This window comes from Triturus cristatus, chromosome 3_1 (genome assembly GCF_964204655.1).
Source record: "Triturus cristatus chromosome 3_1, aTriCri1.1, whole genome shotgun sequence".
NCBI classification, from domain to species: Eukaryota; Metazoa; Chordata; class Amphibia; order Caudata; family Salamandridae; genus Triturus; species Triturus cristatus.
Genome location: NC_140583.1, coordinates 1,066,922,294 through 1,067,210,651, shown reverse-complemented (window position 1 = coordinate 1,067,210,651; position 288,358 = coordinate 1,066,922,294). Strand labels below are relative to the sequence as shown.

Here is a 288,358-nt window from a genome sequence, read left to right as displayed (position 1 = left end):
TGGTCTGTACACACCCTCTGAATGCGGGGGTACGGTCCGTATCACACGTACCCCTACGGCACCAGTACCCTTGGGATACAAGGTGTACACACGCCACAAATGGTGTTGTATGGCTTGGTGCAGCATATCACCATTATATTGGTGTGTGTGGAGGTCAAGGAGAGCAGTGTACAGCACCAAGGGGGTGGGTGGGTGGGTGTGTGGCTGCATAGGATTCCCAGCAGTGGACAGAGACATGGGGGTGGGTGCATATCACTACCAGCAGTGGACAGACATATATTGGTGGGTGCAGAGGACTCCCAGCAGTGGACAGACATATATGGGTGGGTGTATATCACTCCCAGCAGTGGCCTGCAATATGAGGGGTGGGTGCAGAGGACTCCCAGCAGTGGACAGACATATATGGTTGGGTGCAGAGGACTCCCAGCAGTGGACAGACATATATGGGTGGGTGTATATGACTCCCAGCAGTGGCCTGCAATATGAGGGGTGGGTGCAGAGGACTACCAGCAGTGGACAGACATATGTGGGTGGGTGTATATGACTCCCAGCAGTGGGCTGCAATATGAGGGGTGGGTGAAGAGGACTCCCAGCAGTGGACAGACATATGTGGGTGGGTGCACATCACTACCAGCAGAGGACAGAAACATGGGGGTGGGTGTATATGACTCCCAGCAGTGGACAGACATATATGGGTGGGTGCAGAGGACTCCCAGCAGTGGACATAGACATGGGGCTGTGTACATCATTAGCATATGCCCACGACTCCATGGGTGTATGTACGCATCCCTGAGTTTTGACTCTGATGATCGTGCCATAACAACACATCACTGACAGCAGTGTCCCACTCCCAGGAGGATGGCTGTCTTTCCCACACTGCATGACACACCACATGTGGGTGTGAGGACAAATGACACATGCATATCCACCCCTGGCAGATGCAGCACAATACACACACTGAGATCATGCCACAAGACTGTATAGTCATGTCACTGCCTATTAAACTAAGAGAGCCAAAGGGAACACACATTGATACGCACATCCCAGGAATGATAGGAATGTAAAGGTGCTGGGCCAGCCACCAAGATGTCGTCTCTCGTGGAAGGAATAGGGTGGAGTTTCCACAGATACAATGCCCACAATTGTGAGTCACGTGCCCAAATACCCTGCAGAACAAGTACCAGATGTGCGCTAGGCCTGGATTACACAAATGCATAGTGCTGAAAAGGGAGGATTTCCACATGAAGGCATTTCAACATACTCAATACAAAAGTACAGTGACTAGCAAGGATGGCACAGACGATGCAGCCGGAGACATTGCTAAGCAGGCATGGCCATAGTTGAAGGGATCCGTCACCAACAAAGGAAATGTAGACACAGGTCAGCACAACAATTGGGCAACTCTTTTCAGGGAAGATGTCAGGTGCCACAGAGGAAGGAACACTCCTTGGGACAATGTCTCAAAACCATCATAACACAAACTACAAATGATACTTGGCAGAGACCTTGTGATGGCACGCAGATACCATGGTCAACCTCATCACCATCAGACTCCAACATTTCTCAGAACAATAACACATTACCACAACCCCAACTCCTGGAGCCTCAGCACCAACATCAATAGAAAGAAAAATAAAATGCTTTATTCAGCATTAAACAAAAGGAAGTAATAAGACTATATACAAAGTCCTATGGCCAGTCCATCATATAAGTCCTTGGGGGGACACTGGGGCACATGTCTCCCCTAGCTTGCCTGCACGCTGGAACCCTCAGGTTAGTCGACCGGGGGGGGGGGGGTTGCATCATGTGGGGAAGACCAGGCACCGTAGGGACAGGAGGGGGAAGGGTAGGTGGGGTGGGTGCAGGGTCCACCACAGGGGGTGAGGCAGCGCCAAATGTGGTGGTGAGCTCGGCGCTGCACACTTCTGCAAGGGCGGACAGAGTAAGCCATGCCCTGGAAGAAACCCCAGGGACAACGGAGGGGGGGGCGCAGGGATGGGTTTCAGCGCTCCTGGGGGCGGGGGTGGACTCAACTCCCCTGCCCGGGGACTTCCTTGACCGCTTGCGGGGTGGTGACACAGTGGGGGCAGGGAAGCCAAGGGGAGTGCTGGTGGAGGGACTGGGTTGTGAGGCATGCGTACTCAGACTGTGGCTGCATGTATGGCTTTGTGCCCCAGACCCAGTGGGTGTGCTTATCTCCCCCTGAGTGTGCGTGTCAGGATGTGTGCGCTTGCCCTTTCTTGGTGGTGGGCTGGATGTGTCTGGTGTGGTGCGTGCGTGGAAAGGTCTGTGTGTGCATGGGACAGGTATGGGGGAGGGAATTTTGGATGAGGCTGGGGTAGGGGGGGACGAAGCGCTGCAGGAGAGACACTGCTACCGTCAGTAAAGAGTTCATGGACTGCAGAAACCGGCGTTGCTCAGACATCGCTGATGACATGCCCTCCATGAAGGACACCATCTGTGTCAGCAGTCTGGTGTGGCCATGGAGGACATTCAGCATCGATGTCTGGCCAACCTGCAACTGCCGCTCTATGTCCACAGACTCAGCACTGAGGGCAGCAGGGGTGACAGGGGCAGGGGGTGCGGTGCCTGGACCAAAGGAGACATGGTGGTGGTCAGCACGGACAGAAGGGACCGGAGCAACTGGGAGGGCGGTGATGGGAATGGAGGAGGCGGGACCAGATGTTGGGCTGCTGCAAGGTGTAGTGGCAGCCTCCGCCCCCTCGATGAGGTCAGCCTCGGACCCGTCTGCGTCGTAGTTGGTGTAGCCACCAGACAGGTCCTCTGACTGACTTCCCTCGCCCTCCGTGCCACTGGCTCCCGATGACTCGCCAGCACTGGTGCCACTGGTGCTGGGTCCATCCTCAAGGTCCGTGCTTGTGTCTCCCTCGGTTACCGTTGATGATGCTGTGGGCAAGGTGAACATACAGAAAAACATCAGTCACCTGTATACATCTGACACATGAGTACCAAAACAATAGGTCACAGTGCATATCAGGCAATGCTTAATGAGTAACAGCTAGATTACTCTGCACATATGTAAGCCCTGTACTCCCCAGTTGGTAGACCCACCATGCCACTTGGACACAAGGAAAAATAGGACACACCATCCCAAAACTAGACTGAGAAATATACTGAGAAACTAGTGATTGGGAACAGGTGAGCACAGTAATACAATGAAGTCATGCCACCTCTTGTTTACCCTGAAAGAAACACGAGTGGTGCACCCAAGGCAAACTAACACACCTCAATACTAAAGGTGTCCCCACACTCAGAGCATTGTAAGTAATTTCAAACAGTAACCCCAAAAACTTTAGACCCTTGGGAATAACAATACTTCACACAATCGACATGTAAATAATGTGGGAATGTTCCATTTTGTGAACACACATGTGCCTGTAAAAAAGATGTCTCCAAAGGAGGTGCACACCAAACTATATTTACCTAGTCATTGAAGAAGCTGGCAGCCTTATCCACAGGACCCACTGTCCAAAAGAAATGGTGTTGCAGAAAGTACATATACATGGGCCCACAGAGGTCCTGATGACTTGACACTCGTAAGTTGGTATCACCAACAACCAAGCACTTACCCAAATTCCACAACACTGTGGGAACAAGTATATGTATAATCTGCTAAACAGTCTGATGAGAACAGTGGCTTCCTTTAAAAAGTGCCAGCGTGTTCCATGAAAGTGTAAAGGTGGTTTGTTGTGCACTTCCTTGGGAGACATCTGTCTTGCATGCACATTATTGTTCTTCACACAAAAACATCAAACTAAAGCATTGAAAACTGGAAGACATGTTGACAAGTGTAGTGAGTGCCAAGGTACAAGACTCTTTGGACTAACAACTTTAATTATGCCAGTTGTCACATGGCCGTCCGTTCCCCGATGACACAGTTGGCAACACATCTGACCCACTGCCTGTCATGTGGAGTGGCACACATTTTCAAGCACAGGACAATGCAAAAGCTGCGGGGCCTGCAATTGGGTCGTAAAAAGGCACACCTGCACTAAGCAGACACCCTCATGGCAAGCCAGAATGTCCACACAGATGTCAGCACACAAAGACAAAACTACGTAGCATCTGGACCACACACTGGTGCAAAAAATGTTTGACCAGGAATCATGTATTTAAACTATTGACACATGCTGCAATGCACAAACATTAAACACCGCACAACATGACTGGGTCACTGCACATTGAGTCTCTGTCAAGACAATTATTGCACACAGGTCAGAGCTGGCAAGGAGACATAAGGTTTGGCCATGTGGGCCTCGCCCGCACAAACCCCCCATACCTGAGACAATGTGCTTGAGACAGGTCAAGAACTGACACCTCTTAATCAGTGTTTTCTAAACTTTGCTCAAATTTTCCCAATATTTACTCAACATCACCTTGTGAGGCTGCCAACACATATATGTGACAAACAACCATCAACAGATAGTTGTGAATAGCCACACAGGCACTGCCCAGTGTGAGTATGCACAAGACAAATGGGGTCTCCCTGTCCAGTGAACACATGTAGCACACTTCGGATAAATAATATTAAGGCCAGGGAACAATGCCACAGAGGCAAACCAATGCTGAACACACATTGAATGGGCACAGTGTTGGATGACACACCTGATTACGAGGCAAGGGTGTCTCAGGAGACTGTAGTGGGCACACTGCTCCTTGTTCCTGGAATGATCTGACTGTAACAAGAGCAACCGTCCTGGCACCATGCATATCCCCCACTCATGCACATCATGTCTGAGGCCACAACATCGGTCATGCATGCTGCAAGTGTGTCCACTGGAAACCTCACACTCCTATGGTGAGACTCATCATCAGTGCAAACCAATATGGACCCCCAACTGAGTGAAGAGGACAGGGCACAGGCAAGATACCAAAACATGTCACAGACCACCCTCACACATGATTCATAAAGCAATGTGCACTTGGATTAACTGGCAGCCCAGATGACCATGTGCAATAGTGATTACACACAGACCAGGGTACACATGTCAAGGAGTGGAAGGGATGAATAAGAGCACCGTTTGACTTTGGGGAACAGAATATGCACTGCACATATGAACCCTGGCAGTGTATCCAGGCGACAGAGCACTTCGAAAGGGTGGTGAAACACAACAAAACAAACACACATGTACCTACCCCCTCCTTGCGGCTGTATCTCCTGGAACCGCCTATCCAGGTCAGGGAAGACCACCGCCAGGACACGCTGCATGTGGGGGGTCATGCGTCGGTGCCCGCCGTGTTTGCATGGAGGGGATAGTTTCAGCTGGACCCGGGCGATCCGCCGGGTCCAGCACCGGATGTCCTGCCAGCGTTTCCGGACTTGGGCCAGGTGCCGCCTGCGATTCCCCGCCGTCCTCACGGCCCTGACGATCCTCTTCCAGATGACCCCCTTCTCGTAGGCAGTTACCTGTGAGGATGACAAAGTGAGACAACATCACTACACATGCTCCATGTCACAGAGACACACATTTGAACATCTTTGACATGTTGGACAGGGCATCGGATGCTGCCAATGATTTTATTATTTCTCATATGTCCATTGGCCTCTGTGGAATGCCCAATGCACTACATGCCATTGAAAGTACACAGGTGGCAGGAGGGGTGCCACACACTCCCTGATCATGGCACACACTGTGCATCACATGCAACACCAGGCTGATGGACAGCACCTCTAAGCAGTTACGTGCCCTAGGCCACTGACGCAACCTCAGCAGAGTACACAGACACACACAGGCACAGAACAATCACCTGCCATTGGCAACAGCGGATACATACATCACTCTGCACATGTGCCACTTGCCTGTGGGGTGTCACAGCTGTCGGGCTACCTCATCAAGTCAGACACACAGCACGGCTTACTTCTAACATCAGATGGTTAGAGCTGTTGCCTCCTCTATGCAGCTGTGGTGCAACACTTCACATACACACTCACCCACATGACAAGGAACATTCACACACATCAATGTCCATGGGGCGTACACATCCCTTGGACACTCTCACCACAGCTCCACTCAACTCACACACATCTGTGGGTACAGTCACCTGTCACACCGGGGGGACCACTGAATCACCTCAGGACAATAGACAAAATAGGGAACAAAGGATTTGCCAGGCTGAATGTGTCATGCACTATGCAGTGAATGTCACAGTAAGCACAATGCAAGTGAGGATTGCATACCTGAACTACATCATGCTCAGCATGAGAGACATAAGCCTGTCCCCCCCCAGGGACCCACTGTAAAGAACATTGCATGTCTGTCACACCTGCACACAATGGCAGAAGTGACAGTCACAAAAAAGGTGCACAGTCAAAGGTAGTGGAGTCAGCACTCACCTGTTGCCCTGGTCTCCCATACAGGCTGGGGTACTGTGGTAGGAGCACATGCAGCAGGGCCTCATTCTCCTCCAGGGTGAATGGCTGTGCCCTCTCCACAGTCCTTGACATGGTGCCAGAGCAAACACACACAGCAGCAGTGGTCGACAGGAAATTGTGCAGGCAAGTGCCCTCTCATGGGTTCAGCCTGACTTATATTTGTCTTGCTGGGGGCTTTCATTTACAGGAGTACAGAGTGATTGGTCAGACTCATTTGCATCCTACGTTTCCTCCAATCCCTTTAAACATACACCAATGACAGGATTTTGCATGGTTCGAAATTTGAGCATCATAGCAAGGCAAGCACCACTTTGCAACATTGTAATTTTTGGCCCAACTGACTTTTCCAGCCCACATGATGTGCACATTGCAACAGAAATCTCGGTATCCATGACAACCTGCATGCATTTTGGGCCTAATACTTCTCCACTATGCATTTTTTGAGTCAAAAACAAAAGTACGGTGCATTTCACACATACCCGTACACGTACGGCACCACTACAATAGTGATACGGACCGTACACACGCTCTGAGAGCGTGTGTATGGTCTGTATCACTATAGGAGTGGTGCCGTAGGAGTACACGTGTGTGTACGGAGCGTACACACACGCGTACTCCTACGGTACTACTCCTATAGTGACACGGACCGTACCCACGACGTGAGTACGGTCCGTACCACACGTACTCCTACGGCACTACTCCTATAGTGATACGGACCGTACCCACAACGTGAGTACAGTCCGTACCACGCGTACTCCTACGGCACTACTCCTATAGTGATACAGACCGTACACACGCTCTCAGAGCGTGTGTACGGTCCGTATCACTATAGGAGTGGTGCCTTAGGAGTACGCGTGTGTGTACGGAGCGTACACACACGCGTACTCCTACGGCACTACTCCTATAGTGATACGGACCGTACACATGTTCTCAGAGCGTGTGTATGGTCCGTATCACTATAGGAGTGGTGCCGTAGGAGTACGCGTGTGTGTACGGAGCGTACACACACGCGTACTCCTACGGCACTACTCCTATAGTGATACGGACCGTACACAAGCTCTCAGAGCGTGTGTACGGTGCGTTTCACACGCTTACACTGGTGATAGGATGCACACACGAAAGAAATGGAGGTATCAGACTCGCACAAGGCTGTACATCAAGTCATTGTCATTGCAGACTTTCGTGTGCATGGCATAGGTGTGTCAGGCAGTGAAATTGCACATGTCTCCTCATGTAGTTGCACAATTGATGTGTGATGACCTGTGTACACATGTCATGCGTGATGGGGCACTATGTGGCACACTTCCCCTTCACACTTTGCACATGTGTGCCTGTACTCCACACCTGTCACGCACAGCATCACTTGCATGGCACAGTCACCACCACCCGCAACTGTCCCCTGATGCCATGGACAGGGACACTACCAACTGACATTTCACGATCAGCGTGCCCCGATGTGACTATGTCATGTGTGTGTCATGTGTTCCCATGAGCTTGCTGTTAGTGTTCCGTCAACTACATCTGCTGTTAATGCATCCAACATGTGTCTGTGTGGAGATGGGCATGGCACACATCTGCGCACACCATGCCACATGTGGATTCCCACGTAAGCATGGTCTGTATGCATTGGACATGACATTTTCACATGAGGACATATCAGCGTCGTATCAATGTCTGTGGTTTCTGTTTTCACGTGTACCCCTTCATTGCAATGTGTTGGATCTGTACATTTGACATTCCATGTGACCTGTGCGTCGAGCTTGCCGTCAGCTGTCTGTATGAGATGACATCCTTTAAATGCAGCTATGTGGATGTATGTCACTCCTGTGATGTCTTTGGCTGTTCACTCAGACTGGCCCCCAGCTCGTTTCAGGGCATGTCGACTTGCCAATCAAGGGATGTATCTTGGTTTTTGTAGGAGTCTCACCAAGCTGGCATACGTGTCCTGGATGTATTGCACAGACCAGACTCTGTTTTCATCTGATGTGTAGTAGCAGTCTAGCATGTGCTCTGTTCATTGACATTGGTGATGTCATGCTCAAAATCTTCAGTATCCAATTACATTTTCTGCAGGGCACCGCCTGTCCCCCGACCAATGCCAGACTTGGGTGCCATGAGGGAACGTGACTGCATCCGACGGTACAGATTCACACCACAGTTGATTGAGGACTTGACCGCCAAGCTGGAACCACACCTCCAACCGCGACACAGGTATCCCACTGCGCTGACCCCCAAGATGAAGGTTATGGCAGCCCTACATTTTTTTGCCACCGGGACGTTTCAATTCACCATAGCTGATGTTGGTGGCATGTCCCAGACAATGTTCAGCCGTGTTCTGCGTGATGTTTTGGCAGCCATGTTGGTGCACCTGGATGAATTCATCCATTTCCCTACTCCTGAGGAGTTGACAGGTGTCAACGGTGATTTCTATGCCCTGGGAGGGATGCCCCATGTCATTGGGTCCATTGATGGGACACGTGTAGCTTTGGTACAGGAGGAAGCCTATCGCAACCGTAAACATTACCACTCTATTAATGCCCTTGTGGTGTGTCTTGCTAACATGCTGATTTCCCATGTCTGTGCACGGTTTCCAGGGTCAGCACACGATGCCTACATCATGAGGCGTAGCAGGGTGCAACAAATGATGCTGCGGCTGCACAACGAACGAGCATGTCTTGTTGGTGGGTATACTCTGTTTGGCCTGTGTGTTGCGGTATCTTTTGCGCTTACGACATCTCCTGACCTACTTTTTTACATGATGTTTCCATGTAGGTGACTCAGGATATCCCAACATGCCATGGCTGATGACACCTCTCCGCAATCCAAGATCAGCTGCAGATCACCGCTACAACAATGCACACGGGCAGACAAGGCGAGTGATTGAGAGAACTTTTGGCCTCCTGAAGAGCCGATTCCGGTGCCTTCACAAGACAGGCGGGTCCCTCCCATATGCACCGGTGAAGGTCTGCAATATCTTCCTCGTGTGCTGCATGCTGCACAACATGGCAGTGGAGAAGGCAGTGCCACTCATCCTGGATCCTGATGAGCAGGAACATCCACCCGTGGAGGATGAAGGGCTTGGTCACGAGGCAAGTGACGAGGAGGAGGATATCCGGAGTCAGCTCATACGCAACTTCTTCTCATAATGGTGATTCAATGGGTCTGAGGGTGCACGCTTGTATCCTTGGGTGGCATGTGTTGCAATGTGTGTGTCCAGCTGACTGTCTGCTAAGTGACTTAGATGTGTGTTCTGATGTGTCACTCGAGTGAGGATGTAATTCCACACATTTTCCCAGAGACACTGTCTTTTAAATTAGCATGGGGACAACATTGTTCAGGTTTAGTAAATGACCATGTATGCGTAGATAACTCTTTGTGCTGACTTCTTGTGTGTCTGTCATTCCCAGGTACCTGCGCATGTTGTCTGCTCGTGTCATCGTTGTCCTCCTGCTATTCCTCATGAGTATTGCAACGTGTGGTGAATCAGCGTTCCATGCACGGACACGGGGAAAGGTCATTTTGGGTAAGGATTGAAGCAAGGCAATTTTTGGGGTGGTTCGTGTTTGGAATGTGTGGGTACTGCTCCTATGCATGTTGTGTTCCCATGCATACATGTCGACTCATCATGGGGCACAAACATGTAGCATGACTCCCATGAATTGATAGTCACCCTTCCTGACAGTCATCTGTAATGGGTGTAGGATTCTGGTGAAGGCATCAATGTGTGTAAAAATTCCCTCTGAAACCTATGGGATGCTATGGGTGGACATAGTGTGGGACATCCCCATGACAGGCTCAATGGGGAAGTGGAGCCTCTCCGTGTGCAGCAGGAGGTGTTTGGCTCATCCCCTTAACTTGTGTGCCAGTTCATTTGGATTTACAACATCCGTGTTGTAAAGGGGTGTCCAGCATAGGTCCCACATGTTCAGTCAATTGACCTGTGAGTCTGTGCACATAGATGCATTTCCCTTAGTGTGAGTTTGAGTAATAAAGGTGTTCCTCACCCTCATAAGTGCCTCATCTCTGTCAATGCAGGTCTCTTGCCACTTTGCATGCCTCATCTCTGGCATAGTTGTCAAAGATTGTGCCTAGGAGTGTCTGTGTATTTCGTCAACATGCATGCATGTCTTCATGGATAATGATCTCTATTGTGCATGAGGTCCATGGGTGTGTATGTTTTTGTCCAGGTTGCTCACCCCAACGGGCCGGACACGCCTGCTGAGGGTGTGTCTCCTGTGCGCAGATCGGCATTCTGTTCCCTGATCCTGTGTCAGTCATCTTTGGTGATTGTTCAGCCATTTTCTCTGGGTGAGCCATGACTAACCTAACACTCCTTCCTTTACGTACGCCTGTTGCAATTGTTGTCCCTTCTGACCTCCTTGTCTTTTTGTGCTACTTTCGGCCTAGTTTCCAGTACATGCCGCCTGCTGCTGCAGGCCCTGCGGCAAGGGCCCACCAAGTCCCCGGATTCTGCAACCCACACGCCTCCAAGATGCTCCTCCCTCCCTCCACCCATTCATTGGGCTGCCATCAGCTTGTCTGGGCCACTGTTGCCGCCATGTGGTGCCAAAGACAGGACCGTCAGCGCATGCAACATGCACATTGCACAACACTCATGTCCTTGCATGACCCACATCACACAACAGGCTCATGTTGCAGCCACCCCCCAAGCAATGTGCAACCAAAATTCAACCACATGCTCTCAGCCATACCCTGAGCGCACACGACCCCTTCGCATGCTGAGTGTGCAACTCCAACTGCCTACACAGCGCTGCCCCACCTTCAAGGCCCGGGCACACCAACCAGGTCATGTCCCTCCAACTCCACACCGGCTCCGTCCAACAGCACGCCATTGGACTCTGTTACCTCCTCAACACAACAGGACCACACATCACCTTCATGACAGTGACGTGGATAAAAGCATCCGCAGCACACAACTTCTTAATTGCCATCTCAGACGGCTACAAGAGCAGCCGCAGGGACAACACTAACAATCCCGGGGGATGAATTGATATCTATTCCATAGTACGCACTCAGGGTCACTAATCGGGTTTGACACAAACCCCCTGCAAACCCTCAGAGTAACGCTCATCTACAGATCTCCAAGCCTACATCCACAATTCAACAAAGCCATCAACACGTCCATCTTCACGCACGCACTCACATCCACAGGATACATGTGTCTGTGGGTCCAGAACTTCTGGCTGGATGAGAACCACACCAACAACCATCATTGGTCCATCCACATTGGCATCCACGTTTCTGACAAGCAAAACACTGCCACACATCCCGCTACCAAACACCCACAGATGCTTGATGTAAGTCAACACAGACATGCTGTGTGGGACACTGGAACCAACACCACCGCCACACCCTGCAACCTCACACACTGGATCAGCAACTGATTCAACAATCTAGCCACGTTGACGGACTTTCCTGTGACGCACATCAAGAATTATGCCACCTGTGACCAGGCACAGCTAGTGGACTCATACACGTCTAGCAGGACTATTGTGCACAGCTTGCAACACAAATAACCATCAGTGGCCTTACAAGCAGGGCAAACGGCACACACAGCCATCACCATGTCATCATCAAGGACAATTGGAGATCCTTCAGAAGGTGCAGAGGCAAACACAGTGCACAACATCAAGGAGCTCTTCTGCATTGTGAGTGCACTGACATCAGCTCTCCATCCACAAGACAGCCCACCCTTGCAAGGCTGAGCCAATCCCTTTCTACTTTCTACCACTGCAAGCAAATGGACATACACACAAGCCTTGGCACACAGAGGCAGAACGCACTATTATACGCGGGACCAACCCCCCTCAGGTTTAGCACTTCCATCATCAGGAGATACAACACCCGGCTCATGTGCAACATCCACTGGGGATCTCCATCAGGCCCCTTCCCACACAACATCTCAACCACATCATTCCCCATCCTTGTAGCCCCCGTCCAGCACATCATGCATGTATCATTAGAGTTAGCCACATTCCATGGTAGATAGATGCATGCAGTGACCCAGGCCCTTCTTAGACAACGGACGGCAGGAACGCAGGCTCTCAAGGAACATCACCGTGCTTCCCTAGCCAGCAAATGTCATCAGGAAGACAGGCAACGAGCAACTGACAAACTTCCTCCACGCAAAGACATCCAGGCAACCTGCACAAGGCCATCTTCCACTATAATCACCCCACTGCAAACGTCATCATTAACACCAACAACGGCAATTTTGCCCTGCTCCACAATGGTGAGGCCACCCCCCTTGACCACTCCACAGCATTAGACATGATGTGCTCACAAACTGTCAGCTCACACATCTCCAACACTGGTATCCCGGGTATGGACCCTGATGGAATCACCTAGTAGCTCACCAGCAAGGCCATGGGAGTGGGACTCAAGCCTTAAGCATGTAGTACAGTGGCCTCATCTGGAACATGGCCAAGGGCTCATCTCTCAGCGTGTCAATCTTCAATGTGTCCATGACCCCCCTCTTCACCATTACATGCGCACACAACCTCATCATCATCTCGTATGCCATTGACAGCCAGCTGCTCCTCGCCCTCACCAAAGACACAGCCATTGCCGGTTCCAACCTTCAAGTAGGCATGAGGTCCGTTGATGAATGTGTGAGCATCAGTCACATGAGGCTGGACTTGGCCAGGACTGAGGTTATAATCTGAGGATTGTCCCCTTACAGCTGGGTCAACTCCTTGTGTCCCACCCGCCAGGGCACTGCACCAGCACCCAGTGACCACGCACACAAGATGGTGTGCATCCTGTACTCGACGCTCACAATTGCCATGCTACTCACCAGCATCTGTACCTCATGCTGCAACACCCTCCGCATGATGCACATGATCCACAGATAGATCCACTCCAAGGCAAGACAGACCATCCCCAAGGTCCACGACACCAACTGTGTCAACTACAGCCCCGCACCCTACAGAACAAGTACAGCCAAACTCCCGGCAAACTTGTCGACATCCAGGGTGCATCTGCACACCTCAGCTTCAACATCCCGTGCACCAGCCACATCAACGTCCACCTGAGATAGCTGCAAGGGATCACTGTGTGCTGCAGGAAGACCTTCACACTCCTCACACACACTCAGGAGGCAGTCAACAACCCCAGACCCCAAAATCAACATTGTACGTCTGTCATCCAAGACCCCGTTGGGCCAACTCTATGCATCCAAACTTGGCCTGGCCACCATTCTTCACATCCACAAAACTCCAGCATGAAGGAGATGGTTCTCCCACCTGGCCAAACATACCTGGGACTCCTCCCCGGGAACCTCCACATGAGCCATGACCTCTAGGCCTTCATCATCCTCTTCCTGATTGGTCTATCCGCACAGTATTGCAAGCCCCCCTCAGCAGCTTGAGGCCATCACGGGTGAGTATTGGGCTCCCAGTCTGTATCGGATGATACATTGTGACCCATGTGGGTCCTGTACCTTACTCAGATCCCAGGGTATGGATGGCTGGAGTTAGTTCAACACTCAGGCATAGTTTGACATTTACCCACACGTATTTTGTGGACTAATGCAAAATTACTGCAACATCTAATAATAAAAAACTAGTTTTATTCTCGGTGAGGTGCGTGTTTTGTTAGAAAAAAATATGGTGCTCTAACGGGTGCATAAGAATCCAAATTTCACAAGGGGAGATGGGATCCTTGGCATTTGAAGTCATCAGAGTCCAGACCACAGTGTTGGTCATCATTGGTCAGACTGTGACCAGCAAGTCCATGTGGCAGAGAATGTCAGTGAATGAGGTGCTGCTGTTGCGCATGAAGGCCAGGTGCCAGGCCAGGTGACCTGGGCAATGTGGATGGTCCACTGCCTCTCACGGTCTTTTCCTTGGATGACCCACCTTCCTCCGGGGACCCTCAGATGCAGGCCTTGACGATGCTTGGAACGCTCCGTCGGACGAATCCTCCTCCTCCTCCTCCCTCCCTGTGGCTGGTGGTGGTCTTCGCCTGGTGGCACAGGGGGGTTGCCCATGTTGTCGGCGATCCGACGGAGTGAACGGCTTATGTCCGTTTGCACCGCCAGGAGCTCAGCCAGTCTTGCCTCCATCCGTCCTTGGTGTTGTTGTTGACTGGCGTGTTGCTCGGCCTGCTGATTTTTAATGTCTGTGAGGGTCGCCACAACCTGACTGATGGCCCTGGTGTCACGCCGGTATGCCTCCATGATGTTGCGTACGTGTGACATACCGGTCCTTTCAGCTGTCTGGTCAGGTTCTCGCCTCCGCCTGCCTCCACTCCCACCACCCCTGCCCGCACGAGCCTGGCCTGCCGTTGTGGGCACATTGGGTCTATGGGACCACTGAGGGATGGCAGTTGCGTTGTTGTCTGCCTCCTCCTGGGTGCCCGGCGAACCTTGTCCCTCCAGGTCAGACTGGCTCAGTTGTTCAGTGTGGGCAGGGCTCCTGGGTGTCTCCTGAGATGTGGCAGTAATGGGGGTGGTGGTTGGCACAGATGTACCTGAAGCAGGTGCTGCTGGGGCTTGGACACCAGAGGGGCCAGGTGGGTTGGGGTCATCCGCGGAGTGTTGTGAGGTGTCGTTGCTGGTGGGATCAGATTCATCCCGAGCCTGGGACTGTGGTACTTCCCCCCCACCCATTGTTGGGGGGAGATCCATGACGTTGCCCTGTGTGTGAGAGAGAGACAATGTTAATGCTGTTTAATGCGACATCCATGTTTCATACATAATCTAGTTGCTACAGTTCCTCCAGGTAGTTGTATGTGCCTAGCATTCACATCAATGTTCACTTGTGGATGGGTATGTTGCAGGGGACTGATTGAAATGTTCTCCAGAGTGTTTGACATGTCGAATTTGGGCTTGGATGCTTCTTTGGCTGTGGCTTGATCTTGTTGTGTCACATGTCCATTGTGAGAGTGGGTAACTCCATTGGCTGCCCCGGGGGATGTGTGCTTGTGTAAGGGTTGTGTGATCATCCCTCAGCCCGAAGCTGTTCAACATCCACATGGCCCCCCTCACACAAGTGGCCCACCACCACAACCTCAACATCATCTCCTACGCCGACGACACCCAGCTCATCCTCTCCCTCACCAATGACCCTCACACCGCCAAAACAAACATCCACGAGGGTCTGAAGGCCATTGCCGACTGGATGAGGATCGGCCATCTGAAACTGAACTCGGACAAGACGGAGGTCCTCATCCTCGGACCCACACCCTCAGCCTGGGATGACTCCTGGTGGCCGACCGCTCTGGGGACAGCACTGACACCCACCGACCACGCACGCAACCTAGGATTGATCCTCGCATCCTCCCTCTCCATGTCCAAGCAGGTCAACGCCGTCTCCTCCTCCTGCTACAACACCCTACGCACGCTCCGCCGGATCTACAGGTGGATCCCGACAGAAACAAGTAGAACAGTGACACAGGCCCTCGTCAGCAGCAGACTGGACTACGGCAACGCACTCTACGCAGGAATCCCATCCAAACACCAATGGCGGCTACGACGCTTCCAAAACGCCTCCGCACGACTGATCGTCAACGCCCCCCGCCACAGCCACATCACCCCCTTCCTGAGAGACCTGCACTGGCTCCCCATCGACAAGAGGATCACCTTCAAGCTCCTCACCCACGCACACAAGGCACTCCACAACGCCGGACCAGCCTACCTGAACATCAGACTCAGCTTCTACACCCGCACCCGCCAGTTCCGCTCCGGCAGCCTCGCCCTCGCAGCTGTCCCCCGCATACAACGTACGACTGCCTGCGGCAGATCCTTCTCCTACCTTGCCGCCAAGACCTGGAACACCCTCCCAACCCACCTACGACTGACCCAAGACCTACTTGCCTTCAGAAGACTCCTAAAGACCTGGCTCTTCGAGCAGTAGTGGAACCCCCCCCTCCCCCCCCCAGCGCCTTGAGACCCTCACCGGTAAGTAGCGCGCCTTACAAGTACCCTGATCGATTGTTGATTGATTGACAGTGCCTGCTGGTGGGTGTAGTGTGATTTGCCAGTGGGTCTCCCAGGTGATGTATCTGTCCCCCCATGGAGCATGCTGCCATGTCAGTGAGTGTGAGTTCCTGTCCTAGATATCTGAGCTTGTTGTGTTTGTGTTGGAGTTTGCAGTGGTCACAGGAGGGCCTTGTGCTGCCTACAGCAGGGCCAAGTGTCAGCTACCTTTTCAGTACTTTGCCAGTCCCTGTGCATTGAGCATGGTGCATGGGTATGTACCTGGGCCATATGGGCTGAGGGCAATGGTGTCTGTTTCTGAGTTGTACAATGTGTTTTGTGATCCCCACCCTCCCAGCATCCCGGACATCCAGTCTTGGGTTTGTGGTTTGTGTAGCCTGGGACATGGCATGGCCTTGCTTTGTGAATGGGGCATACACATGTTAGTGGCATGAGCGTTGTTTTTGAGTGTGGTTGTGTCCGGGGAGGGCTTGGGGGTAGGTGAGTGCATTTGTTGTAGTTGGGGTGTGGATGCCATTACCCCCATGTTACGTAAGTTGTTTGTGTACTCACCAGGCTCGGCAACTCCTTCGACTCCGTGTACTCCCACCGGTGGAAGCAGGGCCATCACCTTCTCCTCCCAGGGATGGTAATGTACCGGTCTGCGGGGCAGCCCACCTCCAGTGATGTTGCTCTGGGCATAGTCCTCGTTCATTTTGCGCTTGACTGCCCTCCGCAGATCGTACCACCTGGCTTGGCATTCATTCTTGGTCCTTCTGATGGGCGCAACAGCATTCACCCGATCGACGATCCTCTGCCACATGCGTGTTTTTTCGGCTATACTGGTCTGTCTGACCAATGTTCCAAAGAGCTGTAGCTCGACTCTGATGACTTTGTTGGCAAGGATGTCCAGCTCCTCCCTTGTGAACTTTAGATTCTTGTCTGTGGGCATGGTGTGGGGTGAGGGTGTGGATGGTTGTGGGTGTGTGGGTGTGAATGTGAAGGTGTGTGTGTGAATGTGTAGAGGGGGTATGTGTGAAGGAGTGTGTTTGAAGGTGAATATGTAAAGGTGTATGGGTGCAGTTGTTGTGGTGTGGTCTGTATCTGCAGTGAATCTGTTGGTAAGGCTCATGGTTTGTGTGTGAGGGCCCTTTTTATTGGTCCATTTGTGGGTGTGCCTGAGTTTGAAATTTGGGTGGGTGTGTTATAAGAGGTGGTTGTGAGTTTGGGCCTCTGTTTGCCTGTTTGGATGTGCCAGGTCAGTCATTTTGATGTATTTTCTCCTGTAGATGTGTTTTGTGGTGTTGTGCGAGTCTAATTGACCCTCCTTGTGCTGTTTTACAGTGTCCTAGTTCAGTACGAGTCGTTTTAGCATATGTACGGTGCGTACAGATGTGATGCTGGTGTACGGGGATGGGGTACGGTGCGTCCAAGTACGGGGCTGGGGTACGGGGCTGGGGTACAGCACGTCCAAGTACGGGGCTGGGGTACGGCGCGTCCAAGTACGGGGCTGGGGTACGGTGCATACAAGCATGGGGCTGGGGTACGGGGCTGGGGTACGGCGCGTCCAAGTACGGGGCTGGGGTACGGCATGTCCAAGTACGGGGCTGGGGTATGGTGCTGGGGTACGGTGTGTGCAAGTATGGTGCTGGGGTACGGTGCGTCCAAGTACGGGGCTGGGGTACGGTGCTGGGGTACGATGAGTCCAAGTACGGGGCTGGGGTACGGTGCTGGGGTACGGTGCGTCCATGTACGGGGCTGGGATATGGTGCTGGGGTACGGTGCATACAAGTACGGGGCTGGGGTATGGTGCTGAGGTACGGTGTGTACAAGTACGGGGCTGGGGTACGGTGCTGGGGTACGGTGCGTACAAGTATGGGGCTGGGGTATGGTGCTGGGGTACGGTGCGTACAAGTATGGTGCTGGGGTACGGTGCCTCCAAGTACGGGGCTGGGCTATGGTGCTGGGGTACAGTGCGTCCAAGTACTGGGCTGGGCTACGGTGCTGGGGTACGGTGCGTCCAAGTACAGGGCTCTGGTACGGTGCTGGGGTACGGTGCGTATAAGTACAGGACTGGGGTACGGTGCGGACATGGGGGGGTACGGTGCTGACATACGGGGGTACGGTGCTGACATACGGGGGGACGTGCGGACATACACGGGGGGAGGAGGGGGCTGTACGACTCATATCCCGGGCACAAGTTTACCCGGGATACGAGTGGTACAGAGTTCGCTCCGTACGGGACCTTTTACATACGCTTGTGTATTCGGCAGGGCGGTACAGATCGTACTTGTGCGCTCAGACTTCATTTTTACGAGTTGTACGTAAAACATTACGACGACGTCTCGTAGACATTTTCCCGATACGAGTCTTATTTATTTTCCTCGTACGAATCGTACTTCACCGGTGGGATGGCACTTGTACGATTCGTACGTAAAAAAATATGGATACGAGTCGTACGGGACATTTTTTTACAGGATTGGAATCGGCACCTTAATAATATTTATAAATAAAAATTTTAATAACTTATAAGTTGCTAAAACATATTCAAAATTATAAATACTTATATATATATATATACACATACACCAATAATATGAATAAAAATATAAAAAATACATATAACAAATTAAACAATTTGAATATATTTAATCTTTTTAAAATACATTATACACTACATTAACTTAAACAGTAGAGAAAATATTGAATAGCGGAGGGGATACAATTACTATTTCTACTCCAGAGAGTGCAACAGTAGGGAAAGTGTTAGATAGCGAAGGGGTAAAAATTACTATTCCCTCTCCAGAGAGTGCAACAGTAGGGAAAGTGTTGGATGGCGTAGGGGTAAAAATAGTAGCTATTCCCACTCCAGAGAGTGCAATAGTAGGGAAAGTGTTGGATAGCGAAGGGGTAAAAATTACTATTCCAACTCCAGTGAGTGCAACAGTACGGAAAGTGTTGGATAGCGTAGGGGTAAAAATTGCTATTCCCACTCCAGAGAGTGCAACAGTAGGGAAACTAATGGATAGCGTAGGGGTAAAAATTACTATTACCACTCCAGAGAGTGCAATAGTAGGGAAAGTGTTGGATAGCGTAGGGGTAAAAAATACTATTACCACTCCAGAGAGTGCAACAGTAGGGAAAGTGTTGGATAGCGAAGGGGTTAAAATTACTATTGCCACTCCAGAGCGTGCAACAGTAGGGAAAGTGTTGGATAGCATAGGGGTAAAAACTCCTATTCCCACCCCAGTGAGTGCAACAGTAGGGAAAATGTTGGATAGCGTTGGGGTAAAAATTACTATTCCCATTCCAGAGAGTGCAACAGTAGGAAAAGTGTTGGATAGCGAAGGGGTTAAAATTACTATTCCCACCTCCGGGGTCCTCGGCCTCCATTGCTCGTTCTCCGCTGCATGACTCGTGGGGGTGCGAGATACAAGACGATGGCCACGAAGCAGGATGGAGATCGGCTGAAGGCCAAATCGACCCGGCGTGGCGCCGCACTTCAAGTCAACATCATGGATCGCTACACCCTACCAAAAGGTTCTCCCGGCGGGTCGCATAAGTCTTCCGAGTGCCCTCCGGATGCCCCGGATTTGCCGACGGCTCTGACTTTGCAGGACGTCATGGGCGCCATAGCTGAGATGAAGACGTCGGTGGGTCAACAATTCGACACCCTGGCGCACAAACTCGACGGGGTCCTCATCGATGTCAACCTTATTAGAGCAGATCTATCCAAGACAAATGACCGGGTTGACTCTTTGGCCCATACCGCGTCGGGCCTCACGGCTGAGGTGGCGGCCCTCCAGACGGAGGTGCGCCGGCTCCGGCAGGCCAGTGCGCTCACGGATCGGCGACTGGAGGACTCCGAGAGCAGGGCCCGGAGGAATAACGTTCGCATTATCGGAGTGTCTGAGGATTCGGCGGCAGATCTCTTTGTGGAGGATCTGATTTCTACTCATCTCCAGCCCCGAGGACTGAGTAAATTCTTTGCGGTGGAAAGGGCCCATAGAGTTCCTGGCGGCAAGCCGAAGGTCGGAGCTCCCCCGCGGCCTCTCATTGCCCGTATCTTCAACTTTCGGGACAGGGATGCGATTCTACAAGCTTCCAGACTGCGGGGGCCGCTTAAGCTGGAGAACATGGAGGTGAACTTTTATCCTGATTTCACGCAGGCGGTCCAGAAGCAGAGACTGAGTTTCATGGGCGTCAAGCGGCGGCTTCGAGATATGAACTTAAAATACGCAATGCTTTTCCCGGCCAGGCTGCGTGTGGAGTCTGATGGTCGCACTCACTTTTTTGACCGTCCTGAGACGGCCGGGGACTGGTTGGACACTTTGTCTGGGGGACATGATCTGGATGGGATGGGTGCAGCGGGAGGAGAGTGCCCACCGGACCGGGTATGAGGTATTGACACTGGGGCTCATTCCTGATGATGCCACTTTTCGGCCAAGCTCAGGGTTCCTTGACTGTTGTGTCTCGTTCCCCCTCCATTGGAGGTTGTGCGGTGTCTCGAGGGCGTTCTCTTTCCTCCTCTAGGGGGTCTTTGTAGTTTAGTTCACACAGGGGCGACAGGCACACTGCAAGTTGGGGGTCTGTCTGGGCTCATGCAGGGGTGCAGGGAGGGGGGAGTTTTGTTTGGGATGTTGGGTTGGGGTTGGGTATTGTTTGTTTGTACCACAAGGCAGAAGTATTGTTGTGCTATATCTAAAGTGCTCTCTGGGGGGAGACTGATCGGTTTTGGCTGTGATGGGGGGTAGGGGACTGAGACTTCTGTCCTGGAATGTTAATGGATTGGGGGACAGGATAAAACGGGGGGTGGTCCTGCAGTTCTTAAAACGGATTTCACCTGATATTGTATTTCTGCAGGAAACACACCTTATTGGCAATTCCTTTCGTGCCATGAACAGGCGGGGCTATCGCCTTGTAGCCCATTCGGGCTTCACCTCTGGTTCGAGGGGTGTGGGCATTATGGTTAAAACCTCGCTCCCGTTGGAGGTTGATGAGGTGCTCCATGATGATAGGGGACGGTATACGGCTCTAGTGGGCAGATTGGAGGGTAAAGTGATTGTTTTGGTTTCTGTTTATGTCCCGCCGGGGTTGCAGACGACTACTTTTGCTGATTTGGGGCGCCTTCTTCTTGGACTGCCGGCGGGGACTCTAGTGGTTGGGGGGGATTTTAACGCTGTAATTTCCGGAACTGAGGATCGTCACCCACCCAGGGATCTCCCCCGCGCCCAAGCTTGGTTGTCTGGCCTCTTGGATACCCTGGGACTGGTGGATTGTTGGCGGCTGAAACACCCTACGCAGGTACAATACACCTTTCATTCCGGGGCTCATGGCAGTCTTTCGAGGCTTGACTATGTTCTGATGCCAGCAGCACAGGCGGGGAGGGTTGGGGAGGTGCGGCATCTAGCTCTGGGTATTTCCGACCACTCCCCGCTCTTGTTGCACTTCGATATTGTCCCGAGGGGGGAAGGGAGGGTGGTCCCGATCAACCCCTGGTACCTGCGTAACCCCACAATCCGCGCAGATTTGGTTAAATCCCTTGAGCAATATTTTGGAGATAATGTGGGATCTGTGTCGTCTGCTGTTTCTCTGTGGGAGGCGTTCAAGACGGTAATCCGGGGGGAGGCCCTATCCCTCATTTCCCATTCCAGGAGGCGCGAGCGGGAGGAGGTGACCCGTATTGAATCTGAGATAACTGAGTTGGAGGGTGATCTGGATTGTGGTGTCACAGACGACAAACTGCATGCTCTCAGACTCAAACAGGCGGACTACAAGGCCCTAGTCACAGAGGCGGCCAGGGGCCTGAGTAGAGAGCAACAGGGGCGACTGTATGATGTGGGTGATAAGGCTGGTAAACTGATTGCGTGGCTGTATAAAAAGGAGAGAGCGAGTCGAGTTGCCCCGTCGGTTGAGAGACTGGATGGTGTGTGTGTCACTGAGCCGGAGGAAATTGTTGATTGCTTCGCTGAGTATTTTCGCGGGGTGTATTCCCCGGTATCTTCCCGCTCGGAAGAGGATTCCCACGCCCTGCTTAAAGATATTGCGCTGCCTTCCCTGTCGGAGGAGGATAAATTGTTGATGGACGCGGCTCCGACATCTGAGGAGATTGCCCTCGCCATACGTTCGGTCGCCTCTGGCAAGGCCATGGTTCCTAATGGCCTTCCCATCGAATTGTACAAATTGCGGCCGGATACACTGGCTCCGCATCTCCGTGATATGTTCCTCGCGGCCCGTTCGGCGGGTACCCTCCCGCTGGACCAGCGTCTTGCCACTATTGTGGTTATTCACAAGTAGGGGAGGCCGCGGGATCGGGTCACGTCTTACAGGCCCATTTCGTTGTTGAATGCGGAGCCGAAAATTCTGGCCAAGGTGCTGGCTAATCGACTGGTCAGCGTGGTGTGCGATCTGATCCATCAGGACCAGTCCGGCTTTATCCCTCATCGCAACACCGCGCTTAACCTGCGGCGTCTGCATGGGGTGCTCGCGAGGGTCCCGTTCATACGTGAGCCAGCCATTTTGGCGTCCTTGGACGCCACTATGGCGTTCGACACGCTCGAGTGGCCGTATATCTGGGCGACGCTGGCGAAGTTTGGGTTTGGCCCGGGATTCATTGGCTGGGTGAAATTGTTGTATTCCGGACCGCTGGCGCGGGCGGTGGTGAATGGTAGAGTATCGGCTCCTTTTGAATTGGGCAGGGGCACGCGGCAGGGCTGCCCGCTGTCGCCGCTCCTCTTTGCGCTCGCCTTGGAGCCCCTGGCGGAGTGGCTGCGGTGGCACCCTTCGATTCGTGGTCTCCGATGGACTCCTGAGTATGAGGATCGCGTCTCCCTTTACGCGGACGATATTCTTTTGTACCTTGCTTCCCCGCATGAATCGTTGATTGTGTTAGTGGATGTATTGTGTTCATTTGGCCGCAACTCCGGCCTAGTCATCAACTGGGCTAAATCCTGTGTATATGTCCTCTCAGGGGAGGCTCCTCTCCTTCCGCGGGGTTGTCCTATCCAGGTTGCTCCGCAGGGATTTAAGTATCTGGGTATCTTTATTACCCTGGACTCTGCGGCCCGATATAAACAGAACCTACTCCCCCCCCTCCAGCGCCTGAAGGAGGATGTGGCGCGTTGGAGGCGCTTGCCGCTCTCGCCGCTCGGCCGTGCGGCGCTGTTTAAGATGATGTCGTTGCCACGTTTTTTTATACGCTTTACAAAACACGATGGACGTCGTCCCGGCTCGCTACTTTCGGGAGGTGGAGGGTCTGCAGCGCCAACTGTTTTGGGATGGGAGGCCGCGTATCGCCCTCGCGAAGCTGACGCTCCCGTGGTATGACGGGGGGGTCGCCCTCCCAGACATCAAACGGTATTACTGGGCCTCCCAGCTGGCTGCGATAAACCACGGGCTTTATGGGCCCGCCCTTAACCCGGCTTTTGAAATGGACAAATTGTTGTTGCCGGGTGGCGACTACAATCGTGCGCTCTACTCTAGATCGCTCGACGCACGTTTGACGGGTCCTACACGGGTCGCGGTACGGGTGTGGCACGCGGCAAACTTGGCGATGGGGTGGAAGGATCGGTTGACCCGGGCGACGCCATTGTATGCATCTGAGCGATTGGGCTGCTTGTGGACCACGAAAGGCTTTGATAAGTGGGACACGATTGGCATCAGCAGGGTGGGCGATCTCTGGACGAGGGGGGGATTTAAAACGTTTGATGTGCTGCAGACGGAATTCCAGTTGCAGGACAGGGAGTACTTCCGGTATATACAGGTTCGTCACGCGCTGTGTTCTGTATTCCCGGATGTGGCGTCCATCCCGGAGTGCTCCCCTCTGGAAGATAGAGTGCTAGACGGGCATGTACCGGATGGCACTATCTCGTTGATTTATAAAAAGCTCATCAACGATCGCTCGGGACTGCTGACTGGCCTTCGTGAGGCATGGGTTGCCGATGGATTGGAGCTGGATGACGAGGACTGGGTATCTGCGGTGGCCTCCCCGAAAGAGGTGGCCATACCGGCCCGCCTTCGTTTCGTCCAGCTCAAAATACTCCACAGGGTATACGTTACGGGGCCGGGTCTGATGCGTATGGGCTATGCCGTGGATGGGATGTGTAAGCGTGGGTGTGGTTTGTTAGGGACCTTCTTCCATACTTTGTGGGAATGCCCGGAGGTGGCGCGGTTCTGGCGTGGTGTGCATGTGGTGTTGCAAGCGGTCACGCATGTGACGCTGTTTCCCGAGGCTAGGAGATGTCTGTTGAATGTGTGGGAACCGACTGATTACACGGTGCCGCCAACGTGGTGGGTGACACTGGGATATATGGTGGCCAAGCGTGACATAGCACAATTGTGGGGCTCCCAGAGGTCACCAACGGTTTCGGTATGGAAGGACAACATGGATTGGTGTATGTTTCGGGAGAAGGTAGTGTATGTGGCGAGAGGTAAGCCTGGGAAATGGGTGAAGGTGTGGGGCCCCTGGAACTCCTATCGTGGCGGGATTTGTACCCCGCCACTGACGCCTGACTTGGCAGCGGCCCAGTCTCCCTAGTCTGCTTGTTACCTTGATTCTGTGTCGTCATGCCCACTTTGTTTCTGTCCCGGCCCGTCCCCCCCCCTATTCCTGTGGATCGGTGGGGTCCTCCCGAGGGGAGCACATAATGCTGCTTAGACCTCTGCTGCCTTGTGGGTTTGTTTGTAGTTTTTCATTAAAAAATGGAACCGCCATTTGGGGGGTCTGGACGGTGTGGCCGCGAACGCTTCCTTCGACTTCTGGGACCTTTACCACTTGCCGCTTGTGTTTTATAACTGTGTTTTATGGTCCCACTGCTTGCTAGCGGCCGGCCTGAAGGTTGTAGGCCCATACTTGTATATCTATTGCATTCTGTAATAAAGATTTAAAAAAAAAAAAAAAAAATACTATTCCCACTCCAGAGAGTGCAACAGTAGGGAAAGTGTTGGATAGCGTAGGGGTAAAAACTCCTATTCCCACTGCAGAGAGTGCAACACTAGGAAAAGTGTTGGATAGCGTAAGGGTAAAAATTACTATTCCCACTCCAGAGAGTGTAACTGTAGGGAAAGTGTTGGATAGCAAAGGGTTAAAATTAACATACTTATCAATAAAAAAATTTTTTTAGTTAAATAACCAATTAATAATAAATTATTTATAAATAATTAAAAATAAAAATTAATAATTACTTCATTGTAATTAAATTACTTCCCACTCTATTCCCCTATAAACCCAAAACCGCCCCTACAAAATTAGCACAATTAATATAATTATCAATTAATCAATTAATAAAAATTAATTACCAATTAATAATTAATTAACAATAAATTAATTATCAATTCCAATAAATAAAAATTAATAAATGCTTTATTAAAATTCAATTATTTCCCACCCTATTCCTCTATAAACGCACAACTCGCTCCTAAATAAAATTAACACAATTAATATAATTATCAATTAATCAATTAATAACAATTCATTACCAATTAATAATTATTTAACAATACTTGAATTATCAATACCAATAAATAAAAATTAATTATTACTTTATTATAATTAAACTACTTCCCACCATATTCCCCTATAAACCGACAACCTGCTACGGAATAAAAACACAAAAGTTAATTAAAATTAATTAATAATTTCTAAAAATGATTATTAAATTTACTATAATTACATTACTTCCCACCCTATTCCCCTATAAACCCACAGCCCGCTACAGAACTAAAACGTAAAATTTGATTAAAAATAATTAATAATTTCTAAAAATTATTATTAAAATTTGCGATAATTAAATTTTTTCCCACTTTATTCCCCTATAAACCCACAACCCGCTACGGAACTAAAACATAAAATTTACTTTAAAAAAAAATGTATAACTTCTTAAAATGTAATACATATATTTTTTTTAAAGTACAATCCTTAAAAAATATAGAACACATACATTTAAAATACATACTAATGTGGAAACGTGTAATAATTTACTTAGCATTTGCGACAGCCATTTTGTCTGTGGTGTCCATATAATTTCCTTTGTAATTCTTTCGTCCTCTGCTGTTCGCCTTTTCACCCTGCTTGTGTCATCAACTTTAGTTGACCTCTTTTGACATGGCTCAGCAATGCACTGCTGGGGGGTTTGTAGCTGCCGGTGCACCTGGTCTTAGAGGCTATCTAATGATTGTTTACTGCTGCCATAAGCATTCCTGCTCCCCTCCCTATTTGCTGACCAAGTGGTCATCCATCTGCCCTTGTTTGCCGATAGCTATTTCTGTGTTTAAACTTGTTCTTTCCATTTCTGTTCATATGCTTACATTGCAACAAAACTGTATATAAGGACGATGGTTTGTGAGTTCAGTGTATCTCCTCCTACAACACTTGAGAGTGTTGTGTAGACGTGGTCCCGCTCATGAGTGATTAATAAACTTGTTATTTTAGTTCAGCTCCAGTGCCGATCTCTCTTTTGTTAGTCTTTGGATCCGTGGACGAGAGGGTGATCCTGCACAAATGTGCTCACTTTTGGGACACACTAAAACACATAACACTAATATAAACATCGATATTATTAACAGCAATATTTTTACAAACGATATTACTGACTTCGATATCAACAAAAATGATGTCTTACCTTCATGTCGATATTCTTGTCACCAATATTCTTGATGTTGATATTCAGTCCTTTCGATATTTCCAACTCGATATTTTTGTACTCCGAAAATAAAAACTCGATATTATGTCTGTGCACCACAGATGTCACACTGGCTCCTGTGTTTCTCAGAGCCTCCACCCTCCTCCCATTGACGGTCACCCACTGCAGGTACTTTTTAGTGCTATCTGGCAGGCAGGTTTCCTGGACCATCTCTCTATCTTCGAATGAGATAAGGATCATCACAGCTGGGTCCCCACCCTCACTAGGAACCAACTCCTCCCCCAGCACTACACTAAGTAACCCCGGTGACGGTGCACCAGTGTGTACTGGTGGTGCCTTGGGGCACTTGGGATCATTCTGCATGTGACTCTCCTGAACACATGCATAACACTTGTGTGGACCCCGGTTGTCTGGCCTACCCTTAAAGGGCGATGGCTTCTTAGAACTGGGGGGCTGGGAATTATTACTCTGGGAACTATTTGGGGTTCCTTTAGAGAACTTCTTTTGATTACCCTTGTCCCCCCACTCTTCTGCTGGGGACCCTGTCCAACTTTGGCTGGGTTTCCCTTGTGGATCCTGGTACTCGTCCAGTGGTCCGCCTCCTTAGCAAGCTTCCTGGGGCCAATCAGCTTACTATCCATCAGATGCTGGCGCAGCTCTGGACACACAAGGACTACTCAAGTACTCCCAACCAATCATATTGTACAACCCCTGGTAATCAGTTACCTTGCTGCCCTTAATCTAACCATCCTGTGCTCTGCAATGAAGGTTCACACACTCAACCCATGTATTGGATTCATGCTTCTTGAAGGACCTAAACTTTTCCCTGTACTGCTTAGGTGTGAGCCCATACCTGAGGCATAAAGCCTCCTTCATATTGGGATAGAGCAGAGCACCTGCCTCCTCAAAAGGTGTCAGAGACTTCATCCCATTGGCTTCAAAGTGTTTTCACAGGCCTGCCCCCAATGTTTCTCTGGGACCTCATTCATACTCATAATATGCAAACCATGCATAAATATCCTCCCCCTTCTGGAAATTCTGTACTAGGGCCTTGGGAGTGTAAACCTTACCCCCTTGCACTGGCTGTGCACTGCCACCATTTATACTGGACTCCACCTGTTTGGCCCGGATGTCCAGCTCTCTCATGGTTAACTCATGTGACAAAAGCAATTTATTTTCCTCCAAAGTACGAGCGTTCTTGCTCTCCTCTGCCATCTTTTCTTTCTCTATGGCAACTTTTTGGTTCTCCATTTCTAATTGTTTCATCTGAAGCCTCATAACCTCCAATTTATGATCCCTGACCCTTTGATCCTCCTCCATTTCCTCTGGAGACAAATTCCTGGAAGAATGATTGCTGTCGGCCCTAGAGGCTGCTCTCCCAGCAGGCAAATCCTGGGATCTGAAACCATTTTCTGGCACGCCCCGATCCACAGCTGCATCCCCTGCCTCCTCAGCTTGTCTGGCCTCCTGCCAGGCCCCTAAGGCCATCTGCAGCTTCTCTTTCCTATAGTGGCTCTTCATGGGACATCCAAAGCTCTTGCAGAATTGCTTGAGTTGCTCTACTTTGTAAGTACTTAACATTTCAATGTCGCAATCGAATTCTTCAGCCTCACTTGCTAATTTACCATTTAGAGATATGATGCATGGATAGCTCAAAGGTCAGATAAAAAAAAAAAAAAAAAAAATACAGTATGTGGTTGCATAGTGGTCTTCACTAAACTAGTGATGTACACCAATCACAAGTTCAAATCCTCACCACTGACCACCAATGTTAGAAATGGGGGTCTCTAGTTGGCAGAGGTAGGTTCCTTTGTCCAAATAGGGACCCTTACTTCTAGTCAGGCTAAGGGGATACACACTTTAGATAACCCCTGCTCACCCCATGGGTAGCTTGGCGCGAGCAGACAGACTTAACTCAAAGGCAATGTGTAAAGTATTTGTACTCAAAACACACAGTAATACAGTGATAACACCACAAATGGACACCACACCAGTTTAGAAAAAAAAGCATCTTTATCTAAACTCAACAAGACCAAAACGACAAAAATCCAACATACATGTAATAAAAATATGACTTTAAAAAGGTTGCAAACAACTTGGCCCATAGAAAACTATGGATGCGTGATTTCTCTCAAAGTACCTGTAGTTGCGACAAAATTCACAAGCCGCAGAGATGGGAAGTATAAAAAACAAAGGGATGTGTCAGTTCCTGAGACCATGGGGAGGCGATGCAACAGTTCTGCTGCACGCAGGAGAAGTGATGCGTCAAATCCAGTCTTTAGGGGGAAGTGATGCGTCGATTTCGAGACGGTTCTGGTCCACGGGTGATGTGTCTGGAAAACTTGCTGCACTGGTGCACTGCGTGGAAATCTGGCAAACGTCGGTGATCGATGTGGTGTGTCAAGCAGAGCTGCGTTGGTTCCTTCAGCCACAATCCCTTGATGCGTCGGTTCTAGCAGAGGCGAGAGGCGCTGCAACAGTTTCTGCAACACGATGCGTGAAGATTCTTCTTGCACAGCAGTGCTGCGTCGGAAAAACAGCCGAGAAGAGAGATGCATCGATTTTCTTGTAGTTGCATTGCTTTTCCAGCTCCCAACAGCAGGAACAACCTCAAGAGGCTCCACACAGTCACAGGCACCTCTTGGCAGGTCAGACCTCCCAGCAAGGAAGTTCAGGGGAGCTGAGGGTGAAGTCTTTGTGTCCCTGAGACTTCTGAACGGGAGGCAAGCTCTACTCAAGCCCTTGGAGATCTTCCTCAAGCAGGGGGGGACACAGCACGCAGCAAAGTCCTTGTCCTTTCCTTGGCAGAAACAGCTACTGTAGGACAACCCCAGACAGTACACAAAGGAGCAGTACTCCTCCAGTTTCTCCAGCTCTTCTCCCTGGCAAAGGTTCCTCTTGATTCCAGAAGTAGTCTAAATCTCTGGACTTTTAGGTCTAATACTTATACCCCAAAATGTATTTGTTCTCTTTGTGCAGTGGTCTCTGAGCCCAATCCAAACCAGCTCTGTCCTCACTGGTGCAGTATGAACATAGGGGGTGGAGACAACATTGTGCAAGGGTGACAGGCCCTATTCAGGTGCAAAGAAATCTCCTCCCACTAATCTAAATTCAGCCAAGTTCCTATTCAGCTCAGCTCTGAGTCATCCAGGAAGGGCCAGGCCCACCTCAACCTCCCCAGTGGCTGTCTACAGTGAATGCACATCCCCAGCGCCTGTCACTCCAAAACCAGACAGTCAATACACAAACAGGCAGAGGCATACAGAATGGTTAAACCGGAAAATGCCTACTTTCTAAAAGTGGCATTTTCAAACACACAATTTAAAAACCAACTTTACTAAAAGATGTGTTATTAAATTCTGAGTTCAGAGAGCCTAAACTTTATTTCTCTATCTTGTCCCAGTGGGAAGTTATACTTGTAAGATGTTACAAAGAATTTCCCATTCTATTCTATGGGGCAAGATAGCCTTTCAATAGTGAGAAACGAAATTGCCAATATTTCACTATCAGGACATTTCACATACACCAGTACATATCCTACCTTTCACATACACTGCACCCTGCCCAGCGAGGTACCTTGGGCCTACAATAGGGGTGTCTTACATGTAGGAAAAGGAAAGGTTAGGGCCTGCCAAGTGGGTGCACATTGCCAGGTTGACATGCAGTTAACAACTATGCACAGACACTGCACAGATACCTTTTCAGGGCTACTCATGTGGGTGGCACAATCAGTGCTGCAGGCCCACTAGTAGCATTTGAATTACAGGCCCTGGCACACTTCAGTGCACTTTACTAGGGACTTACCAGAAAATCAAATATGCAAATTAAGGAGAACAAATTGTAATCACAATTTACACAGGGAGCACTTGCACTTTGACCCTGATCAGCAGTGGCAAAGTGTCAAACACATCTAAGCCAGCAAAAACTAAATCCAGCACGGCATGAAAAATACAGGAGGTAGAGGCAAAAGGTCAGGGGAAACCATGCCAAAGATGCCGAGTCTAACAGTGAGTAAAAGCTTGGGTATCTAAAAGAGAGCCAAGAATTCAGGAACCTGACGGTGAGAACTTTATTGATGTGAAGGTATGTGTGAGAATAAAGGGGGGTGATCTGTGATAGAATAACAGTGTTTCCAGTCTTGGAAGATGCTACTGGCCTTTGACACTTTAAAAAGCATAATTTACCACAAATGTCTCCCTAAAATATCCCCTGATGCTAACCACACAATGATTCATGAAAGGCTGAGATCCGCAAATGTGGGCCACTTTTTGTGGAGGCTCATGGCAATTTTGCATCCCAATCCAATCCTGTTATCCATCCATAGAACTCACTAATTCAATCATTCATCAAATATCAAACCACTGAACCAATCTCACACCCATGAATTCATCCATGCAAACAACCACATACGTATACAAACAATAAAGAAGCACATTCACCTACTGGCTTAACCAATGCTTTAAAAAAATCAAGGCTACTGTTGTTTTCACAACAGCTACATTCTCCTGTTCTGTGCTGATCCAAGGCGCAATCTGTGGGAAGAACACAAAGGGGCTGATTCTGTCCGGGTCAGAAAGCCCTCCGACCGAGCCGGATCCGGAGTGTTTTCCGACCGAGCCGGGCTCCCATTGACTGAATGGGTACGTCTGCGCAAGGGCACCCCCTACAGTGGGTACACGTCGGTGCCATCCGCACCATACATGCCTGTGTTGGGGGGACCCTTGGGTCTCTCCCTGTGTCCGAGTCGTAGGGCTGCGGGTGACAGGGGGTCCGACGCGGACCCCCGAAGGCAACCACCTGGACGTTTTGAGAGCCGGACACTCCGGCTTGCACAGGCTGTCCGACACGTGCATCGTACTGGCTCGGTCGTAAATCGCATCCATTGCACGCCATGGTTAGCTTCCGACAGAGCCGTACGGAGCGGTTCGGACCCGGAAACGACTCGGTCGGTGAATTTCACGTAGCTCGCATCGTACTTGCTCGCACAGCTGTACGAGTCGGGCGGAAAACACGCGTACGGCTCGTAGTTTTTCCGGCAGTATCGCGTTCGGTGCCCTTCTGACCCAGATCGGAATCGGCCCCGATCGGAATCGGCCCCAAAGTGTTCGGCAGATCATTTTCTATCGTCAGAAATTGTCACCAGACAGAGGGGCATATTTACAAGCCCCAATCATCATAAGAACATCACTTTTAGTGACGTTTTCGTAGCGCTATCGGCTTCACCTTATTGACAAGGCAGCGTTAAGCCGCTTAAATGTAAATGTGCAGATATTTATATAGCGCAAATCACCAACCGGTCTCTAAGCGCTTGCTTAGGGAACCCGTCCTGGTATTCCCCTGTGAGATAACCCAGCAGGGCATCTACTAGGTGAAAGCCAGGCATCTCGCCACGAGGGGCCATTGTGGAGATTAAGCAAGCTATTGCCCAGAGTCGCAGAGTGTGAACCCATGAATCAAGTATGCACTGGAGCGAGAATTATCGAGTCCATGGACAATTTATGGACTCAAGACCCAGCCGAGCCGGGAATTGAACCCTGGTCCCGGGCTGACCTCTGCTTCCAGGTCTGCCTACTCTAACCAGTGAGCCACACTTCTCCACTTAACATGGCTTAACGCTGCCTTGTGACTAAGGCACCCTTTTGCGCTGTACTTAGCGTGAAAGGGGGGTCAACGGGTAATGTGGTGGGTGTTCCACCGCAACACCCGTTGATTTTGATGCTCCCCCATATTTACAAGGGTGGCGCTAAAATTAAGACCAGGAAAAACCTGGTCTTAAACAGGCGAAACGAGGAGAAATGCTTTATTTCGCCTCGTTTTTGCTGTTTCATGCGCAGCACACATAGAAACAGCAAAACGCCATTGATTGTTTATGCGCAGGAAGGTGTCCCTTCCTGCACATATACAATCATTAAAAAGAATGACGAGTTGCAACTTCTCTGTGTGCTGCACAAAGCAGCACACAGAGAAGTTACAAAACGCCATGTTTATGTGCAGGAAGGGATACCTTCCTGCACATAAACAATCCTTCACCTCAACGCAGGTATCTTTGCACTATGGTGCAAGGGTGCCTGCATTGGCGCTAGGCTGCTAAATTTAGCGCCGGCACAGGGAGAAACGCATGGCAGCGCAGTATTCTTGTAAATACTGTGCAGCCCTGCGTTTCAGAAGTGGTCGAGCGCGGTGTTAAGCCAACAAGCCTAACGCTGCGCTTCGTCACTTTTGTAAATATGCCCCAGAGTTTTTTGTGTGAGAAAACTGCCTTAATGGCAGTGGCAAATGCTGTATTTTCTCATGACTGGTCCGCATTGAGAAGCCCTGCTAACTGGGTGAACTTTAAAGATTATAGGTTCTGCAGGGGTTCTTAGTTCACTCAACTATTGTTTTGCAGTCTGACGTATCTGACTTGTTAGTAACGTTTCCGAAGTTCCTCTTTATTCTCTCTCTTGTGGACAGTTTGTCAGTCAGAGTCAAGCGTCAAGTAAAAATTGTAGCATCCTCTCTGACAGCGACTGACTGAAAGAGTTAAGTCCCACGACCTGCAGAGCACAATAATGTTCTGCGTCACAGACCTATATCTTGTTCTAGCCAATCGATCTAGTCACCTGAGACTTCGGGGAGCAACGTGCAATGTGACCACGAACAGTTACTTAATTTTAAAAAAAAGCATAGTTTTGACAGCTCACCACATGCATTTGAAACCATGCTGTATATATGACCTGTTATCACAAGGAGACAGACACTTGTACAGAGCAATGAACCCCTCCCTGCATGATCGTGTCTCAGCTCTGCTGGCATGTCCCAAGAAATAGGTCTGACACAAGTGAGATCCTACAAAGTGTGGTACGCTGGAATTTCAGGGGACAGACAGTGGCGTCTGGCATTTCCCGAGGGTGGTAAAATAAAAATAAAATAAAAAATGAAAATAAAAAGCACTTACCTACCCTTCTCTCCTCCAGGCAGGCAGGCTTCGGACTCCCAAGCCACTCCTGGCGCTGCTCTCACGCAGCATGAGAGCAGCACTAGGATAGGTGGGAGCGGCCTCTATCAGCGCTCACAAGAGCACAGGAGGCCTTTGCTTTATCTAACCCAGGTGTCTTAAGACAGCTGGGTAAGAGAGGTTTAAAATGCACATACCTGGCTGGCCCTCGCAAGACGGCTAGCCAAAGAGACATGCACATTTTAAACTTGAGAACACAAAGCTCTCTGCTGCCGCTCAGCAGCAATTGCCCGCCCGCCCCGATGCTCAGTTAGGGACGGGACAGTTGCTGGAAAGTAAAATGGTAATAAATAAACTTTATTACCATTTTATTTTTCAGTTCTGATTTGGAGGTTTTGTTTGTAGGGCAATGCTCTACTGCTCAAATGGAGGAGCAGCTCCTAGTCACCGGCAAAAATGAATCTAAACATACATTGGCAAAGCCAACTGGTCTCTCCTACATGAGCTATTGGCTTTGTCAATGTTTTTAGTAATGTTGTAGAGCGACTGCCTCTGCTGCTCCATCATTGCACTTTTTGTTCCAAACTTTCAGGTATGCTGCACAGTAGTGGTGCTATTGTAAAACATGGCTGAAATACTTTTAAGGTCAGCTATTTGTGGTGTTAATTTTTTTTTTAGCCATGTTGTAGAGCAGCACATCTGCTGTGCAATATGGCTGCAAGCTTAAAAAAAAAGAAATATGACACGGAGCTTTGCTGCATCAAAGTGCATTTTTTTTTATTTTTAGCCATGCTGTGCTGTAGCCGTATTTCAGTACAACATCAGACCTGCCAATTCACACGGTGCCACTGTGTGTCACACGATTTTGGCTCCCATGACACGGTCACCCGGTGAGGAGCCAAAATCGCATGGTGGCACCCGGTGAGCTGGAAACCACTGCACAAAGTGGATTTCCAGCTCGTCTTTTGTGGCTGCAAGCCACCGATGTTCATTAAGAGGTGTGAAAACACCCCAGGACATCGGCAGCAGCGTCAGTGAGCTTTTGGTTTTAGTTTTGGGTGGGCTTGGCGTTTCTTTTGTTCATCATACCGCAGAGGTAAACGAAAGCAACAGCTTCCACCCCATGTTGCTGAGAGGCATCTTACTGCTGCTCCAGCTTCTTCCCTTGTTTCAACTCACTATACAGCATCGGTGTTCTTAAGAATGGCGCTCTGCCTGTGTTTGAACACTAAAGAAAGAGAAACCAAAGCCTGAGAGATTGCAAACCCAAGCAGTCAGACTAAGCTTTCATTTAAACAAATCTTCTGATATGACACCATCCCTTAAATACCTCCCTTGGCTTCTGCTAGCGCAGAGAAAACATTGAAAAATATTCTGCATTGGCTTCAACACTCTCGCGAGAACCGTCCTGATCTCGCTGCTCGTGTACTATGCGCCTAAACTCCAGGGGAGATTAGAACCCTAAACTCCAATAGTTGGAATCAGTCAATTCAGGCCAGATTTAAGTAAGAGACCCAAGGGGAAGTCGATATATGTTTGGGGCGCCCACCTCTGAAAGCTCAACCTCAGCCACCCATTATAAAAAAGAAAACTGAAAAGAAGTCTCCCAACATTGGGATTGGCTCGCCCCTCCAGGAAGGGATGAGGCTCCTTTGTATGCAGCTTCACCCCAGTCAAAGCCCCAGCCTAATCTTTTAGCCGACACAACACGTTTTACTTATTAAGCGCGAACATGACCATTGCGGGTATCAGAGTGCTTTACAATTGCCCAGAAAGCAGAAAAATCAATAATATCATACAAATCAGCGCAGTACAAAACGTCTAAAAGAAATCAATTAATCTGGCATGGCCTTGCAGTTCCAGCAGAATCCAATCTCGTCATGCACTGGTTCAAGGGTTCCATCACAGACCAAGGAATGGTTTTCTTACCGAGTTTTTAAGTTCTTACCAGTAAGTGCTAGTGTGTTTGCGGTCCTGTTAAGTTGTGGATACTTTGTTGTTTATACCTAAATGTATTTTAAGGCTAATGGGGGCGTCAGGAGGTGCTCACTGGGTGGTTTGGCGTACAGGTTGTCTTGTTGATTGATGTGTGTATTAACTGGAAGTTGTGGGTGATGTTGATGAGCCCTGATCTCGCTCACACTATGTACTACTGAGAACAAGAAGCTGAGTAGGGCCACAACTAAATTAGCAGAATAATCTGTTCTTTCCACACACTTAACGAGGGCAGAGTTTCCATCTTTTGAATATGAATCAGTATGCCAACCCATGCTTCAAGTAGATAATGGTTTGTGCTGCGCACACCTATTTGTGTAGGACAGAATATCTGAATATAATTTTAAACCCTGTTTTTAATAGAGGCGTGCTGGGAGGGAGAGAGGTAGCTAACCTCCAAAAACCTTAAACAAAAATATTTCAAGTGCGACTGATCACTTGACCCTACCCGCACTGCATGGTGCAAACTGTTGTTTGCTCATTTAATACCCACAAACAGTCAAATGAATATTACACGATTTTAATTCGTCGTCAATTGCTTAAAAGAAATATAATACAAAAATTCTTACACAAAATCAATTATGTTCATGAAACTAATCTTAAACTATTGTATACATGTGATTTCAAACAACGAATACACATATTCAAAATACACAAAATTTGTGATTCCTTTGTTGTTTGTCCCAATGCATTTCGGGATGCCTTCTTCAGGGGAACTGTTGAAATAAAAACATAAACATTTCTTGTACAAGCACTGCAATGGTGGAAAAAGTCACATGAAACTCTGTATGAAATTATCAGAAATCTGGTTGAAAAAACCTAAGCGATGCGTCCAAACCTGTACATGCCGCACCTCCACCAGTGATACTCACGCTTCAAGGCATGAGTTAGAGGTATGTTAGTGCACGTACTGTGTCTCTTCGCGACTGTCACATTGGATCTTTTATAGTACTCACAGTACCCCTAGGGCACTTAAAGGAGAGGGTAGAGGGGCAAGAGGGAAGAGAAGAGGACAGTAGGATATTATTTGTACCAAGTGCTGGATTAGTATCTGGGCAGCCTTAAAGCCAACTGGATGCTTGACAGCAACCCTTGCCGCTTGCACATTTACTGGTCACATAAACAAACCCAGATTCTTTTTTTTTCTCACTCTTTTTCAGTGCTTTGCCAACGGGATCACATGAGTGGTGCAAAGATTTTCAGGGATACAGGCAAAGCAGAAGCTTGACAGGTGAAATGCCCTTGATGCGCTCCTGGGACTTTTTTCAGTAAATGACAAACACCGCTAGACAGCACCCTAATACCTTTGTGTTACCCAGCCACACTGGCATGTCAACCCTGTATAGACAAAAATCGTTAAACTACAACCAACAAGTTAAATATCCAGAGCCAGATTTACTAAGGGCTTGGGGTGCCCGTGTGTCATGCAAGAAGAAACAACGCAATGCAAGCCCAAGTGGGATTTACTAAGCCACGCAAGGCTAAATAAAAGCCAAGTAAGTCTAAGGTATCACAAGGCAGCGCATTTCCCTGCCTTGTGTTACCTTGCATCAGGGAGGCATTCCATGGGTGGACTGTGGGTGTTCCCATGAATCCACTCATGGGTTTTGCCGCAATTCCAAATTTACAAAAAGTTGTCAGCATGGGAATGTGTCAAAATGGTACGCCTCCCAGACACAGCCATAATGAGGAGAAATATCTTTATTTCTCTGTTACTTCCTTTTTCTACATATGATGCATGCAGCATCACATATAGAAAAAGGAAAATGCCTGTAAGGATTGTTTTTGTGCAGGAAGGTGTCACTTCCTGTACAAAAACAACCCTGCCTGTAACGCAGGCACATTTGCACAATGGTGCAAGGATGCCTACATTGGCGCTAGGCGGCACACAGTGAGCGAGCACAGGGGGCAGCAGGAATGGGCCATATCTTTACAAATAGGGTGCATTTCTGATGTATCCCTTTCACACAATGCAGCACAGTAAATTGCCTTTCTGCATTTCGCGAAACGTTAATAAATCTTACCTGGTTCAATCATGTCTACATTATGGCTAATTGCCTTTTTCCTATGCCCTAACACTCAGAACTCCACAAAGTTTTTTTGGAGAGGCCGCAAGACATCATAGAGTATTTTACAAAATCTGTACATAAATAAAGTTACTCTAACAGCTTAGCAACGTAACACAAAACTATAATTTGGCATGGTGGACTCTGAAAAAGTGACTATCGTCTCAGTTTTTGAAGTTGCAAAGTTTGTCATTTCACACACCATCACCTGTGAACAAAATAGTTCCTTAAAAAAATATTTTGGGGGAAGATTTTGGCTTTTCTGCAAAAAGATGATTTGTGCAAGTTTGTCAACTTAAAAGACTACTCCCAGTGGGATTTTTCACCCATGTTTGTATTTCACTAACCTTTTGACGTTGGAAAATCTTAAAAGAAGCATTTTCAATGCAACACGTCTCGCATTTGCGAGCATTTAAGTTATTGGCAGTGAAAATGACAATGCCTTTTATTTATGTGTTTTTGAAAAGGAACACATATATAAAAGGTATTGCTGTTTTTAATGCCAAGAGCTCAAACTCTTCCAAATGCGAGACCACTTTAATGCTGGCCATGCCCCTTTTTTTAAGCCACTGCTCGCATACTCAGGTTACCGTGAGCAGCGTCTAAACAAAGGGGCGTGGCCACCAATATAGTGAAAGCGCGTATGGTGCTTTCACCCAAAGTTTAAAAAAAAGAAAAGTAATTTCAAAAGCTCTGTAGCGCTGCCGCTAAAGTGAAAGCGGCCTGTGCTGGTAATTAAACGATTAAATAGGCACAGCCACTAAAGTGAATGCGGGCCGTGCTGTATGTAAACTAGTTAAATAAGCGCAGCCGCTATAAAGCAATCGCGCTGTAATTTGAATAAAAATATATTACTATTTAAAACAAAGCAGCCGGGTGCTCCAATGCTGTGGGTGGAATAGGGGAAGAGCATTAAAGAAAATAGTGATCACCAACTTATAAAGCAGACCATGTAACAACCGAAGTAAAAGGGCCAGTCCTCGTGGGAGGTTACAAGTGAAGACAAGGCAGTACTAAGGAGGGACTAACAAGCCTATGTACGAATCAGAAGCCAGCATTTACGAAGGGCAATAACATAAGCCAATGACAAATATGGGCGGAAAGTGGGCAGGGCTTCAAGTGCATACTCCAATACAGCACGCCTTGCAGAGCGAGCAGCGCCTGCGCGCTGCCCTTAGGCTCGACCTCAGAACTACAGTAAAATGTGAAAAACAAGCATAGAAGATCGTATACTACCCTAATAAATCCAGCGTCAGAAACTCCCCCAAGTACATTCCCTACACCATCACGAGGTACAAACTAAACCATGTGCTATGTCAGCAAAAAGAAAATAGGTGGCAGCCCTCTAGAATAAAACATCAAATTCAAACACACCCATTTTACTGAAGGCCTCAAAACTATAATGTCCCAAGGCAGGCAGTGTCCTAAGGCAGGCAGTGAACATATAATAGGGTCTTGGACAAAGTCTTCATCCAGACCATGGCCCACACGCAGGACCATCCTACCACACCCTGTTCCCTATTTAATTTGGCACTTAAGTCCTTTGACCCAACCTACCACACCTTAACTGAACCTACCTGTGTGAAGACACAGTGATGTAAGTGCATCTTTAAGCATGCACATCTTAGCACACCTAAACCAGGCCCACTAGTGTAAAGACGCAGTGATTTCAATGCTTCTTTAAGCACACACGCATTTGCACACCTAAACCAGGCCCACTAGTGTAAAGACGCAGTGATTTCAATGCATCTTTAAGCACACACGCATTTGCACACCTAAACCAGGCCCACTAGTGTAAAGACGCAGTGATTTCAGTGCATCTTTAAGCATGCACACCTTAGCACACCAAAGCCAGGCCCACCAGTGTAATGCGCAGTGATGTCAATGTATCTTTAAGCATGCACATCTTAGCACACCTTAACCAGGCCCACTAGTATAAAGACGCAGTGATTTCAATGCATCTTTAAGCACACACGCATTTGCACACCTAAACCAGGCCCACTAGTGTAAAGACGCAGTGATGTCAGTGCATCTTTAAGCATGCACACCTTAGCACACCGAAGCCAGGCCCACCAGTGTAATACGCAGTGATATCAGTGCATCTTTAAGCATGCACACCGTAGCACACCGAAGCCAGGCCCACCAGTGTAATGCGCAGTGATGTCAGTGCATCTTAAAGCACGCACGTCTTAGCAAAGCTAAACCGGGCCCACTAGTGTAAAGACGCAGTGATGTCAGTGCATCTTTCAGCATGCACATCTTAGCACACCTAAACCAGGCCCACTAGTGTAAAGACGCAGTGATGTCAGTGCATCTTTAAGCATGCACACCTTAGCACACCGAAGCCAGGCCCACCAGTGTAATACGCAGTGATATCAGTGCATCTTTAAGCATGCACACCGTAGCACACCGAAGCCAGGCCCACCAGTGTAATGCGCAGTGATGTCAGTGCATCTTAAAGCACGCACGTCTTAGCAAAGCTAAACCGGGCCCACTAGTGTAAAGACGCAGTGATGTCAGTGCATCTTTCAGCATGCACATCTTAGCACACCTAAACCAGGCCCACTAGTGTAAAGACGCAGTGATGTCAGTGCATCTTTAAGCATGCACACCGTAGCACACCGAAGCCAGGCCCACCAGTGTAATGCGCAGTGATGTCAGTGCATCTTAAAGCACGCACGTCTTAGCAAAGCTAAACCGGGCCCACTAGTGTAAAGACGCAGTGATGTCAGTGCATCTTTGAGCATGCACATCTTAGCACACCTAAACCAGGCCCACTAGTATAAAGACGCAGTGATGTCAGTGCATCTTTAAGCATGTATATCTTAGCACACCTAAACCAGGCCCACTACTGTAAAGACGCAGTGATATCAGTGCGTCTTTAAGCATGCACATTTTAGCACACCTCAACCAGGCCCACTAGTGTAAAGACGCAGTGATGTCAGTGCATCTTTAAGCACGCACGTCTTTGCAAAGCTAAACCGGGCCCACTTGTGTAAAGACGCAGTGATGTCAGTGCATCTTTAAGCACGCACGTCTTAGCAAAGCTAAACCGGGCCCACTAGTGTAAAGACGCAGTGATGTCAGTGCATCTTTAAGCATGCACACCTTAGCACACCGAAGCCAGGCCCACCAGTGTAATGCGCAGTGATGTCAGTGGATCTTTAAGAACGCACGTCTTAGCAAAGCTAAACCGGGCCAACCAGTGTAAAGGCAGTGATGTCAGTGCATCTTTAAACATGCACACCTTAGCACACCTAAATCGGGCCCACCAGTGTAAAGACGCAGTGATATCAGTGCATCTATAAGCATGCTTGCCTTAGCACACCTAAGCAATCCCTACGGTGTAAAGACGCAGTTAAATGTATTGGTATCTGCTGTCTAAGTGGACAGGGGTTCAGCCAGATGTGGGCCCTGTGCTCACTGTGCAACTAGAGCCACGCTACACCCGACTAAAGAGTCACAATCATGGTGAAACCAGTCCTGGGTTGCTTGTGATCGGTTCAGGGTGGAGGGTCAAGATTGATTTGATTATGATTGGGTGCAAACTGAGGTGGTATGATGGGCAAAAGAATGATAGGTTACAATGCTACCCCATGTGTATGCCAGTAGTTAAACATATTGCAAGCATTCCCCATCACCTTTGGTGTATTTCAATTCAGTTATGTCACTACTATCCCCTGCTCCCACCATCTCGGTTTCTGTATTTATCTATCGGTTTTGGCCTATTTGAAGATCCTGAAAGCCATCTTAACGGCCATCAAGAGCTATGTCAACCCCACTCAGATCCCCTCTCGCGCACACCCCACCAATATATTCTCTGTCGACAACATTGAAAAACATATGGAGTTCTCAGTATTAAGTAGCACTCCTTAATATTGCACTGCAATGCTCCCAAGCCATGCTCCCATTGTCATGTATGGCCCATTGGAGCGAATGTATTAATCCACAGCTCATTGAAGATCACATCCTACGAAGGACATTTTCCCATCACATAATGAAGTCCATCTTTCATCTCAACTCACGAATGGGCTTTGACTTCACCAGTATCCAGAGGTTTGCCTTGCGCCTCAACAACAGATCCCAACTTGATAAGACAATCTCTTCATGATCTGAGCGTATCTCTGCCATTTGTGGCATTCTACATCGTGACTAAAGAGACAAAGCCTTGTTCACCAGTGATCTTCGATCTTTACATGGAACCGTTTGAACTGGTCCCGGCATAAGAGAACACCAAGACCTCCCAGTGCCTCATTTATCCCAATGGTCGCTTGTGGTTGTCACCACCACTCATTTGGGGACGGGGTATTATTTTGCATCCTTAGAATTTGCCCCATAGGAATAGCAGGAAAGGCTGAAAGCAGAGACAGAAGGAGGAAGACAAGGATAGTAAAACAGTGATGAAGGAGTGAGTAGGGATGAAAAATAGCCTGCAAGATTGAGACAAAAAGGCAGGAGTGTGGGGTGATGAGAGAAAGAGGCACAAGATGGGACAAAACTAAGTAAACTTGGTAATCGTCCTTCAATAAAGCGGCAAGTGATACTCAGGTAAACCTGTCATTGTGTATCAACAATGTCAGGGCAGAGCACAGCAATCTATCAATCAATTGATTTCTGTGTTGTATTATATTGCAACTTTTATATAGTGCTTCCTACTCCATGTGGCTTGCTGAAGTGCTTGACTATATGGATGATGGATTAAACCCAGATCAGTTGACTGGGGGTGAGTGCTTGCAATGTTCAACACTCCGTCCATTATCCCCTTTGGTTTTGCTTTGTTCGCCCTAAGTTGGCAGGGTATGCCCAGACGTGGGTCCCTTGCTCACTTTGCCTCTGGATTCAAGCTAACCTGGCTGATGACGGCTGATTAGCCAGAAACCGGTCCCAGCGTAATTGTTTCCGGTCCAGGGAAGACATGGCTTGGCAGTTCGGGATGGACTGTTCCCATGAGGCACAGGGTCAGACTGATTTGCATATGGCCATGTCTGAACTGGTGAGGCGGAGTGAGGTAAAGAATGATGATGTATTAAACCCAGATCAGTTGACTGGGGGCGAGTGCTTGCAATGTTCAACACTCCGTCCATTATTCCCTTTGGTTTTGCTTTGACTATATGGATAGCATGCTACAACATTTAAGGTGTATGGTTGGAAGGGTGTTGTGTTTTTTTTATTCTATGTGGGAAGTGTTTCCAAGCCATGCGTGATGACCACCAAGATGTGTTTATCATGTTATGGGGCACAGCGCTTAGCAGTGGGATGAATAGGTGTGAGAGAGAGACATACAGTTTATTGTTTTAAGTACGCTGACAGCTTTGCGTAGCTCTCCTCATCTCTTTATGGTATTTCTTATGATCATAGTTCATTCAGTTGGTTACTGCACAAGAATGTCCCTTCTAAGATACGCTGTTTAAGGTTTATGGTCTTGAGCAGGCATAGGTTAGAGCGCAACATGGTAGGGAGATCTGTTGACATGGTCTTTGGCAGTGTCATCCCCTATCTGATTGTCATTGTGAGATACTGTTATGTGTATTTGTAAAGTGAATGGTAAACCACAAGGATATCCTGGAGCCAAGCAGGTGCGTGTGCCTAGCCCTGCCTATGGTAGGCTGGTTAATTGAAGAGCCAGGTCTTCAGCTTCTTGCGGAATTCTAGAAGAGAGAAGACGGCTCCGATGTGGAGAGGGAGGTCCTTCCACTCTTAAGGAGCAATGTAAGAGAACGCTCATCCTCCAGTTCTTGTTCTGTGTATGCGTGGGATGTGTATGAGTAGGTGTTCTGCGGGGTGGATGTGTCTGGGTGGTAGGTGGAAATAGATGTAGCTGTTAAAGTAAGTGGGGCTTGAGTTGTGTAGTGCCTTGAATGTGTGTGTGTGTGAAGAATCTGAACTGAGCGTGTTTGTGTATCGGGAGCCAGTGTAGTTCTCTGAGGTATGAAGTGATGTGAGTTCTGTGTGCGAGGTTGAAGATGAGTCTGGATGACAATTTCTGGATGGTTTGAAGTCCTCTAGTGTAGTGTTTCTTAACCTGTGGTCTGGGGACCCCTGGGGCTCCGCAACGCCTTCTGAAGGGGTCCCCAACTGCTTAGAAAATGAAATAATATCATCAGATTGATAAAGGGCATGTAAATAATGAAGCAAAATTGAAAAATAAACATTTTAAAACATTAAGTAAATGTGTAGGAATTTGCAGTTTGATGGTAAAACAATATGTTGGTGGCTTCAGATTAATGTGTGGGAACAGTGCAAGTGAAATAACCAGAATGTAGCATGGACAATGGGTGGCCTTAGTTGGATTTATTTAGAAAAGCCGCAGCTTTCCCATTAAAATGAAAATGTACATGTTTTATCTTTGTGAAGGAAATAAATATTTCACTATCTAATTATTTGTGCATTTGTTTAACGAATGGTTGTATTTTTGTGTATTGTTTTAAGGGTCATATCATCCAAACTGCATAAGCCAGGATCCCTGACTTCCAGTAATGACTCAGTGTAGGTCCCTGGATTCCAATAATAATTTAATGGGTATCCACAGAAGTCAAAAGGTTAAGAACCACTGTTCTAGAGAGTTGCTAAATGAGTGTTCCCAATCGTCCGACTTTCTGGTGACGAGAGGGTTAGTGACTGTTTAGTGTTGCTTGGGAGCTATTTAAAGAGCTCCATCAGCATCTTTAGGGTGTGGGTGCAGGATTCAGCGACGGCGTTGACTTGTGCAGTCATGTCCATTTTGCTGTCTATGGTTATTCCGAGGTTCCTGGCGTTGATGGTACAGGTGTCGATCCGAGTTTAGCCGGTTACCAGTTGGAGTCTCATGGTGAGGAGTTCTTGCCAATGGTCTCTGCCTCTGTCTTGTCGGTGTTGAGCTTAAGACGTTGACGTACATCCAGTTAGCAACTTCGATCATATTGTTTCTTGTTGATGGTCATCTTGTCGAAGAGGGAGAGCATGAGTTGGGTGTCGTCTGCGTAGGAGAGGATGTTGATGATGTGTGTGCGGATGACGTTGGCCAAAGTAATCATGTATGCGTTGAAGAGCATGGGGCTGAGCGGTGATCCTTGAGGTACTCCACAGAAGAGTTTGAGAACTTCTGAGAAATAAGGTACCAGGCCGGCAGCTTGTGTTCTATCTGTTAAGGAGCCGATCCAGCAGACAGCAGGTCCTTGGATACCAATCTGGTGCAGGCGCTGATGAGGATTTGGCATGAGATTGTGTCAAATGCTGCAGAGGGATCCAGAAGAATGAGGCTGCCACATCTCTTCTGTCGAGGATCATGCGGATATTGTCTGTGGCAGTGATGAGTGCTGTTTCTGTACTGTGGTTGGGTGTGAATCCAGTTTGCATGGCGTTGAGGAGTTGATGGTTGTTGAGGTGGTCGGTAAAGCCTCGGTTGATTTGTTTCTCCAAGACCTTTACTGGTTATGGTAGGAGGGAGATGGGTCTGTAGTTGGAAATCATGACTGGGTCAGAGAATGATTTCTTGAGCAGGGGCATGATGGTGACATGTTTCCAGTTGTCCGTGAATGTGGTTGAGTCGATAGTGGCATTGGGGAGATGTGTTAGTTCTTCGCTGATCAGTAGGAGTCCATTGGAGAAGACAAGGGTCAGATGGAGCCCCTGAGTGAATGGTCTTCAGGCTACGAAGTCAGGGTTTGTTTATTGGCCATGATGGGAAGTTGGGTTACAAAAGTACCAAGGTCCAGTTGAGGGTCGAAGTTGCTGTATATGGAGGAGATTTTGCGTCAGAAGAATTCAGAGAGCTTGTTACAAAGGTCTTATGAGATGATGATGATGTTGGAGGCGGCAGGAGGCGTTGTGAAATCTTTGAGGATGGTAAACGTTTCCTTGCTGTGGTGAGTGCTGGCATGTATGCGATCTGGAAGAGCTGTGTGCTTCATGTTACATATCTGCTGGTTGTAGCATCTTAGGGCTGATTTGAAGATGTCTTTATCTGCGGTGTCTTGAATGTTTTTCAATTTATGCTCCAGTTGCTTGCAGTGCCGTTTTGTCAGCCTTATTTCCTCTGTGTACCAGCTGGCCTGTGGTTGGGCTCTTGCCTGTACGTTGCGCATGAGGGGAGCCATGGTGTAGGCACAAGCGATTATCCAGCTGTTGAGGTTTTTTGGTTACTTTCAGCAAGCCACTGGAGTACTCTGGCCAGTGGTTGGAGAGGGCAGAAGCCCACTTCTCTTCTGAGATGCATTTCCAGCTGCTGGGGGCAGTTCTCGTGGTGGTAGGTCTGTGATAATACAGGATGGATATGCTGAAACTGACTAGGACATGCTCTGTCCAGGCCATAGTTGCTGGCTTGTTCACTGTGATCTTGTTGACAGAGAAGAAAGTCAGGTCCAATAGGGTGGGTTTGGTAACATTGTGGGTGGGGCAAAGGTTTCCGAGGTTTTCTAGAAGGGACATAAAGATTGCGGCAGTGCCGTCTCCTAGGTGAAAGTTAAGTGGAGAGGATGTGGCCTAAACCGGGTTCGAGTCTCAGCACGGACACTCAACATCCTGTGATTCTGGGCAAATCACTTAATCTCCCTGTGCCTAACAAAAATGAATGTTTCCTTCTGTAATGCAACCGGTGCTCGGGTAAAGAGCTCTGATACCTTCGGGCCTAGTACGTGCTATATAAAACTCAACAAAAAGGTCTCCAAGGAAGATGAGGGTGCTGACTTTGATTATGAGGGATGTTATGAAGTTGTGATGTAACTGGTAAAATTAGTGCGGGTCTTGATGGTGTGCATACAAGGGTGCTGCAGAGGGAGAAGTTGGCCGTGATGTGTTTCCTGAAAGTAGGGTGTTTCATTTAGCTAGTGGGAGTGTCCGTCTCGGTGGTGCACCTGATGTTTTTTTTAATGATGGCGACTCCACCTCCCGGCTTGTGCTGATGGTCTTGCCTAACAATCTTGTAGCTGGCGGGGGTGGTTGTAGTGATGTGCATTGCGAGGTTGGGTTTAACCATTTTTCTGTGAGAAAGAGCAGGTACAGAGTGTGGTTGGACAGTAGGTCCCATGCGTCTGTGGTGTCTTTGGTGAGTGAGCAGGTGTTGAGGAGCCTGCATAAGAATGTGGTGTGTTGTTTTGCTGGTGTTTGGTCTGAATGAGCATGAGTGGGTGGCTGGTTTGTGTGAGTGTGAGCAAGAGGGGTGCCTGGTGCTGTTGCTGTGGGACTGGTGGTCATAGTGTGTGGAGGAGTGAATGAGAACTTTCAGGAGGTGCATGTGAACACTCCTTCTGTGTTTTATGGTGCGGTCTGGCAGCAGTGCAGCGAGTAGTGGCCAGGGTTAAGAGCATGGAGGAGCTCAGCTGGGTATTATTGGGTAGGGAGAGAACGAGTGTTCCTGGTGCTGGCTGCCGTCCAGTTGCGGACACGCACAGATGTTAAGAAGTGGTCATAGTATGTAGTTTGTTGAGACCTGCAGTGGTGGATTACATAAACCCCTCCTTTGCCCAGAAGCATGAATGCCTCTCGAGAGCATATCTAGTGTTTAATTTGAGCGGGTGATTGCTGGCGCTTATTTTTAGGGACTTGCACTTATTTTTCTGCATCACACATTTACCAAGAGCAAGCGAGGGAAAAGCACACACAACAGAAAGACAGCGGAAGAGAAAGACAGTAACAACGTCACAAAGGAGGAACCTGAAAGAGTGAGATTAAGGGGAGGGAGTTTCTGGTAGTGGATTAAAGAGGCCTGAGGTGAATTGAAGACTACACAGCTTTGGTATCCAGCGCGCTGACATTTATTACCACCAGCTGCAGGCTTCTGAGCAGAGCTTCGGCACTGTGATGCATTCATATACAAATTAAGCAGTGAGACTATCTGAAGCTCAACACCTTGGCAGCAGTGCTCTTGCCAAAAAAAAGAACGATAGCACGGACTTAAAAAATTACTCTATGCAATGAACATGAATAGATGCATTCTTCATCCACAGCATCAGATCTCTAGGATTCCGTGCTGACGCCATCCTCCACTTCTGAACATACTGTGCTAAGAAGACACCCACCACCTAGCAGCATCTATCCTGGCTTTTGGAATAAAAATATCTCTACCAGATCCTGCTTTCAGAGCACATTTCCTAGGTCGGCCCTTTGCACATGACTGAGTATGGCGCCCTTCTCGCCAGAGCTCCCACGACTGACCTACTGGCCAATCTGGAAGTGTCAGAAGGGCTGGTCTGACAGGTCAGTGTGTGGGACAGTTTTTTGGCTCTGGTCTTGTTCATTGGTCAGATGGGCCAGCTTTTACTGTTGATTTCCCTGATATTACCACAAACATTACCTGCATAAGTTACAAATATGCGCAGTCTTCCATGCCTTGCATATCACAGTTACAGTGTGTCCGCACAAGTTCAAAACTGGTCCAATTTGCAAAGCTGGGTCATTTATTTTTAATTATATAAATCGCTAATGGAGGCACTTTTATTTTGATACCGTGGCATAATTTGTGTCCCATTCCCACCCTGCTAGCCCCACATTCCGAGCCCTAAATCCACACTCCATGCAGCCGCACAAATGATCAGAGACTGAAGAAATATGGCTGGACCCCCCTCTCCTAAGAGAACTTCACTGGCTCCTTCTTCCCGCCAGCGTGAAGGCATTTCAACCACTCGTGCATCTTGACTATGTCAGTCAGTGCAGTTGTCGCTGCTTCATAAGTTCAAAGTTACTGTTTGTTCAGAATTGCACTGAACAGGTGCAAACCTCGTATAGCCTGGCATCAGGCAGTCTAAGGCCCTGACACCCAGTTCTAGAGTCTTCCAGAATCTTCTTACGGAAGTTCCCTCATGCCATGGCCTGACGCCCCTTTCAGTGGAAAGGCTATTAGGAATCTCTCCTCCATTTTGGTCTCCACCAGCCGCCACCCACCCCCACTCATAACTCTACTAACAAAGCCGTGTATTCTCAATTCATAAATATCAGAAGGACGGGATGGCCGCTTCCAGCCCCCACCCCCTCCACGCGCAGCTCTCTAGCGTTTGGTGACACTGGGAGAAGTGTGCACTGGCTTCTTTCGGGGAGCGCGTCCCCCACCCGCACTCATAACTTCTGTGTGAATGGACATCCTCCCCTCTCACAAAGGCCTATTTTGGGAGTCCTTCTGGCGCAGGCCTGTGTATGCCTGGGGAGGGGGTCTGTCTGTAAGAACTGAAATATTTTCTATTGAGCGTTGACAGTGCACGCTGCTGTAGGTCAATCCGCGAGAGCTCTCTCTGCACTATGTACTCTGCAGTGACAACAGCCGCGGTTGGTAGTAGGAGTAACTGCAGGGCGGTGACGTGGGGAGGGGGAGGGGCAGGGTGGGGGATAGTAAACTATGGATTACGGAGGTTTACAGGTAAATTAACATATAAATTAATAAAAACGAATTTTGTTGCGTGCACTGCATCGCATTTGGGGATGCAGTGCACGCAACGAAATTTGTTTTATTAATTTATATGTTAACTTACCTGTAAACCTCCGTAATCCATAGTTTACTACCCCCCACCCTGCCCCTCCCCCTCCCCACGTCACCGCTCTGCAGTTACTCCTACTACCGACCGCGGCTGAGTGACAATGTACAATGTCGTGAGAGTACGAGCAACTCAGTACTGTACAAGAGCCTGGGAGCGCTCTTAGTATGTACTGTACAACAGTACGGGAGCGCTCTAAGTGTACCCTGCACTGTTCAACATCGTGAGAATACTGTGTACAAAGTGTACTGTTCCACAGACTGGGAGCGCTTCCACTACACCATGTAGCACTCCCCCTTCTGAGAGTGCTGTCCCTGTACTCTGTACTGTACCACATTCTGGGGCACACCCAGTGCACTTTGCGCTGTACCACAAACTGCGCCCTGTACTGCATACTACATCACATACCAGAAACGCTTCCGGTATACTCTGTAATAACCACAGACTGGATTTTTAAGAGTCCTCAGTAGGGAGAGATTTACGCTCCTGAGACGCCTCATTATACTGCGCCCTCTATTTTTTACGACTCGCCTGGCGTTAGCAGCGCGCATGCGTTGCACTCGCCATGCGAGAGCTTCTTGGAATCAATACGGTTTCAGAAGCGGACTTAAAGCCCCGCCCATTTTTTCATTCAGTGGCTCATCCTCCATGCTAAACGCTGGCCCATGATTGAAAAGGAGGCTTCTTAGTCCCTCCTGGTTACCACCTTGTGCACTTTTGGCCCCGCCCACCGGGACTGTATCTTTTACTCTGCGGCGTCACACAGGGTTTTCTTATTGCTCGGTAAGCACTTTCTTTTTAATGCCCACAATGGCGTGGCGACAGCTTTTTAGGTCTCGCTAAGGACCGCGCTTGTTTATTAGTTAATTACTATTTGCAGCACGATTTGCTTTCACCGCGCTTGTTTTCCTTTTGTAGTACATGTGTTTGTTTAGCATAAACTCAACCGAAGGCAAACAAACTTGACTGAAGGTAACAAAGCGCTCTACTTAACCAGTTGTATTTCAGATGGACAGGGACTAAAACTGTGCACTACGCATGGACATTCTCTACATTAATCATACACGCACCCAATTCCCCCGCTATTTAGACTTCTGCCCGGGGGCTGATTATTGTTGTGAATTGTCACAGGGTAAATGTCGAGCGGCCCTGGCGATGTGTGATATTCGGTATCCCCTTGTCACCGGCTGTCTAGCGGTGTCATTGCCTGGTACTGACTTAAAACACAGCAGACTTTCTTCAACCGCATGATCTGCGGCACAATCAGAGGCACCATTTTGCTGGGAAAGCTGTCTATAACGTTGCAGGGCACAAATAGTGCAGTGGAAGCTAATGCTATGCTATTTTAATCAGGTAGCAGAGCCACGGGCAAATAAATAAGGTAGCTAGGAGCTCTTTTGGTTACAATGCAGGCCACAGACAGCACTGCGGGTGCTGGTCTGCGTCATATGTGCATATAGTGTTCGGATGCCTTCCAATATCGTATATCTGAAACTATCTTCACATATTGAGACATACTTCATCCTAACCACCTGGTAATGGAATGTGCAGTTTTAGAAAGTCTCTCGGTGTATTGGGAGCATATGCAGGGCTTTAAGTGGGATGAAAAAAGTGGGGGGGTCTCTCCAGGGGGCGTGGCCGATGTGTAATTAGGAGCGTGGTTTAAAACACGTAAGCTATCAAGCTATGCTTAGCACAGAATGCCGCACAAATGGTATTGTGCTTCTTCTGTCATTGCATCCATATATATGATACATGTAACATTCCACCAACAACAGGCCAGTACTATTGGCTTTGTTGATGGTTGTTACTTGCATAACATAAAAATGTGGCATATATATAATATGGAAAATGCTTCAGGTCTGAAATGATGAGATTATGAAACACCTACAACAAGTCTCTTCGAAATGACACCACAGGCAAACTTGACAAACTAATCCTTTTTTGGGTAAAAGAGCTTGCCGCGCTTTCACTTTAAAGGTGGCTGCACCGCTTTCTGTTGAAGCGACTTGTCTAAAGAAAGGGGGCGTGGCCGATACTAAGGGGAAAGCACAGCCTGGGGCGCTTTTCAAAAATTGCATTTGCAATGCAATAGGTGTCGCATTTGCGAGAGATTAGGCTTTTGGCATTGTCATTTACTATGCCAATAGCTCAAACTCTCGTAAATGCGAGACCTATTGCATTGCAAATGCTTGTCTTTTATGGAGTTTTATATAGCGCAAACTTGACCCGAAGGTATCAGAGCGCTTTACACGAGCACCATTTACGTTATATAGGGACACATTCATTTTTTTAGGCACGGGCACATAAAGTGATTTGCCCTGAATCACAGGATGTTGTGCGTCCTTGCCGAGACTCGTACCCGGTTCCCCAGATTTAAAGTGGACCGCCCTAGCCCTTAGCCACATCCTCTCCCCTATCAAGTACTCTGAGGTAACCGCAAGTGTGTTTTGGATATATGTGGGTCTAGATCAGTCACCAGTATTTTAGAGGGATCTGAACCGCGCTACAGCGAATGTCCCTTGTGGTAGCAGTGAAACGATGAGCAGACACTGTGTGATCCTGGACATGAGAAAGTCTTCTAGACCAATATACACACTAATATGGAGCGCCTGTACACAGTCGGGCATCCGGGTGGCATCCCTTAGTTTTCTGCTAATTGAACCAGAAGACATTCACCCGTCTTTCAAAACGAAGGGCTAAGCAACCCCCTTGCACAAAAGTAGTGTTATTTAAAAAAAAAAAAACAGTTGGTTGTTGCTAAGAAATAACTCACTTTACTGGACATCCGAGCGCTGTAAACTAAGGGATGTGTCTCTGTATCCCTTTGGATAGATATGGCCCACAGTAGGGTGCCCTTTTTCTCAAAAATGAATACCCGACATTTGCTTACCTTTCCTATTCCCGTAGGGCCAAGGGACTGAAAAACCGTACCAAGAGGAAGCAGGAACCTGCAAGAGTGAGATTAAAGGCGAGAGAGTGTCTGGTAGTGCATTAAAGAGGCAAGAGGTGGATTTTGGACTATGAGCCTTTGTATACTGTGCGCGGATATTTAGTTGCGCGGCTGAGGCTTCTGAGCAGAGCTTCGGGCACCTGCACTGACTCTTAAAGAAAATAAGCACTGCCCATGGGACCTGTAAGCGGACAAGGTATCCCTCAAGATGTGATGGAGTAACCCGTCCGCCAAACTCTAAATCAGGCCTTTACTACCTCAATATTACTGTTTGCAAGTTCTGTCCTTTTCTAGACATAGCAGTTCTCCGGAGACACACCTTTAGATTCCATTGAGACTGTGGCAGGCCTGTTGGGAAATATCATTAATAACTTACTAAGAAGTGCTTGCACTCTCTCAGGCAATATGGAGCCTGCAGCGAAGTGTGGATACAGTCTCATATGGTCTGGTACGGCCTATCGCCCCCTTCTCCCCCCATTGAGACACACACCAATTATAATCTTTTGTTTGGAATAGGGGGTCGTTGAATTAGTTATCCTCCCGATGGAGGAGGCACACGCGGCTGGTGTGCTGCCGGGGGGAGCAAGAGACCGCACTTCGCGCTCCCCCCAGCTTTAAACGATCGGGAGAGTCGCCCACGCCCCAGAAGTGATCCGATCACTTCCGGGGCGCGGTAGAGCCTTAGTTGACCCGGAAGTGATACAATCGCTTCCGGGGCACGCGCGGGATATGGGGGCACGGCCAACCGCCATAATGGCGGCGGGGCCGATGCTGGCCCCGCCTTCATCTTAATGGCATGATAGATCTATTCCTAACGAGAACTGTCATGACAGTACAGCCGCTAGGCTGAAATGTGCGAGGTCCGTCCCATTAAATGTACAGGATCCCTGCTGAGAAGTGCCACTTCTGTACCATCAAAAGATTGGCACATGCTGAGAGGTTCTAATACTGTTCAGTAAAAAGTAAAGATGCACTTCTAAGCAGTGCCTCTCAGCCAATTAAAAGCATCAGTGGGGTAACATTAGCCCGCGCTGTGCGGGGACCCCCGAGCTCCACGGTGTCCCACTCCAGCACTGTGCACAGGCAGCGGGATCCTGGCCTGAGAACTCCTGACTGGGGCAGGGCCCCCCTCCGTATACTGTGCAGGGGGGCCACCTCGCGCCTCGCTACACCACTGAAAATCATAGAAGCCCTATTGAGAAGGGCTAATATCACGCCTCGGTATTAAAATAATGCAAAGCTATCTATGGAGCAGCAGAGCACTATACATTATACAGGGTTTTGGAAGATGATCAAGATTGTGTACATCAAGTGAGAATTACACAGTTACAGTACATTTCGCAGTTTTAGGCTTACGATGCTTGTGATTGCCTTGAATCACATCATGTTGAGTCAATTGCTGAACCTAGGTCTACAGGATCCAGAGCCGGCAGCTGTAGGCACCAGGCTGCATTTCCTCCCCAAGGACTTAAAACCAGACTATTAAGAGCATGGTCATCCCTTACAAGAGAAAAACATATGTATCCTTGCAGGAGTTGCCAGCATCTCAAAATAACAGCAAGCACAAATATTTTTAAAAATCCTTCAGATTTCCTATCCATATTTGGGGTAGCAGAAGTGCCCATCAATGGCAGGGTTTGGAATGCTTTTCAGCTGTTTCTATCAAAAAGTCAAACCTTGTTCACATTCCCTGTTGAGACGTAAGAACTCTAGATATCGTGGGAACATTTCTAGGATAGTCCCGAAGGTTTTGGGGGAAATTACATCTTTAGACTGGTGTCCTCTGAGGGATGTGTAGGTCCTGCATGTTTCCTAAAACAGATATTGTAAGATCTTGAGTGCCCCTTTTTCCTGTAAAGGTGCAGGCTTCTTCCTAGCTTTGAAATGAATTATGTTGGTATGAAGGAGCGGTTAGTTAAACACTTGCTGCTCAGGTCTTTGTATATTCTGAAGGACAAAGAGTCACATTGCCAACTGTGCCAACTTGGCATTTCATCTTCAAGTGGCAATAACAATAGCATCATTTAGTTAGGAAAGGAACATTAGGTTCTATAGAGCTAAAAGACAGTAATATTTCTGATGGAAGAGCAATATAAAAAAACAAGATCTTATCATTGTATATTTGGACAATTTGTTTAGAATATTCCACAAATTGATCCTCTTTTTCATTATTAAATTTGTAAATTTGGAAGCCGAGAGTGTATTGAATGTAGGTCCAGGAGGGTAGGATGCTTGCCGGATTTTTTGGCTAACCTAATGTGTTAAACGTGTGTCAGCTGAAGTAAAAGGAACTCCTTTTCATAGTCAGTGGTTATTCGGAAAATCTGGCATGGATCAGGACTTTGTGAACCAATGTAGGCCACACCTGGTCTCAGGTATGTTCAGTGTTAGAGCAAGTGAAAGAAATAGTGGGTGGACAACATACTGCGTAGCATGTTATTTGGGGGACACAGATGCAGCTATGCCAAAAAGGCTCGAAGACAGTTTAGGGTGTCAGGATTGGTTTCATAGTGGATCCGATCCTCAGTGCAAGCCAACAAAAATGCACTGGGGGACAAAACCCTCATTAGGCACAATCCTCACTGCAGCTCCCCATGATTTAATGGTGCCAACCAACTTTCATACTTGAGCTGCATCTGGTGTATTTCCACATGATGTATGCAAATCACACTCACATTAAAATCTTCCCCAAGACCTGAAGAAGAGCACATGTTTCCACCTGCTTGAATTGAGCTGAGGCTGACATCCTGGTTCTCACGGCATACATTCTAGACCTACTCATGTTCGACTGTTCTTGTACCTGTCAGTGCCCAAAGCCACATCACCGTAAGAAAAACACCAACAATTTATTTTAAATCCAGACCTCATTATTGAACCTGAAGTTAATAATGTGCTCAAGTGGGGATCATTACACAGTCTTGAAAACTCACCCCGTTCCTCTACAGACATAACTTTTTGTGTTTACCTAACTCATTATGGAATGCCATATACTTAGTTACCTAAGTGCCGACAACTGCACGCACATCTCACAGCACCTCAATTGTCACAAGCACAATATCCAACAGCACATCTTAGATAGAATATCTGTAGGAGAGTAGGATCTGCACTTATGTTGCCCCCACTTTTTTTCTGAGGTATACACTGGTTTCTGGCTATAGTCTGGCTGGGACCCTGCTAATCAGGGCCCCAGTCTCTCTATTCTCTCTAAACGACTTGGTGTGCATATTAGATGCACTAGTGATTGGATACTGTGGTACCTTATGAGCCCCTAGTATATGGTACCTTAGGTACCTAGGGCATTGGTACTTCACAGGCCTACCAGGGGCTGAAGCATGTATTATGCCACCCCTGGGAAGCAGACTCAATCTGACACCACAGGCCTGCTACTGCAGCCTGTGTGAGGTAGTGTTAGCACTCCTCACTGAGGTATAGGTTCCTATATCTCACCATACACACACATATAAACCTATCAGCCACCCCTATGGCAGGCCCTTTCAATCCTGAGGGCAGGGTGCTTGGTTTACTATATGAGGGGGTGCCTCTGCATGAGCAGGACCCCTCTGCAGCTGGCAGAGTCTATTCTCTGTGGCTGTTTGTGTATGCGGTTAAACCATATACTCTTAAGTGCATTATAACCCAGCGGTAAATGCTACCTTTGGAATGACTGCATCAAAACATGTCGTGTTTGGTGTCAAACAACTTGGAATCATACCCCCACACCAGTAACTGGTGTGGGAGTATGATCCCACCCTTCTAGAGAGTACGACATGTACCCACTGTACTAAACGACAGAAATCTGAAAGAGCCCTGGCATCACAAAATGGATGCCACCAGCACAGACACTGGGCTGCCCTCCTGCTGCTGACTGAAACTCGCAGTGGAGGAGGCCCAACAAAAGGCATCCTGTCACAGGGAGGTGTCACCACCTTCCAGACAGGATTTAGTGTATTGGAGCTGGATGGGTTCACTCTTAGAGTGCTTTGAAGTCCTGCACTGGGGGAGCAGTAGGCTCCTCTGTGCATATGCCAACTCAAACCGGTTCAGGGGCTACCTGTCCCTGCTCTGGCGCGAAACTGGACACAGGGAAGTGGGTGTAACCACCCCCTACCCTGACCCTCCTAGAGGAGTGGTCATAGAGCTAGTCCCTCCCCTATCTTCACTATAAGATAGCAAGCTTTGCCATTGCAAATCAGATAACCCTGGACGACGCTCTACAAAGAAGAGTCCTGGCCCTTCGACGTTCCACTACCTTTGGAAGACAGAAGAATCTCCCTTGGAGTCAAGGAGTGATCCCTCTGCTTGGCAGGCACCAAAAACCTTAATCAACGGTTGCAAACTTTCCTGCTCCCGCCGGAGTTCGAAGTCCCTGCTGCCCCAGAAGTGGATTTCCTGACTTCTTGATGACCATTGTGAGTCCCCAGCAAAGCTGTGGTGAGTGGACCCCACTAGTGACGAGGAACAGCAATACCCAGGGACCGTGCACTATTGTTGAGTGCAATCCCTTCGCAACGTTCTACGAACTTTTGCTTTGGACCATTTGTGGCCCAAGCAGGTTTTGCAGCGAAAATCAGAGGCCTACCCTGTCCCGAGTGACCGTGGGCTCCTGTGAAGCATTTCCTGAAGAGGCATCTTCATGATCCCTTGCCCATTAGCTAGTGGGTCCCCCGAAGACTTTCTTATCAACTAAAAGGACTCCACTGGTTGCTCCAGGCCTGCCCTCACTCACCATTGCTGGGTGAGTCCCTCAGACCTTGCTGGTCTGCACCATCGATTTTCTTCAGTCTACACAAGACTTGCAGTTGCTAAGGCTTGTTGGTTCCAATCCAGTTGCCAACACTGCCATCAGCTGCAGACGTTGTGAGACACTCCGAATCCAGCTGCTGGTCATCGTCGATCCTTCCTGGACCTCGTGAGCGAAGAGTCAAAACACCATCGACGACCTGAAATCACGCAACATCTGTGGTCATCCTTCTTCCTGGCCACCGGTCACTGGCAAGTGACTTTGAACACTGTCCCTTCAATTTTCAGGCCTTCTGCATCTTGAATCCACCTTCGGAGTCCACCGGACACTTCTTCAGTCGACGCAAGCAGCAAGTCTTCTTTGGTCTCTATGGAAAACAGTGACGCGACCCGACACCAAAAGACACCTATGCACCCGGCTTCCCTGGGTGAGGTAACTCGTGCACTCCGGTGCCCTAGTGCGTGTTGGCCCTCGAATTACTTACCTTGTAAGTGGCTTGCTTGTTGACTTCTTCGAAGTACCCTAAAACTTTAAAAATCAAACCGCGACTTGCTCCATTGTAATCAATAAGGAACCCGCGGCTGTGTTCACACACTGCACACGTCTCCCATGGGCCTGTTACTTACCTGCTAACACTGCAGTAGTGAAGCCCCAGCGTTTCCCCAGGCCCTAGTCCTTGTCATTTTGCAAGTCAACATTCTTATACCATTTTTTTAGTATATGGTCTGGTACGCCCCTAGGGCTCCAGCCATATTTGTGCTTAATTTATTGTGAAACGTTGACATTTGAATGTGTACCTGGCTTCTAATCTCATAAAGAGATTAGTAGAGTGTGTCTAGTAATAAATACATATATATTTGATACATATACCTGTGTGGTGTCCTTTCATTTGGTAATTCAAGAGATTATAAGGTAAAACAAGCTGCTTTACATTCCTCAGAGACTTAACCTGAAGGCTGCTCTCCACAGCTACCACTAGGATAGCTTTCTTTAAAAGCTTGTCTTAAACCTATCTACCATAAGAGTCGAATTGGACTGGTGCAAGGTGGCCACTATAACTAGTGACCAGCATATGCCAGGCCAACTTCTCACAATATCACTCATCCATCCAACACAGAGGCCATCCCATATGGCTGTGTTTCAATGTGCTCACAACTGCCTTGCCTAGCAACGCATACCACTCGCCACCTTACAACAGCACACACTAAGCCAGAACCCTGAACCTACACCCAACAGTGCTTATATGCAATAACCGGCTAGTAAGGCATTTCACAGCACTTATTCAAGCTGCATCTCACAAACGAGATCCAAGGCTGAAACCGCTCTGGGTTTGCCTGTGTTCCTGTTCAATTCAGACAGGACTGGCCCTCATGGAGCAGGCCCGAGGTAGATTTGTATTATGTTGTTCCCTGTCTGTAGTGCCAGAGTGAGGAAACAAGCATTGGCAAAGCCAATCAGTCTCACCTTTGGAAACTATAGGCCTTGCTAATCGTTGTTAGCCATGCTGCACAGCATCCCTAAAGAATAGGAAACAGAACCAGCCTTTAGCACAGCAGCTTGCGTCAGTTTATCAGAGAGCACACCATGCATGTGCTCACCTACAAAATGACTGGTGCTTTTCTTCAGTCTAGTTTCCTCTGAGTTGGGCCTGTAACCAAAGAGAAGAAAAAACATGGAAAAGTGGGTTTTTTTTAAGTGGGTGGGGGAGGCAATATGAGATGAAGCAACGGGGTGGAAGCAACACAGGGGGCAGATACAACGCAGGTGGGCAGAAGCAAAGGGGGCTAGAAGCAACATGGAGGGCACATTGGAGGGAGTAGTTGCAACTGGTGAGGTAGCAAACTGAAGCGGGGAGGGAGACGCACACGGTTGAGCAGGCGACAGGAGAAGTACAGGGTGGGGAGGAGAAGCATTGGGAGAGAGGGGAGAGGGGGCTTGGGGGTAGCCACATAGAGGGCTGCAGTGCGAAGGAGAAGCAAAGAGTGAGAGAGCAATGTGGATCGAGGGAGAAGCATTGAGGCAAAAAGGCAAGGGGGGAGTACACTAGTGCAAGCGCAACATGCAGTGGGAGGGGAGAAGAACACGGGCAACAAAGAGCAACACGGAGTGCAGGAGGAGAGAACTACACCAGGGAGCCTCTGAAAAAACATGCACTCTTATGGAGTGTTAAAAGGAAGAGGAAAAAAGTAGTGCTGAGAAGCCAGACAATCAAAATTAATGGAAACGAGGTAGTGCTCTATGGAAGGGAGTGGGACTAACAAAATTGAAAAACTGGGGCACGAATTAGTAGCAGGCGCACAAGAGAGACAGGAAAGCCAACAAATGATAAGCTATGGGTGGGCTCGAGGCCCATGATGCATGTTCTTAGTAAGCCTACAATATGTCCCGGCATAACAGACGGTGCATGCGAGACCTAAAAAGACGATATAGTGGAATGCACCCGGAATAATCATCAGTTACTGATATTAATTCAGGCATTCAATACACCACGGCTGCTCTCAGTCACTAAACACGCGCGAGAACGACTCCTGCCCCCACCAGCCAGTAAACTGGCGTCTAACACTCTGAGATCTGCACGAGCCTCGTGAATGATTAGGAAATGTCAATTTCCCACCTTAGTGCCGAATCGGCCCCAGCACGTGGCATCATACGGGGTATAGTCTCTTTAGGGCCATTCACAAATTACTATGTGAACAAGCATCCCCCCCCCCCCCCCACCTCCCCCGCCCCCACTTTCCTGCCCCAGTGCAGACTTTTGCAAACCTCCAAAATAAGTAACTCTGGATATAGGGCTTCCGCCACCAGCTCCGGTGAAAGGAAGTGGTTCACAAACGAGAAGTCAGACGGGCACTAACTAGATACATTCTTGGCGCTCATAAGGTGACACATAATTACAAGTTTGTGCATTGCATTTCCAGGAAGCAAGCTCGCCACAGCTGCCAGCCCTTCCCTCGAGCGCGGGGTCTTCCCAGGAGACTCGTGCAGAAAGACTGAACTGCTGCTCCGTCTCCTTCCTGCTGTTGTCACCTCTCGGTTTCCTCTCCCAAGCCACACTTTTGGACGAGTCGTACGGTGTACCGTTCAAGGTGCGTCACCCGCTTCTATTTCCAGCTTGAGTTTTTTCAATCCATGGTGCGAACTCACTACTATTAGCTTTTGGCCTCCTCTATGTATTTGGGGAGTGTTTTTTTATCAGGTTTGTCTCTTACACCGTACTTGGGTACTCGGTTTCCAGAGCAGTTTGTTGTAATCCGTTGAATGATATCTTCTGGTGATTCCAGTCCTGCGTTAGATGAAATTTTCTGTACTGCTCTGGATTATATCTTCCAGTAACACCTGTACTGCCCTAATCTCCAAGTAAAGTTGGTCAACTGTGGACTATATTCGCAAATAAAAACTGTAGCAGTCGCTGACAGGCGGTCCTTACCCATCAACCACCCGCGCAGGCGCATTTGGGCACAACCTAGCACTGCCACTTGGGGGTCGACAAACCTGGGTGTAGGGGGTGCCTGCGGTTGGTATCCTAAGGGCAGCCGGGGCCCCTGCACACGGACGTCCGAGGTGGGAGACCTCCCAGTAGGGAGGGGAGAGAGAAGGTGGGCCCCTCCCACAGGGAGGGCCCCGTCTTTTGGGACGGAGGAAGGGGTAAAAAGAAGGGGCAGAGCCAGTCTTGATCTCACTCAGAACGGTTATGGAATATTTTTGGGTTGCACAGAAACAGACTAGTTATGTTTAGGTGGTTCCCACGTACTAGAGTCTCTGTTAAGGTTAGGTCACATTTGTAAGCAAGATATAAATAAGTGGTTACTGTGTAAAAATGTTATTAAATGTTTTTATTTAGTGAAAATGATCATAAATAGGGCCGGGGTCTTATGACCCCTAACCCAAAGAAATAAGAAATGGTCTCATTGCATTGTTGTGACATGGGGGTGTTTAGGAAATGGTATTCATGGGACATCGGAGACTCCCTGGCCATATCCAGTAATCCCTGTACTTCCTAGTAATAACTTTTCTCCACTATATCTCCCAGTAAACCTTGTACAGCCCAGAATTTTATCTTCCGGTAAACTCTATATTTCCTTAGATTACATCTCGTGGTATGCCTTGGATGACCCTAGATTGTATTTACTGCATTCCCTGTACTGCCCTAGATTATGTTTCTCAGTAATATCTGCATTGCACTGTATTGTAGAAGTGATTCAGGGCGGATTATCCAATTGCGTTATATGGGAAGTTTACGGCTTGTTGGGAGGGTGAAATCATTCCACAGTGGGAGACACCCTTCACATGAGGGTGGAATGAGAGGTATGGGTGTCTGCCAATAGACTGACTGTGCACAGCTCTAATTGTACCTCCTTGTGTATTCAGGACCATCTCCACTCTGCCACTGTGCTGAGCAGCAGAGTCTGCACTTCACTGGCTGCATCGCCTGGGAGGATATATCTCTTCTCCCACGGTGATGCCCCATATTACGAGAAAGATGTCTGCACTGTTGGTTTGGGCAGTGTGTCTCTGCATCTCAGATATGGGGCAGTATGTGTCTGCACCTACAGTATCGGCAATGCGTCCTACATCCCTGGTAGGCAATGTGTCCCGGCAGCGATGGTATGAGCAATGTGTCTTTGCATCCCTGACATGGGCAAAGTGTCCTAGCACTTCTGGATTGCGCAATGTGTCTTTGCGCCTTCGGTAAGGGCAATGTGTCCCTGCGCCCCTGGTCTGAGCAACGTGCCCCTGCACCTGTTTTATGAGGAATGAGTCCATGCATCTATGGTATGGGTAATGTGTCACCGCACGCCTGAAACAGGCAATATGTCGCTGTACCCCTGGTATAGGTAAATCACCCATGCACCCCAAGCATGGGCAATGTGTCCCTGCAGCCCCTGGTATAAGTAATATGCCCTTGCATCTGTGTTATGAGTAATGAATCCATGCATCCATATTGGCTAAGTCTGAGTGGGAAGAACTAAGATGGGCAAACATAAAAGAAGCCCTGGATAGGCATGATTACACCGAGTTCTGGAATTTAGTGAGATCTGGATCGTCAGATGGGACTCCAGCTTTCTCACCGAACCTGAGTGAAGAGGTTTGGCTAGCTCACTTCAAGCCATTGTATTCTCTTCCGAAAGTTGCTCCGGTGGTGCATTCAGGCTCCCTTGTTGGGACTCCATCGCCTCCATCACTTTTGGCTGAGGGCGAGCGCATTTCCTTTTCTTTCCAAGAAATTAAAGTGGCCCTTAAAAATTTGGTGCCGGGGAAAGCCCCGGGGTTGGATAGAATTCCAGGTGACTTATTCTTGAGTGAGCAGGAAGTTTGGGCTCCTTATATTTGGCTACTATACAATGCTATTTTGAATGGCATGGAAATTCCCGGAACCTAGCTGGGGGCCGAGATTATTCCTATCCACAAAAAGGCCTCCCCTCCAGACCTGGCTAACTACCGTCCAATTAGCCTTATTGATGTCCTGCAGAAACTGTTCTCTCGCATTCTTTTAACAAGGTTGCAGAGTTGGATTGACGACCAACAAATCCTGACCTCCCTTCAAGCGGGGTTTCGTTGTAAGGTTTCCACCATTGACCAACTATTTAGACTCCAGTTGGTCTTTTGGAAAACCGTAACATTGGGGGCCGGTAGTTTGTATCTGATTTTTGTTGACCTTCGTTCTGCTTTTGATCTGGTCCAGAGGGGTAAGCTTTGGGCCATTTTGAGGGAGATGGGGGCACCCACATATCTATGCCATTTATTTAAACGGCTACATCAAGGTACCTTCGCGAGGGTGAGGTATGGGAATAGCGGGGAGCTCTCTGCCCCATTTCCGGTGGAACGGGGAGTGAGGCAGGGGTGCGCCTTGGCCCCTACTCTTTTCTCTCTGTTCCTTAACGGACTAATTGATCATTTATTGGGAGCCAGGGACTTGGATTCCCCCAGCTTGGCCGCCCGGAAGATCCCAGCCCTGATGTTCGCAGACGATACCCTATTGCTATTGAAAACCTCTATGGGTATACAGCGAACATTGGAGGCTTTTTGCCTTTTCTGCAAGTCAAGGAACCTGGAGATTAATCTGGCAAAAACCAAATTTATGGCCTTTAACGCAAAAATATCTAGTTGCTCGCACCCTCATCTAGACGGAGTGGCGCTTGAAAGGGTCTCCACCTTTGATTATCTTGGTGTAACACTGAACGATAAGATGGGGTGGGGGCCCCAGGTAGCTAAAGCAAATATGATGTTGGCCCAATCCTCTGGTGGCATTCTAAAAGTCCATAGTGGGTCCCCACTTAAATCTTTGGGCCCGCCCCTAGAAATTTATAAGTCCCAGGCGAGAGGCGGGGCGCTCTATGGGGTAGAGTTATGGGGCCACTTGAGTGCCACTTCCGTGATGACTACCGAGAATATTTGTATCAGACGTTTAATGAGTCTCCCACAGAGCACACCATTACTCCCCCTATGCCTTAACTTAGGCTTAGCCCCCATTCAGGGGGTCATTTCGAATTGCCCTGTGTTGTACTGGAGGCAGCTCTGGTCCACCCCGGAGTTGCTAAGCTATAGGGACGACTTAAGGGATTTGTTGTCCTTAAGGGGGGCTGGGAAAATCCCCTGGCTACAATTGTTTATGAACGTGTGTCAGTCCCTGGGTAGGAGTGATTTATGGCGTGCTCCAGAACTGACGTGTCACTCATTATCCAGGAGAGAGCTGGTTAACCTACTTAATAAGCACCGATTGGAACTTGCTCTTACTAATCCGTCTTTGGGCAGACTGACCAATAGGTTTTTGGAGGCAAAAGATCACTACCATTTTGAGAAATGCCTGGATATCATCCAACCCGCATTGGCCAAGAAGCTGTATTTCCAATTGAGATATGGGACACTCCCTCTGCGGGCTGTGACATCTAATCGGTCAGTCACCCCTGCGGTCTCTAGTTTATGCGTTGGATGCGATAGGTTGAAGAAACAGATTTGCATGTTTTGCTTTCTTGCTCGTTTTATGCTAGAATCAGAGCTCATTGGATCACTCCTCTCTGCAAACTGTTGAGCCTTAGAGACTACAGGGAAGCCTTTAGAATACTAAAATTTGACACTACCCCTTTAATTGTTTTTGCGATTTCGAGATATCTTTGGGCTATGTGGAGCGCCCGAAGTGCCAAAATTAAACAGCATTTATCCGCTGTATCTGTGTCTTTACAGGCCTAGTTTTACTATGGATTGATTTTATTCTGTATATCCCTTGTTTTTAGCATATAGGATCAATCTGGCCCTAATTATTTTTAATTTTATCATGAGTATTTTATTCATTTATGAATCTTGTATGGTGGTATGCTGGAAATGTATCTTTTTCTTTTTTTATGTTCATTGTTTTTATGGTTCGCAACCGATATAAAGCTTTATTGATGATGGTATTGGTAATGTGTCCCTGCGCGCATGAAACATGCAATATGTCACTGTACTCCTGGTATACGTAAAGCGTCCCTGCACCCCAAGCATTGGCAATGTGTTCCTGCAACCCCGATAAGGGCAAGTGCCCTCTGGTATGGCTGGGCAATGCGTCTTCTCCCCTTGTATCAGCAGTGTGTGTTTCCTTGCACACCTGATATGAGTAATGTATGTGTCTCTGCCCCACTTCTGTTGGCCAATGAGTCTCTATAGCCGCATTGAGCAGGCCTGTGTTTGCTGCTCCCCTGATTTGGGAAGTACATTCATCTGCACCCTTAATTTGTATTTGCTCCTGACACTGCGCCCCCTTGTTTTGCAGTTCTATCTCTGTAACCCTGATTTGGACGGTTTCCCTGTCTGTGTAGGCTTCGGCAGAGCCTGTCTATAAACTCTCGGTTTTGTGATGTGCTTGGACACTGTTGCTGAACATCAACAGGTGCAGTGATTCGGGGCTGCTGAGGCGGGAACTGGGAGCAGAGACGTGCCCCATTCTGCCTTCTTGTTTAACATTGTCTTTCCTAGAATTTGGAGCCGGGCCCAACAAGGGGGCAGCTTGTGTGTTTGGAGATAAGAGGGGCTTTGCTAATCTGGCAATTGTCTCTCAAAGGCCCCGCCTCCAATCTGTGCTGCCAGGCAGACTGGGGGCTTGTCTGCCAAGGCACAACCTGGAATTTACAAAATCTTTCGGCCTTCTCTCCCCCGCGCGCACTCCCCACCAGAGACAACGAGCTGCGCTCCTGAGTAATCAAAGCCCCGCCCCCTGTGGCTGCTGCCAACAACACCAGGGCTTCTGGTGACTGTGGACGGGGAGCGAGCCCGAAAGGGCAGAGTGCCAGGACCATAAACATGGATAGCTTCTTCTTTTTTTCAGTTTTAAATAGCGCGAACTCGACCGGAAGAAATCAAAGCGCTTTGCATGACCTCCAGTTGCATTGCAGACAGACACATTCATTTCTAGGCACCGGGAGATTATGTGATTTGCCCAGAATCACGGGATGCTTGAGTCTCATAGCAGACTCGAACCTGGTTCCCCAGCTTCAAAGTCAGCCGCCCTAGCTCCCTCTTGAGGAGTGCTGCGGCACTTAAAATACAGTTGTTCCGAGAGAACCGGTGGTATAGTCTGATAAACAGTATTCTACCCTCCTGGAAACAGAACTTGGTGCCTCATCAAAAGTGGAGCAGGTCTCCTGGAAAATGCCTGGACAGTCTGATAAAAAGTATACTTTCTGAGAAATATGATACATAAACAGTAAACCCGTATGAGAAGTGCATGTACACAGATAGGATAAGTAAGCAGCTGAGATATGCTGTGCAATGAAAATCAGAGCAGGCAGGCTCACAAGTTAAATGTGTTGCTGCTTTACACAGTAGAAACTTGGCCCAAGGGCATTAGAGCACTTGACGCTAGGAGCTGATTGTTACACTTCATTTGTTGACGCACGGTGAGATTAGGTGATGTGCCTAGAATCACAAGATGCTGAGCAGAAGCCGGGATTCGAACCTGGCTTTTAATGTATAGTGTCAGTAGCAGTAGCAGTTAGGTCACAACTCATAGTTAAATATTAAAAACTGCCTGGCAGAAGTGCGGATAAATAGTAAAGCTGCTCGGCTGAGAGGGGCTGTGCTCTCCTATTAACAGTAAATTGTAAGTGCATAGCAACCTGCTGAGACATGCAAGTAGTGTTCCATTAAACGTAGAGCAGCGCTGCAGAGAAGTTCCGGTCCATACACCTACTCGGTTGAGAAGTGTTGGTACAATCCCACTGAAAGGGCAGCAGCTGTTGGGAAAGGCAGGTACAGTTTGACAAAAAGTATCGCATTATCCCTGCTGGGACGTGTGTTACCACTGGTATAGCCAGAGGGGTGGGGGGTCACACATTGGCTGGGCCCAAGTGTTTGGTAGCCCTGGTCAATCATGACGCTTGGCAGAGGAAAGTGGCGAACAGGAGCTGAGGGAACAGTAACGCAGAAGAGCGTTGTACTCCCCTTACCTTCTCAGGCAGAGGAGGTCTTTGAGCCTGCCCCTCCGGGTATGTCGTTGGAGGAGGCTGGGGGCTGAGTGCAGCCGCCTGCATGCTGGGCCTCCATTATTAATGGAGGGATCACCACCAGGCCAGGACTGGAAGCCACAACCAGCCCAGGCAAAAATGCTCACACCAGCACCACCCTGGAGTGGCCAGTGACTAAAACGGGATCAGGACAGCCGATCCTGCTCTGAAAGCAGCCCCTTAGCCTGCATCCCACGGGGAATGTACCCGAAGGCAGAGTGCCCGGCCTGGCCCAGCCGCCCAGGTGACACTGGTCCACACCCGAGCAGAATCGCATGGCAGGGCTCAGTCCTATGCACGGACCCACCACAAGAGAAACACAGATACCGTGACACCAGGGCTTTAAGTGGGCCGGGTCTTGCCAGTGCTCAGCACCGGCAGTTCTAAAAAGTAGGTGCTGAGATGTGTCCCTATCAGGCTCTCCATTTATGCCCTCACCCTCAGAGTGAAAAAAAAATCTTACCTCTGCAGCAGTGCCACCCTTCACTGCCTTTGAGGTAACTTCAAAGAGACTTGTTATAGTACTTTCACAGTCTCATTTCAGAACAGAAACATACTCAATAATATATACAACAAAGTCATAGCTATTGCTTATTTATCTTATGCAACTAACAACCATTGGCAACGCCAACAGTCCTAACTTTTGGTAGGTATATTGTTACTTGTTGTATCACATATCTGGATGCAATGACAGAAACAGCAAAATACCAGTCGGGCGGCACACTATGCTATGCATATATTTTTAGCTTATGTGTTTTTTAATGCATGCCCTTAATTACATTGACCACGTCGCTTCAAGAGACCCCCTCTTCCAGGTTTTTCATTCCACTTAAAGCCCTGCGTAACACACCAAGGGACTACGAGGACCATACTGCCCCAGGCAGTGCACAAAGAGGGTGTAAAGGCCTGGAGACGGGGAGCAGGGAACGACCATGGGCGAAATACTGGCAGAGGCTTGCAATGCCACAAGTTGTCAGCAAGCTGGCATACCGAGATAACATTTGTCACTGACATCTGCAACATACACGCCTTTAAGTGAAGCAGCAGACAAGCCGCTCCTTCCAAGGTCACATAATTTGGAGACATTACATGAGTAACTTTAGCACCTGTCATTTACAGCGGTTAGAAATGGGAACGTATGTCATGAATGCTACATCAGCAAATGAATATGTAAAAAGGACGTTATTGTTGATTCACGTTGACTTTGTGACAAGGAAAATGTGGCACAGAGTGCAGAGGTGCCAGGTGCCACAAAGTAAGTTTGCAGTGTGACAATAGACCTTTGTCACATGAAGAGGAAGCAAGGCCATTCTGAGCATTTCCCCGAGAGGCTGGAAGGGTGGTGGTGGGGGGCGCTTTTGTTACTGGGGGCTGGTTTTGGAGCAGTGCAGTTTTCAGGCAACAAAAAAAGTGGTAAGAAACTCTGGTGATTAATGTACCTGCCGGAGAGCTATCTGAGTTTTGGCTAGTAGCAGTTTTGACTCATCTAAAGTAGCACAGAGCGTTAAAATGCCTGATGCAAAGTGTGTGTACTATGCAGATCACAGAACAGTATTTTATGTGCATAGCTCAGTGGGTTACTGCTTTTGTCACAGAGATCCTTTTGTTACAATGCAGTTCATAAGTTACAATTGTAATCGAGGTTAGAAAGTTATGGTTTGTTTTGTCCCAGTCTTTCATTTTCCTAATTTTGCTAAAAAGGGTTTTTGGCCGGAAATAAATTTGTATTAGTAAAGTCAAACCTAACCGCTGTGTTACGTTCTGAATCCTGAGTTTCTGCTTCCCCAGACCAAGCACTCTTAAAAAATGTCTACTAGTATGAATGACGTGAATACTACACCTTGTAGTCCCCTTTGCCTTATGTAACATTTCCTATACACTGATTTACAGACGTATGATTCATTGTCTCTGTATCTGTTTGTGATGTAAAATGCTACGACACCCTGCACTTGTATGAGAGGCACTATTAAACAAATGAAATACGTGTGAGAGACGGGCTCTGGAAATGAGACGCACTGTTGGAGGGTGATAGTGAGGGAATCATCAATAAAGATTGAGGTATCCTGGTGCACAGTATGGTCATCATTTTTTTTTTTTTTTAACTAATACTTTTGAATCTACAATGAAAAATGTGTTGCAGGAAGCACCATTTTTGCCATTTGTTCCCAAATACTTTTCTGGGGAGGGTGTGGGGGGGGGGGAGAACACCCCTTACCCCCCTTGTAGTGGTCTGGCTCACTCACTGTACTCAATCGCTATGCAACCTACAGGGGCTGGTCTGACAAAATCTGCCAGGGCTGCTTTGGGTTCCCAGTCAGGCCCTGAGAGGAAGGAAAGCTGAAGCTGATGGGAAGCAAGAAATGTGAGTGACAATGAGGCCAACTAATGGTAAGCAAAGGGCGGGCTCCAAGCCTACTGTCAGCTGACGTCTCGCAGCAGAGAGCACAAGCAGTTTTAGAGAAGATCATAAACATTTCAAAACACTGGAGGAAAAGTAAACACATACCTAAAGGCACCTAAAAACTGTACACTGGGATCAAGATTTCCGTTCTTTAGAAATGGCTTGGCTTATTTTTCAAATGCTTTTCACTCAGGAAACTCTGAACGGAGTTTTTGTGGCCACATTCACTGTGTGGGCCTGCAAAAACACACAATTTCTATCGATTTAATTATAGACGGGCGTACAGGTGTGTGTAAACGTGTTTGGGCACTTGCAATGTACATGAGCAACAGTGAGCACGTGTCTGTCTATTCCTTTGTGTTTGTTCCAGTATAACCATGCCCTCTGCAGATGTATGCACCTGCATAAGAAAGTATTTACTTGTAAACGTGTGCATGTCTGTCTGTAGATAGACACCTATGTAAGTGTGCCCTTAAGTAGTACCTTTTCGGGTGTGCTTGTAGTATATGAGAGTACCCGTGTTAAGTGAGCGTTTGTATCTGTGTGCACCTCTGGCGTATTTAAATCCTGGAGGGGTTGCAGATCTGTATGAAAGTGTTTGTACTCCTGTCGGTATGTATGTGTCACCGAGCATCCGTAGCTACGTGCCCGAGCAAGTTACCTCAGGTGTATGTGTGTACCGCTTTACGTCTTTCTCTATTCTGTCCCCTAAACTAGTTTCCTGGCTGCGCGCCTCACTTCCCTTCACTCCTCTATTTTGCCTCACTTCCGCTCTGGACCATACATCCTCCTCGCTTGCTACCGAGAGCCCCACCTTCCCCAATTATCCATCGACCACTACAAATCCATCTCCCTCTTCTCTCAGCTTCTTTTCTTCCTTTCTCTCTTCCGCTTCTAATTCTCTCCTTTCCTCGCATCTTTAATACGCTCCTTTCGTCTTTTACCCGCTTCTACGTTTCCCGTTTCTCCCTTCCCACCTCCTACCTTCCCTTTGCTCTCAGCCTCCCTCTTTCCTGCTCTCTTTTCTTCCGTCTCTTCCCCTCTCGTAATCGTCTTTGCATTTTCATTTTATCCCTTTCACTCTTTATTATCCATTCCTCCTCTTTATTACAACCCCTCCACCTTACTTACCCGTCTCATCCCGTATCCCCTCCTCTTCGCCCACCCCCACTCGTGTTTCGGTCGCTCCAGTTCCTTCCCTCTAGCTCGTTATCCACCCTCCTTTCCCCAGCCACGCTCTTCTCTTCTTCCTTGCCTTCTTTCTCGTTCCCTTCTTCTTCTAATCAAACTACCCCTTCGGCCCTGTTTCCTTCCATCTCCCTCCCTCTCATTTTAGTTTCCCCCCTCTCTTTTCCGCGCTGCTCCCTTCCCTCCCTTCGTCCCATCTTCCTCTGCCGCCTCTCATTCTTTCTCTTCTGTTCCTCTATCCTCCTCGTCCCGTCTCCCCTTCTCCCCTTCTCCTGATTTCCTTCCTTCCCTATATTGCCCTCCCCTCGGTCCCTCTCTCCCAGCCCTCCTCCCCTGACGTCACGGCCCCTGCTCTCCCAGCCTCCTCACTTCTCTCCCTGCCTCACGCGGTGAAGATGTCTCGGCTCGCGCTCTGCTCCCGCCTCCTCCTGCTCCTCGTCCTGCTGGGCTCCGGCGACGGTGAGTACCCGGGGGCGACCTATCAGGTGCGGGGATAGCTGCCACCAAGCGTGCGCGCGGGGTTGCAGGGTGTTCGTTTGCTGTAACGGTCTCTTTGATTATACAGGTGCGTACCTACAGAGATGGTAGCTTTGCAGGACGTGTGATGTTTATTTGCAGCGTGGACCATTCGCCGTGGTGGGCGTTTCATTTACAGTGCTGACCTATCTAGTGGTGGAGCATGTACAGTAGTGGACAGGGATTTTCTGACCTGGCTGATTTGCCGTGCCTCGGGCATTTGCATGGTTGTGCGTTTCAGTGCCGGGGCAAATTGCACTATTGAGACAGTTGCACCTTTTGAGTGTTAGCAGTTCGTTGCATTTACAGCGCTGGGATCATTTGTACTGTCTTATTTGCAGTTTGGGGGCATTCTATGTACCGTTACGGGAGTTACAGTGATTGAAATATTGGCAGTGTTATGATATGTGCAGTACTGGCCCATAGTGGTGTGGGAGAATTTTCAGTGCACATTTGCAGTGATGGGGAATTTGGGATGTTGTACGTTGCCATTTGTTTGGAGAATATAGAATATGCATTTATAGTGCTGAATATTGCCAGCATGTGTTTTGGGTATTTCCACCTGTTGTGCGTGCGTGGAGTGTTTTTGCATAGAGGCATTTGCAGCATAATTGGACTGCATTTGCTGTACTGGGCATTTACAGTGTGTGTTGGGTGTGTATTTTCAACATTGCGTATTTGCAACATCCACGTTTTGTATTGCTATAGGGTTATTTTGTACAGTGTCATGGTTTAATTTGCAGTTCAGGGTATTTGCAGTCCTAGGGGAGTGTTTACAGTGTTGCATTTTTCCAGCGTAATCTGTGTGCACCTGTTATGTTATGGTGTTTGTGGTATGTTGAATGTGCATGTGCAGTCTTGGGATATTTGCAGCATTCCGTGGATGAGCTTATGGGGGGCAGGATGTTGGGTGTGCATTTGCTGCCCTGAAGTATTTGCTGGGGTATTTGCAGGATGTAAGTGGAGGTTTGCTGTGGTAGTTACTTGGATCGTGTATGTTGGATGTGTATTTGCAATGGTGTTGCATTTGCAAGAGGAAGGCTCTACATTTTCATCCGTATTTGCAGCACCCCATGTGTGTCATCTTTGCTTGGGTATTTGCTGCCTGTGGGCGATCTCTGGGCACAAGGCTACGTTCAGCTTGTAGTGGCTCTATTTGCATCCAGGCGTGTTCAGGTTGTACGCTATTTACACAGGGCCGGACTGGCCGTAGCGGGCACTGGGCAATCCCCCGGTGAGCCGAACGGGTGGGGGCCGGTGATGGCGTGTCTTACCAGAATGTACATTATCAGTCGTGGATGGCTGTTGTATCACTGGTTGTGGGGACTCCAGTTTAGGATGGAGGGAAGCTGTGCACGATGCTGTTGGTGGTTGCCTCTGTTATCAGTATTCAGTGCATTCTGTTGTTTGTGATGCCATTCGTGCAGTGGGCGGATTCCGGAGGAGAGCTGGAAATGGCTTGTGTCTGTTTGCAGTGATTGTTTGGGTTCCGATGTTCGTATAATCACAGCGTCTTGGCTTAGGAGCCTCTCAAGACGCAGCCAATGAGCGTGACAGCCCAGTCTTAGGCAGCAGAGCTATCCCTCGGCGTACGCACCATCGCTGGCTGATGGTTTACACGCAGGTGAATCATCCTTTCTATTGTCTCGGTGCCTGGGGTTGATATTTCGTGCAGTCAGCTAGGAGATAGCTGACTGACAATCAATAACCCACGAGGACCACAATAAGCACAAGGGAAGTTCATGGAGGTAAATAGAAGGCTAATGGACTCCATATATATGCTCCCCCCCCCTCCATTCAAGTTATTGTAGAAGTGGAGTTAAGATAGTAAATCAATACCTATCTACCTATATGGACTTACCTCCTCTGTGTGTTGGTCTTCAATACAGTGTACAGGATATTCTGTCAGGATAACATTTGGGAGAAGTTATTGTGACATATTACAAAGGTCAACTGGTTTCGGTTTAATATTGTATTTCTGGGGTCATCATCAGAGCGATCTCTTCTCGAGTTGGAATGTATCCCATGTAGCCCTACGATACCTGTCTTCGGAAGCCGCCAACAGAAACAAAAGAAGCTTGTGAATACCTTCTTTAGTGGATTGAAGGCATGGGGTTGTTACTGTCTCCTTTTGTGGAGAGAAAGAGGTATTTTTCTGAGGGTCCACCTGTCCCATAAGCTGATTTCACTTTTCCACTCTATATACATAGCAATCACATATACACACATGAGGCCTAGCAATCAGTGGAGCAGCGGTACCGTGGCACAGCCACAATTAGTGGTTGTATGTTCTTACACTCACTGGGGATGGGGCTAGTTCCTTCTTCCAATGCGCCTTGGCTACGCCTCGGCTTTCACAGCCTGGCTTCCTGTCATTTACAAGGAGTTAGGGTGTGGCTTTGTCTTCCCTCTGTTTATTTTCTACAAGCAAACAGCACTGATCCTTTGAGGGCGAAAAGGAACATACAGGAGAAAATATAGCAAGTTTAGCTAAAAAAACAAACCCAATCTGAAAATTTCCTATCACCAAGTGCCCACCATCTCCTATTCCTACGCTGGGCACCCTGTCATGGACTGGGGGTTCTGCCGCCTGGGTGCTCAGCACAGAGCATCCTGTAGGGAGGGTTCCATTCCACATTATCAGGATATGCAAGTGCAACACAGTTACCTTAATGGCATTCCAGGACAGTGAATGTCCTGAAAATGGACTATGGATCCAGCCCTCCCAGATTTAGGTTGGACATCCCATCTCTAGGGACGCCACGTTGGTCCAGGTTGGCAGGACACCATGTTACCTGTTCTGATACAAAACATTGATATCAGTGACGTCTGTCCAGTGAGATTTAATGGAGGCAACTGCTCCCAAAACACAGGCTGTCAAACAAATGTCCTGAACTAGTCATGGTGCCCTGTTGGCTTGGACCCAGAAATGTCTTCCTGAACATCAATGACTACATTGAAATACAAGGGGCAGGCACCTGCCATTTCTGTTCCCTCTTCCATTCCTTCTTCAAGCCAGGAAGCATTAGCACCAGAACTGCCAGCTACAGACCCATGTGGGTCACAGCCTGGGCATGAATTTCCGCTCACATAGTTTGCCGGGTTTTTCCCGTTCCGCATAGCACGCGCAGTTCCAAATTTTTCCTCGCTCAATTTTGTGTCACATTGTCGACGAGGAAAATCATACTCCAGACCACCTTCCGGCGAGATATCTGACCATGGGCGGTTGTGGATGGCGGCTAAGGCTCGCGTTGAGAAACCTTCAGCTCGTGCTGAGGAAGCTGTTGCTCGAGTAAAACGAAGGCAGAAAGAAGCAGCGCCCTTTTGCGTGTGGTGCCACTTGCGCTGATTTTCCACTGTGGGACAAACACCAGGTGCTAAAAATCAGCATGGATGGCACAACCTAACGCACTTTGCTGGTTGTGGAACTCCACGTAGTGCGGCTGATTTTTTGACCACTTCTCCGCGTACTCCACCCAGGCCTAGTCGCCGGGCACTGGTTGGGTCCATGATAGACATCAACCTATCCACATGAGAGTAATTGATATGAAATGGAACTTACGTAGTCCGGGCCTATCCTGAAAACTGATGGGTGTTTGCCCTCCTGGACCCACCTTGGACACTCCTAAGTGGCAAAATTAAAATCATCCCTGGGCAAAAGTGTTCGCATCAGCCCCACATTGCAAGTGGCTGCAGCTAGAATGGGAGGCCTTGGTGGTATGGGTAGGTCACGGCAGGCAGCCTAGCTATGGAAAGTATCCCACAAGCCTGCAGCCCACCAGGGAAATGCCAGGTGGTAGAATGACCAGTCCGGCCCTGCTGGGTGGGCCTGGAAGTGCTTCCATCGTGTTCTGATGGTTCTATGTTTATCCAGCACATCACATGCAGTGAGTTGGCCAGTCTGAATGCAGTGGAAGGAGATTGACAGCTCATACACAAAGTAGGGCGGCTAATTGTCTGGTGTTGATGTGAAAACAGAGAAGCTGTAAGCTCCCCTCGCAGCAGCTTGTGGTTTTCCTCAAGCAGCCGCTCCTTGTTTAACAAAATCATGAATTTATTACTTGAAGCTACCATGGGCTTCAGAAGAAAATAATCTCGGATAATGTTGGTGTAGCATTTATTTTAACGTTGCAGACTTTTGAAAAGTATACAAATCCTATATTCTTTGAGGTTTAGTAGAAAAGGGTGTGTGCCTGCAGTCACTTCCACGTGCACTGCTGTGCCCTTTAATCAATGAAATCCCGTGTTTACTGTACAGCGCCTGCGGCCCCGGTCTCGCAGCTTCGTAGCTCTGTAAGAACCAGGTGTGTTGGTACTCTCTTTATTGACTAAACAATGAAAGCGCGAGTCAATCCCGCGGAACTCAAACCTGTATTAGGGGGATTGTTATGATTTCTGCAAAAGGCACCTTTAGTGCCGTTGAAATGTTTGCGGCTCAAGTAGGGTTTTCAATCATACAATTAAGACTCGCACACCTGGTGTTCCTTTGAAAGTGAGCGTTTGTTCTTTGTGCCTTAGGTTTTGTCACAAGCAGTGATTCTGAGCTTCCCTCTCTTTCTTGGACAGGTTTGATGTGCACCAGGGGGCACTTTGAGCTGGTGGTGGGCACTTCGAGGAGCTGGCACGCACTGTGAGAAGCAGGCGCTGGCGGTCATTGCCTGGACCTTGCCCTCTTGATAGCACGCGTTTCTTGGCACGGCTGGGCAGTGTGAGGAGCAGGCTCAGGTGGGCAGGATGGGAAGCTAGAATTGTTGGACATTGTCAGGAGCTGGCACTAGTGGGCAGTGCGAGGAGTTGGCTCAGATGGGCAGTATGGGAAGCTAAAATTGTTGGACAGTGTCAGGAGCTGGCACTGGTGGGCAGTATGGTAAACTAGAATTGTTGGACGGCACGAGGAGCTGGCACTGGGGGGGGCAGTGTGCGGAGTTTGCTCAGGTGGGCAGTATGGGAAGCTAGAGTTGTTGGACAGTGTCAGGAGCTGGCGGGCATTATGGGAAGCTAGAATTGTTGGACATTGTCAGGAGCTGGCACTAGTGGGCCGTGCGAGGAGTTGGCTCAGATGTGCAGTATGGGAAACTAGAATTGTTGGACGGCACGAGGAGCTGGTGGGCAGTATAAAAAGCTAGAATTGTTGGACGGCACGAGGAGCTGTCACTGGGGAGGGCAGTGGGTGCGGAGTTTGCTCATATGGGCAGTATGTGAAGATAGAATTTTAGACAGTGTCCGGAACTAGCACTGGTGGGCAGTGGGAGGAGATGGCTCAGGTGGCCAGTATGGGAAGCTAGAATTGTTGGACAGTGTCCGGAGCTGGCGGGCAGTGGGAGGAAATGGCTCCGGGTGGCGGTATGGGAAACTAGAATTGCTGGACACTGTCAGAAACTGGCACTGGTGGGCTGTGGGAGGAACTAGTTCGGGGGGGGGGGGGAGTATGGGAAGCTAGTATTGTTGGACGGCATGAGGAGTAGGCATTGGTGGTCAGAACCAGAAGGTGGTACTGATCGCCAGGGTGATGAGTTTGTGTTGGTGGGTAGTATGGGATGGTAGTATTGTATCATTGTTGGATGGCATTAGGAGCAGCCATTAATGGGCTGAATCAGGAGGTGGTACTGATCCGCCAGTGTGATGAGTTCGCACTGGGGGGCAAGTATGGGATGGCAGTATTGTTGGAGAGCGTGATGTGCAGGCATTGGTGGGCAGTGTGAGGAGTTGGCACTGATGGCGTGAGAAGGTGGCCCTGGCGTGCAGTTTGGGAAGCTAGTATTGTTTGGAATTGTGAGCAGGAGGCATTAGCGGGAAGAGTGAGGAGGCACTTATGAGTAGGGTGGCCCTGGTGAGCAGTATGAGAAGCTAGTATAGTGTGTAAGTAGAATGAGGAGCAGGTTTTGATTGGCAATTTGAGGAGTTGTATTTGACGGGCAGTGTGACAAGTTGGTCCTGGTGGGCAGTATGGAAAGCTTGCATTTTAGTTTGTTGGACAGTCTCACCAGCTGGCATCGCTGATGGACATTGTTAGGAGCAGGTGTAGCGGGTAGTTTGGGGAGCAGCCATTGGTTGACATTCTGAAGAGCTGGCCCTGTTGGGATGTACGTGGAGCCACCACCAGCCGGTACCACTTGAGATCTTGTAATTCCATGCAACACCTTTCACCACCACCAGATCATCCCTGAGGTCCACCCAAGCGCCTGGAAGCGCTCTAGTGAGCAGCTATCTGCCCTAGCTAGCCAGCATTCAAGGAGGGCAGGGGATGGTGCTTTAAATTGATTAGCTTGGCTTTATTAGGGCAATGGTTTTTGTATGGGAGAGGAAGCTTGCCCTGCTGCTGACTTTGCTGTACCTGTTGTGTGTTAGGGAATCTGTCACTGCCTGAGTCATGCCTGAATGGTGTAGGAAGGAAGCTTGCACTCCTGATGTCTGTTGCAACTACTCGCTCTCTCTCGCTCTCCTCACTCTCTCGCTCTCCTCCCTCACATCTATCTATCTATCTATCTATCTATCTATCTATCTATCTATCTATCTATCTATCTATCTATCTATCTATCTATCTATCTATCTATCTATCTATCTATCTATCTATCTATCTGGAGAGAGAAAAAATCTGTGTATATATATATGAATAAACTTGCAGTATTGCTTTTCGTGTGTAACTAATATTTCGTGTTTCTGAAGGAAGGTTGCTTGTTGATACCTGTGCTTCCGTGGCAAGGGAGTGGTGGTCCGCCCCGGGTGGCACGAGTTTTTGGGGCTGGCAAAAGCAGGAATCGATTGCCAACCCCAGCTCTTACGGTCGCTGCGGGGCGGTAAAGGCTGGGACTGCCAAGGGTGGCAAAAGGCCAGCTGCCCCACTGGTGGGTGGGTGGGTGGATGTGTGTCTGTCTGTCTGTCTTGCACTTCTGATAACTGTGTTGTATTTGCACACACTGTACCTGTTCTGTGTGACGGAACCGTGCCTGGTCGTCTTTTCATTCATGGCCGGACTGGCTGTACGGGGCATTGGGCGTTTCCCTGGAAGGGTGGGGGCTGCTTTTCTTCCTGTGGGGCCGATTTTGTTACTGGGGGCTGGTTTTGTAGCAGTGCAGCAGTTTTAAAAACACAGCAGTGCCAAGAAATTCTGGTGATTAATGTACCTCCTGGAGAGAAATGGGAGTTTTGTCTAGTGACGACTTTATCTCATCTAAGTTAGTACAAGGGGTTAGTTAATCTGCCTGCTGCAAAGAGCGTGAACTATGCAGATCACAGAACAGTATTTTATGTGCATAGCTCAATGGGTTACTGCTTTTGTCACAGAGATCCTTTTGTTACTGTGCAGTTTATAAATTACAATCGTAATCTAGGTTAGAAAGTTATGTTTTTTTGCCCCAGTCTTTCACTATCCTAATTTTGCTCAACAGGTTTATTTGGATATAAATACATTCTTATTAGTAAGGGCAACCCTAACCACTGTGTTCCCTTCTGAATCCTGGGTTTGGGCTTCCTCAGACCAAGCACCCTTAAAAAATGCCCATCAGTATGGATGACGTGAATCCTACACCTTGTAGTCCCCTTTGTCTTATGTAACATTTTCTATACAGTAATTTGGACACGTATGATTCGTTGTCTCTATGTGTTTGTGATGTAAAATGCTCCGACACCCTACACTGGTATTAAAGGTGCTCTAAAACAAATGGAAATGCATGTGAGGGACGGGTTATGGCGAGATGAGAGGCACTGCTGGAGGGTGACAGTGAGGGAATCATTGAAGAGCCCCAACAAAGATTGTCATATCCAGGTGCACTGTAAGGTCAACATTTACTATGCTTTAAAAACGAATACAATCAAATATATAATGAAAAGTGTGTTGTAGAATGCACAATTTTTGCTATTTGTTCCCACATTTTCATGGGAGTAGAACCCCCAAATCCCCCTTATGGTGGACAGGCTCGCTTGCTTGATATGCACCATATAGGGGGCAGGTCTGACAGAATTTGCCGGTGCTGTTTTGGGTTCCCCTTCCGGCTCTGATCCCGTTCCCTCTTCCGCTCTTACAGATCCCTCTAGGGAACCTCCTCGTTCTTTGAACATTCTCGAATGAGGCAGAGCAGAAACCGTGTTCCGGGGTGATTGGGAGCTACAGTAGACGGTGGACAAGGACTAAGTTGCACATTCGGTGCCCAGGCTGGCTGCAGTCCTGATTGTTGGAGAGGAGAGGTCTGTGCGGATGGGGTGCTGCTTGGGCAGACTCTGCTTGTGGCACCAGCCTTGGCGCTGCCAGAGCCGAATTAGGCCTGAATATCTGAAGCCAATCGCTTCTTGTGGAATGGCGGGAACAGTACTGTGGTCCCACACTCTGGCCCGGCTCTAGGGTGGCGTGACCGGTGACACTGCATGCACCGCTGACTCATGGAGGCGCCATGTTTTCAAGTATATTATGATTTTAAAAGCCCCTGCTGCCATGCTTCATGCCTAAAGCAACAACAATGCCAAGATAACTGGTGATTAATGGACCTGCTGGAGAGAGGTCAGACTTTTGTCTAGTGAAAGTTTTGACTCACCTAAAGTAGCGCATGTTATGCCTGCTGCAAAGCACATGTACCGTGCAGACCACTAAAAATATATAATGTAGTTAGGTCAGTGGGCTAATGCTTTTGTCAGAGAGATCCTTTTGTTACCTGCAGTTAATCTGTTAAAATGGCAACGGAACAATGAGCTATTAACTATCATCAGAGCTGCATGCAAACTGCACAGCAAAGATTAAAGAGTTATGTTTTTTCCCCCCAGTCTCTTTATCCTAATGTTGTAAAAAGGGTTAATTTACGTTGAAATCAATTCTTATTATTAAAGACAACCCCCAACCATGGTGTTACGTTTAGAATTCTGTGTTTGTGCTTCTCCAGAACAAGCACTTTAAAACTAGTACTGTCTACCAGTATGTGCGACTCCTATACCTTGTAGCTCTCTGTCTTATGTCGTATTTCCTATACACCAGGTGTCTTCAAAGTGGGATGCGGAGTCCCAGGGGGGCACTGGCTCTAGCCAAAAGAAGCATTATGCTCACAGCTTTGTTTTCAGGGGGGTAGAGGGGAATGAGCGGCAGTTAACCGATCTGTAATGGGCCATCACTGACATCTTCTGTCATTTATAGCCTGGCTGGGAGAAGGTGTCAAAATGGAAGGGGGTCAAAATATTCTTCAAACCCCTCAACCCCATTTTTATCAATCACACTATTGATCCTTTTATGGGTTAGTGAGGCCGGCCTCACCAGGATAGTATGTTTGGCAATCATGTGTTTGATTGCATTTTTAAAACGGTAGAGAACTTAACTGCAATGTTTAAATAAGTCTAGACATATTTAAAAATTGTCAGTTTAGTAGAATAATTGTGAAAAAATTCTGAGGCTGGTGCCCAATGTTGTTTTCCCCCCAAGCGGGGGGATGGCGTTAAAAAAGTTTGAAGACCACTGCTATATTCTGATTTACACACGTATGATTCATTGTCTCTGTGTAATGTGTGTGTGATGTAAAGTTTTCTGACACTCTACACTGGTATGGGTGGCGCTATAAAACAAAAGAAATGCATGCGAGAGAGTGCCTTAAGGGGCACTGTTAAAGGGTGGCAGTGAGGGAATCTGTGGCGGAGGTGTTCATAAGGGGCGCAAACAAACATTGTCGCATGGGGTGCCACCAGCACTAAAGTCGGCCCTTCCCCCACTGAGTGACACCCTGGAGGGGGCCTCGTTTGCCAGCACACCTGCAGTCACAGATGACCCGCCATGAAGAAACCCACAAACGTCTACAAGTAAAAGCACGGAGGGCCTAGGTAACTGGAAGATAAAAACTGCTGAACATAACATTAGCATAAACATAAAATTAACAAAATATTAACAGTTTAAACTTTTAGCAGTAAAATGAGGGCAGTTAGTATTTCATTTTGTGCAATTCAATGCAGGTGTGTTCATTTTGTTTTTTGAGTAATTTGGCGTCCAGGACCTGTGAGAGGAAGGCGCGTGTTCTTAATTCTACCTACCAATAGCTACAAGGTGGCGGCAGAAGGCTCGGTTGGGATGTCAGGGGTAGGCTGTTGCAACTGTCCGGTTTACTAAGGAGGAGTGCTGGAGTGGTAAGTTTGGTTTACTTTGGAGCTGCCTCGGGGGTTTCACTGTGCAGGGAATGCCAAACACTCACCGGTTTTTGAGAAGAAACACACTCCTCTCAGAGTCCTGCACAAACCATGCTAAAAAGAAGTAGGGAACCCTGGGGTAGTTCTTGAGGGTCTAAATCTACAAAAGGTGCTTTCAGAGACGTCCGCGAGCTAATAGCAGGGCCGTTTCTACCATTAGGCAAGACTAGGCGTCCGCCGAGGGCGGCAAAGAACATGAGTTTGGGAATATCCAATGCATTAATTTTTCTAGCCTGATTGACAAGGGGAGAGAGTGATGGTAGTAAAAGGGAGGGGGCGGCATTTTTCAATTCTTGCCCAGGGCGGCAAAACACCTAGAAACGGCCCTGCCTAATAGCTTTGTGAGTGAGACGGAAATGTACCACCAAAGTCAACAGAGGAATATCATGATGGCATGTTGCATTATGCTGTCAACGGGGATTGCTGTTGTGGTCGCAGCGATGGCTTTTTTGTCTTCAAAGATGAAACAAGTAGTTTGAGGTCAAGGTGATGCTCGGTCAGGAGTTTCCTTTCTATTTTGGGTTCACCAAATGAGAGGACGTTGATGTTGTCAGGGAACGTGGTTAGGTGAATGGTCTTCGTGTTGTAGAGAATTTAGGAGCCTCAGAGTAGGGTGATGGTGTGGTGCTTATGTGTTTTGAGATGTGTGTGTCTTTGAGGAAGGTGAGTTGCTATAGAGAGGGAATGGCCTTTACGAGGCAGGCTGAGCCATGTGTGCTGTTTTCCCGCATACGGAACCACGCTTGCCTTAATTAACCATGCCTATGCCTTAATCACACATATGTGTTTAAGGCAGTGCGCTGTCTAGATGCTGGGATGGGCGGGCACAGGAAGAGGAAGGATCGAGGACAGACATGATCAGGTAAGTGGGGCTAGGGCCATGTTTTGGGGGGGCAGTAGTTTTTAAGGGTTGGGGGTAGATTTTAAGACTCAGGTTTGGGGTCGTTTTTAGGGCTATGGGGGCCTCGGGGGTAGTTTTTAGGACTGTGGGGGTCTTGGAGTAGTTTTTAGGGCTATCGGGCCTTGGTGATAGTTGTTAGGGCTATGGGGGCCTTTGGGCAGTTTTTAGGGCTATGGGGGACTTGGGGGTAGTTTTTAGGGCTCAGGGGTCAGGGTAGATTTCAAGGCTCAGGGATTGAAGTTGCTTTTAGGGCTCGGGTATTTTTTCAGGGCTCATGGGGCAGAGGTAGTTTTTAGGGCTTGGGGGGGCAGGGATAGTTTTTAGGGCTCAGTGGGTCAGGTTGTTTTTAGGACTCAGGGCAGGGGGCTGGGGTCTGATCTTTACCACACATAATTCTTCACCAGTCATGCCTTTCCCACGAAATTGCGTAGAAAAGGCATGAGTGGTAAAGGAATGCGTTGGTCAGACACATTCGTTGTTCGGGCAGCGTTGTAGAAGCACGAGTGGTTTAGTCATGCGTGCCTCTGTCACACAACCTATAGAGAAGGATTTAGTAGCATTCTTCCTGTCCCCGAGATGTTTGCTGTGGCTCATGATGAAGTGACCTAGTTGTTTAATGTGTTGACCAGATCTGGGAGAACATAGCTGTTTGGGCGAGTTGTGACGGGTTGGCACATTGCCACAAGGATGGTCGAATGGTGGGTTTGGCACAGTGACATGCCCTGATTCATTAGGAGTTGGTAGAAGAGGCTGTGCGAGTTAAGGTTAGGCTGGTGGTGCTTAGTTAGTTGTGTCCTGCAGCTGGAGGACAGTGTAGCATTTAATTATTTTATTAGAGAGACTTTAAACAATTATTTTCCGGTACTGCCTCCCCCAGGACGCCATCATCTGTTGGACGTCTGTGCTAACACTATAGTATTTGCATTCCTCTTAAGTCTTTTACTGTGATTTGTATGTCTGAGGACAAGGCTATATGTTGCATATAGAATTTTTAGATCAGCACTTGCATTAAAGTAAGAGTATCGGTTTGCCCTCTCTATTCCTGAAAGATCTCTGTGACCCTTCGGGTCGCTCTGCTCTAATGCAACAGTCAATATATGGAGGCTGAAAGAAAGGCAGTCACACATTTATCTAGGCTCAAGAGGGAGGGATTCATTTGGGAGGCAATAAAACAACACTAGAGACTCACAAACAAGCCTCCCCTTTGAAAGCTAGGGCCATACCTTACCAGACATGTTAGTCACTGGTGGGATCCTCGCTATACAAGTCACTTGAAAGTGGTAAAGGCATTGATTGTACAAGCCACCCTTGTTTCGGACTGAGAAGAAATAAACTCAATGCACACTTGCACCGGGCATGGAGGAGTGTATTATGGGAAGTAATCATGTCCCTCTTTAGACAGACTGGCCCATGACTTGTATTGCAACAGGTGCTGTCCACAGTTGTTTTGCTTCACACAGAACTACTAGCCTAGTTGCATTGGTCATGGAGCGTTGTCCGTTGTACCCAACATAAGTGCTTCGGAGCATGATATTTGGTGGTGCAAAAGGCAGCCTCATTGGATGCAAGAATTCCTTCAGTTTTTTTAGATCTTGCATCTCGTCGTGAATCGTTGTGGAGTTTTGCGCAGTCTTTTTATATCGATTTTGTTATTTACTGACTTGTTCAATTTTCCATAAACATTTCTACTGGTTGGTGGCATTTTCTATTGAGCAAAGGGCAACAAAGATTCGCTTTGAAGACCAAAGTGGGGCTTGAGTGAACATGTGCGGGAGAACAGGGGGAGGGTGTAGGCATCAAAGGAGATTTCTGGTTGCAAAACAATTCTTCTCTTGGGGTGATAAGGCCTTTGGTGGGCGGCAGAGCCCTTATTGTCTTGCCACTGCTTCTTAACTTGGCAGATTACCACTGGACGGGGATCCTGGTAGGTGCCAGCTGTGGGGTTATCAGTATATTTCACGGTGGGAATATGACTAGGTATCTCTGGGGGTTGGACGTTTGCATTTGTGGGGTGCAGGTCTCTGGGCAGTGGTGGTAGAGGATACGGGCAATGAAAAACATACTGACACCAGGCTTCGGAGAAACCATTTTGACAGCGGGGATTGGCTTTTCTGGCACTTTGAATCGTTTAGTACTTTCATCAGGACCAAGCACATTTTGCATCAAAAGCCAACAACTTTACAGGCTCCCAAGCGTATGCAGTATAATGGCACAAGAATTTAGGTACCAGAAGGGTCGCAAGTACCTATCTTAATGTGTGTAGTAGTATGCTGCTTGTGTTGCTATCACTAGGAAATAATCAAAAAAAGAAATAACAGCGATATCGATTTGCATGTTACAGAGGAGATTAAATTACTGAGTCCTGAATCATTGATTTCAGCTGGTAACTGCAGCCTGCATCATGCAATTGCGAGATTTGGGGGAATAACAGGCGGATCCGGTTGCTTTTCCATGTGCAGATTTTCCTTTCCAAGAACAGTTCCACTCCCATTTACCACCTGCCCTGAGAAGGTGGAAAAAGAGAGGGAGGGAGGCCTTGGTAAGTTTCGGGTTGAGTGGTGGGAGCATGTCGCGGAGCATAGAAAGATGTGGGGCTGTGAAGGGTCGAGGGATTCAGGCATGGTCGTAGTCGATTTTACTGTTCTGCTTTTCTGGCTGGTAGAATTGGGCCAGGTGTTCCCACATCTGGTGAATATGGGTGCAAGAAAACAGGGCACAATTGATCTGGCAGATGTCCCAGAGCTACCACTACATCTGACTCATGTTTGGGACTTGTGTGTTTTGTAAGTGTCTTACAGACTGCTGCCTGTGTACAATATGTCTCTATAGTTCATGTCGTCAGTAGTTTATATAATCTGGAGGTCATAAAAATCATTTGTTGCATTATGTTGAAATGACAGAATTCACCACTTTTTTTTACTTTGCTGAATAATATGCTGAATAATTTTTATCTCCCTTAAAAAAACACAAAGGTGGATAGCGCATAAAGTATAGTAAGACGTCCGTCGTGTAGTCCAAGTGCGTGGATTCTGTCTGACCAAATTACATTTCCTTTTTCATAATGGAATATTTGACTTTTCCAGGGGAATGCCATGCCCCCTCATTACTGTCACAACCCAAAAATCAAGGGGGGTACTTTCTTGTTGTATGCACACAGAGCAGGAGTACTAGACCACTGAACCGTTATTGCAGTGCTGATATTGACTCTGCGGCAGACATTGTACCTATTCAATTAATCCAAATATTGTATCAGGCCCCATTCAATGTCATCGTTCACTCCCTTGCTCTGTGTCCTGAGAGAAAAGATCCCTTTTGCGTCTTCCTAAAGAGTACCGCATAAGCAGGGGCGTAGCTTCGGGGAGGGGGGGTGTTACCCCCCCACACCCCATAAATATGTTTTCAGATAAATAGTTGGGGACATGTGATTTCAGTCGAGTGGTGAGCTGTCTGTCGGATGTCACCTGGGGATTTTGCATACATACCCTGACAAAAACTCACACACTCACTCATCTCTGTTTCTAGAGCCCTAAAAAGAATTATTTTACAAAATATTGTTTCTCCTGTTTAGTACTCCTATTAATCCATATTTCTCTCCCTTTCCACTGCCTCTTGACCCACTCATGCGGCCTGCTTGTCATATAATGTATTTTAACATTATATGCGAGTGTGATGGTTGGCAAATCTGATGCTCAGTCGCCCACCACCCCTCCATCTCACTGCCCAAGCAACGCCCCTGCACATAAAATAGCTTGATTTTCTATTTTGTGCTTTCTCCAGGACTACCCTTTAAAATTGTTCCTGTAATGTCCTCGCTGTAAGAAACGATCATCCGTTTTGTGGTCAGTAAATAGTTGTTTGGTGCTCCCATATGTGTGGCTTAATATTATGCATAGACGTGTCTGTTTTCTGAGCATGCAGCAACATGATCGTGTGTAGACAACTCGGATTGTCTTACAATCACAGTTTTTGTGTGACTGCCCAGTTCCAGCAAAGTTCCCTGTTTGTTCTCATTTTTAAAACAACATTTTTGGTCTCCTTGGTGGAAAGACAAACAAAGCCTTTACCTCAATGATAAATGTCATACTATGATTTGGGATAAATATCAAAGAGAAGTCTCTCCGGTATTGATGTAAAGAGCGTGCCCCCTGAAAATAGAATCAACAAGACAGGATATTGAAAATATGATTTCAACAAGTAAGTCTAGACTTTCTCTACCTAACTCCACAGATATGTAGCTACGCAGCACGTATATCTAACGCGGAGTTAGCAATAATACATCTATATTTCCCTATATGCACTTACTTTTGGATATTTTGTCCCTCGTTACTCTGTCCTCGACATTAGTACGCCACGATATCCTTGTTTTTTTTGTCAAACCATTTTTATTGCAGGTCCAAATATACTGTATAGCACTCAGGATAAATGTCATTAACGCAGATTTCTCGCCCCCCTTAGTCATACATCCGTGCGGTATACACAGCCGTACTGCCCACATCCCGGAGGCCGGGCGGCGCCACTTAACCATATGTTACATCTTTACATTTCTTACAAGTACGGTCGTCTAGTGGGGAAATCCGCTGCCTGCTTTTAAAGGTAACCCCCCTCTCCCCCAAGATTTTCATGGAATGCCACGATATCCTTGTTGTCGATATTCAGGAGCACAATCGATTTAAAGATAAAGGACCAATATTGAGGATTTTCCTGTTTTTCAAATGATTTTTTTTATTTAGATTGGGCATGAATGATTGTCAGTGTCATACCTTGTGCTTGTGTTCTAATAATGTTAGTTTATCTTTGTTTAATGCACTGGTGTATGCAGGAGTGACAGTTTTACTGTGTATCTTGATGTCTGTTTCACTGTGGTTGCTAGGTTGCCATATTCCACTTTAGTGCTGCGGTTTCGCTTAGACCCCATGAGTTGACTCGCAGGGAGATATTAAGGGGAGGCTGTTGAATGGAAAAGATAGGATCTGCTGGTTAATTGTTCATGGTCTGGCTTGATAGCGCATCTGTCGCCAGACAATTTTATATGGGAATCGCCAGGAGAGGGACTTTGGCTCTGCCTACATGTTGGGAACCAGGAGTACACGTTTTGATGGGACAGACGTTGTGTGCTTTCCCAGAAAAGTGCTTGCTCTCACACAGCTGTGATCAGATTGTTTATGTATCCAACTGCCTGAGTTGAACTTTCAGGGGCACAAATAAGAGTTGAAATTCTGCTAAAATGTGTTAGATAACTAGATATTGTATGGTGTTTTTTCCCTGGCAGGAGCACAGATCAGATGGGATTAGAGCAGTCATTAACCTATATGGATTTTTATGTCTGGCTCGACAGTGCAACTGTCACCTGACCTTTTAACCTACACCAATATTCTACAGTTCTTTGCTTCCACACAAATACTGTTTTGTACATAAACGTCTACGTCCAGAAAAGGCTGCCCTGCCCTTTCTTTTCTGGGAGAACCGCCTGAATTTGAAGTTATTGACCTCGAGATAAGGGCTGTCCCTGTACATTTTCCTTATGTGGGACAGCAAGCCAATGACGTCATGTGTAGGCGCTTCCCAGCTTTGTGGGTTCAGATTTCTCTGAGGGGCGAAGTGTGTCCCACCGGTTGTTTAAGTCAGTGGCTTGCACTGTGGGCGTGTCTGAGCGCTCACGTGCAGCTGTTGTCGAATACAGAGCGGTTCTGGGACTGTCCCAGTCAAACAAAGTAAGTGCAGGTTCTCAGAGCCTGGCGGGACGGGCCCGGGTCCATGTGTCTCTTAAGGGGGGCGCCCAATGGTGGGAGGGGCACTAGCTCTGCTGTGCCTAATTTTTTTAAAGAACAAGAAAAAGTGTATGGACCCAAAGGTCTGCCCAGAAACTTTCGGCGCGCGCCGAATACCAAGGCAGATAGTCCTAAAACCACCATGTGCATCTTCAACTTATCAGACGCTCCCTGTCCCGTTATCTCCCTCTTGAAGGGTGCTGCTGTCTTCCTCCATGACGCAGTTGGCGTCTTTCTCCATCTTTCTAATCTTTGTGTTTTCCCTCTCTTCCGTTCGGTAAATATCTGATGCGAAAAATAAGTGCCCCACCGGCTCAAATTAAGCACTGGATCTAGGTGCTGTTTTCTGATGTAGGACAGAGACCGCGAGTGTGTCGCAGCTCTTGGTAACAAATGGTGGGGCGCAGGCACCTCGCAGTGAAGGCAGGGTTTCGGGGGTGTCGGCTGCGAGCCCCCTGCTCCGGGGTTCAGCTGTCTCTCAAAAGTGGCCCAAAGCCCGTGCTGTGATGTTGTGGCGGCGGGCCAGCTGTGAAAGTGCGGATATCTCAGGGGGATTCTGGTATCCCTAGGGGGTGGGGGTTCACTACGTCCCCGGTTCTCGGTTCATCTCGTCGGAGTCGTGATAATCTGGGGCTGTCTCGGCGATGGGTTACACGTGTGGTGTAGGGGAGGTGTCCCACCGCCTCGGGGAGCTCCAGGGAGTGCTGTGTTACTGCAGGGGTGCCTCAGCTATACAGGTGCAGGAATCTCAAAGTGGGGTGCAGTGCAGGTATGGCTCGGAAGAGGGGGCCTGCTGGTTGCTGTCCCAGCTCATAGCTGCAGTGTGGGACAGAGAGCCGGGGCTGTGGTATTTACTGTGCGGGTCCAGCTCCGGTGTGCTGCATCTCATGAGAGGGTGGTGTGGAGATTTCCGGGTGTTCTTTGCCTGGGGGGCTCCCGCCCGTGTTGTGAAATTGCGGGGCAATTCCATCTGTGCGGTGGACTTAGATATCTGGGGTGCCGTCTCTTGCTTTTCTGGGACAGAGGGACACTGTTGTGAAAATGTGAGGCGGCCTCTGAGTTGACTAGTTCCTGCTGGATAGCGCGCTTTCCCTAGCTGTCAATGGTGCAGCAGGTGCAGTTGTACCGGTGCCCAGATGCCGAACGGGCCTTCTGAATCCTGATTACTGCTGCCCTTTGCTAACCAAGCAACGTTTGTCGGGAAGTGTGGGGGGCCCTGCTTGCACAAGGGCCCACGGCACTCTTGTTACGTCACTGCCCCCAAGGGCTCTCATTTTGACAGTGCGGATTGTAGTGTTGTTTGTCCGTCTGTTGCACATTTTGACCCCCGCCCCCGTGGAGAGGAGGGGGCTATGAAGGCCTCGAATTGTTAAAGGCCTTGTGTGCGCTTCAGAAATGGACTTCGCTGAACTTCCTGAAAGTCGGAAAGTTGGCACATTGGGTGCAGCCTGAATAGAGTCACTTGTGTGGCGTGCCCCTCCCGAAACTGTCCCCGAAGAAAGGGGAGATCTGCGTTCCCATCCTGTCATCTTCCCCCCACTCCCGCTATACCCCCGTCGTCCCTAACTTCCCATTGGGGATGTAAGTCATCGTGAACAGAAGCCACATCCTCGCCCAATGACGTTTTCTTTTGTGGCCCCGCCTTCTCTGCACAACGTAATCCATCCGTTCTACTTCTAGGACAGAGCGGTCTATATGGGGTTGAATCCCACGAGAGAGCTCAGTGGGATACTGTCACTGTGCCTGATACTGACTTATGCCTAACCCGTAGGTCACTCCCTGCAGGTGCAAATACACAACCAGTGTGCCGACGTAACCTACAGATATTCTCTGCGAGATCGGTCAGGGGTTTAAGTTACTTCAGAGAGGAGGAAGAGGGGGCCGGACTTGTCAGCAAGGTAGTTCAACGGGTTGAGGCACCAGCGACAGAGATCTGTGTGTGTTTGACTAGCAGGACCAAGGTTTCAGTCACATTTTGACAGTTCAAGGGGTGGGTATACCGGAGGCAGACACCTTTATTTAACCCGGAGCCTCAAGTCGAATCCTGTTGCGTCAAATGAGCCTTCATCACCGTCATGTCGATAAAATCAGAACCGTCTTGAGGTGGGCGGTAGATTCTCCTATTACTGCCGCATCTTCTGATTAAAGTGCATGAGACGGCCACGGTGGTTATTAGGGCGGGGCTGAGGGCCGCAACGGTGCTGGTTGGGGATTGGTGGGGGGAGGGGTGGGATAGGTTGGGGGGTCTATGGTTGGGGGCTACCAGGAAGGAGCTCCGGGTTGGTGTGCGGGAGGCGGTGCACCAGGGCTGTCTAAACTACAGGAAGAAAGAAAGAATCATGGAATAGGGCCTCAGGGAAAGGGCAGATACTTGCGAGAGGGCAGTGGGCACCAGAAGGCGAGGAGCCTGATGTGGGCAAGATGTTCTGTTCTGTGGTCAGCCCCTCACGTTAAATCGCGCATTAGGTAGTCAGTGCGTCAGAGGCCCTAGTGCAAGGAAGGAAATACACCCCTTGTTGCTGTTATACAATGCAGCAATAATCCGGGTTCAGTGGCCCTTTCAAGCCTCTGGGCCCCGGTGCCACTGCGCCTGCTGCACCGATGGAAGTTACGCCCCCTGTAGTCAGAGATGGGGACACCAACGGATTTCTCACTCTGTGCCCTTTCATATCACATTCCTGAGGCTCTCGGCCATTCCTGATATATATACCTGGGCACACCAGGCCACCGGAAGTGGGGGTCGGTTCCGGAGCGAGGCACAGGTGCATGACGGGGGAATGGATGGCCGCAGCCCTCGTGCCAGGAGCAGCAGGAGCTATTGCACCGAAAGGAAATGCTGCACATTCCTGGTCCCCATCGCCCGACGAGCTGTGCCAGGGTAAGGCCGGTGGCTGGCAGCCAGACCCCTCCCGGCCCCCCAACAGGAGATGCCTGTCGGCCTCGTAACTAACCCTGCTAACGCAGAAAGTTCAGCGTGCCTGAGGACAGCCGTCAGACTGGGCACTCGTCCCACTTTACACCCTCGTACATTGGGCACACCAGCCCGTCCCCAGGATTCTTTCCGTTGCATAAAACACGGACTACGAGAATCTCGGAATGAACATTTTGGTCAATTTTAGCTTGGATTTGTGGAGCAGGAAAGGAGAAGTGGTGGCGTAAGGGCCAGAGCTGCTGACTTTGGAACTGGGGAAGCGGTTCGAGTTTCGGCCTCTTCTCCACATCCCGTGATTCTGGGCAAATCACTTAATCTCACTGCGCCTACAAAAAACAAACATTGCCAAACCAATAACCCCCGCCTACGCAAAGAGCTGTTGGCGATGCCAATGTGTTTTAGCAATGTTGTGCACCAGCATGGCTGCTGTTCATCATGGCTAACAGGTAGTGGCATAGAGGAGAGTTGTGTGGAGTATCGTAGAGTGGATTGGCAGAGAGTGGAGTAGGGTGCTGTGGCACGACAGAGAGTGCCTTGTATTGGAGTGGCATAGTGTGGTGACGTGCAGAGTGGCATACACTGGAGTGGCATAGAGTAGAGTGCACTGGTGTAGAGTGCAGTGGCATTGAAATCCGCCGCATACAATGCAGATTCGTTGAATGCAGTGATGTAGATTAAAATTGTGCATAGTAGAGTAGAGTGGTGCAGAGTTGAGTGGAATAGAGTTGAGTGATGCAGAGGACAGTGGCGCAGAGTAGAGTCAAGTAACAGAGTGCGCTGACGTAGAGTGGTGCAGAGTAGATTAGCATAGAGTGGTGCAGAATAGAGTATAGTGCTATAGAGTGCAGTGGCATAGAGTGGAGTAGCGTGGAGTGGAGTAGTGCAGAGTAGAGTGGCGTAGAGTTCAGTGGTGGAGAGTGCAGAGTAGGGTGTCAGAGTGCAGTGGCATATAGTGCAGTGACAGAGGACAGTTGTGTAGAGTGCATTGGTTAGAGTAGAGCGGCATAGAGTGCAGTGGCATAGAGGACTGGCACAGAGTGGAGTAGAGTGGCGTAGAGTGCAGTGGTGTAGAGTAGATTGTTTCAGAGTAGAGTGAAGTGTCTTAGAGTGGAGTGGTGCAGGGTTGTGTGCAGTTGCATAGAGTGTAATGGCGTAGAGTGTAGTGGTGCAGAGTAGATTGGAATAGCATACAGTGGATTGACGTAGAATGCATTAGATAGAGTTGAGTGTTACAGAGTAAAGTACATTGGCTTAGAGTGTATTGCCATTGAGTGCAGTGACGCAGAGCGGTGTAGAGTACAGTGGTATAGAGGGTAGGTGTTCAGAGTAGGTTGGTGTGTGGCCTAGACTGGAGTGGTGAAGAGTGCAGTGGTGTAGAGTAGAGTGGCAAAGAGGAATATGCGACGTTCCAAAGGATGCGATACAATGCATTCCATTACAACTCGGTCATTACAACAACCAGGTTGTTACATCACATACCATTACAACGCAAGTCATTACAGCGGCTTGCTGTAAGAGGCGCTGTATGTTGGAATAGTATAATTTACTATTCAATCTCCGACCTGTGCAACAGTAGGGAAGGTGTTGGATTTTAAATCCAACACCTTCTGCCCCCTACAGCAAGTCGCTGTAACGATCCCTACAGCAAGTCGCCGTAAGGATCCCTACAGCAAGTCGCCGTAAGGATCCCTACAGCAAGTTGTAGTAACGTCTTGCGTTGTAGTGGTTTGCGATGTAACAACGCGGTCGTTGTAACAACCGTGTTTTAATGGAATGCATTGTATCACATTCATTGTAAACGATGTCTCCTGGAAAAGAGTGCATTGACCTAGAGTAGAGTGGTACAGGGTAGAGTAGAGAGGCATAGCATGAAGTAACATAGAGTGCAGTGGTGTAGAGGAGAGTGGTGTAAAGTGGAGTGGTGTAGAGTGGCACAGAGTAGAGTGGAGTATCGTAGACCACAGTATGCATGGTATGATAGCGCACTGCTATTACAGACAACACATTTTCAGTTGAAATGACCATTTCAGACAGAAAAAGAAAAGTAAACAAGTGTCCTTGGAAGTCAGTGCCTGACAGTTGACCTTGGTCTTTGAATGCACAGCAAAATTGACAAGATAAGAACAAGATTTAAAGGCCTGTTTACAGAAAAAGAGTTTGTGGAAGAATACAGTAAACATGTTTTAGGCAATGGGATGGACAAACTGAACCTGGAGAGCCTAAACCACATAAAGCCAGCAAATAGAAAGCCAGGAAATGTGAGTTACAAACCACAAAGCCAATGGTAATCAACGGGCGGAATGTATTCCTAGGTCAACTTTCTGAATGTCCCCAAGATGTCTTTAGCAAACCTGACAGCTGCGCTGTCTGGTAGATTGCAACCTAAAAATGAATGTGTCCATGTGTAATGTGCTTAGTGTAATGTGCGCCAGTACCTTCGGATCGAGTTTGCACTACATAAAAAAAAGCTGCATTGGAACTGATGCACTCCTGTCACAGTTAAATAAAATTGCTTGGTTTTCCCGACGTCAAGTTCCAAACTGAGAATCTGATTGGCTGGCTAAAATGTTTCTGGAACTTCACCATTGTAGCTACTGTTAACTGTCATTGTAGGTGTATGTATGGTAGCCAAACATGTGGCCTTCTTTGTCACATATGTAGACTGAGCATCACCAACAACTCGCAGAGAATTGTTTAAAAACAAATTAAAATAGTTTATTTGCATTCATTGAATTTGCAGGCCTGCTAGATATTTCTGAATCATGATGGGCCTGTGATGCAAATGAGCACCATTTCCAGAGACATTTGAGTAAATAAGGAATCCAAGAGTGTGGAGATATGCAAATGAGCAGATTACCGATGATGCGTAGGCTAACATGGACAATTTTGCTTGCTGTAAAAACACCATTCATTATTTGCAAGTCCCATTGAGAGGCGATATCAAAAGACAACAGTCTCAAGAGTGACCATACCTCGAGGGGTATGAAGTAGACTCTCAGTGGGGCCCCTTTAAGCCGAAGGCCTATGAATGTCTTGAGATATGTTAGTGTCGGGGGACCCTCGCCACATTATGCAGGGAGGTTCATCATTTTGCATTACGGACTGGTACACACATTGCAGGGCAGCAGGTTGCACTGTGATTCCTAAGCAGTGTGAGCTACTCACCGTCCAGTTAAGGGCTGCAGACGTTGTTTGATGTGATTCCATAGCACACGCAGGGTATCGGCAGGTGGGGTGTATATGGTGTGGGAGATGCCATGCGTGCCTATGGGTTTGCACTGGAGGCACCACACACATGTTGAACACAGTCCACACAGAAAGGATGCATGTCCTGTTTGATGTACTTTATTAGCATGCTGAAGGCAGGGCCAATGAAATTATGCATTTCTATGGCAGGACCTGGAAGCGAGGATGAGGAAGTCCCTATTTAAGCGCACTACGTGCATTACTGGTCCTAGTGGCTATAAATCCCTCGTATTTTAGTGGGAATTTCCCTTATTACACTACTACCCTCATGGATTATGAGGAAGTTGGGGATTACACAGAAGAGGTAATTTACCTTCCTATTGACGATCAATTCTGTGAAATTATGGACGCATCCATCCTACGGGTGGTAACGCAGGTGGGTGCCCTATTGGAGAAGAGACTGGCGGCACTCCAAGCGCAGTGTCAGCAACCCCTCAAACAGAGGGAAGACCACGGGCCACCCCTACCTCCTACACCGGTAGTTAACCTACCTAACGTCACCCCTCCGAGTGTGTAAAAGCACAAACGCACAGAAGACCCTGGGGGTTGATTTGGACGCCTTTGCAAGCCTTAAAAAGGCTTTTCTAGATACCCAACCCATTGTAGACACTCAACAACCGGGCCCCTCAAACACAAGGCCACCATGTCCGCCTCAGACGGATTTAGGGGATGGGGATGATTCGCCCAATATCTCGGATGGGGAGGAGGACGGTTCTAGACTGTGGCACCCAATGCCTAGTTCCCCGGGAGGGTCAGACTTCCCTATGTACACCGCTCTATCCCATGAGGACTTACTGAATCCTGATGATCTCCTCCATCCTTGATCGGCGGAGTGGTGTCCGGCCCCTAAAGTAGCGGCCTACATGGCCAGCCGACTTCAAAAACCTTTGGATAAGGAGGTGAGAGGCTGCTGTAAAGCACGATGTCCCCATTCCGCCCTGGAATGGAAAGTGGTCACAACCCCAGAGATAGACCCCAAAATGGCCACCTTTCTCGCGAAATTTGTACGCGATCCTAAAAAAGGGATCGATCGCTCTTGGCGCTCATGCCAGGATAAACTCCTGGATATAGCCGGGCCCCTAGCCAAAATAATGGATATGGTGGAGGATGCCAAGGCCTCTGGCTCCCTCATATCCCCCGAGGCTCTTTCTAACTGGGCCCAACGGGCAATTACATTTTTGGGGAATTGCACGATTTCCACTGAACGACGCAGGTCACTCCTTATTCAGATCGACTCTAAGCTGGGGGAACTCTCCACATCGGAGGCTGGGACAATAGCCCAAGGGAACTTATTTGTGTACCCCTTCATAAAGGAATTGGGAAAGTTTGGATGCATGTCTTGTTTGATGTATTTTATTAGTATGCTGTGGGCAGGGCCACTGGAATTATGCAGCTGCATTGTTTTCCGTTTAATTATGGATTTACTGCATTTGCCACATAATCCACGATCTGCTGTATAATTTGCGGGTTTTAAGCAAAAAAAATTCTTATAGCCCAAACGAATAAAAGGTTGCTAAGCATGTAGTGGCATGTGGTGCCACGCAGTCGAAGGCCATTTGCAAAAAATGACAGGTCATCGTTCAATTGCATATTGCTGTATTTGGTGTTAAAATGGTACTAGTGAGGTGAACCTTTGCTCAGACTATGTTAATGTGCAAACATAATATAATAACGAAATAATACAAAAGGTGTCGCATTCGGCCACCAAATTTACCTTTCAATTGCCACATAATTTTGTCCTGCCACGGCATATAATTCTAGCGGCCCTTTCTGTGGGTATTTTAGATAAGGTCAACACCTGATGGCTGTGGGCCGAATATGGGCAAACTGAGTTGTAGGTATAGAACATCCCCAGTTGGTTGGTGGAGCAAGCTCAACACGCTTCTACCCAACACAATCGAGGCCTCAGAGACCCCAGGCGTTGTGTGGCAGTAGGGATTCATTCCAGTCGATTGGAAGAGGAATGATTTGTGATCTCTGAAAGCAATCAACTTTTAATCCTTTGATTTACAGGCATTGTAAAACCCAACAGGTCTGGCCAACAGGTCAAGCCTGCAGTGTTTTCGTTTTTGCAATAACAAGCAATAGACATTAAAATTGTAACAGTAATAATAAGTTTAAAAAAATGTTGCAGTCTAAAGGTGATGTGTATATATTTGTAAAACAAAAATGACACCAAAAAAAATACATTTCTAAATAAGGAATTTGAAGTTGAAATAAATGTAGAGATTGGCCTCAATCCTTAAATCTGCAAAGAGGGCCGTTTTGCCTACTCTTTCTTCAGGACTTCCTAGTGTAAAATCCTCGCAGGCTCACGTCTTTGGAGGAAGTATTGCTTTGTTGTCAATTCACAGGTTGAACACACATGTATTCAAAGACCTTGTTTGTAGTTCAGCAGCGCACTGTAGATACCTTACACATTGTCAACAGCTCTGCATGGCCACAGCTGCAGTTTGACCACGACTCACACATACTGAACACTGAACACGTCTACAGTCAGACTGAGGGCTTTTGTAGATGCATTTAGGTTGAACACAGTGGATCATATGCACATTGTCAATAGCTGAGGGATTGGGCTCTCTTTGGGGCAGCTCAGTTGTGAACAAAGCACATGGTCACAAGCTGTTGTGTACTGTGCACCCACCAGTGGAACCGAAAACACAGGCCACTGATCAAGGCTGCAGAGCATTTGTGGTGTATCCAGGTGCTACACATGAGTCGGCAGTTGGCCAGGTTTTATTTCCACACAAATGCACCAAAAATGTCCCAAAGACAAAAGGGTATGAAATGAGCCCGATATATCAGAAAGCCGCACAGTTGAAGGTGCATAATTATTATTTGTCGTGGTGTATCAGTTCAGAACCCATGAAATTGCTGAGGAAGTTCAGTAGTGTGAGTGTCCACCCATAAACGTACCCTACCTAGAAGAGCTACCAAACTGTCTTTGTGAAAAACCTATTAAGGGCGGTCCGCTTATTTTTTTAAATTCTCTGGCTTTGCCTAAGGACCAGAGACAGTCACTGATGTCCATCATCCACGTGTCTAAGGCGGTGAAGTACTCATTTGACACAGAGTCAGCGGATAGCTGCCCTGGTGTCAGGTTAGCCACCAGTTCTCACCTAAGTACTGTAAGGGTTTGTGTTAACCTTACCACATTGATCAAGCGCAGGGGATTTCCACACTCCTTGCTTTGGCCAAAGATCCTGAGGGAATTTATATCTGCAGCCTCTGGTAGTGAGAGGACTGTGAAATTACAGTATAACCGGCAGAAAACACAACATTCAGGTGGATCGGGAGGATTTAGGAATATCTTTTCCCGGTGTGTGACAGAGGATTTTGGAAAAAATCCTGATAGTGTATTTTTAGAAGAGGATTCTGTAATTGTCCCATTCTGTATGAGTTTCAGAGGATTTTGGGATAAACCCATCTTGTATGGGGCATGGGGGACTCTGGACAGCCCTCGCCTATGCAGATCAGAGAAGATTCTGGAATAGTGTATGAGATAGGGGAACTCTGGGATAGCCCTTCTGGTGAATGCCAGCAGCTTCTGGGATGCCACAGGAGTAGTGGATTCGGAGCATTCTGCTCCATCCCCCTGCATTAGTGGACAGACAGAATGCTGGGAATGCTTCTTCCCATAATGCGATTAAACTCATTCTGGGACAGCTGCCTTTAGTTTAGTACAGAGAGAAAGATGGGATAGCCCCTTTCCATTTTAAATTGAGGACAGTGTTCCTATAAACGCATCCTTTTAGGGACATATCGGGTTCTCGCATAGCCCCTTCTAGAGCCATTCATTGTAGGTGAGAGCGGGCTCGGAGACAGCACCACCAAGCACAGGACGCAGGGTATTCTGGGACATCCCCGTGCAGCAAGAGAGATGATTCTGAAATAACCATGTACTATAGTGGACAGAGTTCATTCTGGGATATCCCATTCAGTATAAAGCCGAATGGGCTCTGGGTATAAATACACGTGCCATGTGGGGCTCAGAGGCTTCCAAGCAGCCCCTTCCACAATTGCCCCCAAGGACTCTGGCATAGATTCATTATTTTTAGTTCAAGTAGTTTTTATTAGAAGTAAAAAAAAAAAAGGCATACATTCTGAAATAAATGCGATACAGGCAAAATCCATGCAATACAAGATTCACATGAATGCAGTTGGTTACACAGAGCAAACTGGGACGGCAGAGTCAGAGAAGTTAAACAGATGAGCAAGGGAAATTCATTCTTAAAGGGCCAGAGAGGGTCCCATCCAGCAGGGGACAGAAGGGGTTCCGGCTTAGCGATGATTCTGGGAATGACGGCCCCAGGACTGGACTCATGGTAGTCCTGCTCGCCCTCTTTAAAAGGAGACAGGTGGGAATTCTTGTACATCCCCTTCCAGTAGAAACCCGAGGAGACTGGCTACAAACCAACCCAAGAGGTTCAGAAAGCATCATGGGATATAGTGTGAAATAGGGAGGACATCTGGACAGCAGGTGTTCAATGGGAGACCGAGAGGATTCTGCGACAGGCCCACTGGCAGGTAGGCAAAGTGCATTCTGGGACTCCTGATGCTAAATATAATTTCTGTGAAGATTTTTGGAAGTGTGAATGAATGTTTAATGAACCGGCTGGAGGAGGCGGAATGGCGGGAGCCCTGATGGGCAATGTTTTTATGTCTCGGCTGCTTGTTTAGGTCTGCGATCAGAATGTTCAGCCGTGGCTTTTCCTTGTCGTCATCTCATCAATAATGTACGGAACTCTCCCCTGATCACTAATCCCGCTACCCATTACCTGGCTTTTAGGTTAATGGGGATTCGCATTGTTTGGCGTGTTTGTGGCCATGTGCTGAATCAGCACTTTTTTTTATCTTTGAGAGCCGGGTCAGTTTTTAAGTGTTTTATGAAACAGACATTGTGACACTGGTCTTCAAACTTTTTTATGCAATGCCTCATCCTCCCTCCCGCATTAAAAAAAATAATTTGTCCACCCATATTGAAAAACATATCTTCTTACATTTGTTTCCTATAAAACTGGAAGCTCTGAACATATTTAATAAGTCAAACAGATATATTCAGTTATTTCTTAAAAAAATACACCTGTGGCAACATTCCAAGAGTATCACATGCGATCCTCTATCAAAATTATGGGGGAGAAACTTTGAGGGTTATTTGGAGCCCCCCACTTCACTTCCCCTTTGACATCTTCTAACAGCCAGGATGCGTGTACAGATGTCCCATTACAGGGTGCCTGACTGCCACTCTGCTTTCTTTCACTAAAAGCAGAGCACTCTTTTCAGCATGGTGTTTGTCCTCTCTGTTCCTCAAGGGCATCATAAAAGCTCCACTAGGCGAGAGCCTGGCGCCTCTGCCACCTTACCCATCTCTTCATCCAAGATCAATTAAGCACTGCTTTCTCTGTCAACAACACACCTAATCTAGTATAATTCGTTTGTGACGTAGGTGTCCGATTGCTAGGTGCCACCAGCTGCGAATTAGTTGTCAAAATGTGCGCTACAATGTTCAGCAAGCAGTCGACCCACCGCCGAGGTAGCATTAGACCAGGCACAACACTTACTGCTCGTATAAACATTGATTGTGTTGAAAAACAAGCATTGGTAAAGCCAATAGGTCTTGCCTATACGAGATCGATTGGCTTTGTCAACGTTTTGTTTAGCTATGTTGCATGGTATGGTAAGGCCTGTCATTGTATAGTATGCTATCATAGTATATAGAATGGTATGGTATGGTAAAGCCTGTCATTGTATAGTATGGTATGCTGTCATAGTATATAGAATGGTATGGTATGGTATGGTAAGGCCTGTCATTGTATAGTATGGTATGCTGTCATAGTATATAGAATGGTATGGTAAGGCCTGTCATTGTATAGTATGGTATGTTATCGTAGTATATAGAATGGAATGGTATGGTAAGGCCTGTCATTGCATAGTATGGTATGCTGTCATAGTATATAGAATGGTATGGTATGGTATGGTAAGGCCTGTCATTGTATAGTATGGTATGCTGTCATAGTATATAGAATGGTATGGTAAGGCCTGTCATTGTATAGTATGGTATGCTATCGTAGTATATAGAATGGAATGGTATGGTAAGGCCGGTCATTGCATAGTATGGTATGCTGTCATAGTATATAGAATGGTATGGTAACGCCTGTCATTGTATAGTATAATATGGTCTGCCATTTTAGAGTATGGTAGGGTATGGTTTGTCATTGCATGGTATGGTATGGTCTGCTCTGTATGGTATGGTATGGTGTGGCCTGTCATAGTATGGTGTACGCCTTGTCATTGTATGTTAAAGTATGGCCTGGGTTTATATAGTGTGATAAAGTATGGTTTGACCTGATTGTATAGTATGGCATGGCATAGCCTACATTGTATAGTATTGTGTGGCCTGTCATTGTATGGTATGGTATCACTTGATATTGTATAGCAAGTAAGGTATGGTATGGTGGGGGTTGTGATTGTGTCATATGGTATGCTATATTACCATATCATATGATATGGTAGGCCTGTCATTGTATAGTATGTTATTGTAACTATGATATGGTCTGTTATTGTACATTATGGTATGGTAAAAGCCACGATCGCTTTATATTTCTAAAACGTCATTCATGGCTCCAGAGACCATTGGTAGCGCGGGCAGTAATATGGGCATCAAAGGCAAACCAGGTGTAAATGATGCTCGTGCCCCTTTGCTATATATCTCTTCAGTAGTGAGCAGGCATTGTACAATACCTCATTTCCCACACTCTACGCCTAATATTAGACTATAGAACAAGCAAACAAGTCCTCAAATTTGAAATGCTGAATTTACATTAAAGCCGTCACTATTTGGAGCTCTAAATGTCTACACATCCAGATGGATCACAAAACACGTATGCAGACGAGGAGCGTCATTACCTTTGCAGGAGCAGTGGTATTAAATGATCTCTTACTGGCTACATTAACCATTCAAGGAGCTTTCTGCAGAATCTGGCAGTGCGGCCCCCAACCCCTCCCCCTCTTCTTATTCTTACACACTAATTCACTCGCACACACAAACAAGTAGATAGTTCTCATCTGATTCTTAGAGGTGGTGAGGGGGTCATGGGAGCCCGGACTTGTTTTAAGGGTTAGATTAGATAGATGCCACACACATCTAGCACAAACAAATAGTGGAAAGTTTCCACAGAGGATATTTTTTGTATTGCAGCAGAAGCCTCTCTAACACACATAAAGCAGGATAATGGCTGGATCTGGTTGACCTAATGAATCATGGCATGTAATTTCGCCCTTCTTCTTCCAGATAAATGAACTTGTGCATTGGATGTACTTACAGTGTGAGTCCTGCACGTCCATTAAAGGGACCTTCCATTGAGCTGGCTAAACTGTAAAAGTGGGGAATGACTGGAGGACATGACGTTGCAGTCAGGGCTGCTGACTTTGGATCTGGTCAACCAGATTTGAGTCCCAGCGTCGGCTCAACATCCTGTGATCCTGGGAACATCACTTCATCTCTTTGTGCCTTATAAACAAATCTGACCTTGTGTGATGTAACCAGTCCTCACAGAAAGCGCTCCAATGCCCTTGGGGATAGTTTGCGATATGTAACAAAATAAAAAGACAGACGCAGGCGCTATATATATAACAAAAACAGAAGCAGGCGAGAGAGCAACATAGAAGTACGGGCTAGGCAGTAATGTGAAGCGTGGAGCTTGCACAGAAGGACACAGTGCTTGAAAGCGAAACGGGGGTAGAAAGGCATAGAAGGGAGACAGCTGGATAAAACATGCACTCTTACTGAGTGTTTCAGTAAAAAAACAAGCAATGGGGCAAGAGGAACGATGGCAACAAGCATGGGGGGGAGAAAATAAACAGTACCTCTATAAGAGCGTGAAGAGTGGAATGGCACCTACTTGGCAGTACTTCATGCTGAAATGAAGGGATGAAGGCACACGAGAAGAAAGTGAAACTGGATGTACTGACCAATGAGAAGCAAGGAAATGAGAGTGACTATGAAGCCAACCAATGGTAAGTAATAGGCAGACTAAAAGCCCCATTTAAGAAGTTCAAAATAAATAAATAAACAGATCGCCACTAGCAACAGTGCATGTGCTGCCCCAAGCGAGACATAAAAATGTATATGATTCTGCTGGTTTTATCTAAAAATTGGATTTATTTTTCTCGTGCATTTAATACATACATGCATTCCATTTTCATGTTTCACTTTTCAATTGTCTTCACAAATTACCTTGCATTGTAATGAATATTGAAACGGCAGACCTGAAAAGGGAATCCTTGTATCAATTAAATGAATGACATACAAGAACCTTATAAATATGAACCAGGAAAATGTTATAATTTTTTTCCAAAAACATTAAGGTCCACACAGCCAGTAAGTGCGATTCTCACCCTAATGATACCTCAGTAGTGGTGATGTGCTGTCCAATCATCAATTACGGACCCTCTATGGAAGGCCACCCCACAGATTGAAGACTTCTGCATTAAGGCATAGCTGGGAACAGAACTACACAGTTCTTGGGTCAGTACTGTATCAAAACTTGGGGAGGCGCTGCCTCAGCCTGGAGCAAGATGGCGGCTTAACCGGACTGCTCCACACCCGGCCCTGCAGTTTCTGGTGCTTAGGAGCATAATCTACAAAGCAGATGCCCAATGCAAACCCACAGAGGCAAACTAAGCACCAAGAGTTGAGATGTGATGAAAATCAAGGCAGAAGACCGGCAAATTAGACCGGATTGGACTCCTCACCACTCCCATGAAAGGAAAGCAAATATGGCGGCTCCTAGAGCCCTGCGGTCACATACATAAGAGATTGTAAGGTAGGAGGCACAATGCGCTGACCCCAACGGGGTACTCTCTTGGAGAACACTAACTCGCCTGCATAGCTGCGCGGAGAAGTGCTTGTGCCCACAGTCCAAAGCTGCTGCTCGATCCATGGCTGCATAACCACTATTATCCGCAGCCACTCTCTACAGTCTACAAATCCAAAGCTGCTGCTTGATCCATGGCCGCATAATTGCTATTATGCGAGGCCGCTCCCTACAGTCTACGACTCATGTCTACGCAATAGCGCAGGCGGCCTTTCCAAAGAGAACCAATTAAGAAAGGGGGACCCCAAGAGCGAGATAAAGAACCGGTATATGCGGGGTAAAAGGCAAAATACTTCAACAAGAGAACAAAACCGGTTCAAAAGGTATGTAATAGGGCCTAATAAATAGGTACTTGATAGAGAACACGACTAAACTGGAACAGAAATAGACAAATAAAAATCAAAAACACGGCTGTGTAAGCGTGGGTGTGGTTCTTTGGGGACCTTTTTTCATATTTTGTGGGACTGCCCGGAGGTGGAGCGATTCTGGCGTGGTGTGCATGAGGTCCTGCGGGTGGTTACGCGTGTGTCGCTGCTGCCTGAAGCGAGGAGATGCCTTCTGAATGTGTGGGAACCAACCGACTACTCGGCGCCACAGACGTGGTGGGTGACTCTGGGATATATGGTGGCCAAACGCGACATTGCCCAACTGTGGGGTTCCCAGAGGTCGCCGACCGTCTCGGCCTGGAAGGACAACATGGACTGGTGCATGTTTCGGGAAAAGGTGGTGTATGTTGCGAGAGGTAAGCCTGGGACATGGGTGAAAGTATGGGGCCCCTGGAACGCCTACCGCGGGGGAATCTGTACCCCGCCGTTATTGCCCGATCCGTCTCCGGCCCCGTCCCCTTAGCCGGTTTATCGCCCCGGTACCGGGCACTGAGTCCACCTAGTCCCTGTCCTGACCTTTTCCCCCCCTTGATACTCCTATGGATTGGTAGGGTCCCCCTTCTAGGGGAGCACATGTTGCTGTTTCCGATTGTGGGTTGCCTTGTGGATTTGTTTCCTGTTGTTATTTATATCAAAAAGAAACCGTTATGTGGGGTCCGGATGGTGTGGCTATCAACGCTGCTAACTCCTGTGCATTTCCCTTTGCCGCAGCATGCGCGCTATTGTTTGTACCATATGCTCCTTCTGTTTGCTAGCGGCCGGCCTGAAGGTTGTAGGCCCATCTTTGTATATTTTTTTAATTTTGTAATAAACGGTTTCAAAAATAAATAAATAAATAAATAAATCAAAAACACTCACAAGAGATTATAGGTATAAAGATAGACCTTTAGTATTTATTTTACTTTTTTGTAGAAATGTTCATTTTCAATTTATACAAATATTTTTCATCAAGAAAGAGCATATATATTGTGAGTGTTTTTGATTTTTATTTGTCTATTTCTGTTCCAGTTTAGTCGTGTTCTCTATCAAGTACCTATTTATTAGGCCCTATTACATACCTATTGAACCGGTTTTGTTCTCTTGTTGAAGTATTTGGCCTTTCCAAAGAGATCGCTGACACTCTACCTCGCCACCACTTACAACAAGCCTGCAACCAGTGGAGAAGTTGCTGGACACGAGTCAAAGGCTTCCGATGCACGGACTGGCCAACTGCAGGAATTCAAAATGGCGGTTCTCATTACCGCTGCACTCCGCAAAGCGCCCGACTATCGCACACAGCAACGATAGACGAAGAGGAAGCACAACGCACTGTACCCAACAGGGGTCCCAATATAAAATCTCACTTGCCCATATCACTGCCTGTTGTAGTGGATTTTCCTGAGTCCCAGAGGCGCCAACCACCTTTAGCCACACAATCGCTTTTACACACGGCCCCGTTTATTTCCTACAGAAAGTATTGCCACAGGAGTACGGTGTCCTCCTTCTGCAGCCCCGGTACAGGTTCCCCTCTGCCACTTAAAGTGGGTGGGGGGGAGTCAACAGACGACGGGGCAGGTAAAATGAAATTAAAAAAACAAATAAAACCACTTACCTTGCGCTCGCGGCATTGCCAACTCGGAAAAGGGGAACTACAAAAGCTCTTGGACTTTTCTGTCCTTGATACGATGAACGTCTAATGTCCCTATGGATTGCTTCTGATTTTCTTGTGTTCACGATTATCTTCATGTTGATCTGCCAAGACCCCGTTGGGAACGGTCAAAGTTTCAAACCAACACTTCCTGGTCCGTCAAAGTGACTCCTTAATCTAGTGGGCTACCATCAAACTATGCTGAGCTACCCCACAGAATAGCACCTAGTCCCCACCGATGACACTATCCTGCTCCAATCTGACGTTATCGAGCACAAACTCACTGTGTGATACTTAGGGCCAACCCGGATTGGCCCTGCTGGAACTGCTGTAATGCAGTCGTACCTCTTTACACCACGCCAGATACGTAAGATCTGTATGCATGTCTCATAGCATAGACGCTATACTTCTTGTCAGCAGAATTGTTGGATGATATCAGTATGATGATTGATGTTTCAGTTTAAACTGTTGAGGTTTTTGCCCAAATCTTATTGTTGTTGTTCTAGGTCTATACAGGCTATTATCTGACACGTCCCACATGGACATCTGGACAACAGTCGGGGATGGCGTTTGGCCATAGAACCCACCCCCTGTCCCCTCACGCTGACCTTTACCACTTATCCTGCCCAACAATGGAAGCCTCAGTACATCCCTCCCAACTCAGTGAGTAAACCCCCACCACATCCTTACATTGATTAATACCCTCAGCATAACACATGCTTCTATAATGGACCTTGTTAGAAATGGGATTTTTGGGTAGGCTAGGGCGTGGGCCAAAGTCAGGCAAAAACCACCACTCTAGTCCGGATAAGGGAGTTACATGTCTAAAATAACCCCTGCTCACCCCCTTGGTAGCTTGGCACGAGCAGCCAGGCTTATCTTAGAGGCAGTGTATAAAGCATTTGCACATAACCAACAGTAATACAGTGTACACACTACAAAAGGACACCACACCAGTTTAGAAAAATATCCAATAATTTAATATAATTAAAACAAGACCAAAAACGATAAAAATCCAGAATACTATAATTTAAAAGTTCACTGTTCAAAAATATGTTGATTAAAAAGAGTTCATTGTGTGGGCAGCTCCGTCCCGGCTACCATGGCGTCGTGAACACACAAATCCAAAAACAGTTCTGGCTGACCGCGTGGTCGCAGGCCAGCTACGTTGTCGGGAAGACCCGCAAACAGTACCTTTCAGAGATGTAGGGCGATGGGGCCCTTGAAGTCACTCGCGTTGCAGGTCGAGCTCCTTTTTGATGGGATCAGGAGCGCTAGCGCCAACAGGCTTCGGGTGCTGCGGTGCGAAGGGCAGCGGTGCGGCGTGCGGTGCCCCCAAGTCGTGGGACGAGCAGTGGCTCGGTGGCGAAGTCAGATGACGTCGTCGGTGAGACCAGGGTCGCGGTGCGAGATGAAGGTGGTGTTTGTCACGGTGCTAGCAGGACGCGGTGCAAGCAGCGGTGTCGTCGTTGCTGAAGCACTGTCGTCGGCTGACGAACGGGAGTCAATGGTGCTGGCGTCGGTGGGCCAAGGCTGCGGAGTGGGATGAGGGCAGTGCATTGTGTAACTTACGAGCAGTGCCCCCGAACCACGGTGCAAGCAGCGGCGTCGATCTCTATGGGAAGTGGCGGCGGCAGGAAGGCCAAGGCGTCCTCGTGAAGCGAGGCGGTGCCCACAGGTCGCGGTGCGAGCAGCGGCTCGGCGGTGTCGTTGGTGAGACCAGGGTGGTGGTGTGGCAGTGCTCTGTGCGGTGCCAAAGCTTCAGCGTGAAGCGAGGCGGTGTGGAGTGCGGTGCCCACAGGTCGCGGTGCAAGCAGCGGTTCGGTGGCGGCGTCAACAGGCATCGTCAGTGGGGCCAGGGGTGTGGCGTTGCGGCAGTGCCCTCTGCGGTGCCAAAGCTTCGATGTGAAGGGAGGCGGTGTGGACTGCGGTACCCACAGGTTGCGGTGCAAGCAACGGCTCGGTGGCGGCGTCAACAGGTGTCGTCGGTGAGACCAGGGTTGCGGTGCGACGTTGCCAAAGCTTCGGCATGAAGCGAGGCGGTGTGGAGTGCGGTGCCCACAGGTCACGGTGCAAGCAGCTGCTCGGTGGCAGTGTCAACAGGCGGCGTTGGTGAGACCAGGGTTTGCGGTGCCCTCTGCGGTGCCTTCAGGTCACGGAGTCGGCAGCGGCGTCGTAGAGTTGATGTTCTTCGGGTTGCAACACAAAACACACAGTCCCCAGTGCTGCGGGTCGAAGAACTTGAAGTCTTTGCTGTTCCTGAGACTTCGTGAACAGGGGGCAAGCTCTACCTCAAGCCCTTGGAGAAACTCCCAAAAGTAGATTGCAGAAAGTCCAGTCCAGGCCTTTCACTGCCCAAGACAGAAGCAGCCACTGCAGGTCAGCCCAGCAAAGCACCCAGCAAAGCAGTTGTTCCTTTTCGCAGCTTCTCCGGCTCTTCTTCTTGGCAGTCTTCTTGTTCCAGATGATTTCTAAAGTTCAGAGGTCTTGGACCCAATATTTATGTCCAAAAATCCTTTGATCTTTCAGGCAGAGGGTGTCTGTGCCCAGCCAGAACCAGTTTGGCCTACTCTGGTGTGAATTCCTGGCAGGCGGGGGATACGGCCTTATCAGAGGCAGACCAGGCCCTTTGAGGTGCAAGGAAATCTCCTCCCCCTTTCCCCATTGTAGCCCAGGTCTATTCAGCCCTTTCCTGACCTACCTCCTAGACCATCTGGAGCCCCTCCGGCCCCCAGCCTTCTGTCATCCAAAACCCAGACAGGCAATCCACATTGCAGCAGAGGCACACAGGATGACTGAGCAAGAAAATACCTATTTTCTAAAAGTGGTATTTTCAAACACAGAATGTAAAAATCACCCTCACTAAAAGATGCATCTTTAGATTCTGAGTTCAGGCATACTAAATTCTATTTTCTTACCAAATTCCCTGGGCCAGGTATGTTTATAAGATGTTATACACAAACCTCCCATTCTATCCTATGGGGAACTGGTAGCCTTGCAATGGTGAAAAACGAAATGGGCTGTAATTTACTATTAGGACATGCCACACACACCAGGGCATGTCCTACCTTTCACATACACTGCACCCTGCCCACAAGGGTACCTTGGGCCTACTGGAGGGATGTCTGTCATGTAAGAAAAGGGAAGGTTAGGGACCGGCCAGTGTGTGCACTGGCCAAGTCAACATGGCAGTTACACTGCGCGCAGACTCTGCAATAGCAGGTCTGAGTTATCGTTTTCAGGGCTACTCACGAGGGTGGCACAACCAGGGCTGCAGGCCCCCGAGTAGCATTTGATTCACCGGCCCTGGCACACGCAGTGCACTTTACTTGGGACTAACAGGTCAATCAAATATCCAATCATGGAAACACCAATCCATAACACAATTTACACAGAGAGCATATGCACTTTAGCACTGATTAGCAGTGGTAAAGTGCCCAGACTCCTAAAACTAACACAAACAGGTCAGGGAAATATAGGAGGAAAAAGCAAAAAGTTTGGGGATAAGCCTGCAAAAAGGGCCATTTCCAATAGACCCTCAGCAGTCAACGCTGTTTAACTTAATCTCGCATCACATCTCCAACCATAACTGTCCTAGGGTGCAAGCTTTAGCTACCACACTTACATTTTAACTCCATAAAACGTAGTCTCCTCACAGTGATAGAGGTCAGACACCCGTTTAACCTGCATCCTTGCTGTCCCAACAGACCCCTGCTATGAACCATTTCATAAGCCACCAGTGTACATTAGTACTCCCATGACTCCCTATAATATAACCCTCTCTCTTCCTGATTGCTACTAACCAGCTATCGTACAGGACTGAGCAGCCACCCACCTGGTTTGGGACAGGCCAGCTCGTGGCTCAGTGGGTCCCATGTAGAATAAGCAAGGGGGAATACGTCTTATACACGTTCTAGAGGATGAGTGGAGGGTGTGTAAGAGTTGGTATTGTTGATTTTGTTATAGTTTTACTTGTATGTTTTGCCACACTGGTTCTTCTTCTCCCCTTTCTCTATCTCCTATACGCTATCTTTTTCCTCTCTACCCAGCCCTTCCTCTCTCTCTCTCTCTCGGATACCTGGGCGGTCCTTCAACATACACTGCCTCAGTACACACAGTACTGTACCCCAGCGCACTACTACACACACTTATGTTCCAAGCTTGCAGCTGCTTACTAAACAACCCAATCAAGCTCAGGACGCTTCACCTTCTCTGTCACCCGCAGGTTTTCCACCACCCAAAACATCCACCCACTGACCCAAGAGACCACGCTTACTCCTCATGGCTCTTCCTTTAAACATACACTCTCTAAACACAAAGGAGCTTAACCAACCCGTAAAATATTGAGTAGTGGTAGATTATTGTAACAAACTGAAGGGGGATATCATTCTCTTACAGAAGAGACCCACCTAAAATCTATTCACAACATGACATTCTACAGCTTATGAACTGCAGACATTGGCCTCTCCCCAGCCCGACAAAGTAAGAATGGGTTGGCAACACTCCTATCTAAAAAAAAAGCTGACACCACAGTTATATCACACACTCACGACCAATTGGGCAGATGGCTCATCTCTAAGGTGAAGAAAAAGAGAGCTAGAGTTCTTCATTGTAAACAGCTAGGCTCCGAATGACATGCTACTGATTTCTGAAGGGACCCAGACAAACCACTCCCGGACCGTCCAGAAAACCTAGGCGTTAACTTAGGTGGATATTTTAACTTGCCCATGGATGGTAACCTAGACAGAATATCATCTCACAAATTTATAGGCAATGAAGCTCACAAACAAATGAAAATTTGCTGTAACAATAATAGCCTAGTAGATGCCTGGTAGTTACATAATCCTACCAGGAGTGATGACACCTTCTACTCCTCGCTTCATCACTCATTCTCACGAATATATTATATTATGGTGATCAACTCCCTACTCCACCTCTCTCAATCCCTGAAAATCTAACCAATAGTGATCTCTGATCATGCTTGTGTGTCTATCCAATTAATACTCCATCACCTCGACAGTGGCACTTTAATAATGATCTCCTAGATGACCCTAACAATAGGATGGAGATCTACACGTGGATTTAAAACTTATTCAAAGAAAACCTCCCGAATGACACATCCCCTACAATCCAATGGGATGCCTTCAAAGCCACGTTCAGAGGAACACTGATTCACATCTCGTCCCCAAAAAACAAAGTTATATCCAACTGCTGCAAGGAACTAGACTGGAATATCCAAAGGCTAAATGCCCAACTTAGACACTCTAAAGGTTCCTCTCTCCTTTCTAAATTGTGCACAGCACAGTACGAATACAACCAAATCCTTAGCCAGAGAGCCCAAAAATTGATTGATGTGGCCGAAGCAGTCAGGCTTTGCAATACAAAGCTGAGAAATCACTAGCCCACTACTTAAAATACACAAAAAACAAATCCCTCCTATCGGCCATAAAAAGTCCAGATGGGGTAATTACTACATCAACAAAACATATACTCCATTCCTTCAAAGTGTTTTATGCTGAACTTTGCAACTCCAACGCACCTACTTTCAAAACCAAGATGAACGAATACCTCGACTACTGTAATCTCCCAAAATTATCGCCGCACCATCAATAAACCCATCATAGAAGAGGAAATTCTGTTGGCAATGCGCTTCCTTAAAACTGGGAAAGCCCCAGGTCCAGACAGCTACTCAGCAACATTTTATAAAATATTTACCAACAAAGTGCCATGTCCCCATTATGCAGTTTTCCAACAGCCTACCTTATGGGTCTTCATTACTGGCTCAACCACTGAACCTACTATCTTGATAATACCAAAGGAAGGGAAAGATCATCCAAAATTAGACCAATCTCCCTTATTAATGTCGACTGCAAGTTCTACGCAAAGATTGCTGCCTGCAAACTGGAGTCGGCCATCCAAAACCTGACACCAAACTCACAAACGGTTTTCCTCAAAGGGCAGACTCACTGCAGACAATATCAGAACATTCTGCCATGTCTTCGAAAGAGCCAAACTATCCCATTCACCAACAGCGGCCCTAGCACTAACTGCAGAAAAGGCCTCTGACAAGCTTTCTTGCCATTATTTATATGCCTCATTACATGGATACCCACTGAGGGATGAATTTATCTGTATGATTATGGCGCTGTACTCGGTTCCCACAGCAAGGGTTAGGGTCAACAGCCACCTACCCCAACCCTTCACTCTCTCACAATGTACTAAGCAAAGGTGCCCTCTCTCATCCCGTCTCTTACTACTGGTCATTGAACCGGTAATCTTCCTTCGGGAAAATTCAGGGATCACAGGCAAGTACTAGCTGCTTATGTAGACGACGTATTGTTATTCACCGAGGATGCCACACAAGCCATACTAATTATCATGAAAGAAATTTGCAAATAGCGGGCTATTCCCTGAATAAAGATAAAGAGGTATTCCCCCTAAACGTCCACTGTACATCTGCTGTAATAGGTGACCATTGTCTAAGGTGGCAACCGACAGCCATTATATACCTAAGCATATGGTTTAGCTCTGATCTTAAACACTCTGTTGCACTCAATGAACAAAAAAAACTTTGACCCCAAAAAAATAACTTCTCAACTCATGGTCCCAGAAAAATATCACATGGTGGGGACGAGTGGGAAGATGATGATAGCCCCCCTATTAACTTCATGTCTAGCATGCTTCCAGTAGTCCTTTCCCCTTCTTTATTTAAGCCAGTGGAAAATGCCTCTCCGAATTCATATGGAAAGGTAAAAAAAACGGGAAATTCTATGAAAATCTTGAAGAGGAACAAATCAGCCCTGGGGCTAAACATCCCAGACGATCTCCACTATTAAAGAGCATCCCTGATATCCCAGGGTACATGGTGGCTGCAATCACAGGAATCCAGCCTCCACTCCATGGCTCATCATTGAATTCTGCCAAACCATACCGCTACGTCTTAGTTCCGCCCTCACAATACACAAAATCTAGAAACACCCTCTGGAACAATCTAGACAAATAACAATGGGCATGTTGTTTCACTCCTACTCCTCGGCAAGCGCCTAGAAAACTGACTACACAGCTTCTCCCTAGCCTCCCTATGGTTTAACCGCACAATTAAACTTGAGGGGAAGACACTATTCTGGGATACATAGGCTCAACGAGGCATAAACTCCATAAATATTCTGGGATCGCACACCAAACCTATCTCGTTATCTACCTTGCAAACGAAATTTGATCTACCCAATATTGACTTTTCCAAATTACAAAGACTCAAAAGCGTATTGAATAAACTGAAACCTCCCACACAAACCAGGCCTCCCCAGACTATTAAGCACCCTTAAAAAGAGAGGCCATAACGCCTCACATGTGTGCAAAGTTCTCGACAAATCTAATGGACAGGCTCTGAGATCATTTAACCATCAATTGGAACCCCATACATGATCAGCAGGCTCCTCAAACCTCAGCTAAACAATATGGCAAAAGATCTGAACATCTCCCTTCAATGCAAAGATCACCCCTGCCCTAGCTCCATCTAGATTGTGGTCCATCCTGACCCCATCCGGACTACACAGACTGGGTCTGAGCAGCTTGAAGACCTCCTCGTTAGTAGAACACCTCCTCGCCTTGAGCACCAAAACAGTTCTCTCAGGCTGGAAGTCAACATCTCCAAGTGCCATTGGCAAATGGTGGAATTTACTATGTTCTTACACTAAACTTCATGGCTCTTCCGGCCCCCGCCGCCTTTGGGATGCTTTCGATAAATACCTAGAGGAGAACCAACCTCCATGAACTCCCCTCTTAGATCACCTTACAGCCTAGGGTAATGCCCGGACTTTACCCCAACAGTCTGCTCACTCCTGTCCGAGCCTCCACACGGGTGTAGTGTTCACCGCCCATTGTAGCCGATCTCCCTCGCCTCTTCCTCTACTCCTATCTTTTGCTTGTCTCTCCCTCCTCCCTCAGGATTCTCTTCCTTCCCCCATACCCTCTCTCTCAATCCTCATGAGTCAGCTGTCCTCTTCTGAAGTGCATTCCGGGCAGACAAGCTCTATCGGCATTGGCTAGGCCTGTCGGTCACTCGACATAACTACTGATATGTTTGTTTCGTGAAAGGTGACATCTAGTAGGCACTTGTTATGCTATGTTATACTGCTGACTTATTTGCATATTGTCACCAGAAATAACATAGAATTGATGACATTGCCTTTCTCCTCTTTCCCACAATGGGAGTGTACTGCTTATTTTGTGGTATTTGTTTTCTTTGGTTTTTCTTTGCTGTTTGGTATAAAATAAAAAATATCCGAACAAAAAAAATAAAAGAACTGGACCCTTTGCATTACTGAACTGGTATCCGACCGACCGGTGTCAAAAATGCACTTCCAAAGGGCCAGTACTGGATTCAGAACCACACTATACTGTATTCAGTGTAGGTAACAAACCCCGCTGTCAACATATCAGTACTGGTATCTGCAATGGTGCACACTCCACTGATCCGTACTAGCATCTAAACCAGGCCCTCTGCATGTCATCACTAATATCAAAACAACACTTACCAGGGTCCAGTACTGGTATCAGAACCACGCTCCCTGTAGGGCAGTGCTGGTATTGGAATCACTCCTGCCATGGGTCAGGGCAGTAGGAGAACTCTGCGGAGCAGAAGTTGTATTCAGTGCTTAACTTGTAAAAGAAAGAGTGCCGGTGTCCGAAGAGCTGCTCCTAAACCACCGGCTGGTGAAATTTAACATTGGTGCGCCGAATACCAAGGCTGGTAGTCTTAAATGTACTTCATGCATCTTCAATCCACTACCAGACACCCCATGCCCCTTTATCTCACTCTTGCAAGTTTCTACTTTCTTCCTTTGTGACTATATTTTTTTTTGTCTTTCACTTCCTCTGTCTTTCTGAATTGTGTATTTTTCCCTCTCATTCTCCGTAAAAGTCTGATGTGGAAAAATAGGTGCTGATCCCCCAAAAACATGTTCCTGTGGCCCCTCACTGGCAACCACCGGTTCAAATTAAGCACTGTTCGTATCTGGTCCATGACACCCCAATCCTCTTCAATGCTAGTATCACCAAATGCTTTGAGGGTTAGTGCTCATATCAGAATCGTGCCCTCCACTGGCTAGTGCTGGTCCCTTAGCCCACTCTCTGCAGTCTGCCCTGGCATCGCTTGATCAGAACCACCCGCTGTGCTTGTCAATGCCAGCGTCGGACCCACATCCTTTCAGGTCAGTAGTGATTTCAGAACTGCATCTTTCAAGAGTCGGTACCGGTATCAGAGGCAGGCCCTTTGCAGGTCAGAACTACTCTCAGAGCCGGACCTGCCACAGGTTCACCCTAGCAGACATGTGCTACAGTGTTCACTACTGGTGTTAAAACCGTACCCTCCGTGGGCCAGTACTGGTCCTGGAAACAGACCATTCCACCAAGGATCAGTACTGGTTTTCAAACCACACCCTCCATGGTGCTGGTATCAGAGCCACGCCCTCTAGCACATGGGATAGAATCACACCTCCTGCCGGTGAGCAATGGTGTTACTGGAACAGAACCACGCTCTCTGCTGTTCACTGCTGGTATTAGAACCATGCTGTCAGGGCAGTTCTCCGGGACCTGTTATTATCATTTTATTTTTCTGGTTTACAGGGCGGAGGGCGGGGCTTGGATGTGTCACAGCCAGCAAGGGGAGGAGTGGTGGGCATTTAAGTGCACATGACTGTTTGGTCAGCCATCTTGGCCCGCCAAACAGTCATGCACACTTTGCATGTCCCCCACTAGGCTGTAATACACTGTCTGGTGGGGAACATGCACATGCTACCACTGCCTGCCTGACTCAGACTGCCTGTCTGACTCATTACAGCATTGTGATTGGTTAGGGGAGCCTGTTTGTGTTTCCTGCTTCAAGCAGGAACAGAAGAGGACGATGCACAGTGTGGCGGCAGTCCGGCAGCAAGGTAAGAAATTCTTTACATTTATTTTTCTATCTCCCCCAGTCCCACCCATGCTGCTCGGTGGCAGCTGCCACTGGTGGCACATTTATCACTCACAATTATTATAATGTCCAAGCTGTGTTATTAGTTTAAGAGAAAGATAAAATACTTATATATCTATATATATCTATATATATCCAAAGAAAATCCTAGGGCTGGTCCAGTAACACCGGCGCAACACCAAGGCACAGACTCCACAAGCGATGATGAATCAAGTGTCTTTATTCCAATATAAAGATATCCAAAAGTGACGCGTTTCGGCCGCCAGACATGCGGCCTTGTATATATGTATGTATATATATATGTATGTATATGTGTGTGTATATATATATGTATGTATATGTGTGTGTGTGTATATATATATATATATATATATATATATATATCAGGAAACAATTCCTTTTGAAAAAAGGAAAGCCGACCACTTGTCTGTTGCGCTCAGTTTTTTATTGTCAGCACAAACGTTAGACGCGTTTCGCCTGTGAAACAGGCTTGTTCACTAACAGTTCACATAAAGTTTTCTCCCATTTTTAAACACAACAGTGATAACGTGACACGTGATGAACTACACCACAATAAATAGTGAAAACAGACTAGTAGTTTTTTACGAAAATTTCTCGCGCGTCAGTTCTCATAATAATATTACAACAATGAGTGTATCATCCAGATTATTACGTGTCTCGGAACCAATTTAAATTAAATACGGTCATTAAGTAACGATTTTAGAATTTAAACAGACACTTCAAATTCTTAAATAAAATTTGCTAATATATCCGGATGTAAACAATGGTCAAGTGTATCAACAATCTTACTCAGGCCAGCCCCTGTGGGCTAACCTATTGCCATAATAGACTAATTGGTATGCATAATTTTTGATTAGACCATGGTTATAAACAGTCTAGCCCAAGTGGGCAACCCTGACATTGCGCTAAAACCATGAGCAAGTTCATCAAAACCACCTTTGATTTACATTAATCTGTGTAAAGTGCATGTGCTAAATACAAAATACCAAATTTAATCTTTAAAAAGTTACTTTACAGATAATAGGGCTGGCGAGGAAGCGGAACCATATTCATAGGTGAGTATGGAAGTCTTCTTCCATATTAAGACCCTCAGGTATCTTAGTGTTCAGACGAATAATGTAGCTTGACTCTAGTTTTCTCAGTTTTTTCAAATGATCGCCTCCCCTAACACTCATGGGGACTGCATCAATAACACAATATTCAAAGCCCACAGTGCTTCTATTGTGGTATTGGTCAAAATGTCTGGCCACGGGATAGGTCTTATCTCCGTTCTTGATGGCCCTTAAATGTTGCAGGATGCGCTTATGTACAGGCAAGATCGTACTGCCTACATACTGAAGGCCACATGGGCACCGCAGCACATAGACAGCAAAATCAGTCCTGCACGAATATTGACCTCTAATCTTACTTACATGGGGTAGTAAGCCACCCGAGAAAGTAGAAGTGTTTCTGCCATGAATACAGGCTTTACATTTAGCGCATTTTACAAAGCCATCTTTTCTTTTAAGCCATGTTGTGGGTGCCTGAGCCTGTGTTGTTGGTAGCATGTTAGAGACCAGAGATTGTTTCAGGGATCTTGCCTTTCTAAATGTTATTAGAGGTTTGCGTCCCACTTGCTTCTTGAGAATGGGATCATTAGCAATGATGTGCCAATGTTTTTGCAGGATCTTACGAAGACTGCCCTCTTGTGTATTATAGTTAGTGATTAGTCTACACTGATCATCCTTGGCAGTAGCTCGGCTATCTAACTGTTGCTCCCGGCTAAACAGTATTTGTTCCCTTGACTTCTTTTGGCCTTTCATGATTGCTGTTTCGACCCACGCCTGGGGATAGCCCCTTGCTGAGAAGCGTTCCCTCAAACATCTTAGCTCTATATTCAAATCGTGGGCATTGCTACAGTTCCTCATGGCCCTAAGGCATTCACCATAAGGAATGCTTCTCACCAAGTTCTTCGGGTGGAAGCTGGAGGCATGCAGCAGGGTATTGCCATCTGTGGCTTTGCGATAGAGTTTTGTCTCTAACTTGTTATTTGCAATAAAAACAGTTACGTCCAGAAAATTAACACTAGCCTCACTGATATCATATGTTAATTTGAGATTCAACTCATTGGCCTGTAGTCCATTAACGAAGTTGCTGGCACTGTCTCGACAACCCTTCCAAACGACAAATAAGTCGTCTATGTAACGACACCAAAAAATCACATTGTCTTGACATTCTCCAGAGAACCGCGATTGGACCACCTGCTCCTCCCACCAGCCCATATGCAGATTCGCATAGCTGGGAGCGAAGCAGGTGCCCATCGCAGTCCCGCAAGTCTGGTGAAACAATTCGCCATTGAAAAGAAAGTAGTTATTAGTTAGGCAAGTGGAAATCATTGTTAACAACATCTGGGTATGGTGCCATAGCTGTAATGGCCTATCCCCCAGATAGTATTTCACGGCATTAAGGCCATCTGCATGCCTAATGCTCGTGTACAAGGTTGTAGCATCGATTGTCATCAAAAGGTAGTCTGGTTCCCATGGTATATCGTAAATTTTGCGCAAAAAATCACCCGTATCCTGAATAAAAGACGGGAGTTTCTTTACAATGGGGGCTAAAAAGAAATCAACATACTTAGAGGTGTTTTCAAAGGCACTTGCAATTGCCGAAATAATCGGCCTACCAGGGGGATTTTTTATGTCCTTGTGCACTTTGGGTATTAGATACATTACTGGTGTTGTAGGGTTATTGATTTTAAGAAATAGCATTTCATCATTGCTAATCAAACCACATTTGAACCAATCCAATAAAAGATCATTATATTTATCATGACTGGCCTTCATCGTACTGCTGCAAACTTTCACATAGTTAGACTTATTATTTAGTTGTTTGTACGCTTCTTTAAGGTATTGGTCGTTTCCCCACAGAACCACATTGCCCCCTTTGTCTGCATCCCGGACAATACATGCATTGTTATTAGTTAATTTCTTTACTAAAGCATGATACTCTTTGTCACGTTTATTGAATGCTCGTTTTTTGGCCTTTGCTGTGCAACATAGTTTTTTAACATCATTAACCACTAAGTCATTGTACACATCTACCGAATCCCTGCCAGTCATTGGGGTAAATTTCGATTTTAATTTGAAACTAGTCGGTGCCCTTTGCAAAATCTCTAGATTCTCATTGTGTGCTAGATTGAGTGCCTGCTGCAATGTACTCGATGTTTCCACAGTACTAGGCATATCCTGGCTAGTGTCATTATTCAAACTTGCTATTTCTAGCATCAAGTTCATATCATCCACGGCTAATATGACAGGACTATCATCCGGTAGTCCATCCTTTTGCCCAGCCGGGCGCTTAGATGATCCAGCAAATAATTTTTTAAGTTTTAGTGTTCTTGTGAACTTAAAAATGTCCACTCTGGTCTGCACATAATCAATATCAGCTCTAGGACAATAGGATAAACCCAATTTCAGAATCTCTTGTTCCTTACTAGATAGTACAATGTCTGTGAGGTTAACAACTGTTGCAACCTGGTTCAGTTCTATTTGTTGGTTATCGTTGATTTCTTGCTGCCACTGTTTGAATTGTTTTGCGCCTTTGCGCCGTCGCTGCCTCTGCCTCTTCCTCTTCCCCTTCCCCTTGGGGGTCTTACAGATGGCATTGGCCGCGGGCGTAGATTGAACCGTCTTTCTTCTCTTAAAAAATCAAATTCATCAATGACTGAGGGGATTTGTGCTCCACAGCTCGGCCCTTCTTCCAGGTCAGTGTCCAATTCTGAACTTTGCAAACTGCTCACATCAGATTGTTGGTTCTTATTTCCACCGGCAGCGCTGAATTTTTGTTTGCGCAAATTGTCAAACTTCCTTGCAAAGGTGTAGATCTGCCCACGATCATAGTCTATTTTGTCACGCCGAAATTTTAGCGCCTTTCGTTCTTTGATAGTATTTTCCAGTTTGGACAGACGATCTTTCATTCCCTCCATAAATTTAGTGATCGCATCCTGATATGATTCCTTGTCCAAAATTGACAAAATCTGGCTGATCTCTTCCAGTATTTTTACGCGATCAATCTCTGCGTATTTGACAAGGATGGCTAGCATTCTGCTGGAGGCTTCTTGATTGTTGTTTGCCCACTCCCTTAACATGTCAGGGTTGGGGTCCTCGTAGGTGGGAGCCACCAGAATTCTAAGACCTCTCGGAATCCTCTTCACTTCAAGATACCGCTGTAGCGATTTGGCTTCCCACCACTTAGACAATTCTGTACGTTTCAGTTTCTCCAATCTTCTCAAGCGCACAGTCACATCAGATATTATAGCATTGCCTGGTGGAGCAGAACTCATATGGGTGACAGAACTTGCATCAGCAAATATCGAAAGCGCCGCTTCCTCCCTTTCTTGAACTTCTAGTGCTGACATTGTATTTCCAAGGGATAGAATTGGGATAATCCCAGCGCACAGAACCGCCAGTGTCCGTATTACAATAATTAGGACTTTGATAGTTTTTACTGGCTTTCCCTCTTCCCAGCCGTAACAAGCGCTCGCTTACCTCCAGAGGTCAGTCAGGTTCCTCGGGTCCTACAACTCGACGAATTTCACTTCAACCTCGGAGGCAAGCGCGTCGTGCTCTTGGGTCCCGGAGTGTATCCACACAGTTCCGGCTCTTCGGATGGGGGGGTGACGGCTCAACAACTTCTCTTCCAAGTGCTCCGGTATGCCTGTCACCTCCTAAGCAGAGGGCGCATATATATATGAATGAACTTGGCAACGTTAAACCCATTTATAGCACAATATTACGCTGAACATATATCTGGTTACGGTACATTCTTTATGCTTCCTAGACATGTGGTCTCAAGCAGGAGTGTAGAAGGATACATATCTTGCCATATCCAGAAACAGCAGCCAGGCTTACATTTTTTATGCAAGCACAATTCAATGCCTGCTTCAGTTTCTGTCGTTGCATCGCAGGCAGCTTTCTCTTGCCTCAGATAGTAGTGGTCAGCACTGGTAGACTCCCCAGTAGGATCACCTGTTGATGGGCCACAAGCACTAGAAAAAGAGGCAGTCACTGGTTGGGAAAAGTAGGGGAGATGGGCAGAAACAGGCATATGATGTAGGCAGGCACCTGGAGAGGTGCGGAACCAGGCCTCACACAGATTTTTGGTTGCTGCAGGACGGAGAGCGCATCGGTGAGCTGCCAACAGGCACACAGGCCTAACATGGACATCAGATTGCAGAAGAACAAGCACAGCTGTGATTCACTTCACAGGGACATTGGCGCTGGACCAGTTTTCAGAGTGGAGGAGCGGCCATCTATGTTACATCTCTGAAGTCACAGGGTTTGTGAAAAATCAAAGCACTTAATGAAGGACAAATGTAGCAAATGAGCCATGTCTATTCAGCAGGGTCGTAGTATGTATTCAGTGGTGCACTTTGCAACACCTTGCCCAAATACCCGAGTAAAGCATGGAGTGGTAGAGTGCTACAGCTTACAGAGATCACATTTTTCATTGAAATGTCCATTAAATTCGCATCACACATGCTTCACCTGTATGGCACAGAAATAATGTGTGGACATTGTGTTTCTTTTTATATTGGTCCCAGAGGTAAAGTGTCTTGGTTTGTTTTGATCCTATCAAAACTGTTTCACATACTCTTCAGTATTAGTAAAAAAAATAAAATGAAGAGAAACTCTCATTTGCAACTACATTTTTTTCCGATTTTTGACTTGACCCAACATCAGTAGTCATTTGCTTTTGATATAATGTGAAATATTTGTGAAGCTCACTTACAATTATTTTAATTTTGTTTTGTGAGTTAGAAAACATTTGACATACAGCAGTCTTCTCCTTGCACAATCTCTATACCCGAGGATTGACACTTGGTTGAAACATTCACTCACGTTGTAGTAAGAGAAGTGTAAAAAAAAAACACCAATCTCCATTTAGAATTAAAAACATATCCAGCAATTTGTCATATGCCATTGCCTGACATTTGAGCTGTGTCTTTGAATGCAGAGCAAATGCTACAAGATAAAAGCAGAAAGGAAGGCCTTTTTATATACCTTTTGAACTCCTGCAAGGTTATTCAGGGGGGCTACAGCACCTCCTGCCTCCTGTGTCTCTAGTTCCTGCTCCCCTGACACTGCCAGTGCTTAATTTGTGACAAAGCTCAAGAGGCCATTGCAGCTTGCAGCACTCATTGCTCCCGCCAGCGCTGCCAATGCCAGTACCAACACAACTACTAACCATCACAGCTCTACAGGTATGACAATTCAGACTATTCCAGGCCACTCTAAGCTAAAAGGTTAGCAAGGACGGCTGTATTTTTTTTTATCGTATATTGAATTATTAAATAATATTAAATAGTCAGTTGAAGGGCTCACCTCAATAATAAACAAACAGCACCACCGTGTGGTGCACTGTCTTAACTGCCTGTTAGAAAATTAAGTGATGAGTGTCAAGCACCGGCAAACACCACCTCAAATTAGGCACTGCATTGGCCTCAGATGGATATCAAGTTGCTAAAAGAATGAAGGGCACAACAGTATCTCGTTGATAGGCAAAAGGCCCTTATACGGGCATCTTGTTACACTCAGGGGATCCCTTAATGTGACAGCAGTGTTGATGCGCATGTGCTGTCATACTGCATCAGAGCTTCTCATAATGGAGATGCAGGTCAGACTGGGCAACAGTTGCAAGCTTGGGCTCACCGACCTCCTTGTGGTGAGCTTCTGCATCACAGAAAATGGTCTCTGGGCTGAACAGGGTAGATCCTGTACTCACAAGGCAGCCCCCACCTCCTTGTCTCCTTAAGTGGCAGCAACATCTTTTCCTAAGTGCTGGGAGTACAGTTGTTACCACTCACTAGGAGACAGCCAATGTTACCACTCACAAGGAGACCGCCAATGTTTTACTCAGTCTACATTAGTGTGCAGAGCTCTAAGAGTAAAGGGTGATCACAGGCTAAGTACATTTTCATTTTCATGTATACGACATCTCCATCCCACCCAACCACAGGTGAGCTGTCACTCTCATGTGTTCATGGGTTCACTGACAGCTCTCGGGTAAGGCGGGTGCTCCTGCTGAAGTCCTCTCACCAGCCAAAGAGAGCGCAGAATGTAGGGTTTGGGCAGGTAGCCCCTCTCCTTTGTATATGATGTGTGGTCGAGACCAGGCCTTAAGCTCTTATTTGTTTAGGGGTTTCTTCTGTCCGGCTGTGAGCTGACATGCTGGACCTCGCTTGGACCAGGCTCAGAGAAAACCAAATAATACTTCCTGCGCCTTCTCCCTTTGGTTTTGAAATTAAGCCAAAGAGTTACATTTGGCTTTCCCAAAAATTCTACCAAGGGGGCAGTAAGAAAGGGGGCGGCAGCGCTAACTACACTGAACTCCAAGGAGAATTCCCACAAAGTTAAGAAGTTCATATAACTTATTGAGATCCGATCTCGGGCCATAACCCACCTCATGTACTCCTGCACGCCCGTGCACACCAATCAGTGGGCTTAGTCATGACATACTACACGGATCTATGAGGGCGAGGCGGTATGCAGTTTCCCCACTGGGTTGCAAGTAACCCACTGCGATAATCAGCTGCTGCTGTCAGCAGTGTCATGGTCCAGTCATAGGGGTGATGGCAACTCCTATCAAAAAGAGAAGCCCTTTGGGGGTACGCCCAGGGCTTTAAGTGGGCCGGGTCTCATCGGGTCTGAGCTAGCACAGATTTTAAGCTTATGTGTTTTCAAGCCACACACTTAATTACATTGGCCACGCCCTTTTGAGAGCCCCCCCCCCCCTTAGTTTTTTCATCCCACTAAAGCCCTGGGTATGCCTATCCTCACCTGGCAAGGCAGAACACTATATATATGTGACCAACACAAATCACATTACAGCACTGGAGAAAAATACATTGGAGATACTACAGTGTTAAAATGAGGAGCGGGTTGTCACATTGACACCACACAAAGGACATCCAACCCTACACATGTCGTCTGTTGGTCAGTGCTGGTACTGGAACCTGACTCGCGCCGGTTTTAGCATCACACACTGCAGGTCATTGCTGGTATCTGAACCGCGCCCCCTGCTGGTCAGTCGCTTATCTGGTCATGCCTACTGCCGATGAGAGCGGGCGCCTGGCCCATAGCCTCTCAGATAAATATAAGCCTTGCCCTTGGTATCTAAACATTGCTGTCAATGTTGGCGTCACCGAGTCACGTGTCCTTTACTTCCACTAGGGGCCGCGTACGTATTCTGCCTTCCCCTTCCATGGGAGTGTGTGAACCAAAGTCGCAAAATTGGACGCCTCGCATTTGAACGCATTGCCTACTCAGAATAATATAACGCCTAGGCTTTAAAAGGAATGAATAAACTGGGTGTGGGTCTCTCAAAGGGGCGAGGCCGTGTAATTAGGGCGTGTCTTAAAACACAGTAAACTAAAAATCTGTGCATATTGTGCCTCCTGACTGGTAATTAGCTGCTTCTGTCATTGCATCCTAATATATAATACAACAAGTAACGTTGCACCTACAACAAGCCAGATGAGTGAACAAATGCATGGATGAGTGAAAGGGTGGATGGATGGATGAGAGAAAGGAAGGATGGATGCGTTAAAGGATGGATGAGTGAGAGAGATTGGATGAATGGATAAAGGGGGATGGAGGAGTAATATAAAGGATGGATGAGTGAAAGGATGGATAGGTGGATGGATGAGTGATAATGGATGGGTGAAAGAATGGATGAGTGAAAATGTAAATGGATGCACGGGTGAGTGGGTGGAAGGGTGGATATATGAGTGACAGGATGGATGGATTTATGTATTTATTTAGGAGTTTTATATAGTGCTAGCCAGACCCAAAGTTATCGGAGCTCTTTACAGTATAAGTGGTAGGGAAATCACAAGAGAAATAATAGTAGTAAACATGTTGACTCAATGGCGAGTCGAAAGACTCGGATCAGACTACACATTGCATAGCAGGAGATCATCACAGAAAAATTATAGTGGTATACATGTTGGCATGTGGCGAATCAAACGACTCAGATTAGAATACACATTGAATAGCAGGAGATCACAGATTCTAGGGGTGATAAATACTTAGACTCGAGGGGAGACTGTTTCTGGGAGGGTGGGCATAGGAACGAATCAAAAGGTGGGTGAGGTAGAAGTCTTAATATTAAGGTGGCTGAGAGCTTCAATGGACAAGAGTCTGCATTCAGGCGGTAGCTATCCATTCGGAAGGGAACGGTTAAGGAAGAGTTCTTTGAGCTACCTTTTGAATTTAATAAAGGAGGGGTTAGTCCTGATATGGACTGGAATGGAGTTCCAAATTTTGACGTGCATTTCCAGAGAAGGATGGAGATGAGGAGTTTTGTTTAGCGAGTTTTCGGGTGATGAGGAGTAGAGTGTTGGTGCTCCTGAGGCTCCTTGTCTGGCTGGCTTTCTTGAGTTTGGCGGTAAAGTAGGTGGGATTCCCAGTGTGCAGAGCTTTATGCGTGAGTCAAGCTGTTCTGAAATTGGCACGCACTTCGATTGGGAGCCATTTTCGTTCTCGGAGTGCCAGCGAAATGTGTTTAAATTTCTTCACTCCGGTGACCATTCTGGCTGCTGCATTAAGAGTTGATCTAAGGGGAGCTAAGCGAGATTTTGCTGTTCCTGTGAGGGTTGCATTCCCATAGTCCAGTCTGGACAACACCAGGGATTGAGTTGCTTGTTTGAGATTGCTGGGAGGGATGAAGGGTTTTATTTTGTTGAGCAGTTTAAGGTTGAGGAAGGCCCTCTTAGCGAAGTTCTTGATGTGTTTGGCCATGTCTAATTTTGGGTCCAGAGTGATCCCTAGTGATTTTACAGAGTCGGTCAGATTGAGATTGCAATTGAGCGCATCTATGGCTTTTAGCCATTCTGTGACTTGGGGGTTCTGCTCCTTGTTGGAGATGAGCAGGATTTCCGTCTTGTCTTGGTTGAGTTTCAAGTGTTGGACTTCTCATAGAGTGTTGTTTAGTCTGGGAATGTCGTCAATGGAGGAGATTTCGAGCTAGATCTGGGTGTCGTCCGCATAAAGGTGGAAGGGGATGTTGTTTTTTTTAGAATGGAGGTGAGGGGTTTCATGTAGATGTTGAAAAGTTGCGGAGAGAGAGAACTGATCCTTGGGGTACCCCCCTGCTGACTGTGTGTAGGTGCGACAGGAAGTTATTGATTTTTATTCTTTGTGTGAGGTTCTGTAAGAAGGAGGTGAACCACTGTAGGACCACCACATCCACTCCTACCCTTTCTTGTAGTTCCTTAATGAGTAATTTGTCGTCAACCGTGTCGAACACTGCAGATAGGTCCAGGAGAATGAGCAGGCAGCATTTGTCATTGTCTAGTGACTTGTGGATGTCGTCTATGACATTCAGGATTGCTATCTGTGTGCTGCAGCCTTTTCTGAAGCCAGATTGGTGAGGGTCTAGAAAGGTGTTTGAGTCCATGTATTGGGTGAGTTGTAGGAGAACACATCGTTCCACGATTTTAGCTAGAAGAGGAAGATTGGAGACGGGTCTGAAGTTGTTAAGATCATTTGTCGGAGCCTGGTTTTTTAATAGTGGTGTGACTTGGCCGATTTTGAGACAGTCCGACATGACTCCGGTTTTCAGGGAGCTGTTTATAATCTTGGTCCAGATCGGGGCTAGGGTGAGTTTGAGCTTTTTGACCAGTTGGGGAGGCATGTGGTCCGAGACGTGAGATGAGGAAGTGGAGCTGGAAATAATTTTCGCGATCTCAGCTACGGAGATGGGATTGAAGGATATCCAGTTGATTGGGTGGTGCATGGGTGAGGTAGCTTGTGTGTCAGCGAGAGAGCTATTGCCGGGGGGGGGGGGGCACCAGTGAATGTCCAGGGAGAGCTCAAAATTTGTGATTATGTCATTGAAGAAAATGGCAAAGTTATCACATAAGTCTTTGGAGGCCTAAGCTGAGGATGTGGGGGGTTTGGAGGTTTATATTGTCTGATGAGATTGAAGAGTTCTTTCGGCCTTTTCGTTGCGTTAGTCAGAGCACTACAAAAGAAGGCCTTTTTTTTTATTCCTGGTGTGTTTTTTGTATTTCCTGCATACTGATTTGAGTCGATAAAGGAGGACTGTGGACGGGTTGTTCCGCCAGAGTCTTTCTGAAGCTCTTAGCTGTCTTCTTTTGGAGTTTATGTCCGTGCTGAACCATGATCTGGATGGGGAGTTCCTGACTCTTTTTTTTGTTTCCAGGGGGCTGATTGGTCCATGATGGAAGTCATAGTAGTATTGTAGTGGGAGGTGAGTTCTGTTGTAGAGAGGTTGTCACTAGGTGGGGAGGAGTGAGCTTATCCTTTCCTCCAGGTCAATAAGGTCGATTTGACTTAGATTCCTCGCCAAGCAGTGGTTTCCTGCATGCAGGGCATGCATTGAGTCGTTAGGTTTATGTGGAATAAAACGATGTGGTGGTCGGACCAGTCAATAGGTAGTATGTGGTCGATAGTGAATGTGTCTCCTTGAGCAATAATGGCATCCAGGATTGATCCTCTGTTGTGGGTTTGTTCTGTGCAGTGTTGGGTGAGGTTGCTGTTTAGAAGTTTGTTCAAGGTTTGGATCAGCAAGTTGTTTTCCTCGTTCCAGTGTAAGTTGAGGTCTCCTAGAATTATGTTGTTGGAGTCATGGAGTGTGCAGTGAGTTATCAGGTCGGAGAGGTGTTCCCCGAATGCGGCGGTGTTGCCAGGGGGATGGTAGAGGAGATGGCATATTAGTGTCTTAATGACACTCGATGTAATGGTGGCAGTTAGGCATTCAAAGGAGTTATATGTGAATGAGTCAATTTCAGATACCGAGATTTTGTTCTTGTGAATGATAGAAATACCCCCTCTTCGTTGGTTTTTTCTATCTTTATTGATGAGAAGGAAGCCCGGGGAAAGAACTTGTTCAACCATGTTTCGGTGATGAACGTGATGTCTGTCGTGGGCCAGGATAGTTTCTGCCAGTTCGGTTGCATGTTTCGTGGCTGATCTGCAGTTTATAAGCATGCAATCGGTGGTGCTCCCCTCGTTCTTGAGTTTCTTCGTTAGCGGGGCCCTGGGAATAGTAGAGAGGAAGGTGGGGGGGTCTTGTCGTTCTGGGTGGTAATCGGTCTGTACCAAATCCAGTGATAACCTGGTTCTTGGGAGTTAGGGGTGACAGTAGTATGTCATATGAGGTGGCAAGTTCCATCGCCTCACTCATGGACATTGCGGCTTTTGTTCTTTTGGGTCTCTGTGTTTGGTTCGAGAGGGGTTTGTGTTCCAGCTGTGCCATTGAGTCCTGAGAGGTCTTGACTGTTTGTAGTTGTTAATTATGGATAAAACAAAAGGATCTCCCTAATTCAATTGAGGCCCTAGAGGAGGGAGAAGACACAGCAAAATGGAGTAGAAACCTCTTAGCCGGCCTATACACTTTTACTTTGATCTATTTAGATTCTGCATCCCCAAGTCAAAATGTCATAAATAAGTTACATTGCATTTATATAGAAACCATATGAGACATTTTTCATTTTTAAATAACAAACATTTCTTTAATTTATATCTTTTTTTGTGTTTTATAATTTACACATAATTTAGGAGAACGAAAAAAACATTTTTTACATTTATAAACTTTGATACAAACACATTGCACATTTAATATAAAAAAGGAAACATCATCCTAGACATCAGTGATATATACAGTAAACAATAACTAGTCACTCATACTTGCATTCACACAAAAAAAAGTGAGTTGAAAGGAAGATATACAAGAAAGAGAGAGATAGAACTCTTGGATTGGTCAAAATTCTCAGACAAGCAGAGTAAAAAGGTTGTCAGTTTTCTCTGTGTCGAAAGTAATGTTGCAGTCGTATGGGAAACAATGTCGCGGTCAACGCGCGTTTCAGTGGAAAGAACCACCTTCTTCAGGACCAAAACTGCTGAGTTTTTAGAAAATGGAGTGAACGTGGATGATGTCTGGGTGTCTGTGAAGTAAACAAAAAAATGACATTGACAAAGCGGAGGGGGATGTAAATACTTTATAAGGAGATTACTTCCTATTAGTTTATAAGCGTGCTCATCCTGCTTCAAAGAAATATACAAAGAGTAGCTGGAAACGGTCATGCACTTAGATAAGGGTTAATTATGGGCATAGAGTGTGGGCGTTGGTGAGATTTCCGGCGTGAGGTGAGGTTGAGTAGGATTTTGTTGAGGTCCATTATAACAGTTTTTAGGTCTCGGGACCATCCGGTCGGCAGACCGGAAGTCCAGAGATTTAATGTTATTGAGAAGAGGGGCTTGCACCCGCCCCTCTTCTATCCTGTTCTCCATTGGCTGGCCTCTTAAATGCTGGCCAGCCACTGGAGAAGAGGTCCCGTCACTCCGATCAGGCCCCGTCCTTTTCGGATCGGGGGGCGTGTTTTTTGCAAGAAGTCTCATTCTCTAAACACGCCCCCGAATCCGAAAAGGACGTTGCGTTTCTCAAAGGCATTTCTACTGCGCCTCGGAGAAAGGCAGTGGTTTTAATGGCGTCCTCTCCCCCTGCTCTTGGCTCCCGTGTTCGGCACATATCTTGTTCTCTCTCCCCCCTCGCTGATATCACCTCTTCTCCTCTCCAGGTTGGCCTTTCATTTTTCTGGCGCCTCCGTTACCCATTCCGCTCTCTTTATCGGCGGATCCTTTAATTTCTTCGATAAAGCCGGCGCAGGGTCCGTTAGTGCTGGTAGGTGGGGCCCCTTGTTTGTTTTAACTATGCTGCCTTGCTCTCAATTCCCTTCCGTGGCTGAACATTGCTTAACAAGTCCCCGAGTCCCCGTGCTATAAATATGACATTTCTTCCAGCTCTTTGTGTCCCCGAATCTCTCGCCCTGTGCCCCTCACTCCGACGGTTCAGAGACGCTGACTGTACGTGTAACGCCCCCACCCCTACAAGCCCCCTGCAGCGCTTTAAAAGTATGTTTCTGTATACACAAGCATCGGACACTTACAGAGGAGCTGAGGTCTGAAGCTGCGGATCGGGGATTTAGTTAAATGAGACATATTCAACATTATAAGTTCACCGCCCTCCGCTAGGCGCTATTAAAAGCCATGTTGTTTGTTTCCTTTAGAAACAAGCCTTTGACATTGACAAACATACGGGGCAGAGGTCAAAAGCTGCAGTTATGATATGAAATTATATTTTATAAATTGATTAACATCAGAACACCAAAAACCGCGCTGAAAAGAGTCCTGTTTTTGCGGCTCTTGTGTACATAAGAGCCGGGAGTCCGAGGCTCCGTTTCTGGGGCCAGCTAGAATTTAAACAGTCCATAATATAAGCACAGCAACTTCCAAAGTAACACAAGGCTCGGATACACACGGGCGACGGGGCCAGCGCTTGGGGGCTGGGGTTGAACTATTATTGAAATACTCCATAAAAAGAAGCGCGCCAACCTCCGCAAGGCGCTATAAAAAAAATTCGGCTCTTCTAACACACGCCTCGGAAACAGACACGGGTTGATGGGTCCAGAGCTTTGGTTCTAGAATGCAATTTTGATTTAGTTTGGATATTTACATAATACATTAGAATTTCATCTCAGAAGTATACCGATGCTTGTATTTACAGGAGCCTGGAAACTGGTTTTATAGCGTTTTGCGGAGATCGGTGTTCGTATATTACTGAATATTTAAAATATATTTTCATTTCAGAACCGGAGTGTTGAACTCCTGAGCCCGTGTATCCGTCCGATGCATGTGTTTACAAGAGCCCAGAAAACGTGGCTTTATAGTGCTTTACGGAGATCGGTGTGCTTTTATTACTAAATATTAAAAATATAAATTCATTTCAGAACCGGAGTGTTGGACTCCTGAGCCCGTGTATCAGTCCAATGCTTGTATTTACAGGAGGCTGGGAAGCATGGTTTCATAGCGCTTTGTGGAGATCGGTGTGCTTACAAAGCTTGTATTTACAGGAGCCTGGAAAGCATGGTTTTATAGCGCTTTACAGAGATCGGTGTGCGTATATTACTGAATATTTACATTAAAATGTCATCATAGAACCGGAGAGGGGAACCTCTGAGGCTGAGCCCGTTTATAGTCCAATGCGCACCTCGGGGAGACAAGGGGTGAGTGTGGCTGGGGCCGGGGGTGGCAGAGGCTGATACGGGGTAGTAGGGGCTGTAGGAGCAGGGCCGCGAGTGACGTCACTAGGTTAGCAGTGGGAGTGGAGGCTTCAGTGAGCTGCACTCACCCAGGGCACTGGAGTTCTGCAGCCGCAGCTTTGTCCACGTTATGTTATGTTTACGATGCTCCATAAAGCGCACGCAGACGGTTTCTTGGTGCTAAACCACATACATGTACATTTGCCGAACTGGTGACTGGTCACATAACCCACAATCAGCTGCATAATTAAGATTTCAACACAAACTTGTTTCGAGTACGCAGGTAACCAGGAGTTCGCCTAACGGCTAGGGCGCTAGGCCGGGGAACTGGGTTCGAGTCTCGGCAATGACGCTGAACCTCCTGTGATTCTGGGCAAATCACTTAATCTCCCCGTGCCTAACAAAACAATGAATGTTTGTCCTCATGTAACGCAACGGGTGCTTGTGTAAAGCGCTCCAATACCTGATTGGATTCGGGTCAATATCGCGCTATATAACAAGCATTTACAATGCAATGGTCTCGGCATTGGTAAAATTAGAGCTATTGGCATTGCTCATGACATTATTTTTGTTTATGTTTTTGTTTTTAAAACATTTAAAGAAACGGCATTGTCATGAGCAATGCCAATAGCTCTAACTTCCAAGAGAGAGAGTCTCTGAGTCGTCTCCCAGGAGGAGGGGGTGGGGGTGCCAGGATTTTGATTGTCCTGGGCGAAGTTATTAAGGGAAGGGGGAGTTTAAAATTGAGAGATTGGCTATTGGTGATGGTGTTGCCTCTGTTCTCCCGATGGGTAGTCATGGACATGGGGTGTGGAGAGTAAAGTCTCTGACGCATAGGTACAGGGCGAGAGTTAGGGGTCTTTGACTGAGTGTTCAGTTCGCTAGATGTTTGTAGGGAATAGTAGTTTGGGGAGGGAGGGGGTGGGTGTTGGTCAAGGATTTGTAGGGTCCCCCTGAGATGTGCCTTCGATTTGTTTTGGAAGGTAGGTCTGTATTGTGCGTTTCCAGGGAGTGGTGATGGGAGGAGAGGTTGATGACAGGGGGGGAAAGGATGGCGCTGTTGGCCTGGGTTTTGGGGATAGCTTGTGGTATCTCTGGGCGGGTCCAACTATTGGGGGATAGGGAGTTGTTCAGATGGGAATAAATAAATAAAACCTTATACAGCGAGCGGCAAACCAGGCTGTGAAATCCAGTCAGAAGGGCCTAGTGGCAGAAGGAACTCTATCCGGGGAGATATGAGTTACTGTAATACAGAGAGCGCAGTGATATCCACGTATTGTCGTGACCACAGCGATCATACTAGATTTGCCATCAGAACTTACCTGTAATGACTTGTTACAGGCAAGTTCTGATATCTCTTTCTTTCCTTTTAAAGTGTTTTTGGCGTTTAGTTGTGTTCATTGGGCAGATAGGCTTGTACCAGGGGGTGCGGGCTGCAACGGGGAGTGTGTGGGGAGGGGGGTTGGGGTTTACAGCTGTTGGGAAGTAGTTGGGGGCAGTCCTTTAAGTCAATGGACTACTGTTTAAGAGGCGCTGTTGGTGGTGGGCGTGGAATTCGGCGAGCTTGCTTTTGATTGGTTGGGTTGAGCCGAGGCTACTCGCACTTAGATATTCAGTTACGCAAACGTGACATTGGCGCGATATGTTTTCTGTCCACTTCCTGCTTTTAGTCTTGTAATCCATCGCATCACAGTGAGTTTGGCTGGGAGAAAGAGCGGTGTGTCCTGAAGCATTAACTTGGACAGCGAGCGAGCCGGAAATGTAATAAAAGGCTGCAATGTTTAGAGAACAGCTGGAGGGGCTTTAAATTAATTCTGACTGATGTGCGCTTTGCACCATATCGATCGGTTTGAGACTGCTGCTGTTTCGCTGGTTTCGCATTACAGTTCAGCACAATTACACTTGGAAGTTCTTTTGCCAAATTGTTCGTGAATAAGAACGTAGGATAATCATTACAATTACACCAAGCAGTTGAGGGAGAAAAGAGGGGTGTGTTGGATACGACCTTGAAGTGTATGAGCCACTACTCTTGCAGCTAGTATGATGGTTGAAGTACTCCTACATGTATGTAAAGGCAGCTGGGAGGTCTCTCAAAGGGGCGTGGCCAATGTAATAAAGGGCGTGGCTTAAAACGCCAGCTAAAAATCTGTCCTCAGCATAGTGTGCCGCCTGACTGGTAATTTGCTGCCCCTGTGATTGCATCCAGATATATAATAAAAGAAGTAACATTACACGTACAGCAATCCAGCACTATTGGCTTTGCCAATGGTTGTTAGTTGCATAAGAAAAAACAAGCAACAACTATTGCTTCGTTGTACAGCATATTGTAATCGCTTCAGTTCTGAAATGATGAGACTGTGAAAGTACTATAACGAGTCTCTTTGAAGTTACATCAAAGGCAGTGAAGTGACTGCTGCAGAGCTAAGATTTTTTTTCACCCTGAGGGTGAGGGCATAAATGGAGAGTCCGCTAGGGACCCGTCTTGGCACCTGCTTTGTAACTGCTGGTGCTGAGCACTGGCAGAACCCAGCCCACTTAAACCCCTGGGTAAATGGGATCTGGCGAGCCATTTTGGGTTCATCAGCGCCCACCCCACTTAAACATCTTGTAACGTCATAGAGCTCCTTGCGCTAGCCTGGTTACTTCTAGTGGGCGTGATTTATGCTACTCTGTGTGTTGGATGCATCGAGATGTACTTTATTCTATCATTGTGATCAAAAATATAGTTTTACGCTGGTGATGGCTTCTCTCTGAATCTTTCATCACATCTTGGCTTAATTTTTTATGTAGACGTTTACTAAGGAAGTTGCGAGAGCACGTGTCCGATTCTGAACAAATCTGAGCTCTAAAAGGGTATATAGCATGTAATCTACGTACAACATGTAACATCACAGGAAGTGGAACTGCGTGGGACACGGGCCACTTGATGCAAAGTTCACTCTTTGCTGCGTAATAGCTTCAGATGGTGAGTACGTACAGGAGCAGGGATCTTTTTAGATCCACCCCTGCCGATACAACAGCCAAAACCCTACTGTACTTTTCAGTACACAAGAGAAATGTTACGGCCGCCCTGACAAAAGTTTTTTTTACTCTCATCTGAAAGAAAGCATCCTTTATGCTTTGACATTAGGGCAGTCGCCATGGGTCCAGGAGGACTGGATCTATGAGAATTTCAGGATAACCTCCCACTGTCTAAATGGTTTACATCCGATCTAGAGTCACTGTCTGGAAACGCCTCTTTCTTGGAAAATCCAGCGTGAATCTGTCCCTCATATACCCACATTGGACATCACTGTATTAAGAGAAACCTCATTAATCTTTGGGGAAAAGTCTTAAAACCAAGTAGTTTTAATTATCAAGCTGCCGCTCCATCAGCAAAAAACCTACCTAGAAGAAATTCAGTAAGTGGTGGTGAGTTCTGCATGTTCATCATTTATTTATTCAAACCGAAGTGTTAAAAAAAGGGGTCGGGACTAGGGAAGAGGGCCTTTAATAGCCATTAAAACCTTTGGGAGCAGGCTCTAATGCTATAATAAAGCATATATTGCAATTTCAAACCCCTCAACTCATCTGCCCTTCCAACGACCTCTAGCCCAGTAGCAGCTTTCCCAGTTTCCATCTGACAAGTCCAGTCAGTCCAGCATTATTCTGTCAACATGATTCAAGCTTTTTGTAGTCGTTGTAGCTGTCCGCTAGCTCATCAGCCAGTGGCACGGTCAGAGCACTCTCAATCCACTCAACAGCACTGCAAGTTCTGCCCTTATGAGCAGGCCCACTAGCCGGACCTGCAAACCTAGGATTAATTACCACTAAGTGATAAGGCGAGTAAAGAAAAGAAAGTAGAGTGAGGGCAGTGCTTAATTTTAGCCGGTGGTTTCCGGTGCTCGGCACCGGCACTAAATTGTCTACACCGGGGCTTGTGACAGTCTGCCACAAGGTGGCGCTGTCAGGCTAATTTAGGGATGGCCACAACAACAGTTAATTATTGCTGCCCAAGCCCTTCTTATAGCTTTGTGGCCTGAAACAGTAAGAATCATCACACTTGCAGGAGTGTGATGATTAGTAGTTGTGTTGTTACTAGCATTGGCAGCATAGCAGGGGCAATGTGTGGTGCAAACTGCAGTGGCCTCCTGACGAGAGCCCTGGCACTTATTTGTTTTACAAACCAAGCACCCAGTGAGGGAGCTTGGCCATGGACAGGACCGGACTCAAAACCAAACTCGCTTGGCAACAATTTACAATCCAGCCGCACCCTGCAGGAGACAGCGACTAGAAAGTGTATGTGGTGGCAAGCTGCTGGCATGGAGGCCCATCCTGCTCTGAAAGCAGCCCCCTAGCCTGCAGCCCATCGAGGAAATGCCAGGTGGCACAATGGCCATTAAAGCGTGGTCATGGACAGGAGGCCGGGTTTTTTTCTGGAAACAGCACTGCATGGTTAGTTCAGCAACCACACCTATTGGAGTTTAAAGACAAAGCCTGTGCTGGCTGGCCAACTTCCTGGGGAGGGCACAAAAGATTAAATGGACTTAGCGTGGATTAAAAAACAAACCAGATACCCTATTCTGCGTAAGGGTTTCCACAGCATCGTACTCTTCACCTGTAAATACGCTGCTTCACCGGCTGGCTGTGTGAGGAGTGCTGATAATATTTGACACATGTCAGCACATTGTACCTTAGCAGGTCTGTGTGTTGAGTGTACAGAGAAAAGATGTCCTCATAGCACTTTTACACCCCTCACACTAAAGTACAGTTGAGTAACATCACTTGAACAAGCATCTAATAACACCAGCCCAGTGGTACGATCTACGGCCCTGTTCAGTTACAGTTCCTCACAAAGCCTCAGCTTCCCACTACAAAGACCTCAGTCGCTTGAACCCATTGACTTACCAGCCCAGGACCCCGCATTTTATCTCCTCTATCCCTCCCTTAGTTCGATGTGCTTAAAGCATACTTTTTTTGGCTTTCTCCAAGTGTTCGGCACCTATTCTGTCCCAACAACCAATACTGGTTCCAAGCCCGTTGGAAGTTTGTTGGTACCTCCACGTTCCCGGTGTTTATGTAGTTTTTTATTTGTTGTGACTGAAAGGAGTCTTTTGTCTATGTCTATGATCCCAGACCCAATGTCCGTCATCTCATTGCCTGTCTCGTTTATAAATCTATAGCTAACAGAGCAGCCCACACTTATGTACAGTCACAGTGCTGCAGTCGTCTTCATGTCTGCTTTAGCTCCTTGAGTGAGTGCTGGCTATTAGCCAACTGCGCTTTACGTAGTGTGATTTGTAGTTTTGTGATCGTTCGCTCTATAACGAGTATGGGAACAAGTGCCCGTTTGCAAAGCAATGTTGGACGAAAAGTCAGGACATTCTAAATAAAGGCGGCAGAAAAGACATGAGAGTATTTGGCAGCTGTGCAAGCAGACGTAATGCAGATCTAGCCAAATGGCAATTGTGGGCCACTTGGACAGAGTTTCCAGATGTGATGGCTAGCCCAGTCTTATAATGGAGACTCAAAGCTACCAAGCCCCACTAAAGACTCTATAAACTTGGTTTCAGATGGCTGAAACAAGAGCACTATTGAGTCCAAAGTTTTGACCTTAGCAGGCTCCTATAGTTCTCTTTGCTTCTCAAGATAGGTTTTTGGTTATTAATTCTGTGTTCTATTCACAAGCATATGAAGCGTCATTGAAGAAAAAGTGGGTGCTACCAAAATATTTTGGGCCACCGCCTTTAAGGCTCCAAATGGATAAATGTTTCCCCCAAAAGTCTGGGTGTATTTTATGTGCATCTCTTCGAGTTCTAAATTATAATAAAGGTTTTCTCAGGGGTCACATATATTGGGTGCAGGAGAAAGAGATGGAGTTATGGGGGGCAGAGTATCATATGGGGGAGGTAAAAGGTGCAAAGTCGTGGAGGGAGGAGTTATTAAAAGTGAGTAATGAGGGGTGGAGTCTTAAAGGCAGTGTCAGGAGGTGAGCCAATAACAGCGTTAGTGTTATTTTTTACAAACTCTACACTCAAAGAAAATGCTAAGAAGAATGTAGTAGAAAAACATAATTAGTCACAGAAATAATGTATTTTAAGACAGCTGTGAAGGTTCCTCAGTACTTCAAGTGAGTTGAATACGGGTGTGGCACTCTAAATGGGCAACAGGCTTAGAAGTGTAACAAATAATCATTTGTAAGAGGTCTGACCTCTGTTCCTGAGGTTATGTCCTTATATATGTGGGAGCTTTCTCCTGACCCTTTTGGTTTAGAAAAAATAAAACCAGCATGGTCTTCCTGACCCTACTCCTCCGGTCATCTGCCTCTCCCTTCTGCTCCTCCTCATCGTACTCAAATAGGTCGGGGTCCTCTTCCTCCGGGTCCTCTAGGATTTTCTCCTGGTCCGTTCCTGGTCCCTTCACCGTGCCCGTGGCATATTTGTACTGATCTTGACCGTCATGCCCCTTTTCATAATATCTCTTTCCATCTTTGGGCCCTCATCCTATTCTTCGTGGTCCTAGTACCCCCTATCCACGCCTCCTCCTCCTCCTGGTCTGTGTCCTCATCCTCTTGGCCTGCCTCCTGATCCTCCTGGCCATGGCTCGTCTGGTTCCATTTGTCCTTCTGGTTCGACTCCTCCTGGCCCGGATCTTGCTGTTTGTGGTACTCCGTCAAGTCCGGGTATTATATTCGGTCCTCCTGGCCTTGTCCTGTTCCTCATCTGCCTTAAACTGGTGAGTTCCACCTTTCTTCTTCTTCTGGTCTTAGTGCGAATAAAGGTTAAGCACCCTTAACCTGGCTTGGAATTATCGCCACAATAGGAGTACGTATCACGCTCTTTCTCTTGTAGAGTTACGGATTAAATGTTACTCTACACACTTTATCTATGACGTATACTGACAATAGCATATGCGTTTTTCTTTGTCTCCCCTCAGATTACTCTCATTATTATTGTTCAGGTTGGTTCTCTGGATTTTCTTTTCAGACTTCTACTGCATGTTTCTAGAGTCGGATTAGAGTGGTGTTGCTTTTCACTCAAGCTTTTGGTCACATTGTGTTTGAGAATTGGTTTTGTTTAGACTTTTATATATAATTTGATTCCTTCTCCTGGGTGAAGGGTAAAAAACACAGGAAATTATACACATAGAATCTAATTCAGTCACATACAATCTTCACTACTCACGTGTATTTTTTCCAACTATCTTTGAGTTAAGAGTAAAAGATATGAAATGTTAAAATAACCTATTTAATCCAGGTCTTAAATCAAGATTGTTATAATCACTGTGTCATGTGCATGCACAGACACCATCACATTTGTTCTGATAAAATGAATGTAAACCCTGCCCCTAAAGTATGTAACCTAAGCCACCGTACTGTTTGTTTATTCAGACGTGAACAAGTCGCGTGTATTAAATTACAGAGGCGACGAAACACGTGTTGGCAAATGAACATCCTACTGGATTAAAGGACATAAAGGAAAAAAGAGGAAAAGACTTTGACTGAATTTTTGTGTTGTGAATAACATGGGAAATTAACCAAAGTTTGAATATTACGTGTGCTAGGGTGCTTCACCTTTGTATCTTGTTGCTTTTTCCACAAATCTTTTGGGGAGGCTGGTGGTTCTCCCTTACCCTTTAGCACCGTCCAGAATTAATAACTAATCTTTTATACTTGGAGTGGAATTACTTGTGGCGCCTAGTTCCTATTACCTATACCACCGAGATCTTTTGAAAGCGTCTTAGTGCGAATACTCCAGAATCCGATTCTCCGGGTCCCCCTGCAATTCCCAAGATATTGAGGTGAAGTACATTTAGATTCAGTAAGTCTAAACGGGTGATGGAGGAGCCGGGCCTCGTGGTTGGACTGCAACCTCACAGGAGTGTATTGAGGTCTCACTATTGTAGAGGATGCGGAAGAGCACTTGTGTGTCCTACTTTGACCCACATCCTGAGTACCACAGTACTTGAAGTTATGTGGAAACTACATGTGGCTTTACCATTTCCACGCAGTAAATACACCTCAGTGTCATGCAATTAGAAGTTACTCCCCGGGGGAATCGAGAATTACTGTGTGGGACTTCTTTTTTTTCTGTCGTATAACCACACGGAATTCCGGTGGCTGTGGGGTTTAATGCATACCAATACCACTTGCTTTAAGCAGGTGGTAAATGTATGTGCAGACCTCTGGGTGGGATTGGGGTGAGGACAGTCACGGCCGCCATTTATCGCAGGTGGGGGACGGGGGGTCGATCGTGGAAGGCATTAAAGGTTAAATAAAAAACTTACCTGTCCGTCCGCCGGGTCCTGCGTTTTCTCGGCGCCTGTTCCTGCTCTCCAGCAAGAACAGGAAGCAGGCATCCTCCCTCCCCTAAGCAAATCACAATGCTACAATGGCAGCATTGTGATTGGTGGGGACGACGCCCAGCCAGGGGCTTACGGGGAGGCCTTTTTCCTCCATGTAGGCTGCATTGGTAGAGTGCGCATGACTGGTTTGGGCAGCCCCAGAGGTCTGACCAAACAGTCATTGCGCCCTGAGGAGTGGGCACACCACTCCTCCCCTGCTCGCAGAGCAGCCCCGCCCGCCCACAACTAAACATAAAATGGTAATAATCGAAAGTTATTACCATTTTATGTTTGTTTCTCGCGCTGCTAGAAAGTAGTGGGGCAACGCTCCAGGCTCTGCCCTAGTGGAGGAGCTGCCCCTGGGTGAGGAGGCAAGTGGGGGATTTTGGGCATGGAAAAGGTAAATGTTTCTGGGGGCTGAGTGTTGGCTGGTACTGCAGACAAACAAGACTTGTGATTTTACACTGAGCAATCACCCCACACTAAAATCGGGTCTGGTTCGCCCACTCGGTGTGGAAAAACGAACCCACTTGGAATTAGGAGGTGCGGAATTAATTCCACGAGGTAATTCCGCTCTGCCTGCCCTGTAATGGAGGGCCTACGTCAGAAGATTCACATCTAGCGCTGCTTTCGAGTGGTAAGGGATCAGACACCAGGTGTGACTGCGTTGTATCATTAGGATAGTAGCTTGGCTGCTGTGTTATCGCGGAGGCTTTTTTCCCTAGCTCGGTGCGTTTTTCGTTCCGACGTAGCAGCTGTCAGCGCGCGCCCCCTCTGGCGTCACTCGGCAGCTGGCGCTGCGTTTGGCGCCACATTATCCCTCTGGCCGCGGTATCAAATCACGTCGCACGCTTTTATTACGCTCCTGAAGCGGATTGCGTCCCGGGGTGGGGACTGGCAGCCAATTAAAATGGATAATGCTGGGCGCTGTCTAAGGTTTTTTTTTTCATTTGCTGTACTGGGTTGCTTATTATCTCAAATTGAAAAGCTGCGTAGTTTTTGCCTCAACAGGTGCATAGGAGTGTGGCATAGGTTGGTACCTGTGTTGGTGTGTGGGGCATTACAAGAAGTCTACAGCTGTTAAAATCAAATAGTATGCTTTAGAATTTTAGATCCTGGGTGAAGGTTCGTTGTGCTGCCTGTAGATAGATGGTTTGTGGAAAAAGGAAGAGACGAAGGAATTACAAAGAGTTTAGATTGTGTGAAGGGCTTTCATTGTTTTTTTAGTTTCATTTACCTAGTTTATTTTGCAGATCTTATTGCACGAGCGAGGCCTACCAGGCTCTATGGACATAGCAAACATGAATGTAGGTGTATATTCAAAGTTAGCCTGGTTAAAGGTGTATAATAAACTTTATATGCATAAAAGGTAATACAATACTGTTGTGTCATAGATATAAACATAGCAGTAATATTGGTAGAAAAACCTGAATGGGCAATATGCCCTAACAGTGATTACAGAGGGCAGGATTAGTGCAAGTTATACACTGGGAACCTCATTTACAAATAAACCAGTGACGCAGCGGTGGCGCAATGGCCTTGTAAATGAGACCCTGGTTAAATACAAGGCGTGGGCCCAATGTGCCTTCAAAAAAGGAAATGAGCTGCATTATATTAACACATATATTCAGACTGACAATGCAACATCAATATGAGTTATGAGTCAATGTATCTACGTGTAAATGAATTTTAAGATGTATTTTATGTGATCCCGGTGCCTGGTGTCTGTTTGACTGGTTCTGTGGTACACTGTGGGCGCTGTGGTGCTCTGAGCCAGGCTCTCTGATACCTGTATGAGGGCGCTGTCTTAAATTGTGAGTGAAGCTGTCTGATTGATGGTCCTATGAGGGAGCTCGGGTATACTGCTAGCCAGTCTGCCTAATATCTGTTGTGTGGGGGCCTGTGGTACACAGTGATCCAGGCTGCCTGGTGTCTGCAGAGGGGAGGCTGTCCTGAACACTGACAGGTACACGGAGTCAGGGATGTCTGCGAGGGAGGGGCTTGTGCTACTCGGTGACTCAGGCTGGCAGAGGCCTTTAGACCATAAAAAAGGAGCGGTGCACACCGAGGCAGGGAAGGCTTGGGGTGGGGGGCGTGGGAGGAGGGATATCCCGTTGTCACATTGTGAGCCGGGATGTCTGCAGGGTCGTAGCTTCAAGTGTCTGGGGTGTTATACCCCCCCCCCTAATAAAGGTATTTGTTGGTACATAGTTGGGTACAAGTGCTTTCAATCTGATATGGAGAGGTCTCTGTCGGATTTCACCTGTAATTTTTACATACAGATAAAAACATACACACTCTCCCTTTCTCGGTTTTGAAAGTTTCAAAAATGTTGGTGAGTTTACAAAATTTGTTTGCCCTCACTTAATACCCCTACCAATCTATGTTCCTTTCCCCTGCCCCTTAAGCCCCTGTCGTGCGTCCTGCACCCCCACCTCAGTCTTACTGACCGAGCTACGCCCCTGGATGTCTGGTGTCAGTAGGGGGCGCGCAGCTGCCTGCACCTGTGAAGGGGATGGTGAGGACAGAGCGCAGGCGGGGAAGGCGCGAGTCATCAGTCAGGCATTGGAAGCAGCAGTTTGTGGTGGTGGTGGGGGCCCTTCTCTAGACACTACGCAGCCCTTGCACATTCCCCAGAGTCCAAGCTCGACGGAAGATGACTCAGTCGCGGAGCATGAGGTGATATGAGGCAGAGATAGCGACCCCCTGCGAGGAGGCAGAAACCCCCTGGACAGCCTCCCTCTGCGCCGCGGAACCGGCGTGTTTCTGAGACCCGGCGAGGCCGCCTCTCCTCCCGCTTCCGCACGTTGTTGTTTGTTTGTTGGGAATTACAGCGTTTACCATCACTGTTCCCATTAACGCTTTGCGAAGAGCCCTCTGGGCTGGCGCCGATCGATGGCCGCTGTGGTTTCGGAGCGCTGGATCCTTGCCACCGCATCCATTAACGAGCGCACGGACGCACAGCCCGCGCCGGGGGCTGGGAACCCCGGGGTGCAGAACCCAGTAGGCCGCAGGCTGTTTAAAACGGGGATCTCTTAGTTACCCACACATCTCCACAGCTGAGGCATTAACTTACCCGCGGTCTGAAGCGACTGAAATCTTTGACCTGCAGCCTGCAGAGAGAGAGATGTCTGCAGCCCTTCATTAAACACACTGAGTTATCTGACCGGATTGGAACAAGTAACCCTGCAAGTTCATTTATAACCATATTTGCCACCCATCTCCGAATCAGTCACTTGGTTTTTATGGCGCGCTTACCATGCCCCTTGTAGCTGTCTGTTACAGTGCTTGAAATGGAAAAATAGAAGTGCATATCCACCTGGAGAAGAAAACGGCACCAGAGTACCTGTTTGTACCAGTACCAGAGTACCTGCTTGTTTCTGAGAAGTGCTAGTACTCTCCAATTAAAGATATTGCATTTCTCTTGAGAAGTGCCAGTATTCTCTCTCTCAAAATAAACAAGCATTTGCAACGCAATAGGTCTTGCATTTGCAAAAGTTTAAGCTATTGGCATTGTAAATAAAAATGCCTTTTATTTCTTTTTAAAAACCAAAACATAAATAAAAGGCATTGTCATTTACAATGGCAATAGCTAAAATCGCGTAAATGCGAGATCTATTGCATCGCACGCTCTGACACAAGGAGCACAGGTTGTAAGTCCCATTTGCCTGAATTGTGTGCTCCTGAGCAATACGCGTTTTTCCCCCTTATCTCCGTTATTTGCCTAAACTGCAAGCTCTTGGAAACCACTGGCTTTAAGCACTGAATAAAAACACAAAAACGGACGATCTGTTTCTTCATCAGATTGCAGGCTCCCCGAGAGCCACAAGCCACAATAGACACTTGAAGGATGAAACACAAACCACATTTGGTCAGAGTGGATCCCAATTAATGTAGATTTTCAATCGCACGGACGGTTATTTCTGTTAATCTATGCAAGCACATCAAGGGCTGCAATTTATGAGGGATAGATTTCCAACTTCTTCCTAAACGTTGGTGAATCTGTATTGAATGCACATTTTTACCTGAGCATAGGGATTGATTCAACCGAAGTAGAACGTTTTGACGCTTAATGGGGTAAGCGTTCTTCTCATGTACAAGGCTAACATAGGGGTGAGGGTGTGGCGTAACCACTAAAACTGCTGCCTTTGGCTTTTGGAACTGAGGAGCCAGGTTCGAGTCCCGGCGCTCGTTAAACAGAATGTGATTCTGAGCAAATTACATAATCTACCCGGCCTAAATCCTTGTACAATTAGCTGGTGCTCATGTAAAGCGCTCCGATACCTTCAGTTCGCGTTGGCGCTTAGTAAAATGACTTTAAAAAGAAAGAAAGAACAGCAGGAGTGGGAGGAGATAGGAAGCACAAGCAGAGGGAAGGGTAAAGCAGCACGAAGGAGCCAGAGGGCATGGAGAGTGTAAGCCCAAAAAAAAAAAGCAGAAAGTGGGATAAGGGAGGGGGTGGCAAATGGTGATCACTTTCGCGGACGCTTTGATGTTCTCAGTGGCTGCGCGGCTCACTGAGAACATCAAAGCGGCCACGAAAGTGATCAGCAGGCTGACAAATGGTGCGCGCGCCCGGCGCACATGCACTGTAGTTGGCGGCCTGAAAATCACTAGTTTTGCAGCGTGAATCTTTCTGGATTCACTATGCTGTGCATTATTCCGCGATCTTGTGGTTGGGTCCGGATTCGTAGTCTTTTCTTTGTTTTTTTTTTTGTAGCCCAGGTGGGCGTCGACGTCCACCATTTGGTGCACCTCCCGTGACGTCGTCGTGCTTCCTGCGGAAGTCCCACCTTTGGGGCGCCATCTTCAGATTCTTTTTTCCGCCGTTGGGTCTGGATCGTCATCGGGAAGCTCCAGAAATTCACTCGGAGGAAGAAGGAAGAAAAGCGAGTTTCATCGATAGAATCGAAAGAAGACATCAGGAATAGAACAGATTTCATCAGGAGCGCGAAGAAAGAGGACCAGCGAACCTTTTTTCTTCGACAACCTTGGAGAATGCACGCTCAGAGACCCTGAGCGAAATGGACAAGACGCCATTCAAGTTCTGCCCAAACTGCCACCACAAGTTCGCGCAGAAGGACCAGCATCCGGTCTGCAACCTCTGCCTACCGGTGGATCACCAGAGTATCGACTGCAACGCCTGCTCAGCCTTCGCGCCGAAGACACTCAGGGTGAGAGAGAGGCAGAGAAGAGCCAACGCCAACATGGATGGCAAAGGGAAACCCCCGACACTCTACGAGCTGGGCCTCGACACGGACGACGAGGACAACGTCGCCGAGACAGCCGAAAACTTCACGGTCGTAGAGACCGACAAGAAAAAAGAAGACGAGGTAAGAGAATCGTCGAGCGCAAATCAAAAAACACCTCGAAAACACGAGGGTGACTCGAGAAAAACTGAGTCAAGGCCCACGAAGGGAGCCCCGGCGCCGAAAACTTCGACGTCCAAAGGGGGAACTTCGGACAAAAGGCCCAGCGGATCCTTACAAAAGGACTCCCTGGTGCAGAAAGACGCCGAAAGGCAAGGGTCGTCGAAACCATCCCATGAAACTGGCCGATCGACGCAGAAAGAACGTTCGACGTCGACGCAAGTTTCATCGAAAAGACCCGCGGTCGACGCCGAAAGCATCTCCGAAATGGAGAAAAAGAAGAGGCGGCTCGAGGCCGAAATGGAGAACATCCTTCAAAGGAAGAAGGAGTTCGACGCCAGGATGAAGGAATTCAAGATTCCAACGGTTTCATCGGCGGACGTCGTCGAGGTCGAAGACGAGTTCGACGCCGAAGGGCTGACAAGGGATCTCGAGGAAGAAGAGGAGCCCTATTATGAGGAAGAAGCCGAGGAAGGAGACCAACAGTCGTTCTACGAATCGGCGGCATCTACCAGCAACGACGTCGAATGGCACGATCTCGACACCGAAAACCCGGAGGAGGCCGTGGACACGTACCCCTCGAGGCCTTTGCCACCCGACGACATCGGGGTGTACAATATGGTGGTGAAGAGCGCAGCAATGGCCTTCGGCGTCAAACTCGACGAGGAGAGGCCGAAAGCCGATTTTCTCGTCGAAACACTGCTCCCCATCCAGACCAGGAGTCAGTTCCTCCCCATGCTACAAAGCGTGATGAACCAGGGGAGAGAAGCCTTCAAGGAGCCTGCCACCTGCCGGTCGATCACGCCCAGGACAGAGAAGAAATATAAGCACTCCTCCCTGGACCCACCTTACATCAAGGGTAGCGTCACCGCAGACTCCATCATAGCCTCCACGGCCAGGAGAAGGGCCAACGTTCCAGCAACTTCGGGCCCACCTCCGGATAAAGAGAGCAGGAGGATCGACCTCACAGGCAGAAAGGTCGAGAGGAACGCCGCAATGCACTGGCGCATGGCGAATTCGAATGCACTCCTCAATAGGCACCAATACCAACACTGGGATGAGATGGGGGAGCTAGTAAAGCACCTCCCCGAAGAATACCGCCAGAGAGCCTCTCACCTGGTGGATGAAGGCAAGAACATCGCCAACTCCTGTATAAAGACGGCGTTGGATGGGGCAGAGACTTCAGCAAGACTCATGGCCATAGGGGTCACAGAGAGGAGGCATGCATGGCTAAGAATCTCGGGATTCAAACCAGAAGTACAGAACAACATCCTTGGCACCCCCTTCAACGGAGAGACACTGTTCGGAGCAACGGTGGACGAAAAGCTCACCCAGCTCAAGAAGGAAAACGAGACAGCGAGGTCCATGGGGGCCCTACAGCTGAGGGGAATGAGACGAGGAAATCCCTCGAGGAGACCCTACGGTAGGGGTGGAAGCCAACAGGGGACGTCGCACCAGGCGTTCCAACAGGGTCAGCAGGGCGAAGGTCACGGACAAAGTCAGCAGAAGCAAAGCTGGCAATATCAACCTCGGGGCCAGTCCTTTCGCGGGAGAGGGAACGGACGTGGCCAAAGGAGGAGAGGGGGCGATCAGCCCTCCTCGAAGTGACTCAGCACGCAAAAAGACGCCTACCCTCGTAAGGTCCCCAAGGGGGAGGCGCAAAAAAGTGTCATCAGGGGGAAGAGAAGATTCAAGAGCCTACGAGCATACGTCACCAGTAGGCGGAAGGCTGAGGTTCTACCTTCAGGAGTGGCGGCGTATAACCACAGACAAGTGGATACGGAACATCGTGCAGTACGGATACTGCGTAGACTTGGAGAAAAGACCTCCAAACAGGAAGCCGAAGGGAAGACAGAGATCGGCCCAAGAACTGGCAATACTCAGAGAAGAAACGCGGAAACTCCTACAAAAGGGAGCCATAGAGACAGTGCCGTTCAGGGAACGCAACAAAGGGGTCTACTCAAACTACTTCGTGGTTCCGAAGGTAGACGGAGACCTCAGACCCATACTGGACCTCCGTTACCTAAACAAGTTCATCAGAACGCAAAGGTTCAAAATGACTTCACTGCAGGAGGTACTGCCACAGATAAGAGAAGGGGACTTCATGGTCACCGTGGACCTCAAGGATGCCTACCTTCACATCCCAATAAACAGAAGGCACAAGGGCCTTCTAAGATTCAACATCGAACAGGAACACTACCAGTTCACAACCCTGGCCTTCGGATTAAAATCAGCGCCAAGGGTCTTTACAAAATGCCTGTCGGCGGTAGCAGCACACCTACGAAAGCAGGGAATACACGTATACCCCTACTTGGACGACTGGCTGGTCAAGGCAAACTCACGCGAGAAGTGCGAGAGGCACGCAAAACGCGTAACAGACACCCTCACAAATCTGGGATTTTCCATCCACTGGGGAAAATCATCGCTGGAACCGGAACAGGTAAAGATTTTCCTGGGGGCAAAGATCAACTCCCTCAACGGTACAGTAGTGCCCAGCGACAGGAGGACAGATGCTCTACTCAAGGAGACGCAGCTCTACCAGAAGGGGCGAGCTCTGACAGTGAGGGCGGTGAGCAAGATGATGGGGATGATGGCGTCCTGTATCCAGCTGGTGCCGAATGTACGCCTGCACATGAGACCATTCCAGGAATGGCTGCAACAGCAATGGTCACAAGCAAACGGAAGTTGGGAGGATCTAGTGGTTGTTACGCACGCAGTGCAGGAGGAGATAACTTGGTGGAACAGAGACAACATAACAACGGGGAGAAGCCTGACACCACCAAGCCCAACAATGACCATTACCACGGACGCATCGCAGAAGGGATGGGGAGCGCACATGGACAACCTCAGAGTGAGGGGTCTATGGGCTCCAGCAGACGCGGTCCGCCACATCAACTACCTCAAGTTGAAAACGATACTGTAAGCCCTGAAGGCATTCCAGAGACACCTGTTCGGCCAGAGGGTGTTGGTACAGACAGACAACACCACGGCGATGTTCTACATCAACAAACAAGGGGGGACACAGTCGTTTCCCCTCTCATCCCTAGCTCAGGAGATTTGGAGATGGGCCATACCTCTCAAAATAGATCTACTGGCAATTCACCTACCAGGGAAGGACAATGTGGAGGCAGACTGGCTGAGCAGACAGACCTCAGCATCACACGAGTGGGAGCTCAATGGCCAGGAAACGGAGAAAATCTTCCAGAGATGGGGGACTCCCACAATAGACCTATTTGCAACACGCCACAATGCAAAATGCCAAAGCTTCGCATCCAGGCAACCAGATCAGCAATCCAAGGGAAATGCCCTATGGATAAGCTGGTGGAGGACATTTGCCTACGCCTTTCCACCGATACCCCTGTTGCACAGAGTGCTCGACAAGTGCAGAACCAGCAACATGACTCTGATCCTGGTGGCTCCACAGTGGGCGAGGCAGACATGGTTCTCACAGATTCAAGAAATGGCGCAAGGCAATCCGTACAGGTTCGAGAGGAGAAAAGACCTGCTCTCAATGCAAAACGGGGAGGTCCTGCACCCAGAGCCAGAGACACTCAACCTAGCAGCATGGCTCCTGAAGACCTAGAGTTCGCACACCTAAGGTTACCTCAGAGCACTATGCGAGTGCTACGGGAGGCAAGGAAACCTACTACAAGAAAGTGCTACAGCGCAAAGTGGAAGAGATTCACGGTGTGGTGCAGGAAAAAGGGCCTGCAAAACAGAATGACAAGAGACTCAACTGTGCTGAGGTACCTCACACACCTTCTAAAGAGTAACCTCTGCTCGAGCTCCCTAAGGGTACACCTAGCAGCGATCGTTGCCTACACCAGAGGTGAGAAGGGTGGAAGCTTCTTCACCTCGCAGGTGGTGAAGAGATTCATGGAGGGAGCCAAAAGAATGGCACCCCCGAAAAGGTTGCCGCCGCCGGCATGGAACTTAAACGTGGTTCTGACGGAGCTCATGAAGGCGCCGTTTGAACCCATTCACAAGGCCACTCTACAAATGTTGACGATGAAAACTGCCTTTCTAGTGGCCATAACCTCACTACGCAGGGTGAGCGAGCTTCAAGCACTAACGCTACAGGAGCCCTACATTCAAATTCACAAAGACAGGGTAGTCCTGAGGACGGACCCACACTTCATGCCCAAGGTAGTGTCGGCGTTCCACATGAATCAGAGTATCCAGATACCGAGTTTCTTCCAAGACCCGACTACAAACGCAGAAAAGGCCCTGCACACCCTCGATGCCAGAAGAGCGGTGATGCACTACATTGAAAGAACCAAGGAACTCAGGAAGTCGAAGCAGCTGTTTGTGTCCTTTGCTACTAGCTTCATGGGTAGACCAGTGACCAAGGGCACCATCGCTAGGTGGATTGCCCTCACTATTCAATTCTGTCACAAACAGGCTGGACAGGAGCTAACGGAGGGGCCCCAAGCTCACTCCACAAGGAAGAAGGGGGCCACAGTTGCCTTCCTGGCAAACACGCCCATCCAAGACATTTGTCTCGCAGCAACTTGGGCATCTGTGCACACGTTCACAAAGCACTACTGCGTGGACATTCAAATGAATAAGGAAGCACAGGTCGGACAGAAGGTGCTACAACACATTTTCAACGACCAGCGATCATCTTCCACCCAGCCACCACAAAAATAGGAAAACCGCTACAAAATCTATGCACAGCATAGTGAATCCAGAAAGATTCACGCTGCAAAACGAAAAGTTTCTTACCTGTCGGTGTAGTTTTGCAGCTTGAAGATCTTTCTGGATTCACTAGCGAACCCACCCACCTCCGCCAGGAAGATGAGGCTGGAGGAAGAGGGGGTGAAATGGATAGGATCAAAGAAGTGGAAACGTACAGAAATATGGACAAAAGGATTAATCAATCGCCTAGGGTTAAAAAAAAAAAAAAAAAAGGGAAAAAAGAACCCGAAGATGGCGCCCCAAAGGTGGGACTTCCGCAGGAAGCACGACGACGTCACGGGAGGTGCACCAAATGGTGGATGTCGACGCCCACCTGGGCTACAAAAAAACAAAAAAAAAAAACAAAGAAAAGACTACGAATCCGGACCCAACCACAAGATCGCGGAATAATGCACAGCATAGTGAATCCAGAAAGATCTTCAAGCTGCAAAACTACACCGACAGGTAAGAAACTTTTCGTTTGCACTTCCAAATCCCGCTTCCTATAGCTCTCGCCAGAGCAGCGCTAAAGCGCTGGCTCAGGCGAGACCTAAAAAGTGCTGGTACTCTGTACCGGACAGTACCGGCCCATTTAAAGCACTGTGCCTGTAGATAAAATGTCTTACTCTGGGCTTAGAGCCCACCTATTGTTCACCACGTGTTGGCTTAATTGTCACCGTCATTTGCTTTGTTGTTCTTTTCTTCTTTGATGTCTTGCCTTCCTCTTATTGTGTTTGCTCCACGTGGAGCATACCCGTTTCATCATCCTCTTGACTGGCTAGCTTGTATCCTCCCGCAGCTCGCATTCAGGGAACATCATACCCGTTTCACCATCCTCTTGACTGGCTAACTTGTATCCTCCCGCAGCTCGCATTCAGGGAACATCTTTATTTTTTCTTCAAGCACTCCATGAGAGTTCATGTGTTTTCCAGGTCTCTCACTCATGTGCTGATTACCCCCCAAATCCATGTGCACTTGTCCCCACTTGCTGTCTCACTTGTATGTTGCTTTTCCTGTTGGATAAGACGCGCTAGTATATCTCCCTTCCTCCCACTTTTCATTTAACACCTCCATGTTTGTTACTCCCCCATGCACGCCTTGGTGCTTCTTCTCATTGACCCCCGCTCCGTCATTGCTCCTTCACCCATCACGGCTCCTAAAGTACCTAGTTTTTCCTTTTTTGGAGGGTCCAACAGCACTTGTCAGCTGCCGGGCCGCTGGGCCTTTCACAAACGCGCTTTTGCACTATTGAAAATTATTTTTTATTTATCACTCCAACTGGTGTCTGCCATCTTGGATCAGTAAAGAAAAAATAAATAAAATGGAGCCCGGGTAATTCAGTAGATGCACGCATGATGGCGACACATGCATACGTCATCATGCGTCAGTCGCGGCTCACGACTCGAGAGTGGGGGGCTTGAGTGGGGGGGCACGCAGGGGGATTCATTTAAAAATAAAAAAACTTACCTCACCGAGTCCTGCGCCGCCTCCGCTCCTGGCCGGGTCCCACGTTTTCCTGCTGCTTCAGGAAAACAGGAAGCAGGCATCCTTCCTCCCCTAAGCCAGTCACAACACTGCAACGGCAGCGCTGTGATTGGTGCGGACGGCACCTGTAGGGAGGCCATTTTTTCTATCTAGGCTGCATGCAGCCTACATAGACAGAATGGAGAGTGCGCATGACTGGTTTGGTCGGCCCCAGAAGACCGACCAAACAGTCAGGGCCCACAAACGTGGGCAAGCCACTGCTCCCCATGCATTTTGGGCTTGCCCTTCATCAGGAGACTTGCACTCTGAAGTGAAAAAACGGAGTAACCCGTTTGTTAGACGTTCAACGTGAGGACGATTTTTGACGAACTGTCTCCGTGGTAGAAACCGGTCTTCGACGAAGCGTCCGTGTTTGAATATGGATGAATAGTCACCTATTGCACCAGGTGTGCGATGATCCACATTCCAATTGGATTTCATTGTTTATTTTCTCACAGCACATGTGCTGTCACTTGAGCATGCCCATTTCTCATTATTGGATGAAATCATTGCATCTCCTAATTAGTCAGCCAGTGGCAGTTTTACTTTCGTTTCCTTAGTTTTGCCCTTCTGAGTGTACTGGGATTGGGGTACTTTTTCCTTTCTTCTTTCTGTCTTTGTGGTTGGTTGTTTCCTTGCCACCTCCTGTGACAGTATGTGTACTACCACTCTACCACCACCACACTACTGCCACCACTGTACCACCACCACACCACCCTACCACCCCATACACCACCCTACGACCACCACCATGCCACCCTAACTCCAGCTTTCTACCACCACCACATCCTAAGAACCACCACCCTAAACATTACCCCACCATATCCACCACTTTCCTACCCTAACTCCCACCCGAACCATCAAACCCACCTCACCAACACCCTACCATCACCACCACCCTACCGCCACCAGCCCCTACTACCTCCTTACCACCAAACTACCCATCACCATAACCATCATCACCATAGACACCACCACATTACCCACCACCACTATTACACTACCCTAACCTCTGTAACCATCACCATTCTAACCACTCCACTCACGACCACCCCACAACCATACCACCAATATACCCCTACGCCCACCACCCTACTTTCACTAAAATCACCACCTTAACCACCACCCTATCACCACTCAACCCACAACCACCTCCACCCTATCCACCACCACTCTAACCAGCACCACTACCCTAGCTTAATCACCACCCTACTGTAGCCACAACCTTACCACAATTACCACACTACTGCCACCATTCCACCCTTACCCCAAACATTGCACCACCCTTCCACCACCATACTACCACTACCACCCTTCCTACTCTAACCACCACCCTACCACCACACTACTACAACCACCACACTACCACCACCATCTTACCACAACCCTACCACCACCCCACCAACACTCAAACCACCACCACCATAGCCTAATCACCACCACCCTCCCCTATTCACCACCACCCAACCATAACAACCACCTTGCTAACCACCACCAGTCTACCCTAACTGCCACGACCACCTTAAACACGACCACCTTAACTACCACCAATCTACCACTACCACTACTCTACTACCATCACTACCCTACCAATGCCGCTACCCTACCAATACCACCACCCTAAGCATCCCCATCCTAACTATCACTACCCTCACCACCACCACCATCCTACCACCACCCTCACCACCACCCTCACCACCACTCTCACCAGCCTTACCACCTCACTTCCACCCTTACTACCTCCACCACCACACTATTCTCCCTACCCTAACCACAACCTCCCTTTCACTAAACATGGCTTTCAATTCCTGTGGAAGCTCTTTCTCTTTTAACAACCATTTTTAGCTCACTAGTTGATTGTTGTTTACATGGAATGTTGTGCCTACATTTGTGATTGTGTACTCTTGAGTATCTTGTTCTTGTGTGAAACTGGGCTTAAAGTTATCCAGTAAAGCTAAGTCACATCAAAGATTAAGAAACATGTGTGCATTAAGTCTAGCTATCTACTGACCTGTCAGACTTCTCTTTGGAAATCAATACGTAAAAGTTGAGAAGGAACTCTGATACAATACTGTGAACCCTAGGGTGAATGCTCGCTGGGCTGATTCACAGTCACATACACCTCATATTTGATTGCCTGTACAATTTAATTGCTGTGCAGTGGGAATAAGAAAACATTAATTGCATTCCGTGGAATGTTAAGCAATTTACAAACTCAGTCATTCCTGCTTTGAAGACTGGTTGTGTAGACTTTCCTTTCTCTTCTTGTGTTTGTTCCTCCCCTTGAGCATGGCCGCATTACCTGTGTACTTTCACTGATTACTTTTCAGCCATTCCTTTCTGGTTCCGTATTCCATTAGAGTGCATGTGTTTTCCTGCTGTCTCCCTCGTGTACATCTCTTCGTACCCTGCACCGTGCTCCACGTTGCTCTCACCCATGAGCTTCTCCTCCACATCACTCCGTGTTGTGCTTGCCCTTGTGTACTTCTCTCCCTTTCTGTGTTGCGTTCTCTTTTGCCTGTGTGATTCTGTTCTCTCGTGCTCCATGTTGCTCCCTCTCACCAGTGTTGTTGTGTCCTTCCACCACCGTTCATGTTGCTTCCGAGCCCGTCCTCCGTGATCCATCCCCTCCTCGGCTCCTCCACGTCCTCAGTGTTGCTTCTATCCCTGCTCACCTTGTTGCTTCTGACACCCTCTAAAACAACACTTTAGCCCTACCTTTTTTTATTTAACAATTCAACTCGGATCAGTAAATAAAAGTAAACTGAAACCCCTACACATTTTGTAGGTGCGTGCACACATACATACATACATACATACATACAAAGTCCGATTTAAATATTTCAAGTAAACAGCACTGTTTGCACTGTAAGGTATTTGTACAAAATACCTCTTCATTCAAGTCCATCCTGGTGGTCATGTAAGATTCAGGAAGATAGTGCGGAGCTTGCAAATCACAGAAAGTGATGATGTTTTGGCTTCCTTTTCAGATGGGAGGCGTGGCATGGGGAAGGAGCAGTTAGGAAGTGATTAGAAGGACCGCGACTTGAGTGATGAAGTGTCTGAGCCATTCACCACAAGTTACTCTGAGCTGTATTGTCTGCTGCTGGGAACACCGTGCTTCACTTGAGCCGGTGGTTTCCGGTGCTCGGCACTGGCACTTAATTGTCTACACCTACACTTATCACAGCTGCCACATGGTGGCGCTGTCTGTCTCATTTAGAGATGAGCTGAACAACTGTTTATTATTAATATAATATATAATCAAAATAACTAATAACTGCCTTCCAAGCCATTCTTATAGCTTTAGGGGGCCTGAAACAGTCTAAATTGTCATTGACACAGCGCTGGCAGGGGCAGTTGGTGGAGCAAGCTTCAGTGGCCTCCTGAAAAGGGTCCTGGCACCTAACTTTTTACAAATTAAGCCCTGTGCAAACAATTGGTAGAACAACTACAGAGAGGCACTGCCCTAGCATCAACTGAGCATCTGGCTCTTGACAGTGACTACTTAGCCACCACTACTCCTGGCAGTGAATGAGTCAGGAACCCGGATAAGTTTAGTTTCTAAAGCTGGCTGACTTTAGGGCAGTGCGACTGGTGCAGCTGCACTGGGCGCTGACTTGTGGAGGGGGCGCTGACCTGGGGGGCGGGCGGGGGTTGTGGGGGGGCACTGTGTTTAGCAATAACTTATGATTGGAGAGATGAGGGGCACTTTTGCCTGGTAGTACTGTGAGAATCAGGAGGCGGTCATGTGGTGTGGGGGCGCTAAAAATGATTGTCGCACCAGGCGCCACCAGAGCTAAAGCCGGCCCCGCGGTGCACCCTGTACTGTACTAATATGTAAAAATAACACAAGCTGCCCTGTAAACCTCCGGAAAACCAGAGCACACAAGGATGTATCTCAACAATGTTTCCATGAGGTACAATTTGTATCAGTTTAAAAATAAAATGATGACGTCAAAAAAGTCAAATAATACAGTGTAAGTAATCAACCGTGACAGAAGCTTATGCTAAAGCAAAACAAAGAGCATGCACACTCCAGTATTAGTGGTTAATTTAGTGATAGCGTGTACAGGAAACATCTACACTGAACGTAAAGACACAGCAGAAAGCACTCAGTACAAACAAGCAGTCCAATGGCACTAAAATATACAAATACTGTTCAAATGTGCCTAAAGCCAAGCAAGGGACAAACTCTCACCTGTAATAATGGTAATTAGGAAAGGGTTTAGAAGCTAGGGATGAATCGATGGCTAAGCAATATGAAACTATTGGTGGTCAAAGAGGGTGTGATGTCATTTCCGCTGCCCCAGGCATTTTAGTGAATTGATAACCATGACAGAGCAGAACCGATGCAAACCTTCACAATACTAATGAATACTAACAGCAGAAGAATTTTCAAAAGTAGTAGCCTTCGTGAAAATATTTGGCAACTGTGCATGAAGAATTACTGCAACAACTTATGCCTGAAATTTACAAATATGCATGGTGCGTATATCTAAGTGAAATTCTTGTTTGAGAAAAAGGGATCATGTAATTAGATTTCTTGAGGTAATGTTCAGTATTAGCATAACAAAGATCTTCCCAAAAACGGTAAATGCATAAAAACTGCCTGGTTTCTGACAGCAAGGAAGGGCTAAATCCGAACACTTGAAAAAGGTTTTGATAAGCAAGACTAGTAATCGTGCAATAAGAGGAGTGAGTGGTAGACCCACTACTGTCTTTTGTGTTGCAGCAGGCTTAAACGTGGGTGTGGTTAGATAATAGTTGCAAACCTAATCCCAACCTCGTTTGATTTTCAAAGGTTAAGCAGTCTCTTTTGAGCAAGAAGCGGTTACTCTTAGATAGGAAATACCCCTCCTGCTAATGTACCCTCTCTTTTCCACCACCTTAAACCTTTGTTAAAGGCCAAACATCCCTAACTCTTATGGCCCCTTTCCTGCCATTATACCACCTCCCCTTATCAGCCTCCCTCTTTAGCAGTGGGAAAACAGCTAAATGTAACTATTAGGAGTAGACTGTGCAGTCTCCTGCCTCAATCGAGCTCTCTGCTTTGTCTTGCTATTTCCTTTTCTGGTAACATTGCAAAACACATGGTTGATAATCAGGCCCCTAGAACCCCATAATGCATTAGAGGACAGTAGACACTGGTACTCAGGCACATACATATTATAATGGCATATTAGACTTTACAAATTGTTGGGAAAAAAATCCTTGTTTACACATGTGAAATTTAGTGAACATTGATGAAGGATCTCATCATTTAAAAGATGTTCTTTTTCATTAATTTTTAGGTTTCACTTGAACAGTGCCTGCAGCTAATGCGCTGTCCTTGCGAAACCTCTAGTACACAGAAAGAAGCTTAAAAGGGACTCGGAGCCTGCCCCTTACTTACCATTGGTTGTCTTGCACAACACTCTAGTTTCCGTGCTTCTTATGTGTCAGCAGCTTTTTGGGCTTCCTACTTTCTCCTGTGATTCAAGTTTTGGTACCTGCTGTGGAGCAAGGACCAACTACAGTTTCCTGTATTCATCAGTGTCCTTCCACTGGCTGCACACTACTCCAGGTACTTTTTAAAACAATTTTTGTTTTTTACTTATGGACATGCACTCTGGAAAAGTGTATGTATCTACAGAGGTGTCCCACCCTCCTCCCAGTCACTCAAGTAGCTTACCCCACCCGGTCCGTTCTTGTTGCTCCCTCCTCTCCATCACCTCCCCCTTCTGGCTAGTTTATTTCACGGCTTTGAGCCATCATGTAAACTTTGATTTAAGAAAACAGAGCACTAGAGACACTGTGGGGTGGTAAATCCCTGGTGGAGGAGACAAATATAGAGGGTGTTTAATGCATCCCCCTTGCTAGTTATTGTGTATCAATCATCCTATTGTGTTTGTCTGCTAAAGCTGAAAACACGGTGTAGTAGGATACAGTGCAAACGCCTGTTGGGTAGTTGGGTGTGAATGCAACACTTTCCTCTTTCGACACACTGCACTGGTTTCTTCCTGGAGTGAGGCTGTAAACATCGCCACGGTGGAAGCTGTATCCAGCGCTGTAGGTGGCAACACAATGCTCTTCTTTGCTGAGTGCACCACACTTTGTGAACTAATAGCAGTGCTTAATTTGAGCCACTGGTTTCGGGTGCTCAGCACCAACACTTAATCATCAACACCGGTGCTTTTCATGAGCTCCAGTTAAGGGCATATTCATTTTTGGTGGGCACGGGGAGGTTAAGTGATTTGCCCCGAATAATCATAGGATGTTGAGCCAAGTCTGGAGACTCGATTCTGGTTCTCCAGCTCTGAAGTCGGCTGCTCCTGCCGTTACGCCACACCCTCTCGTCACTTTCATGGTTAGTAGTTTGTTCTGTTTAAGGCGGCGCTAACCAGAGAAATGGGCTGGTACAAGGTGCCTCCTGAAGAGAGCCCCGGAACGTATGGTTTTTTTTACAAATCAACCACCGACTAATAGAAAACAAGGCACAGGCTCGCTGTGTTTCTGTGGATTAATATTGTGTCTGTTAAAACAAACTTCTGCGTTACATGGGTGCGATTGAGAACACTGCGTGTGCAAAGGTTGTGTCTACATACGCCTGAACACTTGACTGAGTTCATGATGGTGCATAAATGAAATGTGCATAGTGTGGCTGCATACATGTGTACACTGATTTCCGGTATTTGTTTTAATTACATGTGGGGGGCACATGTGTCCTGATTGCATAGAAGTGCACACTACTATCGTGTGCCTGCTTACGTCATAGCTGCCAGCAAGCCTTACTCCTTTAATCTGTGTTGTTCTTATTTGCGTATATGTTGTGGCCGCATGTAGGGGTCAGGTGGATTGTCTGTACATGTGTTGATTTGTATGAACTTGTTTGTGTGAAGAGTGAAAAATGTGTTTCTACACGCATGCATACACCACTGGCATCAGTGTTGTGGTTTTGTATGTATGTTGTTGTGGGTTGAGTGCACGCAAGTGTGACTGTGTGTTTGTTTCTGTGTACACTTGCATAGTCTGTAAGCATTAGACCTCTGTTTTGGTTAAGTAGAGATCAGAATGAGTGAATGCTCGCGTGAGAGGCATTGTGTCTGCACATACGTATTTATAGTGTGAACACAAGCGTGTGTGTAGTGTCCTGAGGAGTGGACACTAGGACCTGGGAGAGGGCGAGGGGCAGCACAGGTCACCAGTTCCGGTCAGGGGGTGGCCGAGGGGCGGAGCACAGGAAGCGATGGTCGAGGGCAGACGCGCAGCATGCTAGCTGCCGATGATAAGAAATAAAGAACACTTACTCACACTGCGTGGTGGTGGTCATTGCAGGGCAAGCGACGCGACAACTGGCGACGAGGCGGGATCGAAATCCACACGTCGCGGCGACTATCGGAGCCCACCCGGTCACGGAAATCATCTCGGAGCCAGGAGCCCACCCTGGTCCGAAGTGCCCAGCAGAAAAAGAACATCGTTGCGGGAGCCCACCCCGGCGCTGCCAACACAAGTAAGAGCAGCGCGAAACTGAAATTGACGAAGCAGCTGAGAAAGGAAATTAAGACGCTCCCGCGCGTGAGTTTTCAACAAACTCTCGCGAGAGGAGGTGGCCATTTTGGAGTCAGGCAAATTGGGCCAATGAGCATCCAAGATAGACGGCGGCCATTTTTAAAGAGTCAGGCAAAGTCCCAAACAGCGCGAAATCACGCGAGAGTGCGACGGCCATCTTGGAGTTAGGCAAATTGGGCCAATAACAGCACAGGAAGGCCGGGAGTCCATTTTAAAGTCAGGCAAAAGGAAATAAAGCATTAAAAAGGTCGCAAAAGGAGGAATAAAAGAAAAAAAAAGTGCTAAAGAAAGAAAATCGCAATAGAGGAAGAAGAAAGAAGAGTAAAAGTGTGCGTGTTGGATCCGAATAAAGACTCAGTGGTCTTGGCCTGTTCCTGACAATGAGAGATTGAGGACCTGGCCTGTGAGTGTGACCTGGAGGGATGCACCAAGCACGTCCTCATGGAGAGAGTGGACTTTTGTCCCTGTCCTGGGATTATCACATAATTTGGTGGTGGTGGCTGTATAGTGTGTTTTGGAATTGATGTAGGAATACACTTTGAATCTTCAAAGGGGAACACCTCTCACGAAAAGTTCAATTGTTCTGTGAGACTCAGAAACCTGCACTGGCATCCAGTATGCATGTTGAATCCATGTGTACTGTGAGCATATGGTGCATGCATAGTAGTAAGAGTGTGAGTGTACTGAAGGCAGTGGAATCCATGTTTGGATGCCTCTGGTTTGACAGGGCACACGATGGGGGATGAGGACAGCTTCCCCAGACAGTGGAAGGGAATTGCCTGCACTGTGGCTGCAGGATGGAGATCCAGACACTTAAGTGAGGAGGATGGAGACAGGGCTATCTATAGAAATTCAGGGAAGACTTTGTACGCAGAGTGCTGCTGATTAGTTTTTCCTAATCACTGTCATTAGGTTGATGGTTAAAGTGAGGCGAGGGACTGCAGTTTCTGTTGTGCAGGGCGGAGACGTCTTGTCTACCTGTCTGCCTTTTTGTCTACCCCTGACTAGTGTTCAGAAAGGCGGCATACAGGTAAGTGTAAGAACCTCACAAATTACTGTATTCATGTTGTGGGTGCTTCTGATTGGATACACCCCATTGCCACTTGCTGTGAGGAGCATCACTTCACACAAATATTGTGTCTGGTGTGCAGCCAGAGAAGGACACCTTGAAAGAGAACCAACCCAAACCCTTTCTGAAGGTTGAGTCAGTGGATCCACATCCCCTGTGTGGAAGATGTGTTTAAACTTGGGGACCAAGCCTCCCCACTTTGTTCCAAGTTCTTCATAACCAAATAAAAGAAAGCTCCGCAGAGTACTGGAAGGATTGCTGTGTGACCAGGGCCGGTGCCTGCCTGACAGACAGTCTACCAGAAGTGTGGGGACATTACCTGAAGTCTGCACTTTCTGCTGAAGGAGCTGGGAATCTGTCCAGTGCCTAGAAGCCTGACGTTCTTCTGAGACAGGGAAGAAGCATCCTTGGCCTTACAAGAGACCATCCAGGAGAAGAAGCTCAGCATGTTCCTGCCCTATGGAACAGCCAGAAAAAGTGGACTGCCTGAGAGAGCAGATTCAAGAGACCCTTTGTGCAGCTGGTTTCCTGATCTGTCCCTGTGCTTCCTATTGAGAACGGCACCAAAAGACTACAGATTTTTCCATTTCCCATGTTCCCCACTGGCTGCTTTTGTTGGCCGTGGTTTGGTACTATTACAGTGAAAAGCTATGATGTCTCTGACAGAGAACTGATAGGCCTAGGAAGGTTGCACTCTCCAGCAACACTCATCTGCACCGGCCGGAGATGGGCGGCAACTACTTTGCCGTGGGCCACGCTACAGTGGCCAGGAGGTGGGCTGCAATTGTCTTACCTCTGGGATCCGTCTTCCCTGGCACAGAGGTGGACTGTAACTACCTTGTTGTGGTCTCCCCCTGCACCGGCCTGTATGTAGGTGGCAACAGTCTCGTCGGCGGAGTGGACTGCACCAGCCGAGAAGTGGGCTGTGATCATTAAAGAAGCCAGAGCACTGCGAAAAGGCACAACCCAGTTGCTTGTCTGTTCCTGGGAGGCCGCACACTATGAAGTCTCCAGCAGTGACTGACCTCCCCTGCAAAAGCTACAGGAGCAACATGTAAGTACTGTGGGTCCCCGCCTGTGGTCAGGACAGAGGATCTGCAACGCACTGATGCGACCCCAAGGAGTTAAGACTCTTTCCACCCGGAAGCATCACATGGGTAAGAACAAAGTGAAACGATTGAACATCCGAACATCTGGGTAATGTAATCTGCACCTGAACCTAATTGATGCCTCTACCAAAGACTGCTGGGGGACTATACCCACTAGGTCATCTGAGATCATCGAGTGTTACTCTGCATTCCCACCGGATTGTGTGATATTTAGTGCTGCTGTCTGATTAAAAGTACTTTCTTTGCCCAAAAGACAGGCACTGGACGGGATCTGGAGTTAATATGTCTGTAGGACACCCTAGTTACTTTCTTTAACTTTAATTAACCTTTAAATACAAGTTGCCTGTTTATTTAACATTTTTTTAATGTTCGTTCCTTGTTGAGTAAACAGCAGCCCAGTGCTGCTGTTGACCAGGGGGGCCGCATGTGGCCCCCAGGCCGCACTTTGAGTATTTGTTCACTATAGCCTACAGCTTTTGGTCGTAGGCCAGACCATTTTTCCCATTGGCTCACTCCACTTTGAGTGATTGCACAAAGTCTGTATAGGCTGTTAACATCCACCTAAACATAGTTCTTTCTCATCAGTGAGAATCTGGTTCAAAGTTTGCTCTTTTGTTGTATTTATTTTTTATCTTGGCTTTTAAAACAGCTATTTGTTTTGCCTGCAGTTTTGGTGCTTAGTTTAGGGGTAATTTAATTTTGTCTCCTTATTCGGTCTCGTCTACCAGACAGCAGATGTTCTGTCTATTGCAAGACGTATTGTTAGCTTGCAGTAGTTTTAGGGTCTGCCCATCACTTGCCATTGATTGGCTTCATTGTCACTCTCATTTGCTTACTTCTTATTCTTGTGTGAGCTTTCCTTCCTTTTCTTGTGTTTCTCGATCCCTTGGAGAATTGGCACATTACTGGTTTCCTTCCTTTGCTCATTTGCAGGTGTTACTTTTTTCTTTGTTTAAATAATCCACAAAAGTGCTTTTATATTCCCAGCTGTCTCCATAGTGTGCTTCTTTCCCCCCTCCTTACTCTGTGTTGTGTTCTCTCTCTTGTTTGTGTGCTTCTCTTGTGCCTGCTTCCATTGCTCTCTTTCCTGTTTACTTTTCTTCCCCTCATGCTCCACGTTGCTCTCTCCTCCTTAGTTTGCTTCCCTCTGGCACATCCTATGTGTTGCTTACAATGATTTTTTGTAAAAAAAGTAACATTGATAATTACAAATGGTACATAGGTGACTATTATAATGTGAATACTGGAGAGAGGCCAAGAATTAAGCAAGCATAATGTAATATGAACACTCTTCGGTCCCGCTAACTCACAGAGCTCTCAGTTGAGCCGCATTATGAACACTCTCCACAACCAGAACTGACACGGACACCTAAATGCAATTCAACTCCCATATACCTTACAAGCATTGGAAAACCCAATAGCTCAGCCTTTTAGAGCCTAGACCTTTTGACTTTGCCAATACTTAGTAAATACCCATTCTAATGCAAAATTGTACTAAAGAAAAGAGAGTTTACAAATGTGGACAAATTCAAAGTCTTTACTAATGTAAAATATGCACTGCAATATTACATTGCTAAAACTCTTGGCAAAGCCAATAGGTCCCAAATATGAAACCTGTTGCCTTTGCCAATGTTTGTTATTTAAAGTTGTTCCTATAAAGTATTCATAGTTTACAAGCCTTTTCTCCGCACAGTCCACCATTTAGACTTGGGTTGGAGCACTTGCTATTAAGGCGAGAGAGAGAAAGGTCTGCTGAAGGAGAGGGCGGGATTGCTCAATGACCTCTCCATTGCTGTTGACGAAGACCCCTTAAGTCTGTGAGGGGAGGAGGGTCCCAAGACAAAGAGTGCTGTGCTGTGTGCCGCTTGGAAAAACACTGCAGGCCCAGCAGTTGGGCAGTCTGTCTTCTGCTGAAAGTCTGTGGCCTGGTGACCACTGAATCCTCAGTAGAAGTTGGGGAACACATGGCGCACCAGACACTTTTACCTTCAGTAGTGTTATTGGAGCCAAGGCTGTAAGTAAAAAAAAAAAAAAAAACGTGTTTTAGACAAAGTACTTGTTCTTAAAACAGCGGCTTTAAAACTTTGTTTGGGCACTTGCTAAAAATAAATTCTCTGCTTACGTTTAGAGGCTTTTTGGGAGCAAAAATACAGGTAGTCATGAGAGTCGTTCAGATACACAGAAGACTTAACATTTGTGTTTTTTTGCATCTCTACTGGTTCCTATTTCACATGTGTTTCCTTTTTGTGCCACTTTGATCCTTGAAGAATTCTCTTATCAATTAAATTGATATGATAAATTGAATGGGTTGATTTTGCAAGTTAAATGTTGTTTTTGGTGCTGCCATTCATATATCCTACTTCCTCCGAGAAGCACGACTGTGTATGCATGGCACACTACCAGTGGTAAGCTCTGGGTTGGAGAATAAAATATCTACATGTTCATGAGACAGGACGCTTCAGAAATATACTTTATTCTGTGAAAAGCCACTAGTCCCTTTTGGGGCCATGCAGTGAAGTGACTTCACATGACAGCATGCTCATTACATCAGAGCTCTTATAATAGACTTTCTGATTATATTAGGCCCCACATGCTCTGATTTTGCCACCTTTCCACAAAACAACCTGCAGGGGCTCTAAATAGACAGGAGGCAATAGTTCCAAGGTTGTAACGCCCTATAACTTTGTGAACACTCACAAGCTAACATGTCACAGACTCAGATATTTAAAGATATCTAACTCCTCTCCAGTCCTGTCCCTCACTGAAAACTGTTGGAAATGTACCACCCCCTGAAAAAGGCAGGAGTTAAACGTCTTCCAAGGTAGAGAAAACTAGTGGTGTAAGGAATTGTAATTGGAATCGCTCAGCAGATGTTTGCATGAGCTAATGTATGCACGTATTTTTGCTCATGCAAAAGTGGAATTTACAAATGTTTGCTAGGGGAAACGACCTTTACAACGTGTCATTACACTGCAATATCTTTACAACGCGGTCGTTACAACGATCGCGTTGTTAGTACGCGATGCATTTACATCGCAAGTCTTTACAACAAATTCCACTAGGGGGCGCTGAAGTATTGGAAATGAATTCCAACACCTTCTCTACTGTTGCGCAAACTGGAGTAGGAATAGTAAATAATACTGTTCCTAAGTCCAGCGCCCCCCCTAATGGAAGTCGTCGTAAAGACTTGCGATGTAAATGCATCGTGGACTAACAACACGGTCGTTGTAACGACCGCGTTGTAATAACACGTGATGTAATGCATCGCGTAGTAAAGTGCTATATTAGTTTGCTAGGAACATGGTTTCCAGGCCTACATCTGTAAACACTTGGGAGTTCTTGAAAGTTGTACATCTCCACTAGTACCTATGGTTGCACTTTTGTGGCTTTCTTTTTAGAATTGGGGCTCCCTTAAGGTATTGTCCAGTATTTATTTATTTATTTGGAGTTTTATATAGCGCTGGCTAGACCCTGAGGTATCAGAGTGCTTTACCAGTATAAAACTTTAAAAAAAAATATTGGTATGCTTCAGACACATTTTACTAAATAACGCCTAAAAGAGATTGTATTTTAAGTTGGACAATAGTTTAGCAAAACGTTTTTTCTCCAAATTGCAATTTTTTGTATGCGGTTTCCTTTTAAAGGGAATATTCACTAATTTTGTTTTCATGCTTGTGCATGTACTTTTATAAACCGGGGAGCATTTGAACTTTTTTAAATGCCCTCAAATTGTTGCATGGCCACATGTTTTTATACTAGACCCACTATCAGTAAGGCAGGCAGAGCTCACTAGATTTCATTGGATTTTCCGTCCTGATGGCAAAGAGTTTGCATCAATGAATAATATATACAATTTTTAAAACTCATGCATATGTAAACAAAAAACAAACCTCCTTCATAGAACCATACTAGGAAACTGCAAACTGGCAGCCACATGGTTGTGCAGAGAGGGGCTGGACCTACTTGCCCAGAAAACAAAACGAACATGAAAACTTGTTTTCATGGACACAAATTTACCCTGGGCATCATTGGAATTCCACGGCCTTGTAAGCCCAGAATTCTTTACAGATCTCTGCTCTGGCTTTTAAGGTATTAGATTTCTCTCATGGAAGCTAAGCCACAGCTCACACCAAGAGTGTGGCCCTTGTTCCCCAGGTATCAGTCAGTCTATTTTTAGACAGCCTTTAGATAGTTTGCTGCTAGCCAATGGGTCCATGGGACTTGCTAACAGTACTAGAGATAGCTAGCATGATTTAGCTGCTCTTTTGGAGCGCTGTTTACTATTCTGCTTCTGATTGTGCGCACTACCTTGATGTTGTGTGCTTACACTAGCAAGTGCCGCTCTCTGTGGAGTGTGCTGCTGTGTTGTAGAGAGTATCCTGGTCGGTATTTGATTCTTTCTTTTGTGAGTGCTACACTGATGTGTACTGCTATGGTCGTGGCAGCTTTATCGCTTCATGCCGCTTTCCATGGTACACTTTGTCTTGGTTGTGCTTGTTTTTTCAATTTCCACTTATACACAACACTTCTGCCTGGGCATATCATCAGGGCGTGTAAATGAGGAATTAAGAATAATAAATCTGTACCTATGCATATGTACATACCTTGATGATATAGTGGCAGTTGATATTCTAGTGGCAATAATTTTGCAGCTGGATATGAAAGCCTCAGTATCTTTGTCGAACACCTCTCATGAGTAGTGGAAATTTGATGGTTTATGTGAGTGCGTGATTACTGTGTGTGAGTATCTAATGGTGTCTGTACAGGTGTTTGAAGGTGGATATGTTGCTGTCTGATTGTGTTGGCGTTTGTTGATGGATGGTGTCACTTTAGGCATAAGTGGCAGATCAAGAAGATGTGAAAAATACTAACAAGGAGATCCACTCTAGGTCTTGTTACAGGATTTGAAAGAAGAAAGGAGAAAGCACAAGAAAAGAATGGGCATAAGGGTCTCAAGGAGATAATGCACAGGACCTTCCCTAAGACTAGTGCCTGGGAAAAGTAGGTTGGTGTTTGGGTATTTTATGGTGGGTGTCCTATAGAGTTTGCGTGAGTGTGTGGTGGGTGTTTGTCTGATGTGTGTATGTATCAGTCTGGTTGGTGTGTGGGTATCTGATGATGGTTTAAAGGGGCATCTTACTGTAGCGATCTGGTCATCTGAGTGTGCGGGGTGTCTGGTGCTGTGTGTGTGAGTGTCATGGTGGATGTGTGGCTTAGTAATGCTGCCCCCCCCCGTGTGCAAAAGGTGCCCGCAGGGCACCTTTTGGGTATGGCTTAACAGCAGATGGAACATTTAATAGTGTACCTTTCACAACGAAGCGCATAATATGTCCTCCGTGTGCGGACGGTGCGCGAAGCGCATCGTGCGTACATGGCCCATCCAGCGTAACGTGGGCACGCGGTGCGCGTAGCGCACCGCGTGCCCACCGTGCGTGCACGGCACTAACTGCGTAAAGTGGGCGCACGGTGCGCGAAGCGCACCGCGTGCTCACTGCGCGCACGGTGTGCAAAGCGCACCGTGCGCGCACGGAACGAACTGCGTTAAGTGGGCGCGCACGCCACGAACGGCGTAAAGTAACTTAGCATTTAAAAAACCGTACAAATTCACTGAAAAAACCATAGGTTTCACACACGTTATAGTTAGGAATTAGCATTTAAAAAACCTTGCAAATTCACTGAAAAAACCATAGGTTTCACACATGTTATAGTTAGCTGGACATTTTACTCATAAAAAACCAATGAAATTCCCCCGTTATAGTTAGTGCAGGCAACTATAACTCACGCGACCGCAATCCTCTGCTGATGACATATGTGTCTTTATGAAAAAAAAATATTTGTAATATATGTATAGCTAAAATTTAATGGAAGAAGACATGGGCAAATAAGTGTCTAAATACAGTATTAGTATCAGCAGAGGATTGCGGTCGCGTGAGTTATAGTTGCCTGCACTAACTATAACGGGGGAATTTCATTGGTTTTTTATGAGTAAAATGTCCAGCTAACTATAACATGTGTGAAACCTATGGTTTTTTCCGTGAATTTTATATATATATGTGTGTGTGTGTGTGTATGTGTATATATATCTATATATATATATATATATATATATACTATATATATATATATATATATATATATATATATATATATATATATATATATATATATATATATATATATATATATATATATATACAGAGAGAGAGAGAGAGACAAAAAAGAAGCAGAGAACTCTGGGTAGCTGCCAAGTTTAGGTGGAGAACAGCTCCTGTGTAGGGCACCCTACTACACCAGTGACACACTCGATCTGCTCACCTCAAATGTCTGTTTTTCTAGCAAAGCTTTTAAGCATAGGATTAGCACAGTGCCCCAGATGCAGAGTTGCGCACTAAGCCTGAAAGGGTATTGTTTTAATATAATATACCTATATTGCTAATAAACCACCATGTGCACGTGATGGCAGGTAAGTACAATGCACGTTATGTTGTTTTGTACGTTTTATTCGCCATTGAAGGATTTGTACATTTACCTCTGCTAAAACAGGCCAATATCCGATATTGCAGGGCTGCTCTAGCATTTCTGCAGTCACTGTCAACAGTGAGGATTTGCTTTTAACTGCAATTTTTATTCAGCGTGCCATACGGCATCAGATATATATATATATATATATATATATATATATATATATATATATATATATATCTACTGGCGGTCGCCAGTAGATAGTTATAGTTACAACCTAGTTTCCATAGGAAAGCTCAAAATTCTATTTTGAATAACTTTGGCGCCGGTTGACGAATCCTCGCGAAATTTTAAAAACTAATGGGGCGCTCCGCTCAGCTCCTACCCTGAAAGTCTCGGGGTGATTCGTCAAGTGGGGGCCGAGAAAAAATGGGGGTCCCAAAACGCGTTTTCCCCATGCATTTTTCCAAAGGACCTTTAGACACAGCTGCAGCCCGAACGGCTGAACAGAATTCCTTGAAATTTGGCAGAGAGGTAGCCATAAGATCAAGGAAGTGCCTTTTGCAGGTCTGGTGTAAATCTGTACAGTATTTCCTGAGATAATAGCATTTAAAAGCATATCAATATCTATACGCGTGCGCGCACCCTGCCGTGCGCGAGCGCAATTCTGATTGGTTGTTAGATGTCGGTAAACATTCGAATCGGTCGAAACCAGGAAGTGTCGGCCGCCATTTTGTCTCTCGCAGTCTGAGGGGGTGAAAAACAAAGGTGGAGAACGTGAAAAGGGGGCAGAGTGGACAGTTCCTGACCCCCTAGCCTTGGTCAGGGGGTCACAGAAGGACCCCCAAGGGAGAAAAAAACATTTTTTTTTCTTTTTTTTAAATCGCGAGGTGCACGCACCCTGCGCGCACTGCGAACCGTGGGCGCTCGGTGCGCGAAATACATAACTTAGCATTTAAAAAAACCGTACAAATTCACTGAAAATACCATAGGTTTCACACACGTTATAGTTACGAATTAGCATTTAAAAAACCTTGCAAATTCACTTAAACAAACCATAGGTTTCACACATGTTATAGTTAGCTGGACATTTCACTCGTAAAAAAAACAATGAAATTCCCCCGTTATAGTTACTGCAGGCAACTATAACTCACGCGACCGCAATCCTCTGCTGATGACGTCAGATATTACATCACTGATGACATATGTGTCTTTCTGAAAAATAAATATTTGTAATATATGTATAGCTAAAGATTAATGGAAGAAGACATGGGTAAATAAGTGTCTAAATACAGTGATGTAATATCTGACGTCATCAGCAGAGGATTGCGGTCGCGCGAGTTATAGTTGCCTGCAGTAACTATAACGGGGGAATTTCATTGGTTTTTTACGAGTGAAATGTCCAGCTAACTATAACATGTGTGAAACCTATGGTTTTTAAAGTGAATTTATATATATATATATATATATATAATTTTTTTCTTGTTAAACCCGTAATGCATTTACATGTTTTATGCTGTCGGCTTTATGATTCTTTTTTGGTCCCATGAGGATCGAATAAAGATTGTGTATGATGATATACCTGTATATAATTACATATTTGTCCTGACATACCACTAGCAGATGGACTAATCCATGCTCATGTAGAGGAGGCTCAAGCCATACAACTAATATTATTGTTACCTTTTTCTTACGCGCTGCTTCTGCCTGTGTCCTGATTTTGTGGTGAAATACTTTGATGAAGTGCTGCAGAGGGGTATTGTGGAAACATTTTTCATAAAGGCAGTGGCAGTCGGTGCAGATAAAGAGTGGTGGGTGGGTGGAGGGGGCGTGAGGGGAGTGTGCGGGGTGTTTAATAATTAATGATAATAAAAGACTTACCTGGTGCTGCCAGCTGGCTCTCGCTCCCCTGCTTCCAGATCCTGGTATCATGGACTCCCCATCCAATCCCTGCGCTGCTATCAAGCATGAGAGCAGCACTGGGATTGGCCTGAGCGGGCTGGATTAGCACTCACTCAGGCACTGGGAATCTCCGCTGTTTCTCCATTGCCCTGATGGACATTACTCCATCCCCCAAAGTCTAAAACAAGTTCATTGTTTATTAACTTAATCTCTCATTTCTGACTGGCCTTTCCACTGTTGAAATCTTCTGTCTTCCTCTTGCACTTTCCATCTCCTGTTCCATTGGACTTCTGATTCCCCTAGTGACCTATCCCCACACACGCTATGTCCTCAGTCACCTATCTCCACACATGCCATGTCCTCAGTCACCTATCTCCACACACTTTTATGTCCTCAGTCACCCATCTCTCACACACACTATGTCCTCAGTCACCCATCTCTCACACACTATGTCCTCAGTCACCTATCTCCACACACGCCATGTCCTCAGTCACCTATCTCCACACACGTTTATGTCCTCAGTAACTCATCACTCACACATGCTATGTCCTCAGTCACCTATCTCCACACATGCCATGTCCTCAGTCACCTATCTCCACACACGTTTATGTCCTCAGTAACTCATCACTCACATGCTATGTCCTCAGTCACCTATCTCCACACACGCCATGTCCTCAGTCACCTATCTCCACACACGTTTATGTCCTCAGTAACTCATCACTAACACATGCTATGTCCTCAGTCACCTATCTCCACACATGCCATGTCCTCAGTCACCTATTTCCACACACTTTTATGTCCTCAGTCACCCATCTCTCACACACACTATGTCCTCAGTCACCTATCTCCACACATGCCATGTCCTCAGTCACCTATCTCCACACATGTTTATGTCCTCAGTAACTCATCACTCACACACGCTATGTCCTCAGTCACCTATCTCCAAACACGCTATGTCCTCACTCACCTATCTGCACAATGCTTTGTCCTCAGTCGCCTATCTGCTCACTTGTCCCCTCTTACACTCCTGCCCTGCTTCTGTTGACATCCTTTTCTCTCTGTGGTTGTACAGGTGTGACTGGCAAGGTTTTGATCTCGGTGCCAGAGGAGGTGGAGGTGAAGGAAGGAGGCACTGCCCGCATCGACTGCAGTTTCAACATCTCGGAGCCATCCAACTACACATACCAGCACTGGTTCTATGTAAGTACAGGGAGTGAGTGTGGACAGAAGGAAGGGTATGGGCAGAAAACTACTTCTACTGGTCTGTGAAAGTACTTTGGGACTTGTGGAGGGGTAGAAAACTACTGCCACTGGGCTGTGTAAGTACTCTTGAGACATGGGAAGGGGTAGAAAACTACTGCCACTGAGCTGTGTAAGTACTCTTGAGACATGGGAAGGGGTAGAAAACTACTGCCACTGAGCTGTGTAAGTACTCTGAGGCATGGGGAGGGGTAGAAAACTACTGCCACTGGGCTGTGTAAGTACTCTTGAGACATGGGAAGGGGTAGAAAACTACTGCCACTGGGCTGTGTAAGTACTCTGAGACGTGGGGAGGGGTAGAAAACTACTGCCACTGGGCTGTGTAAGTACTCTGAGAAGTGGGGAGGGGTAGAAAACTACTGCCACTGGGCTGTGTAAGTACTCTTGAGACATGGGAAGGGTAGAAAACTACTGCCACTGGGCTGTGTAAGTACTCTGAGACGTGGGGAGGGGTAGAAAACTACTGCCACTGGGCTGTGTAAGTACTCTGAGACGTGGGGAGGGGTAAAAAACTACTGCCACTGGGCTGTGTAAGTACTCTGAGACGTGGGGAAGGGTAGAAAACTACTGCCACTGGGCTGTGTAAGTTCTGTGAGACGTGGGGAGGGGTAGAAAACTACTGCCACTGGGCTGAGTAAGTTCTGTGAGATTGGCACGGACAGAAAAGGCAGGCAGCTACTTCCACTTATTCTGAGTGAGTACGGGCAGAAGGGGCCTCAGGGAAAGGACAGAAAACTACTGCCACTTGTCTGTGTAAGTACTGTGGGATAGGCGGAGAGGGGGTAGAAAACCTGTCACTGGCTCGATGCAAAGACTGAGAGCTGGAGGAAGGGGAAGCAAATTACTGCCACTTGTCTTACGAAGTACAGCGGGCTAGTAGAGGGCAGAAAATAACTGCCAGCGAATCTATGCCAGGGCTTTACTGGGTGAACAGAAGGGGTAGGGAACACTGGCACAGGTTCCAAGCCCTTGTAAGGCCGTGGGTGATGAACAAGAAGTGGTCCAGGGACGGGATCTGTGCGAGGACTGGGAAGAGACACCATAGACCTGGGCAGTGCTGAGTAGAAAGTGAAATGAAAACTGCAGCCAATGAGGGCTGCACAGGGTGCTGTAGTTTTGCGCCCAGCACTAAATAGTGCGTAAAAGAATGGTACCAGATTCCAAGTGGGCGGTAATGCGTTCAGCCACGTACAGAGAAACTGGTAAGCGGGTGAGTTATTTAACCAAACATTGAAGCGTCAGCCATGAACATGGAAACGTGTGAGTCAAACGTTCGGCCAAACACAGAAGAATTGGTCAGTGGGTCAAGTAGGGGACGGAAACGGAATCACTGCGTTTAAGAACTAAAGAGCCCACTGTGCACCCACGGTTTCCTGTTGCTCATATTATTGTCAGGCTTTCTAGCCGGCAAACAACAAAACCAGGCTTCACTAGTTTACTACACTGTATAAAGGGGGTGTTCCGCGTTAAAGTTAACTTGTTATGTGTGTTTATGTTTCAAAATTGCCGCTTCGAGCGGCTCACTACAAGTGAAGCTACTAAACCTGTTTTTTTTGGTTCTTTGCTGCGCTTCTGACACCTGCTTTGGGGCGGTTGTTGCCCTTTGCAGAGTGGGTGGCATGTGTGGGGGTCCATAACCCCTGATTACATCTTAGTAGCGTCTCTTGTAGGTTAGTGACAAAGGTGGGTGGTGATTTTCAGGGAATCTCCTAAGGTTTCGGGAAGCCATTTGGCCTCTGGGGGATGTGAGATGAATGGGCAATGATGAAGGTGGTGGGGGAGGGGGTATTGGACAGGAGGTGAGCTGTGAGGGGCTGCAGGAGAAGATCTAGAATTTAGGAAGTGGCCCCTGGAAGGCAACTGACTTCCTTAATTTTGTCTCTGCAGGAGAAAAATGGACGGACAAAGATCTCCTACATGGGCCCAGACATGGGTCCAGACAGCCCATCCATACTGGACACTGAGTATAAGGATCGAATCACGGTGCTCCCAAACTTCACGCTGGTCCTCCCTGAGGTGACCGTACAAGACGAGCGGACCTTCGTCTGCCAGATTGGCGCCGGCGCGCTTGGCTTTGCAGAGGGCCGCACTGAGCTGCGCGTGTTCAGTAAGTTTCCTGAGGAAAATTCATGGGCTCCCAGGTCTACGGTGGGTGCCGGATCCACTGTCCAAGACAGGGCCGGACTGGCCGTAGCAGGCACCGGGCAATTCCCCGGTGCGCCGCACAGGCGGGGGCCGGTTTTGGGCCCCTGGGGGCCGTTTTTCTTACAAGGCCGTTCTTGCAGCATAGCTGCAAAATCGACCCTGTAACAAAATCGGCCGAAAACCGGCTCTGGCACAGAGCTCGGCGGCAGCCGAGGGGGCCGGCCGAGCACTTTTCCAGGGCCGGTTGTGATTCCCAGTCCGGCCCTGGTCCAAGACCCTGTTTCAGTTTATTAACAGTTTGATGTCATGCCTAACAAGGCCGTACAAACAGTTCATGTACACACCTAACTCGAATCATAGGCAATGAATTGTGATATCTAATATTGCCGGGTGCTAAACATCGAAGGCACTGCTGGAGCAAGTCACACTGCTGGGGGGTGGGGTGTTCGCTTAGCACAGCACTGCAGGAGGAAGTTCACGCTGCTGGGGAAGTAAAGCACTGGCAGGGCACTTCAGGAGGAAGCTCGCACTGCCGAGGGAGTAAAGCACTGGCAGGGCGATGCAGCAGGACGGTCGCGCTTCTGGGTGAGTAGAGCACTGTCAGGGCACTGCGGGAGGAAGCTCGCACTGCTGGAGGCGTAAAGCACTGGCATGAAGCTCGCACTGCTGGGGTAGTAAAGCACTAGCAGGGCACTGCAGGAGGAAGCTCGCACTGCTGGGGGAGTAAAGCACTAGCAGGGCACTGCAGGAGGAAGCTCGCACTGCTGGGGTAGTAAAGCACTAGCAGGGCACTGCAGGAGGACGCTCGCACTGCTGGGGGAGTAGAGCACTGGCAGGGCACTTCAGGAGGAAGCTTGCACTGCTGGGGAGTAAAGCACTGGCAGGGCACTGCAGCAGGAAGCTCGCGCTGCTGGGGGGGGTAAAGCACTGGCAGGGCACTGCTGGAGGAAGCTTGCACTGCTGAGGGAGTAAAGCACTGGCAGGGCGCTGCAGCAGGACGGTCGCGCTTCTGGGGGAGTAGAGCACTGTCGGGGCACTGCGGGAGGAAGCTCGCACTGCTGGAGGCGTAAAGCACTGGCATGAAGCTCGCACTGCTGGGGGAGTAAAGCACTAGCAGGGCACTGCAGGAGGAAGCTCGCACTGCTGGGGGAGTAGAGCACTGGTAGGGCACTTCAGGAGGAAGCTTGCACTGCTGGGGAGTAAGGCACTACAACAAACAAATGATGGACAGAATGCTGACAATGCATACATTCTCCCCCAGTCAAGAGATCTGGGTTAAATCCATCGTTCTTTTGCCCACTACACCACCCCAGTTTAGACATGGCCATATGCAAATCAGTCTTGACCCTGTGCCTCATGGGAACAGTCCAGCCCGAACTGCCAAGCCATGTCTTCCCTGGACCGGAATCAAGCATCCTAGGACCGGTTTCTGGCTATCAGCCGTCATCAGCCAGGATAGCTTGACTCCAGTGGCGTAGTGAGCACGGGTCCCACGTCTGGGAATACCCATCTCACTTAGGGCGAAAAGCGTTACAACAAACAAATGATGGACGGAATGCTGACAATGCATACATTCTCCCCCAGTCAAGAGATCTGGGTTAAATCCATCGTTCTTTTGTCCACTACACCACCCCAGTTTAGACATGGCCATATGCAAATCAGTCTTGACCCTGTGCCTCATGGGAACAGTCCAGCCCGAACTGCCAAGCCATGTCTTCCCTGGACCGGAATCAAGCATCCTAGGACCGGTTTCTGGCTATCAGCCGTCATCAGCACGGGTCCCACGTCTGGGAATACCCCCGTGCTCACTGCGCCACTGGAGTCAAGCTATCCTGGCTGATGACGGCTGATAGCCAGAAACCGGTCCTAGGATGCTTGATTCCGGTCCAGGGAAGACATGGCTTGGCAGTTCGGGCTGGACTGTTCCCATGAGGCACAGGGTCAAGACTGATTTGCATATGGCCATGTCTAAACTGGGGTGGCGTAGTGGGTAAAAGAACGATGGATTTAACCCAGATCTCTTGACTGGGGGAGAATGTCTGCATTGTCAGCATTCCGTCCATCATTTGTTTGTTGTAACGCTTTTCGCCCTAAGTGGGATGGGTATTCCCAGACGTGGGACCCGTGCTCACTGCGCCACTGGAGTCAAGCTATCCTGGCTGATGACGGCTGATAGCCAGAAACCGGTCCTAGGATGCTTGATTCCGGTCCAGGGAAGACATGGCTTGGCAGTTCGGGCTGGACTGTTCCCATGAGGCACAGGGTCAAGACTGATTTGCATATGGCCATGTCTAAACTGGGGTGGTGTAGTGGGTAAAAGAACGATGGATTTAACCCAGATCTCTTGACTGGGGGAGAATGTCTGCATTGTCAGCATTCCGTCCATCATTTGTTTGTTGTAACGCTTTTCGCCCTAAGTGGGATGGGTATTCCCAGACGTGGGACCCGTGCTCACTGCGCCACTGGAGTCAAGCCATCCTGGCTGATGACGGCTGATAGCCAGAAACCGGTCCTAGGATGCTTGATTCCGGTCCAGGGAAGACATGGCTTGGCAGTTCGGGCTGGACTGTTCCCATGAGGCACAGGGTCAAGACTGATTTGCATATGGCCATGTCTAAACTGGGGTGGCGTAGTGGGTAAAAGAACGATGGATTTAACCCAGATCTCTTGACTGGGGGAGAATGTCTGCATTGTCAGCATTCCGTCCATCATTTGTTTGTTGTAACGCTTTTCGCCCTAAGTGGGATGGGTATTCCCAGACGTGGGACCCGTGCTCACTGCGCCACTGGAGTCAAGCTATCCTGGCTGATGACGGCTGATAGCCAGAAACCGGTCCTAGGATGCTTGATTCCGGTCCAGGGAAGACATGGCTTGGCAGTTCGGGCTGCACTGTTCCCATGAGGCACAGGGTCAAGACTGATTTGCATATGGCCATGTCTAAACTGGGGTGGCGTAGTGGGTAAAAGAACGATGAATTTAACCCAGATCTCTTGACTGGGGGAGAATGTCCTCATTGTCAGCATTCCGTCCATCATTTGTTTGTTGTAACGCTTTTCGCCCTAAGTGGGATGGGTATTCCCAGACGTGGGACCCGTGCTCACTGCGCCACTGGAGTCAAGCTATCCTGGCTGATGACGGCTGATAGCCAGAAACCGGTCCTAGGATGCTTGATTCCGGTCCAGGGAAGACATGGCTTGGCAGTTCGGGCTGGACTGTTCCCATGAGGCACAGGGTCAAGACTGATTTGCATATGGCCATGTCTAAACTGGGGTGGCGTAGTGGGTAAATGAACAATGGATTAAACCCAGATCTCTTGACTGGGGGAGAATGTCTGCATTGTCAGCATTCCGTCCATCATTTGTTTGTTGTAACGCTTTTCGCCCTAAGTGGGATGGGTATTCCCAGACATGGGACCCGTGCTCACTGCGCCACTGGAGTCAAGCTATCCTGGCTGATGACGGCTGATAGCCAGAAACCGGTCCTAGGATGCTTGATTCCGGTCCAGGGAAGACATGGCTTGGCAGTTCGGGCTGGACTGTTCCCATGAGGCACAGGGTCAAGACTGATTTGCATATGGCCATGTCTAAACTGGGGTGGCGTAGTGGGTAAAAGAACGATGGATTTAACCCAGATCTCTTGACTGGGGGAGAATGTCTGCATTGTCAGCATTCCGTCCATTATTTGTTTGTTGTAACGCTTTTCGCCCTAAGTGGGATGGGTATTCCCAGACGTGGGACCCGTGCTCACTGCGCCACTGGAGTCAAGCTATCCTGGCTGATGACGGCTGATAGCCAGAAACCGGTCCTAGGATGCTTGATTCCGGTCCAGGGAAGACATGGCTTGGCAGTTCGGGCTGGACTGTTCCCATGAGGCACAGGGTCAAGACTGATTTGCATATGGCCATGTCTAAACTGGGGTGGCGTAGTGGGTAAAAGAACGATGGATTTAACCCAGATCTCTTGACTGGGGGAGAATGTCTGCATTGTCAGCATTCCGTCCATCATTTGTTTGTTGTAACGGGGAGTAAAGCACTGGCAGGGCACTGCAGCAGGAAGCTCGCGCTGCTGGGGGGGGTGTAAAGCACTGGCAGGGCACTGCTGGAGGAAGCTCGCACTGCTGAGGGAGTAAAGCACTGGCAGGGCGCTGCAGCAGGACGGTCGCGCTTCTGGGGGAGTAGAGCACTGTCAGGGCACTGCAGGAGGAAGCTCTCACTGCTGGAGGAGTAAAGCACTGTCAGGGCACTGCAGGAGGAAGCTCGCACTGCTGGGGAATAAAGCACTAGCAGGGCACTGCAGGAGGAAGCTCGCACTGCTGGGAAGTAAAGCACTGGCAGGGCACTGCAGGAGGAAGCTCGCACTGCTGGGGGAGTAAAGCACTAGCAGGGCACTGCAGGAGGAAGCTCGCACTGCTGGGAAATAAAGCACTGGCAGGGCACTGCAGGAGGAAGCTCGCACTGCTGGGGGAGTAGAGCACTCGCAGGGCACTGCAGGAGGAAGCTTGCACTGCTGGGGAGTAAAGCACTGGCAGGGCACTGCAGCAGGAAGCTCGCGCTGCTGGGGGGGGGGGGTAAAGCACTGGCAGGGCACTGCTGGAGGAAGCTCCCACTGCCGGGGGAGTAAAGCACTGGCAGGGCACTGCAGAAGGAAGCTCGCTCTGCTGGGGGAGTAAAGCACTGGCAGGGCACTGCAGCAGGAAGCTCGCACTGCTGGGGAGTAAAGCACTGGCAGGGCACTGCAGCAGGAAGCTCGCACTGCTGGGGAATAAAGCACTGGCAGGGCACTGCAGGAGGAAGCTCGCACTGCTGGGGAGTAAAGCATTGGCAGGGCACTGCAGCAGGAAGCTCGCACTGCTGGGGAGGGGGGTAAAGCACTGGCAGGGAACTGCAGGAAGAAGCGCACTCTAGTGGGGCAGTAAAGCACTGGCAGGGCACTGCTGGAGGAAGCTGTTGCTGCTGGGGCAGTAGGGCTGCAGGAGCAAGCTCACACTGCTGGGGGGCTTTTAATTGGCAGGGCACTGCTCCTACTGCTGGGGGGCGATAGGACTCTTAGAGCACAGCAGGAGGAAGATCACCTTGCAGCAGGATTCTAGGGTTGTCGAAACTCTGGTGGAGGAGGCTCACCCTGCTGGCGCAGTAGCAGATCACAAGCTGCATCAAGCTTCGACTGCTGAGGCTCTGTAGTGCAGACATGGGACTGGAGAGGGAAGCCCTTACTACTGGGCTCAACAGCGCACCCTGAGCACCTCTGAAGGGAGGTAGCTTACATTCATCTGCAACTACAGAAATCCCACATAAGGAACATTGTTACCCTAGCTTCTGTAGAGAGCCCTGTCTGCTTTGTTAATTTAAGTACACAGTACGTACAGGTCTAGACTTTTCTTAAGCACTCACATTTTTTTCTTTTTTCCTGACACATTCCAATCTTTCTCGGACTTTCTATATTCTTCCCCTTTCTTTTTCTTTCACTTTTTGTACCTTTCTTTTGGTTTGTCATCTTCAATTCCCTTCCTCAATTTTTTTCTTACGTTATGGTGGTTGCTTGAAACTGCTTAATGTAACCCCGAGACTTTTCTAAAGTGCTGTAGAGATGAAAATAGGACTACTGATGGATATTTCTAACTGCAGATTCCTCCCCTTAGAATATCCTCCAGGGTAGATCCGGAGAATTTTTCAGTACTCTTGTGCACCCCAGGTGGCATTTTGGGGCTTGATTTTGGTTCATACCACCGTGGAAGTGACAGAGCAGAGCTGTATATAAGCACCACCCCTACAGGGTGACATCAGTTCCTTTTGTTCTGTGTTTCTGATACCAATTCAGAGTGCCACTCTGCTGATGTCAAACATTTCTACAGTGTACCAGGAAACTATGTCAGCACTGAAAGAAACAGGATTTAAATCTTGCCATGACTGCAGGAAGCAAATCTTGGTCACGAATCTAGTTAAGGTGTGCCTTTGGTACCTGGGCTCAGGACGTGACTCAGAGTTGTGTGACAAATGCACTTTAATGCTCCCAAAGGTGATTTCAGACCAGGAGGCAAAGTTGTATGTCACTGAACATAAAAAGATGTGGCGGTCCCCATGCAGCTCCCACTCCAAGCCACGGGCTGGTCCAAGTTACATTGCTGCCCCCGCGTCTGCTCCATTTTCCACTCAAAGTCCTCCAGTCCAAATGAAATCATAAAAAAGAGAAGCAGGAGTCATTCCCATCCTGTCACTCTGACTCCAAAGAGCAGGCGCAAGGATGTTGAAATGTCAGTCGCATTCCAACAAGATCACCGGCAGTGGAGCCGATCTCTCAGTTGAAATTCAGATGTGCACTGAGTTTCGTGGGCTGTTGTCAACCCCTCAGCAAATTGAGGCCTTCAAAGAGGCCACACTGCTAATTTTCAGTGTGCTTCCGGCTACCTCTGTCACCTGTTTTGGACGGTGTTGAAATCAAGGGTGAGGGGAGGTAGAAGAAGCGATGATCCATTCAGCTTCCTTATAGTTATCCAAAATCAATGGGGAATGGATCACTTGTACCTGCTACCAGGGTTCATGTGGTTCTATCCTTCAATGCTTAAAAAACCCTCATTCACGTAGACAAGTCGGTGGGCGGTATATCTTGGTTCTCCGCCTTAGTCAGATACGTGACAGCGTCATCATTGGGTTTCTTTCTGGACTTGTTAGCTACCTGGACTAACAAGTGCAGTGGACTCATTGAATGCCCAACTATCACAACACTGTTTTTATCTTTTCCCCATGCTCCAAACTGAATACAATTTTATAGTTTAGGTGGCATGAGGATTCTTTTCAACAATTCACTCCACACGAGCACCCTCACTTTTTTTGATTTCTGATCACTACTGAAATAACCAGTGGTTCCCTCCAGGCGGAGGAAGCATGAAGGAAACCCAATGATGATGCTGTCACGTATCTGACTAAGGCGGAGAACCAAGATATACCGCCCACCGACTTGTCTACGTGTATGAGGGTTTTTTAAGCATTGAAGGATAGAAACACATGAACCCTGGTAGCAGGTACAAGTGATATATTCCCCATTGATTTTGGACCTCTTTTGGACCCACAGAACTGCAGGAGTCTCCAGTTGGGTTAATGTTGGTAGATCTCTCCCCAAGGTTTGTCTCCCTGGGACCTGTTACTACACCTGTACTGACTTCATTACAGACTTCTACTCTGGCCCCACGATCCATGCCAGGTCCCTCTACCCCAATGCTGGAGCCAGAGGCTAATTAAATGCCGGCACTCATGTAAGATCCTGAACCGATGTTTGACCAAGCTTGATCAATGTTGTGCTCCGTATTACAAAGGCACAGATCGTTGTCATGCACCATGATTCTAACCCTGTCTTGTACATCTACTGCATAAGGGCTACCAACATCTATCAACAGAGGCTCCATTAACTTTTTCACTCTGACACTGATTCTGTGTCAGAGAAAGGTGCAATCCTGGAATATTGATAATGATGGTCTGCGGGAGGGTATCCTCACCCCACTGATGTCTTATACCTGTGCTAACACAATGTCAGTGCACTTGATACCTCCTGTGACAAAGAGCTTGACTTGCAGCATAGGCTACCAATGGAAGAAAGTGCCTCCTTAGCAGTAACGGTTTGCAGGACAGCCAATTTTTATAATTACAGATGCCTTCCATTGAGACAAAAACAAACGTTTGACTGCAATTCTATGCTGACGCCTGGTGACACAGAAATCGTTGCCAAGCACCCCACTCCAGAGAGTCTCATTGTATAGGCCTTGACCAGAAATGTGAATCCTAACTCCTTTCCAATCACTTCTTTGGATAGACAAACCAAAAGGATGGAGGCCTATGCCAAAACAGTGCTTTCTTCCACTAGTCTGGCACTCACATCTGTAAACGCAGTCTGTCTGTTGGCCTGGCACACACATACCACTTGGGACACGGCCAGCGAGAGCTTTCCGGCAGTCCCTGAGGACCCTTCGTGTCTTGTTGCCTTCAAAGATACTTGGTAAGGATGCTGCTAAGTAGGTTAGCAGATCTGGATACCGTGGCAGGATGGGATCACCAGTGTTACCCTTCATAGGCATGCATTTATAAGGTCCACGAGGTTCTTCGGTGATGTACATGCTTTGCTAATGGACATTCCCTTTGATAGGCCTCACCTCTTCCTACAGAAGTTAGACTCTGTTTTGGAAAAGTTTCAGGACAGCAGAGATACTGGCCCATTCTTTGGTGCTGTTGACCCCTGCCAAACAATTTCCACACCAGTTCAAAACATTTAGGGGCTATTTCAGTGGACTGGCTTATAGGCTGAGACAGCTTTCACAAGCAGTGGTGCTATAGTCAGCCCAGTCCTTTCAAGACCAGAGCTGTGCATCTGGTAGGCAACATATGGGCCACCATGGGCGTCCATCTCCTCCTCCCCTGCTGGAATGGCTAACAAACCGCTTTAGTTGGCACTTGGCGGTGCATGCCCAGCCAGAGGAAAGCACAATCCAAAACATTCTTGCACATTCTTCAAAAAAGCTATGCCCTCCCTTTTCTCTCCTTTCTGCCCAATATCCCTCTCATACCAGAACAAATTTCTGAAGAGCATCTATCAATCCTCCTGCTCAATGACTGGCTGCTGAAGTTGGGCTTGTCGCAGTAAATCAGGGACCACTATGGACGATGGCAGAACTTTTTATTTGAAATTATTGGGTTTCACCATAGACAAGTCAGAGTCCCACCAGAACCCTTTGCAGAAACTTCCATTCATTGGGGCAATTCTAGAAACAGTGGAGTTCAGGAATTTTCTTCCACAGCAGCGAGTCCACGAAATGTGTATGTGATTCAAGCTTGGATCATGTGATGGTGGCTCTGAGGCTCCTTGCCCTCTTAGCTTTGTGCATCCTTCTGTGTGTTGGAGGCAAAGAGAGTGTAGTACACAGAATTCATAGGCTTGAGCATCTGTCCTCCTATCAGGCAATCACTCCGGAAGGATCTCCTGTCTCAGCAACAGGGCAGGCTCCTCTACCCGAATCTACGTAATGTACATCTCGTGCGTGGAAAGTGAGCAGTGGCATTGACTGCATTTAACTTGCCACCTGAAGTGGTGGATATCATTCTTACCACCAGACACCCTTCCACAAAATTCATTTATGCAGGGCACTGGGACAAATGTGTAACCTGGTGTGGTGCCTCAGACATTGACCCTTTGCAGGCAAACCTGGTGGGTGCTCTTTTATTTGTGTTGTCTTTAGCCCAGCAAGGACTTGCAGTGGTCCGAGCCCACTCCACGGACCCTCCACCTTGGGGAGGTACTCCATTGGCATTTATTCTAAGGTAAAGAATCTGTGGGTTGAAGTTTCCATTTAAAGGACAAGTTACTTAACCTTCAGCAACACTCCAGTAAATACTCTATTGGGTGGCAGATTACTCACAGCCCCAACCTGCTCAATCTGTGGAGAGGCCTCCTTTTAATATCTAAAACGGTTCTAAGTTGATGTTCAACAGACTGTTTGAAACACTGTGTCACGCAGCACATCTGAAGGCGTGGAAAAGGAAAACAAATTTACGTCATCACTCAGCGGTGGCGTTTAAATGCGACTCTCCTACGTCACTCCCTGGGTTGTATGATGTAATTGTGGAACTGCATGCCTAGGAGCACTCTTATGAACATTTCTCCAGATCCAGTGTGGTGCCTGGAAGATATTCTAAGGTGAGGAAGCTGCAGCTGGATAGAGTATCCACCACGAAGAGTCTTATTGAAGGTAAGAAACATGTTCAATGGAGGATGTAATGAAGGAGAAGCTGTGAGAATAGAATGCTCATCCTCAAAATGTTCAGACCACACTGGCTGGCTGATGGATCAGTCATGAAACAGAGACAGCCAATAGAATCTGGATGACATGACAGAAACATGGAAGCAGGAGAGGCAAAGTACGGATAGGAGAGTCAACAAGCCCAAAGTGGGGGAGGAATATTTTCAAGTGAATGCTAGTGTCTTATCTTTAGGGTCATTGCCAGGTATGTTCTGCTGCCTCGGCCTTGCTCTTCGGTGGCAGGGAATATGGGTGTGCTTGCTGTATTTGGTCTTTGCTGTCAAATAGACTCTGATATCTTGTCTTTGGTGTTGAGGTGGTTTCATATTGCTTTAATGTGGGGTTCACTGCCTTGTGGACTCTAGTGTCATGTTCACTGCAAGTAGGTTTTGGGTGTTTTATTCTTCTTTTTTATTGTCCGTTGAGTTATTGAGTCATGACCTTGGTATTTGCTACCAGTTAGCATCTGGTGTCTTGTCTTTGTTTATCGCTATGTGTCCTGGTGCCTTGTCTTCCACATTCAGTAGTAGGCGCATTCGGGTGTCTCATCCTTGGTATTCACTGCTGGGTGATTTATGGTGTCTTGTTCATGGTATTGACTGCCAGCTGGATTCTGGTGTCTCCTTCTTGGTGTTTATTGCCTGTCAAGGTCTCATTCATTGTCTTCAAAGTTCTCTGCCAAATTGTTTGATGTCTTGCCCATGGTGTTTACTTGAAGCTAGGTTCTATTATTTTGTACTTAAGAGTCACTGTCAGGTAGGTTCTTGTAGTGTTGAGTTTGAGATGGGTTCTAGTGCCCTGCCTTTGAAGTTCACTAGGCGGTGGTTCCATGTATCTGTCCTTGGTGTTCATTTCCAAGTAGGTTCTGATGTCTTGTCTTTAGAGTTTACTGACAGCTGGGTTTAAGTATTTTAGCCTTGGCACTGCCATATGGATTTTTAAGTCTTGGCCTTGGTGTTTACTGTCAGGTGGTTCCTAGTGTAGGCCCTTGGTGTTCATGGACAGGCAGATTTTGGTGTTTTGTCGTTGGTATTCACTGTGAGCTACCTTTGAGAATTTTAACCTTGGCACTGCTGGTGTATAGCATATTAGCAATCAATCAAGGTGTAGAGGGTTTTCCCTGGTTGATTATTTCCCCTGCATCAGTGGTTGAAATGGAAATATAAAAGTGTAGATCTTCAACATCTCAGAGTCCCTGATTGCCCCTGAGAAGTGCCGCTACTCTCTCACTAAAAGTGTTGCACCCTTATCCATGGTGGCATGGGCGCAGGGTGAGAGTGTGGTGCTGCATAGGGTGGTGGTGAAGGGTCTCCGTAAATATCCAATTTCTGATACCTGGGAAGCGCTTCTGGAAAAGCTCCGTGGGGGTTCACCAGATGCAAACCACTCCCCTTGAAGATTCCTGCGGACCCCCCTTCCCGCTCTACCCCAAGCTATCATACATGTCCTGGGTGGTAGCTGCTGCTCTACCACTAAATACGGCTGGCCTATGGGACCCCGACGGCGCCCCCTTTTTCGGCTGCAACTCTCATGGTATTCCCTCCGTCGCATTGAACGAGTGAAGGGTTCCCTCCCTTCTTTTCGGTTCTGCTCACTGCAGTTGTAAGCAGTTGTAAAATATGGCACTTCTAAACTGCGAAGGGCTTTCACTGCATATATACTTGCTCTTTGTCATATTCAAACCTGTTGTTCGAGTAATCCTCATTACTACCATCATACAAATGCCTGATTTTCATAATTCAAGGGATTGCAGTTTACTGTGAAATGTAGTGATGTTGTTCTGGTTATACTAATTGTTCTGATGCTTGCTTGAAGTACATGGCAAGTTTTGTAACAGCAAAAAAAAATGCCAATAAAAACGATATAAAAAAATTATAAGTATTGTACCCTTTTTTGGAGGCACTGGTACTCCCCCATCAAAATTAAAATAGTGCGGGTACCTATGAGAACCTGCCCATTTGAAGCACTTCCCTGCATTGGAGAATTACCTCTCAAAGTTCAGATGAGGTTAGTTTTAGCAAACGTTTACTTTGAATTAGGACTAGATTAATGAAGTTGGAGGATTATTGTTGAAAATTTAAATTTTTTTAACGAAAACTGCTACCTTACCTTTCTCTGCATGACATACTCGAGAATGGCCTAGGAGGACAGCTTCTGAGAGGTTATCAAGGTTGTTCTGTATCCATAATTTCCATTGTCAAAATTCGCCGTACAATACAAAGGTTCTAATAAATAGACACAGCACTGACAAACAGAGGGCCTCATTTACTATATTTTGACGCGTGGCAGAGCAGCAGGCCTGCCTGCTGTGCTAAAACGGCAGGAATGCATTGTATCTACAAGATACTGTGTATTCCTGTCCTTCTCCCTGTCGCCGGCACACAAACGGCAGCCGTGTGCCAATGCCGACACCCTTGCGTCATGTTGTAAGCGTGCCTGCGTTGCGGGGATGATTGTTTTTGTACAGGAAGGCACACCTTCCTGCGCAAAAACAATCATTGATGGCATTTTTATCTTTATTTGAATGCTGCAGAATGCAGCACACATAGAAAGAGGAAAAAATGAGGAGAACTAAAAGTATTTCTCCTCGTTGCGCCACAGAGGGAGAGGATTCTGATGCATTCGCAGGTTTCCAAAACTTACACCTGGGAGTGTGTCTGTGGGAACACCCATGGAATGCCTCTTTCACGCAGAGTAATACGTGTAAGGACCCATATTTACAAGGCCATGAAAAGTCACGCTGGGTGACTTCAAATGGCCTTTTAAATGTAATATGGGCAAGCCCATTGCGCTGCCGGTTCGTCAAAAGAAGTGACGCACCGACGACGCAATGGGCTTGTAAATGAGGACCAAAGTAGCTAATTTCATTTTAACAAATTCAGTGAGTTGCTCACTCCTGGTCGTTCCCTGTGGGTGCGAGGTGCTACGCTACACTGCTGCAGAATTGTTTCAGTGATTTTGTTGTATTAGGGTGTTGCTGAAGTAGCTCTGTTCTTTTTCTTCTTCGCTGTTTGTGCTGCCTAAATTTACATGCTTGAAATGCGAATAAACAGATTTAAAAAAAAGGGAAGAAAATCTGTGAGTATGCCCCTATTGCATTCACGTTATGCATATTTCACTGCCCTTATACTGCACAAAACCATAATTTGTTTCCTTAGATCATGTGTAGTATATGCACTTCTAACCTCGCATACAGTGTTTCTGTTCTTTTTGTCTGATGTTCTCTCTTTCACCGTCTACTTCCCTTTCATCTCCATTCCTACTTCCATTCCTTCCCTCTTTACTTTCTTCCCTCTCAGTATGCCACCAATTGCGGTCTTTACCCCCTTCCTCTGCCCCTGTCCTCGGTCTCCCTTTGTTCCTTTTTTCTCCATTACTAGCTTTCCTTCAGTTCTTTCTTCTTGGTTCTGTTGTTTTTGGGGTTTTTTCTTGTGCCACTACCTCTTTTTGGCTGGCATGCCTTGTTGTTGCCTTTCACCACTCTTTCTGTAATCAGCCCCCTACCCTGTCTCTCTCTGTCTTCTGGTTGTTGAGGTAACCTTGAGTTGTTTTTTTTCCAGAATCTCCAGAGCCTCCTGTGATAAAGCCAAACACTGTTGGCATGCTAGTCACAGACGAACCAGACGAAAAGGTAAAATGTGACATGATAATCTGGTTAAGAGCTCACACTGCTTAGGGACTGCGTCGCTCACTGGGCACTGCTAGAGGATGCTCACACTGCAGCCACGGCTCTTGTAACACTGAGTGGCCCGCCACTGCAGAAAGAAACGCACTGCCGAGGGAAGCTAACAGTGGTTGGATTCTATAGCACTGCAAGGGCACTGCTGGAGAAAGCTCACACTGCTGGGGAAAGCTCACACTGCTGGAGGAAGTTAATATTGGGGGGGATTCCATAGCACTGCAAGCGCACTGCTGGAGAAAGCTCACACTGCTGGGGAAATCTCACACTGCCGGAGGAAGTTAATATTGGGGGGATTCCATAGCACTGCAAGGGCACTGCTGGAGAAAGCTCACACTGCTGGAGGAAGTTAATATTGGGGGGATTCCATAGCACTGCAAGGGCACTGCTGGAGAAAGCTCACACTGCTGGGGAAAGCTCACACTGCTGGAGGAAGTTAATATTGGGGGGATTCCATAGCACTGCAAGGGCACTGCTGGAGAAAGCTCACACTGCTGGGGAAAGCTCACACTGCTGGAGGAAGTTAATACTGGAGGGATTCCATTGCACTGCAAGCGCACTGCTGAAGGAAACTCACACTGCTGAAGGAAACTTACACTGCTGAGGGAAACTAACAGCGGCTGAATTACAGAGCACTGCAAGGACACCGATGGAGAAAGCTCACACTGCTGGGGAAAGCTAAGGGTGCTTTGATTCTGTAGCACTGCAAGGGCACTGCTTGAGGAAGCTCGCACTGCTGGAGGAAGTTAATGGGGGGGGTGGAGGAACGATAGCACTGCAAGTGCACTGCTGAAGGAAGCTCACACTGCTGGAGAAAGTTAACAGCGGTGGGATTCTATAGCACTGCAATGGCACTGCTGAAGGGTGCCCACACTGCTGGAAGTAGGTAACAGCAGTGCAATTCTACATCACTGCAGTGTCACTGCTGAAGGGAGCCCACACTGGAGGAAGCTAATACAGGGGGGGGGTCTATAGCACTGCAATGGTAATGCTAAGGGTACCCCCAGACTGCTGGGGTAAGCTATCAGCTGTGGGATGCTGTAGCACAGCAAGGGCACTGCTGAAGGGAGTCCACACTGTTGGAGGAAGCTAATACTGGGGGGATTCTAGAGCACTGCAAGGGCACTGCAGAAGGGAGCCCACACTTTTGGAGGAAGCTAATACTGGGGGGATTCTAGAGCACTGCAAGGGCACTGCAGAAGGGAGCCCACACTGTTGGAGGAAGCTAATACTGGTGGGATTTTAGAGCACTGCAAGGGCACTGCAGAAGGGAGCCCACACTTTTGGAGGAAGCTAATACTGGGGGGATTCTATAGCACTGCAAACGCACTGCTGAAGGAAGCTAACAGCGGTGGGATTCTGTAGCACTGCAATGACACTGCTGGAGGAAGCCCACACTGCTGGGGGAAGCTAACAGCTGTGGGATTCTGTAGCAATGCAAGGGCACTGCTGAAAGGAGCCCACACTGCTGGAGGAAGCTAATACTGGGCAGATTCTATAGCACTGCAAGGGCACTGCTGGAGGAAGCTCACACTGCTGGAAGAAGCGAACAGCGGTGGGATTCTGTAGCACTGCAATGACACTGCTGGAGGAAGCCCACACTGCTGGGGGAAACTAACAGCTGTGGGATTCTGTAGCAATACAAGGGCACTGCTGAAAGGATCCCACACTGCTGGAGGAAGCTAATACTGGGCGGATTCTATAGCACTGCAAAGGCACTGCTGGAGGAAGCTCACACTGCTGGGCTTTTCTGTCACTGGCCAGGCACTGCTGAAGGAAGCTCATAGTGCAGGATAAAAATAGCAGTGCAAGCAGGGGTCCAAAATTATTGATAGGGCATTTCTGGCCTGGGGAATGTTTGCACGGCGAGATTAGTACAACGCACCTGTCTCTGCTGAAGGCAACTGGAATCTGTACTGTGCACAGTGCACTGTCGAAGAGAGGAAGCTGAAACAGCTGGGGCTTCCACATAAGGCAGCCAGTGCTGGGGGAAGCCCAGCTTACACTGCAGCACACGCTGAACCCTCCTGAAAGGAAGAAGCGCGCATTTACGCACACTCCACCCCTCTCTTTCTTTCAGATCGCCGATTGCTCGACCAGGAATGGCTTTCCAGCCCCAAATATCACCTGGTACAAGGGTCGGACCCCCCTGCAGCACAGCGAAAGTAGGTACCATCAGGACTGACGCTATAGATGTCACACACCCCCTGCGCAGGGGGAAGGTGCCACTATTTAGAGAACATGTTTAGTGTTTGACCTTGAGAAGTGCTGGTACTGTCCCATTAAATATGTTGCAGCAGTGTTAAGAAGGGCTGGTACTGTCCCGTTAAATGTGTTGCAGCAGTGTTGAAAAGTGCTGGTACTGTCTCAGTAAATGTGTTGCAGCAGTGTTGAGAAGTGCTGGTACTGTCTCAGTAAATGTGTTTCAGCAGTGTTGAGAAGTGCAGGTACTGTCCCAGTAAATGTGTTACAGAGGTGTTGAGAAGTGCTGACACCAAGTACCGGATTTTACCTGCCTCTTTAATGCACTGCTTTTATCCCTCCCTCCTCTCCTCTCTCTGTGAATTCTGCCTCTCCCCCTCACAGAGATCCATATCACCACCGTCACCACGACGGAGTCGAGCGGGCTGTTCACCGTCAGCAGTGCCCTCTACGCACCGGTGCACAAGCAGGACCGTGAGGCGCAGTTCTACTGCGAGGTGAACTACCGGATGCCGGGTACAGACCGCATGATGGAGTCCGACCGGGTCAACATCACAGTGTACTGTAAGTGCAGCCACCAGCAGAGAGGGTGGGGGGGCTGGGGCACGCAAGACATGACCAAGTGTGTGACAAAGCGCTATTGAGAGGGGTTGAGGAAAGAGTGTAAGTGCCACAGGCAAGAGGGCAGGTAAGACCAGAGCTGATGGTTAAGTGCACAACACAACATGTAAGAGAAGTTTATGCAAGAATGTGCGAGGCCAGAATTGAGACGGCGAAGGGGCAAGTGTGGCAGGCAGCGGGTAAAATAAAAGGCAGTGTGGGGATCGTGTGCCAGGCAACAGGCGAGAGAGAATGCAGAACACTGCAACGCACATTTTTTTTCTCTTGTCAGGGCCTCGTTTCTGGTTCAGATACGTCAATCATCACCACTGATAAAGCCCTTTTTATTCGTAAGTCGTTGGTAACAAACTTGACAACAAGTGCACAAGCTATCAAATTGAACTTTTTCCTGTGATGGGAAAAGGTCACTTTAGTCAAATATATTACAGTAAATAACTACAATTACTCCACCTGTCTTCTTCCGTCTTCTCCTCTCCCCTGTCGCCATTCGGTCCCTGGGTTAAGGAAAAAAAGGACAAAAAGGTTAGTGACCCCTCTGGGCCCCCACCCCTGCCTTGTGTAAGGGTTACAAGGGGGTCCCTTTGGGTCCTCAGGGTTTGTCGTCGTTATCTTCATTTGATCCATACAGTGCAGTGTAGTCACACAGGAGGCTGTGGATCATCTTTCAGCACGGCAGGGTTGATGTCTCCTTCCCTACTACCAGGCAGTTTATGGAAAACAGAAGAACATCTTTAAAACAGCACACGAGCCTCCAGCAGTCTTGGAGGTACCCTAGTGCATGTGTCCCTGGGAACAGACCATATATCACTGAGTCCGCGGTGATACATGATGTAGGTATCCAGAACCTAAGCTCCATGCCTAGGGCCTTCAGCAGGTCATGTGCATAAGCGCACTCCCAAAAGAGATGGTAGGTCATCTCGTCCGTGGTGCATCCTCTCGGGCAGCAAATGTATCGGTTAAGTCCACTTGCGTGCATGAAGGTAGTCCTCCTTGGATGGCCATCCAGGCTATGTCTTTTTGCTAGTTGGTCAGGCGCTTGGAGGCAACGTTCTCCCACACGTGGTCCGCTGTGGCAGAGGCAAGGTCGCCGATCAGTTCGCTGATGTCCCTTGCATGTATCTGGCATTGGACGATCTCCGGAGTACACTGTTATAAGGGTCGATAACGCCTGAGGTGATGATGGGAAGGCGTGTTGTGCCTGTGCTAGGTTATGTATAATGAATGTTTCTTTGTGTGTGTGCGTGTATCTGTGTTTGTGTGGCTCTGTGAGGATAATAAAGACTCGTTTTAAGAACGATTAACTGTGGTGTGCAAGGGTGAAGTTTGTCTGCGTGGTAGGTACAAAAACATCTTTGTTTAGTGGTGGGTCTTTGTATGCACAAGAGAGGGGGCTTCTGGGCGTTGAGGACGCTGCGACTGATACTCTGTATATCAGCGTGCTACTTGGCACAGTAACATCAAGCTGAGTGAAACCCAGGTCAGTCCTTGTGTTGAGGCACTGTTGCAGTTAGGGCCCACCGGCACTCATTTTTGGCGCACTTATTTTTCCTCATCCAACTTTCACCCAGAGCAAGAGAGTGAGAGGCAAACAATGAAGAAGGGCAAGATGGAAAGGCAGGAACCTGCAAGCCTGAGACGTAGAGATAGGGAGAGTTTGGTGGCGAATTAAAGAAGCATGAGGTAAACCAAGACTATGCTGCGCCTTGGTATTCGGCACCCCGACCATCGATAGCGCCGGGCTTCTGTAGTGTCCTAGCATGGACACGTTCTAGTGTTCGTGTGTGTGTGTAATACTCTCTACACCCACCCACCACCTACGTCACTGGGTCAGGTGACTAGGATAATAAAAGGGCCGAGCGCACGTGCTTGTGGTTATTAACCCACTACCCCAACTACGTGTGCTGTGTCAGTCATTTGCCATAGCATGAGGGCCTAAGGCCCAACATAACAGGCTTCTAGCCAAAGCTTTGAGCCCCGGCACTTACTCTTTTCCAATTTAGCACTGACAGAGCTCCACTTCATTCTGTGGAAGAGAAGCGCCAACAGCGTAACCTCTGCGCACTCCTAGTCAGCGTTAGGAAATCTTTAGTACCGTTTGAAGGGATTAGCAAACAGAGCGTCCTTGTTTCAGGCTTCAATCACAACAGTAAGATTATTTCCGAAGAAAATAAACTCCTGTTTTCAAAAGTCACAATCATATCCATATAAAAAAAGGTTTAGAAAAGCAGTAGGATAATTTAACAGTACGAAGAAAATAAAACCTAAAGTTGTCTTTAACCCCTTCGATGCGCATGACGGAGCGGTTCCGTCATGCGCATCGGTTGCGCTGTGCGGATGACGGAACCGCTCCGTCATGGCCCCGCCCGCGCACGAACCCTTCAGCACAGCGCGGTAATCCGCGCCGCGCTGAAGGGGTTAAGGTTAGCTATAGATAATTTCACGAAAGCACCAAATCAAAACACAGGTCCTATCCTCCTAAAAAATGTGCTAGTTCGGGTGCCTCCCATCCATTTCTGTTTAAATAATTAATTTCCCAGAAAAAGAAAGTTATATGGTACGGAAATAGATGCAGGTACGTCGCAAGGACACTAGAGGGCACTGTCGTTCCATCGACAGAGCTTTCACCTTGCACATAAATTAACAAATTGCGTGTATGTACTCGCCGCGACATGGGTTCATGTTGCCAGCGACCCCAGTTCATTGTCACTCTATTGTGTTCACATAAAGCTGTGGCCGTCAAGCGATGCTGTTTTAGTATATCCTCGCGCCCTCTCTTCAAACGTGCGGAGTACTTCGAGCTCAAAAGCTTTCACCAATGTGTGTTTTTCTGGATGTCCATTTGAACGTGTGGCCTTAATATGAGAAGTTCCAACTCGATACGTGACGCAGAGCCAGGCTTTCAGCATAGGTCTGTCGCCTCGTGCCGCGTTTGTTGACTTGTGATTTATATGTGTGCACTTCGGTTTACTTGAGGTTTACAGGAGTGAGTGTGTTTCTGGGATTGTATAGGACATTGTGGTTGTTATTGTGGGGCTTATTTACGAGAGGCTTGTGCCACCTGAGCGTCACTTTTTTTTACGCTCCGGCGGCGCAAGCCCCTCAGTCATATCTATGATGCGACGCAATTCCACTTTGCGTGCCTTTGCCTGGCCTCATAGATATGGAGTTAGATAGAGAGCAGCGCAAGTCGCTGCCTTGCCTCACTCTGCGTCATGGAGGCGTTCCATGGGCATCGCGGTGTTTGTTCCCATGCAAAACCCATGGTTGTTGACTCTGCCCCAGATTTACTCAATCACGTAGACCTGTTGCCTTTTGCATGGGTGAGCTGGGGCCAGGCCCGGGGCGCCAAAATTCTGAGGGGCGAATGGAGCTGTGTGCAAGACAGTTATGCCTACAACAGTGTCCTTCTCATCTTGCTCCAGCCTTTTCCCTGCCTGTTCGTTTATATCTGATTTGCCAGTTTAAAGTGGTTTTAGTCCTTCATTATCATCAGGGCCGGCTTTAGGGCAGTGCGACCGGTGCGGCCGCACTGGGCGCTGACCTGTTGAGGGGTCGCTGACCTCAGAATGGGGCACTGTGTTTAACAATAACTTATGTTTGGAGAAATGAGGGGCACTTTTGCCCGGTGGAAGTGAGAGATTCCGAGGAGGCGGTCATGGGGTGTGGGGGCGCCAAAAATGGTTGTCGCACTGGGCGCCACCAGCGCTAAAGCCGCCCTGATTATCATATGGCGGGTGATGTTTTCAACACCCTTTAGCCCCCTTCCTTGCCCTCCTTTCACCCTCTGACCCACATCAACAAAACCATAATCTGCGTGAGGCAGCTAAGTTATCGGTGATTTAGGTGAGCTGGGGGAGGTCCGTGGATGTTTGTGTTCAGGGGCCAGTCCCTGCTCATCCGAGTACTGACCAGCGAACACAAAAGGAACTCCCTGCTGCCTCATTTAGTTCACTGCCATCAGCAAGGGCACCAAATTTCTCTTCGCACACGCCCGGGGTGCTATCTTAGCAAAGGCTGGCTCGCCTTGGGGCAGTGCCAAAACCTTACGACTGCCCAGGTAAGGTGTAACAAGGAGAAATATTTGTATTTCTCCTAATTTTTTCCTCTTTCCATGGAAAGAGGAAAACACGTCTCCGGATTGTTATTGTGCAGGAAGCTGCCCCTTTTTTTATGCAGGAAGGGACACCTTACTGCACAAAACCAGTCCATGGATTGTAGACCCATATCTACGTGGCCATGCGAAGCCACTTTGCGTGGCTTTTCATGGCCTTATAGATATGGTGTAAAACAACGTAGAGCAAGTCGCTTTGTTGCCTTACACTGCATCAGGGAAGCGCTTGATGGACTTTGCGGTGGGTGTTCCCATGCAACACGAATAGGTTTTGATGCATTCCCAGATATACAAGGATCTGTAAACCTGGGAATATGTTAAAACTGTATGCCTCCTTAGGGCAGGCGTAACAAAGAGAAATATGTTTATTTCTCCTCATTTTTTCCACTATGTGTGCTTCATTCTGCAGCACACATAGAAAGAGGGAAATGCCTCCATGGGTTGTTTTTGTGCAGGAAGGTGTCCCTTCCTGCATAAAAACAATCCTGCCAACAACGCAGACACCCTTGCACCATGGTGCAAGGCTGTATGATGTAGTGATCGTCCGATCACCAGTCTAGTGTTTTGCCTGTTGTAAGCCCACACTAAACACCCATCCACAACAGGCGTCACCAGTCAGGTGACCCTGATAATAAAAGGGGCCAAGCGCACGTGCTCGTGGCCAGTTATCTACCCACACTATCTGTGTCTGTGTCTATCATTTATAAGCATGTGGGCCTAAGGCCCAAACACCACAATGGCGACAAGTGGGTCTTATCCCACGTGTGCGGAGGTTTCACTTCCCCTGTTCCTGGTGGGGTAAGTGTGAGCTGACAAAGACGGTGACCGGGAGCCCACCCCGCACCGCCACGAAGACCTGCGGGCGTGCAAAGTGCCCAGAGTGAAAGCGAGGTGACCGGGAGCCCACCCCGCACCTCATGCGCCTGCTGAAGTCGGCCCCCACGTGGAAGTGCCGTGGGGAATAGAGCAAGCCGAGCGGAGCCCACCCGCATCGGCCGCAACGCCGTGACTCCGCAAGAGGAAGTCGGGTGCCCACCCGACCCCGTCGAGCCTGCTGCAGTGCCCCCGTGGAGAAGGGCGAGCCGATCGGAGCCCACCCGCATCGGCCACCAAGGAGTGCCCCGCAAGTGTGAGGAACCACACGGAGCCCACCCGCATGGAGAAAAGGGGTCGCAGGTGAGGAGCCGCGCGAAGAAAAAGCAATGTGAAGCCAGCGGGAGTCCACCCCGCTCCTTCATCCCCGGCGACCAAGCGTGGCCTGCCCGGAGCGCGTTGAGGTCCGCGGGAGCCCACCCGCATTACAAAATGGAGGGGAGATCTTCGCGAGTGAGGCGGAACGGGTGCCCACCCCGTATCATCGGAGCCTACCGCAGTGAAGCACAACAGCACCCGCAGTGAAGGACAACAGCACTAACACCCCCCCTCCCCGCCGCGCAGCGTATGGAAGGTGAGGCTGCGGCGGGTGGAGAAGGGGAAAAGCAGCATCTGGCCAGCGGCCGACTGAGCGGTGAACTTGAAGTGGCGCAGCTAAGACCGCAAGAATACGGGTCCATGGTGCCTCACTCCCCACTCCGAATTAAAGTTTTTTTTTTTTTTTTTTTTTTTTTTTTTTTTTCCTAACATATTTTTATTGATTTTGTGCAACAGACATACATATAATGCAGGGTTGCGCATCGACAATCTATATGTACATTGTATGACACTTGATTTCGCATTAATTGCACAGCAGGTTGTTACATCGATTTTATGAATTCTTATACAGGTCATAAGTAACATTACGTCATTGTTTAGGTACAATAACTTAGTAGCATGTTTTCGGAGCTTTGTGCGTCTCTATCTCACAAGTAACTCTGTGCTAAGCACAGCCATCGTATGTCATACAAAGTTGCAGTCATATCTACATGTTTCACAACTACTCTACACTAACGAACTCACTACCCTTCCCATCCCCCTGCAGCTCGGCCCATAACATACCGCATATCTTGACCAAAGTATAGGTCGGAGGATCCAGAGTAAGTCAGGCTGCAGCAATTCAGAGTCCAGCACACTACAGCAATGAATATTGATTTGAGATTTCCCTTGAAGTAATTTTGACTAAACATTGCCTAACGTTATTTTTTTTTTTTTTTTTTTTTTTTTTGGAAACCGTTTATTACATATTAAAAAAAAGGTTACAAGTATGGGCCTACAACCATCCGGCCGGCCGCTAGAGTGGCAGAAGCATATGACATACCTACAGTAAGAGTCTCTTGGCGGTGCAGATCGATAAATCAGGAGATATCAATAGCGCAGGCCACATAACTCCAAGCCCACAATACGGTTTCCTATTTTCAAAACAGAACAACACAAAAAACCACACCCGCAAGGCAACCCGCCATCCAAAGTGACGGCACGTGCTCCTTAAGTGGGGGATCCCAACCAGCAGCCAAACTCTGAAGAGGGGAATGGGAATAGATCAGGGACAGGGGAACCACATGCCCGCGGCTGGGGGAGGGGGTCGGCTAGGGGGACGGAGCTGGTGAGGCGGCCGGCAGCAGTGGCGGCTCACAAATACCCCCGCGATAGGCGTTCCAGGGGCCCCAGATTTTCACCCACGCCCCAGGCTTACCCCTCGCCACATACACTACCTATTCACGAAACATACACCAATCCATATGTTCTTTCCAGGCCAACACCGCTGGGGGCCACCGGGATCCCCACAATTGAGCAATGTCGCGCTTAGCTATCATGTATCCCAGAGTCACCCACCGCGTCTGCGGGACCGAATAGTCATTTGGTTCCCATACATTCAGCAAGCATCTCCTCGCTTCAGGCAACAGCGCAACACGCGTCACCACACGCAGGACCTCATGCACACCACGCCAGAATCGCTCCACCTGTGGGCATTCCCACAGAATATGCATGAAAGTTGCCAAGGCACCACAGCCACGCTTACACAATCCGTCACCAACAAAGCCCATACGTAGAAGCCTTGGCCCCGTCACGTAAACCCGGTGGAGGATCTTAAGCTGGACGAAGCGAAGGCGAGCCGGGATGGCCACCTCCTTCGGAGAGGCCACCGCGGAAATCCAGTCCTCGTCGTCCAGTTCCAGCCCGTCGGCAACCCAGGCCTCGCGGAGACTAGTCAGCAGGCACGATCTGTCGTTGATCAGTTTTTTGTATATAAGGGAGATCGTGCTGTCTGGGACATGGCCATCCAGCACTCTGTCCTCCAGGGGGGAAGACTCCGGAATGGACGCGACATCAGGGAAGACGGAGCCCAGCGCGTGGCGGACTTGTAAGTACCGAAAGTACTCACTGCCTTGCAGCTGAAATTCCGTCCGCAGCGTCTCAAAAGTTTTGAATCCACCCCTTGTCCAGAGGTCTCCCACTGTGCTGATTCCGATCGTGTCCCACTTCTCGAAGCCCTTCGATGTCCACAGGGAGCCCAACCTCTCAGACGCATATAGCGGTGTCGCCCGGGTCAAACGGTCCTTCCACCCCATCGCTGCATTAGCCGCGTGCCAGACACGCACCATGACACGCGTCGGTCCCGTCAGACGGGAGTCGGGCGCGCCAGAGTAGAGCGCTCGATTGTAGTCGCCACCGGGCAGGAGCATCTTGTCCATTTCAAATGCCGGGTTCAGGGCGGGCCCGTAAAGGCCATGATTAATCGCAGCTAGCTGGGAGGCCCAGTAATACCGTTTAATGTCCGGGAGGGCAACCCCCCCATCGTACCACGGGAGCGTCAATTTAGCCAGAGCAATACGCGGCCTCCCATCCCAGAACAGGCGCCGCTGCAGGCTCTCCACCTCACGGAAGTAGCGCGCCGGAACCAAGTCCATAGTGTTCTGAAGCGCATACAGAAAGCGCGGCAAGGACATCATTTTAAACAAGGCCGCTCGGCCAAGCGGCGAAAGCGGAAGACGCCGCCAGCGCGCAACGTCCTCCCGCAAGCGCTGGAGGGGGGGTAGCAAGTTCCGCTCGTAGCGGGCCTCCGGGTCTAGAGTAATATATATACCCAGGTACCGTAACCCCTGGGAGGCAATCTGGATCGGGCAGTCCCGTGGTAGGGCCGGAGCCTCCCCGGAGAGCACATACACGCAGGATTTCGCCCAGTTGATGACAAGGCCTGAGTTACGACCGAAGGAGCGCAAAACATCAACCAGGACAATCAGCGAGTTACGCGGGGAGGCGAGATACAAAAGGATATCATCGGCGTAGAGGGACACGCGGTCCTCATGCTCGGGGGTCCAGCGGAGACCACGGATGGAGGGGTGCCACCGCAGCCACTCCGCCAAGGGCTCCAAGGCCAATGCAAACAGGAGCGGTGACAAGGGGCAACCCTGACGCGTGCCCCGCCCCAGCGCGAAGGGGGCAGAGACTCGCCCATTCACCACCACCTGCGCCAATGGGCCCGAATGCAACAATTTGACCCAGCTAATGAATCCCGGTCCAAATCCAAATTTCGCCAGCATCGCCCAGATGTATGGCCATTCAAGCGTGTCAAACGCCATGGTGGCGTCTAAGGACGCCAAGATGGCCGGCTCCCGCACAAACGGGACACGCGCGAGCACCCCATGCAAGCGTCGCAGATTAAGAGCCGTGTTGCGATTGAATTAAAGTTAAAGGATTACCGGGATTCGGTACTGTGGTTCTGGTGAGAGGGCCGCCTGCGATGTGTCGTGGTGTGGGCAGTCGTCCGAAACGGTGCCCCGCCTGAGGGCCCAGAAACCAGACTGCGCCTACCCAGCGTGAAATCCCTGAGAAGCTCGTAGGCAAAAGGACTGCCCTCCCCGCGTGTGTGAGTAGCACCGGGAGGCCAGCCAAAGTGAGGGCCGCTGTGTAGCAGGCAACGAGGGCCCTGATTACACATGATTAGGTAAATGAAAAGACTTACTGGGGAGACGAGGACGATATCCTGTAGACCTTCTGTGTCCCGGGCGAGGGGCCAGCTGAGGGGGTGCCAGATCAGGAGGCGGCATGTGCAAGGCCATCAGGAGTCCCGAGGCAGGCCTGTGTGAGTCAGGGACATAGACAGAGAAGTACACGAGGCCCGCAGTGTGTGTGAGGCTCCTGCGGCCAATCGGAGCGCTGCCGGGCAAGAGGATAAAGCAACGCTGCCACCTAGTGGCCATTTAGCAGTACCGCACCCGCGATGCAAAAGAAAGTGCAGCAGAACTGGAGACACAGCCATGAGTGCCTAGGGCACGCAGATGATGCCCAGCCTGGGAACTGCACAACAGCGGCAGTTCAAAGTGTCTGTGCACACAGAGGATCAGTGGCACCTCTACAGTGAGCAGAGCACAGCAGTACACACAAGGAAGAGCACTGAGGCATACGGATGATCAGCATTGAGAGGCAGGTTCAGGTTACTTAAGTGCAGTAAAACGAAAGAGAGCAAAGGTGCTAAGTGGAATGCGCAGCAGCAAGGGGAAAGTTGCCGCACAGGAGAGCAGAGTGGAGAAAATATGTAACTGCATACGCTGAAGGAGCAGACCCCCACAAGCGACCTTGTGAAAGAACCTCAAAAGACAAGCTGACAGGTGGTATGTGAGTTGCAGTGACGCCTACTGGCCAGGGGTGGTCATTGCAGGACTGGTGACATCAAAGAGTAACATGCTGGGAGAACAGGAATGGTTCAAGACAACAGCCCAAAGCAGAACGTCTCAAAAAGAACCGAAGGAAGCGGGCAGCAAGTGCGTCCAAAGAAGCAACCAAAGGGCGCAGTCAGAAGCGCGCTGAAGCACTGCCACCGCGAGAGAAGAAAAGAAGTGGTTGTACGACCACCAGAAGCACAAAGACCCGCAAGGAGGAAGAAGCCGACCAGCCAGATGGTCGCAAGGAGGAAGAAGCCGACCAGCCAGTTGGCCGCAAGGAGGGAGAAGCCGACCAGCCAGTTGGCCGCAAGGAGGGAGAAGCCGACCTGCCAGATGGTCGCAAGGAGGAAGAAGCTGACCTGCCAGTTGGTCGCAAGGAGGAAGAAGCCGACCAGCCAGATGGTCACAAGGAAGACGCCGACCAGGCAGTTGGCCGCAAGGGAGAAGCCGACCAACCAGATGGTCGCAAGGAAGACGCCGACCAGCCAGATGGTCGCAAGGAGGACGGAGCCGACCCACCAGATGGTCGCAAGGAGGATGCAGACCTACAAGAGGTCCGAGAGCACAGCGACCTACAAAAGGTCAGAGAGCACACTGACCTGTCAAGAGGTCAGAGAGGGAGCGAAGAGGAAGATCGAGGGGACATCGATGAAGAGGACCCCAGGAGAGGTCCGCGAAGAGGACCAGAAAGAGACGGACGAGAGGTCCAACAACATCACTTTGAAATCAGAAGCAATCGTGAGAAAGAAGGTCGCGACGACCGGTCCAGTCACAGAGTGAAAAGAAGACAGTGTCCTAGTGCTGGGACAAGACCAGAGGGAAGCGTGTAGAGTACACGCTACATGGAAAAGCCTGGTAAGGACGAGCAAGAAGGCGAGAAGACCGGACCGCGTTGCAAAGAAAGGAAAAGGAAGACAGATTCTGAGTGGCATGACGCCACGACGAAGTAAGGAGAGAAGAGGAAAGGAGAAGAGCAAAGAGGTGTGCGTGACAGATCAACACAACACACATCAGAAGGGGAACACCCGAAGAGGAAAGGAGAAGAGCAAAGAGGTGTGCATGACAGATCAACACAACACACACCGGAAGGGGAATACCCGAAGAGGAAAGTGAGAAGGTGCATGGACATCCGGACTCAGCACCACTGGGAGTACACGTCTATGTGCAAACCCGAAGGTCACCCGGGGACGACAGAGGCGAGCAGGGCGGTCCGTTGGTAACAACCATCTCTGGGATGGAACGGAAACAAGACCGTGGATATCCAAGGGGCAGAGGCCTCAGGGACACCGGTGGCAGCGGGTCCCAAAACGAGAGATGGACTGTTGAAGCTTGCTCTGGAGATCCTGGGAGAACAGAGGTAGCGCGCGAAGGACCAAGTGCCAACAACACCCTTTTCAGGTGGAGCTTCGAACACGGAGATAGGACCCGTAGCGACTCCTCCAACGCAGTTGGAGCGACAAGGCGGCAGTCCACCGGTCCAGTGGAAGCCTGGCAACAAAGGTCCTCCGGGTCGTCCGGTGAGAGGGGACACCCACGGGAGAGGGTATCCATGAGAGGGATATCCTGCAACGGTGAATCCTGTTAGAAGGCAACTACCAGTTGGAGAAAACACCTCTACCAGGACCATACAGCGGAAAGTAAAACACCAATGGTCCACCATCATTCCATCTACACTTTCACTGATGGCAGTAAAAGAAGGAGACTGTAAAGCGTACTTCCATGGTGCAAGTCCAAACGAACACATTCGCAGAGCTCCCGGACATCGTGCCAAGGAGACATTGGTCCTGGCTGCAAGGATACCATCGCCGGCAGTTGGCCATCAGCGAAGAGACTACGTGGAAGTCATTATCACTGACTTATATTTTATTTGTAATTTGTGTTCTCTCCCACCGTTTCGGACTTTTCTTTGTTTTGACTTTTATTAAAGTTTGAGAGGGATGTAGTGATCGTCCGATCACCAGTCTAATGTTTTGCCTGTTGTAAGCCCACACTAAACACCCACCCACCACAGGCATCACCAGTCAGGTGACCCTGATAATAAAAGGGGCCGAGCGCACGTGCTCGTGGCCAGTTATCTACCCACACTATCTGTGTCTGCGTCTATCATTTAGAAGCATGTGGGCCTAAGGCCCAAACACCACATATGCGTTTGCGCTAGACACCATAATGTGCGCTGGCTGGAAGAACAGGGATGCACAGTAACTTGTAAATATGGTGCATTCTTGCCTTTTCGATTTGGTGTAGGGCAGTGCAGCAAAAAGACTTGTGGCTCTGCCCTACACCTAATTATTGTAAATGCGGCCCAGAGTGTTTAAGCAGGCACAGGTGCTTGTGACCCTCTGTGCATGTATACCAATGCATGTGTCCTGGTTTATGTTTAAGTGGCATTAAATACAGTGTAATACATTTAAAAAAAATGTATTTTGAATATAAGGTTGTGACTTGTTTGGGCCTTTGTTCGTTCTTTTTCCTTCTCCTCCAGACCCAACAGAAACGGTAACCCTGACCATGGAGTCTCCCCAGGAGCCGGTGAAAGAAGGGGACACTGTGACCATGATTTGTGAAGGTGATGGCAATCCTGCCCCCCAATATTCATTTCACCGAGTCTGGGTGAGTGTGTAAGGGAAAGGCACGTATACGACAAGGGCACGAATACACACCAAAGCCGGACTGGCCGTAGCGGGCACCAGGCGTTTCCCCAGTGGGCCGTCAGGGTGGGGTCTGGTTTCGGACCGCTGGGAGGTCGTTTTTGTTAGCAGGGAGGGGGCGGTTTTGCAGCATAGCTGCAATATTGGCTCACTGTAACAAAAGCTGCAGCGGTAAGGCTGGAGTGGTGTTTCCAACTAGCAAGGCACACCGGGGGCCGGCCGAGCTATTTGCCAGGGCCGGTTTCAGTTCTCAGTCCAGCCATTGTACACCCAAGAACAAGTGTCCGTCAAGATAGTGCACAATCATACCATGTGTGTGCACATAGCCTGCATGAGTATTCACATACACAAATGAGTCTATGTACAGTGCCTGTTGTAAGGTAAACAGAAAAATGTCCAAGCAGCATCTCTGCTTTTATTGCCCTCTCACCCGCACTATTTGTGGATAGACTTCCTGGTACAGCACATTTCTTCATTGCCACTTTTAAGGCCCTAACCATTTTATTCCACACACCTTCCGCACTATCAGCACACTTCACATGCTGCACTTCCATCGCACAAACTGCTTCTGCACCATCCTCAAACATGCTTACACAGCCAATATACATGCTTTAACCTGCCTCTCAAACTGTGTACTAACCTGCCTCACACATCCTTGCACACGTGTCACATAGTACATGCACCAGTATTTGCACCCCCACCTGATGTACTGTTTACACTTGGACTTCGCATGTTGCTTACACAACTGCCTCAGAGATTGATTGCCCACCCATCTCACATAACCCTTATAAGCCTACCTCACAACGCTTCTACACCTGCGTCACACACTGCTCAGACACACACAGACGCACACACACTGCCTCCATACCCACCCCACACACGAACACCAATCCCATCTCCGCCCTCTCCACACAAATCCCATTTAACACTTCAAACACTTTCTGAGTCACATGCACTGCTCACACCCACACCTCAGATACCTCACTGCTATTGCTTACAGGCCCTAGTGACATATGTCACACTGCTTTTGCTTACAGACCCCTGTGACATATCCCACACGCCTATTGCTTACAGGCCCCAGTGACATATGTCACACCACTATAGCTTACAGGCCCCAGTGACATATCCCACACTGCAATTGTTTACAGGCCCCTGTGACATATGTCACACTACTATTGCTTACAAGCCCCAGTGACATATGTCACACTGCTATTGCTTACAGGCCCCTGTGACATATTCCACACTGTGATTGTTTACAGGCCCCTGTGACATATTCCACACTGTGATTGTTTACAGGCCCCTGTGACATATCCCACACTGCGATTGCTTACAGGCCCCTGTGACATATGTCACACTGCTATTGCTTACAGGCCCCTGTGACATATGTCACACTGCTATTGCTTACAGGCCCCTGTGACATGTGTCACTCTACTGTTGCTTGGATGCCCCTGTGCCATATGCAACACTGGTATTGCTTAGAGGCCTCTGTGACATTTGCCACATTGCTATTGCTTAGAACCCTCCTGTGATGCTTCTCCCATAATCTACCATCCCAACCTGCATGCATCATACTCTGCTCTGCCATGGGAGCCCTGGCAGCATGTGGAAAGGCAAAGGACAGCTGCAAGCACTACCAGGCCACGCCAGGGGCAGAATGTGTGCTAGACGAACACCAATACGGTGGCACACTTTAGCAGCCTCCTTACAGCTCACTGCAGAATGTATTAAATAATTCACCCAGACAGCTTACACGTCTGTCCAGAGAGCACATCCACACCAGACTGTGCACCGCCATCTCAGGCGCTATTCACCCTACTTGCACTACCCTCCAGTGCATGTATTTTGTCATTTTGTGGAAAAATGTGGAAAAACGACAGGATCTGTCGCTCCTCGATGAGGATTGGGAATGTTTTCTTTGTTCTCGCTCCTCCTCAAGGCATAGGGCCCAAAACTGATAAAGTAAAACTAGCCATTCCTTCCCCATATTTTTAGAATCCACAGAAAGTTTTGCAATTGTACTCATGGCAACCTATGCCAGTCGAAGACTCCCCGAAGCAGCCTTTTAAACCTTTTTGTGAATGTCCATGTAAATGCAATTCTGAATGCATAACTGAACACAGTTCACCACTGCGACTGCAAAAGTGCCTCTTCATCGGTGGAATTGTAGTTTGATTATTATATTTTCTCAGCAAGAATCATATTTTCCCCATGAGGAGCCCCCTTCCCCTAAACCCCACCAGTTTTGGGGGGTGTTTCCCTTCCATTCTCACACTAGAAACACATGTTTTCCTGGTCCTTGGGAGAGTTAATCTCCGCTTGTTTCGAGGGCAGGAATGGTCTGTGAAGTGATATGTGAAAGCCAACCAAAAATGTTAGTTTGTGGTTGCACACGTATGTTCTAGGGCACCTTCACCCAGGAGCGGTCAGTATCCACCTCTGGAGAGTTACTTATGTACAGCAATACACAATCCTGGGATGACATTATGCACAACTAAATCCCTTTATTGGTGAGGGATTCACATGTGCATTTCAAACGTGAATTTGCCCACGTACGTTGAATATACAGGCGCAAATGGACTTTGTGAAATTGGCCCACGGTGTTATTCTCAGAAGGACTGGCAAGAAATGGAATTGTATTATTTTTAATTATTTTTATTAAGCAAAAGCTTCATACAGCACACGGTAGAGTGAGTCCACGGATATTATCCATATACAGATCTTAGGTTGGCACGTTGCAGAGCAAACATATCCATCAGTTCAAAACTGACGCTTTTGCGGCGCATAAATATGGGGGAATCGCAATGACCACCCCAAAGAAATGGAAATCTCAGTACTAGATAAAGGGCAAATAGAGCAGACTCACAGCAATAACCAACATATCTCACAGATAACCAAGAAATGAATTTTTGAATGTAAAAAGATGCTTTTGTTCATAAAATGTTAATTGTATTTGAGTAAAATCCTGCTGATCAAGGCAAGGCACAATGCTCTTCAGGAAACCCTTGTCTGGTTGTTAGCTGGTCGGATACCACCAGCCGATATGAAGGGCGCGGTGCGTCAGTTACTCTTCATTCAGCCTTTTGCTTCTGGTAACTGCATCGTGTCTCTTTACTCTCTGTGGTTCCGTAAGAGATCCAGCTCACTCTAATCGCAGACGTGCAATCTTCAACGTAATTAAAAAAAGTAATAGGTAACATAGATTCCCTTTGAGGTTGAGAACTTTAAGAGACAAGCTCAGCTTTGTAGTCAAAGAATCATTTTAACCACTGGATACAAAAGGAGTACGTACTACGTGTTCGGAAAGGGGGTGGCCACCATTGCGTTGGTAGTCTGAAGTGAAGAAAGGAAGATTTTCTGGTTGCGGCTGCGTCAGCCTGCACAGCAGTGGAGATACTGACTGAGATGTCCTCTTTGGTAGATCTGGAGATCAGTAAATCCTACCAGTCCCAACAAATATAATACGTAAGAGGTGGGAGTATCTCTAAAAGACAGCAAATGCCAAGACAAGGCTCTGTCATCTCTCTTGCCTCTTTGCCACAAACAAATACTTGCTCTCCTTTGTTGCTATGAGAAGGTTCTTGAAATGTGCATAAATGGAGAGCGCAACAGAAAAATCTCTCTTTGCAATTAACCTCTCTCCATGAGTTCTTGGCATCTTCATTCTCACCAGTGAACCAATCAGCGAAATCTTCCATGGCAGCTTTCCCTCACCAGCCGATTGTTGAGGATCAACACAGGTAATTCATGCAGAGATGAAAGAAAAATCTTGAGTTAATGAATGAAACCAGTGTCCGGTTATTTCACGCAGCAGGAGCACGTTCATTGACTTGGCGGAGGAAGAGGAGTCGGTAGAATATGTCATCGACAGTGTCTTCCAAAAATACTGTAAAAAACTGATTTTTGCTAGAAAGGTTATTTTACCAACGTTTGTAGTTTTCTTCCAGAGAAGCTCAAACCCTTTTCAAATAAGTTTAAAAAAGTAATACTTTTATTTTTGCATTTTTGAATAAAAATAGAAAAGTTTCTCAATTGCAACCTTCCAAGTTATAATGTTTCGTAGATGAGGGTTTGTGCAATGAACTTTGTGCTAGAGTGTTTCTACGATTATGAATGGGGTAGGAAGCATTTTTGAGGCTCTGGTGAAAAATTGGTGCAGGGTGTGACACACTAACTAGGGCACGCGGCCGATTTGAGCATTCCTGTAGGCAGCATTGTGCTGTGGAACTTTAAAGCTATGCATTCATTACTAGGAGTCTCAACCTTGTGCTGCACTTCTTCTGGCCTAGGATTCCACCCTAGCCTTTTGTGAATTTAAACATTTTTATAATAGGAACAGCTCGGAGCACATGGGCAGGCTAACAGTCTAAAGGAATTCTGCAAACCCTTGATTTGGTTTAAATAGTTCCAAAGCGCAAACAATTGCGTAAAGGCGTCTTGGCACTACCTAAGACAGGAACGTACGACTGAGCTACCAGACTGCAAAGATAATTGGTCACATCCAGGGTAAAAAGCCAAGACTTTGAACCCTCCGTAAATTTGATCAGGGAAGCAGCCCTTTTCAGTTCCAGGCGTAGACCATTCCAGTTTAAGGCCGAACAGCGGATCAGACTCCCGCCTCCCTCATTAGAAAGCGGCTCTAGAGGTTATCCGTGTGGATCTAAAATGTGTTTGGGTAGGGCTGTTGGTGTGTGCAGGTTGGTCCAAGGAGAACTACAAGACCTATCCCAAACTTTAGAAGGAAATAATTTCAACATTTTTCCAACCATGTTCTATAATTGAGACTAAATCTTTGTTAAACTAACTTATTCGTTCTAAAACAACATAACAAGTTTGTTTGAGCAGAAAGAATAAGAGTGTTTATTTCAGGCATAAAAACAAATGATCAGTTGTGAAATCACAATTTACAGGACGAAATGAAAAAATCTCAATACTTAGTTCAACAACGTATTCCATTGGTCCATGGTTTAAGAATCCTGCTGGCAAACCCCATGTCTGTGCTAAGGAGCTTGGACGCGACTTCAGTGGTAGATGTGGGATTTCTTTTCAGATTAACATACGCCAGAATTCTCCTTTGCATTGCATCGAAATGAAATGTGACCACTTGCCCAGCTGCATGTCAATACCTGACACGTAAGGTATTGATTTGAAGATTCTGTTGTTCCCCTTTGCAGTGTTGGAAATAGGAAAAATACCTGTCAAAATCATTGCAACCAAAAATAGATAACATTCAGTCCACTCCAAATCCTGGGAGAAATCCCAAGTTGGTGTAGCTCTTAAAAATTGAATAGTCTCTGATGATCAATAATCAAGAAAGAGAATTACCCCAAATGTATTTCTCCTAGAACAAATGAAAATCAAAAATGCCATAAAACTTGATTCCTCGTGGCCCTGATCCTGCCCATCTTTGCCTTAGTCACCAGCACACATATCTACAGCAAATTGTATGCGCTGGCTCCCATATTGGTAACAATTAAATATCTGTTGATGTCACTCCTTTCAATCATGTGATTTCTGGCTCTAAGGTGCAGTCTTACTCTGTCTGCGAATTCGCTTTTTTCGGGTGAGTTTTCTAGCTTATTGATAAACGCCTCGCTGCTCCCAAATACCTGCCACATTTTCTGTAATGTCTGATTAATATACCAAATCACTCCAAGCAAGCTATTATTTTACCGTTTACGTCTTTCTAAAGAATTTTAAATGCCTTTTAAAGACGTTTTTCCTATATAATAGCGGTTTTTATTTTAACCATAGACCTTGGTTACCAGTTATTTTTTGTGCTGCGATTTCTTAAGTTTGAAACATTTCTCTGTGGTATCTAATCCCTTAAAGCAATTCTAGGGTGGCACATTATCCAAGGAGGCTCTTTTAAATTGGTATTTTATGTTTGCTGCATGTGTGACTGTAGATACACATGCAGTGCATACTCCTGCTGCCATCTATTGTTGGGCTCGGACGTTGCAATTTGTTTTTCTTTGAAGAAGTCTTTTGAGTCAGGAGGTCTCGGTGACTCTACCTCTAGGTGTAGATACACATGGTCACTGACTCCATTGTTAGATTGTTTTCTCCGCCATCTGGTTCAGATGTGATCCAGTGTGCTCCCAATCTTTACGAGTTCGTCGAATACCATTGCGGCCTCAAGTCTGCTGACCTCACCCTGTTGCGACTACAATCTTTGACTCATCAGTCTCTACTTGCGCTTCGGTTCCATTGACAACCAGTGTCCGGGCCTCCCAATCATCAAGACGCTTTGTGCTAACGTGTGCTCTGGCCTCCCTTCAGAGAATGACCGTGCTCTTGAGGTGATGGAACAGATTCTTTTCAACAGATGCCCCAAGTGTCACTCTAAATAGCCCCAGGATGACCTCCATGCCATGTAACTCTCGCTGGACCACAATGAGAGCTGCTGTGACTGCTGTTCAGCGTTCTGTAATAAAAAGAACTCAGAACTGAAATTGAGGGTGGGTGCTCAACAAGGACCAGTCCACTTCAGAGACACCCAACCTCTTTGTGGTAGCCAATCCTTTACATGCTAAAGAAGAGCAGGAAGAGGGCATCAGTGAGTCACCAGAGCTCCTGGCGTGCCAGTCCAGCCCCAAGAACTCCACTGATGCTTCCGGCTAAGAGTTCTTCCAGGAGGAGGAAGAAGGTGCCCATCCACCTTGGTGGGATCCAGTCCATGCCTCAAGACAACACCACTTGTGAGTAGTGTCAACACTCCTGTACCAGTCACCTCTCATAAGCAGCTGCACGTCAGCATCGAGCACTGACTCTGTGGGGGCCGGCAACAAGCCCACTGATGAAACCTCCACCATCTTCACGTGCGGCATTGCCCCTTGGCGCTGGTTAACACCTAAGCAAGATTAAATGACTGATCCTGATAAAGCCCCCAATCGGCCTCAAAGCCGAAACCACCCATCAGCGCTCATGCACAGGTGGCACCAAAGTTGAAGACTTTTTCTTTAACCAGTTTTATTCCTTTTTTAGTATGGTACATAGGTTACAAGAGGACAATAATCAGAAATCATGTGTATACTGATGACAACATAGTTTTGGCAGTGTTTGGTAAGGTGCACAAAGCAGTATACTATTTGGTGCCGGCCCCAACTGCCGTCTAATTCAGCCTTGGCACCGAAGCTCTCACCGGCGTCGAAACCACCTTCGTCACCAAAGACTCACACCCTCGATATCAAGGAAAGTCCCATCCTTGAGAGGTTTCAGGAGGAGCTGGATGTCAGACAGCGTAGAATCGTCATCCATCCATCCATGCACTGGGAAGATTGAGGCCTCGGTGAAGGCTCTACCTCAAAAGTGCAAACCTGCTCCTGAGGAGGCTCAATCTGCTGGATGTTCATGTCCCTCCCAAAGGGCACAAAGACAATCCTCCTTTTTACCTCATCCTCACCCCCTCTTCATTCCCCACCTCCTCCTCCTCCTCTTCCTCCACCCTCCTCACTTCTGCCTCTTCCATCTTCACCTCCACCTCTTATCTCATCTCCCTCGCACTCCACACATTGGTTCCCGGAGTCTTATTCCGACAGCGGCAGCCCACGCCCCTATTCACTGGCAGAAGATTTCGTAACTGTATTCCATGGTCCTTCCGGTGACTCTTGGGAGGACTACGATGTGGACCCCCTCACAGACCCAGACTTAGAACACACCCCAGTCAGGGCCTCACCCCTTGATGGCACTACGCATACCATGGCTTTATTTAGCCTGCTGCCGCCTACCGCAAGGTGGACTTCTACACCACCCCAGAGGAAGAGGATTTCCTCTTGGAGACCCTCTTCAAGATTGAGCACTCTATGCATTACCTCTATATACTCAAAGGAATGATTAAATCTGCTCCTGATAATTTTAGAGCCTGTAAAATCTTGTGTGGTTACCCCAGGCATTGTGCAACAATATAAGCCAGTTCCCTTAGGCCCACTGTACATCCAGGGTCCTGTCCCTTCTGATTCTCTGGTGGTCATCACCTCTAGGAAGCGAGTAGCATCCCAAGCTACTGGAGACGCTCCACCTTCTGACGAGGAGAGTAAGCTCATAGATGCTACTGAGACATGAGTAGCGGCTGGTGCAGCTACACACTGGCGGATGGCTGAACCAGTAGGAATCCTACCCAGATACGACAGAGCCCTTTGGGAGCAAATGGAGGGGCTCTTGCAGCACCTCCCGTACCAAAAGGGGAACAGCTAGTATAGGAGGGCATGAGCATCTCTAAAGCCAACATTTGACGTGCCTTGGGTGCGGCCGATACCGCTGACCCCTCCATCATGTATAAAGCCTGAGGTGAAACAAGACCTTGTCAACTTGCCATTTGACGGGGAACACACACCTCTTTGGGCCTCAAGTTGACACCATGCTTGACAAGATAAAAAAGGAAACAGACACTGCAAAGGCAATGGGCGCCTTACAGACTCCCTCAGGTAGAGGTTCCTTTCATAGGCAACACTACAGTGGAGGTTCCAAGACCACCTCGCGAGAACTGTCCCATGCATACCAAAGGAGGCAGCAGAGTTTCCAGCAACCGGCTGGTACAGGGTTTTTAAGGGGCTCCTTTATGGGGAGAATTCCAGGAGCTCAATCAGAGGCACTCCTGAAAAGGGAGCCTCAACTTCCCAAAACAGACTCACCCTGCATTCACCTCGATCATACAACACCTGTCGGGGGAAGACTGCAAGGATTTCTTACCTGCTGGGAAGAGATCACCACCAATAAGTGGGTACTGTCTATTATAGAGCTCAGTTAATGTCTAGAGGCCACAGTCACTCCACCAAACATCCCCATTGCAGCCATCACCCTCAATCTAGAACGTCTGAGATATCCACTGAAAGAAGTTCATGCGCTTCTTTTGAAAGGAGCCATAGAGCCTGTGCTCCAAAGCACCAGAACAGGGGTGTTTATTCCCTGTACTTCCTAATCCCCAGTTATGATAGCTCCCTCAGGCCAATCCTCGACCTCCGTCCTCTCAACAGGTATATCTTGTCGGAGCACTTCCGTATGGTTACTGTACAGGACGCCATTCCTCGGTTCCAAAAAGGCAACTTCATGGGCACCCTTGGCCTGAACGACTCCTACTTTCACACTCCGATACATCCAGTTCATTGCCACTGTGAGGACATGGGGTGTATTATATGGTGTGGTTGTGTGATCTCATTGTGTAAAAAAACTTACCAAGCCCTTTAGGACCAGCTGGTTTCGTCTGCCAAACCCTCAGTTCAATCTGGGGGTTGCTGTGATACTGAGTAGCAAGGTTTACAGAAAAACTAGAGTAAAGCATTTAAACAACGCAAAATAATTCAAGAAGAAATCGACAAGACACTCAAGAAATCTGACACCAACACTATAGAAATATATTAGACACCACAATGAAAATGATCCACTGAAGGGTTCCGGAGATGCAGAATTTTCAAGAAACAGTAAATCAAATAATTTCACTCAACAGTGAACAAGCATGGGCAAGTTCAAAGAATTTGGCACTTAGAAACTTTTTCAGCAAAAAGGTTTTGCCAGATGTAATGCGGTCATTTGGAGTCCCTTTAGACAACCAATGCCTGTTGGGAGCAAGTGAGAGAGAACAGCCAGGTTCTCAAGAATAGTTACCTTAACAGTGCAAGCAGGCCTCAGTCAGATCCAGGCACTTTTATCCTTTGCAGGCTTTTCCAATTGACGTTTTCCAGATGCAAGGGATGAAGGATGCTGAGAATGCTCAAGTATGCTGTGGATGTACCGCAGTCAACGGGGGTCTTTCTCCAGGCACTACTCGGTCCACGAAGATTGTGCAGGGGTCCTGGTTGCAGAGTCTGCATCCCACAAGGTCCTCTCCAGTCTGTCGGAAGTCCAGATGTCACTGGGCTACCAGTAGCCTGATGTTCCAGTCAAAGGCCAACCCAACCATTCCTAGGCCGATAGCTCATCCTCTGGGGGTCACAAAAGCTCTCCGGCTGCACTCCCAGGCTCGGCGCACTGGGGGGGGGGGGTGCAACTCTGTGCATCGTGCCTTGGCCTCTGGTGCTACACAGCGGTGGTGGTAGCGACTTGAAGACTTTGGGCTGCCAACTTGCTCCAGTATGCTTCTTCAGCTGTTGTGTCACTGTGCTGTGAACAAGAGTCCAGTCAGCTAGTTCTTGTAGTCGCTTGGCTTTACTGGGCTCTGGAGACTGCTTCTCCTTGAACAGGGCACAGCAGACACAGTCCCTCTCTTTCGCTAGCCTCCAGGTGCAGCAAATGCAGTTCTTAACAGTGAAGCCTCTCTCTGCTGGTCCCTCATTGCAACAGGGCAATCTTTTCGGTCCTCCTTCCAGGTCTGTTGAAATCTGAATACTGGATGCCAGAGGTGCCATATTGGTGTATAGAAAATACCCTAAGGGTAAGATGCAGTTGGTAGCCAATGAGCTACTAGGTTCCCGCCCTCGTGATGACTAGTTCATGGTGCATCTGGCTGTCTGGATGCATCATTCTGCACACTCCAAAAATGGCAGAACCCCCCTCTCAGCATCCAGAGCTCCCTACCCCAACTCTATGGGTCGCTACCAAGAGGGCTAAACGTCCCTGGAAAACTGGTTTGACAACTGGCTTCCGCTTACCTATCCCTAGTACCAGCCGGTCTACCTAAAAAATAGAGTAGCCCTTTCCAAAGTGCTCCCAGTTTGTCCTTTCAAGGTGGCTTTGCCTTTGAAGCTCGCCTTTTGGGCTAACACCCATGTGGCTTCTTGAATAGGGGAAGTAACACCTTCTCTAGTGGCAGGCCTCTATCGTTATCTTTCCTGGGAGTCATTGGCGAGCTCCCCGGGCGGGGGGTGGGGCAGAAAGATAACTACAGGACAGACCATGAATACAACAGTAAACTGGCACTGGAAACCTTGTGCAACTAAAGTGGCAACTTCTAAACTTGCACTCTGCCCCACCTGTGACATTAAATTAGATTGAACCATTACATCGGATTTAATGCACTGATCCTTTTGATACCTTACAGTACTAACTTTAGTTGTCCCATTCAGAAGATAGCAGGGCTGAGGTGTCAGCCTGTAACTCTGTACTTGCCAATAGGGCTGCTAGCCTTTCCACAGTAAAAACAACAATTTAGAGTTTTTAATGTTTTAACATGTAATAGTACATGTTCCACTTCCTAACATACAGAAACCTACTTTTGGGCTCATTAGGCCTTGTAGATAGCTGGCTCTTTATATGATATACCAAAACTAGATATACTGTGTAAAGAGTCCAGGGTTTCCCTTATGAGTGGACAGGGGCTTGCTATGGCAATCCCAAGGTGCTCTTTTAGGGGGTAGTGTTGTCGAGCAGCCTTAGGCTTAACGCAGAAGAGAGCAAGACAGCTGAAAATGCACGCAATGTCAAAAAATGAGACGCGCGACTCAAGAAGGAGATCTACACCAATTTATTAAAATATCCATGATCTTTATATATTTTTGAGGCATCAGAAGAAAATCATTCACGTCAGTACGTTTGTAAATATTAATTCTTTTCAGTTAAAAAAAGTCTACACCCTGCAATTTCTGAGTTCTGCAATGATAACCCATGAGAGGAAAATCATGTGCAGTTTACCAGTTCTTGTCGGCAACTTACAGGACCTTTCTCCAGGAGTTAAGGTGGGTGTTGGGCAAGGTCCAAGGTAGCACCAACAGAACACTACCAGCGACATTAGGGCCCTGGCTGCAGGGGTGCCAAACAGGTTTGAGTGCCCAATGTTATCCTATTGAGAACGGCCACGGTAGAAAGACGCTGCAGGAGGAGACTGTGAGGCCAGTCCGGTGAAACCAACAAGTGGCTTTGGTTCTTGCGATGTTGGGGGACGTGGGGACACCTTTGGTCCTCTTCTGCACATGACGGGGCGTCCGATTGCAGATGGTCTTTCAGGGGTCAGGTCTCTCCGTCCGGCAACACTCGCTCGTTGAGGGGGCCTGCCAACAGAGGCTGCAGGCGACGTCGGAGAGTCCTCAACGAGTCACTCCATAGTGGACTCGGTACCTTGAGGGCTTGGGGACCACGCTGACACCGTTGGACCACTTTTACATGGGCTTGGGGCAGCTCTGTCATTTTCAAAATGCAGGGATGCACCGTATTAACAACAATAGACGCATCCCTGTGGTTTCCCCTGCGCTGGCGCACAATTGGCTGCCATGAGCCAGGGCAGGCACCCTTGCCTCATTATGCAAGGGTGCCTGTGCTGCGGGGATGATTGTTTTTGTGCCGGAGGGGATGAGGATAAACAAAAGTATTTCTCCTCGTTGCGCCTCCTTATGCCTTCCCTGGGGAGGTGTAGGGTTCTGACACATTCCCAGGTTTAAAAATGTTGTAAATCTGGGAATGTGTCAAGTTCCATGGATAATGTGTGGGAACACCCACAGCAACACCCATGGAACACTCCTTTCATGCAGAGTAACGCGTGAAAGGGTCCATATTTACAAGGCCATGAAAAGCCACACAGGGTGACTTTACCTGGCCTTGTAAATATGGGCAAGCCCATTTCCCCACTGGTGCATCAAAAGAAGTGAAGCACTGGCAGCGCAATGGGCTTGCAAATAAGCCCATATGTACATTGAAAGGAAGCGCTGTCACATCAGTTCCTTTCAATAAACAGAGATGACCGCTGGGTTGGGGGGTCATCACTAAATTTGATGGACAGTAGTCCGTAAGGATGCCGGAGGTGATGGTGTCCTCCGCCATTCCTAAAGGACGGAGTACCGTCTGTCAAATGCAAAATCAGACCCTCTATCGTGACAAAATATCCAAATATGTGACAAAATTGAATCAACTTGTGTCAAGGGCAACATACATTTTTAAAATTGTCCAAGCTTGTTACACAAATTCGAATCCTCCTAAGATGAGTAGCCCCTTCGTTTTGTGCTCTATTTCCTGGAAAGAAGCAGAAAATTAAGAACCCTTAAATGGCAAGTTCTGCATGTTGAGTCTAACATATCAGAATAATAAATTCACCTTCCTATCTCATTTTTGCAAAGAATTACAACTGCAGCTACATAAGCAGGTTCATTTACTTTTCTCTTTGACCCTCTTAGTTTGTAAATTCTACCTGTTCTCACCAACTTCAAGCTCAGAGACGTGTGTGCATTGTAGTACTTGCTAAAAAACTTAACACTATGCGTGCTTACTATGGCGGGATGTAACATAATGTATGTAATTCATTCAAAAAGGAGAATCTTCTTGGTATCCATAGGAGTCTAAGGATGGTGAAGCTGGGGAGGAAGACATTGAAGATGTTACCGGTGAATATCTGGTCTTGGAAAATGTGAAGAAGGAGCAGAGTGGACGGTACCGATGCAGAGCCTTCGATGTAACTAACCCTGAACAAGACATTAAAGCTGACGTGGAGATCTCTGTGAACTGTAAGTGGGAGGAGCCTTACAGGGGGGGGAGCATATTTGGGAAGTGGAGGGTGCATGATGGGGAAGTTTGGGGGAAATGATAGGGGATCGGGAGGAGCATGGGGGACTAAGGATAGAGTCTCCATTTTGCCATTGGAAGCGTCTTGGGGTATTGGGAAGAGGGCTCAAGGGACGCGCATGGAAATGGAGCGACGCAGAGGGGAGTGTATGGAGGTATAGTATCACAGTGGGAGACTGTGATGGAAGTGCGAGGAACCATGGAAGGGTGCTAAGACACAGGAAGGAGCATGGCCGGGGAGGACTGGGAATGCAGTGGGTCAGGGGGATGGTGACTGGAGTGGCAATCATACTAAATTAGAGCAGGGGCGTCATGGGACTCAGTGCTATCAACATTTGTGAATGAGTTGAAAGGGTGTTTAGGTTGCGGCACCCAGGGTCCAGAGCGGGTTGGGAGAAGATGGGCGGATTCCAAAGGCTCAGACACAACTGCACCTTCTTCATAACCTTTTTCCCCCGCTCTAGATCTTGAACCCATTGAAATATCCCCGGAGTCGCCTGTGGAAGTGATGCTGGGGCAAGCCATGGTCGTTCACTGCAATGCCGGTGGGTCCTTGCCGAGGGAGTACGAATGGAAAAGGGTAAGACGGGAACTGAAGCAGCGTACAGACTGCAGGGCCTGCTTCAGGTGTCTTTGGAAAGGGACAGGAGTGCCTCTTCTGTATGAGATTGAGGATAATTAACCCAATGGGGCAGCAGAAAGTGATGGTTAGACATCTGTATGTGTTCAAAGAGATAGGGACATCATAAGGATTTTGGGACCCTGGGCAAGACGTTTTTTTGTGGGCTTGTTCCCAACAACTTTTCATTTCTAAACTATTTTCAGCTAATTCACACCCATTAAATTATAGTTTAAAATTTCAGAAACGGTGAAAGAGAGAAAACAAATGATCGGGAAGTACTTAAAACGTGAAACTTACTATAAACTGACTGGTCTCACCCATACCCTTTAAGATCCCCCCTTTTCTTGATCTGACCTTAGACTGTCTTGATGCACACATACAGCCCCCTGAGGCAGCCCACTCTGAGGATGTACGGTGGCGGGCAACATTTTGTAACCAAAAGAGGTACGATTTTCAAATATGATAATTTGCATAACAGTAGCCTCACACGAGAGCCACAACTCGCTTCCACAACACACTCTGACAGTTTTCCAGACCTAGGACAGATCTTTACAACATTTAAAGTGGGATGAGCCCCTAACACAGGAAACCCCATTGTGGGGCAGTGATGCACTCGGGAGGTTTGGAACCTGTGGAGATTTTTAACATGGGACTTAATTGGTATCAGTAGGGTAGGGGATGTGTGTTTGCACAGGGATTGGAATTACGAGTTGAATGATAATCATGACACCTTTGCAGTTTTCCCCTGAAAAATTCTAGCAGGTCAAACTTGCTCAAAGTTAGTGGGGGGGAAACTACCTGAAAAAGACCAAACATGCATAGTTTTCTGTGTTAAAATAATTCTGTATGTTATGCTCCATATTCCTTGCAAAAACTCAGAATAAGAGGTATGTTCCAAGCATGGTAAAAGCCTCACCCTGTGGTAATGGTATTTACCAAGTGTGAGAAATGCTCATCCTATTATGACAAATTCGTAAGGAGGACCTCAGTATTTTAACATTGCACTGTGATAAATTCGATTATAATGTGCTAGCATTATGGAATCTCCATCTATTGCTCTGCAGTGAAACGTTTGGGAAATGCGGTTTCTATGCACGGCAGGCCTGGCCTACCAGCAGACATGCTATGCTTTTTCACACTGCATAGTGTCACTGAGGGGTTTCTTCTCCATACTTTAAGACTATTAAAGCACTCAAATTGTTAAAATTATTTCTGAGTGTGCTTAAAATAGCTAATATATGCTTGACTTCTGTGCAGCACCACCTATCCTGTCCACGCATTAGGACTTTTTTTTAAATCATATGCCCAAGCATCAATTTCTTGTTGTTTTGTCTTTTTATACATTAGCAGTCACCTCAATCGAGGTCGCCTCAATCGTGTGTCCCACCTCATCCAGAATCTGTCCTTGACAATCACTTACAATGTCTGCAGCAGGCACCATTTTCCTATGGAACTTTATTAGCCAAGCACCCCAACATTGGTAGGATCTCTGAGGCTCCAACACAATAAATAACATAAAGCAATTGCCTATGCTGCAGTTCTACACATTGAGCCACCATTAGTTTTAAGCATTATATAGATAGATGCCTGCATCTAAACATTTTTTTGGAGCAACCTGCATTTTTTACTGACAACACTACATATTTAACTTTATAATCCGGATTGTATCTGATTAACCCTGTGTAGCATTAACTTATCACTGGCATTATGATTCGGATAAGCTGCTGAAAGACTGGGAGAGGCTGCTGTTCCTTCGATATGGACTGCTGTGTGTTTTTTAATCCAGTTATCAGTCTTTCTGGGAAAGACGACTTTAAAAAAAAAAAAAAAAAAGCATGATAAGCATCCAGGTAAATATTTTTGAATTTGCCTGAAAGAACTTGCTCTGTTGATGATGGTCCCTTTGAAAGGAGATGCCCGGGGCCAGAGCCCACTTTGCCCATGTCATAAAACTTCTCTGCAAAGAGATATCATTTGTGTCCCACAAATGTGGTATTTCAAAATGTAAATTTGCAATGTGTTGTCTCTCTAAAACCTTGTTAAGCAAGTTCACAAGAATCTGATTCATCATTTATGAAGTATTAATAAAACACATTCTAAATACACGTTAATTATGAGACATTTATTGAAGCTTAACTACCATTTAAACACCATTATTTTCACACAAAAAAGAAACCATGCAATAGTTAAAAAGAAATATAATTTTACTCTCTGAAACAAATTCTACTGCTTTTAAGCCCTCTTTTCCGCAGCATTGGATCTTTCATAGATTCTCATGCATGAATTATTTCACATCATCAGGAAGCTGGTATTACCCCATCCATATAAGGCTGCCTCCCTTTTGTCTGAAATGACCACTAATGTATATAAGAAAATATATTTCCAACAATTCACCGTGACATTGTTAAACTTATCAACAGCGTTTGAGGTGGTTCCCTGAATCATTACCGTCACGGGTAGCCGTTCGGCAGTAAAGATTAGAAATATCCAGTAGTTATAAGATTGCCACCTGCAGTGGCGGCCGGCACAGGTAACAGCAGGGGCGGAGCGGGATTGGGGTGTATGTCGACAGATGATGGTATATGTAAAAATAATTTAAAAAATAACTAAAACCCCTTACCTTGCGACCACCGCATCACCAAGTCGGCGAAGCGGTGGGCGCAAGGTAAGTAGTTTTATTCATTTTTTATTTAATTTCACCTATCCTGTCGTCGCCCCCAACCCGCCCCGACTCACTGCTCTTACCTGTGCCAGCCGCCACTGGTGACATGTATGTTCCACATCTTGAAAGGTAGATGTACTATCTACTCTTAAGTGCCATGATTAGCATTAAGCCATGCTGCAGTATTTTTGACACTGTTGCAATATGGTAAAGAGCTCCTTTTTAATACAAGCAGTGATAGAATGTCACCCATTGTGAGTCTTTTTCTTCTCTGTTTATTTAATATTACTGCTTTCTTCACTATAATTGTTGGATTGTTTGGATTATAGTTCTATTTAGTCAACGTCTTCCAATAATTAACAGTGTGGGCCTTATTTACTGTTTTGCAGGCTCGTTACTCTGTCACAAACCTGATGGCTATGCCATCCTCCTTATTAAAAGTGTTATAGGATATTATACATTTGTAAAAAGGTGGATGGGATATCCGTTAGATCCATCCACCAAACTCAAAATTGGACCCTTATTTTTTGCAAATGGCACCTACAAGCGCTTTCTTAAAATCTACATTGAGTATTATGTTAACTCTGGAAAAAACGCAATGTGTCTTACCTGTTGTTATCTAAAAAAGTACTTTGGTTGGGAAAGAAAGAGCCCAAATTCAAATAGGAATCAACAGTTTACTTCTCTCAAAATATCTTTACCTTTAATTAATATGAAAACTCCAAATGTATTCATCTACAGGTGCCCTTGTTGAATTTACAGATTTCCTTTTTCATACATAATAAGCCTATAGAAATACAAAACAACTGATTGATAAAAATGAATGAAGGAAATATGGGGCACCAAAGATATTTGTATTTTAATTTATCTAACTGCGGCCAACAATGAAAGCACAACTTTTATAAAAACAAATATTTATTAGGTTTTCATAAACAACAAAATAATAAAACTTCATATAGCATCTAGAGCAGTTGTTCCAAAAGTTTATATAAATCCACAGCAGCAAGTGTGCAGTACCCATGGCATCAAATACAAGAAAACAGAAGAAGGATGGAGGGAAGCCTCCTGGGACAGCCATCTGGCAGCGACCATGACAAAGGGCGCCCGACCGCAAGGCAAATAAAACACCACAGATCAGTCAACCCAAGGTATATCTCTAATCAGACACCCTGGAAACATCATCCACATCTCCCAGATCCAAAATGCTATTCACGGCCGCCTCAGGCTACAGGTCATAAGAGCAAAGCCTGGGACCCCATATTTTGCTAAATTTACGGGGACAACCCCTGCTCATTTATGTGACACTTTCAGCGGCCATGTACATGTCCAGAACTGTCTTCCATTCACACAGTGAAAACTGCCCAGTATTTGGCTACATCTCTTTTTGCTACGATCAAACCCAAATTACAGAATAGAAGTTTAAAAAATAGCCTCTGGCCCCCATACATCGCAAACACTGTGAGGAGGCCGCCCTGCACATCACATGCAGTCTGGCACGGTCATAAAAAAACACGATGGAGCACCTAAACTCTGAGTCAGAGTTGTGACTTTATTGCAACTTCCCAGGGGTGCATCAAGGCTGCTACCCAATCAGTGTCTTCAATCTCCCCAACATCAGTCACCCATCAGTCTCGCAATGTACCCAGAGTGTCAGGAATATTGTTGTTGATGGTTTTGTAAGTATGGGAGACTGCCTTACTCCCAAGCTTGTCCCATGGCTCAAACCCTTTCAATTTTCCCAATTCCCTCATCAAGCCCCCTTCCCACAGTTTTGTTTCCCTGGTAACTTTTGACGCCCATCCTATAGACCTGGAGGCTCTGCACTACACTCCCAATGTCACCTGCGTCGCTGGCAGCAATCTGTCCGAGCCATGGAAATTATGTAGAGGGGAGTGCCGCAGTAGCCGGGCCCTCTCCAACATGTTAGGTTGGGTGATTCTGTTGTGCAAACTGCCAGTTGTTGATGGGTATCAGGTGCGCAGCCCAGTAGTAGGCCCGGACATCCGGAAGAGATATCCCTCATTATAGGAGTTCTGCAGTTAACGTCTGCAACACCACCCTAGGGAGTCTCCCACCCTAGAGTAACATCCTCACCTCCCTGTCTGGTTTTATTAAACATCTCCTCCGGGGATATTATAGTATGTATTTTGGAGGCTATACAGTTGCTCGGGGAGTGTAATCATCTTAAAAATGGCAGCCCTCCCCTGAATAGTCAGGGGCAGCCCACGCCAGTGCTCCTCATCACCCCAGAAGGTAATATGCACCTTCCCCAGGTTTGTAGCCAAACATAGCTCTCTATCTGGTATGATCTGAAGGCGTAGGTATTTAAAACTCACTGTTTCTACATGTAGTCTACCTGACAGGGCAACAACGTCAGCGGGGCCATATGGTGTGCAAAGCACAGATTTTCCCCAATTTCTTGTTTACCCAAAGTATCCACCAAACAACTCTATAGTGTGAAAAATTACTGGGATATTGGCATGTGGTTCCATGATGTACAGGAGGATATCGTTTAGAGCGAGATTTTCAGCTGGCTGGATTCCGAAACCCAGAATCCCTGAATATCAGGATGAGTGTGGATCATGCATTCCAGGGGTTTCAGCATGAGAGCATAAAGGAGAGGGGACTTCGCAATCAGGCTTGATGTAATAGTGCCACCCACTACCTAAATCTAGGAATCAAAACAAAATTTCACCAGAGTTTGTTGTAGGTAAGGCCAGTGTATAGCATCAAATGCTTTCTCTGCATCCAACGAGAGAAAGAAATGGGGCATCTTCCTAACACGTACCTCCGTCAGCCAGTTATGTAATCAGTGAAGGTTGAGGTGGGTTGATCTACCAGACATGAAGTCAAACTGGTCTCCATGTATCAATAACTTTAATCAACCTAGTCACCAGGATCGTGGCCAACACCTTAGCATCTACATTTAAGAATGAAATCGGTCAGTAAGAATCACAGCTGGTTCTGGACTTGCCCTCCTTGTAAACTGCAGTTATTGACGCACATTCGATATCTGGTGGCAGTGGCCCACAGTCCCTGGCCTCACGAAACCTTTTCAGGAGATGGGGTCCTAGTGTGCCAGTACCTCTTGTAGAATTCAGCTTGGAGACTGTTGGGCCCAGGGATCTTCCCGGGTTTAAGTTTCACGATGGCAGCCTGCACCTCAGAGAGGTCTGATTCCCCCTCAAGATTTACTCGGTCCTCCACTGCGAGAACCAAAGTGGCTGCTGATGCAAGGAAATCCCGGATTCGGTCAGCTCCCGGGAGCTTGAGGCACTTAAGTTTCTTACTCTAAATACAGCTTCCTTTTTGGCCATCATTTCACTCTGGAAAGTGAACTACAGGCACTCACAGTACAGGAACCGTACATTACAATTTACAAGGCTAGTGTAATCATGAGTACACATCCAAAGTTTTCACTACATTGTCTCCACTGTGGACAAACTTCTCTGGTGACCCGACAGAGAAGGGTCATCAGAGAAATGGCTATATGGCTGCCCTTAAATTTTAGATCGGCGCACATATAGCTGTTTTATTGTTTATATTTTTTAAAACTCTTTTCTTTTTATTGATGCGTGCTCAATATCCAGTACACTTGAAAAGTGGTATGACGCGGAGATTCCGGCTCTACATTTTGTTAAAACAGATCAACATAAACATATGTTCTGTAGCTTATCAAAAGTATGGTCTTTTCCTTCCTAACACCCCACCCTTCCCTAGGTCTTGATATGTTGCAATTTACTTAAGTATAGCATTGCCCCGTTCCACCATCGTAAAAGTGAAAATCCAGTGCTGAGTGGGCGGTGTTGTGTACGGTTCACTGACAGAATATCGCCAGCCAAAATATCCCCATACCACAATATCAAGTTATAAATATCGATGTCAAAAATATCGACATCCTATATTTATAAAGGTAAGTAAAAAAATACCAAGGAAAAATATTGATGTCAATAATAGTTGTACAAAATATCATATATATATATATATATATATATATATATATATATATATATATATATATATATATATATATATATATATATATATATATATATGTGTGTGTGTGTGTGTATATATATATATATATATTAAATAAAATACATATTAAATATAGTAAATAATATTAATTTTAAAAAACAAATTAGATTTCATATACATTTTAACAAATATACCAAACACGTAATTTAAAAAAGGTAAACGCACATATAATAATTAATATATATTTACATTAAACAATTATTAAAGTAATCATTTTAATGTATTTTATAATTTTTTTAATTGTTAAATATATATTTCTACCAATAACATAAAATCTATTAAAAACATTTGAATTCAATTAAACATTAAACTATTTAAAAATGTTTAAACTAAGTAAAAATAAATTTTCAATTAACAAATATTAATAGCTAAAAACAATATACTTTCAAATAACCAAAACCTATTAATTTAAATTATAACAATACAAAATTAATTTTAACATTTAATACGCATACTATTCCCACTACAATTTAAACAAAACTATGCAAACTATTAAAATAAATATATAAAGAATTTACCACTCCCATTTAGCAAAACACATAAATATTAACACTGGATAAAAATAACATTTACAAATCTCCCTCTGATAAATGCAACAGAAGCAAAAGTGATACATTTCACAAAGAAAATATTTACAGCACCCAATCCAGCCAATACAACACCAAGGAAACTATTAAGGAGCAGAGGGGTAAAATATAATATTCCCACTCCAATGAGTGCAACAGTAGGGACAGTGTTGGATTGCGGAGGGGTAAAAATTACTATTCCCACTCCAATGAGTGCAACAGTAGGGAAAGTGTTGGATAGCAGAGGGGTAAAAATCACTATTCCTACTCCAATGAGGGCAACAGTAGGGAAAGTGTTGGATAGCCGAGGGTTATAAATTACTATTCCCACTCCAGTGAGTGCAGCAACAGGGAAAGTGTTGGATAGCAGAGGGGTAAAAAAATGAAATGCTATTCCCACTCCAGTGAGTGGAATACTAGGAAAAGTATTGCATAGTGGAGAGATAAATTTACTATTCCCACTCCAATCAGTGCAACAGTAGGGAAAGTGATGGGTAGCGGAGGGGTAAAAATGACTATTCCCACTCCAGTGAGTGCAACAGTAGGGAAAGTGTTGGATTGCAGCGGTGTAAAATGTACTATTCCCACTATAGTCAGTTCAAAATCAAAAACAAACAAAATATCATCAGCAAAATAAAAATATTTAAAAAAACAAAATAAATAAAAAAATATATATAGATATGGTAAAATTTTTAAAAACAAATATTTAATATTAAAAATTATAGAAGGTTAAAACATATTATAATGTCAAATGCATATCGTAAATACCAACTCATATTATATTAAATAAAATAAAAATAAAAATTTCAAACAAATATTTTTCTTTAGAAATTATTTATTTACAAAAACATACATTTCGTTTATTTACTTCCTAGCCTATAACACCACACAATTTACAACCCACATCTAAAATAAAAACAATGGCTTGCATAATTAATATAATTAGTTATCAATTAAACAAATATGATTAATTAAAAAACAAATTAAAACGCATACAAATTAATTAACCTCCGACCCTTTACCCTTATAATCCCCACAACCCACACCTAAAATTAAACTGTAAAAAAATTAATTACACAGTTACATTTTATTTTCAATTATATAACTAATAGAATTTAACAACTAATTATAGAGTAAGTCAAATGAATTAACTTCCCACTATTTACCCCTATAAGCACAAAACCCACACACCAAAAAATAAACAATTACCCCAATTAATTATCAATTAATTAATATTAATTATCAACTAATTAAATGATTGAACATAAATTACTTCCCACCCTTTACCCCTATAAATCCCACAACCCGCACCTAAAATTAATTACACAATTTCCATAATTAATAACCAGTTATTAATTAATTAAAAATAAATATCTTTCCACCTTTTACCTTTATCGACTCAAAACCCACCCCCCAAAAAATATAATAAAACAATTAACAAAAGTAATTATCAATTATTTATTAATCAACTAATTATTACTTAATTAAAAATAAATTACTTCCCACCCTTTACCCCTATAAACGCCACAACCTGCACCTAAAAACACATTACACAATTATCATAATTAATTACCAATTAATCAATTAATAATAATTAACCAATTAATAATTAATGAAAAATAAATTACTTCCCAGCTTACACCCCTATAAACCGCACAACCCACACATAAAATGTGCCCCAAAATTTTTAAAACACAATTAACATGATCAAATCTCAATTAAATAATTTTAATAAATACGAAATACCCATTTATTTATCCTAATTAAATGACTTCCCACCCTAATCCCCTATAAAGCCACTACCCACTACGCAACTAAAAAATGCAACATGTAATTAAATAAAATTATTAACTACTGAAGATTTAACACATATATTAAAAATATAAACAATACTTATACAAAAAAAATAAATCACATACATTTAAAATACATACTAAAATACTTAACACTAATTAAAAAATAGATATTTTAAACAACCATATTTTTGCAAACTATATTATGGACTTCCATATTTTTTTAAACGATATTTCTTACCTGAAATTCGATATTTTTGACCACGGCATTCTTGCTGTCGATGTTTCTGTGTCATGATATTTCCAACTCGATATTTGTGTGAGTCGCCATTTCTAACTCAATATTTTTGCTGAATACCGTTGTGTAAGTATTCCCTGCCCACTCAAGTATGTTTGCCACTTCCCCCAGATTTTTACCCACCTTTGTGGGCAGCCCCAGCTCAAGTATATAGTTTTCTCAGCTAAACCACACCAATCCAGGTCGGACTTTCATTCCACTATTCTTGGCGGGGCTTCTACCCCAACACCTTGCAACATTTCGCTTAGCTGCCATTGCCGCCAGGTGTAGCCACATTTTTGTGTATCTAGGCCATATTTCCTCTCCAGAGATTTGTAATAGAAACCATCTGGGTTCAGTTGGTATCGTTTGACCCAGTACCCTGGCCATGACCTTTCCAATCCCATGCCAGAATTCATGTATTGATGGACAGTCACTCAGCCTGTGGTAATAGGTCCCTTCTTGGCCACATCCCCTCTGGCAGAGGCTTGTCCTCGCACGGCCCATTGGGTGTAGCACTGTTCTTGCATAATATGTCCGGTGTAGCGTTATTAATTGGACCAGTCTGAACCTGGCTGGTATCGCTACGTCCCTTGGACTTTGCAGTGCATGTAACCAGTCATCATCATCTAGGTTTCCAATATCGCCCTCCCATGTTGTCCTTAATGGACCCAGAAGATCTGGGGAGTTTACTGTCTTTTTATATATTAGCGATATAGCTTTGGTGGTCAGTGGGTCTGTGAATAGTCTATCTTCTAGGGGAGATGCTTCTTCTAGGGTTTCGCCTTCAGTAATATGACATCGACCACTCACCCTTTACCATTTAGTTTTCTTGTCGTAGCATTTAGAAATTAATGTAAGCTTGGTCTCTCCACACGTCCCTTAGCTTCTCTAACCCTAGTAGTTTCCATTTGCTTAAGTTGTTCAATTTTCTAACCTGAGAGAGCCCGGCACTGCTCCAAAGTGGGGTTATTTCTGTCAGTTTTCCCTTCCAACCTAGGTATTTGTCAACTGTGTTCCATAATGTTATTACTGTGTGGGTGTGGCTTTGGAGCTCCCTCGGCCATCTCTTGTCATATAGCAGGGGAAGGCACCCCTCTACTCTCATTGCCGCTCTATCCACCCTCCATGCCGGGTCTGTTCGGTCTCTATACATCCTGCCGTTGACTGTGACGAGTTGACAGGCCCAATAGTAGCTTTTAATGTCCAAAATAACTAAGCCGCCTTTGTAGACTCCTTTCTGCAGTTTGCAAAGCGCTATACGCTGGCCACCTCCATCCCAGGGCAGGGAGCGCAGCTCGGTTTCCACCTTCTGAAAAAAGGTGTGTAGAATTTAATGGGGTGTATTCTGTAAGATATGAGTCAGGGAGTGTCATCGTTTTATATAGGGCTTCTTGACCCATAAGTGTAAGAGGAAGTGATCGCCACAGTTTCACATCTTTTGTGAATCTATCCAATTGGGGTATTAGATTTTGATTGTAAAATTGTTGTGGGTCCCTGGCCACTTAAATTCCTAAATATTTGAAACTCTGAGTCCCCACTGGGACTTTGCATCTGGAGGTCTAACTGGGGGCACCGCCTCTTACCGGGAATAGGAGGGATTTGTCCCAATTAATCTGGTATCCTGAGCAGTCTCCGAAAATGTGGAAGATTTGGAGTATTCTGTCCACTGATCGTTGCTGTTTAAGTACATATAACTAGATGTCATCTGCGTTAAGGGAAAGGCTTTCTTCCCATTCCCCACCCACTGGGATGTCCCATATCAGGGAGTCTTGCCGAGTCCATGCCGCGAGTGGCTCTAGCGCTAGAGGAAATAATAGTGGTGACGGGGCAACCCTGTGTCATTCCTTTCTGTAAGAGGAATCTCTGAACACCATGTTGTTGACTCGAACTCTTGCCAATGGCTGGGAATAAAGCAGTCTCAGGTGTCACAGCACCGGGTGGCACCTTATATGGCTCTTGAAAGAGATATTTGAGGTTCCTGAATCTAGTCTGAGAGGTGGAGTAGGGTTAAGAGGTTAGGATTTTAAGGTAGCTAGAGTATCCACCAAAAAGATCATTACTGAAGGTAGGTAATTGTTCTTTGGATAAGTACCTTCTTTGTTATTCCTCTTTATCCTATAGTCATTGATGATAGTGCCCATGTCAAACACAGAGATTCACAGACGGTAGGATTTACAATGTTATATCTCATGTAGATGAAACCTGAGTGTGATCATTTCTTATCTTGACACAGTTTCTGTGATTGACTTTTGCTTGTTCACCTTCTAACTATTCCAAATGATGCTTTACTCAATCTCCGTTTTACTCATGTAGGCGGAACAGCTCCATAGCTCCTGGTATTCAGGAACTACCTCTCATCTTGATTCTTTCTCTCTCTAGAAGGAGAAGGAGAAGATTGAAATGCCGGGGCCTGAGCTTAGCCTGACTAACATGACATATGAAATGGGTGGCAGATACAGCTGTATGGTTTCTATACCAGAGGTCCCTGGTCTCAACAGTTCAGCAGACATCGACATCTTAGTCAAAGGTATGTGCAGAAGTGAAGGAGGTCTGGAAATGGGGAGGGTTTATGGGAGATGTGTTGCTGGTGGGTCTTGAGTTGGCTGAAACTTGGCTTGGTAGATGATTTAGTTTTTAAAAAGGTTAGGGTTTGAATGTGGCTGAGGAGTCTACTGAAAGGTTTCAGGTTTCAAGATGAGTTGTCGTTACAATTCTCAAGGTGTGAGGTGGAAGTTCAGCTTGCGAAAACAGAAGGCGTATTACTGTACATTGGTATACCTCATTATTTGGTTCCTAAGGTCATGGTCTGCTTCCATGGTTTGTGGTCATTGTTTTCAAGATCAGAATCTGGATGCCGTGGTCAGAGCTTCATATCAGGTTGCTGAATTTAGAGGTCATTGTTTTCTTCACAAGTTGAGTTATTAGCATCCAAACTGCATGGTCTCTGGTTGGGTTCAGTAGTCTGGGTTTGGATGTGGTTGCTAAGGTCATCGGACACTGCTTTGTTCCAAAGTCAAGATCCAATCATTTGCTCCCTGCGTTCAGTCATCAATGCCTCCTTACATGTTGATGGTGATCTGTCTCATTCCGGGGTGCGGTTTAAGAATCTAAGTCCAGGATCATGGTCTGGTTCTGAGCTCATACTCAGTATCTAATTCCAGAGGCCAAGATTTGCATTTTCAGTCCGGTATTATCCGCTACTTTTTAAGGTTCAGTGCATTTTTCTGACTGTGGGCTAAAGTCAAAATGCTGATCTCGTTTCTGAGGCAGTGTTCCTAGCCAGCTTTGGAGTGTAGCGGCAAATGTCAAAATCCAACTTCAAGTGGCACTATTTAGTTCATGCTTAATTGCCTGTTTATTGTGATCAGGGTTTAGAATCTGGTTGCTGATATCAAAAATCATTGTCTGGTTAACAGGGCCAGAGAGAGTGTCTAATTTCTAGAGATTAGTGTTCATTGGCTGCTTCTGACCGTGGGACTATTGCATACATGGCAGCTCTCCCGATTCAGGTGGGAGGCTACCGATTTCAAGGCTAGTCTCCTGCCCCCTGATTCCTGCATTCAAGAACACGATTCCTCAGCGGGCTTCAGCCGACCGACTGGGCCAGGTCTAGTGAGACTCATAGTATTCACTGCCAGTAACCTGCTCCTGCAGGCCAGTGCACAGCATTTTTGTCACATACTCTCTTCCTGCCATAACGCTTTCTCGATGCTACTGACAGGTAAGGGGGAAAAACATGCCTCTGCATTTCTGATATCCGGTCCTGCAGCAGTCCCATACATGACAACAGATCCAATATAAGTCAATGGGAGGAATACTTTCTCAAGTTAATTTACTAAAATCACCCACTTTCCTCTTCTAAAATGTTGGCATGTATGCTGTTGTCAATGCTGACCATCAGCATCTGAGGCCAAGGGTTTATTCTTCTTCTTATTTCTAAAGAATTTTAAAGCATCCATCAGTCAAGAGTACATAAGAAGGTGCAAGGTCTAGTGGGGTGAATATTGGGGAGCAATAACCTAAACAGGACAGTCTTTAACTGTCGGACGAACATTTGCGTTTAGTCTCAAGACCTTTGGTAGAGAGTTCCATAACGTGGTGGCAGCCACTAAGAATGACTGGTGCTGAGCATAGGATGTTCTAAATTGGGACCTTTCAAGAAAAGTATGTTCTTGCGTCAGAGGTCTTATTTGCCACTGAAGATTTTAAGCAGGTTTCTGTGGTAAGATGGTGTGCTAAGATGTAGTGCCATACGTGTGCAGTGAGAATGGGCTATTTGTGATCATATTTTGTTGACGAGGAGACAAGTCTTGCAGTGGCATGAATGGTGGCGTTTTGTGGAGTGAGCGTTGATTGTGGTACGCCCGCCAGTACTATATTTCCAAAGTCTGGACACAATCAGGGCATATGCTGCAGATTTGAGTCATGAATTGTATGTCAGAAAAACTTTCATTTTGGAAGTTTGCAGCTTTTGGGATTCTGTTTATATTGGGTATAATCTAAACAGACGTTTCAGACATAAAACCTGGGGAGATCACAGTGGGGTAGACAACAAGTAAGAAACCTGTAGAACTTAGTTCCTTAAACTGTTCAGGGTCAAAGTAAGTTTTGAATTTAGGCAAGAAGAATATTTTTGGATTTTTACAGATAATTACTTGTCATCAACGTTTGCAGTTTATTGAGCACTTTTCAAAGATTTTTTTATTTTCTTATACATTTTTCTACAGCACCACTCTACCAGATCATGTTAGCACAATTTACAGGAATTAACTATAGGGGACAAGGTCCCTAAATTCATTAGAATATTCAGAGGAACAGAAGTCACCAATACTAGAACCATAAAAAACTGCATATGAGAGGAGGTTGGAAAGAAGAAGGTGTGGATAGATTAGCAAAGACCAATTCCAAACTAGCTGTAAGAGAAGAAGCTGGAAAGAAGAGTGGATGGATAGGTTGTGTGGAGGACTTTGGTGGGACAGAAACCGACTGATAAAAGGTGAGTGTAGAACCATAGTAAACGAGAGATAGGAGAGGAAGTTGGAAAAACATGGGTGGCTCAGGTGAGTGTGAGGGAGATAGAGGCAAGGTAGACTGAGGGATGAATGTAGAGGTGGGAGAGAAGGGATGTAAAGTAAAGGGAGGGGGAAGGGCAAGGTAGATTGGGTGGTAAAAATGATTGAGAAAGGGAAGAAGGAGAGGGAGAGCAGAAAAGGGTAAAAGGTGGAAGGTGGGGATGGTATGAGGAAAAGGGGGGAAGAAAGGAGGGCTAAAAGGACAAGGAGGTAGTGGAGAGGAGGAAGGGATCAGGAAGTAGGACAACTGTAGTAATTAAGTTCAGTACAGGAGGTAGGTTTGCTGCAGTAGTTACGTTAGTTGTAGGGCTTTCATGAAGTAGCAGTTAAAAAGGAACGTTTTTAGCATCGTGCAGAAAGTCTGGAGGTCGCCCTACAATCTCATTATGGGAGGTACTGAGTTCCAGAGGATTATAGCTGCTCCAGAAAAGGATTGTGATTGGCTCGTTAGATTTTCATATTTTTGTATATAAGCCTTAAGAAGTCTCTGCTTCTTAGGTGTTTTCTACCTCAAGAGATTTGTATAACAGAACCTAGATAGTTTGGGTGAGGAGAGTATATTGCATTAAATGGTTTACAAACTAATTGGATAGGGAGTTGTTAAGCCATATTACATCAAAGGAGTGGGTCTAGTTTAGTCTGTCTTCATTCACTTTATGTGGGTGCTGTTTGAATTTGGTTTTCTGTGGATTGAGTCTGAGGAATTTGGTGGCCGTCCAATCTTGCAATTTGCTTAACCAGGTTTTCAAAATTTGAATATCTTGTAAGGAGTTAGGTTCCAAGTAGATCTGAGTCTTGTAGGCAAATTGGTGGATTTTAACACCTATCCCTTTTAGTAGCTCCTTCAGCAGCTCCATGTAAGTGTTGGAAAGCATTGGTGTCAATATATATCCTTGTAGGATACTGCAGGTGATGATATCCTGAAACAAACATGTTTTAATGTATACCTGCATATTATCAGCATACTGGTGCAATGATACTCCAATGCCTTCACACACAGATGTTGGTGCTTTAACGTACATATTGAAGACGATAGGTGCTAAGACTAAACCCTGAGTTACCCCAAAGGACAGCAATGTGGGTGTGGCAGTGTTGCAGCCAATTTGTTCCATTTGGGATCGGTGTTATAGATAAATGGTGGACCAATAGAGCACTGTTCTCTGGTCCCTGATGTCATGTTCCATTACTGACAAAAGAGATTCATGTTCAGCTGTGTTTAGCGTCTTAGGAGCTAACCATCCCAGGAGGCATGAATTAACTTCAATCAACAACCTATAAATGTTGTCCAGAATGTTCAGTGTAGCTGTCTCTACAATACATCTCCTATGGAAACGTGATTGGTCGCTAGATAGATGTTTTCCAAATTTTAAGTGGGCAGTTAGCTGTATGGATACTCATTTTTGGATGGGGAGTCCAAGCCATGGGAGGTTGGTTGTGGCTCCCTAATTTGATCATAGATTCATGTTAATGGTTGGGTTTCGTTAGGATAGGCGCAATTTGTCCACATTATAGGGAGTCCGGTAAAATACATTTGAAAAGAGAGGTGTAGAGTACTTCACTCCATTTCTCAGCAAAGATGGTGAAGGTCTCTTTTGACAGTGTGGGTCACTGGGTCTCTTCCAGTCCCTTGCTTGATAAATTCTTGAGTGATTGTTTCTGCCTGAAAGCACTGACCCTTGTAAGACTATGAGGGAAGCTTATTTGAACAGAATTGGGAAGTAATCAGACCACTCTGTTTTCAGAGATAAGTTGGGTTGGAAACTATGTGAAGTTTCAAGTGTGTCTGGTGTAAAGAGTGTTGGTGAAGAGCATGAACTTAAAAGAGATTTTCGAGCAATGTAAGGTTTTTGCAATTGTTGTCCGGGTCAATATTAAAATCACTGAGGATTGTATTGCTCGAGGAAAGCATGAGGTTCATCGAGAACTAGTCAGCAAACATGCGGCTCAAATTGGCCTTTTTGGTGAGGCGGATATGAAAGTAACAAATGTATGAAGGAGAAACGGGTATGGCTGTCTTAAGGGATTTTGAGGAGAAGATTGAAGCAAGGACACAAGTGTGGTTGTCTGAGTTTAAGGACCAAGGACCACTTCCGAGTTTAAGGTTCACTACTGGGTTCACAATGGAATGTTTGTATTATATTGGAGCATTTGTATAGTGCTTCTTACCCCTGACAAGGTAACATTTGGTCCTAAGCCAAAGAAGGGTGTCATTGGAAGAGTGTTGGATGTCGAAAGGTCTATACGCGAACTGTAGGCTGAGCTTCTTGAGACTTGAATGTATGCTCCTAATATAGAGGCATATCTTGCAGTGCATATGCGTGAACTGTTAGAGTGTGAGGGGCAGATGCAGCCATGCACACTTTGCTGATAAATTGCTGGTTAACTAAGGTCAAGGATTAAAATCATATTGCTGGGTTCAAAGGTTACTGTTTTCTGTGATGAGGGGTCACTGTATTAATGGATTCTTGTCCCTTAGGGAAGCCGCAGGTGTTGATGACGCAGCAGGAGGTGCAGGTGTACAAGGACGAAATGGTGAATTTAACATGCGAGGCCTTCGGACACCCAGTACCGGTCATCACGTGGGACACAGAAGGCTCTGTGGTACTTACACCATCTCCATCACCCTCTTTTTGACTCTCTTCGCATCACACTCACAACCCCGTTCAGAGTTCATTTCCACCTACACCATAATCGTATTTTCATTTGTCTTTTCATGCTTTTAATCTATTCTCCATATGAAATTCTGTATCTTCCTTTATTTTTTCTCATTTCTCGATTACTCTTAATATAACTCTTACCCATTCTTCTGTCTCCCTGGCTGTCTTTATAAAACCCCTTATCTCTTCCTGTCTCTAGCATCTTTCTTCCATTGTCTCACATATCACCAGTGGCATCTATCCTTTCCAATTCCTGTGCATGAACCTCTGTGCTCTGATTTATCTTTTTTGCCTTCTTTACACACTTCTCTCTCTTTTTCTCAATCTGCTATCTCTTCCTCTGTGTCCCTGTCACACTATCTCCTTTTTAGATCTTGCTAAAAAGCACAACTTTCTAATTGAGCTCATGTCACTACGCTTATGGAAAACATTCATACATTGTCTTCAAACAGTAAACATTTCTCGCCTCGTGATATTTTCTCTTTGTTGTATCATTCAGCCTTTTTGGAGTGCTTCCTTTACAGTATGTTGTAACCTGTATTGTATTTATCTGGTTACTTTCTCCCTAGCTGCTCAGCCAGTGTGAATGTGATGCATGGAATGTTGATGTGAGAGTCTTCAAAGGAATGTTTGGGTGCCTGGATGCTCGAGTGTGTCAGTTGCAAGAGAGACTATTTTACATCTTAAAAGTACAACCAATCATCGCAGTTTAATCACGTTCAGTTCTTTATCTCACACATATATTCTTAAGAGCAAGCAGGTTTTCTTTTTAACATTTTTCACTGGAGTATGCATTGTATAATACCTTTCTCAGGACTCGAGTGTGAGCTTGATTGGATTTATGTTTTTGCTGGTTGGAATGGCCCGATTGAAAAATGGCAGCCTGAAGTCTTGCAGATCAGGCTCAAAGGCTGCAATTTCCTAGGAGTTCAGGCAGAGATCTTGGGGTCCTGCTATCTTGATCTCCAACACAAAAGCGACTGCTGGATAATAGTTACAACTCCTGGACCTTGATTAAGTGATGTATGTCCATTCTGGTCACGTCAGAGCAGACATTACCCTAATGGTAAAGGCAGCGAAGTTGCTGCAAAGCAGGTTTGGTTAAGCCTTGGCCAATGCAGTCTTCTCAAGTATTTTAAGCAACCTGTGTTTAAACAATACTAAAAGACCAAAGTTAGAAAACGCATGCTTTATTGGTGAAGCAGTTATTTTTGCTAAATGCCATGCCATATGTTAAAACCTTCAGCATCACTCCTTGACAGACACTTGTGATTCAAAATGGATGTTGCGATTTACAAGCCTTTTTTATTCCCACAGATGAAGCCTGCGATTTCTCTATGAACTGTTTGCAGTGTTGTATTCTCCAAAAGAAGTGGCATATGTACTAGAAACTGGCAGAGCACGGGGTACGCCAGATTTAGTAATGCCACGCTCCGTCAGTTTCAACACGCAGGGATGCGCTGTATTTACAAAATTGCGGCGCACCCCTGCGTTTCCCCTAGTGATGGCACTAAAGAAGCAGCCTAGCGCCAGCGCAGGCACCCTGTGCACCATGTTTCAAGGGATTGTTTACGTGCAGGAAGGGACACCTTCCTGCACATAAACAAATGTGTGCTACAGAATGCAGCACACATGAAAAGAGCAAAATATGGGGAGAAATGGAACATTTCTCCTCGTATCCCCTGTTTAAGACCAGGTATTTCCTGGTCTTATTTTCGGCGCTGCCCCATACCTTGTAAACAGGGGGCAGTGTCAAAAAGCAATGGGTGTTGCAGTGGAATGCCCAGTGCAACACCCATTGCACGCACCTTTCATGCTAAATTCTGCGTGAATAGGGGCATTTTTTACAAGGCGGAGTTAAGCCACGTTAAGTGGCATAACGCCGCCTTGTACATAAGGCAAAGAAACTGAACGCCACCAGAACGTCACTAAAAGTGACATTCTTGTCACGTTCAGTCCGTGTAAATATGCCCCATAGTTTCTTCAGGATCATTTTGTAAATTTGCTGGTGGTCATTTGACAAGCACATACTTTCTGTAGAGTTAGCCATTTACCTTGAGGTGGGTTATTTTGACTATGGTAGATTTTACACACACACTGCACATTTTTTGACTTGGCGGGACATAGCCAATAGGTCTGGCTTTGTGCTAAAGCATGAAAACCCAGGCATGAACAAACACTATTTACTTGCCTGGGCACATTGAAAGCGGACCTGTGTGCTTTGCCAATGCTTGTTCTCTATTATCTGTCTCCACAAATCTTTTCCCGCCCTTTTTCCTCTCATGTTTTCAATTCCTTCCCCCTCTCATATCTCTTTTTCTGTTTCCCCTCTCTGACGACAGATACACAGCCAGGAGTCTCACCGCGTGTCCAGCCAGCTCAGTGTACTGGCCACGACTGAGCTGCTGGAGTCCGGTGTCACATGCAACGCTTCCAACAGCCTGGGGAGCAGCAGCCGGACCCTCCGCCTGGAAGCAAGTAAGCGGCCTGTCATATGGAGAGTAAAAAGAGATAAATTTGAGATTAGGAGAGACCAGGGAAATCCACCAATCTTGCTATGCTAGAGCCTCGCCCCTTTAATTATGTTTAAAGTTATCACTGTTACACGATGGAAGCCCGTGGGCAGGCCTCGAGTTTAGTGTAAAGGGGACAGCACACAAGGGAGCCACAAAGGTGCTGTTAAAAGGACAGGAGGATGCTGACCCCATGATCAGAGTAAAGGGAGATTGCACACTCCGCTTATCCCCAAGATCAAGTTAACCCCACCCTCTGCTGAAGGTTAGTGTCCAAGGAAGAGCATCTTCTGTTTTAAATGCACAGCACCCACTGCAGCCCAGCTGTTCAGTATTAAAAGGAAAAGCCAATTGTGATTGCAAGGTCATTGTTAGAAGGTCACCACTTACCTCTAAGCCTGCAATCAATATTAAAGGGAAACCACAGTTTTGCAGCGTGAATCTTTCTGGATTCACTATGCTGTGCATTATTCCGCGATCTTGTGGTTGGGTCCGGATTCGTAGTCTTTTCTTTGTTTTTTTTTTTTGTTTTTTGTAGCCCAGGTGGGCGTCGACGTCCACCATTTGGTGCACCTCCCGTGACGTCGTCGTGCTTCCTGCGGAAGTCCCACCTTTGGGGCGCCATCTTCAGATTCTTTTTTCCGCCGTTGGGTCTGGATCGACATCGGGAAGCTCCAGAATTACACTCAAAGGAAGAAGGAAGAAAAGCGAGTTTCGTCGATAGAAACACTAGAAGATATCAGGAAAGGAAAAGATTTCATCAGGAGCGCGAAGAAAGGAGGACCAGCGCCCTTTTTCTTCGACGCCCTTGGAGAATGCACGCTCAGAGACCCTGAGCGCAATGGACAAGACGCCATTCAAGTTCTGCCCAAACTGCCACCACAAGTTCGCGCAGAGAGACCAGCATCCGGTCTGCAACCTCTGCCTACCGGTCGATCACCAGAGTATCGACTGCAACGCCTGCTCAGCCTTCGCGCCGAAGACACTCAGGGTGAGAGAGCGGCAGAGAAGGGCCAACGCCAACATGGACGGCAAGGGGAAGCCCCCGACGCTCTACGCTCTGGGCCTCTCCTCAGACGACGAGGACAACGTCGCCGAGACAGCCGAAAACTTCACGGTCGTAGAGACCGACAAGAAAAAAGAAGACGAGGTAAGAGAATCGTCGAGCGCAAAACAAAAAGTACCTCGACAACACGAGGGTGACTCGAGAAAATCTGAGTCAAAGTCCACGAAGGGAGCCCCGGCGCCGAAAACTTCGACGTCCAAGGGGGGAACCACGGACAAGAGGCCGAGCGGATCCTTAGATAAGGACTCCCTGGTGCCGAAAGGCAAGGGTCGTCGAAATCATCCCATGAAACGGGCCGATCGACGCAGAAAGAGCGTTCGACGTCGACGCAAGTTTCATCAAAAAGACCCGCGGTCGACGCCGAAAGCATCTCCGAAATGGAGAAAAAGAAGAGGCGGCTCGAGGCCGAAATGGAGAACATCCTTCAAAGGAAGAAGGAGTTCGACGCCAGGATGAAAGAATTCAAGATTCCAACGGTTTCATCGGCGGACGTCGTCGAGGTCGAAGAGGAGTTCGACGCCGAAGGGCTGACAAGGGATCTCGAAGAAGAAGAGGAGCCCTATTATGAGGAAGAAGCCGAGGAAGAAGACCAACAGTCGTTCTTCGAATCGGCGGCATCTACCAGCAACGACGTCGAATGGCACGATCTCGACACCGAAAACCCGGAAGAGCCCGTGGACACGTACCCCTCGAGGCCTTCGCCACCCGACGACATCGGGGTATACAATATGGTGGTGAAGAGCGCAGCACTGGCCTTCGGCGTCAAACTCGACGAGGAGAGGCCGAAAGCCGATTTTCTCGTCGAAACACTGCTCCCCATCCAGACTAGGAGTCAGTTCCTCCCCATGCTACAAAGCGTGATGAACCAGGGGAGAGAAGCCTTCAAGGAGCCTGCCACCTGCCGGTCGATCACACCCAGGACAGAGAAGAAATATAAGCACTCCTCCCTGGACCCACCTTACATCAAGGGTAGCGTCACCGCAGACTCCATCATAGCCTCCACGGCCAGGAGAAGGGCCAACGTTCCAGCAACTTCGGGCCCACCTCCGGATAAAGAGAGCAGGTGGATCGACCTCACAGGCAGAAAGGTCGAGAGGAACGCCGCAATGCACTGGCGCATGGCGAATTCGAATGCACTCCTCAATAGACACCAATACCAACACTGGGATGAGATGGGGGAGCTAGTAAAGCACCTCCCCGAAGAATACCGCCAGAGAGCCTCTCACCTGGTGGATGAAGGAAAGAACATCGCCAACTCCTGTATAAAGACGGCGTTGGATGGGGCAGAGACTTCAGCAAGACTCATGGCCATAGGGGTCACAGAGAGGAGGCATGCATGGCTAAGAATCTCGGGATTCAAACCGGAAGTGCAGAACAACATCCTTGGCACCCCCTTCAACGGTGAGACACTGTTCGGAGCAACGGTGGACGAAAAGCTCACCCAGCTCAAGAAGGAAAACGAGACAGCGAGGTCCATGGGGGCACTACAGCTGAGGGGTATGAGACGAGGTAATCCATCGAGGAGACCCTACGGTAGGGGTGCTAGCCAACAAGGGACATCGCACCAGGCGTTCCAACAAGGTCAGCAGGGCGAAGGTCACGGTCAAGGTCAGCAAAAGCAAAGCTGGCAATATCAACCTCGGGGCCAGTCCTTTCGCGGGAGAGGGAACGGACGTGGCCAAAGGAGGAGAGGGGGCGATCAGCCCTCCTCGAAGTGACTCAGCACGCAAGAAGACGCCTACCCTCGTCAGGTCCCCAAGGGTGAGGCGCAAAAAAGTGTCATCAGGGGGAAGAGAAGATTCAAGAGCCTACGAGCATACGTCACCAGTAGGCGGAAGGCTGAGGTTCTACCTTCAGGAGTGGCGGCGTATAACCACAGACAAGTGGATACGGAACATCGTGCAGTACGGATACTGCGTAGACTTGGAGAAAAGACCTCCAAACAGGAAACCGAAGGGAAGACAGAGATCTGCCCAAGAACTGGCAATACTCAGAGAAGAAACGCGGAAACTCCTACAAAAGGGAGCCATAGAGGCAGTGCCGTTCGGGGAACGCAACAAGGGGGTCTACTCAAACTACTTCGTGGTTCCGAAGGTAGACGGAGACCTCAGGCCCATACTGGACCTCCGTTACCTAAACAAGTTCATAAGAACGCAAAGGTTCAAAATGACCTCACTGCAGGAGGTACTGCCACAAATAAGAGAAGGGGACTTCATGGTCACCGTGGACCTCAAGGATGCCTACCTTCACATCCCAATAAACAGAAGGCACAAGGGCCTTCTAAGATTCAACATCGAACAGGAACACTACCAGTTCACAACCCTGGCCTTCGGATTAAAATCAGCGCCAAGGGTCTTTACAAAATGCCTGTCGGCGGTAGCGGCACACCTACGAAAGCAGGGCATACACGTATACCCATACTTGGACGACTGGCTGGTCAAGGCAAACTCACGCAAGAAGTGCGAGAGGCACGCAAAACGCGTAACAGACACCCTCACAAATCTGGGATTTTCCATCCATTGGGGAAAATCATCGCTGGAACCGGAACAGGTAAAGATTTTCCTGGGGGCAAAGATCAACTCCCTCAACAGTACAGTAGTGCCCAGCGACAGGAGGACAGATGCCCTACTGAAGGAGACGCAGCTCTACCAGAAGGGGCGAGCTCTGACAGTGAGGGCGGTGAGCAAGATGATGGGGATGATGGCGTCCTGTATCCAGCTGGTGCCGAATGTACGCCTGCACATGAGACCATTCCAGGAATGGCTGCAACAGCAATGGTCACAAGCAAACGGAAGTTGGGAGGATCTAGTGGTTGTTACGCACGCAGTGCAGGAGGAGATAACTTGGTGGAACAGAGACAACATAACAACAGGGAGAAGCCTGACACCACCAAGCCCAACAGTGACCATTACCACGGACGCATCGCAGATGGGATGGGGAGCGCACATGGACAACCTCAGAGTGAGGGGTCTATGGGCTCCGGCAGACGCGGTCCGCCACATCAACTACCTCGAGTTGAAAACGATACTGCTAGCCCTGAAGGCATTCCAGAGACACCTGTGCGGCCAGAGGGTGTTGGTACAGACAGACAACACCACGGCGATGTTCTACATCAACAAACAAGGGGGGACACAGTCGTTTCCCCTCTCATCCCTAGCTCAGGAGATTTGGAGATGGGCCATACCTCTCAGGATAGATCTACTGGCAATTCACCTACCAGGGAAGGACAATGTGGAGGCAGACTGGCTGAGCAGGCAGACGTCAGCATCGCACGAGTGGGAGCTCAATGGCCAGGAAACGGAGAAAATCTTCCGGAGATGGGGAACTCCCACAATAGACCTATTTGCAACACGCCACAATGCAAAATGCCAAAGCTTCGCGTCCAGGCAACCAGATCAGCGATCCAAGGGAAATGCCCTATGGATAAGCTGGTGGAGGACATTTGCCTACGCCTTTCCACCGATACCCCTGTTGCACAGAGTGCTCGACAAGTGCAGAACCAGCAACATGACTCTGATCCTGGTGGCCCCACAGTGGGCGAGGCAGACATGGTTCTCACAGATTCAAGAAATGGCGCAAGGCAATCCGTACAGGTTCGAGAGGAGAAAAGACCTGCTCTCAATGCAAAACGGGGAGGTCCTGCACCCAGAGCCAGAGACCCTCAACCTAGCAGCATGGCTCCTGAAGACCTAGAGTTCGCACACCTAAGGTTACCTCAGAGCACTATGCGAGTGCTACGGGAGGCAAGGAAACCTACTACAAGAAAGTGCTACAGCGCAAAGTGGAAGAGATTCGCGGTGTGGTGCAGGAAGAAGGGCCTGCACAACAGAATGACAAGAGACTCAACTGTGCTAAGGTACCTCACACACCTTCTAAAGAGTAACCTCTGCTCGAGCTCCCTAAGGGTGCACCTAGCAGCGATCGTTGCCTACACCAGAGGTGAGAAGGGTGGAAGTTTCTTCAGCTCGCAGGTGGTGAAGAGATTCATGGAGGGAGCCAAAAGAATGGCACCCCCGAAAAGGTTGCCGCCGCCGGCATGGAATTTAAACGTGGTTCTGACGGAGCTCATGAAGGCGCCGTTTGAACCCATTCACAAGGCCAATCTACAAATGTTGACGATGAAAACTGCCTTTCTAGTGGCCATAACCTCACTACGCAGGGTGAGCGAGCTTCAAGCACTAACGCTACAGGAGCCCTACATTCAAATTCACAAGGACAGGGTAGTCCTGAGGACGGACCCACACTTCATGCCCAAGGTAGTGTCGGCGTTCCACATGAATCAGAGTATCCAGATACCGAGTTTCTTCCAAAACCCGACTACAAACGCAGAAAAGGCCCTGCACACCCTCGATGCCAGAAGAGCGGTGATGCACTACATTGAAAGAACCAAGGAACTCAGGAAGTCGAAGCAGCTGTTTGTGTCCTTTGCTACTAGCTTCATGGGTAGACCAGTGACCAAGGGCACCATCGCTAGGTGGATTGCCCTCACTATTCAATTCTGTCACAAACAGGCTGGACAGGAGCTAACGGAGGGGCCACAAGCTCACTCCACAAGGAAGAAGGGGGCCACAGTTGCCTTCCTGGCAAACACGCCCATCCAAGACATTTGTCTCGCAGCAACTTGGGCATCTGTGCACACGTTCACAAAGCACTACTGCGTGGACATTCAAATGAATAAGGAAGCACAGGTCGGACAGAAGGTGCTACAACACATTTTCAACGACCAGCGATCATCTTCCACCCAGCCACCACAAAAATAGGAAAACCGCTACAAAGTCTATGCACAGCATAGTGAATCCAGAAAGATTCACGCTGCAAAACGAAAAGTTTCTTACCTGTCGGTGTAGTTTTGCAGCTTGAAGATCTTTCTGGATTCACTAGCGAACCCACCCACCTCCGCCAGGAAGATGAGGCTGGAGGAAGAGGGGGTGAAATGGATAGGATCAAATAGGTGGAGACGTACAGAAATATGGACAAAAGGATTAATCAATCGCCTAGGGTTAAAAAAAAAAAAAAAAAAGGGAAAAAAGAACCCGAAGATGGCGCCCCAAAGGTGGGACTTCCGCAGGAAGCACGACGACGTCACGGGAGGTGCACCAAATGGTGGACGTCGACGCCCACCTGGGCTACAAAAAAAAAAAAAAAAAAACAAAGAAAAGACTACGAATCCGGACCCAACCACAAGATCGCGGAATAATGCACAGCATAGTGAATCCAGAAAGATCTTCAAGCTGCAAAACTACACCGACAGGTAAGAAACTTTTCGTTTTGGGACCACATGGTTATGTTGTCAGTATTATGAGGCATCTTCCTCTGTCTCTCGAGTTAGTTACTGAATGGCTCAGTGACAGCCTTTCACCTGTAGCTCACTGGTTCCAATCTCAACTAGGGCAGTAAAAGACAGCAGAATCAGAGAAACAGCCCCCACCAGAGCATGCTTGTTAAAGAGCTGGACTCAGGTGTATCAAATTCAGAAGTCACTGGTTTCATTGACTCCTAGCATGAAATGAAAGAGAAAGGTCCATTTAGTCTGCTAATTTCCTTACCTGTAGATCTTACATTGTCTCCATCTTTACTATAATTATTTGAGGAGGATTGGTACCTTCAGACCTGTTCATCCTTCTGGAATGCTCCAAAAGCTTGTGAGAAAGGGCATCTTCTCAGCCTTTCAAACTCAATTGATGCCACATTGCAGTTGTTTGGGAGGACATTGGTTCAGAGGAATAGAAATGCTTAACAGACTTTCCCTGATAGACTCTAGATCCCTTTCAAGGCGAAGTGCTTCTGTTCAAGAGTTCTGTCTGGTAACCATTTTTCTTTCTTTCCTGCCTCGGCCTCTCCTTGGCTGTAACGTAAGTGGGCAGCCCACCAAAACTATGCCATGTAGACGTGACAGTGATTGTCTGTGCTAGCCTCTCATATTCCTCTTGTGATTGTTAGCATGCAAGGGAGTGTCTGCAGTGTGTGTGGAGATCAGTTGCACGCTGTGTGGTAGAATCAAAAGTGTCAAAAAGAGAGTGTGAACAAAGTCTAGCATGAAGCGAACTGTTTCGCATATTCTTGAAATGACATCAGGGTGTGCTTTCTGCAGGCAAACTAGCCCATCTGCTACTTGCTAGTGGGCCTTCAAAAACTCTCCCATCACTCATTCCAAAACAGTTATTACTCACCATTTACAGTGGTAAGATGACTCTCCCATAAAACATTCTCCCCAGGAAGCTGCCTCTTGATATCAGATCTTATATTAGAATCTGAAGCGCATGAGATTCATGAGTTTCTACAGCTGCTGCAACATCTGGACATCTGGTAGAGAAAACAATTTTCACCGCACGCATTACTGCTAGTGAATTGAGACCTTGCTATGAATTGTGGCCAGGGTCGGGTGAGGTAAATCTCTTAACCATATAACTGCACTGGGTGCTAGGGTCTTCCTGTGCACCTCTTTCACTTTTCTACCCAATTCCCTGGATCAACTTCTCTCCGAGATGTAAAGCTGCATAGGTCTCGCATAGCTAGTATGTGCCCTTCAGTCGCTACCTTCTTGTTTTGTCAGCTCTCCATTTTGTGGCTGTTTCATATTCCATATTTGAATCCGACTGGATAGTTGCTCATGTGGTCACTGCTGATGACTCTCTCTTATCTGTGTGTCTCGATGGGCAGCTGGTGGCTCTATAACCTTCTACCCAGGTAGTCTCTGATTCGGGAAGGATATGCCTCATACTAGGTACCTCGTCTTTTTGGAAATGTGTCTACCCGGCAGTGCATTTTACTCGAGAGGGCAAGTGTTTGGAATTACATTCTACAGGTTAGAAAAGGAATTGACAGTTTGTTTGAGAGAATAATGGCACTTAGAAGGTTTTGAGGGCTGTGCTGCTTTCGGAAGGTCTCATGATGAGCAGTTGTTCTCATGTTGAGGGTTGTATGACAGAAGCACGCATGGCTAAACTACATGCCTCACAACGCGGTCCCAACAATGAATGCATCTTAACCACGTATTCCTTTACCACACATGCCTTTACCACGCAATTTCGTTGTAAAGGCATGATAGGTAAAGGAATATGCGTGGTAAAGATCACGCCCCAGACCCCCTGCCTTGAGCCCCATCCCTCGTATCTTCCTAGGACCCTTCCTAAAAACGACCCTAACCCTCCTCCCTGGGCCTCAAAACCCAGCCCAAAATACTACCCTGACCCCAGCCCCCTCCCACCCTGAGTCCTAAAACTCACCCCAATGTCCTAAAAACTACCTCGACCTCACCCCCCGCCTTGAGCCTAAAACGGCCTGCAGCACTGAAAACTCTCTCCCCTGCCCTGAGCCCTAAAACTTGTCCCCACGTCCTAAAAACTACCCCGGCCCCAGCCCTCCCGCCCTGAGTCTTAAAATTGTCCCAGCCCTGAAAACTGTCCCTTCCCCCCGCCCTGAGCCCTAAATCTAGGCCCCATGTCTTAAAAACTCCCCAGGTCCGTCCTGAGCCCTAAATATCACCCCCACCCTATAAACTACAATGACTCCAGCACCCCCCACCCTGAGCCCTAAAATCCGGCCCCAGCCCTAAAAACTACGCTGATCTACCCCCTGAGCCCTAAAACCAGCCCTAGCCCTGAAAAATACCCCCCACTTACCAGCCTGCATCCCGGAGCTTCCTCTCCTGATCTTTCCTGTTCCTCTCCCCACCCATCCGCACATCTAGACCGCACACTGCTTTACCCACGCATATGTGTGGTTAAGGCAAGCCTGATTCCGCTTGCAGAGAAATGCATGCATGGCTCAGCCCGCGTTGTAAAGACCGTTTCCCAATGTTGACTGATGCCTATGGTTCTCTATGATGTGTTGGACTGAAAAGATGAGCCCTCTTTAATGGCCTCCAGTGGAATATAGGACCAATACACACAAGGTTTTTGGGTTACATTAAATCCGGTCATGGGGTTTTCGGGATTTGTATGGCATGTCTGCCACATACCTTGCTCCGTAGTGAGGTGACAGGGCTCTGGGTTCTTTCTGGTCTAGAATAGAAAACAGCCCTCAAAGCCTTAAGGTAGGAATCCACTCTTCTGTAGAACAAAGTCTAGATGCCCTCCTACCTCTAAACATGGTTAGAAACTGTAGTTGTCTCTTTTCTGCAGAGCAAAGTGCAGTCTTTAGACCACACTTCAGAGCTGGGAAGAGAGTTTCATCTCTTTCCAACCAATACCATCATAACGAAAGCAGCTAATGGATTGGAGCATCAAAGAAGCTTCCCGCCAGTTCCTTATAGACGAGGCAGTGCTTAACAGGAGCATCAGTTGGAGGTCCACGGAGCCCCTGGAAAGTTCTTCAACACAGTGATGGCCTTTTTGGCAGCAGTGATCTTTATCCTTGAGGCTTGTCTCTGATGACATAATGGTTTCTGATTCAGCAGTGATCTTCAACACGGCAATGATCTTTGACCAAGTTATTGTCTCACAACAGCAATGATCGATAGGCAACAACGTTCTTTGTCGCAGTAACAGTTTGGCTCAGAGGCCTTTGACACATCAGTAGTCATGGATGCAATATTAGTCTTTTTTGCACTAATAGCTTTTTATTCTAGAAAACAAAACACCTTTTGGAAATTAATTTGTGTTATCAGGTTCAAGTAATTTACAATTTTAATTCTTAGATACTTAATTCCCCATTGGCCATTTTCTCCCATATCTGTCTATATGTTCCCCAGGAGTTGCAAAGTAAGACCTAATAGTTTCTTTTGCTCATCAAAAGCAGAACAGTATCACCTGCTGGAGACAGTACTTTAAATTCATTGTCACCATGCACAAAAACTATAATAATTCATTTCCTCCAAGAGAAGCTGCAGACGACTTTAAGGAAAGATCAAATAAGATTGAAGAAAAAGGTCAGTCTGGACGCGTCCCACTCTGCAAATTAAATATATCTGGAATTATACTAGTAAATACATAAGCAGTCACATTTCTACGTCTGGGAACACGAAATATTAGTAGGAGTGTTACATATAAAACTACAAAATAAAACCACTAATGTGGACCACCACCAACGTTACAATAATCAAGAAGAAAAGAGAGAAACAAGGTATCAAATGGAGAGGAATTGAAAGCAATTCTTTTTTTTAATGCATCCGTGTATAAGAGATACAGAAAACAAAATCCTATAAACATCAAAGTTCTTTTACATAGGTCCACTTATTGTGACATACCAGAAATGTCAGCACCCAAAGCCATAGAGAAAAATGATACCTAAAAAAGAACCCTAAGTGTAGGTGCTAAGCTGTTAAAGCTCATCTGTTCCTACTTGTAATCTCCAAGAAACAAATCTTCAGAGGAGTGTGAAAGACCAATATCTGCATCAATTGATAAATCAACATCCACTATTGAGCAAGTGATCAATAAATACTCATGTTGGAAGAACTCAAATGAATGAATGTTGAGTTGTATAGTGAGGCATGGCTAATTACATTACTTGTTATTTCGATTAAACTGGTAGTTACAGTAACCATTGTATTGCAATTATCATAAACGAATTGTGAGATCCAGTATTGCATAAGATTACAACAAAATTCACTACAGTGCCCAAAATCTGCTTGTGTAAAGTATCCCCACAATATGGAAGAGAAAACTCCTGTGTAGAGTATTTCAAATACATGTATGCTTCGCACGTGTATGTGTCCCAGCGTTCTACATTAATACTATTTCCATCTAGCCAAGGTAGGTAACAAAGTTGAAAGGGGACTAAATAGAGTCACCAATCGACTAGCAGTACATGCCAGTATTTACCATTTTGGATATTTCATAATACGAGAAACAACAAGGTTGAAAGACGACTAAACGTAGTTACTAATAAAAAAACAAATAAGCAGGATTCAGCCATCTTGGCATGGGTCAAACAACAAATAACGGTAAGAAATGTGTTAACCAAACAGTAACAAGCATTTACAATGCAATGGTCTCGGCATTGTTAAAGTTAAAGCTATTGGCATTGCTCATGACATTATTTTTGTTTATGTTTTTGTTTTTAAAACATTTAAAGAAATGGCATTGTTATTTACACAATGTCAATAGCTTAATCACTATCAAATGCGAGACCTATTGCATTTTCACCCACACACAGAGCCACCCACACAGAGCAACCCACACACAAATCGAGCCACCCATAGAGCCACCCACAGAGCCACCTCCACACACACAGAGTTACCCACACACAGACAGACCCACCACGCATAGAGCCACCTACAAAAAAAGCCACCCACACACACAGAGCCACACACACAGAGCCACCCACACACACACCCTCCCCCACACACAGAGCCACCCACACACACACAGAGCCACCCACACACACACAGAGCCACCCACACACACACACAGAGCCACCCCCACACACACTCCCACAGCCACCCCCACACAGAGCCCTGACAGGAAGGCAGGGTAATGCTGGCCTGGCAGGCTGCGTGTGGTCGGAAGTTTCAAGACTGGAGATAGTCGTGTTCTGTATTCACCACTGTGAAGAGGAGGGGTTAGGAGTGCTCAGAATAAGGGAAGTACTTCAACTCAAACCCCGAAGGAGAGGCACATAAAAGTGTGCCTTGTGGGTACCGCAGCCACAGAGTTCTGCATTAGAAGGGCAATGTCAGACATTCTGTTAAGCTTGGTGTTTCAGAGTTTGCAGGACTGCCTCATGGAATCTTACAAAAAGGATTAACACACAAATCCCCTTTTTTAGTAGCAGGTCGACGCCCCTACCAGCCGAAGCCCTTCCTGCACGTCCAATTTGCTCACACCGGAGCAGGTGCCCAGAAGCCCCTTCGCAACTGTCGGGCACATCTCACATGGCAGCCGCTCACCTGCCTCCAACATGCAAGTCACCAACGTATAATAAAGATCTGTGCTAAAACTCTTTATACTGGGCTCTAGATTCAATAAAAACATTTTGCTAAGAGAATAGAAAAATATAATCATTCACACATGACTTGACTTGCACGGCTACCCTTTTTAATTCAGATACTTCCAGCAGCTTTAATCCTCCACTCTGATTGTTCGAATAAGTAGAAGTTTGTATTCCCTTCAAAAGACAAGAGGAAAGAAAATGACTTGTCATACCTGACTGCCCCAGTAATATAAAATCCAATTGTGAAGAAGAGGAGATAAGGGCAGATCTTGGGTAGATTACATTGACAGTCATACTGTTAACGCAATCATTTTACATCTGCAACACCAAATCGCTAGTTGTAGTGGTACGTCTACACCCTCATGATCTGCCCTTCTTAAACCGACAACACACCACGCTGTGTGTGTTACCCACATAAGAAAGAAAACACACCGCCTCTTCACGGCACTCACCCTGCCACCAGAATGATAACCCGGAGAGGGTCCCTCGCTACTGTCTGAAGGAACAGGGAGAAGGCGGGTCCGAAGGCAATGAAAGTGCAGCCGAAGAACATGGCAGCCCCCATTTTGCCGGACGGACCCTTACAAAGCCCGACCGGATCGGCCGCCTCCGTCGAACCCCACAGATCAAAATACTAGGGCCACCCGGCGGAGATAGGTGCCATGGAAACAAGTGTAGGGCCACTGCGAACCAGCTGGCAAAATGATAACCACGGCTGCCACAAAAGAATAGGCTATGGAAACCAAAGAAGGACCAAAGAAAATAAACTAATGGAAACTATAAAAATACTAACACTGTATGTAAAATAGCGTCTGAAAACACAACTGGCTCTTGTTAAATACGTGAGCTACTACCTAGCTCTTGTCTCCGATGGACAGTGGCAACTCGTGTTACAAGAATGGCCTAGCTTTAGTCACAGAGGGACGCGGAGTGCTGCCCTGACAATGTGCATTAGATATTTGTACTATGTTACCAGCTCAACAATAGCAGTGTGATGGTTCATACAAGTTTAAGGGCTCAATAACGCGAAACGTACAATTCTTAAGAGGGTGGGTCACGGGAGAATGAATTAATTACAGAATTATCCAACCCAAGAACACGTCCAAAAGAATAAATAAATTTATTTCGGTGTGTGTAACCTGCAAGTAACCTTTAATGAACACTTTTGAAAGCATTAGCAAACAGCTGTAATAATGTACGATATTTAACTGCGAGGATCTCCCTGCTGGTGGTCTTCAACTCATCTCATTGCTTAGCAGTCGCAGGTCTTTCCATAAAAAACGGTGATTTTTCGCAACAGTGTCGACAACAAAGTGAACTAACCGGTTCCCTGTGTGTGTGCGCTGTCGGTGGTTTCAGTTACGGCTGCGTGCCGTGGCTGTCAGCGTGCCATGCTTGTCCCACACCCCTGCACACACCCTGATAGGGGACAGAGAGAGGCCGGAGCTAGCAGAGCAGCTGCCGCTCGCACCTCAGAGAGGATTCCAGTCCGAGGAAGCCCGGTCTAGTCCAGCCGAGGGGAGAGGGGCCGGAACAATGCAGCCCCAATGCTGCGAGGGGGGAGAGCGCGGTGCACCATGAAAGGCATGCGGGACCACAAGAACATTTTGAGCGGGTTTCTGCACCCCTCAAAGAGCGAGGACACACGAGAGGGCGCCACCCACGAGATTCATAAGTGCTCCGCTATTCTAGGCTTTGCAGTGTTATGGCTAAGTGCGCGCGTGCACACTCGGAGTGCTCGCACGGACTCAGCAGCAGGGACGGGTCCTCAGAGGCTGGGCCGGCTTTGGCTCAGAGGCTGGGCCTCTACGACATGCGGCCGGGCTGTGGGTGGCTTGGATTATGGGCCTCGGAGACTGGCGGCCAGCCTGCGGTTGGTTGGAAGCGGCGCTTCGAGGTGCTTGGTTAATGCCTCAGAGAAACGCATGGCACCGCGGAACGGTAGATGAGGGCGGAGGAGAGGGCAGGAGCCGAGAGCAGGGGGAGAGGACGAGGACACCACTGCCTTTCTCCGAGGTGAAGCAGAAATGCCTCGGAGAAACGCAGTGGCGTTTTCGGATTCGGGGGCGTGTTTTTCTTTTTCTCTCCTCTTGCCATTGGCTGGAGGAGAGAAAAACACGCCCAGCGAAAAGTAACGAAAAAACACGCCCCCGAATCCGAAAAGGACGGGGCTTGTTTTGCGAGACAAGCCTCTTCTCCAATGGCTGGCCAGCATTTAAGAGGCCAGCCAATGGAGAAGAGGAGAGAAGAGGGGCGGGTTCAAGCCCCTCTTCTCCAAGTCATTAAATCTCGCGAGCGAGACTGCGCAAGCGCAGCCTTCGCTAGCCGAGACCTAAAAAGGGGTCACCGCATTACTGCATATGATTCATCAACGTCACTCCTCATCTTTTAACAAGCTTAATTGAACCAAGAGGGCAAATCACACAGTATTCGGGGATACAAAACTCACTAAATCCTCACCCACTCTCTTGTAAAGAACAATGTAAAGAACAATTAATATAAAGTCAAATCATCTTCCTTTAGTCAGCCATGGAGCAGAGGAACAGCAAAGAGGAAAATGAATAGAATCCTTAAAAATAATGGAGCAAAGGAAACGTAATTTATTATACCATGGAAACAGGCTGATAAAAATGTACTAATTGTGCTCATAATATAAACTGCGTCAGCAAGTACCATGCCATAAGAAAAAATGAAATATTCCAACGTCCTCCTATGTTAAGAAAATACTAAGGGTATTGGCCATTCCTAGTTACCAAATCAAAACCGCACATTAATCAAGTGATCAACTAGGATACGAAAAATCCTAACCAACCAAGGAAAATAGGCAAAATATCAAAATAGCCGATATCTGATACTAGAATGAGGTTTAGCAAATTCTTCAACAACTATATCCTCTGTCAATAAGTGCCAGTGTTTATTTAGGATTATACTATATTAAGTCTGATTATCTCCTTGTTACCATGACTTTTGTGAGTTTTCTCCCGCAGTGTGACACGCCCTTCTAGATTTTTCACTATCAGAATGGCAGATCTACTTAGTTGTCTATCATATCTTCTCTTAGGGGATCACTGTTCAATGTCCTTGAAATTACTATAGAATTAACTCTCCCTGCTACAGTTTCTCCTAGCCCAAACTATTTCTCTAAACAGAATTGTGGTTAGGTGACACCTGGGCGTGAATTAAATGCATGGCATAGTGAATTGCATGATGTGTCCTTACGAAATATCCTACTATGTAATATCATGTCACTTATGTAAAATTCTACATCTAAAGACTGGTCATTCGCCCACCGTTATGTTTCAGAGTAAAGTGCATGTTATACGCATTCGTATTTAAATATGCAAAAAATTCTAAAAGTTCACTCTCCAGTCCGGTCCAAATAATTAAAACATCATCAATAAATCTTCCGCAGTGGCCACCAATCAAATATTAACTCACTCAACAGTCATGAGTCAAATCTTCACGTTCTATACACCATCAATAAATATGGCGAAGAGGTAAAGTAGATAAAGAACAACGTGGACGGACCCAATAAGGAATCCAAATGCAGGGATGACTCGATGTCATATGCAACCCAGCTGTGCTACGACATCTGAATTACAGCAGAGCGGGTTGATTTTTGTTGGGTGAGAGGGGTGCTCAAAGTGTGGGTTAAAAGTGCCTAATACTAAATGAATATTGAGATGTGTGGTGAATGAAGCAAGGCTAATTCCTTTGTATTTAAAATATATCGGTAGCCAGGAGAAGCTAGTAATCTCAAGGATGTTGAACAGAGATTCCTTAGAGAGGATATGGTAGAAAACTTATTTTGATGTGCAATTTTAAACATGTATTGGCTAGAGTTGTGATGAACCTGTTTATTGAAGACATCGAGCTAAAATAAATCCTGTGAATATAGCACTAGAAGACCTTACAGAACTTCACACCTTTGCCACTTTTGGAGTGCTAGAGGATCATATGTATTGTGCAGAATTTGTCCTATTTAAGGAGTTTTTGGTTGCATTCCTTCCCCCTTTGAGCACCCGTTTATCAGCAGGATTTTGTGGGACATCGGCTGACATTTTGGCTAATTTAAGAATACTTGGTTTATGTGTACTGCATACCTACCAAGCCACCAATTTTCCTTGTGTTATTAGTTGGAATTGTTGGGAGACCTACCCAAGTAATAATGTCATTACTTTTCATCACGTCCAGTTAGGTTGCTTTAATTTAAACCTTAATCAGTCCTGGGTCACTGTGGCACAGAGCAGTCTGGCCTAATTCAAAGGTATGAAGTGTAAAGGATTTATCAGTACCAAAACAGTACTACATAGGAAACGCAACACAATAAAAATCCCACATCAATTTATAAAAATAGTATAGATGTGTATCTTTGAACAGACACCAAAATGACAAACATCTGATGAATGGAACCGGAGTTATGACTTTCAAACGGTTTCATAAATCTCTACTTTTCTCTCAAAAAGTTTCATAAATCCCTGTCATAGCAATAGTCTATAAGCTTCAAACTCTGGGGTCCAGGGCAAAACGAAAGTTTCAGGCAGAACACAACGGAGCGCCGTTCACATGAAGAGAATGAACCCAGTCAAGCTTTTACCTTTGTACTTAGAAACATTTTGGGTCCTTTGCTTTGTTGATTGGGCTCGTTTGTGGGGTACTCTGTGGCTTGGATCCGGTGTGGTGCTAAATTCTGGTGCACAGGCGAGGCCCAGCGGTCCGGTGGGAGCCTTGGTTCTCAATGGGAGTTCAAGGCTACCCACAAACCAGCAAAACTTTTCAGCGGGTGAATCCTAATGTTGGGAGGCCAGGAAGGGTTTGACTGGGTGCTGAGTAGCTTTTCTGTGGTAGCCTCTGGTTCTTTGTCCAAAACCACTATCTTTGAGTTCTAGGCTCCTAAGTTGCAGTTCTTTCCAGATAAAGAGTACACTCTATTGCCAGTCATGGGCCCAGGACCTTCTAGAGTGCCTTGTGAGGGCTAGGATTCAGTCTCCCAGAATGCACCAGTTGCCTCACCATCGTCCCAGTTCTAACTGGTCTGCTGGGAACTTGAAAAGTTGGATTTTCTATAGGTTTTGTGTTACTGGTGGTTAACAGGCAGCTAGCCAACTAGTCCTTGGAGTCAACTCTCTGGTCCTTTGCACACGTGGGAACAGGTCCAGGCCACAGGTCTCTCTCTCCATGAGTTCAACAGCGGTAGCAATCCTCTTTCTGAAGTCCTTTTCTTTGGTTCAGCAGGTGCACCCCTCTCTGGTGCAGCCTTTCTTTCCAAGGTCCACAGATTCTGCAGGTCCAGTCCTTCCTCTGTTCTTTCCGAGTCCAGGAGTGGTCTGAGGCTGGTAGCAAGGGGTGCCACTTTTATGCCAGTATCGAGCTTGTGAGTACGGAGGACTACCTAAGCAATGTGGATAAAATACCCATGGCAAACCCTACCCATTCATGCATCACTTCCTGGGGGATTGACTCTAAACAATCCCACAGATGCCAATAAGATCCTTTTGTATGTGTATTTGAGGGGTCAGAGTACATGCATGGGAACCTGTGCAGTTCAGGGTGGAAACACCAGTAGAATCTGTCCTAACTTTGGGGAGGTGATCATACAAAAGAGGTATTTACACCATGGAAATTAATTTCTAAACACTGGGGGAAAGCCAAATTTCATGAGTATTTTTCATCCAAAAGAAAAATTGATGCCAGGTTTTTCAGCACCTAAACACATCACATCTAATTGTGATTATTAAATAATTTCGATCTATGAAAGACCACACAGCAGAATATCCTTGTCACCCCTTGCTAAACACTGTCTGAGAACTTCCCTTGATAAAACCTATCTGAGAATTCTAGTTTATCTTTGGAATTAAGTTTCCCAACTCTACTGTCTGAAGTCTAAGAGCCTGATTACAAGTTTGGTGGATGGGATACTCCATCACAAACGTGATTGCTATCCCGTCCGCCATATTACAAATTGCGTAGGATAAAATGGAATTGTAATACAGTGGATGGGATATCCGTCACGTTTGTGATGGAGTAACACTGCCCGCCAAACTCAGGGTCATAATCAGCCCCTACGATCTTTAAGTAGTTATTGGAAAAGAAAAATGGCCTGTCATTTGTCAGGCTGCTGAGTTTCAATGGAATCCTAGGCGTGGCAGAAAGCCATCAGAGATTGCGCAGTATGGAGGTGATGTGAACACATTTTCCTGAGATAGTGGTGAACAGACGTCCAGATTATTGGGGCTCTTCTTTAGGTGCTTAGGTGGTGCAATGGGCGACGAAGGGCCACCTGCACGCATAGCATTTCCAAAATCCAGTCTGGAGCTAACTGGAGTGTCCACTGCTGTCCAGTCTTCATTTGGTCTCATTATATTTGGAGTGAGTTTTTAGAAAGGCATAAAGATAAAAAATGTGCTGACTTTGCCGCCTTGTTCTTGTGTATGATGCAGACCGTATGTTCCAGAGAAAACCCAAGAACAATTCTGGCAGAAAATCATTCCGCCTTGTTTTCCAATGGGAATACATGGGAGTCTATGTAGGGAAGAACGACTGGATTCCGTCTTCATGTTGTGTGTCTGACTGCATGAACAGTACGGAGAGGCGTGTGTAGCAAGGTGCACAGTGAGCTGATGTGTAGTACAAGATGTTTGTGGTTTCATTTCATAGTGGTCCGTGCTACCGAGCTTCATTGTATTTGTATTTTTTGTGTTGTAGGTGGGTTTTGTTTTGTTTCGAGATCGTGCATCTAACAATTTGATATCATGTTTCTTTTGCATTCCCATCATGTGGCGTTGATCCTATGTCACTGTTATAGTTTGTCTTCGCACATTTCGCAGAGGAATGTGCCATTTTGTTATTGAGTTTGTTTGTTACACTTCTTCGTTTCCATCCATTTAGCCTTGCAAAGTTGTGTTCCATGCATCCCCATCTTTGGGTCCATGCACCTACAGTATGTATCTTTTGTTCCCATAGGGGTTGTTATTGCAACAACACCACCACCACCACCACCAACAATCATCTCGTCTCCCACTGTCACTTATACAGGTAAGAGGCCAAGCTTCAGCCAGCATCTTGGGAGTCCTGCAAGCAAACACCTGATCACTGGCTTCGAAGCGCTGTGGCAGGAAGGGGAGTGGGAATTCTGAATGATACCTGTTATGGGTATTGGTGGAGACAGGGGGAAGAGTATGTTTTCCCATCTCATTTATTCCTCTTTCGACTTTCGTTTCATCTGTACATTTTAGAGGGCAGCATCCGAAAAGGTGAGTACTGCATCTCGCAGAGCTGGCACCCTACCCCAGCGCTGTTTCCCCTCAACCAGCCAAACTCCCACATGCTTCTCCCCTCTCAGCTCCTCACACCTACCTCACCTGTCCTGCTACAGCCAACGACCAGCAGCTTTGAAATCCACTGGGGCTGATTTCATAAAAACAGGCAGTGGTATATGTGAAAAGCAAAGTGTGTATGCATAGCTGTAGACTACAACTATTTGGGTGAGAAACATTCCCGACCTATGCATGCGATAATTACTGATGTTATAGGTTACATATGCAAGTGTTTGGTAACCATATGTAACCGCAGGGGGAGCATTCATCATTGTTTCTCTCCAGTACACCCTTTGTTCAATAAAAAAAATATTTTTAGAGGAAGTAAATGGTGGATCCATTCATCTGTGGACAGGATATTTAAGAGTTCCGCCCATGCCTAATGAGCACCTATGACATCCCTATCCCCAGCCTGTATTCATCCTCAGGCCTGTACCAATGGGCTAGTAACCCATCGCCATCGGAAGGCAGTCAACTTCTGGTGATGCTTGTCAAAGCCTCTGATCAGTCGTTCATTGCCCATGTTTATCTTGACGGCTCTGAGGTGCTGACGTCTACCCATGTATTTTGCAGAGCTGAAGAAGGCGGAGAGCAAGGGCGTGCTTATTGTGGTGATCATCGTCTGTATCCTGCTGCTCGCCATTCTTGGCGCCGTCCTCTATTTCCTGTACAAGAAAGGCAAGATAGCCTGCGGCCGCTCTGGAAAGCAAAACATGTGAGTACAACCTGGGGAAAATGGCAGACACTTCGGTGTATACACTTTCGGTGTGCAGGTGGCCAGGACCCAGCCACCAGCATTCAGTGTTGTGACTCGAGGTGGGTGCTATGTGATGTCCTGGTGTTCAGCGCCTCTTGTTGCGACTAGAAACAGTTATATTTTCATTAAGCTTCATCCCATCCCTCCTGACACTAGTCCCGCTAAAACTCCACCTTTGGAAAATAAAATCTTCTGCAGAGATAGGCTTCTCTGCAACCAGCACACTGCCTTTCCAACAGCACTTCCTGATAAAACAGTAGAGATTGCTGGCGCAGCGAGTCACTCAGCGCACCATTCCCATAAGGGCCTCTTGCAGTTAGGGTCTAGGAGTTAAGGTGCCCTGAGCTTCCCTGGATCCAACAGACTGCCATCCTAACAGCCCCTCCTGCTGGGGGAGGCTAGGACTGGGGGTGTAGTAAACTTCCATAACCCCAGCACACTTCTATTGACAGCAACTCCGTTGGCCATGACATCAGATGTTATGAGCTTTCCAAAACAAGTAAACCCCCCTAGCCCTAGCCACACCAACTTCTCAGATGTGCCTAGAATTCCCCACACTGGGCTCTAGATGGTGGCTGTGCTAGGAAATAGTTGCTGCGCAAATCCTGTACCTTCCATACACACAGTTTGAAAAAGTGGATTATTATTTGGGTTGGCTGTGGACCCCACCAAGTAATAATGTAACTATTCTACATCAGGCCCAGTTAGGTTACTTTAAGTTAAACGTTAGCTCAGCCCTGGGTAACTGTGGCACAGAGCAGTCAGTCTTAACTCAAAGAAAACAAGTGTAAAGAATTTATTAGTACCAAAACAGTTATTATGTTGAAAACACAACACAAAAGAAATGAACAAACAGACACCAAAATGACACAAATTGAATCAGAGGAACCAAAGGTATGATTTTTAAGTTTTGTGGCACCAAAAACCTCAAAGCACCAACTGCGGGTATCTGGTCATGCTTGTCTGGATCAAAGTAAAAAATTAAGGCAGACCACAATGAAGTGCAGATCACATACAGAGACCAGAATCTTTCCGGTGAAAGTTTTCATTGTGACTTAATGTCTGATTTAGAGTTCAGAGGATGAGTTACTCCATCACGAACATGATGGATATCCCGCCAGCCGTATTACAAGTGCCTTTGGATATAATGCACTTGTAATACAGCAGATGGGATAGCTGTCACATTTGTGACAGAGAAATCTGTCAACGGAACTCTAAAAAAGGCCCTTTGTCATTTTTTCTGGAGGAATCTTCTTGATAGTGGGGCAGACTGCCAGCTGGATCAGACGGAGAGCAAGACAACCGTGGGCTGCTAATCGTTATTTGTCCTGATTAAATCATCCATTTTTATATCTTTTCTGGAAGTCGAGCTGTTTCAGCGGGGCAAACCAGCTATTTGAATCTAACCAGCCAAGCAATGTCAGCAGCAGCAGCCCATGGTAGCCTCTGGTTCTTTACTGAAAAAGCTCAGAAGAAATTTCTAAGTGTCCACTTTAGCAGTAATGTTGAGGGGAAAAGAGTACACTCTAACACTAGTCAAGGGTCCAGGACCATTTGGGCACCATATGGTGTGTTAGGACTCAATCTGCCAGAAGCCACCAACTGGAAAATCCAGTTGCAACTGGTCAGCTGGACTCTTCTTTGTTGCAGATTTCTTGCAGCATTTGTGTTCCTGGAGCTTAACAGAAGGCTAGCCAACTAGCTCTTGGAGTCCACTCTTATGTTCTGAGTTCAAGTGGGAGCAGGCCCAGCCTTTGGGGTTTCTCTTCACTGGTCTTCAGGCTCAGTCCTTCTTCTGAGTTGTATCCCTTTGATTCAGCAGGTGCAGTCCTTCTTCTGTTTTCCTCAGGTCCAGCACTGTTCTTCAGAGAGTATTCGGAGGGGGGTGGGGAGGGGTGGGGGACACATTTATGCCAGTTTCGAATTTGTGGGAAGGAAGGACTCCCTAACCAATAGGAATACAACTCCTATGGACACCCTTACCCACTCTTACACTACTTCTTGGAGGGGGGTAGCACTAAAAGATTCCACAATACATTTGTGTCTAGATCCAAGATGTTAGACCTTTTCTTCTCTGGGTCAGAACTGTGGTCACACCACTGAGGTGTGTCCAGTATAATGAGGAACTCCCCCGATAAAACCAGTTCTGTTTTCCCTACCCTAGGATTGCTGCCACTCTGGCTACTAAGACAATGACAGGGGTAGGACTAGGTGCAGGTAACATCTGCCCGTGGCAGGGGCTGTCCATTTGAAGCTTGTACAGTTGTTTGGCACATCTCGAGGCCATCATGTCAGGAGGAGGTCACACATCGTTCCAGCTTGGCACTCTTTATGGAATCACCAGCTTGTACACAGGGTTTCAGTGTAGCCATTGCCAGAACATGAAGGGGCTGAATGCGTTGGACAATGTCCTTATTGAGGGAGACTTCATATTTTTTGTTTCTGTAAATTTTACATAGCTTGGTTCTTAAAGAAGCTGCCAATTGTTATGAAGATGATTTTTATGTAGCCTGAAACACCTAAAAAAAAAACACATTATTAAATGGAGTTTTTATGTGCTCCCTAGAACGAACCCAGATGACCAGAAAGACGATATTGTAGTGGAAATGAAAACAGACAGACTGCCGGAGGAAACGGAACTTCTTCAAGGATCCAACGGAGAGAAAAGACCCTCGAGTGACATGGTACGTTGGGGAGCTGGTGTTACCCTTGCATGTGATTGACTCTGCCTTGTGCTGCCTTTTTTTTCCACAGGCAACTACCATTCAGAAAATCTCCATGATTACAGCCTGCCCATTCCACCTTCGTGTGGGGATCCAGGTCACGTAGTATTCCTGTAAGAGCAGGAAGAGGGGGGCATTTTTATGTGTTACAACTTCCTTGACGCTGTTCTGCATTGGTTTGATCAATTCTGCATGCTTGACATGACCTAAAAGCATTTGCTCCACCCACGTGATAGTAACAGTAATTTCCTGGTTTTGATGGCAGCTGTAAGAAACTGCCTCTATATATACTACACCAAAGTGAGGTACAGTGTGTACAGAGTCCAAGGGTCTCCAGAGGTTTGGCAGAGGTTAAAGTTGGATAGAACCTTACTCTCTAAAGTGGTAGCTTGGTCGAGCAGTAAGGCAGTATCAGAGGACATTGTTAAGCATTTGATGTACACGCAGTCAGCAAATTAATTCACACACACAAGAACTGAAATCTAGACCAATTGTTTTTATATAAAAAAATATACTGGTGTTTTATTTCTAGAACCAAGCAAGCCTGGTACAGGTAAGCATATAAATACTTTGCAGTAGTAAATTACTTGTATGAACACAGTTCAAAATTGCAGTATAACTTGCACTGGTTTTGGTTGCAGTTTTAAGTAAGCAGTTTGCAACACATTGCAGGTAAAGTACGTTCAATTGAATGGGCTTTTTAAGTAAAATGCAGTTAATTACTTTTCAGATTGCTTTTGCTACCACAGGACTGGATCCTAGATTCAGCCCTGGGACATTTCCTGAAAACAGGTGAGTAAATGCGTTTTAGTTAGAGGTACGATTTTTAAAGAATATTCTTGTATTTCAAAAGTTTTTCACAAAGAACCCCCAATGTTATCCTAAGGAAGGAAATTCGATTCACAGGTATGTTACTTTTTAGTTACTTTTCTTACTCAGTGCTGGACACCTGGGTTCAGCACTGGGACCTTTCCTGCAAACAGTTGAGAAAATTCAGTTAGGTTATTTGTGCGATTTTTAAGGAATATTCCTAGTTTTCAAAAGTCGACACTTAGAAACTTTTTGGGAGAAAAAGTCTCAATGTTTTTTCTATGAGGAAAAAGAGGTTAACGGTTTCCAGGTAGGTAATCGGTCTTTTGAATTAGGGTTCTGGGGTTAGACTCAGGGGTCTCCCAGGGTCAGTAATGCACTGTTGTTGCACCCCCAGTGGCACTTGGGCGGCCGGGTGCAGAGTGTTGAGGACCAATGTTATCCTATGGGGGATAGGGGGGCTACGGTTGGTGGCGGCTGGCAAGCAGGCCACGGGGTTGTGGGAGCAAAGCTCCTAGGGTTAAGCTCAGGGCAAGTTGGGGACCAGGTTAGCACAAAAGGGGCACCCTCAGCGGCACTAGGGCGGCCGGGTGCAGGGTGCTGTTTTGAGATCGGGTGCCCTGTTGATTTCAATGGAAATTCTCCGGGACAAAGAAAGACTGCAGGCTCGGGGATGAGGATCTTCCAGGAGTGACCTCCACTTCGAGGGGTAAGTTGGGATGTAGAGGCACCACTGGGTTGGGCACACAAGGCCGTGGGTCGTCGGGTGCAGGGGTGCCTTTGGACGTCGGATTTTCTTACCCGCTCTGGTCGCGGTAGGGGGGGTCCTCTGGATTGAGGCTGCAGGCGTCGTCTGGAGGCTTGAGGCAGGTCAGGGGTCGCCGGATCTCGGGTCAGGATCGCCAGGGGACCTTCTCGTGGTGTTTGTTCACTCAAACACGGGCTGGGCTCGGCAGGTGCAGAGTGTGCTGGATTCGCGGTTTCTGTCTGGCACCAGAAGCTGCAGTTTAAAAACATCCGGTGTTCACGGGAGAAACAGCTTGGAAAGTGAATGCAGGCAGGTCCACCGGGGTTTTTGAGGTTGCTGGCCGCTGTACACGCCGGGGTTTCGCAGGAGCAGGTTTGAGGGGAGACAGGCCTGTAGGGCTGGGGCCAAGTCAGTGGGCGTCGTCCTCTTGTTAGCTCTGCACGGCTTCTCATCCTTCTTCTTTTCCTGTGGTTGCTGGATCTGAGGAAGGAAGGTTCAGGGTGCCCCTAAATACTAAATTTAGGGGTGTTACAGGTAGGTAAAGGGCAGGGTTCAATAGGTCCCTTCCATTTGGTGGGTACAGCCCCTATATTGCTACTTTCCAGTGGGAGGGGGGCAAGAGCCTGTCCCTAGTTGGCTTTGTCCCCCCATCCTCAAGATGGTGGGGACTCGAGGTTGTGCTTCACCTTGCCTGCCTGCTCCAGTTGGCAGAGGTGGGCACACCTCTCTTCCTCACTTGTTTTTCCCGCCGGTTCTCCCACCCAAAGTGGGAGGTAGAACCAGTGGGGACCAGTTAATGAAAGCAGCAAATGGTCTGGAGAGGCTCACAAAGGCGGCATGCCTTTGAAGCTTCTCCTTCGTGAACCCTGCCCATCCTGGGGGAGGAGGCTTGGCACCTCGTCCCAGGATGTGCATTGTTTTCAGGCCCCCGAGAGCAGCAGGCCCTCGACCCAGGGGTCTAGAAACATGTCTAGTGGTGGCAGCCTGCGCAGCCACTCAGTCAGGTCACTGGTAGTTGGTCGTTTTTCAGGGGGCATCTCTAAGATGCCCTCTGTGGTGCATTTTACTTTAATGTGATGAGAAGTTTGATACCAAACTTTCCACTCTTCAGTGTAGCCATTATGGTGCTGTGGAGTTCGTAATGACGACCTCCCAGCACCATATACTCTTAATGGCAGCACTGCACTTACAGGGCCCAGGAATGGACCTGGGCACTGTAGGGGTACGGGGCTCATGCACCTGTACCCTCACCACTGGCATAGGGCACCCAGCTAAAGGGGTAACTAATGTATGCCAGGGCAGTGGTTTGTGGGAATGGCACACAGGGCTGTGTGCATGTCGACTCTTTGTTTTGTTCTGCACCCAGACACTCAGCCTACAAAGGCAGTGTGTGTGTGTCAGGGTACAGGGACCCTAAGGGTGGCACAATAAGTGCTGCAGTCCTTAGGGGCCTTCTCTGGTCACAGTGCCCTGGGTACCTATGGTACCATTTACCAGGGGCTGACATGCGGCCAGAGATGCCAATTGGGTTTTGTTTTGGGGGAAAGAACACAGGCCCTGGGGTCCTGATTGGCAGGGCCGCAGAGCACATCAAGTCAAAGAGCATCAGTAGTCTGGCAACAAAAAAAAAAGGGGTGGGGGGTTTACTGCAACAGAAACCCACTTTCTCACAGCAGCACATCGGGCATGTATTCCTATTGGTTAGGGACTCCTTCCCTAATTGTATTTTGTTGTGCAACCATTTTGTTAGTGTCTATTTGAATGCAGCTTTTACCGGATATTTTCTAAACAGTCGGAAGTTAACAAGTTAGGTTATGCTGTTCTTGTTTGTATAGTGCTCAGTTCCAATATTATGGCGTCTTAGTGGATTTCTCATAGGGCGCTCTTTCGAGCAGATCTGAGAATATCATCACTCAAGCTTGAAGGCCACTGTTTGATAATGCCTCTTATCTTGTTGGTTCTGCTTGTGCATAGTTAATAGAGAATGTCTATATTTTGTGATTATTGGAGCCGCGCCGTAAAAAAGTGGCTTTAAATAGTGGCAAAGAGGATTCTGGGAGACCTCTGTCGATATGTGGCAATACAAGGATCTGGGCTGCTGTTCAAAATTTCATAGCCATGAGAAATGACTAAAGTTTGTGATGTAAAGTAAGCCCAAATCGAGCTGTTTGTGCCTTTTCCTTGATATGGTCCTTAAAGTATAATAAAGTCACAGGACAGGTCAGGGATTTCCTGGATGATGTAAGAAGCTAGAAGCCAGCTAGATCCATGCTATCCATTCTGTTGAGCCAGTTCTGAATGAGGTGGTTCCTCTGTTTATGAGGACAAAAGCAGTCTTCGGTTGAGTTTGAGAGATGCTCTACGCATCCAGGTTTGACCCAGGCTCTGAGTTTGTAGACATAGTTAGCTGACGACACTTTACGGTGGCATGTTGGTGGATATAGCAATGTTTTGTTGGGTAAGAAGTGTGAGAAAGTGGGTTTCTGTTGCAGTAACCCCCCCTTTTTTTTTGCCTAATAGCTGATGCACTTTTCCTTGTTGTGCCCTGGGCTCCTGCCAATCAGGTGCCCAGGGCCTATGTTCCTTCCTTAAAACACACAAACTCCCAATTGGCAAACCCTGGCCACATGTCAGCCCCTGGTAAATGGTACCCTAGGTACCCAGGGCCTTGTGACCAGGGAAGGCCTCTAAGGGCTGCAGCACTCCTTGTGCCACCCTTAGAGGCCCTGTACCCTTACACACACACACTGCCTTTGCAGGCTGAGTGTCTGGGTGCAGGACAAAACAAAGAGTCGACATGGCACACATCTCTGTGTGCCATGCCCATTACCTATACTGCCAAGGCATATGTCAGCCACCCCTCTGGCTGGGTGCCTTATGCCTATGGTGTGGGCACAGGAGCAGGAGCCCTGTGCCCCTACAGTACCCAGGTCCATTCCTGGGCACTGTAAGTACAGTGCTGCCTTTTACAAGTACATGGTGCTGAGAGCTCGTCAAACACGAACTCCACAGCACCATAATGGCAACACTGAAGACTGGGAAGTTTGGTATCAAACTTCTCAGCACATTAAACCCACACTGATGCCAGTGTGGGATTTAATGTACTAAGCACCCCAGAGGGCATCTTAGAGATGCCCCCTTACAGCTAACCTACAATCCACGTCTGCTCTGAGGCTGCCCAGGCTGCCACACAGCAGACACGTTGCTGGACCCCTGGGTGGGAGAGCCCCTGCTCTCCCGGGCCTGCAACAATGCACATCCTGGGTGAGGTGAGAAATCTCCTCCCCCAGGATGAGCAAAGGGAAGCTTCAAAGGCATGCCGCCAGTTGGAGTTTCCCCAGGCCACTGCAACCCCCCACTCTGGCAGGAAGCTTGGCCGGAAACCCCATACAAGGACAGGGGATGTGCCAGCCTGCCCACCCCACCCCTCAGGTGGGGGAGGCGAGGTGAAGCACATCTCCGGGCTCTCGCCATCTTGAAGATGGGAGGCCCTACCCTATCAGGATTAGGCTACTGCCCTCCTCCCACAGGAGAGAGGCAGGATAGGGGGTGTACCCACCCCAGGACAAGGACCCATTGGTCCCTGGCCTTCACCTACCTGTAACGCCCCTAAATCTAGTATTTAGGGGCCCCCTGAACCTTCCTTCCCCAGATTCCAGATAGAAACCTACAAGAAGAGCAAGAAGAAAAAAGACCTGCCCTGCAGCTGCTAAAAAGAGGAAGACACCAACTGCTTTGGCCCCAGCCCTACCGGCCTGTCGACCCTCGAACCTGCTCCTGCTCCAGCGCGGCATCTCTTGTGGCCAGCAACCTCAAAAACCCCGGAGGACCTGGCTACCTTTGACCTCTGATTCCCTGGGACTCCCATGAGTAGAGGCTCTACTCGAGAAACCTATTCCTAACTCCTGGCAGCAGCCCGGAACCGCGGACCCAACACACTCTGCACCAGCCAAGCCTGGCCAGTGCCGGAGTGGACAAAGACCCTGAGGACGACCCCACGGCGACTGTGACCCCGAGTCCGGCACCCAAGGACCCCCCTCGACATCCTGGACGAAGCCTGCAGCCTCAGAACCGAGTGCCACCCCAGCCGCGATCAACCAGAGGGTAAGATTCCCGACGTCAAAAGGCACCCCTGCACCCAGCGCCCTGCGGCCCCCTGTGCCCAATCCCGGGGTACCCACCTAACCTACAACTACCCAACTTACCCCTCGAAGTGGTGGTGGCACCGGAAACATCCTCGTCCCCGAGCCTGCAGCCTTTTTCCAAACCGGAACATTCCCATTGATTTCCATTGAGCGCCCGAAGGCTCAAAAGCACCCTGCACCCAGCCGCCCGAGTGGCCCTGGCAGTGCACTCTCTACACTAACTTACTTCCCCACTTGCCCTGAGTAAGTGACCAGGAGCCCAGCTCCCACAGACGCGTGGCTTGCCAGACAGCAGCCACCAACTAAGGCCCCCCTATCCCTCATAGGATAACATTGGGCCTAACTCACTCTGCACCCGGCCGTCCTGAAACCGCTGAGGGTGAACCAACTGTACCTACCTGACACTGGGGGACCCCTGAGTCTATGCCCGGAATTTCAACTCTGCCAGTCGAGTACTTACCCTTAAACCGCTAACTTCATTTTCCTCATAGGGTAACATTGACTGGCTTTTTCTTCAAAAATCTTCTAAGTGTGAACTTTTCAAAACTGTAAAAATTCACCAAAAATCAGCCAAGTGACAAAAACGAATTTACTCACCTGTTCCTGGGTGAGCTCCCAGTGCTGGATCTTGGTGCCCAGCCCTGACCCTGAAAAGTACTCACAACTATACTTACCTCTAACTCATTTTTCTCCCATAGGAAACCATTGTCTGCTTTTCTGTGAAATTTCTTCTAAGTGTCTATTTTTGCAAATTTGAAATATTCTTTTAAAATCGTACCATTCCTGCAAACGAAATTACTTACCTGTTTTTGATAAGGACCCCAGTCCTGGGTCTAGGCACCCAGTCCTGGATTACTAAAGTAACGATAAAGTACTCTACCTGCAATTTGAATTTCTTGCCATAGAGATCCATTGAATGTTTTCTGTGAAATATTTTCTAAGTGCTAACTTTTGAAATAGCTAAATATTATTTAAAAATCATTACAGTTATTAAGTCGACTTTCATCCCTTGATTCTGAATACTGACCCCAGGCTGGTTCTAGGATCCAGACCTGGAATTCCAAAAGTAATCTGAAAAGTAATTTATTACAAGTAACCTGAATTTACCATTGAGCTCAATGCATTGTTATGTTTAGGAAATAGGATTGTTTATTGCAACCAACTGTGACTGTTTACACAAATGTATTGCTTGAAACAAAAGTATTTATATTCAACCTCTCATTCTGAGAAAGTATATTTTTACCCCCTTTGTGGTTCTAAAAATAAAACAAGCATATATTTTATATATACAAATCATTGGCCTAGAGTTCAGTTATTGAGTGTGTGAAACCATTTGCTGACTGAGTGTGTACAATAAATGCTTTACACTGTCCTCTGGTACTGCCTTACTGCTCGACCAAGCTACCACTTTTGAGAGTAAGGTCATACCTAACTTTGACCTCTATCAGCCTCTGGGGGACTGTGGACTCTGTACACCCTGTACCTATTAGGGAACAGTATATACAGAGCCACTTTCTCACATTGGTGGCAGCGGTGGGATACAAACTTGCATTTGTTGGACTACTTGGTTACCATCTGATCACACGACAGAACTCTTAAAAATTGCCTTTAGAATTCTGATTGGTTTTTCCAAAATTACTAAAAGTCTTGCTAGGGCCTTGCTTAAGTCCCATTAGAATTTTAGAAAAATAAAAGTCACTATAGTCAGGGTAGAGGGTTAGAACTGTCAGGTTAGAATGTCTCAAACAAACCCAGCTATTAGTGATAATAATAACATGGACCTGGTGGAGGAGCTCGACCTCACACCTTACTTACACTTGTCTTTCAAGGAATTGAGGTCCTTATGTAAACTCAAAAATTTACAAATGGGTCAGCATCCAACCAAACAAGGGCTCCAGGAGCTCCTGGCTGAGTATGCTAAAGACCACCCATCTGAACATGGTGATGGCCAGTCAGATGAGGAAAGGGAAACAGGGGAGGAGGACAGCAACCTCCCCATACTATTCCCTAGGGAGGAGATGGCACCCATACCCTCCAACTCAAGACATAGCATCTGGGCACCTAGAGACCACACAGGTGGCTCTGGTCCCAGAGACAACACTGGGGGTCCCCCCAGTGAAGAGGACAGCCTTATGAGGCTGGCCAAAAGAATAGATCTAGAGTCCAGGCTCCTGGCTCTAGAAAAGGAAAGGAGAGAGATGGGTTTAGCACCCATCAATGGTGGCAGCAATAATAAAAACAAGGATAGGGAGGAAACTTCTGACCTTAAAATCCCCAAAGGGATTGTCCCTAAATTTGAGGAAGGTGATGATATCACCAAATGGTTCACAGCCTTTGAGAGGGCTTGTGATATCAGGAAAGTAAAGAAACCTCTCTGGGGGGCACTCCTGTGGGAACTGTTCTCTGGTAACTGCAGGGACAGGCTTCTGACTCTCTCTGGGCCAGAAGCAGGTTCCTATGACCTCATGAAGAAAGCTCTGATTGAGGGATTTGGATTCACCACTGAGGAGTATAGAATTAGATTCAGGGGGGCTCACAAAACCCAGACCCAGTCCTGGATTGATTTTGTAGATTTCTCAGTGAAGACACTGGATGGTTGGTTAGCTGGACATGGTGTGCAGGATTTTACTGGATTGTACAATTTATTCATGAAGGAACATATTTTGAGTAACTGCACAAATGAAAAGTTGCATCAGCATTTGGTAGACCTAGGTCTAAAATCCCCCCAAGAATTGGGAAAAAGAGCAGACCACTGGGTCAAGACTAGGGTGACTAGGACGTTCACTGGGAGGGACCAGAACCAAGGGGTCCCAAAACCTCCCCAGAAGAAAGAGAGTGAACCCCTTGTGGATAAAAGAAAGGAGTCCCAGGTAGCCCCCCAAAAACCTGACCAGGAGGGTGGGCCCAAAGACACCTCACAAACTAAACCAGGGTACCAAGGTAAGAATTGGGATCCCAACAGAATATGGTGTTTCAACTGTCAGAAGGCTGGACACCACACCCAGGACTCTAGCTGTCCTAAAAATAAGGTTCCTAGTACAGCTCCAGGGGTGACTAGTGTAGCCCCAGGGGTTGCCAGTGTAGCTTGGGAGGGAGGGTCCTCAGATGAGGAAGTCCTCCTAGCTTTCAACTGGGGAATGGGCCCAAGAAGCAAGCTGGAGATCCCAGAAGGAAGTAGACACTTCCACCACCTACTGGTGAATGGAATCCCAGCCACTGCCCTGAGAGATACCTGTGCCAGTCACACTGTGGTACATGACAGGTTGGTATTCCCACACCAATATGTCTCAGGGGAAACAAGAAGGGTAAGAACTGTCCCAGGGGGAGTCACTGTTAGGCCTGTGGCTATAGTGCCCCTAGCCACAGCTGGGTCCCTTAGATGGAGGAAAGTGATAGTCAGTAAAAACCTCCCCCTTGATTGTCTCTTGGGGAATGATCACTTAGATGTGGAACTGAGCCAAAGAGAGGTGCTGGCCCAATGCCAGGCCTCGCCCAAAGAACCTGTGGGGGCTCAACCTGCAGTCAGTGCAGCTGAGTCCCAAAAGAATGAGAAGAAACAGGGTAGGAAAGGTGGGCAACTGTTAGCCACAGTTCCAGAGAGCCAGGGAGATGCTATCCCAGTAAGGGAAAACTCCCACAATGGCACTGGTAAAGCCCCCCCTAGCCAACAGCAAGACCTGACTAGTCAGGCAACTGTCCAGCCTGAATTAGTGGCTCCTCAGGTGGCAGAACAAGGGGTAGAGGAGGGGTGTTCCCTACCAAGAGTAGGGACCCCCTATCCTCAAACAGACCAACAGCCAGGACCCAAAGAGAACTATAAAATAGCCCCCTCACTTGCCAGTCAGGAGCTAAAGGTATGGTACTGGGCACTGACAGCTGTCAGCAGCCTCTGCTGGGTGTTAGCCTTCATGGCAGCCCTATCCTTGGCATGGTGGCCTAACCCCCTGCCAAATAGCAAGTCAGGCCCCCTGACCTTATTGGTCATGGTGGGGTTGCTCAAGCTGTGGGTAGCCTCTGTGGGTAAGCTGGGCCTAGTCCTGGCTAAGTTAGAAACTACCGAGGTATACACCTCTAAACCCAAAATAGAAAGATGGGACCAGGACAGTAAAAGACAAGGAGAGGAGCCTTGGGAGTTAGGTCCTGAAACTAATAAGACAGGCCAGCTCCCCAAAGGGATTGACCTAGGCAGAAGGATGTAAGGCAGAGTAGGCCCTGCAACTTTCAAACCACTTCCCCAACTCTTCCTCGCCTGAAAGACTAGGTAGACTCTCCCAGCTTTGGCAGAAGTCTCCTGGCCTTTGGGCTGGGGGGGGCTTGTGTGAGAAAGTGTGTTTCTGTTGCAGTAACCCCCCCTTTTTTTTGCCTAATAGCTGATGCACTTTTCCTTGTTGTGCCCTGGGCTCCTGCCAATCAGGTGCCCAGGGCCTATGTTCCTTCCTTAAAACACACAAACTCCCAATTGGCAAACCCTGGCCACATGTCAGCCCCTGGTAAATGGTACCCTAGGTACCCAGGGCCTTGTGACCAGGGAAGGCCTCTAAGGGCTGCAGCACTCCTTGTGCCACCCTTAGAGGCCCTGTACCCTTACACACACACACTGCCTTTGCAGGCTGAGTGTCTGGGTGCAGGACAAAACAAAGAGTCGACATGGCACACATCTCTGTGTGCCATGCCCATTACCTATACTGCCAAGGCATATGTCAGCCACCCCTCTGGCTGGGTGCCTTATGCCTATGGTGTGGGCACAGGAGCAGGAGCCCTGTGCCCCTACAGTACCCAGGTCCATTCCTGGGCACTGTAAGTACAGTGCTGCCTTTTACAAGTACATGGTGCTGAGAGCTCGTCAAACACGAACTCCACAGCACCATAATGGCAACACTGAAGACTGGGAAGTTTGGTATCAAACTTCTCAGCACATTAAACCCACACTGATGCCAGTGTGGGATTTAATGTACTAAGCACCCCAGAGGGCATCTTAGAGATGCCCCCTTACAGCTAACCTACAATCCACGTCTGCTCTGAGGCTGCCCAGGCTGCCACACAGCAGACACGTTGCTGGACCCCTGGGTGGGAGAGCCCCTGCTCTCCCGGGCCTGCAACAATGCACATCCTGGGTGAGGTGAGAAATCTCCTCCCCCAGGATGAGCAAAGGGAAGCTTCAAAGGCATGCCGCCAGTTGGAGTTTCCCCAGGCCACTGCAACCCCCCACTCTGGCAGGAAGCTTGGCCGGAAACCCCATACAAGGACAGGGGATGTGCCAGCCTGCCCACCCCACCCCTCAGGTGGGGGAGGCGAGGTGAAGCACATCTCCGGGCTCTCGCCATCTTGAAGATGGGAGGCCCTACCCTATCAGGATTAGGCTACTGCCCTCCTCCCACAGGAGAGAGGCAGGATAGGGGGTGTACCCACCCCAGGACAAGGACCCATTGGTCCCTGGCCTTCACCTACCTGTAACGCCCCTAAATCTAGTATTTAGGGGCCCCCTGAACCTTCCTTCCCCAGATTCCAGATAGAAACCTACAAGAAGAGCAAGAAGAAAAAAGACCTGCCCTGCAGCTGCTAAAAAGAGGAAGACACCAACTGCTTTGGCCCCAGCCCTACCGGCCTGTCGACCCTCGAACCTGCTCCTGCTCCAGCGCGGCATCTCTTGTGGCCAGCAACCTCAAAAACCCCGGAGGACCTGGCTACCTTTGACCTCTGATTCCCTGGGACTCCCATGAGTAGAGGCTCTACTCGAGAAACCTATTCCTAACTCCTGGCAGCAGCCCGGAACCGCGGACCCAACACACTCTGCACCAGCCAAGCCTGGCCAGTGCCGGAGTGGACAAAGACCCTGAGGACGACCCCACGGCGACTGTGACCCCGAGTCCGGCACCCAAGGACCCCCCTCGACATCCTGGACGAAGCCTGCAGCCTCAGAACCGAGTGCCACCCCAGCCGCGATCAACCAGAGGGTAAGATTCCCGACGTCAAAAGGCACCCCTGCACCCGGCGCCCTGCGGCCCCCTGTGCCCAATCCCGGGGTACCCACCTAACCTACAACTACCCAACTTACCCCTCGAAGTGGTGGTGGCACCGGAAACATCCTCGTCCCCGAGCCTGCAGCCTTTTTCCAAACCGGAACATTCCCATTGATTTCCATTGAGCGCCCGAAGGCTCAAAAGCACCCTGCACCCAGCCGCCCGAGTGGCCCTGGCAGTGCACTCTCTACACTAACTTACTTCCCCACTTGCCCTGAGTAAGTGACCAGGAGCCCAGCTCCCACAGACGCGTGGCTTGCCAGACAGCAGCCACCAACTAAGGCCCCCCTATCCCTCATAGGATAACATTGGGCCTAACTCACTCTGCACCCGGCCGTCCTGAAACCGCTGAGGGTGAACCAACTGTACCTACCTGACACTGGGGGACCCCTGAGTCTATGCCCGGAATTTCAACTCTGCCAGTCGAGTACTTACCCTTAAACCGCTAACTTCATTTTCCTCATAGGGTAACATTGACTGGCTTTTTCTTCAAAAATCTTCTAAGTGTGAACTTTTCAAAACTGTAAAAATTCACCAAAAATCAGCCAAGTGACAAAAACGAATTTACTCACCTGTTCCTGGGTGAGCTCCCAGTGCTGGATCTTGGTGCCCAGCCCTGACCCTGAAAAGTACTCACAACTATACTTACCTCTAACTCATTTTTCTCCCATAGGAAACCATTGTCTGCTTTTCTGTGAAATTTCTTCTAAGTGTCTATTTTTGCAAATTTGAAATATTCTTTTAAAATCGTACCATTCCTGCAAACGAAATTACTTACCTGTTTTTGATAAGGACCCCAGTCCTGGGTCTAGGCACCCAGTCCTGGATTACTAAAGTAACGATAAAGTACTCTACCTGCAATTTGAATTTCTTGCCATAGAGATCCATTGAATGTTTTCTGTGAAATATTTTCTAAGTGCTAACTTTTGAAATAGCTAAATATTATTTAAAAATCATTACAGTTATTAAGTCGACTTTCATCCCTTGATTCTGAATACTGACCCCAGGCTGGTTCTAGGATCCAGACCTGGAATTCCAAAAGTAATCTGAAAAGTAATTTATTACAAGTAACCTGAATTTACCATTGAGCTCAATGCATTGTTATGTTTAGGAAATAGGATTGTTTATTGCAACCAACTGTGACTGTTTACACAAATTTATTGCTTGAAACAAAAGTATTTATATTCAACCTCTCATTCTGAGAAAGTATATTTTTACCCCCTTTGTGGTTCTAAAAATAAAACAAGCATATATTTTATATATACAAATCATTGGCCTAGAGTTCAGTTATTGAGTGTGTGAAACCATTTGCTGACTGAGTGTGTACAATAAATGCTTTACACTGTCCTCTGGTACTGCCTTACTGCTCGACCAAGCTACCACTTTTGAGAGTAAGGTCATACCTAACTTTGACCTCTATCAGCCTCTGGGGGACTGTGGACTCTGTACACCCTGTACCTATTAGGGAACAGTATATACAGAGCCACTTTCTCACAAGAAGTACTCCAAATTGTTCCATGTCCAAAGTAAACATGATGGGAGCAAGAATACAACAATCGACGGATATCCTGCATGAGATCCTTATTCTGCGCTACGAGATCGTGTTCGTAAACGAAAGTGGCAACCGATCGTGTGACCCTGAGGTTTCTGACTGCAGTACCGCCGGAGAAATCAGCGATTGAACTTTGCGGCCCGTGCGGTCCCGAAGCCGGGACCTCGAGTGGACGCCTTGGCCGGGCGGCAGTTTAACAACAGCGGCCTGTGGTGACTGGGTGGAGTCGGTCCGCCGGAGTGGTGCTCCCCTCGGCCTGCATTTTGCTGTGGTCGCTCCCCCCCTGCTGAGCTCTGCGGACCGAGGACATGCCCGGGTGTGCAATTCTCGGATTCTGTGGTGTTTGCCCCTGCCTTTGACGGTGAGCTGCCCGGACGCCGTCCCTGGTTCGCCCTGATCCTTGCGGGCTGCTCCCGGCTTTTTGCAGGAGCTGGTCCGTGGCGGAGACGACTATTGCCCGTGACCGCGCAACGGTTGAATCTGTTCCTCCCCCAGGATCCCTGTCTTCAGCGACGTGGACCTTGAGGCGTTGGTCCCGGGGTCCTGGCCCCAATACGAGTCGGGCCTTCCCAGCGGCCATTTTGTCACTATGCAGCCTACCATCCTGTCCGCTGGGACGCAGCGGGACTGGGGGTGTGTGACGGTCGGGAGTGTGGCAGAGCGATTGGAGAGAGCTGCTCTGGGGTACGGCGACCTCCTGGAGGCCCTTGGTGCCCTTCATTACTCCTTGGCTCATGGCGCCGGGGTCCTGGGGAGGAAGCTAGATGGTGTGGTATCAGCGTTGGGACAGTGGCGGCATGCTGGTCCACAAGTACACAGTGGCTTTCCACACTGCACACAGGAGGAAGATGTTGCGGCCCCCCCCGCGATTAGTGTACAGCCGGACACTCCGGACAGTATGCTACCGTATGGTCGGCTAACTGTGGGCTTGATCTGCTCCGGAGGTATTGGACCTGAGCGGAAGATGGTGGCCTTGTCCCGTGCGCGGTCTCCGGCGGCCCAGGGACGATTCCAGCAACGTGTGTCTCATTTGACTGCTTCAGCCTGTCTGGACCTTGTGTGCAGTGCAGATCCTGGGGCATCACTGGAAAAGACGCCCCCCCATGAAGCGGTCCGTGCTGATGCTCAGAGACTTCCACCCCACCTGTGTGCGTCGCTTCCCGACTGTTTTTGGACACTCCTGTACCTTGGGACATCGGACATGGTGCTGGGTCGAGGGGCAGGCATGGGCAGAATCGCAAAGAGCGGTCAAGGCTGAGGCTGATCCTTCGGGAGTGGTCACCTAGTAGACAGGCGGACTCATGGTTGCGTGCTCTCATGGTTATTCGCATAGTTGGTGCATAATGCTCCCCACTCCCCCCCTCCTTTTTTGATATGATCAACTTGGTGCTGCTAATTGTTTGCTGTGGGGAGACTTCACCGTGCGGGAGGGAGAAGCCGGGGGTATGTTTTGAAGGCCCTCCTCCAGTTTATTACATTCCTTCCGCCCCCCCGTCTGGGGGGGCTCTTTCTTACTCCTTTTTTCCCTGTCTCTTCTATATTTCGGGTCTAGTTCCAGGGCGACAGGCACACTGCTGGGGGGTGGGGCCATACTCATTCGCAGAGGTGCAGGGTGGGGGGATGGGGGAGGGGACTCTTTAGTCTTTATCTCTTTTTCCATGGCCTCCTTTTTCTTCTCTGTTTCTTTTTGCTTGTTTTTCTGGGATCAGCGCGGTACACCTATCTTATTGTGAATCGCTTGCTCTTAATGTGTGCCACAGTTTCCGGGGGGTTCGCTGGGCTTTAGGTACGGGGACCTGTAGGCGCAACTATCTTTGATATTTCTCCCCATCCGTACTTTCCCGTGTCTGCGCCATTGATTCAATGTATTGCTGCTTGCTGCTTGCGTCTCTTATCCTTGCCCCTTATCGCTGTTGGGAAACTGTTTGGCACCTGATCCTACTGTTTTGTTTTATTATAAAATGAAAAACCCTTTCTCTCCTGGTGTCCTACCTGAGCGGCTCATTGGCCGGACTATACTGTATTGTAGACTTTGCTCTCCGAGGTGCCGCCTGTGTTTACATGTGCTTTTATTGTTCTGATTGCTTAGCGGCCGGCCCCGGGGGGTTGTAGGCCCATACGTGTAAATGATTGAAACGTCAATAAAGGTTTTTCAAAAAAAAAAAAAAAAAAAGAATACAACAATCATATGGAACTCCAAATAAGACAAGTAATGATAGGGATATGAAAGATTCCATCTGAACAAATTGATTCCTACCACAGAGGTACGAGATGAACCAATTCAAATACATCTTTAGCAAAATGTTGGCAAAAATATGGCGGACAAATCTTCAGCAGTCAGATAATTTGTTGTACTGTTTGCCTGCCTAATAGGCGGATCATGCAAGTATTACTATTTGCTTACTTTGGTAGAAAATTGTCTTCAAAATTGTTAATTTTTAGTATCTTTTCCTAGCAAAGTAAAGGAATTAAAAATTCTGGAGACTGAAAATAAAAAAAAATAAAAAAACAGGCACAATTATTCCAGCAAGTCGCTGGGTTTGGAGTGACGTCTTTGCTTTCACGGTTCACTGGCATTGACAAGAAACCCACAATGACCCTTGTAGTAAATGCTATACTTTTATTTAACAAGGGTTGAATATACAAGAAAATGTCAGAGAACAATATGCCATACTTACATCATCAGCTTTGAAGTACAAGACTAAATTGGTAGACCCAATAACGAAAAAAAACACCTTATGTCAAAACAGTTTAGAAGCCAGTAATAAAAAGTAGTATTCAAAATAAAGCGGAAAGATTTGTAAATCAACTCTGAATGATCATCAGGGGGCAGGGAGTATCTTTTATAATCGAATTGCAGCATTTGTCTCAGTTTCACCTGTCTTCAGTGGAATAATGAACAAGCTTTGGCAAAGTCAGTAGGTATTCTCGATGAGACAGCATTCAAAGATGTCGCCTCGCTTGCACTCGTGTAGCAGCCATTTTGGAATGGTTTACTTTGGCTTTAAGAAAAATCATTCCATGATGACTGCTTAGCACACGCACACACGGGCCGGCTATCTTGAAGTGGATTAAAAACAATTTTAAAGTGGCTATCGTCACGAGGGGCCAGGGGTGGCAAGTGGGCGGTGAGCAGGGGCAAATGTTTTACTAAAAAACGCAGAGGTAAAATGGAGTGGCACAGCAGGACAAGACACAGGAGTGAGAGAATATAGTCCCTCATACACTAAGGTGCACAGTTTGAAAATCAGCAGTGGGAAGATACAATCAAAACATGGTGAACACATGCCATCAAACTATGAGCAAGAGGCACAAAGCCCATTTTAAGTCTTTATTGGATACTATAGGCTAGTTGCCATCAGACAGCAAATAGATACTACAATAATGTTTACAAAAAATGACAACAATAGCATTAGAATGGGCATTAGAATCTTATCACATCTAAATAAATATAGCCAGACGATGGCTTCAGGGTAGTCAGGCACACCTGTAATACAAGTTCAAACCCCTTTAGATTATCTTCATTGTGAATTAGACGAAACATGACAGAGAATAGCCTCAGAACTCCAACGAAGAGTAGGATTTGGAAGAAGCTTATGCGAAGATCTGAAAAGATTACAGAACCCATCTGAACAGTCATCACCTGATAATGCTTGGCATCTACAACAATTTCACACAGAAAGAGGCTCTGTTGCATTTGCATCAACAGTAGTTTAACACAAGAAGTGGCCCTGATGCAATGAGCACCTACAGTACTTAATACAGAAAGTGACCATGCTATTGGGGTCACCATTCGAAGAAGAGCGCGCCTCTTTATAGTGGATACACATACTTCAATGCTGAGGAACAAACAGAACCGTTAACCATCACAACCTGGTTCGACAACCAGCTAAAGACAAATTTAAACAGCAGTGGTGGTTCTATCAGTGAAACAAAGTGTAGAGGACATACACAACCCTGCACCAAAGGACCATGGGTCATATTTACAACGAAGTTACGTAGTGTGGTGCTACAAGCCATTTGGCTGCGCTGTGCTGCATTACTTTTGGAGAAAAGGGATACGTCACCAATGCAGGCACCCTTGCACCATGGTGCAAGGGTCCCTGCGTTGCCGGGATGATTTTTTTGTTGCAGGAAGGGACACCTTCCTGCACAAAAACAATAACGAGAGGTGTATTCAACTTTCTATGTGTGCTGCAGAATGCAGTACACTTAGAAAGAGGAAAAACCGAGGAGAAATAAAAGTATTTCGCCTCATTGCGCCTCCTCACGCCTCCCCTGGCAAGGCGTAGGATTCTGATACATTCCTAGGTTTACAAAACGTTGTACATCTGGGAATGCGGCAGAAGTGATGGGTGTTGCGTGGGAACATCCATGGAACGCCCCTTTCACGCAAAGTAATGCATGAAAAGGGGCTGTATTTAAAAGGCCATAAAAAGCTACGCAGGGTGGCTTTACGCATCCTTGTAAATATGGAGCACCACACTGCGCCGCCAGTGCGTCTCAAAAAGTGACGCACCGGTGGCGCAAGGGGCTTGTAAATGTGCCCCCAAATGTTTGACTTGACAGAGCTAGACGTGGAAATCGTACTACAGTTTGAATGAGGTCAGTTAACTCAAGTGTAACTAACAGTATACCACATTATAAGGGGAGCAAAAGATTAGATGTGAGAGGGAGTTGCCTGGGGCTGCCTAGTTCTACAGTGGAAAGATATCTCCCAGAAGTGCACAGGAGGAAGGCTCACACTATTATCAGAGGAAGATAATGGTGGGCACCTGTATCACCCAGCAAGGCTTCTACCGGTATAAGGATGCCTGTATTTCCATTCAGAGTGGGTGTTGCCTAGCCATTTGGGCTGGACTCCTTTAGAGTTGCGGTTCTCTGTAACAGGAATGAAACCTAAACTACTGGCCCAGATCATTAATATGGCCTTTGAGGGCACGTACCTTAGGGTATAACAGGCATATCATAAAGGGCGGCAAGATCCTTGGCGTCACTGCATCAGAAAACCATTTTTGGAGAGGTGACGCTTCACCATGAAGGATTCCACCCTATAAAAGGCCTCCGGCTCAACAGTGTTAACCAATAATTGTGCAAGGTCAATCTAGTTCACTATCCCACAGATCATCCCTTTCAGAAAGGAGCCTTAGCCAGAGTTATAGAGATAGAGGAGCCTCTAAGAAGGGACCAAGCTAGCATGTCCCCAGGCACATAGACACCCCACAAGCCGACAACAGAAGCTTGGATGGAACTTCAGACAACTGCATGCTTTAGATGATGAAATGCAGTTATTTCCTATTTTGTAAGCAAATGATAAGCTTATAGGAAGGCTGGCTGACAGAGATCTGACAAGACTTTTAACCATATAGAAGAGTTATTTTAAGCAAGCAAGACAAGGAGTTTAATGTGTTTACTTCCCTTTCAAAAACAAGTAAGCAGATTAAAACATGTCAGAACAAATTCATAATGATGCTGTGGAATGTCATCTCATTGCTAAAAGTAGGAGATTCCTTCACAACCTACAAAGAATCCAAACCGGGAAATTTTCCTGCTATTTATGGTAGCAGCAAATATTATAGATGCCTTGTTTTACGTTTTTGCAAAACAATTACCTGTTGTTATTATCCAATGGTGGTAGCATATTTACACATAGCGCCTTTGTACGTGTACCCCTAGCTTAATGACTGATTCTTGAAGAGGAATTATTTTCATAAATGTGAGAACATCACAATCAAGGGAATACAATGTTTGTAGCCATTGGCATTTACCGTTAACATCCAAACAATGGAAAAGATTATTAGGCCGACATATCTACAGTGAAAGTAGTGGCTTAAACTAAAGAGGATACATTTTTTTCTGATGGTTATGTCCAACTGCAGATTCCTCGCCTTTCGATTATTCCCCTGGCTCACCTAGACGGAATCAGGAAACTTTTTTGTTGCAGTTCTCCTACGCATCATTAGGAGGCACTGCTCTTCATTCTGCTCCGGAAGTGACAGAGCGGAGCTGCATATAAGTACCACAGCTGTGTGCCAGTGCCTTTCTTTCTGCCCCTTGGAATGTGGTTGCAGAGCACCACTCCCACTTTTGTCAGTCTTTCGACGACTATGAAAAACTGAATGCCAGTGTGCAAGGAAACCATGCCCAATCCTAACACTGCAGGCTGTGAATGCAGAAAAGAAACAGTTATGGACCTGCATTAGGTGTGTCCTGGTGTTTGGGCTCGGGACACAACTCCAAGTTGTGCAAACAGTGCGCCTGAAGGCAATCCAAGACTTGAAGCTGTCGCCGAACACAGGACAAAGTCATGGGCGTCGAGTAAGTCCCACTGTTGCTCGAAGTTAAGTGCACAGATGGATTCTCACTTCCCGGGCCACACCCACAAGAAGTCTTATTTGCTGTAAAAGACCTCCAGTAAGTCAAAATCCAAGTGGAAGCATAGTAAACTAAGTGGACTCGACCCCATCATGCCGCTCTATCAAAATAGAAGTCGCAAGAGCGTCAAAGTGCCCCTCGATCTCACTCCTGATCTCTGATTGAGGAGCTGATTCCGCAAGTGATCCCAATATGCCCGAGTTCCTTAGGCCATCGGTAATGCTGCAGCCATTAAGAAGGCTATGCTGCATATCTTTGGCCTTCTTACAGCCACCTCTGGTGCACCTTCACACTCCAAGAATCCGGAAAGGCCCTCAGTCGGATTACCACTAGTGGATCCATCCTTGTCTCCATCTGAATCCAATGGTTCTACACCTACTCTCATGTAGACTTCCACACCAGCTCCAAGACCTGCATTGGTCCATCCTTCATCGACACAGGTGGTGATGCCGTCAGTGCTGACTCAAATATCTTATCCCAAACTGGCTTTAACTGAACCCCAACTGAAGTCATGCTCTGAATCCAGTACAGCGCACCTGGTCATCATAAAACCGGAGTCTAATTCTAAGCTTACCCTACCATGGAGGCATCCTCGGAGGCTCCATTGCCTTTTTGGCTCCAATTCTGACCAGAGCGTGCCACCACCCAGAGATGATGATGGAGAGGATAGGGATGATTCACCTCTACATTATGATGACAGTCTCAACATGGACTTAGAGGTACCCAATGGGCTTGATACCTGCCCTATACAGAGTTGAGTCCGCCTCTTGCGTCCCGAAGGGAAGAGAGTACTTCCATTGCTGTGGTAATTCGATGTCCTGGACCCACAACTGCCTTCTTCTGAAGTCAAGGCAAATGTCCTTACAGAGCAGCTGGAACAGCCCCAACTGAGCCCTTGTTTCAGTTCAATGAAGCCTTTACTGATACCTTAATGGGCACTTTATCTATGCCCTTTTCTTGCCCGCTGATGAATAGGCAGGTGGATAGATGCCATAGAACCACGCCTATTTTCACTGACTTCCCTTACACAGCATCCCACTCCAGAGTGTCTGGTGGTTCTGGCTTCTACCAGCAATGTTAATCCCAATTCATTCCCTATGACCCCACCCCCCATGCAGGAAGTTGAAGAGGATTGAGGCGTTTGGAAAACTAATGTCCTCGTCGGCTAGGCTAGCATTGAGGCCAGTCAGTGCTGTTTGTTTTTAGGGCCGATATAAGCACCCCCTGTGGGACATAGCCAATTAAATCTTGCAGGCAGTCCCAGAAGACCTTTGTGCCTCCTTGGCTCAAACCATTAAAGATGGTGAAGACGCGGTCAAATACGTGATTCATGCTGGCCTTGATACTACTGATTGTCTGGGCTGAGTGGTTGGTCCCAATGCGGTGCTCCATCACCAATCGAGGACGCGATCCAAAGTTTTTGGGGAGAAGCGTAAGTCTCACTAGAGGATATGACTTTCGATGGCTCTCACCTATTTGATGAGAAAGCTGATTCTCCATTAAAATGTCAGTTTCCTCACAAGTTTAGGAAATTCTGGGACTAATTCAAGGTGGTTGGTGTACAGGCAACACACCGGCCCCCACTGCAGTCACAACAGTTTTTTTGAGGTAAAGGAAGTGGCTCTGGCAGGCAACATGAAGGTCACCAAGGGTGTCAGTCCCCCTTACCTGTGGCAAAACCCTCCAAGCTGCTTCAGTTTGCCATCAGTAGCATACAGTGACCCTTTGAGAGGTCATATCAGTACTATTTTCTAGGGCGGCAGTCAATCACATCCGACAGATGGGTCCTCCAAACCTTTCAGCATGGTTAAGCCCTACTGTTTCTTTCTGCCCCCCCCCCTCCCCCCCACACCTTCCTCCTACAAAGATGTGAGATCTTCAAAGAAGCCACCAAGAGGTTTACAGACTCAGAAATTGGGGCAGGTTGTTACCCTCACTATTTCCTTGTGCCAAAGATGGAGGGCTTCGGCATAGCTTAGATCTTCGCCCTCTAAATGCCTTATTACATAAAGACCAATTCAGAATGCTCATGCTGGCCCAAGTTCTGTCTGCCCTAGATCAAGGCAACTTAATGGTGGCCTTGGACCTGCAGGACACATATTTTTATGTTCTGTAGTCCCACAGAGGTTATCTGCTGTTCACGGTCGACCATGAACATTTTCAGTTTGCCCTGCTCCTCTTTGGCCTCACTAATACCCCTCAGGTGTTCACGGAAGTGATGGTGGTGGTCGCCACTCACCTTTGCAGCTTTGAGATACCAGTCTTCTTCGACCTCGACAATTGGTGGTTGAAGCCTGGCTAACCACTGTCAGTGGCAGACCACCTCCAGACAGCAGTGAACTTCCTGACATCGTTGGGATTCTCAATCAACAAACCAACGTCATAACTGACTCCTTCACGGAGGCTTCCCTTTATAGTAGCTGTCTTTGGCCTGTAGCCTCCTCCATCCTGCTAGTAGGTTATGCCAGGTAGAGTTGACTATGTCAGGTGTCATATGCAGTCTACAAAACACACGCTGAGACGATTGTTGCTGGCCACCCTGCCACTTAATGATGATGTTAACTTTATATTCATCGATTTGAGATTATTATTGTGAAACTTGATCTTTATGTGTCTTTACAAGTTTTTTCATTATTATTGGATTTTGGATATAATACATCTATACAATTTAGAGCCCTGAAGAAGTCTCTCTCTCAAGACGAAACGGGTTGGCTAAATGCCTCAATGAAATGTGTGAATATTGGATTTTAATGACTGCACTTATTTATCAATAAAGAAAATATTTTTGATTATAAAGAAAAATCTGGCCCTGGCAATTTCTTCAAGTTATCATGGACACTTCATATCATTTGAACTTTAAACAATACTTTAATTTGATGTGTGCTGATTCCACTTTCTTTGTGCTCGTTTTTTGGGGAATCACCCCAATAGGAAGTGTAGAGGGGTGCACTTTCTGGTTTTCAAGCACCATCGCCAAACTAGCTAGCCATTTGAAGTGACAGGTGCGGACTCTTGCCTCAACCCTCTCTGCGTGCTTTGTTCTTTGGCATATGCAGTCTACAGTGGAACCTGAAGTCCCAGTTGGCCCAGCACCTAGGAAACATGCCAGAGGCCATCAAGGTTTCGGAGGGGACTGCAGGCAAACTGCAGTGGGGGCTACTTACCGCAGTTGGACCAGTAGCGGATCCCTCTCCCGTCCTCAACCAGAGCGGACAGTGGTGATGAATGTGCCACAGACAACATCACCACCATGTGGTACTGCAACAAGCAGGGTGGAGTTGGGTTCTGGGTCCTGTGTGAAGAGGTTCAGCGCCTCTGGAGTTGGCTGGATTGTCAAAGCATCTCACTAATCATGAACCATCTGGCCTGATCCTTGAATGCCAGGGTGGACAAGCTCAGCTTGAGCGGCTGGCAAATCATGAATGGCATCTGCATCCCAAGCTGGCACAGGGCATCTTCCAACAGTTGGGAGAACCCTAGCTAGATCTTTTCACCACCGCCAAAAATGAAGTGAGACAAATCGTTTGCAGTTCTCACAAAAACCTTTGATTGGAGATGCCTGCCGGCTGGAGTGGGACACTGGACTCCTGTTCACCTTCCCGCCTCTGCTTCTAGTTCTGGAGAAGACTAAATCCAACCTGGCCCAAGTCATCTAAGTAGCTCAGGATTGGTCCTAGCCATTTGAGCTACTCTGAACTTCTGGGGATGAGCCTCTGTCCCCTGACCAGACTACCACTTCAGGAAGATCTCTGTCATAGCAGCAGGGCAGGGTTCTGCCCCGAAATTTCACAATCTAGCACTCCATGTTTGGAGACTGAGCAGCAGCAGTTGACTGCGTTCAATCTACCATTTGAGGTTGTGGATGTCATCCTTGCTGCCAAGCTTCCGTCTATGAAGTCCATATACGCCGGGCACGGGATCAAATTTGTGGACGACCCAGATGTTTAATTGCTTGTTTTGTCTTTAGTCCAGCAAGGACTTGCAGTGACCACTATTAAAGATTATTTGTTTGTCCTTTTGGCCTTTTTGCATTTGCTGGACCAACCATCCTTGTTTAAGTCACCTGTTGTGATGGGGTTTATTAAAGGTTTAACACACGTTCCCTCCCAAACTGTTTGTGTTGCAACAGTGAGACCTTAACTCGGTCTTGACATTTCTCATTTGTATTCCCTTTGAGCCAATGCACAGATTTTTTATGCATTTGCTGTGCTTAAAGACTGTCTTCCTAATGGCAATTATTTAAGCTTGCCGCATGGGTGACCTTCAGGCTCTATCGGCACAACTGCCCTACATCACTTTTTTCTGAACAAGCTGGTGCTGAGGACTTGAGTGGCCTTCTTGACGGATCTCATGACTCCTTTCCATGTTGAGCAGTTCCTCACTCTCCCAGCCAACTTTTCCCCGCCACACCCCTCAAAACAGAAGGAAAGGCTCCATAGGTTGGACCCAGAAAGAGATTTAAGTTTTTACATCAGTCATACTAAGGAACATTGGATGAACAATCAGCTGTTCGTGGGGTTTTCTAATGCAAAGAAAAGGAAGGCTGCACAGAAAAGGACTATGTCGAGATGGAAAGTCCTTTGCATTAAGATCTGCAACGCACCGGCTAAAAAGCAGACCTGAGCCCATTCCACTAAGGCTAAGGATGCCACTACTGCATTGACATATGGAGTGCCTGTCCTTAACATCCTTCCAAGCTGGAGCATGTTCACAAAACATTACTGCCTGGACAACCAAGTCCAACAGGAGGATATTTCACATGAAAAGATGTGTCTGCTAGATATATGCACGGCAACCAAATGTTTATCGAGGCACATGACCACTAGACTTTTTTGTGTAGCTGCCCAAATAAGGCAACATTATCCATCAGGACAGACAATACTAATATATCTGTTTGCTGTTACTGTGACTGTTACTTGATGCAAGCCTGCCAACTAGTGTGGCTGCTTTGCAATCAATGTGCATTATGCCAATCTAGAATGGCCGTATTCTGCAAAAGAATAAAGTTACTTGTAACAAATGGTTTTGCAGATTGAGGTCATTTTAGACCGAAGTGCAACCATCTTTGCCTTATCAGTGAAGGTAATGAGTATTACCTACCGTATCAAGTGTACAAGATCTGTGAGAAGAATGGAGGAAATAACAGACTACATAGTGCCATAAAAATTAGAGCTGAAGCTTGCTTTCTAGCCCGATTACAAAAAATAGAAACTTAAATGTGATAGTCACGTGGCTGGGCATTGTCAATCAATCAGGATTTATGAAGCGCAGCTGATCACCCGATTCGGTATCCAAGCACTTGCAGGCCATGGAGGCTTATACGGTCTTGAGGGATATTCGGCTTACAGTAAATATCGATTGTGAGTCGCATAAACTTTGCCTTGTCAAAAATAAAAAATAAAATTTCAACTTGTTTTCCAGGATGCAACTACTAAAATAACAGATTAATGCACAACATGCGATCCTAGAATAGTGTCAAACTGCAGTTACAAGTGAGTATCGTTTTCCTTTCCACGAGCCCAGTGATGATATGAAAGTAATATTTTGCATTAAAGGGCCTCATAGTTGAGGCACAGTTAATACGACAACAATAAAGAGCTTCATTAGTACAACAAACAGAACAGGAGTAAATAAATTGGAATACTCCGAAAATAACTTTAGATGTGCAATCTAACGGCGAGCTGCTAGGCAGTTAACAAATCAGTTTGTCTTGTGAATTTAAGTGTGTTTACAGTATATATGCAGGAAGATTCACAATGATGTGGTGTGATCATTTAAAATTACCATAATACTAATAATTAGTCAATAATGATGAAATGATCTCTCACCTTTTTCCTTATTTTGCAGGGAGAGAAATACATTGATCTGAGAAATTAAAAAGCAACACACCTTTTCCTTGTCCCCCCCAAAAGACCTACCACTCCCCATTGCCCTACCTACCCGGTTCCCTTCTTCTCGAGACCACCGCTTTGCCCCAGGAGAGAGCGCAAGCAAGGGTTACTGCCGGGATCTACAGTATGACCCTCCAGCAAGAAGATGGGACGCAAACACAGCACAAAGCAGATCTGCAAGAGGGAGAGAGAGAGAGACAGCTGGAACTCCCTACCACCGAAAGGGCACCGTGAAGGGGTGCCTGAGGGCCTGGGGCCACCTGACCACCTTTAGAAGGTCAGCGGCAGTCACAGCCTGCTCTCTCATCACAGGGAACTGCACAAAGCCACATGGTGGGAGACAGAGGGAGTTCCTGGCTGCTAAGAATTTTCAGATGTCTATTACTGTTCTCTTTGTAAATACGTTTGTTGATTGTATTCAAAGTTGCCATCATTTTGGCAGCCATGTTGGTATCATACCACTCTCCTAAATGGAATGCTGCCACTCCTAGATTTGCTGCCACCACACTCTCACCCAAAGCGGCCTCCCTTAAGTGTATTTCACCCTCCAAAGTCTGCTGCACCTCCGTATTATTTGACCACGCCCCCTCCGCATGGTTGCGCCACCTTTCCAGTCACTCTCTCCCATGTCATCAATAATCCCTCAGTCTTCACTCCCAGTTGGTTTAATTTACACCAGGGCCATGCACTGACAAGATAGAGCATCCCATCACACCAGTGTGACAACCACATGTTTATTGAGGCACAATCACCAGACATTTTTGTGTAGATACCCAAATAAGGCAACATTCAACATCAGGACAGACAATACTAATGTATCTGTTTGCTAGTACCGTTCACCCATTCCTGCAGTATAAGGGCTCAGGCTGAAATGGGAGCTTCCAGCCAGAAGCTCAGAGCCCAGTCAATCCACACCTAGAAACTGCCTGTGCTGAAGCAACCTTGTTTTAGATCTGACTTTCTTCCCTGTTTATAAAATACCAGGAAAGGAGAACCTCTGATGTGTGCGCTAGCTCTCGCTCCTTGGTATGTTGTCATCAGCTGCAAATTAAAGGCCTGTGGATCCGAATAAGGCAGCACCACTGGGGAACCATGGTTACAGGGCTGTCCTGTACGTCAATCACTGGTGCAGACCTATTCAGCCTGTATTCGATCAGCTTGTATCCATGGACTCTGAAGGGTATCCCCGCACTCTTCAGAGTTCAGAGACAGCGTGCATGTGATATTCTGACCCAATGCGTGCCCTGTGCGTAAACGACAGCTCCTTGCAAATCATGTTTCAGTGGATACATCAAGGCGTTCATGTGGAAACTGAGGCAGTCCTTCAGACTCCACCCTATCGTGTTCCAATGGGCTACCTAGAGTGGTTTCACGGGAAGCACCCGGTTACTTGCAAGTGACGCTGTTGCTCTTAGGGACTTTGCTTTTCCTCCAGATTCACTGTGATTTAAATATTCCCAGGACTCAGGAAAGACGGGTGTCTGGTCCTTCATCAAAGATGTGAGACAGGAGTTCGGGCAAAAAAGCCCCATTTGCCTTTAGAGGTTAGAACCACACCGGTCTCCCACACAGTAGTTTGCTACCCATCCCAGAGCCATGTCGGGGGTAGTAAGCTACTTATGCATACTCAAACCACACCATTCTCTTTCCCATATGAAAGCCTTTGTTCAAAGAAACCCAAAATCGTTTGCCCATAAGGTGTTATGGACAAAGGCGTAGCAAGGGGGGTCCGCCCCGGGTGGCACGAGTTTTGGGGCGGTGGACCCCCTCCCGCTCTTACATGAGTTTGCTGCAGGGGCGGCAAACGCAAAAAATCTGGCCAGCAAACTCACCAAGCCCCACCCCTGCTCTGCAGGGCGGCAACGGCAGGGACCGCCACAGGCGGCCAAGTGCCTAGCTACGCCACTAGTTATGGAATTGCATGTTTAGCATGCTCCTGCTATCTAGCGGCTGAATCAGGAACAGTTCTAAAAATGTTGTAGGAGAAGCGGGTCTTGACATCTTAAGAACTACGGGGCTTATTTACAAGCCCCTTGCGCCACCGGTACATCACTTTTAATATGGGGAAAGGTGATGTACAGGCAGCGCACTGGGCTTGTAAATAAGCCCCTATGTGTTTACCAAGGAAAGGGATTGCAGGGCCCGGTCGGGGTTACAGGTCTCAAATCTCCCACCTGTTTGAAAGAGGTTCTAGAGGTTCTGATACAAAATTTCACCTTTTCCACAGAAACCTCCTTTAAGGTTGGCCCAGGCCGGTCCTGCCTATGAGAGGATGCCGGAACGACTTTTGGCCCTGTCCTTAGCTGCTCTAACGTCCTAGTATTTGTGTACTGGGGAAGTGAGCTGAGGTTTTGCGTCAGAGGACCAATTGATAGAGACAGTCCAGGCTTAGTGAGGGACACTACATTTCAGACCAGACACGTTGTTTCCCCAACAGAACAGTGTCAATCTCGCTCCCATATCCACTTCGAAGGGTGTATAGCATAGACCTTTCCCGGACAGTTTCACCTCCTCATTGTCAGGGAGGCCTAAAGTGTCCATGCCCTTCTGTGCTGATGACCTATAGGCCATGTGTTGTGGTGTGGATCATTGTGACATTTAGTCGCATTCCGGCTCCATCAAATAGATTAACATCAACAAATCAACTAAAAAAGACCAGAATCCCTGTGCTATTTCTAAACACGACCAGGTGTAAAGCAACTGAAAGCGGAAACAAACTGGGCTACAGAAACTGGTGTTTCTTTTGGCAATGGGGCTATCTTGGTTGGAGCCTGTGTGATGGCATCTCCTCAGGTAGGAGCTGCGTCATTAAGAATGGAGGTTCGTTTTGGAGCAGAAAGAAACCTGGGCCTTAAGACAACCCCAAGAACTTGATAATCAATATGTCAGAGAATGACCTGCTGCAGCAGTCGTCAAAAGCTTCGTTTATATATATATATATATTTTTGTTGGTTTGTGTGTAAATTTAAGAGTTGACTTGTTCTTTGCATTTTTTTAAAGTATTAATAAAGGCCAAAGTCCTGCCTCATTCCTTGTATTTTTTTGCGGTGTCTGTCAAACAAAATTCACTGAGAGTGAGACCGTCTTCTTACACTGATGTTATGACCAAGTATGAACTCTTTGCCTGGGTAAAATCACACCAGAAGTCTTTTTCTTCAAGGAAAGTCCAGGTGGGCTTCCCTTCATGTGCTTGCTGGATATGGTGGTGTGAACACAGAATAAGTCACATATGCTTCTCTCCTGGCGGTGCCCTAGTAATGCGTTCTGTGGCAACATGAATGAGCTGTTGATTTTTATTAATCTGAAAAAGGAGGGACGGGCAGATAAAGGTCCAGCATGCATGCCCCGACAGATAATGTCCCAACAGTGGGTATGCAGTTCCCACACACACCCCGAGGAGTGTCATGCTTCACCATCGGGCAACTCCTTGTTGGGCTGCCGCTGCAATGCCCAATGGGACCTGGGGGGGGGATCTTTACCAGAGTTCTTTTGTTTTTGCCGATGAAAGGATGTGGTAGGGTCTGTGAAAAAATTTGAGTAGATTGCTCAAAAGAATGTGCAGTAAAAATAACTAAAAGAACCCAAAATACTATTTAAGGACTGTGTTCCTTTGTTATGGTTAAAACGTAAAGTCTGGCTAAAGGAAGATATAATGATCCACTCCAGCACTATGTGGCATTTTTAAAAGGGAGAAGGTCAACTTGCTTCATGCCCTTTTACTGTCATAAAGATCATGGCATTTCGTTAGGTGCATGTAAATTATTCCAGACCCTAAATAGATCACACTGATATGCAGTAAACCTTCAGGGGGAAATGAAAGGGAACCAATTAATAAGGGAGAGAAAGCCCCAGTCGTATTGGCCGAACAGACGCTCACTGGTGTACCGAAGGTCAAATGTCAGCGTGCGTGTCTAGAGGCCGACCTACCCCTCGTCCAGCCGGTACTGGAGTGTTGATTTCCATATTTTCATGCAATGGAACTTTCATTGATGCACATGCTGAAAATATGCTCTATTGTCAAGCTGAGAATCTACAGCAGTAAATGTTAAACAGCAGTGGCAGTAAGTTGCTTCTGCTGCCCATTTTAGATGCCTCACCCAACCATCTGTGTTGTGCCTAGGGAAAGACACCCTTTCTGTTAGATTAGTTGTTAGGCAAAAACAGTGGTGAAAGCCAGAACATAGGTGGAGATCTATTTTAGAGATCAATTTAAAATGGAATGATGATTTACTGAGCAAGCACCCCTGAGGTATATCAAAAGGTTGTTTTCAATAGTACTGTATGGGGAATTCCCCACATCTGAAAGAGACCGAAGTTATAGATTCCTTACCTTAGAATTACCCCCAGGTGTCAGAATGGATATGGAGATATTTTTTCGTAGCAGTACTCCTGCGAGTTAGTAGGTTGCGTCAGTCGACTCTGCGTTCATCATTGGCCTCGTGGTCGCCAGGATGACGTTGCGGTGTCTATTTAGATGCCACCCCTGCGTGCTGACATCACTTCTTTTTCCGTGCCAGCCAGAGCAGATCCGGAGAGAGCGTGCACCTTAGTCTTTTTTGGCTAACCCTTTTTCGACTTTTTGACGACTCCTGGTGCATGAGGGATGTCCCATTGCTGGACTGGCTTCAAGCCTGTGAATCCTGTCACAAGTTGATATCGGTCATCGATCCTCCACGATGCGAAGTCGTGCTCCAACTGCCAGGCCATGAACCTGAAGTCTTTGCCAGAGCGGTCCTGAAAGCTTTTGGAGGCCCGGCAGTCGGCTCCACGCTATTCGAGGTCTCCGTCGAGAGGAAGGTCGTGGGACCTGTTGCAGAGTCATCACCATTCCTCCTCGAAGTCTTTGTACTCCTCCCGTAAATCGAAGCACAAAAAGAAGGCGAAGAAGCATCATCGCTCTTCGCCTTCTCCCAGTCCGTTGGCCGACGCGACATAGACCCGGAGCGTCGTCGTTCTCCGGCTCCATCCACGGAGCCCGCTGGGATGGCTCCGTGTTTCCCTCCCTTTCCTGGAGCCAGAGCGTCCCTTACCCAACTTTGTACTTTTTACGAAGTGCTTCATAGCATTTTTGGGCAGCCTGACTCCGCTGGTGCGCCTTCAGGCCCTGCGAACTCGGCTGGGGGCCCTGGGCCTTCGATGCTGGCGGCTCTGGCCTCTGTGCCGGAGGGCCCCATGGATCCATGCCTGGGTCCGGACCTGCACTGGACAACCTCGCAGTACCTTCCACGGCGCGGTTTTCAATGGCGATGCCCCCGACGCAGGTTGTGCCCCCAACGCAGGTTGTGCCCCCAACCGGCATCGACCCCAGCCTCACCCCCGCCTTGGACCCGGTGCCGGACTGACCGTCGTCGGTACCGGAGCATACTTTTGTACCGCTGTTCTTCCTTGGCGTTCCCTATTGCCGAGAGTGAGGAGGACTAGGCAGGGTCTGTTGACCCTCTAGCAGACCAACTTGAGGAGCCGGACTGGCAAGAGGAGTTGGGTGATGCCAGTGGTCTAGATACCTTCCCAGACCTTGGTTTGCTTTCGGCTACGGAGGAGGGAGCTTCCTACGCTGTGGTGTTGCGTAGGGTGGCCGAGGCCTTGAGCCTTGAGCTTCCTACGGTGGCTGTCAGGACTAACCTCCTGACTGAGGTGCTTCAGCCGGCAGCAGCCGCTTCTGAACCCCTGCTGCCTTTTAATGAGGCTCTCACCGACATCCTTCTGGGCACTTGGTCCAAGCCCAGCTCACGGGCTCCTGTGGACAGGATGATTGCCTGACGCCACCGCCCAACACGCTATCCCTGAGACTTTGGTGGTCCAAGCCTCATCCGCAAAAGGCGCGTACCCTACTGCACCCCCAGATAGGGAATCCAAGAAGCTGGACCATCTTGGGAAGCTGTTTTCTTCCGCTAGCTTAGGACTGCGGTCGGTGAACACCCGATGTCTCTTGGGCCGTGATACACAGTGTGGGATACGGTCGCGCAAGTGCTGACAGTGCCCGTAGGAGGACCGGGCCCCGCTCACCCACTCTGTTGCTGAGGGTCGAGACGCAGCTAAGTTCACCATCCGGTGTGGGCTGGATACTGCCGACTCACTGGGTAGGGCGGTTTCCACGTTGGTAGCCCTGAGGCACTACACCTGGCTGAGGACGTCTGGCTTCCCTGGGGATGTCCAATCCACACTTTTGGACATGCCCTTTGATGGCCATGGCCTGTTTGTGACAAGGTGAACAACACGCTTGAGCGCTTCAAGGACTCTAGGGCCACGGCCAGATCCCTGGGCCTCAGAGCAACTTCTCGCCCCATACTGTCTGCCTTTCACCCCTTTCTGGGATACGGAAGGGGTGCCCCACCACGTTCCGCCCAGAGCCATAGGGCCGCACGCGCTACCCAGCCTATGCGTGTCTGGGGACATGGGACCCAGCGTCACAGGTCTGGGGGCCAGTGGGTAGGCCAGTCCACCAATGCCCCCCTGCAGCAGCTTGCAAACTTTCCTAGTCCAACTTTTCAGGGCCACTGGTTGCCAGTGGGCGGAAGGATCAGCCATCACCTCCCCCACTGGCACAACATCACATCGGACAGGTGGGTTTTGCAGATAGTCCGAACGGGCTACTCCCTCCTCTTCAAGGCTACCCCTCCCACCATGCCACCAATGCTCCATCTCATGTTGGAGGATCACTTGGCCCTTCTCCGTCAGGAAATTACGGCTCTCTTGGCCAAGGGAGCTATTGAACAAGTCCCTGTGCCAGAAGTAGGTTGTTGTTGTTACTCCTACTACTTTCTGGTACCCAAGA

At 47.3% G+C, this 288,358-nt stretch overlaps 1 protein-coding gene across 1 annotated transcript; it reads left to right on the top strand.

The window, feature by feature from the left end:
* The first annotated feature begins 70,284 nt into the window (after nucleotides 1–70,284).
* Nucleotides 70,285–284,611, top strand: MCAM (melanoma cell adhesion molecule). Its single transcript, XM_085645921.1, has 16 exons — nucleotides 70,285–70,631; nucleotides 168,731–168,858; nucleotides 170,806–171,025; nucleotides 184,404–184,474; nucleotides 186,603–186,687; nucleotides 187,109–187,288; nucleotides 199,518–199,645; nucleotides 212,876–213,044; nucleotides 213,567–213,682; nucleotides 225,443–225,590; nucleotides 230,612–230,736; nucleotides 233,135–233,270; nucleotides 252,210–252,281; nucleotides 253,136–253,277; nucleotides 255,886–256,003; nucleotides 281,540–284,611. Exons 1-16 carry the CDS (start codon nucleotides 70,568–70,570, stop codon nucleotides 281,567–281,569), a joined length of 1,932 nt encoding a protein of 643 aa, XP_085502047.1. The 5' UTR covers nucleotides 70,285–70,567; the 3' UTR covers nucleotides 281,570–284,611.
* Nucleotides 284,612–288,358: the final 3,747 nt, after the last annotated feature.

Excerpts from the sequence above, each read along its gene's own strand:
- MCAM (XM_085645921.1), top strand. The coding sequence starts at position 70,568 with ATGTCTCGGCTCGCGCTCTGCTCCCGCCTCCTCCTGCTCCTCGTCCTG. Across the intron at positions 184,475-186,602 it reads CAGACGAACCAGACGAAAAG|ATCGCCGATTGCTCGACCAG; the intron begins GTAAAATGTGAC and ends TCTTTCTTTCAG. Across the intron at positions 256,004-281,539 it reads AAAGACCCTCGAGTGACATG|GGAGAGAAATACATTGATCT; the intron begins GTACGTTGGGGA and ends CTTATTTTGCAG.